The 288,358-nt window shown below is 40.0% G+C and overlaps 14 protein-coding genes, 1 long non-coding RNA gene and 1 other non-coding gene across 33 annotated transcripts; 9 read left to right on the forward strand and 7 right to left on the reverse strand.

Moving 5' to 3' along the window:
- Positions 1-7,081: 7,081 nt before the first annotated feature.
- Positions 7,082-10,954, reverse strand: dynlt2b (dynein light chain Tctex-type 2B). 2 transcript variants are annotated; one of them, XM_020080746.2, is made up of 6 exons: positions 10,915-10,954; positions 10,778-10,833; positions 9,770-9,903; positions 8,640-8,709; positions 7,687-7,750; positions 7,082-7,609 (listed from the first exon to the last, which is right to left on the reverse strand). In XM_020080746.2, the coding sequence occupies exons 2-6, from the start codon at positions 10,822-10,824 to the stop codon at positions 7,562-7,564; spliced, it is 363 nt and encodes a 120-aa protein (XP_019936305.1). In that variant the 5' UTR covers positions 10,825-10,833; positions 10,915-10,954; the 3' UTR covers positions 7,082-7,561. The 2 variants fall into 2 exon arrangements, with proteins under 2 accessions (XP_019936305.1, XP_019936304.1); XM_020080745.2 differs by having other exon boundaries at positions 10,778-10,935.
- Positions 10,955-14,150: 3,196 nt separating this feature from the next.
- Positions 14,151-15,083, forward strand: LOC109625544 (receptor-transporting protein 3). The gene is made up of 2 exons (XM_020080807.2): positions 14,151-14,499; positions 14,668-15,083. Exons 1-2 carry the CDS (start codon positions 14,351-14,353, stop codon positions 14,996-14,998), a joined length of 480 nt encoding a protein of 159 aa, XP_019936366.2. The 5' UTR covers positions 14,151-14,350; the 3' UTR covers positions 14,999-15,083.
- Positions 15,084-16,306: 1,223 nt separating this feature from the next.
- LOC109625438 (5-hydroxytryptamine receptor 3A-like) lies at positions 16,307-28,116 on the forward strand. Its single transcript, XM_069521887.1, has 19 exons — positions 16,307-17,093; positions 17,254-17,308; positions 17,453-17,616; positions 17,765-17,809; positions 17,930-18,036; positions 18,698-18,867; positions 19,239-19,402; positions 20,109-20,319; positions 20,981-21,157; positions 21,322-21,497; positions 22,942-23,005; positions 23,352-23,515; positions 23,748-23,792; positions 24,005-24,111; positions 24,377-24,546; positions 24,699-24,862; positions 25,594-25,804; positions 26,513-26,725; positions 26,846-28,116. The coding sequence occupies exons 1-19, from the start codon at positions 17,067-17,069 to the stop codon at positions 27,124-27,126; spliced, it is 2,715 nt and encodes a 904-aa protein (XP_069377988.1). The 5' UTR covers positions 16,307-17,066; the 3' UTR covers positions 27,127-28,116.
- Positions 28,117-28,253: 137 nt separating this feature from the next.
- LOC109625437 (5-hydroxytryptamine receptor 3A-like) lies at positions 28,254-40,833 on the forward strand. Its single transcript, XM_020080647.2, has 12 exons — positions 28,254-29,749; positions 30,373-30,536; positions 30,753-30,797; positions 30,867-30,976; positions 31,067-31,236; positions 31,473-31,633; positions 31,883-32,093; positions 32,490-32,780; positions 32,929-35,746; positions 36,784-36,901; positions 36,988-37,067; positions 37,925-40,833. The coding sequence occupies exons 1-9, from the start codon at positions 29,695-29,697 to the stop codon at positions 33,138-33,140; spliced, it is 1,419 nt and encodes a 472-aa protein (XP_019936206.2). The 5' UTR covers positions 28,254-29,694; the 3' UTR covers positions 33,141-35,746; positions 36,784-36,901; positions 36,988-37,067; positions 37,925-40,833.
- Positions 37,655-37,726, reverse strand: trnad-guc (transfer RNA aspartic acid (anticodon GUC)). Its single transcript has one exon. It is a non-coding gene; the product is annotated as a tRNA-Asp (tRNA).
- rubcn (rubicon autophagy regulator) lies at positions 39,343-60,857 on the reverse strand. 9 transcript variants are annotated; one of them, XR_011240592.1, is made up of 24 exons: positions 60,635-60,857; positions 58,239-58,392; positions 57,679-57,762; positions 56,822-56,981; positions 56,474-56,580; positions 56,064-56,289; positions 55,010-55,399; positions 54,553-54,600; positions 53,879-53,974; positions 53,313-53,428; positions 52,876-53,074; positions 52,443-52,550; positions 51,436-51,510; positions 48,637-48,697; positions 48,270-48,402; positions 47,991-48,136; positions 47,413-47,477; positions 46,876-47,114; positions 45,986-46,047; positions 45,709-45,862; positions 45,433-45,526; positions 42,224-42,365; positions 40,899-40,975; positions 39,343-39,634 (listed from the first exon to the last, which is right to left on the reverse strand). XR_011240592.1 is itself a non-coding variant. In XM_069521883.1 (23 exons), the coding sequence occupies exons 1-22, from the start codon at positions 60,670-60,672 to the stop codon at positions 42,229-42,231; spliced, it is 2,892 nt and encodes a 963-aa protein (XP_069377984.1). In that variant the 5' UTR covers positions 60,673-60,857; the 3' UTR covers positions 39,343-40,975; positions 42,224-42,228. The 9 variants fall into 9 exon arrangements, 5 of the variants coding, with proteins under 5 accessions (XP_069377984.1, XP_069377983.1, XP_069377985.1 ...); XR_011240591.1 differs by having other exon boundaries at positions 40,899-42,365; XM_069521883.1 differs by having other exon boundaries at positions 39,343-40,975.
- A 4,575-nt stretch (positions 60,858-65,432) lies between these two features.
- Positions 65,433-100,875, reverse strand: tsc22d2 (TSC22 domain family 2). Of its 3 annotated transcripts, XM_069521888.1 has the most exons (4): positions 97,698-100,875; positions 81,227-81,298; positions 68,141-68,192; positions 65,433-67,824 (listed from the first exon to the last, which is right to left on the reverse strand). In XM_069521888.1, the coding sequence occupies exons 1-4, from the start codon at positions 99,221-99,223 to the stop codon at positions 67,537-67,539; spliced, it is 1,938 nt and encodes a 645-aa protein (XP_069377989.1). In that variant the 5' UTR covers positions 99,224-100,875; the 3' UTR covers positions 65,433-67,536. The 3 variants fall into 3 exon arrangements, with proteins under 3 accessions (XP_069377989.1, XP_019936643.2, XP_019936645.2); XM_020081084.2 differs by lacking the exon at positions 81,227-81,298; XM_020081086.2 differs by lacking the exons at positions 65,433-67,824; positions 68,141-68,192; positions 81,227-81,298 and adding an exon at positions 94,723-95,214.
- A 20,434-nt stretch (positions 100,876-121,309) lies between these two features.
- Positions 121,310-129,625, forward strand: pfn2b (profilin 2b). 2 transcript variants are annotated; one of them, XM_020081083.2, is made up of 3 exons: positions 121,310-121,675; positions 125,000-125,192; positions 127,342-127,739. In XM_020081083.2, exons 1-3 carry the CDS (start codon positions 121,547-121,549, stop codon positions 127,437-127,439), a joined length of 420 nt encoding a protein of 139 aa, XP_019936642.1. In that variant the 5' UTR covers positions 121,310-121,546; the 3' UTR covers positions 127,440-127,739. The 2 variants fall into 2 exon arrangements, with proteins under 2 accessions (XP_019936642.1, XP_019936640.2); XM_020081081.2 differs by lacking the exon at positions 127,342-127,739 and adding an exon at positions 127,746-129,625 and having other exon boundaries at positions 121,318-121,675.
- A 1,236-nt stretch (positions 129,626-130,861) lies between these two features.
- Positions 130,862-166,900, reverse strand: rnf13 (ring finger protein 13). The gene is made up of 10 exons (XM_020081406.2): positions 166,669-166,900; positions 163,975-164,204; positions 163,660-163,740; positions 156,374-156,496; positions 142,935-143,022; positions 141,982-142,072; positions 140,597-140,702; positions 139,739-139,832; positions 133,139-133,219; positions 130,862-132,363 (listed from the first exon to the last, which is right to left on the reverse strand). Exons 2-10 carry the CDS (start codon positions 164,086-164,088, stop codon positions 131,987-131,989), a joined length of 1,155 nt encoding a protein of 384 aa, XP_019936965.1. The 5' UTR covers positions 164,089-164,204; positions 166,669-166,900; the 3' UTR covers positions 130,862-131,986.
- Positions 166,901-169,488: 2,588 nt separating this feature from the next.
- Positions 169,489-175,322, forward strand: LOC109625541 (protein ANKUB1). Its single transcript, XM_020080805.2, has 6 exons — positions 169,489-169,656; positions 170,052-170,195; positions 171,797-172,013; positions 172,410-172,524; positions 172,763-173,659; positions 173,929-175,322. Exons 1-6 carry the CDS (start codon positions 169,567-169,569, stop codon positions 174,008-174,010), a joined length of 1,545 nt encoding a protein of 514 aa, XP_019936364.2. The 5' UTR covers positions 169,489-169,566; the 3' UTR covers positions 174,011-175,322.
- Positions 175,187-191,408, forward strand: ppp1r2 (protein phosphatase 1, regulatory (inhibitor) subunit 2). Its single transcript, XM_020081331.2, has 6 exons — positions 175,187-175,321; positions 182,864-182,971; positions 183,408-183,491; positions 186,255-186,349; positions 188,038-188,223; positions 188,779-191,408. Exons 1-6 carry the CDS (start codon positions 175,191-175,193, stop codon positions 188,796-188,798), a joined length of 624 nt encoding a protein of 207 aa, XP_019936890.2. The 5' UTR covers positions 175,187-175,190; the 3' UTR covers positions 188,799-191,408.
- Positions 191,409-193,516: 2,108 nt separating this feature from the next.
- Positions 193,517-237,995, forward strand: acap2b (ArfGAP with coiled-coil, ankyrin repeat and PH domains 2b). 5 transcript variants are annotated; one of them, XM_020081161.2, is made up of 26 exons: positions 193,517-193,937; positions 205,116-205,173; positions 206,897-207,016; positions 207,706-207,759; positions 209,752-209,810; positions 210,633-210,816; positions 214,324-214,368; positions 214,450-214,545; positions 218,914-218,988; positions 220,325-220,336; positions 221,977-222,033; positions 224,131-224,243; positions 224,768-224,819; positions 225,341-225,441; positions 225,613-225,718; positions 226,191-226,399; positions 227,255-227,324; positions 227,570-227,664; positions 228,080-228,282; positions 229,303-229,404; positions 229,953-230,045; positions 230,852-231,084; positions 231,197-231,306; positions 231,424-231,534; positions 232,174-232,235; positions 236,220-237,995. In XM_020081161.2, the coding sequence occupies exons 1-26, from the start codon at positions 193,885-193,887 to the stop codon at positions 236,321-236,323; spliced, it is 2,577 nt and encodes an 858-aa protein (XP_019936720.2). In that variant the 5' UTR covers positions 193,517-193,884; the 3' UTR covers positions 236,324-237,995. The 5 variants fall into 5 exon arrangements, with proteins under 5 accessions (XP_019936720.2, XP_019936723.2, XP_019936721.2 ...); XM_020081164.2 differs by lacking the exon at positions 229,303-229,404; XM_020081162.2 differs by lacking the exon at positions 221,977-222,033.
- Positions 237,996-238,739: 744 nt separating this feature from the next.
- Positions 238,740-240,339, forward strand: LOC138407183 (uncharacterized). The gene is made up of 3 exons (XR_011240595.1): positions 238,740-238,868; positions 239,210-239,250; positions 240,215-240,339. It is a non-coding gene; the product is annotated as an uncharacterized lncRNA (long non-coding RNA).
- Positions 240,340-246,563: 6,224 nt separating this feature from the next.
- psmd1 (proteasome 26S subunit, non-ATPase 1) lies at positions 246,564-278,345 on the reverse strand. The gene is made up of 25 exons (XM_020081071.2): positions 278,152-278,345; positions 277,065-277,108; positions 276,755-276,828; positions 276,237-276,406; positions 275,801-276,009; positions 275,436-275,579; positions 274,879-275,105; positions 274,551-274,611; positions 274,303-274,431; positions 274,114-274,202; positions 273,910-273,988; positions 273,630-273,803; positions 273,237-273,348; positions 272,676-272,872; positions 272,264-272,359; positions 271,569-271,633; positions 260,679-260,793; positions 256,904-257,020; positions 256,633-256,735; positions 253,228-253,397; positions 251,335-251,427; positions 250,905-250,991; positions 249,345-249,512; positions 248,101-248,266; positions 246,564-246,764 (listed from the first exon to the last, which is right to left on the reverse strand). The coding sequence occupies exons 1-24, from the start codon at positions 278,165-278,167 to the stop codon at positions 248,120-248,122; spliced, it is 2,886 nt and encodes a 961-aa protein (XP_019936630.2). The 5' UTR covers positions 278,168-278,345; the 3' UTR covers positions 246,564-246,764; positions 248,101-248,119.
- Positions 263,467-269,672, forward strand: htr2b (5-hydroxytryptamine (serotonin) receptor 2B, G protein-coupled). The gene is made up of 4 exons (XM_069521892.1): positions 263,467-263,612; positions 264,011-264,628; positions 267,571-267,771; positions 268,316-269,672. The coding sequence occupies exons 2-4, from the start codon at positions 264,367-264,369 to the stop codon at positions 269,272-269,274; spliced, it is 1,422 nt and encodes a 473-aa protein (XP_069377993.1). The 5' UTR covers positions 263,467-263,612; positions 264,011-264,366; the 3' UTR covers positions 269,275-269,672.
- An 899-nt stretch (positions 278,346-279,244) lies between the features above and the next one.
- LOC109625256 (uncharacterized protein C2orf72 homolog) lies at positions 279,245-282,705 on the reverse strand. Of its 2 annotated transcripts, none has more exons than XM_020080417.2 (3): positions 281,667-282,705; positions 280,722-280,835; positions 279,245-280,388 (listed from the first exon to the last, which is right to left on the reverse strand). In XM_020080417.2, exons 1-3 carry the CDS (start codon positions 282,430-282,432, stop codon positions 280,294-280,296), a joined length of 975 nt encoding a protein of 324 aa, XP_019935976.1. In that variant the 5' UTR covers positions 282,433-282,705; the 3' UTR covers positions 279,245-280,293. The 2 variants fall into 2 exon arrangements, with proteins under 2 accessions (XP_019935976.1, XP_069377994.1); XM_069521893.1 differs by having other exon boundaries at positions 281,671-282,618.
- Positions 282,706-288,358: the final 5,653 nt, after the last annotated feature.

Raw genomic sequence — 288,358 nt, forward strand, 5'->3', positions numbered from 1 at the left:
ATTTGTCTTTAATAAAAGTTAGTGCAAAAAGATTGTTTCCTGTTAAGGTCAGTCTCTTTGGTCAGTCTCTTCACGCCCTCTGCTAACGTGATTTGTCCACCTACATTAGTTAGAAACAAAGTCTTCTCATAGGTCGGCCTTCTGGGAAAGTTGATTCAGAATTTTACACAGGTACCTGATAACAAATGTAAAACAGCACGACCTCGTTGTCATGTGGAGGGAACTTGATCTTGGTGTACAGTATATGAAAGTAAAATATTTTCTTCTACACTACCCAACACTGCAGTTTGCCAGTTTAGATTATGTGGCTCAGTCATCATATGATGTTGCTATGGAAACCAGGAAATGTCTCACTGAGCACAAAGGTGAACGTTAACATGCGTCTCTCCCCAGTGTCCTCGGTAGGTCGATCTATAGCAACCGATCAAAGTTGTGAAATCCTTCTGAGATGATGCTTTTTTATTCTAATGGGCTCTGAGAAAATGTATTTATATATTAAATGTACTGACATTGACATTCCTGTTCTCAAGCAGAAGTTTACACGTTTGTCTGCTGGTTGCAATTCACAGGCACTGACTGGCACACAGGAAAATGTTGAAATAAATGGCTACCACTCCAGTGACAGACAAAAGTAAATTATAGACGCAGCAAAGCACAAACATATTTATTAAGAGCATTGTGGTAAGCTGTCCCTTGAGTGGTTACAACAGGACAATACACTTTGACTCTTTTCTCCTGTGACTGAAGCCAGTGGAGATTGTTGAGAAAAAACATAAAACAAGAGGAAAGCAGATTCTGTAATCATCGCCATTCCCTCTGCAAACCTTCTTGCTGCAATTTCCATTATATGAGAGAAGCTTAATTGAATGTAAACACATTAACCTCAACCACAAATTATTGCACGTCAATATTATCCTGTTCAACGGACAGACCTTCATCACTGGTGATAAAAAAACAAATAACAGGGTGTAAACACAATTACTTTGTGGTTTGTAATTAAATCATGATATAGCTTGAGGAAATACTGATATATTCATGCTGTGCTGCAGTGGTGCTGTCAATGGTTGAAATGTGACTCTGAGCTGTAAATTAGAGGATTGTCCCATGGAGAATAATTTGGCTGTGAAGCTTTCAGCAAACAGTAAGTGACAACATAAATGTGTGCAGTTATTATTTTTCACTTCTTTAACATATAATTATACTAACCACTAGTTCTTCATGTTCTTCTTGGAAATTATGCAAATTATACACTGCACTGTCTGCATTCATGCAAATCCTCCAGTCCACTAATTAGAACCGATTTATAATTACATCTAATAAGAGGGAGTTTGATTGTCACTGCACAGCTCTGAGCCATATAGACTGCATACTGCTAATTACACGTTTTACATTTGAATTATACTTTTTCATACTATTTGAAGATGTCAAAAGTCTTATTGTACTGATCGGTACAAAGAGATTTTTTCACCACGGTTCTCTTAAACATCCTTTGCTCACTTCACTTTAACAGTTAAACATGCATAAAAGAGTTCTGCGTTGTGTTGATAAGAATGTTGGTATGTTTAGCTGTGTCGCCTCAATCAGTAATAGGCACTGAGCATTATGATGTGGAGATGGTCTGTTTGTTGGTTTATTGGTCTGCAGGATTACAATAAGACTACAAATGTGATTTCCACCAAACTTGGTCAGTCAACTGATTTTATCACATGTTGTTAGCCTGGATTAAAATAATGAAAATAATAGACATATATCATTATTTTCTTTCTTTGAGGCAAGCCACATCCCAAATGTGAATGCATTCTTCAGTCTTGTCCATTGGAAAATGACATTAACTAGTAGTTCTAAACTACAACGACATTTGAAAGGTGAACGATTCACACTGAATAGTGCTGCAGGATGCAAGGTTATATTTCATTTGAAAAGTGGTCAGAAGCCTCATTCCTTAAGGTCAAAATACCGTTCAGTATATCACCAACGATGTAAATGGACAAATCATTTAGAAATGAATAAAGTCCACAGTGAGGTTTTCTTCTGCTGTGTCTGCTTTGATGAATAACCAATGCAAAGTGGGGTTTGTTGAGAGAATTTCCGTAACATGAAAACCTGTGACCCAAAGATTCCATGTTCATGAATTGTAATGCATGTTCCCATGAATCTCAATGACTTTTTAAAATGCAATGGGGGATAAAACACAGTAACCTTGAAGAAGCAGTGATTGATGACTGATGCTGTTTGATATGTTGATGATAGCAAATGGCTCATACAATCATTCCTTCAAACGTAAAACATAAAGCCAAGAGCAAATTTGTCTGAGCCATTTACAAAACGAAGCTATGATGATGATCATCAAACATCCTGTGAGATTAATACATGACATTGATGGAGGTGAGTGAGAACATACAGTCAATAAGACCATGAAAGTTACCATGTGTTTCTATTTTTAGGCAGCTCAACCATCTAATTTATTTAGTCATGGTGGGCATGAGTGAGTGTCCACCGCAACGTCACTCAGCCTCACATTTACTCACACCTTTAGATGTATAAAGGAATTGCCTGTGTAGTCCTTTTGCTTCCTCTCCAACCAAAGCGATTGTGGATTATGTTCTGAATGGCAGGTATTCAGGTAAATCTGAAAAATCAATTAGATCTGCTTACTCAATACTAAGGCTCATTAGAGCAACTGCAGGCTAAGGATGGAAGTTTTAAATAACCCAAGGGGTCGTCAATCGTGGAAATACTAGGAAAAAAAGGCAGTCAGAAAAGGAATTAAAGACCCTTTTCTAAACCAGCCTGTATGGATTGACATGTTATTTCTTTTTAATATAAAATATGTTGGGTAAATATATATATATATATATATATATATATATATATATTTGTGTTTTATACAATTATATTGCAGTAGCTAAAGTGAGTTAATTTGAGTAATACATAGCAGTATTGTCTTCTAACAAGGTTTTGTTGAACATATACAGATATTTTCTCAACTTTGCTGTATATTTATTTTTCCTCAAATATTGGTTTCATTTTGCACTGAAAAAGAGTACTGTGGGCAAAACAGTTTCTACTCCACATTCAAATAGAAAAATAGAATTCTATTTAAAATGTTTATAGCACTCAATGTATTGAAGGTACTCGCTTGCCAAATGCCCTGTCTAGATGTAAGTATGCTGTCATTCAAAACAAGCATATTTTAGATAAGCTCAAGGGTTTGGGTTAACCCTGTGTTTATGTGCAAATGTTTTGTTTGTTTTTAATTTTGCTGTAATGTAATTTGAAGGTAAGAAATAATCTAGTTTTGAGTGGTAATTTATGTACTTTGGCATTAATTAGGTTTAATTAGATTACTTGAAGTTTGTCTTTCTTATCTTATTTCAAAATCTTATTTGCTAGAATCACAGTCTGACATATCTTAAGACATCTTATCACTTACTGCACTCACGCCCAGATTTGCTTGTTTTGAGTAAAAATATTTTTGGTGCTTAAATTTGACAGAGCATTTTCTGCTGTGCACCCTTTAAATTCTGAGTCATACAGCCAGCATCTGTGGATTCACGATGAAAAACAACATCAAAACCAATGTTTAAAATGTAAAGAGCAGCTGTGCAGACCACTGCACAAATACATTCAAAAAGAATTCAGTTTCTTATGGACTGCTCAAATAGATGAGGAGCAATGTGAACTTTGTGCAGGCTTGTGCATTGAAAGGAATATAGGTATGAGGCTGTGATTCCACAGGTCACTAACAAGTGGGGTCTAAAAGCAGTACAGTTCATTGTGTGTCTCTAGGGTGGCTGTGAGAACACTGGTAGGGTCCAGCTGCACCATTCCTCAAAGGCAGTTGCTGTAGCAACTGATGCCATAGCACAGACTCTATGCATGTGGAAGATATAATGAACCGGGCCTCTGGATGAGAGAGTAAACAGTAAAAAGTGGATCGTGGTGACAGCTGATTCATCAACAGCATGAATCCATGAACCCAGCTTGAGTGTTTTGACACAGATAGGGCCCTTTTCATAATACAGCTTGTCTGAGCATTGTTCTGGACCAGGCACACCCATTTTTACTCTCAGCATTACAATGTTGAAGTCGTCTCAAACTGGCTTAATGAAAATTAACACTTAAGTTGTTTCCTCAGCCACCAGATCTGAGTCAAATAAGCTAACATTTGGGATGTGGTAGAACAGGTGATAAGCAGCACAGATGTGAAGAAACGACGTGATGCAATGGTGTCGACATGCACAAGAATCTGTTCAACATCTTGGACGAATCGATGCCACCAAGAACTGTGGGTGTTTTGAGAGCAATGGGAGGTCTTACCCAGGTTTAATGTGGTGTCCTGCTGGGTGCTCAGGAAGTGTACTGCCTATTAGGCTGCAGAGGCGTTTAGTGTAGTTTGAGAAACAGTGTATACTTTTGAAAAAACTTTTAATTATATTTCAAACTGTTTTTTATTATTAAAAAAAGAATAATAATGAGCTTATCGATCACTATTTTACACCTTGCTGACATTCTCCTGATCTAAACAAAATTCACACTGTGCAATTATGGAGTCTCTGTTACCTTTCCGACTAAAAGGAATTACAATCACCAATCATATTTGTGATGTATCAGAGCTTCTAACACGACATTCACAACTCAGCTGCGTGCTGCAACCAGAAATAGAGCAGCATAACAGAATCGTCAGGTGGGTATGTGTAATCAGAGAGTGAGCCATTGGACTAATTGATTTGGCTTTGCTTGATCACTTCGGCTGCTCACTTCTGTCTCATTTGTCTTTATATATAGTCTGAAAAACATCTTAGTTTGCTCACTGGGGGCAGATTTACTGAAATGAATGGAAAAGACACGAGTTACTACAGTGGTGCGGTAATTTGTATTGTCGCCTCACAGAAGCTTTTTGCATTTTATCTTTTTGCAAAATTCTGTTTGCATGTGTATGTTCTCTCCTTGTCTGTGTGGGTTTTCTCCAGGTACTCCAGCTTCCTCCCACAGTCCAAACACTCTCAGATTGGGTTTAAGATGATTGGAGACTAAATTGACAGTAGATGTGAATATGTGAGTGAATGTGTGTCTCGGCCACATCATACACTGGTGACCTGTCCAGGGTGTACCTCACCTCTCATTCAATGTCTGCTGGGATTGACTCCAGCCCACTCGCGACCCTCAAAGGATAAGCGGTATAGATGATGGCTGGATAGATGGAAGAGTAACTACCAAAACGATGGAATATCTGAAAATGTCATCCTGAGTAAGCTCTGAGCTGGTTGCTTTGAAGAACCTCATGAGAAATGACCAAGATTGATAAAGGTGCATAAAGTTATATCGATTGAAGGTTCAGTTCAAAGGCCTCTGAGATTTATAATGGTGTCCAAGTTGGACTGTGATTGAGTGCACCATTAAAAAAACAAAAACTGTGATCTAAAGCCAAAATCCACTAAGGAAGTATGACACCATTAGATTCAGGACGAATCAGAAGCCTTAAAGTAGGAAGGAGCAACAGCAGAGACGAGGACCTTATCAGCAGAAGGTTTGAAGCTCAGTCTTCAGTTGGGTGCTGGAGCCAGCTCGTGATTATCGCGTGTAAAAGAATAAACTCTACTGCATTGAACTCTGACCATCTCCAGTGAATTCTTTCAACCAAAGATTGAAGACTCCAGTAGCAATAAAGTATGCATGTTGGAAAAGAAGTCTATCTGGCGCAGTATCAGACTTTTTATCTCCAACAACAACATACCTCACTCCCCACAATCACATACAATACATACCCACCTTCTTAGGCGGTCTATTTAAGAGAAAATGTTCCATCACTGTCTTTGCTTGCCCCACTGCTGCGTCAGTATTGCTGCCAGTTACTTCTGCCCCTCCACCACCCCAGCATCCACCTGTAGGCTCAGATGGGAGGGTTACTTGATTTGGTCATCACTCCCATCATATCTATGTAATCATATCAAGGGGAGTGACTAAGTCGGAGCCTAGACACCAAACACTAACCTGTTCTACTGTTGCAATAAACATTTGAACGAAAAATTAAGCTTTATATTCAGGCCTCGAGGAGTCGTAAAGCTATTGTGAAATGAGCAGAAAACACAATGCAGTAAACTGAGACGCTTTGATGAGGCAAACATGCCACAACTTAAGAGTCATATATCTTATAAATTTAACATAAATACTTAATAATACAAACAGTAGAGGTGTTTGAAATTATTGTGGCTGTAACTTTTTTATTATGAAACAAGCTGAATCTTTTGGGGTTTTGTCTCCGTTTTTGTTTCCCCCTCTGTGTTCTCCCATGAAATAATGAGGAATGTTGCTTTGTGAGGACTAACAGTTGAATGTTGTGTTATCAGCCTTCTCATATGCTTCATAGATCCAATTAAATGTGGTGTCTCATTTATCATCTGTGTAAATGTAGAATCTTCTTACAGTGAAATCTTATTAAATTGACAGTATTTGTGTAAAACAAGTGTGAATAGTAATATAATAGTTCTCCAGCTGATTAAAGCCTCTACAGACCAAAAGGTTGTTGAATTTTTTTTTTTTACTCTTGAAGAGAGAAGTAGCTTGAAGACACTCAATTCTTTTTCTTTCAGACCAAGCTTATTATTTCAGCTTGAGTCGGCCAGACTTTGTAGTTTCAGCACATTTTAGCAATCATTCCTCCTGTCAGAAAGACACAGGATATATTTTCTTTTCCTTCATTTAATCTCAAAAAGCACCTACTTCAAATCAGACAGATTTGTTTAAGAAAAAAAAGGTGAATGAGTTGATTTAAATGTTCATGCAAATATTGAATACTGAAGAGTTTTGACTTTCTAACAGCCAGTAGCTTCCCTGCAGCAGTTATCCCTGTTATGACAAGAGACAAATACTGACCTCTACTGTACTCCTGAGTCAAGCACCCAAAGTATATACTACAATACACACTATACTGCATTACAGTAATTTGCTTTTACTGTGTTTTTGCAGCTGAAAGCGCCTCAAGTACTGGATACTGCTATAATTTCCTATAACACGTGTGAGCACAAGCAGCCCACTAACCTTGCATGTCTGCTAAATACAGAATAAAAGGATCTGGAAATGTATTTAGATACAATTTTAATCAGTTCAAATAACTGGCCTTTTAATGAAATAATTTCAAAATAAAAGAAAAATGTGGTACAGTTGACATTTTCACTGATGGGTGTGAAAGTCTGTTAAAATAACATCTCGTGAACATGTTGAGGATTTCCACACACAACATGACATCAAACATTTCAACACCAGTTGGAACTTGTACAAGAGTTAAGAAGTCAAAGTTATGTTTTGATCTACAACCTTGTATTTTATCTAGAATAGAGGCCAGTCTTTCCACTCTCATCTTGCATAGTCAGGAAATCCTGGTAAATTCCTTTGTTTTAAAGTAACATTCTCTTTACTGAAATGTCATGTGTGTTGAACTCCACATGCAGCAATCACATGACTCCAGATCCACGCACGTGGACCTGATGGCAACCAGTCTCATTTGGACGTTCACCTCACATCTTTCCATGTTGAATTTTTGAATACCATCGTCCCGTCCTCAGTAGTAATAACTCCCGAAAACCGCCACCAAACAGAACAAGCTGTCCTGGAGAGGCAAAACAAAGAATTTAAGAATAACTGTCTCTGAGTCATCACAATTAAGATCTGAGCAAAAGCACCTACGTTCATATAAACATCTTCTGCATAGTTGTCTGTGTCAGCATCCCACAAACACCTGGAGGACATCCTAGTAAAACACAAGAAGAGACTGAGTCACAACGGTCAGGGACTCATACACAAAAATACATCTGAACTCCTGCCTGGAAAACCCTGCGTAATGTAAAGAATCACAAGGAGGCCTTGTATAAAATACAATTTTTATTATGTTAACATAGTAATGTAACTCACCCTAAGTGCCATTTGTTGAAAGTTAGTCAGGAAGGTTCATGCTCTATTGATTATTAGATATAGTCTCCAGCCCCATTTAGATATATGAGTTTTTCAATATAATGCAATTTAAAGAAACTCCAGCACAAATTACAACCCAAAAATTAATTGGGTAAGGTTAATAAAGACCAAACACTGGGAATTAAGTTTCCATCGAACCCCCTTCATCATCACATCACATCACACATTTTGTAAACATGAATATGACTAAATGATGGAAAATTGTTATCTGATGTTGGGCTATCAAATGTAAGGTACTGCTTAGTCATTGCTTGGATATTGATATTTTAAAACCATAATCACACAACAAGAGCAAAGGCTACACTTCATACATTAGTTAAATATTGCTGTCGGCTCAGTGCAAGAGAAAAACAATCCTGGATTCCTAAAAGATAATTTAATAAAAAGTACATACATCCATACTGGTAAACAATTTGTTATCTTGGGAAAGTGCGTGTAAAAAATTTTGACTACAGACTGAGAGGCAGCCAGAGATTTTCAAGTCCCCAGTATTTCACTTCTACAGCAATAATCTTGTGAACAGAGCAGCACACTTTCACTCCAGTGTGCTGTAAAGTGCAACAAGTTTTACACCTGCTTCCCCCAAATAACATGGTACACCACATAATATAGTATATTTAAAAAGTGTAGCAGCTACTTTTATGTACCAGTATCAAATGATCACTCACTTGACTCCCTGTCCTCGTTGTTCTCCGATGACAACCTGCACAACAAGCTTATATCTTTCAAATCCAGCATCTATTGAGGAAGACAAATGAGCTATAATCATGTGCATCAGCAATTATCCAAATCTTGAGAAGGAACATTACAAGGGTGGGTATTGATATGCAAAGTTTACTGCGTAGGATTCATGGTTTTTAAGATGCAACAGGAAGGTGCAAGTGCACACACAGAGCAGGCAATGAGGTGTGTGATATTATTATTATTATTAGAGGAGATGGGGATAAAAAAAGAGTCACAGATAGAGGGGAGCTTCCAGGCTGGAGGGTACAGGTCGCAGGAACAATACAGGGAACAGGATGGCAAGAACATGACAACATGCACACTGCTGGTCTGGATTCAATGAGCTGCTTAGGGAATGGGGTGAGCAGGTGGGTGTGAAGAGTCCAGTGTTGAATACAAGCATAGGATGGACTGATGGTGAGGGGCTAAAACAAACAGGCAGAGAACAGAATCGTGATATAAATAAAACATTTTACTAGTAAGTTTTGCTTTAATGGGAGATATCTGAGTGATCATTTTGAACAATATTTACAACAGAATTTTACAGAAGCGGATTTTACAGAAGCACATTACAAAACTCTTCTGTTTTTCTGAATTAACGAGATAACTCCTTGTACTTTCCCTCTGAACAATCACAACAGTCCTGAGGTGCCTGTGCAAAGCCAACAAACCATAACAATGCAATTTACATTACTTACAGACAGAAGCAAGTCCAAATCTCTCATTTAGCCTTTCAGACTGTTGAAAGCAAATATGTCCCGTCTGTGTAGTTTCATCCAGTTTTATTTTGATTTGCATTTGAGACATTGGGGAATGCTTTTGTCTTAGTTATATAGATGATATTGAAATCACTTAGTCACCTTGGCACAGGTACCTCAGGATTTGGTGATTGTTCAGATGGAAAGTATAAGGATTTTGAGTTATCTCATTGTTTCAGAAAATCAGAGCAGGATTCCTTTATCATGATATATCTTGTTAATTCAGAAAAAAAGTGAATGAAATATGCTTCCATAGCATCTGGCTCCTCTTTCCCACTGGGTAAATATCAGCAGAAAGGGAAAAAAGCATGTCTCACTCTTCACTTTTTCTTTAACAGAGTCTGCCAGTGTTCGGGACAGCTGTGGGACCTCCTCTGGGTCATACTGCACCCCAGACAGTTGCTCCCGCACGATTTCACGAATGCACTCCTTTACAATGGCTGGCTTAAACCTGGAACATTTAACAGTGAGAAGCGAGGCAGGAAGTTAAATTCAACCAAAAGTGGTCACAGTGGGAACAAATCATCAACCTTCCCTTAAGTATGGGTCCACATATGGTGGTTGTTTTCTTTAGCATGTGTCTATCTGTCTGATATTTAGCAGGATTATACAAAAACTAGAAGTTGGTGAAAGGATGTGATATGGGTCAGGGAAGAACAGTTTACATATTGGTGCAGATCTGAATAAGGGAGCAGATCCAGGATTGTTCCCCCCTTTACTTGACAATAAAAAAAACACACCTGGCATGTTAAGGGGACTGATGTCTGTGAAACTGGTGCAGATCCGAATGAAAATGTGGATGTAGTGAATTTAATGGTGGTTTCATGAGGGGACAGCTGCAGAACTCTCCTCAAGGACACTGGTTTCTGTTCAATGCTCCGCCCTGCATGTGAGTAACATCGTGTATGTGTAGAAGCACACCCGTACAGTTTTAAATAACATTGTAAGGTTTTAAAGTCTGATTTTTAAAAGTCAGTTTGGTGCATTAAAGTGTTTGGTCACTTGGTGTTATTTCAGTGTATTGATAAGTGACGTTACTACACAGGTCATTTGATTCTTAACTTTTACCACTTCCCCAAACACATGAACACAAAGCTATCGATATTAGCTACATGGTCGAACGCTGGCATCGACCACTTAATACTGTTTCTTTTAAAAACAACTATCTAAGCTAACGCCAGTCTCAGTGGTTTTATCTTAAAACGCCGAAGAAAGATGGCTAGTTACGCTGGAAACGCTAATGCAGTGGCTAGCGAAAGCCTATGGTGAACCCGCTAGCTAAAAGCTAACTTTAGCCGCTAGTAGTGGTTTTACGAGCGCCTCACTTGTGCTGGTGATGAGGTCTGATGAGGTAAGTGTCTGACGACTCCATGTTGAATCACTGTTGAGGACAGAACAACACAGAGGACCTTAAAACATGTCGATGCTAACTAGCTAATCTTTGCTCGGTTGTGGCTGTTACCATAGCGACGTTCAACACCGGCTTCCGGTTTCAAAATAAGAGTTTGTTTACCCCATTCATAATGTAATACTAACCAGGAATTCGTGGGTTATTTCCTTTCAGTTTAGTCTTGAAAACTGAATTCGTCCTTTTAGGATGTGTTGTTTCTCCCTCTGACAAAAAAAGGACAATGAGATCTTTGACATCAGTTGAAATTATGATGTTTTATTCAGAATCTCAGTCATTTGGTATCCTTGCCAAGTAGGTATATACAAGGAATAATAATAATAATAAGAGATACTTTATTGATCCCTCAAGAGGAAATTCTTTCTACACTAATTTTTATACATGCATTTATTAACCCTGAAAATCCCACACACACAAAGGGCTCATAGACATGCACATGTGGAGAGAGATGGTGGAGTGATGGGCAGCCCCGGAGAAGCGCCCTGCGAGCAATTGGGGGGTTCGGTGCCCTGCTCAAGGGCACCTCAGCAGTGCCCAGCAGGTGAACTGGCATCTCTCCAGCTACCAGTCCACCTTCCATACTTTTTGGTCCATGCTAAGCTGTGGTGTGTTAGAGCAATAATGAACAGTGTATAATATTATAAACACTAGAAACTAGAAAAAAGGGTATGTGCAATATGAATGTTAGATATTTACAGTTTGATGTATGTACAGTATATTGGTTGTTGGCCGAGCACAGGCGATGAGATTTATGCAATTGATGAGGTCAGCAGCAGTCTGGAAAAACTGTTCTTCTGGTGTGAAGTTAAATTATTTAATAATTAAATAAATAGGAGTGTGAGTGTGTATGGTTGTTTGTCTCTGCTGACCTGTACAGGGTGCCCCACCCCGCCTCTCACTCAGTGCCTGCTGGGATTGGTACTAGCTCCCCCTGAGACCCTCAAAGGATAAGCAGTATAGATAATAGAATGATGGAATAAAAAGGAATAAAGATATTTATGAACACAGAGTGACATGAATTCATACCTGGAAGCTGTCCAGTGTAATCACCAATCTTTCTGAGGTTTGGGGTTAAGGTCCGAGGGCGCGTCTCTTTTAAGTTTCTCAAATGTCAACTATTCTACTCAAAAACACTCAACCCAAACCTTCTATCTCATCCTTTCTGCTTCTGTCTTCTACTCCATATGTATTTATCAGTGTGAGAAGAACTGAAATACCTGCTTCTGATCTTTATTCTCATTGTTCTGTCTCTGACGAGGGAATGGACCTTTTTTGTGATATAATAGTCGTCTAAAATGTCACTACCACCTCCTCTATCTCTTTCATTCCACCCTGCTTCCTTGTACTCCCACATTAAGTAGGGTCATATTCAAAGAAGTCACATCCAAGTTGCTAAGGTCTTTAACTCGGCTGCTTTCAAGGTTTCTTCAGCTGCAATCAAATCATAACATACATGTATCTCCTGGTTTCACTTCCCTTGAAAAGAGAGCAAAAAGAGCAGATATGGATCAACAGTCAGTGTCAGGCTCTGACAACAGCACCGATACTGGGAACTTTTCATATCGGTGTACTTCTGCTTAGTGAAAGAAAAAGTGGATGGATTTTTCCACAATATATTGTACATATTTAAAAAAAATGGATTCACTCACAAATATTTGAGTACGTATCACATACAGGCCAAATTGAAATATCTATATAATAACAAAGTTTCTTCCTGTAATCGCATCATCCAACATCTGCATATACATTAAATGAAGTGCTGGACAACACTCATTCGCCAAACAACACAAATCCAAATCTACATGATGCTCTGTTAGAATAATTAAAGCTAATCATTTCAAATCATGCTTGTATCAGAAAGCCAGAGGGTCAACACTATGTGCTCAGTTTAATTGCAGCAGAAGCAGTGGGAAAAGGCCATAAAATGTCTCATAACACTGGAGCAATTGGTTGATTCATCCCTTTCTGTATTGACCCTCATTATCTAGAGGCCAATAATAAGATACAATTACAAATAACTGTAATTCAATTGCAAAAAACCTGCAAATGAGTAATCAGACCTTAATGCTTTTTTTATTGGTTTATTACAATGAGCTTCTGTCTACGTGCACGGTTGTGGTGACTAATAAAGGTTTTCAGATTTACCCTTGTAGCTCCTCCACTGATGGTCGACTCTGAGTCAAGCTAATGTCTAAATAGCAACTATAATTTAGTTATATACAGTTCTTATTTTTTCTTTTTTTATTGGGCACTGGTTGAAGAAGAAAAAACCACAGAATCAATATGTATAAATTATAATTTTAATGAACTCAATATTTCTCCATGTGGAAACAAGGATGGTATTAATTGAAACTCATGTAAAGTTTTTTAATTATACATTTTACTTTGAACTGCTAGTTTAATTTGACCTAGAAGACACATTTCTTCACAGTTATAAAAGTATGGTAAAGATGTATAGAAGTACACTATAGTACAGTACAGTTCACAGTACAGTACAGTACAGCAGGCCTACAGAGACATATGGATGAGCCAGTCATTTTGGAAACAAGTGGAGAGATGAAGTTAAATTTAAGTTCTTTGGCTACAATCCGCAAAAACGTGTTACGAAGAAAAAAGGAGCAAAACCTCTAGTGATCTGTGGGAGGAGTGGGCAAAAATTCCTCAATCAGCAATTTGTAAACTGTGACGTCAACAACTTTGCACTTCGCACGTATGACAATTACTTTTTAAGTTTTCATTTGTAACCATGAGGAAGGAGTCACTACAAATGTGCTTGCTGCAAACTGTTAGATTTACATCATTTCACTTCAAATGTCAACAAAATATGAAACTTGCCCAAACTTTTAAATGCACAACTAGATGGACTGTTTGAAGGGTGTAATACAGAAAAGCTTCAGTAGTTGGCACTACTGCACAAACACAACTATGAAAAACTGAAGTCTTAAGTTTCTATGTCCCATGTAGCCTGAATAGTGTCAGTGTGATTCAGGTGCTTGTGTTCTCGGCAAATGGACAAAAAATGGACAAATAAGCCATCGTCTGTCAGTAAATCCACACAAATCATTATTATTTTGTGTCTGACATTGAAACAAATTTAAAAAATGTTGTTTGATTCTGGCCTCCTCATATAAGTGACCACATTGACTCATCAAAACAGAGAGCAGTTCAGTTCAGCATTTTCACAGCTGGACCATTCAGTGACTTAAGTTTATAATCATCTGTCATAATAACACAGGCCTCTCCTCACCCTCCTCCCCCTCACCAAGGACTCCAATTTTAAGTTTCGTTTCTCTCTAAGTCTCTCTGATAGTGCTGCATCACTTCCTGTGGGCAGGAGGACACAAACATATAAATACAAAATGTGCACTCACAAGCAGCAGCAGCAGTAAAGTTGATCAGGCTGAAGTGTGTCGTCCTCTGAAGCTTTTATTTCACTGCACGGATCAGCTGTCAGACTTTAGTGAACCACTTGCACCACTGGCACTGCAGGATGGCTCTGTTAGAGTGGAGGTCTATTTTCCAGAATGAAGCCAACAATCTCCTGCATGGAGACACCTGGAATCTGGAGTTTGATTCCACTATTGTGCCCAAACATCCTCAGTGTGGATGGAAGGAGTACTTCAGGAGCACCAGTGCAAGGTCAGTGTCAATTTGTTCTTTTACTTGATTATTTACATTTGAATCATTATTTACATTTCCAAATGTGAGGCACAACACATCTATCATAGAGGTGTTTTTATTTGATACACCACTGTCAGTTTCATACCCTCACTGTGTTTTACATATCAACCATCTGTCTATCTAAAGGTTTCAGTGCAGCAGCTGTCGAAGGGGCTGGCCCTCCAACCGAGTGATGGTGGTCTTCCACATGTGCCTGGAGGGCAACATTGGCACCGTCAAGGTGAGGCGCATCCGTCAAAACTGCAAAAAGTGCAGCAATGCCCCAATGGTGGATTCCATCATCGAGGCGGAGCACATCACCATCCTCATGAGAAACCTGGTGAAGAAGATAAGAATTAAGTGCTACAACGAAACCCTAGATCAAGGCCACTACTATCACGAGAAGCTCGATGTCAAGAGTCCCCATGAGCCTGACCACTGCGAGGGATGTAGACTTGGCATCTGTACAAGAGAGTGAGCCGTGCTTTGTGATCGCACAGTTTTGTGCAGTTGTTTTTTGGCACCGCTTTTAACTCATTTTTTTTGATAAATTGACCTAAAAATAATGCTTGTTTCAGATTTACTATGCTGGGAGGAGGAGTGTGTTGTGTTTAGAATGTATCAAGAGTTTTGAATTTTTTCTTATGCCCTTATTAAACGCCTATTGCCAAAAAAGCTCTCTCTCTGTCTCTCTGCTTTTCGTATGAGTGTTTTTCAACATATTTGAAATGAAAAGGTTGAGTAAATGTGACTTCTATTATAAACAGTGGAGGCAAAGGTGTGGGGGAGAGAAACAGAACCTTCTGTGCTCCACTCTGTTCATTACCGAATCTAAAACTTGAGTTTCGTTTTCCTCTCTGTTGACAGTGTGGCATCACTTTCTGTGTTCTGAACAAACACAAGCCCATTGTGCAATAAGAGGAGTGTTGACCAGGCGCAGCAGTCTTTCTCACAAGCCTTGAGAAAAAATTCAGCAGTGTCCTTACAAATTGTTCAAATTATTTGACTCTATTTTTTCTGTGGAGGCTTTTTTCTTTTTGGAGGCCACGAAGGGGCCTTTACACAAGGCTATTATATTTTTTATGTTCTTAATATTGATTCACTTCAGATGCTGAAACAGTGCAGCAGACTCACTGCCACACTATATGCAAAGTTAACCACTTACTTGCACACAACTGCTGCACTGGAACACCTTTAAGTGGAGGAAATTCAAATTATTCCCTCAGGCAGTTTATCAATACAATACTGCACCACTAACTTCGGAACAGGCTTTTTTTCCCCATCAATTTTTTTGATTGCTTTTTCAATATTCAAGCAAATTTACAATGTTGAATGGCCACAAGATCGTTGTGATAAGTAGATTATTTTTATTTCACCATATCCGACATGGATGATGAGCCCAGTCATGCCAGCAACATTCATAGAATGAGAGCAAAAGGTTTGTGTCGTTGCTGTAATGCTTATAACAAGCCAAACTACAGAGCTTTTATTTTGAAAAGTTATTAACCTGGGCCTGGAGATTGTTGATTGCTTAACAGACCTCTAAAAAAACCGACATGCAATGTATGAAAAAATAACAGCAGTTAAGTAAATTATTACATTACATGTCATTTCGCTGACGCTTTTATTCAAAGAGACTTACAATTAGTGCATTCAGCATCTATGAGGGGCCATTTCTTTTGGGGTTCAGCATCTTGCCCAAGGACACTTCAGCATGGGTTGGAATTCGAGCCGCCCGACCTTCTGATTGGAACTGCTCTACCCCCACAGGCCCCCACATTATTCAAACTTACTTATTAGCAACATACGTGAACAGTAGTAAAGCAAATTCAGTTTCATTTTATGAAAACAATGACTATTAAATCTTCAATGCAGATAAACCAGGTAGGGTGAACCCAAAGTTTTCAAACTTCACTCTACACCATAGTCTCTTTATAAAGAGCTCTGCACACAAAGTCCAGCACAAAAATAATAAACAAGTGACAGTATATTGTAAAACAGTTTGAGGAGGACTCACTAATAATACTGAAGCATAGCTCCAAACAGAACGTTAGTATAACATAAAGACAGTTTAATTTTGACGACCAACAGTAATAGGCCTACAACATGATGGAGGTAGGTGGGTGGGTTGGAGCTGACACCAGAGGACACCTGTTTCTCATGGCACATCCACTATTTATTTGCATCTGACCAGCAGGTGTGACAATAATTCTGCTGTGGTCAGTTGTCACCGTGTCCCAGTCACACACAAAGGCACCAGACGCTCACTGTGGTTTTGCTTTGTTTAGTATGAAGCCACCGACAGGGAAAGTAGCTGCCTTACAGAGTTTTGCATTTCCCACATCATTTGCCAGTGGCTCTGTGTATATCTTGGCCACTGAGGCGGAATTGAATCATGCAGGAGTTAGTCTCACAGGTAAGTAACAGGTGGGTTGGTTATTTATAGATTCCCTCCTAAAATCAAAAGCTCCCATTAAGCAAGCTAATGATGATTATTTCCTCTCTACAGGCGTAAGAGGGAATATAGAGATTTAACTCTCGACATCATGACTTCCAAGGACAAGACACTGAAGGTAAAGTATCTTTCTTCACGGTGCGTATTCTGATGTTATGAAGTGTTATTTCTGAGCCTGAGTGCGATGTTGGTTATAATAAATCTCCATTTTATAACTGATGATTTTTACTCATATCATTTGTCAGTCAATAACAGTCTTTCATATGTGTTCCTTTTAGTGTATTTTTCCATTTGTCACACCCACTCTGGTTGTATTTGTTATCCTAATGCCAGGTAAGAATTTTGCTAAGCACTATATCAGATGATGAAACTGGAAAACTAAAAAATATTTTTGCCATTAGTTGAAAATTGTTTTACTTCATATAACCAACTTTTATAAAGAACATTACCATAATAATCTCTGAATCGTCCCACCAGCTCCGTGCAGTGCCATCAAGGTGAACTGCTCTCAGCCCAACCAGCTGGCCCTGCTGGAGGCGCTGACTCCAATCTTTAGCCTGAGCGCCATACGACCCGTCACGAACATGACAACCCGCACCAACATCAACACCTCCTTCATCCTGTATGGAATACTAGGAGTGGTACGTTCAACTCTCTGATGAGGAGTAGTACTCATTAGGTGTAGCACATAGTCCAACAAGTTTAAATGTAATACATTTATCATTAACTTCATAATGATTAGCATTGACAATGTTTTGGTGTCTTAAAGTCCCTCCTCTTGTCTTCCAGGATGAAAAGGCTCAACTCTTGACCACGTACCTTTGGCTCCACTATGTAAGTCACTCGTCCATCTTAATGTCTCAGGGAAACTGTGTGATGAGTCTGTGGGAGTGATGTAAATATTAGTTAGTGTATAAGCTGCTCTGTGCACCGACACCAGTTTGGTTGTTTCAGTGTTGGATGAACGAGCTTGTCAGCTGGGATCCAGTTGAGTGTGGCACCCACAAGATCATTCTGCCCAGAAACAAATTTTGGATGCCAGATATTGTCATCAATGAATTGTGAGTGACCTAACACCTCAACACTAAAATGCATCTTTGTTAACAAGTTAGACTGGTGACATTCTATATTTTCCTTATTGACAACAAATAAAATCTGACCAAAACTAAAAGGTATAGTATGTAGTTTGTCTTTACAATATTTATTCCTACAGGAGATGTCAATCTTTCACAACTAGCTATGTAATATTTATATTTATTTTCAAGGTTCAGGTTCAGTTATTTCCAAGCACTTTTCAAGTCTATTTTCAGCTGTGTATTACTATAGTTTTGCTGCTCCAGTGAGTATTTGCACCATATAAATAGTAATGAGACGCATTAGTCAATGTTTGGTAAAACAAATTGAGCAGTACTCCAGGATCAATTTATTGTTTTTCTCTTTTTTATTCTTCGTGGGATTTGTGGACAATGAAAGTTACGAATATATCTTTGCTGTCCATCATGAATGTAAGAGCTTGATAAATTAATAGAGAATTTTCAGTGCAAAATAAGCTGAAGTTCCAAGAATATTAGATGAAAGTATCATATGAATTACATAATATTCCGTGGTTGCAGACACATAGGTTTGTTTTAAAATCTAAACTCTGAAATACAGATAGACTGTGATACTTTGATTTAGCAGATGTTCCATTCCTAACTCTGATGCTTTTCTCTTGTCTTGCAGCATGGATGAAAACACAGCACCTCATGTCCCGTATGTGAATCTGTACAGCAATGGTCGGGTGCGCGATGCTTATCCGGCCAAAGTTGTCAGCTCCTGTAATCTCGATATCTACAACTTCCCCTTCGACATACAGAACTGCTCTTTGACATTCAACTCCTACATCCACAATGGTAAGACACCTCACAGTGTTTTCTTTTCCTTCTGCTGTCAGGGGAAATAAAGGGGTTACCCAAGGATACTTCAGCTTGCAGGGGATCGAACCACAAACATTCTGGTTAGTGGAGGACCTGCTCTTTCTCCTGAGCCACAGTCGCTTTACTTAAAGGGTTGTGTCTGATTATTGAACATGAATTAACCTGTAGATTATGCACATTAGAGAGTTCCACACTGTGTTCTGCTGCTGCTATCATGTATTTCTCCTGTCTTTGTCAGCGTTAGGATGATTAATGATCGTGGGTCATGTGAGAGGGAGGGACACGTGTTTACACTGATGAATCTAGACTTTAGTGGACGATACATTTCTCTACTCTTCTCTCCTCAGGGAAAGACATAAATATTTTCCTGAGCAAATCTGTGGATCACATCACCGAGCACTCCAAGCAGGTCATGACCACAATGGGGGAATGGGAGCTGCTGGACATCACCTCCAACAACCGCAACCTAGACCTTGATGATGGCAATTACATTGACGAGCTCATATTTCATGTATGTTGATTGACTGTAAGATCTGTAAATTGTAGTAAATGATTGTAGATACAACATAGTTAAAGACATCTATCCAATTCAAGTCCTACAGTAAAGATAAGTGGATTGGGGTGTGACAACAATAATTCACAGCATAAATACATATATACATTTATTCTTATTACAAGACACCCCTAATTGACAGACACACATCCTCCACCCCCCACAGACACAGCCGCGTCTGATATTATACAAACATAAGAAAAAAGAGAAGATCCACAGAAGGAAAGGAAAAAATTACAGAAATTCCAAATGAACGTTGACAGAACTATTACATGTCTTTCATCCAAATACCCAGTTAATTTAAAAGTTTCCAGCATAAACAGATAACTCTTTTTGCATCATCCATATTTACAAAATCAATTTATTTTTTTCATCTAACAAAATTGAGCTTTAAACACTTTAAAATAAAAGGGACAGTAGAAAACAAAATGAATCTTCTAAAAGATCTGCTTTTTTTCCTCTAAATTCATTTATTCAGTTTCCAAAGTCAAAGGTAAAAATGCCCAAAAATACTTTCAGCCAGGTACCCAGGTACTACAACATAGTTCTCTGTACCATGTTCAGTTTGTATCAATGTAAAAGTACAGTTTTGATAAGTGATAAGAACCACACTGAACTGAGCAACAAATGAGTGTTTTATTTTTCTCTCATCTTCCCTCTGCAGATCAGACTGAAGCATCGGGCCACCCTGTACGTGGTGAACCTGCTGATCCCCAGCTGCTTCCTCATCACGGTCGACCTCTTCAGCTTCCTGCTGCCTCCTCAGACTGTGGATCGCTCCTCCTTCAAGATGACCCTCATCCTGGGCTACACCGTCTTCCTGCTCATCATGAACGACCTGCTGCCCATCACAGGAAACTCCATACCTCTCATAAGTCAGCATTATTCAGAACAAATGTTCTCATCAGAGTGATGTGAAAGAATGTTAAAGGAAGTGCGTGTTCCTTTCAAATGTAATTGGAAGCTAATTGAAGTCATTAGTTGACCTTTCCTACAAAATTAAAGAGCTTACAAGTTTTCTGTTCTAAAATTCAGATACACATAAACATAGGGCAAGATTTACAACTTGATTTCCATGCTCTAATCCATAAACTGATTTGGTGGGCAGAAAGTTTTAAAATTCATTTAATTTACATGTGATTTTCTAGAAATGGTTGAAGGGTTGAAAGAGTTTTACATATTTGACCAACATAGGCAGCCGTCCACCCTCTGAACATGAAGTAAACATTATATCACCCTGCACACCAGCATAGCTAGAAGCAGGGAATTATTTTTACCTCTGACTCTGTGTATGTACAAAAAAACTTGATGACTCATGGATGGATTTTCACCAAATTTGCTTGGACCATTTCCTGGTAGGGTATCTACGAATTATTCACTTTTGGAGCTGAGGGTCAAAATAAACTTAAAGAAAAATATGGATTTTTTTTTTCAAGATATCTCCGTTGCTTCACACCATATAATGTCCTGTTTTAAAAGATGTCAGGAGTATACACACAACCTAGAGCTGATATATATACTCTCTTATCTTATCAGACGTCTTCTTCTCTCTCTGCCTGGCTCTGATGGTGGCCAGTTTACTGGAGACTATCCTCATCACCAACCTGCTGTGTGGCTCTGCAAACTTCTCTCCAGTCCCTCGCTGGATCCAAGTGCTAGTCCTTCAAATTCCGGGCTGTCTTGTTCCCCTGTCACAGAAGGCTAAAGATTCAGGTATTGAGTTACTGCTATCTTATAGTGGCAGATATATTAATATTCATAATGTGGGATTACATAAAATATGGTCAACATGATTCTTTACACTGAAATGTTAATTTAAAAAAAAAGGAAATAAAGGTCAATTGAAATTAAAGTATTTTAAAAATCCTTTTTGTCAGAAATAAAACAAAGTGCTGCAGTGGCAAAGTGTGAGGAGCCTCCAGGGGAGAGCGGGCCACTGGTGGAGGACAAGGCCGTGCAGGAGTTGAGAAGCCTGGGTAAGGACCTCCAGGCTCTCCGTCTCCAGGTGGAGCAGCGGCTTGGTGGAACCTCAGGCTCAGAGGAATGGATCCAGGTGGGTTTCATCATAGACCGCCTGCTGTTCGGCCTCTACATCCTCTTCATATCAGTCAGCTTCATTACAATCATTATTATCTGGGTGAACTCATACAGGCAGTAGACCTCTGTTTTAACAGCCTCCATTTATATGTGATAGAGATTCAAATGTTCAATCGATTTTTGATCAGTACATCATAATGTTTTAATGCTTCCAATCATTTAATTCATTTATGCAATACATATAGTCTATTTTATGGTTAATGTTTAACAAATGCTCATATTATCACTAGTGGAAATTAATAGCTCTTCTGCAATAACTAGATGTCATTTTAGCCTTTTTCTTTTTTAATGTGCAAATTCAGAATGGAGGGAACCACTGTATGTAAAATAAAAGCACTTGGAAAAAATTATTTCAGTTTTTGATGGACATTTATTTCAAACATTATTGTGTTCCAATTATTCCAATAATTAATTTACTTATTAATCCTAACATCACACACTGTGCAGAAGCTAAGCTACACTAACATTATTAGAAAATGTTAATTCCGCTATCACTCACTCCACCAAAACAAAATCAAGTAATTAAATAATGTAGGATTATTAGCGGCTTTCATTTGCTCATTTAAAATGTAATAAAAAATGTAATAAACTACTCTTACTTACTCTTAATAAAAGATGTTATATAAAAAAGCAAACCAAGCAATAACTCATTTGAAAACAATGTAATGTTTCTGATGATATGATGTGGAACTTATGCCTTTAAGATATTTGACCATAAATGCTTTGAGAATGGAACAATTCTATTAATTAAATAACACTACATATATATATATATATCGCTATTAGGCGATATGGTCTAGCTCAGATATGGTCTTCTTATCCATCCTGAAGGTTTTGGATGTGTTTGAGGTGAAGACTCAATGCCGCAAAACTTTAAGCACAAAATATCACTGCATGAAAATGTCCCTTGGTTCAGAACTACAAGGCCACGCACAACAGATGTCTACATACTTTTGGTAATGCAGTGTACCTAAAGGCCATGTATTACATGTACACGTAAAATCCATATTTTAAAAATTATATTTTAACTTCGAGAGTAGTTGGTGTAGTTGTGATCACAAAAAGTGTGTTTTTACATTTGTTTTGCAATATTATACTCTATATATACTCTATAAACTTTGTCATTTAGGTCTTGAATTTACCTCTGAATATTATACAATGGTTTCCAACTGTTGGGATTGACTATAGAATTAAGGCCTTTTCATGTAACATGACATTTAAAAATAACTCTAGACTGAGGCCCTGAAGTGCAATCACACAACAGATAAAAAAATTCACTTAATATTTTAATCTTAGTTAACAGATTTCAACTGTGTGAAAACAATTTGACAGGTCAGCTCTCACCACCAGGAAACCACACCCACTAACAACCACTTTTGACTCGATGTTAATGTTTTTAGTGCTGCCAGCTGAAAGTCAAGCCTTCTAAGCTTCTATTCATCTTCATCTTTGTTCTCATGAATGGTAAGTACAGCTCACATCATATCACCACATAGAGCTCCTACTTGTAACTGATTTTAAATGGTTAACTTTCCCATGTTTTTGAATTAAAGAAAGTAAAGAGAAATGTGACATATTTATTCATCACCATTTCTCATTTTATCTGTGTAGATAGTTGGGTTCTGCTGGAGGTTTATCCACAGTTGCCAAGTGTTTGCTCATTGTGAAAACTGTTGGGTTTCTCTGTCATATTGTAAGATCTCAACTTCACTATGTTTTATGCCTCCAGACAATAAATGTTTTGATTTGGGGCTGTACACATAAAACGTTTTTAATAATGCTGATGCCACATTTCTTTTTTCCTCTGCAGCCGAGTGCAGTTCCTCTATGATGAACTGCTCTCAACCTGACACACTGTCCCTGCTGGAGGCTTTCAAACCAGTCTTCAAACTGAGCGCCATTCGACCCGTCATGGACATATCAACCACCACTAATGTCAACATTTCCTTCACCCTGTTTGGCATTTTGGGGGTGGTAAGAAACAAAAAACACAACCAATTCACCATGGGGCCACGTTCACTTGCTTCTTAGAGTAAAGTCTGCTTTATTATAATAATTTTTGAGTTTAACAACTTTCTCTTATTCTTGGTACAACTTTTTGTGGTTCTGTCAACCTTAACAAAGTCATCGTACTGGGTCTATATTACCCAAAACGACTCTGCATTAAAAGAGAGTTGACCACAATTAACTTATGGTTCTTTCCCAGGATGAAAAGGCCCAAATCTTGACAACTTTTATCTGGCAAACTTTAGTAAGTACTTCATTTACAAATAATAAAATCAATCATCTTGCATTATGTTCGAAAAAGGCAAAGGTCAGTTTATAGAATATGATGTAAACAACAGTGTATCTCATTAATGAATGAATAAAATGTTTTCAACTTAAAGGAATTAAGAAACATCCCCTGGGAGCTCTAGTTATATACTGCATGTGCTTGATATATGTGTGTGATTCATGTTGCAGAATTGGAGAAACGAGTTTGTCTCGTGGGACCCAGAACAGTGTGGTTGTTCATGGATCAGTCTCCCAAGAAAACTACTGTGGGTCCCAGATGTGGTCATTAATGAATTGTAAGTCCCATTGAGTGTGTAGAGCCCTGCAGCCTTAGATGTCGGCTAAATGTTTACATGTCACAAGCCTGATTTTTATTAATTCCTACATAAAAGGTACATTGGAGAATATTTAATCATGTAAAAAGAGAAGAAACAAAATAACATAAACACTATTGCTTTTTATTTTATTAAGTTGGATTGACTGTGAATAAAAGAGATACAAGTTTTATGAGAGATCATAAAATGAATGATATTTACTATGTTTGATGTCTTTTCTCTTCAGTATGGATAAGAACGCGGCTCCATTCACTCCATACATCTATGTGAACTATGACGGCCTTGTTTTCGATGCACTGCCTGTCAAAGTGGTCAGCTCCTGCAGACTGGACATCTACATGTTCCCATTCGACGTCCAAAACTGTACCTTAAGCTTCAACTCCTACTTGTACCACAGTAAGAAGAAACGTTTTCCTGTTTTGGGGGGTGGGGGTTACTAACTCTGTGAGCTGAAATGTGCAGATGGATAGTTTCAATAAAGTATTAAAAAATATAAGAGTTGGATCTAATCTGGCAAAGCTTTGACTGTATTATATCTCTCCTCTCAGAGTCTGCTATAGAGATTGGCCTCCAAAAGTCTGCAAAGGAAATATTTGACTACTCTAAAGAAGTGATGGTGACTATGGGCGAGTGGGAATTCATTGGAATCACAGTGGAGAAATTGGTTTTTAATACTCATGATGAAGATCTGTATGATGAGCTTCGTTTCTATGTAAGGAAATACTACTCAACAAATATTGTTTCCATAATATACACTCATATGGGGTTTTATGTATTCACACAGCAGGGAAGCTGAGAGCATATTTGATAAAATATCAAATCTGAGAGTAAAAATATGAACTGGTTTTAAACCTCTAACGTTCAAAATGTTCTTTTATTGAATCTGTATTATTCCATTTCAAAATGTTACCCTTTTTATTTAACTTACTTATTGAATCATTTAGTTTTACTGCTGCTCTTGCACAGTTGCATATAAACACATCTGTTTTGCTATTCTTTTCTATCCAATGCATTACATGCATATCTCAGCTTGACCTCCACAATGTATTATGATCTGCCTTGTCTATTCTAACATTGTACAATTGAACAAAAAGAAGATTTACTTTCTAATTTTTCTCATCAGTTGTGTTACCTGGCTTGTTAGATTCCTGTTAGAAGTAATCTAGCCGGTCCATCATTTTGTTGTGTCCCCTGGAAACACATTGTTGTCGTCTGTTGGTGTTATCTGTATTTGTAGTGTGTTTGTCTATTTGGTTGAATTGTGTGGATTTGCAGCACGTCTTGTCAAACTGATGAATTCATTGTTTTTATAATTTTATTGCATTTTGTCTGTTTAAATGTTTTTTCCTATGTTACATTGCACTGAGCTCTCGGGGCCACTTTAGATAAAATAAAAGTATATCACCAGATAAATGTGAGCTCTACCCGTCAACTCTGCTGCAGGTCTCACTGAAGCGTCGGGCCACCCTGTACGTGGTGAACCTGCTGATCCCCAGCTGCTTCCTCATCACGGTCGACCTCTTCAGCTTCCTGCTGCCTCCTCAGACTGTGGACCGCTCCTCCTTCAAGATGACCCTCATCCTGGGCTACACCGTCTTCCTGCTCATCATGAACGACCTGCTGCCCATCACAGGAAACTCCATACCTCTCATAAGTCAGAGGAAAAAAGTTTCACTTATATTTATCTCTTGTTGTTAGTAGCCGCATTTCTGTTTTCAGACATGCACTTAACTGGAAAATGTCAGAGTGAGTCCAAATGAGAAAACAGACAGAAAGTGTCCAGAAGATTTCTAGGAAGCAAATGGGTGTGTTCAAGATTCTTCCATCACGCAATGGACGCAAAACGAAAAGAAAACAAATACCTTTGTGTGAGAACAAGGTGCCATACACATAGAAGACACAGACGAAAATGACAATGAGATCCTAGAGATTTTCTGGATTTTCTGGACAGTTTCCTGAGTTTGTGTCTGAAAACGGTTCATGACACTTGCGCCTTGTATTCTTGCAGTCAATTGGTTGCAATAAGCAACTTCACCACTAGATTCAAGATGTTTATTGTCATAAACACAGCAGATAAACACAGTTTAAATGAAACTCTTATTTGTTTTTTTCCAATCTCCCGGCATTCAAATATTTTAAAGGAAAGATTAGAGAAAAAAAAGAAATATATAAAAATAGAAAATAGTGCATATTACAAAATACAGTGTACAAAGTTTTTTCTTTTTCTTTTTTAGTGCAAAATACAAAACAAAAATGTACAAAGATGCAGAGCAGAGGTAGATAAGTATTTTGTTTTGTTTTTGTTGTTGTTAGATGCCACTAAATCCCACACATTAAACAAAAGTACTAATTGTTATCCCAGACGTGTTCCTGTGTCTGTGCTTGGCTCTGATGGTGGCCAGTCTGCTGGAGACTATCCTCATCACCAACCTGCTGTGCGGCTCCACTCATTATTCTGCAGTTCCTCACTGGATCAGAGTACTTGTTCTCCATATCCTGGGCCGACTGGTGCGGCTTCCTCCAAAGTCCAGAGATCTACAAGATGTCACAGTCATGCAAAACCCTGCAGCACATGGTAGTAAGACCTGAGATGTGATTTTACATATGCTCAACTATTCATGCTTTGAATAAGTAGTCAAGTCAGAGTAAAAAGTCAGAGCTTCCTTCACCTCTTCCTGTGTCTCCTCTGCAACAGAAATGAAAGTTTCCTCTGTGGTAGAAGAGGACATTGATGCTCCAGAGCAGAAAGGACCTCTGAATGAGGACAAGGCCTTAGACGAGCTGAGGAGTCTGGGTAAGGAGCTCCAGGGTCTCCGCCTCCGGGTGGAGCAGCATCTGGTTGGGAACCAGAGTTCGGAAGAGTGGATCCAGGTGGGTTGCATTATAGAACGCCTCCTGTGCGGCCTCTACATCCTCTTCATATCATTCAGCTTCATTACCATCACCATCATCTGGGTGCGGTCCTACAACACCTGATTTTGTTTGGTTTGCTCTTATTCTTAGATGCAGAGTCATATTATTTTTCTTGTTAATTGTTTCTAGGCAGATGGAGGAAAACTTAAAGGCCAGTTAAAATTATATTTGAAAGTAATGTAATGTGACATGACATCCCAAATCATCCGTCCTCCCGTCATTATTCATTTCAAATTATTTATTTTCTTTTTATTCTTTAAAGGATCTTTTTTACAAAGACTGTTTTACAGGCACTGAGGATTTCCACATCCTCAGTGCTCAATATCTGAGAGAGCTTGAAATCCCCACAATTGTTTTTCTTGCATTGTCAGTGAAGCAACAACAGGTTACGAGTTCTTCTTTTTTCTTTTCTTTCACATCAGTGGGTCAGTAAGAGGGGGAACTTTGTGAAATCCATCTTGATCTGTATAGTGTCACTTCTAGTTTCTATCATTCTTGTTCTCTCCTCCCACTCGATCTCTTCTGGCTGGTGTGCCATGTTTCAGGTTCCATTAACTCTTCTCTCTTTTGTTTGTAAAGTTGATGTTATTTCCCCACACTCTCTGTTACAGAAGTGATGCTATAAGCTACTTTCAGACATGCATTGAACCCTGGACGATGTCCGTAAATTTCGTCGCAAGTGAGCGGGTATGTTGATGACTTTCCAACACGAGATGGTCGTAAAAAACAAAAGAATACAAATATCCCAGGATAAACAAGAAGAGCCATACACAAACACTGCTGCGTTCTTCATATCTGAAACATAAACCCTGGAATAGGTCCAAACTCAATTTTACAGGCATTTTCCAAAGTTCATGTGTGAAAACAGCTAGAAAGGCATCGTTGATTGATGATTTCAATATTAATAAAGCGTGTAGACACAACAGAAGAAATAAAGTGTTCTTCTTTTGTATTTATTATTATTCAAGTTATTATGTAATGTGTTTCAAATGTGTCTGCCATTTTAGAGAAATGATAATTACGAAACTAATAAAACAAGCTGCTTCTCCTTTACGAAAGCCGTCTTTTGTGTGTCCTCTCATGAGAACATCAGTCTGTTTCATATTGTGTTTAATACGAACGTAAGAGCTGACTCACACTAATTCTCATTGATGTGTGTGCTCACAATATTTGTCCTGGTCGGGGCAAACTGCCAGAATAAACTGAGTAGAATAAAACAACAATATGATTCACACATTCTTGTTTAAGCAGTTTTACTAAAAATAGTGCAACGCTGACGTGGGCAAGTGATTCAGATGGGAGTTGTGCGAGGTGAGGCTGAATTTAGAAAACCAGAAACAGGCTGTGCTGTTTGTTCAGACTGTTGTCTTATTCATTGAACTGTAGAAAATCAGTGTACAGCCATGTGAGTAGCGAACCCTGTTTTTGGGCCCATATCAGCTCCTTTGATCTTCACCCTCCTGCCTCTGATTAAGATGGAGAATTGTGACCTTTGAGAAAAATGTAATTTACGTGTATTTTAACAGGTCAATTAACATGGAGGAGGCAGGGGTAATGACCTATACTGCAGCCATCCACCAGGGGGTAATGTGGACGCTTTGGGTTCACTTTTGGGAGCGTCATGTCATCCATCTTTATATACACTGTGATATATCCCCACACACACATTCTGGCATTTTGCTAGATACAGCCCCTGATTTTCTAGAGTCATTAGAAGCAGGGGGTTTTTCTTTGAATGTTTTTTTTAATTATGTGATTGTGACTTTCAGTTGTTTTTGTTCTTGTTTAAAATAAGGAAGTTAAGACCTCTCCTCTGTAGTTGTCCCTGTTTCTGTTGTACAGATAAACTGAAGATACAAGATTTAATTTGACCAAAAACTATCTGGGTTCATGTTGATTCCTTCACTTCGACAGCATGTCTTTAACAGTGAATCACAGGTTTATAAAACAGCATAAAATCAATAATAACCATGGAACAGATTTAACCCCCAGAGGTGGAGGTGTTGAAAAATAAAATGGATGAGTGGTTACTGAAGGTGTGGAACAACAAGCTCCACGTTTACCTGTGTGAGTTTATGATCCATCTGTGTGTTGTGTGTTTTGTATCTACATTTATTGATGTACTGTATTGAAGCTTTAGGACTACTTTAAAATACAGTTCTTTTTTGTGTCTGGCTCCTCATTAGCTTTCACACAGTGGTCGCTTTTCTTCCTGGTATCATCTGAGGTCAAAGCATTTGAGACATAAATGTATGAATATCACAATTTTTAATTTGAGGAAATACAGTATATATATAATTTAATAAATTGACTATTTGTAATTGGAGTTTTGTGTATATTGATATGTATAACAAACCTATAACAAATCTAAATTATGGAGACAGACTATGGATGCAGAACTTGGGTTACTCGTGTATTAGGTCTTGTTGGGGTGAGGGTTTGGTTTGGGTTTAGGTTATTGGTTGGTCTTAGCCATGTGGTGGTTGTGTTAAGTCTCCAGAGAACTAATTAATCATTAAGTTACACAAACAGGTATGTGTGTATGTTCACTGTCAGCAGGAGTCCTCTTTACCTCATACGTGTGTAGGTTGATGTTTGTGGAGGTGATTTGTTCCCTCAGAAACATCCAGCATGGGTTCATCTCAGCAGAGCATCGGCATCATCTCAGGTTTACTCTTAATATCAGGTAATGATCATCTTCTTTTCTTCTCTACTTTATCGATTGAAATCATGCGTGTGTCTTATTTCCCAAACTAAAGCACATTTAGCTCTGCAGCTGAGACGTGGCTCATTCTCATCATTTGAATTATTTCAGTAATAATTCAGTCTGTTTCAGGTCTAGAATTATCCTCACAGTGGACTTATAGAGACACCATCTTTTCTGGTGGAGGAGAAAAACCTTCAACATCTTTATCATCCACCACATTTCAATATTTATCTTTCAACTAATATACACAGCAAGGATGAAAGGATGCCACCATGACCTGTCTAATATCAAAATCTATTATTCAAAGCTCATTTTGTTATGTGTCGTATGATTGTTGATTTTTTCTGATATGTGAGATGTTTATTTAGTAACTTAATGAGAATGCTACGATAATTTTGTTGTTTTTTAACCTTTAAAATCTTTAAATGCAAAATAATTTGTTTTAAAATGTTGTTTTACAGCTTCATAATAATAACACAGCTCTTAAATGATTGGTGAGAAACTCGCAGTTAAGGTGTTAGTGTAGCAGCAGTCAGTATTTTATTAAATTATTAAATTAATTATTATTAATTAAAACAACGCCCCCCCTCTTCTCTTGTCAGCGTCTCTGTGTCACAGTAAACTGTCGTGTAAAGACGGTCACAGTGGTCCGACCCTCGAGTCCATGCAGGCTGTATTTGACCTGCAGCCCTTTAGGCCAGCGGTGAACCTCAGTAATCCCACCATTACCAACATCTCCTTCACCCTCTACGCTGTCCTGGGAGTGGTGAGATCCTCATTTAAAGTGATCTTTATAGAAAAATGCCTAAATCCAGGATAAATATGTGCTGAGAGAACCTGTGCAGTGGTTGACAGAGAAAATGTCAGGCAGATGTTTGCTGTAGGTAAATGTCAGTCTATGCAATGTGTGACTTAATTCTGACCTTAAAGAGAAAGCAGCCAGCTTTACTTTAGCTTACACTTCTGTTTACTGTGATTTCAGAATGAGAAGACCCAGATTCTTACTACTTTCCTGTGGCTCAGACTGGTAAGTAACACGAAGAGATGATAATGAAAAATGAAATCAAATGTTATATTGGAACTTTTTTCACTGCAGTACTGGCAGCATGAGTTCCTGGTCTGGGACCCTGATGAGTGTGATGGCGTCACCAGGATTTCTCTCCCCGTGAAGCAGCTTTGGTCTCCTGACATCATTGTTTATGAGTTGTAAGTTTCATTTCGCTGTGTTGAGAAAGCAGGTTTATTTTACTATTATCTTATACTTGATCCTGACTCTTTCACCTCCAACCCTTCAAGTGTGGATGATGACGTGTCCCAAGCGTGTCCTTATGTCTACGTCAACCACACGGGTCACATCCGCTGGGACAGGATGCTGCGACTCGTCTCAGCCTGCAACCTGGAGATCTTCAGTTTTCCCTTTGATGTGCAGAACTGCACATTCACATTTGGCTCCTACATGCACACCAGTAAGAAAAGGCTCCATGACAAATACACAATCACACAAACATAAACTTATCGAGTCATGCTGGTGCAACAATGGGTCTGAAAATGTGAGTCAGGGACTGAAAATAAATACAAATGAAAAGTTGAAGAAAACTAATAATCGCAATGTAAAATCAGGGTCACTTAGCATTAAGCTAACTTTTAACTGATGTTTGGCTTAAATGTTTTCTCTCTCTCAATGTCTTTTCCTTTTTCACAGTACGGGATGTGAGGATCAGTCCAGCGCTGACCTTTGAGGAGATGTCTGGAAACTCAAAGCGTTACCTGGAAGCCAGCGGGGAATGGGAGCTGGTGGACATACTGGGAGAGACATCTATCCTCCAGTTTGGGATCGACGAGTGGGACATCATCACCTTCTGGGTGAAGGAGATCAGTTTACACAATGTTTACTGTGCTTGAATCTAAAAGCTAAAGAAAGTTTCCTCAAAAATTTACCTTAAAATGAGTAAATATTGAGTTTTACAGAAAATGTCTGTAAATGAATGTTGTTGTTATCATCTTAAAAGTTGATAATATAAGTAATTGTTCCAACACATTCAATTTCTAGCTGTCAAATTTACACATCCACAGAGATGCATTTATACTGAACATACCTGTCTTGTACACTAGGTGGTGATCAAGCGGCGTCCAGTCCTCTATGTGGTCAACCTGCTCATCCCCAGTTCCTTCCTCATGCTCATCGACATCCTGTCCTTCTACCTGCCTCCCCACAGCGTTGACCGCGCCTCCTTCAAGATGACCCTCATCCTGGGCTACACCGTCTTTCTGCTCATCATGAACGACCTGCTGCCCAGCACAGCAAACGGCACGCCCATCATAGGTCAGAGGTCAAGACACGGCCGTGGCGATGTTACCTGAAAGCGTACATAGTGTAGTTTAGAGGTTTCACCATTGATAACATCATGATAATCCACGGTGTTAATCAACAGTAACTAACGTTCATCCTGTTTCACTGTTTCCCAGTGGCAGTCGCTGTTGTGTCTGAAAATCTATTGGACATTTTCCAGTCAATTTCAATGAGCCAAGCAATGACATAATGAGTTTGGGTTTTCGGCAAATTTTTTCAGCTATGTTATAAAAATTCTGTTGGTCATGAAAAGGTTCCTTTATGGACCATATATTTCAAAGCCTTTTCATTAAGTTCTATCAACACATTCAGAACCCATTTTAGAAATCATGCAATCAAGACACTATTCTGTCCCTCCATCTTCTGCAGGCATCTATTTCTCAGTGTGTCTTGCCCTCATGGTCATCAGTCTGCTGGAGACGGTCATCATTACCAATGTCCTCCACCACAGCTCCATGAAATATCAAGAGGTTCCAAACTGGGTGAGGGTGGTTATCCTCAAACATATTGCCAACCTCATCTGCTACCGCTGGCCGGAGGACGTCCGGCCCCCTTCTGTACCACAGAAGGACAAACCTCAAAGCTCAAACAACCACTCAGGCCCGTTGGTCGTCCAACCCACCAACCAGACACCTACCCAGCAACCAACCAACAACGGAGGTACTCAGATGCAGTGAATGAAAAACTTTGCCAGATGAAGGTCCTCAGTGGCTTTAACTGAGAGGTCACATAAAACAAACAAAAACAAAAAGTACAAATCTATTTATTGGGTCTCATCTAAATATTTTAATATCTCTGCCTGTTACAGCCGCTCTGACTGAGCTGCAGCAGATCTGTCAGTACCTGGCCGACCTCCGTGCCCACCTCACGTCACTGCAGAAGGAGAGCGAGCTGCAGGACCAGTGGTGCCACGTGGGATATGTCCTCGACTTCCTTCTCTTCCGCATCTATCTGCTGCTCATATCCTGCTACGCCCTGGTCATTATCTCCATGTGGTGCATCTGGATCAACCAGTCTTAACCGGACAAGGTCTTGGATCAATTCACTGTTATTTCAGAGTCTAAATGTATAGAAATTAAATGAATAAGTATAGTTAGACGGCAAACCAAAGCCCCTGTCAACATTTAATAGTATAGATTCTGTGATGAAGTTCTTAAAAGGTAATTTTCTGAGTTTGAATTTGTAAATTAGGAAAATACTAATTTAGCCCAATTATAGTTTGCCCATGATCTCTTCTCTGTCAGTAAGAGTAATGAGTTTGTTCCATTCTTCATAGAACAATAAAGAAATTGTAAAAGTGCCCAAAGTTCCTCTGTGTCAAACTACAAAACACAATCACATGTCCACCATCACACAAAATCACTATTCAGAGCTATCAATGATAAAACCATCGAGGACGTGCAACACGAAATCAATATAGTTTTTTTGAGAAAATTGTTTTCATTCAACTCAAAAAGCTCTTGACTGTGAATGGCCTTTGGTTAAGTATAATTGACATTTTGCATTGAATCTATGCATTCCTTGGTCATGTCCACATGTTCAGCACACATCATTGCTAACAAGTTATGCCCAAAGAGAAATTAGCCAATGGTACTTCAACACAGTAATTTAGATGTTTCTTAATGAGCTGGATGAGCTGGTATATATCCGGTCTTTATGCTAAGCTAACTTCATACTTACTGTTTAGACATGTGAGAAAAATCTCAGCAAGGCAGCTGAAGATGCAACAGAAAATATTAACACTCTAGTTTCGGGTGCGAGGAAGAAAATAATATAACTCTCCCCGTCGGGAAATCAAATCCCGGTCTGCCTCCGCGTGACAGGCAGAGATACTGTGGTGCAATACCAAAGTTGACCCAATCGACTGTAGGGTGGCGCTGTCCTGTTATGGATCGATTCAAATATACTATTGGTTGTATTGTCTTTGGTCCTTGGACACAAATACCTCTGGATGCCTCGTCACGTTAAACCGTAATACTTTAGTTGTATTCTGTGTTCATTTAGGGGAAGAAACAAGTCTATAATGTCTCATGAGCTTTGTCTAATGTGTCATTTGTCTTTTTCTGGAGAACCACTGTATATAAACTCATATAAAATCATTGCCACTCTTGTCAGAACTAAAGCTTTCTCACGGACAAGAACCTTCTTCATAAAGAACTCACTCCACCAGGCGTCCAACCTCAACATTATATCTAGAGCCAGGTGCTGCAGGCACCAGGTCTCCCCCAGGCCTGTTCTAAAAATAACACAACTCACCAGTGAGCTGAGAATAAAATTCGATATGCGTTTCTAATTAAATGTAATTATTTATACTGTCAAATTTGTTTTCCCATATTGAAGTTGAAAAGGTAAAGTTCAAAGGTCACTATTGTGCGCATGACAACATTTCAGCGTTCATGGAGAGTAAGCTAGGGGGCGCAGCGAAGACGAGGGCTGAATGCGGTTTCTTACCCCGAACAACATGTCAGAAAAAAGAAAGAGAACTTATCATTTTCACAGTGAATGGGAGGAAGAGTTCTTTTTTACTACTGGGAAAGAAACCTGCGTGTGTTGAATTTGTGGGGGCGACCGTGGCGACGGCAAAGAGAGACACTTCACTACGTGTCGCAAAAGCTAACATGCTAACTACCCACCGGGCAGCGCGCTACGGGCAGAAAGAGCCCGTGAGCTAAAGGCAGCTTCAGGTAAGAAGCAGTGTTTTTTCACGAGGCCGACGAAAAACTCCCGAAAAACAACCGAAGCCTCGTTTAGAGCTACACATTTTCTGATAAAGAAGAAGAAGAAGGCATTTTCAGACGGAGAAGTTTTCAAAGAAGCAATGATGATAATTGCTAACACTGTACTTAAAGACGAGAACAAAATGGAACCGATCGAATCTCCACTCTCTCTCCGATGTCCAACCGGGGACATCTACGATGGCTAGACGAGTGTCGGCTGTGTCCGGTAACTTGGTCGATCAGCTGGACCGGGATCTGGCGGAGTGCAGGTGGTTTAGCATCCAGTGCGACGAGTCCGTGGACGGCAGCAGTACAGCGCATCTGTTGGTCTTTATCCGGATGGTGTTTGAGGATTTCTCCTGACACTACTGCCCAAAGACAACCACGAGGGGAGAGGACATTTATATCGCGGTGAAGGAGTTTTTCGTGCAGAAAAAGGTAGCATTGGAAAAGCTGGTAGCGGTGAGTACAGACGGGGCTCCTGCTACGATCGGCGGACATACAGGTTTCATCGCTCACTGTCAAGGTGACCCAGACTTTCCAAAATGTCTCCATTACAACTGCGTCATTCACCAGCAGGCGCTATGTGCAGAAGTGATCGGCTTTGGGCTCGTGATGACTCCCGCTGTGAAAATCATCAACATCATCCGCTCCAAAGCGAAACAGCTCAGGATATTGAAGGTGCTGTTGGAGGAGATGTCCGCTGAATACACACAGAGATCCGATGGCTCAGCAGAGGACGAGTTTACTTCGTTTTTTGTCACCTTTTGGGTGAAATCAGAGAGTTCATGCAGTCCAGAGGTGAGGACGTCTCGCTGCTAGAGGACACAGAGTGGACATTTGACCTTGCATTTTTAAAGGACATTACTGGGAAACCAAACCACTTGAACTGCGAGCTGCAAGGCAAAGGTAAGAATGTTGTTGATGTCAGAATCAGAATCACTTTTATTGCCAGGTATGTGAACACACACGAGGAATTCGACTCCGGTTTTTCTTAGCTCTCTTAGTACAAACAGTTAAAAAAAACAAAAACTAACATAGACATAAACAAGAACAAAGACAAAGACAAAAAACAAAACTTATGTAGGCTACATGTAAAAAAAGCTAAATAGTTTGGTGCAATGGTGCAAAGTGCATGGATGAAATAATAAATATACATATACACTGTGCACAGTATATTGGTATGTACAGATATTTTACAGGTGATGTTACCTGTCCGGTTTTAGCTGTTCGACACAGAGACAGCCTGAGGGAAAAAGCTGTTCTTATGTCTGGATGTTTAGGCGAGAAGCTTATCAAACTGGTAGCCCTTCATATGACTCAGTACACATGAAGTAGCTTTCAGTTTCAAAAAGGTTGGTGACCCCTGAAGACTGTATTGATGAAAATGTTACAAAACATAATTGAATACTGACTCATGTAAAGCATTAGCTTGAGTGCTGCTGGATTTTCCTCAAAAATGAGATTATCCTGCTGCTCTCCCATCACCTCCAGGGTTGGAAGATTATCTGACGCAGGCCTCAGGTGCTTGAGCTGAGCTGTTGCAACTGAGTGAGCTCCATTACTTTCTCTGTAATCAGATAGCTTTAAAAAAGAATTCAATTTTAATACCATTCTCTTATCGTATGACTTGAAGGCTCAGTAACTTTGACCTAACTTGGGACTGTATGTGAATGCAACAACCAGCCATGTGCACACTGTGGTGTTTTCCCTGCACTCCCATTGACGTTGTTAACATACATAATATAATTCCACCTGATGATTAAAAACTTGTCGTATAATCCATTTGCTCATTATATTATTCCAGTCATCGGATGAGTGGATCTCTGCAAGCAGCTGAGAATAAGTCATGCTGCCGTGTACCTGACTGTAGAGTCAATATTAGCATCTGGAGGAGAAGATTACACACTTTGTCAGATATTGACAGTTTCTGCTTGCTCTTGCAGAACATCTCAATCTGATGGAGCAGGATCGTTTTTACTTTGTAATTCATGGCACTTGACACAACTGAGGCTGAAATGACAGGAGTGAAGCTCGTCGTCATCTGTTTCACGCTGCTTCACGGTAAGATGCATTTTTACTGATTTATTTGACCATATTATTTTATAAGTCTATGGCTATATGAATACTCATAGAGCTTTTGTGGTCAGCTCCTATCAGCTAAAGATCTACACCTTTCCCTTCGACATTCAAAACTGCTCCCTGACCTTTGGCCCATATCTACACTTTGGTAAGTGCCTACACAGAAAATACACATATCGGATCATCTGACCTTTGAACTGTGTTATTCAAACTCTCAAAAATCTTAGAGAATTAAATGCAGCTTTGTTTTACTATAAAATGTTGAGCGGAGATGAACTCTGGGCTTACTTTGTCAATTCTTAATGACTTGGGGCATAAAACATGTGTCAATAATGACATATGAACATAAAATCATCCAAAAACGGTACATAATACATGGATAATACAAAATACATGCATAATACAAAATACATGCATGATTTAAAATATTGCATTCACTATTATAATTGCCAGGTTTTTTTAATTTGCAGATCACTAACAACACTTCACTTGGGGTAATAAAGGAATAGTTTAACATTTTGTGCTTAGTCATGTCGAAGCATTTAATTTAGATGTTTCTTACTGAGCTGGATGTGGTGGTATATATCCGGTCTTTATGCTAAGCTAACCGGCTGTTTGCTGTAACTTCATACTTACTGTTCTGACATATGAGAAAAATCTCAGCAAGGCAGCTGAAGATGCAGCCAAAAATATTAAAGCTGTAGTTTCCACTGTAAGGAAGAAAATAAAAGAATTCTCCCCGTCGGGGAATCGAACCCCGGTCTTCCGCGTGACAGGCGGAGATACTGTCCACTATACTAACGAGGAAGGGTGCATTGTGGGTGATCTGGAATTTGAAAAGTAATTCCCTGTACTTATAAAGACTGATCTGTAAGATATCTGGGATTCTTACCACATCCTTCCAGTGTCCTGGTAATCCGTCCAGCAGTTTTTGCATAATCCTGCAAAGAACAGGCAAACAAATGAGACAAATAAATCTATTTTTATTTTTTTCATTTTTAACAGCCCCATCAATGAACAACAACATGAGGCACATCTCAGTGAGAGATCTTCAGAACACTCCTCCAGAGAAACCCTGTGTGGAGCCGGGCCTGGAGGAGCTGAGGAGGCTGAGCAGAGACCTCAACTGCAAAACAACTGCGCCCCCCCCCCCCCCCATTTTTTGCTGTTGTTATACTTAATGTTCCATTCATCAATGGTTGTTGAACACATTTTTACACATTTCAATCATGTGTACTTTTAGAACATCGTTTTTTTTTACACATTTCAAACATCTGTGCTTTTTTTTAAACACATCACATCACCACAATCGCGCCCCCCCTGAACAACTCTGACGCCCCCTAGTGGAGGCGCGCCCCACACTTTGAAAAGCCCTGTTCTATAACAATCAGAAACGGACCTATGTCAGATAATATCCACTGGATGGCGCCATTAGCCAAATAGGTGCATGCATGAAGTATAATTAATCTGCATTTGTTCAAGTTGTATATTAAATATGTCACTTTCAGGAGGGACAGTCTCTGTCTTGTGTGTGCAGATGTAAATGATTGTTGGTGGGCTGATGGCCCTTACACCCTTTGCTCTAGGTGATTGGACCAATATGACATTTTATATCACTGTATATATATTTACAGTATAGGATGTTTTAGGTGGATGCTCAGAAATATATGATATAATTATATGGACCATATGACAAAAAAGATTTTCAGGATAAATAATTAATTTTATGTTTGAGACAACACTTTGGATAAATATGTCATGTTGTTCATACAACATGTATTCACACTGATGTACATTGTTCCCAGACTCCTCCCACAACGGTAAAAATACGGTAAATGCTGCAGAATCATCTCTAGTTTACTGAGTGATGAAGAAAGTAAAAGTTTCCTCCCTGTCGGGGAATCGAACCCCGGTCTTCTGCGTGACAGGCGTTGTTGTGGTCAATAAAACAAATTATTGGTTGTATTGTCTGGAATTTGAAAAAATAATCTCTCCTTACATTGACAACTTCTTGTTCCCTGGATGTACAAAGGCTTCCAATAGAATCAAAGTTCACTGTACTGGGATGAATCCTAATCCCAACTAGGATTTTTAAAGTGTGAAGGACTGATCCAGGTCGTCCACTTGTCCTCTTCAGACGATGTCCTCCAGCTCCTTGTTTAGGGTCATGACACTGCTCAGGTCAGATGAGACCTGAAGCAGAATGTGGGCCGACCCTTTTGTACACCTGAGCCACCAGTAAGAAGTTTTCATAACTTCTCTGAAGATGTTAATCCTTCCCCTAAAATGTTTTTATTTATTATACAATCTACAATCGAATTAAAGTAAACAGCAGAGGAATTGATATTGAGAATGATAATGTAAAGTAATTGTTAGATTCTACCCAATTTACCCAGAACTTCACAAACACAGTGACACTCATGAACAGTCTAGCCAGTCTTTTATTGTCGACATCAGTATATTTAACATTTTTAATAATAATTATAGACATTTTCATCTGTAGTGCACTTAAAAGCTTCACACTCCTCCTCCGTGTTAAAGGCAATCCAAGGTCAAACAATCTGCTGAGCTCCGGGCTTCGTTTTGCTCCATTGGAGTCATTTGGTCGCTTTGTTCAGGAGTGATTAGTCGAAGAGTTCGGAGTTTCCTTTAAAAAGCAGCCTGGTTATAACGCAGACAGACGTGGGAGCATGTTGTCTTGGTGATGCTCTGTGTCTGTTAGATGAGGGACATGAACGACACACTTACTACTTTAACCAGCGTCTTGTGAGAGACAGTTTGTTCACATAATGCAGAGCCTGTAGAAGAGGGTGTGTATTCTGGGATGTTACTTATTTAAAGATTTCATACATGATTGTACCTGGGACAAAATATCCAGGGCAATAAAAATCTAATCAGAAATGTTTGATTAAATCAGTAGGTTAAAAACCTAATTTTCTATAACTTCATTCAAAGAACATATTATTAATTCTTCCCACAAAAAAATAACTGTTGGATCAGTCTGACCTCAGGCTGCTGGTTGTTTGAACTCACTACAGAAACAATGAAGAGATAAAGCCCTGAAAGAAAAAAGTCACAAGACATTTTCTGTTTTTAACTCTGGAGGAGTTTCAGAGCAGAAACTCTTTAAACGAGTAACAGAAAATAACACGTGACTAAATCAGTGGTTCCCAACCAACGCATCAGGATCAAAATGCTCCTCAGAGAAATCTAAAGTGTATTGTGAGGATTTAAACGGAAAAAAAAAAATATAGAATTTCTCCACATTTTCTATTACTTATCCATGACTTTGTCTTTATTCTTTTTAAATAATGGGTTTCTTAAATTCCTTAAATTAAAACATTTGAACATACAGACATTGGAGTGGTTTCAATGTTCCCATTTAAGTCTTAGCAAAAGAGCACAAAGAAAGTTGGGAACCACTGTTCAACATGACTACGATCTGTCGGAGGAAAAAAAAAAACACTGATTCGATTTCATTATGAGAAGTGATTAATTATTCTGCAACGAATTTAAGAGTGTGACAATAACACTGATAGACTCAAATGTTTTGGACTAAAACTCTTCACAAAGTAGTGCCACCCAGGTGACAGGAGCTTCATTAAAGAAACAGTGAAGGTTCAAACAACTGAGCATCTGAAAAATCCCCCAGAGAGCGAAACATCGTCCCGACTCTCCAACAACAGACAGGACGTCAGTGCAAATCACTGGACTCTACTATTCCACAGCTGTTAGAAAATAACAGGCAAATGCTGATTCGGCTGGTGCACACCATTTTTCATGGTCACATGTACAGCAGGTAGACACACACACACACACACACACACACACACACACACACACACACACACACACACACACACACACACACACACACACACACACACACACACACACACACACACACACACAAAGCAGCACTAAAGCGGAGCATTTGCAGTTTTAAAATATTTTGCGACACTGACTCTGAGACCTCTACCTGAAGTGCAGTCCTTCTATTAATCCAGCAGCTCAGCCAGACTTGAGATCATTGGTCCTAGAGGCACGTAATCACAGCTAAAACAGTTTAAAACATAAAAGTACAGATTAATTCGTTTTAAAAATGAAAACAAATAATTCAGTATAAAGGGCAGGATAGCTTCAATACAGTGTCTGTACTGAAAATCTGTCAAATCATAAAACAGATCTTAACTTTTAATTAGTTGCTATTTCCTTCTCTATTCAAATAAACTCTGTCATTTTAATTCACAAAAACAAACTTCAGCTAAGCCAGTAGCCAGTAAAAATCACTCGAGTCAAAGCAGCTGCCAGAAGCTGCAGTTGAAGGAAAGATGAATATCAAACCTGGGATCAATACTCTGAACAAATACTTGTTTTCCGATCTTTTTAAATGTGAAAAAATATATTGATTTTACCACAGGAGACGCGAAGAAGTGAATCTCAGGCCCTTTTCACAAATTGGACATTCCAATCAATTTGAACTTCTCTGAACTGAAGATGGCATAAGGTATGCTTTCACCCGTCTGATTGTGGGTTGGCTTGTTTGTAAACAAGGTTTGACAAAAACTACAGGACGAATTACCACGAGTGGAAGAAGGAAGGGATGGTAAAGGTCAGGGAAGAACCCAACAGACTTTGATGCAGATCCTGATCAGGGGACAGATCCAGGAATTTTATTTTACATTGTGATATTTTTAATATGTGAAATTTGGTGCATTTTGACTGAACCTAAGGTTAAGCCTTGGTGGAGGAATGTCTCTACTGAGTCCCATCCTAGTTGTTTTCATTGATTTGTCGGTTGCAAGATAAAGGTGTTCTTCAACAGCAAATTGCTCGAGAAATAATGCAGCCATCTGTAGAATCCTGATATCTATGAACAGGTGAAATTTGGTGCAGATCCAGGTTCCAAGGAACCGAATGCCATGACATTATGTGGAAAGGTGGAACATGGCCCAAGGAAGAGCAGAAAACTGCCATGCCATGGAAGGAATTATTATGTTTCATTACAGTTGCTTCATTTTTGTAAAAATGGCCATAACCTCTGTTCCAACAGGATGATGTTAACTCTTCATGTGTGAAAAGGGCTTGGAGAAATCAATCATCTGAGAATCAACAGTGGCCACGTTCCTTTTAAACTCATATGACACAAGTGATTACTTGATGTGTTAAAGCCTGTTGAGATCAAAACAGCTATTGGCAGCGAGTATCGTCACCCAGGTCTGAGAGGACTGGAACGGAAAGAGAGGTGGTCGGTGACTACAATCAAGGTCGTGTTGTGCTCTTCCTCTGAGTTCCCTCTGTTACCAGCACTAGGGCCCTCCTCCCTCGTCTTCTTGTTCCTCCATGTTTTTGCGTGCCATCCTCTCTCTCCGCTCTGCCAGCCGCAGACATCGGGGGCAGTCTTTACCCGCCCGGAAGCAGTTTCGATGGTAACACGCACGACACTCTGGAAAGAGGAGGAACATCACAAAAACAGGAGTTAGTGACGGAGCAGTATTAAGGATTTGTGTGTCACCTTAACAAAGAGAGATTTTCACAAAGAGCGGCTCGTGTTACTAAAACAAACAATTCTGTGTTCACAGAAATCAAGCAAATTAAACCAGTTTGACGACACCTAACACAGCAGCCAATCACAATCAGACCTGAGGGAGGAAAGGCGAGTTGGGGAGTATAAAAGGCACAGAAGTGAAAAGCAGCGAGACAGAAGGCAGGCGGGAGCAGGACATATACTAGGACACACACACACACACTCCACCCTAAACCTGTTCGAACACCTTTAGTGCGTCACAACTTTCTCAAAAAACCTCCCAACTTATGTGCTACAGCACAAACGTATTTGCCTGTAATCCCCGTCAGAAATGATCTTGTTGCCGTTTCTAAAACTAATGAAAATAATGAAGAGTGGATGAAATGAGAAGCCATTCAAATTCAAAAATAGTGTTTATTTCAGGTTCACATGAAAATGGAACTTAAATAATAGCAGGCAGATCTAAAGGCAACTAAAAAGAATAAATAACACATTAAATCTGACGCATGTCGCGTCGCTAAATTAAGAATCTTCCTTCAACAAAAATATAAACGAAAATCAAATAAAAAACAATGATAGCCGAGGCAGCAAAACAAAAGGCATGTTTCCTCTACATTTAAATATAAAACTACCTCTGAATGAACCAATCAGAGAAAACAGCTCAAGTACTGTTCGTTTGGACTAAAAACATGAGCAACAGACTAGTGTCACAAAAGTCCAAACTGAAATGTATGACTAAAGCAAAGTGAAATGTAAACGATTATAAGAGGAAACATCACTGTGGTATAATTTTTCCTAGCACGAGAAATGATCTTGATATTTAGCAGCAACCCATCTCTGACAGAGGAAGTGAAAAAGACAAAAACAGAACAGAGCTCAGAGCCACAGAAGTAAAACTAAACCAGCAATGCATCACCAGCATCTCCAGAATCAAAACCAAAAGATATCCAACACCAAATAGCTGCTAAAGAATATCTTCCCTCCACCAAGAGACACCAACAGAACCAGAGCCGGTAACAAAGCAACAAACAGGAGCAGTGAGAAATGTCTCCAACCAACACTGAGGCGAAAGAGTGTGAAGAGATTAAAAGAGAGAGGGAGCGAGGGTGAAATAAAGATGAAGGATTGCACAATAATCTGAACTAATGTGTGTATTTGCTTTCTCTCCAAGGATGAGATGAGAAGATTGATACCACCCTGATCTGTTTTTTGGGGGTTTACAGACTAAGCACATTTAATTGAATCTCAAAGTTATCAATAGGCAGTTATTGTTGGGACCAGCTGCTGGTTCTATTTGTTTCCATTGTCATTATCATAGACTGTATATTAAGATGGACGACATGACAACTCCTCGAAAGTGAAACCACAGGTTCTTGATTGCTCAAGTGTTTTTCCGGTAAGTTTACCCCGGCTCACTCCCCGATCACTACTGTGCAAACCCTGGCTCCAAATGTGCGAGATGACAGGGTCAGTATTTTTTGGCATCATTTCTGTACAGTGGGAGGAAGTGGAGTTGCGTCGTCTTTCTTTACATACAGTCAATAGTAAGATAAGCTAATCAGCTGCTGAGATATGCGAGTGGTATCAATGTTTGCTGCTTGATTACTAAATTATATTTGTCAATATATGGTAAACATTGCTGTCAGGATGATGTTTTTGTAATTGTGCAGACAAGACAGTATTATAAATGTACAGACGATGAAAAGTACAAAAAAACCAGGTAAACAAGGTGAAGGAGTTAGTAAAAAAACCTTAACTAAAGAGTTTTGCTGAATACGTTCAGATGAGGAGAAATTATCCTAAAGAAAACTGTTACCAATCATGACTGAATAACTCTTCAGCTATGTAGTGAAACTGTTTACAGATCTTATTCTTCGTACCATGAATATACCTCATTTTTATTTCTCTTACTCTTGTCCTCCGCCTCTCTCAGTACATTCATCTGTGTCATTTAGCTCTGTGCTCTCTCCACCCTCCGCCTTGCTCTCCTCTTCTGTTCCCTCCCTCTTCTTCCTGCCTCTGGTTACTCTCCTCGCTTTACGAGTTTTGCGACCTCTCCAGGTAGTCTGGGTGATGGTCGACTGTTTTTGGTCTTCCTCTGTTTCTACCTCTCTTTTTTCATCCCTTCCCTCACTTTTATCCTCCTGTCTGTTTTTCCCTCTGAAGAAAACAGAGGGTTTTAGCAGTTTTGTGATTGTAAATTTCTCCTTTTTTTCTGTACCAACTCTTTCTATTTCACCTTTGTCCTGCTTTTCATCACCCTCCTCAGTCTCTCTCTTGCTTTTCCCCTTCTCCTCGGTTCCTGCTAGTTTCCCCAAACCTCGATTTTCAGACTCTTCACCTTTAATTTCTGTTTTCCCTTCACACTCTGTCTCTCTTTTGGAGAAAACCTTGGGTAGACTGAAAAGCCCTGATAGCTTCCGATGTCCTTTCGTCTCTTGACCTACTTCATCTAGACTCTCTACACTGCTGTATGTCTCACTGTCACTTTCTCCTTTTGAGATTCTCTTCTTTAGTCTGTCTAGTTGAAGAACTTTCAATAAATTAACTTTTTCCCTTCTTACTTTCCCGTCTCTCCCTTCCGTAGCATTTACTGTGTCTTTGCTGTACTCCTCCCCTTGTTTAATTCCTATTTGCTCTCCCTCTTCTTCCTCCTCTGACGTCCCTCCCATCATCTCCTGCTCCTCTCCATCTCCTTTGCTCCTAGAGAAAATATTAGCCAGCTTTACTCTCTCCTGCCTCTCTTCAACCATGTCCCTTGAGACTTCCCTCGTCTTTTCCCGCTCTCCCCTCTTCTCACCCCTATGCACTTCCGAGTCTAAACCCTCCTCCCCTCCCTCCCCCTCTCTCCGGTCTCGAGAAAGGGCCTTTGCCAGCCTACGGGGGTTGGAGATCTTCCAGTCTCTCCAGGTAAGCGGATTGAAGGGGGTGCGGGGGGTGGGGGCTCTCAAGCCGCCCAGGCCTGCCACCAGCAGAGAGGGCTCACCTTCGCAGCGCTGGCACTTGTTCAGCTGGAAGGGGAAGATGATGTCTTTGTCGTTGCCGCAGAACTCGCACACAAAACCCTTCGCCTGGCAAAGCTGGGGAGGATGGGAGGACGGGGGACAGAAACATCAAACATGGTTTAGAAACATCTGGTTGTTTGCTGACTTCATAAAGTTGAGTAACACTGAATTATGTAACTGATCTATCAATTTTAATTACTGTGACAAATCACCATGGTACAATTAAAGGGCACAGAAGAAGCAGATGCTCATCTTACCACACAACCATCGACGTGCACGGTACCAAGTTTAATCAGCTCTTTCATCCGGGGGGCCAGTTCTCCGTTGCGCACAGCACTGAGGTCATTGAGAGAGAAGAGGTGAAGGTCCTCGGTCAGGTGACCTGGCAGGCTGTCAAACTGGTCCAGCACCCTAAGAGGAAGGACACACACACACACACTGAGTTTAAGATGCCTGTCTGAACAGAGAGCATCATTTTGTGGAATTAAAAAATTATTGTGAAACTCAAAAACATGCAGCAACGAATGATCTTACCCTTTAGCAAAGCGACAGGTCTTGAAGAGATTTTTCATGTGAAACAGCTGCACCCTCAAAACCTAAATTTAAAAAAACAACACACAGTCATGAATTGCTTACAGACATGCACTGAACTCCAAACAAACCCCTGAGATTATCCGGAGGGGCTGTATGTGAGAACAAAAATGTGTGAGTCAGTTGCTATGGACATTCTTCTACCAGCCCTCCAGTAAAAGCTCTGAGTGATGAGTAATACCGAGTGAGCACGTGTGTGATTATCCAGGATTCACTGCAAACTGGGCAAACATTACATCTCTCTTCGATTCATTTGCATATACTGTAAGTAAAAGCTACAAATAACTCTTTAATCCATGAATATTATCGTACACTCTACTGAGATGCTCAGAATTCAAAACAGCATTTAATTAGTGCACACCAAATTATATCCCAGGCTCTCTTCAAAAGAAATAGATAGTTGTGTTAGTACATTACAGCTTTGGAAGGTTTGCTCTATCATTAAATTAAATAATAGGCAAGGTAGTGTGTGGTTTAGACAGTTTAGCACCACTGAGCAGCAACTCGGAGGAATTAGTCTTTTTTTAGCCTCCTTTCAATGGCAGCTGTTGACGACCTGAATGGGTCTATTCATTCTGATTTCACACCCTGATTATTGGACTATTTCGAGCATCAGAATCCATCACAAGTTATAAGTCATTTCACAATTAAGAGACTTCAAGCTCGGTAAACAAGAGTAATGATTTACCTCCAAAGTTTATATTTATCAGATGATGTGTGAAACATAAATTAATCTGGTTGTTGTGGTTGGATACTGGAAAAAAAACAAACCAAAAACAAAATTTACAACCATCTGGTTAATAACAAATTTTCCATCCGGCTGCAGTACTCACCCGTACAGCCTCCAGATGTTTAACCTTCTTGTAGAGACCGCTGTTGATGTCGTTAGGATTGAACAGCGGGTCTCCAGCAATCTTGCTCAGCAGGTCACGGGCAAAGTTGCTGACGTAGTACTTGCTGAAGTCCCAGCTCCTCAGCACTCGACCGGGAACCACCGCCTGGGCGTTCTCATGGCAGCACTGACAGAAGTAGCGGCCGAGGTACTCACAGTAACGCAGTCGCTTAATATAGTCTGAGGTGGAGAGAGGAAGCAGAAACACAAACAGGGAGGAGGTGAGTGTCTTCAATGGACACAATGTTTGGGCACAAAAGTAAAAGTATCTCTGCAAAGAATTTCTATACATCAGGTTAAAGTTTAAGCCAGCTCAAGTCCCACAGTTGCACTGTCTGCTTGTAAAATTTCATTATCTGCAAAAATTGGAATTGAAAATGTTAAAAGAAATTCAGTTTTAATGGAACCGTGTTTAAGTGCATGTTAGAACTTAATTTGAGGAACGAGAAAATCCTATTTCGGGATTAAGAAATCATACCTGGGTCGATGCGGGTGCCACAGCCAGCGCAGCGGTAGTTCTGTTTAGCCACCATTATCTTCTTCCTGACAGAGAAACACATTAGAGTAACATTTTAAGAGTAAGAAAGTATTCAAACCTTTATTTGAGAGAATTTAGGAAGAAAAACATTTTTACAAAAAAAAAAAAAAACACAAACAACACATTGACAGTTGGAAGCAGCAAACTTACCAATACATATTTCAGAGCTCAAAGGGCTTCATATTACAGTCACTGTGTTTCTCTACAGTTATTACCAGAAGTGTGATGATGATGTGATAATGTGATGAAACCTGCAGTCTCATTATGAAGTTCTGAACAAGAAAAGTGACGTCTCAGTATTTTAAGATCCCGGAGGAACACCTGGACAATTTTGCTGTTATTGCAGCTAATGAGCAAAATAATCCTTTTGATTATTTAACCAGAGCTCTGTTGTTTGTGTCATGACACAGTTGAGGCAACAGCATGTGAAAGGTAGACTAAACAGACAAGAACAGAAGAAAAACTAATAAAAATGTGTCAAAATTAGCAAAGGAAGGTAACACTGGCTGTAGACTCACTTGTGGGCAGGGTGAATGTTGAAGATGATCTGCGGTCGCGGGGGTGCCCACTCGAGGTTGCCTCGGACTCGAATCCTCAGCTTGTAGATGTCTGCGTGTTCACCATCGTCAGGTGAGATTGGGAGAGAGTCGGGGATGGGCAGCAGCTGGGTGACAGCAAGAAAACGTTGTATGAGTTCACAGTTCACTTGTGTTTTGAACTGTCTTACAGACTTCTCTAAATTAATTGGGTTATTGTACATTTATTGTCATACAATGGAAATATGGTACGTAACCAACCTTCTGTGGAGCGTCGTGTTCTGGGACCAGCCAGTCCAGCTCCGAGGCAGCAGGAAGCTGCATGCCCTCAAATTGCCTGAGCAAACCCATGGCTACTGACTCAGCAGAGTTAGACTGAAGGAAGGATGGAGAACTGAAAACACAGAGATGGGATTCTCTTAGATTAAAAAAAAAAACCTGCTGATCCACTGAGACAATGTTAAGTCCCCACTGTGGTGCATGTTCACTGTAAATGGAAGACTTAACTTTACGTTAACTTTTTTAATCGGAGTCTCCTGCAAAGTCCTTTTTAGTTTTTCACTCATTCAATTACCAATTGTATATTAATATAAGTATATAAGAGGCAACAAGTGTCTGCATTACTTACATGGACTCTGAGCTGAGAAAAGATCTGCTGCTGGAGCTCACACTGCGCTTTATGTCTGCATCTAAAAGGCAAAACAACAGTAAAGTAACAGATTTGAGCGCCAAGAAGCAGAAACTCGTTTGAAATGTTTTTTTATCCACCAGCCACAGAGACTACAAGATTTTCAATAGTTGCATTAAATTCAAATGTTGTGATTTCTAGAGTGAAAAAGATTTGGAGAATAATGGCTGATTCTGTACCAGCAGTTGGCTGGTGGACGGTGTTCAATTCTCACCACTGCTAAAATGGCATCATGTTTTAAAGCTCAGCAACATTAAGTGTTGTTAAGAAGAAATGGCTCATCAGAAAACAGGGAAACAAAAATGTAAGAAAATGTGGGTATTTATCAGGTAGCACACAGGAAAGAGATGTTCTGGTAGAACAGAGATAAAACAGAGCACATGTGAAAGTAAAGCGATTAAGCTGTAGAGGTTTGGTTAGAATCAGAGCAAAGAGCTGGACAAGGAAGTTTGTCAGCAGCAAGAAAATTGTCGATGCATAGACATGAATCATTTCATCCTGAATAGGGAGTGAAGTTAATTAAGTTTCTGGTCTCATTTGTTCTGATGATTGTCATCGGCAGTGTGATGCTATTGTAGAGACACAGGAGGATTTTTATCAGTGTCAGCAGACAGAACGTGTTGATTCACTTTCAGCCATTTAGTGTCCAGAGAAATGAGGTGCAATTGCAGCACAAGTAGAAAGCAGGTTAGATTAGGAGGACTGATTTATCACTGGCAAAAAACAGATTAATTAATTTATATATCTATCCTTCACATTTCCAATTTACAAAATCGGATTGATCTAAATTCAAATCAGATTAGTTGGAACATTCAACATACTGCTGCTTCTCCTGACTATATTTAGAAATCAAGTACGTAAGTGTGTCTGCCCAGATACCTTCACATCAATTATGTAATGATATTTTATAGACTAACGCTGCTTGCAGACGATAAGATTATCAACTTATTTAAATAAATAATTTGATGTCCAAAGATGTGAATCATCTGCAACTATACTGATAGTAACAACCTCTTTTTCAATACAGTTCTAATAAATTGTAATTTCATATAATGAGGACAAAATACCATCATACATACAAGTTCAGATCTTGATAAATAGTTTTTTAATTATGATTTGGTAACTGGATTAAAATGTAGTTACTTTGATTAAGGGATACAGTTAAGTATAATTGATCTGGGTATTAATTGAGGAATTCCATGTTAAATTCAGCCAAATATGAACAGAATTGTGTATCACTAAAAGCAGCAACCATTATATAATATACACAATATTACCTCAGCCAAAATCTCAAGATATATTTGAGGTTTTCTGCTGTATCACAGTGTGATATTATATTGACATTTTGTCCAACTCTAATCAGATACAGTCATGGTCATGATGAGACAACACAGCCTGTGTGTCTTCAATAAAATCATCACTTTGTTTAAAGCTGTCCCAAAAAAAAAACACTGGTCCTGTTTTGACTTCAAACTTTAAAAGTAACAACCAACTAGGTGGAAGATGTGTATGTGACAGCAATCACACCTCATTCTCACTGGGACCACTTTGGACATGATGAATTATTGTATTAATGGATGGATGGATGGATGGATGTATGGATGGATGGATGGATGAACACCCGAGTTATAGTCATCACAAAATGCCACTTGTTATCTCACTAGTCTCCTCATGAGCCTCTCTAAACTCTAACATGCACAGGCACCACACGACCAAAATCCTGGAGCTCTGAGCAACAAGCACAGACACAAACAGACAAGCGAGAAATCCAGCTGAGGTGAGGAAGCAGCTGGCTCAGCTCCAAACTGAAAACTTGAGTAACAGCATCCTCTGCCCTGCTTTGTTAACTTTTGAATGTGGGATACTGTAGCTGGATCATCGGAAAATAAATATTTTCATCTGAACAAAATATATTCTTATTGATGGTTGATTTCTGAAAAGTTTGAATTTTAAGTATGTAGTGAGTATGGCGTTAACTTCCAACTGTAAGTACAGTAGCTGCAGAAGAATACATATATTATTACTTCCACCGAGGAGGTTATGTTCTTGCCACTGACCATTTGTTTAGTTTTTCAATAGGATTCTGTGAAACCCCAGAACAGATTTTAACTAAACCTGGTAGAAGGATGAAGCAAATTAGAGGATGAAGGGGAGGATTTTTCACTTGCTTCAACATTATGAGTGAGGGCATTTTTTGACATTTTCACCAGTTTCCCAGTGAATATTTCATGGATCTTGAATCAGGCATATTTAAAGGGATGTTAATTAGGAGTGTGTGAAGTTTGATTTAATTCAAGGGGACTGTTGGGTCTTGGCAGTGCTATGAAGTTTTTCAATTATCCATCACTGACCTGGATTCTTTGGTTCACATTTTTTCCATCATACTGATCATCATCAGCATGAAAACTGTGAAAAATATGTCTTACAGAGTCCTGCTTTTCCTGAACAGTTCGCTAACAACTGTATTTGCAAATATCAAATGTTAAAGCTGGCAGGAAATAATTTATTAAAAATGTATTTATGAAAAAATATATGCTTTTAAAATAAAGACAGAAAATATGCTTTTAACTGGTAATGTTAAGAGTTATGCTTGACACCACACCCAGTTTAGCGGGAAGAATTAAAGTCAGAAATGGTCAGTTTGGAGAGGAGCCATCAACTTCCTGTCAGAGCAGCTGCCTCAGATAACAGTATGTGTGCATCTGTGGAGCCTCGCCCACATGTCCAGCCTGCAGATACCTGAGAAGAGGGAGGCGAGTGACAGGGAGAGACCGTTCTGAGACACCGCCAGCAGGGACTGACCCTCACAGCCATCTGAGAGACAGAAACTAACACTCAGCACAACCATCACCACAGGCACCAACATTTCAACACTCCACTGAGACGCGTGTCAGTGACACAGGCAAACATGCTACAGCTTAGTACACTGCACCCATACTACACATATGGAAGTAATACAGCTCCAAGATACAACACACTTGTGTATGCACATACTGCGGTACTGAGAGGTGCAGACATAATGAATCACAAACACATACAGATATAAAACTTGGTACATTTAACACGCACAAAGAAAATCCCACATCCCACAAACGTTCAGATATTTCTATGTGTTGGTGTCTCAGAAACTGTAATCTGTTTCCTCAACTCAGAGGAGAATCTCCTCAGGAGATGTTTTGAAAATGACAGTGTAGAATATAGTAGAAGATTTCCAACACAAACACAACCCTTCAAACCTATTTATGACCATAATATTCCTAGATATTCCATCTTTATGAATGTAATGTTTGAATAAATAGCAACACTAATAAGAACATTTTACTGTAGACTATCATTCTGTGACCTTTAAAATCAGACTTCCATGTTTACAGTCCATGGTAAAGCCTCACATGCTAAGAGGGTGATATGAATACTGTATGATGATGAGGTTATGAATTATGAATGGAACACAAACATACTCATTCACACAGAAAGAAAATTATTTCCTTGTGCATTTTGGATTTTAAAATTGAAATACATTTTTCCAAATAGTTTGCTTTTTATTGCCATTTTGCTTGAAAGGCTAACCTGGAAACCTCAAATTCTTTTTGAAACCACAATGGCTAATTGGGAACCTCCAAAAAAACTTGACTGACCAACAGTGTAAAACTAAATTCTATCACAAACTCATGGACCTATGGGAATGTAGCACAATAAACATTAGCTGTGTGTTATTTTCTGCATGCTCCCTCATTCCCTCTCTCTACCTCTTAGTTCACACTCCTCCACCTCCTCAGCTGAGCCTGAGTCTGACAGGCCCTGGTAGGAGTCCTGAGAGCTCCTCCTGGAGCCTCCGCTGTCAGTGGAGTGAAAAACTGCAGGAGAGGAAGATAAAACAAGAACAAACATAAAGAATCAGAGTATAAGATGACTCAATATACAAGTTTAATTTATACCATGATGCCATTGAGGCTGATTTGTTGAGCCAGAGGGAAATATTTGAGATATTGTGAAGTTTTTGTGTAAAGCTGCAGTCGATTTGGAAAAATATGAAGGATGTTTCATATTGATTAGATTCTAATCTAAACCTGAATAACATAAAATATAAATCAAGACCCTGAGTTTTGTGAAGGAAACCTTGCACCTGTACAGATGACTATGTGTTTGATCTAATTGCATCCCAATACTTATTATTCTTACTGTGCTGGGAGGTTGTGGAGGGCGGCAGGCGGCTGCGGCGGATCAGTTGCCTGCGCAGGCGGATCTTCTGCTTGAGCTGCTGAATCTCACAGTCACTGTCCCCCTCCTCCTCCCCCTCCTCCTCCTGACGCCGCATATTGCACTTCATCAGCTCGATTGCTGCAATAAGGGACTCTGAAATGCTGAAATGAGCGTTTTCCTGAAGAGAAAGACAGTGAAAATTAGAAATCAGGTCAGGGAGAAGAATGACTTCATTGTTTTGACCCCCGTTTCTCTCAGTTACCCACATGAATTGCAGAAATGAAGTATTGAATTGTTTAAATAATTCTAATTCTCCATTCACCAATTCACCAAATTAAAAGTGTATATAACAGAGTTTGATAAACACCAGATGTAATTAGTTATGAGCAATGTGTTTCAATGGACAACACTCTGACCTTTTCAAGGTCAGCACAGCTGCCGAAGTCCTGCTCTGACAGGTAGCTGATGAGGCTCTGGCCCTCAGACGGTTTCCTGAACATCCCATCTGGCACACTGCTGTACTGGGACCCATCTGAAGCATCAAAATGAGGCACAATTACAATTTGTATACAAGTGATTCAATGTTGGAATTTTAAGGTTATCTGTTTAAGCTTTCAAAATAAATATATAATATTACAACGATTTCATAACCAGTTTTTATCTAAATAATAAACTCACTATTGCACCAAGTCGGGGAATCTGAACTAGACATCGTGGCCAATAAAATATTTCACACCTAACTACATTTCTATGAACTTCCTGCGCAGGGTCCAGAAACTCAAGTTAACAGACTAGCTGACACACTTACAGGAACAACAAACACAAGTTTGCAGTGGACTTTCTCACATCTTGCTTAAACTTTAAAGAATCCCTGATTAAGACTATATTTTATCTAGTAAAATATTGTTTTCATATGTGCATTTTTGTGACTATAATTTATGTTATTGTTACTTATGCAAACAGAATAACAGAAAAAACTCACGAGACTCCATGTAGAGGGAACTGGGATTGCTGGAATCACTGCATTGAGGAGAGAAGGGGCTGTAGTCCTTCATGCAGCAGTCGTCAGCAGGTGATTCTATGAGACAAACAGTTCACGTTAACAGTCTGTTATTGAAATTCCAGAGTAGCTGAAATCCATAATGAATTCTTAAAAATTGATGGGAATGCACAACATCATTCATACACAAACTCTGATTTGATGCATCATTGTTTTTGTATCAAACAATCTATGGAAATGGTTCATTTCATTGCATGCAGAAACAAATAATGAATGTGACAGAGTGTTGACCCTTGTCAGTATAATGTGCGTCAGTCAGTTTAATCTAATTATAATGACAGTTAACTACTATACTTTATGATGGTATTTTTCTTAAAGAAAGGGTATAAAATATACTTTTTACATAATTTTTTTCGATGCCAGAACTAAAGTTAGGATGTTGACATACAGCATCTCTTATAACTTTGCTATTTTAACACACCATGATACTTTACTTAACAATGTAAAAGAACCTCAATGAGCAAAAGCACATATTATGAAGGTAAAGGTGAGACTGAAAATGAGAAAGGTGGAGAGACTTCATCAACATGCAGAGAAAAAAAAATGGGATGGGGAGAGGGGTCAAGTGATGGAGTACAGTTAACTGCACTGCCGACCTTCTACCGGATCCTCTATTATTATGGTGATTTTTCGGGGGCCCCCTCCTTTCGTACAAAAAGTAGAAAAAGACACGAAAAAGAGATAGAGCAGAAGGAGAGAACATTACCTCAAGCCAATAGAGGGAAACAGTGAGCAAAGAGTGGAGACGTTAATACAGAAATATTTAAAACATTCGGACAGGAAGTGTGCATCTTCTGAGATAGAATGTGGCCCGACCACATTACTGACTACATCTATGTTTCAGTTTCATTTTATAAAGACAATGTGCAAAAAAGGAGATGTGTTTTTATCATCTTCAAAAAGATGACTACTCAATCAAAAGAAGTTTAAACCTTCCTTGTGTTTTTTAATATTAATAATCATACTTTCTCATAAATACAACATATCTTACACACTCACTGTTAGAGGTTATCCTGACCTACTGTCAAATGAGGTTACTTCGAGTTAACTCACCATTCCTGAGTTTCTGATTGACCCCTGTGTCTGAGAACGAACGGGTGTGTCCTCGGGACCCGCGGCCAGGCCCCCTCTGGAGCTCCGAAAAAGACGAGCGCCGAGGTGGGGGCGGGGCCTTGGAACTTCGCTCCATGGAATGCTCCAGGGTCCCGCCCTGCTCACTACTGTGGGTGGAGCTTTGGGAGTCACGGCGACTGCGTTGCCCCAGGTTACCGATAGCCAGGTACTCTGGCCCGTCATCATAGTCGCCATCACCAGAGTCCCCAGCTTCAGGTTGGAGATGGGTGGGCGTCGGGGACTCCATTAGTGTTATGCCTCGCTCGCTCTCCCCTGGCCTGGACACACACACCCAGGGAGGTCCAGCGCTGCTTGCAGGAGAGGTAGTGTCTGCAACACAACATAAACATGAGGTGAGGCGTGTTGAGAAGGAGGATTTTGCAAACAAAATTTGTGATTACAGGTCATATGTGTAATGCAAATTTGTTTCAAACTAGGTTATCCACATTGCAATTTTATATTGTTATTTTCTGCACACAATATTTTTCTGTCTGTACTGGAAGAAGTAATTCTACTTTTCTCCTATTTTTCCTCAGTTAAATTGGATTTTCTATTGGGATCTGTGAATAAAAGTGATGTAAATGCAAAAAAGTAAAAAATGATCCTAAAACATTTATCCATTTTAGTGAGCTGGTTCAGGACATAGAGTTTAGGAGGCTTGATCAACACATTCTTCAGTATCTGACGAGGCCCAAAGACAATCAGGCCTCTGTACAGTGAAGTCAGTCTATTCTCAACAAACTGTAGTGCATTCATAGTGCCATCCCCTTATCCCATCTCCTCTCTCCCTGCATATACTGATTGAAGAGCGGTGACAACTTTCCCTTCATTTGATTAACATAGAGATTAACATACATAAATAAAGGTAAATAAAGGAGAATTTAACAGAGAAGAGCACCTCTTAGCTGTCTGCATAGGTTGGTTGGGCATTAAAAGATGAGTGGTACGAATCTTTAAGTAAAACAGATTAAAAAACTTAACATGCTCTCCTCACTTGTGCTGTTGATGTTTTGGGACTGGACTCCTGTAGAGGTTCCAGATTTGTGGCTGGTAAAGACTGCTTCGCGCAAAGAGCAGTTGGAGGTGGTAAGTCTGCGGTTTAGAGTTTCTACTCTAGGCACTGCGTCATGGTTTCTCCAGGCCCCACCAGCCCCTGGCAATACACACAGACTCTGGCTCTTCAACAGACCCAGACATGGTGGGACCTTCAGAGGTGACAGCTGGAGGATGAAAAGGAAGGGTATTAATAAATACAAATACATGTGTCAGTTCTTCTTCACCACCATTATTACCAAACAAAGTATAATAAATAAAACAAATAGATAACGGATAAACGGCAAAATAACAAGTTACAGACATTATTGAGACATGGCTCAAGCATTTAAGTAATTTCATCAGACGCACCCCAACTGTATCTACTTGGGCCAGCAGTTTGGGATTGTTCTGTTCCACAGCTTCCAGACACTGAAACATGGCTGTCACGTGAGGCTCGCTCAGCAGAAACGCAGCATCTGAAAGATAAGAGATACAATAAGAGGACAAGAGACATAGACAGAGAAAACAGGGTGAACAAAAAAACAGTACGGCACAATTGAAGGAAATAAAGAGAAACTGAAATAGAACAAAAGTTTTTTATAGAAGGACAGGGACAGACAAAAAGGAAATTCAGGGAACTGAAAGTGATTTTCGACATTTCTTACTTTAGTTTACACTATGCAATAATGTCTCTTATATTAAAATGAAACCACTCACCATTATAATATTTACGTGTATGTCCCAGATGCCTGAGCAGAGGTCGGAGCTGAGCTGACAGCATGTGAACCTGTAAACTGTGAAGCAGCCAGCGCTCGGCCTTGTAGCTTTCACCAGTGCTATGCATCCCGCTGCTCAGCACTGGTTCCAGCTTACTGAACTGAGGACAGAGAGAGAGGGAACAATAGAAAAAGAAAGAAATGTGAAGTAGGTTTGTGAGGGAACAGTAGACAGGGAAAGAAGCTTACAGTGGTAAACATGCTTTTCATTTGAGTATAAAGAAGAATTCTAATAGTTTTAGGCAACACTGAAATTAGCATTATCTAACCATTTGTCTGTGCTTGTCTTCACTGTTTGTTATAAATAAAACAGCAGAGCATCATGGGATCTTCTTCACTGGAGTTTCTGTGGTTGACTTTTATGTTGGTGGCAAAACAAACCAAATCATCTTCTGTTTACTCTAAATATACTGATGTTTATAAGCAACACAACGGGCAATCCAGGAAGTGTAGTGACTTTGCTATGTCGTGGTATAACACTGAACATAATAACTTTAAAAAAGTAGGAACTAGGGTTTTTCCATCAACAAACAGGTTCTGAAAATTAGCACCGTACATTCACCGTCTAAAAGGGAAAGTAAAACTAGTTTATCAGAAAAAAAACACCATTACCATTTACTCCCTCTGAATTAGAGTGAGTACAAACTGTAGTATTTTTTAGGAAACATAGAACCTGAGCACATTCACAACCTGTAAACTCTAGTTTTGCAATGTTTAGGCCAGTGACCAGAGATAAGTATTCAAAATAATTCTTAAGTATTTATGTGCCGCCCTGCCTGAGGCCGTCGGTGACCATACCTGTTCAACGTGTGAGGCAAGGTGAGGGCTGATGTAGCGGACACACCACACAAACGGCCAGTAGTCTCTCTGCTTGTAATAAACCTGCAACACAAAACAGGTGTTCACATGACGCTGACTGAGAAATGCATCTTTAATAAACACAATGAGTCATAACGGAGGGGGAGAGCATCACATGTTTCAGTCCATGATTATAACTAAAATGTTAAAGCTTGTGAAAAAGACTGTTACACACATTTCTACAAATGTGTGGGAAAGTAAGAAACTTTCCCAATTAAAGCTACAGTTCCTGATAATATCATTTAAAATAAAAATTTTTATTGTACATAATGCGGTTGTGGGGCACAGCTAGAACCAACATCCTCCATGTTCCATGTTCAGTCACAAAACATGTTGAGTGACCATCCAAATTCACAGGTTAAAGTTTCACAAATGCTAACTTTGACCTGTAAGTCTTCCAAAGCAAACCAGGTTCACTGCTGACGGTGATGAGTCATCTATTTTTCTTACAGATAGCACAAAACAAACAGTTACAAGAGAGATCAGTCAGATCTGCTGACCTGCTCATTCTTCAAGCTGTGACTAAGGATGTTGTTCATGTCCTTGTGGAGCCGCTGCAGGCCGCCATAGCGGGACCACACATTGGGGTTGTTAGTTGACACGAGACCCTCCACTGTGGTCTTCAGGCTGGACAGCAGCTTCCAGTGCTCCCTCCTGGTAGAACAGCAGGAAGGAGAAAGGAAGGAAGTTTAGGAATGAGGAAGTAGGCAAAGAAGCGCTGATGTCAGCAGCGTTGTGGCTTGAATCATTATTCTCATCAACAAAAACACTTGCACGAAATGAAAAAGTTCCAGCAATTGAGTTGCGAAATCCAAACTCTGCACTCAGTGACTAACAAGCAATGCTACACTTCAATAAATGTTGCCACATCTTTTCCTGCATTGATCCACACAATCCCTACAAGTAGAAGTGTGAAGTCCTGCACCAAGGGTATCTTTAATACAGATATGAATATCTGTTGATCAAAGAGTGTCAGATACAAAACTTCAAAGATCAGGTCTCATTCCCTCACACACTGTCAAGCTCTGGCTCATTTCCAAGAGTTCCTCTTTTTTCACCTGAGGTCAGCAAACAAACTGAAAGCTTTTCAAAATGAGTCACTTAACTGCAGCAATGGGACAGAAAATATGTCAGATAAAAGTCAGAGGGTACAGAAACTCTAGGGCGCATAACTTATCTTTCCATTAGTTGCCTTTATATTTGTCATGTGCTTAAAAAAATAAAGGTTATGAAACCCCTGAATGGAACATTTATGAACACCAGTCTATCTATAAGCAGCAGTGCTGAGCAGCAGCAGCATCACGAGTTCAGCTGCAGAGCTCACTGATCAAATCACATAATTTAGCATAAGACAGGGAGGCTGAATGTTAGAGATCATTCTCCACATCTGTAGGGTGGGGTGTGTGTGTGTGTGTGTGTGTGTGTGTGTGTGTGTGTGTGCGCGCGGCATCAAGAAGTAAAATTCCACAAGCCACAGAAAGGTTGCTGAGGTTAAAGATTTACTTCACAACCGTTTTGTGTGTGTGTGTGTGTGTGTCAGTGAACATTTTTAAAATGTATCTCACTTCTAATTGTTCAAATAAAGAGAATTAAAGTGCACTACCTTGCTCATCTAGTGGTGGAATACAAGTACTTACTTCAGTACTGTTCTTGAATAAAGATAAGAGGTACTTATTATTCTTCATTGAAAGCTTCTTTATTATTCTACTGCATCATATTCATCAGAATTACATTAATATTGTACTCAACTAGGTTTTCTGACAGTAGCATATACTTGTTACTTTTCATATTAAGAGCTTAATTAACAGACAACAAACTGATCCTATAAAACATTACACAATGGTAAAGATTGAATCACATGCTGTAAACTTTAATCTGACAAATAAAAAATGATTAAAGTTAATGATGAGTTGTTAGCAGTTCCACCAAAGACCCATTTGATTGGTGACCATTTGGAGGGGAACCACTGGCAGCATCTGGATGAGCTACAACAGGAAGCTGTTCATGCAGCTATACAGTAGTTGCTTATGAATCAATCAGTTAATCTGATTTATTTATACATTATAATATGATGTATAATTAAAGTTATTACAATATAGCCCTCGCACAGAACTTAATACAGAACTACATCAGTATTTCCCAAATTCCCTCATCCTCCATGAATTATAAATGTAGGCAGGTATTACTACAGTAAATACTATACACAGTATGTGCTGTAAATATAAATACACACTATATGTTCCCTGTTCAGAATGAATTGTCTCAACTTAAGCTCTTGTTACAGCACATCAGGTTCAAACATGGAGACTTGCAGTATTTACTCAACTCCTCCTGAACGTGTAGAAAGTAAACACTATATAAATGTATAATGTCAACATATTATAAAACATGCACTTCAGTTTGTCTTTCCGTTAACAGAGCTTTAATACAGCCCGTCAGTCTCTACTGTAACTGATGTGAAGGAAATGTCTAGATTTTACTACATTTGACAGCTAGCTAGTTAGCTGTTAGCACAACCTAGTTGTGTTGTAGTTAACAGTTAACTTGGAGCTAGTCAGTGGCAGTCAATAACGATGTCAGCACTAACGCTAACAAAACTTCCATGACACATACGAGAGTCAAACACTCAATGTTTCTGACAGCTTGAAGCTGCACTGCTAATGCTGCTAACTTCAAGCTGTCAAACGTACCATGTCAGGTTAGCTTAGCCGAGCGTTGCTGCTAGCTTCATAACTCAAACATGCTGCTGAGTTAAAGCGAGCTGTCGCTTCAAGAGTCGTCTCTGGATGAACTAGTGAGAGGAGCCGTTTTAATTATGTTGTTATTTATACAACCACGGTCCCTGTTAGCTGTTAGCAGTTAGCTGTTAGCAGTTAGCAGTTAGCTGTCAGCTCACCTGCGCTCCTCCGCCTCTTCCTCCGCCGCGATCTCCATGTCCTCCGCGAGGAGCAGAGCTCCGTACAAGGCCGCCAGCTTCCCCGATATTTCCTCCTGCCAAGTGTGAAACGACGGAGTTTAATCGCAGAGGCAGGGCTGCTTGAGAGAATCAGCCGCACCTCCTGTCCTCCGCCACCATGTCCGCCCGCTCCGCCTGCTCCTCTGAAGCCGTGAATCAAAACAGCGGGTGGGCGGAGGTGACGTCCTTTAGTTACTTTAGTCAATGCTGCCCCCTGCTGGTACAACCTGGAACACTAACTATGACTCCTGAGCCCGTGTGATCTCTGGTGCTGCAGTATCACATCCTCTGCAAAAATACTCTTACAAGTTAAAGTGCTGGATGGACTATCCTTATTTTGTAAATACACGCTGTATTTATTCTATTGTGTATATTTATTTCATGATTATTGTCCTGTTGACTTTTTAACAATTACATTTCTGTGGAGCTTCCCTGCCAGACCTTTCCACATGATTGTACTTGTGTAACCAGTGTAACAACAAACATCTCAAAGGTCTTGAACATACTGAATAATTTCACCTCTTTGAGCCTTGAAGTGCAAATTAAAACAAATTACTGTATGTGAGAACTTTGACTTTGGTGAAACTGCCAACAACTCATAGAAATTTGAAACAAGCATGTTGGGAACCACTGATTTAAACTTTCTGACTGTATTGTGTTTTATCTATGTTAAAACTGAATCTGAAAAGTATACAGTGCAACCTGCAGTCAGATAAATAGCTGACTGAATGGTACAATATTCTATCTTCTAAAATATAGTGAATAGGAAGTATAAAGTATCACAAAATATAGATAAGCAAGTACAAGTCCTTTAAAATTTGTCATTAAGTGCAGTACTTGGTTAAATATATTCAACAGCCTCATATCTCATAAAGACACAATTATTCCGATAACTTCACCTTGTCCTTACTAAACTTCTGTATAATCCAAGTTCTAAGTTCGGGACAATAAGGCACCTTACTATCGAGGAACGAAAAAATGTATATTGCAGTTCACAGATTCAGCACATTTTCCAGTGAATCCAACAAGAAACTCCTTATGGAAAAAAAGGCCAGTGAAAAAATGTCTGCTTTTGTCCAATCCAGTGAATATCAAGAATCTCCATGTCACAATCACAATTCTCTAATACATCCAGAAACATTGAAACAAAAGGATAACACATCATAAACAGTGTCACAACATTTCTGAAACAATTTTTTATTATCGTACATTCTAAAGAGAGCCATCGTCCCACTGTCACATCACACCCACATGATGGCGCCACAGTTTAGATCTTTGCATTAACTCCATGAACCCAAGAAGCCTGAATCAGTTCTTGGTGAGTCTGTCATCCTCAGTAACAAGCAGGCATGGCTGTGGGTGACTGAGTGGTGAGTAATTGTCCTTGCATCATAGGTGCAAACACATTCAAGCACAATGTAGTCAGTCCCTGCAACAGGCCTCCTCTGGGATTCCATAACACTTCCTTCCCCTGTGTTGTGAGACACTTGGGAGATTGCACAATTTATCACGAGCTAAAACAAAATCTTTTCTTACTCTTCTTTGGTGATCTGGAGGAAATACAAAGGCCTGTGGGAATATGTTAATATAAATCTGATAATACCAGTGAAGTGTTTACAGAAGTGAAATCAGCAACATCACAAAGTGTTGGATTTAATTTGGATTCATGGTATTTATCACACATATTCCTATACAATTTACAGTTGTGAATACACGTGTATCCTGGAATGAATATAGTTTAGAGTATTGTATATGACTTTTTACTTTGCTTTATTTAAACTGAATTATTGCGCAAGTTGCTGAGCTTTTCAGTTAACACTCTTCATTATAATGTTGAATCAGTGTTAACTTAAATATGACAACAAAAACTAGAACACTTCTTAAATTTAGTTTTCTTTCATTTCAATGTGCAATTCTAACACGACTGTCCTTTCTAATCAAAGATCTGGAGTGTAATGCACAATGTCCCTCAGACATGTGGTGGAGCAGAATTATAAGGTCGCATGAAGTGGATCGAACAGTGCTTGAAAAAAAATTATTTCCATCATTGCATAATTCACTGAATCAATTGTTCTGCTGAGTGGTGTTATAATGTGTGTCCTGACTCCTGACACGTACGAAAAGAGGCTCGTGTGTCAGGAGTCAGGACATGTCGACACAAGCTGATGATCAAGTTATGAGAAGGGGGAGAGTTGAGTTAAGCTCCTGTCCGTCATCGGTGGATTTGCATGTACTGGAACTGTATTTGCTCACAGTGACGTAGGCAACACACCCCATCCTTACCACAGCTGTACAGGCCACGGTGACTCACAGCTGTAACCTGCCGCAGCATGAACACACATGATGAATGGAAAGTAGGTAATGAGGGTTTGTCACAGTGATGCAAAGTCTGGTTGATCCAGTTTTTAAAATTTGCAACAGGGTTCCTTTGTTTTTTTCTCTGTCACATTCATCCAAAGGAAACATAATTTATAATGTCATTCCGAATCTATCAAGTAGTGGCTCATCTTTCCAAAAGAGATATTTTTCATGTGGAGCATTATTTATCATCCCCTGGCACAAAGTGTCATGTTCAACCAGTACAGAACATTTCCTAACAAGATGTCTGGCATGATGAAACAACTATTTGATAAAGTATCTGAGCCAAAACAAAAAAAAAATTAAATTAAGTCCATGTTTTCTGTGGACTTGAATAAGAGTTGATCAGATTAAATGTAACTTTGTAAAAGTTCTAAGCGGGAAATTGAATTCACATGGCAGCACCTGTAAACAAAGAACCCAGCGCTCTGTGGAAACTGGTGTTTTCTCCAGCACAGTACAAATGAATGGAACATTACTGATGATGGATGTCTGCTGCGAGGCAAACAGAGACCCCTTAACCTCAAATTCTTCTCATGTGCTGTAAGTGAATGGATCAACAATCAAGTAACTTCCTGGTTATAGGAGCAAGTTTTAATTAGTGTTATACAAGTGCTGCAGGTTATAAAGATAGACGCTTTTATAATGAAAGACGGTAAATGGACAGTAATTACATTTGCTGATATCCTCTTGGAAGGTTCACTGTTTTGGAGGAGAGCAGTATTTCTTCTCTAACATGTTTGTGTCAACAGGCTGCTGTGATTCAAATGGACCAAAGGTGGAAATCAAAAAGGTCATGTTGTATTGATGCATTTTATTCTGGTCACAAATAGAGATGATTTAAAATTAGACTCGGACCGATATCAGATGCAGATACCTACGGAGCCTTGAATGCCCTGACAGGTTAGCATTTTTTAATGCGCACAAGATATTTAGATATTATCTCTGTACAAGAGCAGCAAGGATTTCATTATACGACATTCCAAGGTGAAAATAAAACTAGATTAACTGCGTTCTCTCTATCAAGATGGTTTTTTGGTTATGAAGTTGTCAGAGAAACATATATATTTTTTGTAAATCAACTTGATATCTTGCACATGATAAAAAAAATATCATCTTGGGACTTTTGGGCAACAGAGATACCAATATTAGAGAATATAAAATTATGTAGGGGAGTTGCTATAGTTTGCATACCTTCTTTCTTTGTTGAAAAGCGGACATGACATGCATAGCTTGATACAGCTCATGGCAAACATTTTTTGAGTCTTTGTCAAACACAACACTGCGTCTATCAGCACCTGAGAGAGAAAAGAACAGAAACATTATACAGTCGGGGACACGGAGGACGCAATGTCCTGAGATGTCAGATTTGGGCCCGAAGAAGCAGAGGAGTGTTTGAAAAACAACATGTGGGGCTTATTATAAAGTGGCTAACTCAAGTCTGAGATATAAAGAGCTCACTCATGACTTCAAAATACACCACTGAGATATTAAGTAACGAACTGACTACAAGATTATTATTTTGACTTTGTTGTGTAATTCACCTCAACTGGCCTCAATGTTCACGTCAGCGCTGCTTTGAAAATAATGTTTCTGGAGCAGGAATAAAGTAAAAAAGAAAATGGCGTCTTTCCAGAAGATGACACAGTTTGATGTAACGGCCCCAAAGTGACCACGCTGACTGTTTTCACAAAATAAAGTCATCATAACAAACAATCAGTGTCGTGTCGTTTTGAGGAATTCTCAATGTACACAACCAAGACTGTAGGGTGTTAAGATAAGGTGGCACGGTGGACAGTGGTGAGCAGCGTGGTCCTGGATCCAGATTGTAGGTTTGATCCCCAGTTTAATATCATATTTTGTAATTTTCCTCCTTCATTGTTCTAATTATAAGATTGATGTTTAGTGATGGTTTAAAACTATGAAAGTTTGCAGATAAATGAATCAAAAAATAGCATACATCTTTAAATAACACACAGCAGGATACAGATCAAACATAATAAAAATAAAAACGTAATTGTCTAAATGTAAGACTGAAGATGGGACATTGTCACAGTTGATTTGAAATAAATGTATATACTGTATCTTTATTTAACACTTTATATAACTGTAGATTAAAACTAAATGAACAATGGCTGAATTTCATAATGGTGATCACTTTCAGGTCTTGGAATCGATCAGTACAATGAATTAAAGTGTCTGCTGGGCATGTTTGTATATGTAACTATTGATTCTTTTCACTGTCCACATATTTATAGAAAAATATCCAGATTCAGAAATGATCTTTGACGAAGGTTCAGTATGTATCAGACCCGTGTCAGTAATTCTGCTATTAGTCACAAAAAGGGATGAGAGAAAATAAAAACTCATTAAGACAGTCTCTTAATAAAAACGGTAATTTATTTCTGACTGAAAACTAAAATTGTCTGAACAGCACATTTCAAGGGCATCGTTAAGATACTGTATTTTCTCCAAGGCTCAGTGATCACGTTTATATAGTACACTTGGCATGTACACGGCATCTCCTTCAAAACAAAAGAAATACAGAAAAGAGAAAGAAATAAGCCCATTTTCAAAAAAAAAGAGGAAAAAGATTCCATCGAGTAGAAAGACGACTGATTGTACAATTACCAAGCGTTTTGGTTTGGTTCTAAGCCACAGAGAAAGAAACCTGATCACCTGACGACAGCAGGCGATGGCAAAGGAGGCACAAAGACGTGGAAGCACAGACAGGACATCCCATAATATGCTCATACACAATCTACTGGGTTCCAGCTTTAAAGTGTGAAAAAGGTTTAATAGTTTCCATTGTTTTGTTTAGCGGACATTTGTTTTTTCCTTGTAAGCAAAGTGTTGGTACATTAAAAATCTAAACGCTGCATTCATTAAATACATTAAAATTTGCTTTGTAACAAAACCTTTTCTCTGCATATGAAAACAAAAGACGGCTCTTTTTCTGCCTAATGTTTTGTGCACAAGGACCTTCCATCCATCCCACACAAACACCTTTTCCATTCTTTATAATATATTTATATGTATATACTCTTACCCACTTGCTCCACCCTTTCTGCCCATTGCTCCCTTTCACAAACCCTCCGACGATCATTCACAGACTGACAATTTGACAGGAAAATAAAGAATGCTGGACAAAAACATGAGGTCAGAAAGTGGTCTGATTATAGATCATGCAGAACATGCAAAACAGCAACAAAGTATAGGGATGGAGAGAAAGTATAGAAAAAAAAAATACCAAAAACTAAATGTGCATTTATAAATGGGAAGGGAAAAAAAAAAACAAACATACACAGCTTTGCGTCTTTGGTTATAAAGTAGGTCGAACAATTTTCACAGCTTTTCATCCCCCTAACCACAACCACAAATTCATTTTTTTTTCATTTTGACAAAGAAAGTCTAAAAAAAGTAAATTATTAGTTTCTTTATCGAAACAGCCCATCACATATTTCATATCTTAACAACATGGTGTTCTCCTGTACAAACCCTCCTCGCTCTTAATACTTTACACTTTACAAAATATACATTCAACCTGGATTTCACCTAATGCAAGCTCAGCCTTAGTGTTAGCACTATCTCGTGAGAAGAAACGTGTCTATCATGGAACTTATTGCCTACTTACTGAGATCTACTGCGAGACAAGCAAATTTAATACCTGACAGATTCTAAAATACCAAAAAGACCAAAGAGAAAGGTTTCTTTTTGCTTTTAATAAGTATCTCAATGACATTGTTCATTTACATTATGAAAATAGCAGCCCTGAAATAAATAAATGCAAATACTAAAACTGAACTAATTAAAAAGTATTACGATTCATGTCAAAAGTATGGTGGCTCTGAGAAAACAACATAAGCGTTTGTTGCAGCATATGACAAGCTGGGGGCGCTCGACTCGAGCGGGCCCCCTGGCATCCTGCTCCGCTCAGGGAGGACGAATCCTTCCCCCACCTCTCTGGCGTCTTCCAGCCCTGGAGTGATGTGAGGGAGAGACACTGGGCTAGATGTTATTACAGGACCCTCGTCACCACATTGGGCCCTTGCAGGGTCATCGTCCACTTCCATCACTTGTTACCCGAATAGATCGGGCTTGCTGTGCCCTTTGACCCCTCCCCCAGTCCCCTGCACAAGATCAGCATGCAGTTTTACGGTTTAGACTTGCTCCTCTTCCTTTTTTCTCTCTCCGCAGTCAAACACAGGACCAGAATAAGACTTTTCAATGGGTGGTAAATGTCTTAACAACGTGAAGGCCTGGTGACGGCAGCGTGCACACATCGAAGCATGGCTCTAGGTGACAAACAAACATGTCGCTGTTGTTGATTTTCCTCAGATGGAACATACTGAGCGCAGAGCCGAGCCTTTTGCTTTATGGAGCTAACGGGACGGTAGCAGTTGTTGTCTTTTTCTAACAGGATCTTCTGCTCCTGTCCGTGGGAGGTGTGTGTATTTTAAGCTTGTGTTCTGGGGGAAGGGGGATCACGCCGAGGTGATGTTGGGCTGATGCGGGACGCTCTGACTCCCCTCGTGGTGAACTAAGGGGGTGTTGTTGTTTGTGACGAGCGGGTGTTGCTGCAGCGGCGGTGTGTTGCTGCCCTGGGTGAGCTGACCGGACAGCTGGCTGAGCTGATCCGAGTTGGCCAGCGACTTGAGCACGGCGTTTTCGCGTTCCAACACCGAGTTCCTCTCATATAGCTCCTTGATCTGCTCCTTCAACACCTCCACCTCCTCGCGAACAGCGTACATCAGGTGGCTCTTCACTAAATCCTGAGAGAAGACACGACAATGGAAACTTAAATTACCACACAAAGTGACACTCACGCGAAAAATGTCATCTCAGAGCTCAAAGTGATAATTGGTGACGTTTTTTGGGTGACATCTTTAGCGGCAGATGGCATGTGAGGATTTCAACAGCTGCATTTTAAAGAGGTCAATCGTGTGTGGGCAGCACTTGTGTCAGCGTGGTTTGAGACTGTTGTGTCACTGAGCGTCAGCAAAGACAGTTATGAAATGAGTCATTGTACAGGCCTGCAGAGAATGTTGGTCAGCTGACCATGTTTGCTGTAATGAGTGGAAAACTCACCATTGCCTGCTCAATCTTGTTATCGATGGCAACAACGCTGGCACCGGATGCACTGTGGAGAGAGAGAGAGGGAGCAAAAAGTTACTTCAGGATATCAGCCTCATGTCTACCACGCGCTATGGACTGATATTGGCTTGGTTACATTCACCAACAGTCAAATCTACTCCTTTAAGTGTGAAACACATCCTCAGACATTGATCCCTGGGTTCTTTTCTCACACATCTTTTTCCAGGGAAGGAGATGAACTGATTTGCAATAAAAAGCTTTTCCAACACGCACCAAAAATAAAAACAATTTATTTTTAGTGATCTTAAGAAAGTGTCACACAGGAACACTTTCGAAACCTGCAAAGGGCCAGTGTTTGTTGTTAAAGGCAAAGTGGGATATTAGAGACATGGCGCCGACCGTAAAAACCAGTCAGACTGGGCTAAATCACCATACATGTCATTTCCCCATCCAATAGAGGTGAGAGGGGGAAACTGCCTCATGCTAAACACTCCCCTCAGCACAGGATCTCACTTCCCTCCATTACAGCATTGTTTACTTTCCAAACACACAAAAAAAGTTACAGATAAAATTGGATGTCAAAATAGTGGAGGTACGACTGAGCTTCATCAGACACTAAACACTCCCATTGCCATCTCATCACTTAGCTCCCCTCTCCGAGAAGGAAAGGAAACTTCACATGGCATCTTCCAACAGAAATAAAGCACGTGTCCAAATCTGAATGAGAATAAAGTCCAGGCTCTGTCATGTTCGATCACATGAATATAAACAGACAAGTACTATAAAGTGTCGCTTTATTTTATGCTTAAACAAATAACCAAGTCAAATGCACAACGACGAGGGGCGATGATAGCAAAGCTCCTGCACATTGTTTAAATTCCGACATGTCAGCAGGTCGTGGTCATTATCATTTATTCTCAGTTCTGTATCTTCAGGACTCTGCTGCAGAGAAGGCGGATCACAGATCCTGGAAGGAGGAAGACTTCACTCCTGCAGGAGCTGCGATCCGGGCGCGGCTAGGATCGGTTTACACGATCAGATGCATCTCATCGTCTCAGCCTCCGTTCTCTCGGTTAAAAAGACATTAAACCGTGTTCTCGGGGGAATAACACATCTTCTGCTGCTTCTTTGTGAATCCAGCTTTGTCAAAACTGTTTTTCAAAAGCACTCCAGAGCAGCGCAACATCTTGTTTTCCGACCTCTTTTCTCCTCCGCGGGGAGAAACAGGACAAAAACGCATTACAGTTCAACCCACAAAAGACGATTCACTTACTCGGCCTCGATACAGATCCTCAAACAACACGACGCCGGTAAATGTTGGAGTTTACTTCACGGAGAGAAAAGATATAAAAACACCAAACTGGAGCTTTTATCGTCTTCTCCACAAAACAAGCGTCTCTCCTTCGCGCTCAATCACCGCCCAGCTCGGATGTGGATGAAGAAACAAAAAAAAAAAAGAAAAAGAAGGACCGAGTCGTTTTGGTGCCGCTAGAAGGTGCTCTGACATCCAGGAGAGGGACCATGGTGTCCAGATGCACTATTGTCATGTTTCGACTCAGGCTGAGGCCACATGGTGAAAGTGCAGCGAGAACTACACATGCAAAGAAAGGTGAAGTGAAGAACTGAACACATCTGAGCCCTCATAACTTTGTTTACATGACATGCGTGCGTCAACTTTATTCCGTGTGCGTAAAAATGAAGCGTCAACTTGGAAACTGCAGAGGGGAATCAAACATGCACTGAAACTCATTGTGGAATCGTGTAAATACCATGAACATGCATTCAAAGGTTTGTTGACTTTAAGGTAAGCGTTGTGCGCAACCACAGGATCATGTGGTGCTCCAGTGCTATATCCAGGACGTTACATCCTTCATGCCGGAGCGCACGTAGGCAACAAGTCGCGGTTGTGGTGGACAAACACAAAACCAAACATGATGCCACTAGTGGTGGACAGCACGCTGATCACATAGGACAATGGGTGAAACAGCGGATTGGAACGCTCTCTAAACACTGATGCAGAGACTGAGGCTAAATGGCAACTTTACATCCACAGCAATGAGTTGATATGAGAGTATACAAGAGGCAGAACGGCAGCAAACCCACAGGCTGATAATCACACTGACCACATGGAGGTAAACTCATCCCAAAGTAAAACACTACGCGTGTTAGACACTTCTTTACCTGGCGCATCTCGCTCTGTACGGCACCAAACGCCCCGAGTACGTCGGTGATGTTCCCGGCGAGCAGGGCAGACTGTAGCTCATTCTGCAGCGCATGTCAGAGCCGTTCGTTCTCCGAAGCCTCTGCAAACTTAAACACGATTTACACTGAGTCCTCTGTGCGTGTGTTGCGACACGAGTGTCTCCTGTTTGACTCGCAGCTGGGTTGAGTCTTAAAAGCCCGCTCGGTCACATGGTTGGAAAACACGGAGGCGGAGTTGAGTCTGTTCTCCCTCCTCCCTGCACTTCATTCACTCCTGAACGAGTTTCATTACTCTCTACAGCCCCTGTGCCAAAACACCCCCCCCCCCCCACTCCACAGGCACAGGACGACTTATTCCAGAGATAAAGGTATAATTAAAGAAGAGGTGATGCTTTTGTTTTTGTTTTTTTAATGTACGGACAAACCAAGAGGTCTTGATACTCTTGTTCTTTTCTGTTGGCATAACAATGTCAAACTCTAGGTCTTGGCTTTATTCATTGTTTCAAAGGTGATCTTCGCACCATTTTCGCAATGTTTATGAACATGTCAAGCTGCTTTCAGCCGTGCACCAAACCATGAAATTCTCCAGAAATTCTCCAGAGAGCACAAACGTCTTAGTCAGTTGTTCCTGGCTTCTTTACTTTCTCTTCCTGAAAGCCTCTTAGTAAAAACTCAGTGTGCCTATGTGAGATGACAGCGGGAAATTACAGACAGAGGTGCATGTATAAGACGCAGAAGAAGATGACTGGAGGTTTCTTGTTGTGGTGAACGCATCTGACCCGGACAAGCTCCTGCTGCGTTCAGATCACATCCAGACAATATGGGTTGGAATACTTTTTGTAGAGTTCATGTCTGAAAACAGCTTCAGTGTTCTTAATGTGATTATTCAAGAACAGAAGAGTTGAGGAAAATGTCAAATCGACTGGTTAAATTGAAGGGTGACGAATGCGGAGGCTCTTTTTACCTCATGGACTGTATATTATCTACACAAAGTCAGAGAAAAATTAGAATACTGTTGTGTTTTCATTGGTCCCATTGACTGATTGCATGTCACACTAAATCCCCTGGGTGAATTCATGTGCTTTGCAAGTAAGTAATCAGATTTGCACGTTCCACATTTCCTCAGTCTTCCGCTTATCTTTCTTTCCTGTGGCAACACAAACAGCGAAACACGTGAGACAAAGTAAGACTTAATGAAAAAAAATCCACTTGCTTTTCTCTCCTCATTTGCATTCCCGTGAAACTACAGCCTGAGAAAATTTTGAACAGCAGTTTAGAGATGATGAACAGTATGACAGATCTAGCGCATTGACTGCAGGGGTAAATGAGTTGCATTCCACAGTATGGGTCTTGCTCTGTCGTGTGATGTGTTGGCTGAACAACATGAGGTGAGGGCGTTCCTCCCTTTTTGAACTGAGCATTTACACATCTGGGAGAAAAAGAGAGGAGAATGTTTACAAGCTGAGGCTGGAATGTGTTTCTATGAATAATAAAAAAACAAGAGACATGCAGGTTACATCAAATTCATGTCATCGAGTGACTGCGAAATCTAGCCTGAAGGACACAGAAGAGATGTTAGACGAAATGTAAGTGGACTCATTTGTTGCCATTCACTGTCCAAGCAAAACAAGGCAAACTGTACATTTTATACAAAGAGGAAGACATGTGGAGGTTTATATAAGGGCCTCTCGCTGTGTTAACCTCAACATGGGCCTTCCCCGCAGACTGCAGCAGCACGACCCCCCACAACAAAGTCTGCAGGACCACAAGGCAGCACATTCCAGATTGGGACACCTCCGGCTCAGAGGCCAGCGCCTCCAGACCCAGACATCTGTGTCAGAGCCTCCATCGTGCTGGGACAGCACACAGTCAAGCTGCTCAGAGAGGACTGGTTATCAAAACAGACCTGTAACCTCAAGGTGTTTGGTTTGATACCAGCTACGGCTATTTCCATCATCAGCATGTGTCCTGTTTGACACAGAGCTCCGACCTGCTCACACACCGCAACACCGATCAGCCACAACATCAGTAACTGTTTTTTCTGTTTTTGATCAGCACACATTATTGATTCTGACATTTTGGGTGGACCCGTTTCATACAAGACACGTGCACGAGTTAAGTGAGCTCGCATCTCCCCGAGTCTGTCACATGATGTTTCACAGTGCCAGAAATCCAATGTGGCACACGTCCCCGACCCAAAGCACGCAAACACTCATCGTGGGGGGAGGCAGCTGGATAAATTAGACCACAGTGATAACCACCCTCCTCCTCTGCTAGTGCATTTCAAAACAATAGGTGGAGGGTGGGCTGTAACAACAGAGGGAGTCTGCTTACTCATTGACGACTCACTGTTGTCCTCTTTCAAACTGCTTTAGTGCAGCTCTCATTGTTTGTCCTAAAAGGTGGAGTTCAGCTGCTGCACCAGAAGAGGTCGCCAGAACACTCAAGAGAGCAACTTCAGGCAGAAATCTTTCTTTATTGATCACAATGAGCTCAATGTTATGGCACATATCAGCTAATTTTATGACAACACTTGGCAAAATGTTTTTTAAAAAATTATGAAATTAGTGCCATTCATCAGGCAAAAATCCCTCCAATGTGCCACCATATACATATTAAGATTTACAGTACATCTAACAAGGGAAACTTTAAATACAGAGCTCTAATGCTACAAGTAAACATTGAGAGGGTTTCATTATAAGACTTAAAATAGTTCTTATGACGCACTTAAACCAAATAAATATAAAAAGCAATGCTCAGGGTTGTCCAACACTACAGAGAGGAAGAATATATAGGACATGTAACCATGTTGGTCCTAATATGAGACACAATTCCTGTGTTATATTTCAGGACAAAACAAATACATGTCTATTTATTACAACAAATGTGTATATGTGTTTTTTTACATGGTGTTGCATTGGTGGGTGTCCGAAGCCTTAATGACCTGAAAAGTGTTAAGTCAGTTCAGTTTAACCTGCAGGAGTTTGTGAAGACTGGTGTAACAGGTCCTGCAGCCAAAAAGGAAATTATTTATGATGAGTAAAAACGAGTACTTTGTATCTCTTGATGGCTCTACATTATGTCCAAAGTCTGAAGTTTGAACAATCTTAACTGTCAGAGAAAATAATCATGCACCATGCAATGTTATAATGACAATGGTCCAAAAATTATGTCAGAATGCTTATTTTCACATTACACAATTGTAACAGCCCTCCCCTGTCACCACAGCACATACACTTCCAGAAAGAAATGGAAAACCCTGGAAATGTAATGTTTCCGAGAACTGGAATTGGTTTCTTGATATAACTAAGTGAAAAGATTGGAAAGGAAAAATCAACAGCATGACTCTGCAACCAACCAAGCCTCTCAACCCGCCTCTCAACACTTTGCTCCACTAATGATCACCCTCTCTAAAAACAAATAGACCAGTATTTTCAAACGGAGCCTTCTCAACAGGAGACCTGTGAGTCTGACATGTTTACCAATCTAGTAAGACAAATTAGATCATGGCAGCAGCCACATCCAGTTTTCCATAGAAACCTGCACTGTAAATAAGGTTTAGTGTTTTAATTTTTAGATAAATTATGTCTCTGTCCAGGAAAACTTGTGATACTTTATACAAAGAAAAATCTTTAGACATTTCTAAGGCTGAAAATAACAATACACAAGTATCATTACCACATACGACAAGAGAACATTACATTATGTTGTTGATTGTGACTTAAAACTGAGCACGAGTCAAGGTGAATATTTTTGCAGCGTAAATCTACCTTTGCTGTCAAACAGCGTTTGAACAATAATAATTGACATTGTTAGATGTGTGAAGCTAGGACCGTCATTCACATGCTTGTCATGATCCAAACAACCATAACTCTATCTTTGATGAGGAAACGACAAAAATTTGCATTTGCATAAAATAGAAGAATCTTGACAAACTGCTTCTGCGCTGAAACTGTTGACAATTGCAGGATGCTGGGAGTAAGTTAATAAGAGTCTCTGAATGTGGGTTTTTTTCGGATGCTGTGTTGTTGGTACGTCTTTTGTAAGAGGAGGCTCCACGCTGAAACAATATAGACTAAACAAAATAAGGCGGACCTCGGGGACAGCTTGTTCAGAGATTGAAGCTTTATTTTTCCAGCACTAAATCAGAGTCATGAGTGGGTGAGTCTGGTGCCACCGAGCTTCCTCGTCAACAGCCCAAAGGAACTGTCCCACTCGCACCCTCGTTTGTTACATAACCCCCAGACTTGTTCACAAACATGGCCTTGTTGTGAATGTCCCACGTGACAGTCCCTCAAAGACCACCAGCTTGCCCTAAGACATGGACACCTTCAGAAGACGCCTTGGTGGATAAATTAGACGACAGGGAGCATATGCTCGAGCCCTTGAGGGGTTAATACAGTCAAAGATGACCTCAGTTGTTGAGACAACAGATGAGCTTCAACAGTCAGTCTTAATTTGTTGGTTACAGAGCACCTCGTTACTTTAACCTGTGTCGGACTAAAATAACTCCTGTCAGGGATGTTTGCTGGTTTTTTAATAGTTGCAGCATCATCTCACCTAGCTCATAAAGAAATGATAAAGAGCCACAGTGTAATGTGACCATCCTCCAGCCTTAAATAATCACTGCCTCTACGGTACTCAAATGAAAGCAGATCCTCAGAATGCACCATGTGCCTCAATATCATATTTCATGACTTTTTCTTCACTACCCTCAGTGAATTGGGTCTGTGCCACTTCTTTGGCCCAATGTGGATTGAGACCCCACAGAAATGTGTTAAAAGTAACTGTTACTCCTGAGGCCTTAATGGGAAAATCCTGGCACCTAGACGTTAACGAGCCTCTGTATTCAGCAAAGCATTTATCACAGGATCAAGGACTTAGCCTCATTTGGGCTTCCTCTCTGAGGTGCAGGGTCTGGGTCAGACTAATGTCATTAGGAGCTATGCTGTGAAAACTCTGGGACCTGATACGTGTCTCAGCCATTAGTTTTTAACTGCTGCGTCCGTCTCATTTTTTTGTGAAACTTGAGCTTCATGACTTTGACGTTACACAACGGATCAACATTTAAAAGTTATTTTAACATATAAGAAATTGTCTTTGAGATGCAAAGTTTAAATATTTTCACTCTCTAGACCAAGATTTAGCACTAAGATCCAACAAATAGTCAATTGGCCGAGTGATAAAAAATAACCTTGAAAACTTGTTGATTGTTTTAGTGTTTAGAGCTGAACATTTGAGTTCTTATAGATATCCTTGAGCTGAATAAAACTAAGGATTTCTCTGGGTTTGAACATTGTGGAATATATTTTAAATAATGTAAGTACACAAGTAAACAACAAATTAAACATAGATCTAGTCATCCAACATTTTAATGACGAATTATTACACATTATACCTTTAAATTGAAGCAGAATGCTAAATGTACTTCATTTACTGTATGGCTGTGTATCCCTGTGTAAGCCATTTGACTCTCTGCTGATCCAATGTTTAATGGCGAACAGTAGAGGCCTGTGGTTATATTGGGTATCTCCCAGTTGTGAATACCTTCCACTGACAAAGTGTGAAGCAAGACGACATTGAAAAGGCTGCATGTGTGCTCAAATGTCAGCAAGGTTTCCAAAGTTAAACTTGACAGGATGAAAATGTTGCCACCTACAGTGCCGTCTTTGAGACATGAGGTCTGTTAAATAAGCCTTTTAAAGTCTTTGATGATAATGATCTCCATTCATCGATACCTCCCTTGTTAAGTCTGAGATCAGACCTCTGCACTATGTCGAGTCATGTCATATCTATCAGGATCTGCAGTTAGTGATTTTGCTGGAGGGAGCGTACCACTGAGTAATCTGTTCAGAATGATGCACTTACTGTTGTGTGTGATTCTAAGAAAGACTTGAAGATTGAATTGGGCGACGTCCTCTGAGCATATGCCCCGCAGACTGTTTGCAGTTACAAAGTGTGTTTTTTTGGAGTGTTTTCAATTTGAATGGAGAAATGAGTGACTCCAATTATGTCAATACCAGTATTTGTTAATAATCCAAGTTTTAACAGATGTTGAATAACCTTTGGTGTTTAAGTATTGTGCGGTTAAAATTGAATATCAATAGGTATTAAAAACATATCTAACTTCAAGTTTAATGTAAGATTAGCTATTTAATCTACCTTTCTCTCGCTTGTCTTTTTTGCTTGTCTTCTAACCCTTTAGCTCCCTCTAATACAGCAATTTTGACTGCATGGCACTGCAGTGGTGGGAACAGTTGTGTAGGTGTGGGCTACCCCAAATTGTATAGCTCAAAACTGTTTGCTAATCATTTCTATAAATTTTTATGAATAAAGGCAGAAATTATAAAATAAGCCAATTAGAAGTTGACTGGTCATCAGGAGTGAAACTGCAGCTTTCCCATGGTCAACTTGCCTCATAATGAAATGTTTGTTTCTGTGTCATAAACACAAAGTGCATACCTGGTCGAGATCAAATGTCTCTCCACGGCTGAGCGAGGGGCCGCTAATCAGGTGTGCTCAGTGAGAGAATATAAATCTGTCTTTTCTTTATTGTGTGGAATCATAAAGTTGATTACTGTGGATGGAGGGCAGTAAAAGGGCTGCTGCTGCTGCTTTACTTGGAACCAATCACAGCCTTACAATGAATCTATTCAGCAGACAGATCGCTTTTCTGAAATGTTTACAAATGAAGACCGTAACCTGTAATTTAGTTTGGCTGAAATAAATTAATCTCAGAGGCGATGTGAGCAGAGCTGTAAGGGATCAAATAAAGGTCAATAGAGTTTGCGCTTGTGTAATGATGATCAGAAATAATAAAAAATTCCATGGTTGTTTATTGGCCTTGTAAACCACTAAAAAGTCTGTGCAGGGAATTTTAGATTGTGACTGTGAAGAACAAAAAATTGGCAATTGTAGGAAAAATCTGTAATTTCAAAATCTGATTTGTGCACAAATTAAATCAACAGTGATGCAACAAAAAAGAAGAAAAACTGCTAATAAACGAGTACAAATTCAAAACGGATGGGTTCTCACACTGAAACTGAGGTTCCACATACAACAAAAGTTTTTATTGAACTAGCTTGCTCTTAACAGGATATAAATTCTTGGTTGTTTTGGCAAAGTCTGGCAACGTGTGACTGAAATATATTTAGACAAGCACTGTGTATCTTGGGTCTTAAGTATTAAAAAAGTCTTTCATCTGTTGCTTTTTTGTCCTGAGGAAATATTTTTGGAGAACGATTCCAGTTAAGTTTGCTAAGTGTGGTTTTGTGTTGGTACATTAGATGGTTTAGGTCAGGTTGTGGTCAGCTGACTTTTCATATTCTATATATTCTCTGCAGTGGCAGATGCTGAAACGAGTTAGTTGTCAAACTGTCTTAAACTGCAGCCGATTTCCGACATCTGTCTTTTCAGATGTCTGCATTTTGCCTCTTATCATGGTTTGTTTACTCAAATCATGCATCGTAAGGCAGCTACACTAGATTAACTCGGGATTTGATTTGCTTGATAATATCAGCTCGTACGTCATTAAAACAATAATTCACATATTATAGTAGATGATTCATGTTGCATATGTCAATAGGCAACCAAGTTTTGATGCACACAACTTTGTGAAACTAGCTCAAAATATTTCTGGTAAGTAATGTTGGGGTGCACTGCCCAGCTGAGGCTTTACACTTTTCAAAGCAATCTTAGAGGAATCCAACAGGAATGCTCCTTTAGCCCTCAAACTGTTTATGAGCAATCCCCTCTTTGCTTATAACAAGTCCAACCTTGCAGGAGGATGGCTCGGGACAAAAGGAGGTGGAATGAGGCGGCTCCCTCAGATTTTCCTGCGGTTAGTCTGAAACCTTTGAATAAAGACGCACAGTTAGTCACAGGGCCTTGAGGCAAACATGAGCTGGATGGTGAACAAACAGAAGCGCTGAATCTTCAGTCAGCCCAGGCGACAAACACACTTGCTCAACAGCTAGTGTTGTTTTACATAAACATTCCCATCCCATCGTAACCTGCTTCGCTTTTAAGAATACAGTACGTCTCATGTTCACTGTTCAGCTACAAACACAAAAACTCCAGATTCATGACAGTTTCGTTGCCAACAGCTGGGAGTGAAGATAGACTTGGAGGATATTCCCATGTCAGTTTCTGTGTCATAATATATGTTAATTAAATCAAGTTATTCATATGACAAATCCCTTTGATCACTCCAGTGAATTAAAAAATATATTCCGTATACATCTGTATAAACCAGAGCCAACCTTACAATTGTAACATAATGTACATCAGCATAATTTCCCTTATATCTTTGACATTGTAAAATATTTATTTAAATTTTGAGCAAAGAATCCATTAACTTTAGAAATTGTTTTTTGTCACAGGAACAGGCTCATAATCTATTAGTTAATCACTTTTTATCTGAATACACAATACACAGTCCAACTGGGCTCAAATTTGGCAGCCAAAGCAAAAGTCTAAATAGAAATTGCTCTAATTTACCTAAATATGTCTAAACGATCCCTATGTCTTTGGAACCAGAGTGAAAACGGTTTCCTCTGAGGTCTTTGCTCAGAAGATCTCATACATGATTTCACAACTCGACAAGCCAAATATAAATAGTGTGCTGCCAACTCAAAATCAGAGTTTGTCAGGGCTGTTTGACAGCCACTTAAACATCCATGGCAGACAGTCAAACAGCTTCAATGAGACAGCACGTGGGAACAAAAAGTGGTTGTGACTCATGCAATCTAAATCAAAATCAACAGGCATTAATCTTCCTATTTCCTAGTACTGATGCTACAACAGGAACTCACACGTTTTAGAATGATTAATTCTTGATTGGAAATGAAGGCCATCTCACATATGGAGTCTCCTCTGTATCCTGAGCAAACAAATATGTAGTTATAGAAAAACCTTTGGTTCTGCTCTCTCTCTTCACTACAGCAGTCTGCACAATGACCTCCACTTCCATCATATATTGATATACAAACAGCATGCACTTGAATTGTTATGGACTCCACCTGATGACCCATATTCACTCCTCGGTTGTGATTTGACAATGCTCCAAAGAGCTTGATGCCAAGGAAAACTTCTTAATCATCTTGTGTCCATCAACATGGTTGAGATGAGGTGACTGTACATGACATTCAGGACAATTTGGTCTTCCTTGACCCTCAAGGAGTTGTAGAACAAATTGGTGGAATCGGTGTGTAAGTCAATTTGCATGTTTTTTTTTCCATTTTCAAACATGTTTTACAGCTGTTTGATACTATAAACCTGGATTCATCAGGAAATTTGACTTTTTACAAGTCACCCACTGTGTAATGCTAGTATTTCTTAGCCCTTCCCAAGAGATTTGCCTTGTTTACCCTTCTGAGAAATGGTTTAGAAACTGCTACTCTTCCTCAGAAATCACTACAAGATAGCCTTCCTTTTATAGAACATTTGCTGAGTTTTGTATTCTTTATTCAGCAAATTCCATACCCTGCTCTTTTGTCTTCCAGGAAACTAAGATTTATGTATTGATATTCTGGTGTGGTCAATTTTCCCCTGCCTGATTGAGTTTTAGATACTGATACTGATAATTAGTTGCTGCAAAGCGTATTATACTTCTATGCACTGCCCCTTTACAAACCATTTCTCTATTCATTATTTCACAATGAAATCTGTCTTTGATTAGAATATTCTGCCTTCGAACACTTTCATTTAGTTGTGATGAAAATGTTCCCTTTTATTACAAAGCTACTTAGTATGCAACCATCTGCTGGAAACAAGTGGAAACAACCAAAGTTTTGGTTTATTTTGCTTGAAAAATGACCATTCTGTAAAAATTCGGAAGACACAGAAGACCAACAGTTATAAAAAAGTTTGTTACTAGTAGGTACTAACTTACGTAAAACTCCCAGAGTCAATGAAACCAAGTTTGTTCTCACAAATAAAATTACATCGTAAAACACAACCTCTGTCATGTTATTTCAGTGTGATCTTCTATGTGCAGAGCTAAAGCCCTTGGCCACTGTGCTGCTCATGGCAAGAGAAACCCGAGCACTGAATCCTCGTGACTGGCACAACTCTGAGCCCTGAAACGGCGCTATATCAAAATGTCATCCGGATGCTTCCTGCAGTGCCATGCTTTTTCCATGCAGTACACACCACAGCTGCCAAAATGTGCAGCTTAACCAGTCATTTTATTTCCATTGTAAATCTTAAAAAGCAATTTTCCTTTTTTACAAATGGAGACCGGAATCATTTTATTCCAATTATAGAGAAATGCATATTATCAGTATATAAAACATAAGGAGAAACTTGGCCTCTCTTTTGTCTCCATTTGAAATGTTATTTGATTGCAATTTAAAAAAAACTTACCAAGTAAACTAAGTAAATCATTTAAATTTGGGGTAAGGAAGGTAAAAAAATACGAAGCAAAATAACTCATTTAAACTATAATCATACTTTTTGAAACAAAACATGAAAAATAAAATTGTCTTTAGTATTGACAGTGTAACAATGCTCAGTGGGCCTTAAGAATTTAGGCAGCTGTGGTCAGAAGGGAAACTGGATGACATCCGAGTTTAATTAGCAAACAATGCAACTCATCTTCCACCAACTATAAAATATGGTCTTCATTCCTGTTGAATGATGTTTTCATTGTTTAAAAATAGATTCAAATCAAATTGATGAGTGTCTCACCTTGTGGACATTTGTCACTGACAGCTTTTCAAACAAAATGACGCTGCAGGATTCCATACATAGCTAAAGGATAAGTTAATACAAGTTTTCTTGCAAGGTGTGCTTGGTTATGAGGCTGCGGGTTCGGGGTTAGCCAGCCAATCCAGGCCACGCACACACACACACACGTAAACACACCCGTGCTCATACCTATCATTGACGGGCTTTGACCCTCGTAATCTGCTAGGTCGGAAAGCCTGGTAGAAAGCAGTGGATGGGTTCCTGCATTTTAATGTTGGAGGAAACAGAGACAGGAGAAACATGAGTAAAGGAAGAGAAACGTGAACGCTGGCATACGTACGTGTGTGTGTGTGTGTGTGTGTGTGTATGTACGTACGTAAGTACGTATGTATGTATGTATATATATATATATATGTGTGTGTGTATATATATATATATGTGTGTGTGTGTATATATATATATATATATATATATATACACACACAAATGTGTGCACGTGTGGAGAGAAAAAAGAGAGAGAGAATGTGTAGAGGGACATCCTGAACCACACTGAGAGGTCAGAGGAAATGATGACACAATCCAGATGGCCAAGCTCTATTCAGAAATAACATGATTTAGCAAGAACAGGCGCATGTTTTGAAGTCGTAAAACCTTATATCCATATATCGTCTCTTACCAGATGACTTACAACCGTTGTAAAGCTATACATTTAATTCAATTAAATTGGTGCCCATTTTCTTTTGTCTACAAAAACAAAAAATGCAAAAGTTTAAGCTTAAACTGTTCAACAAGCTTTATCACAACATAAAGAGTGAACATTTTGTCTTTTCACGTTTGATTCTATTGGTTTTATCTCATATTTGTGGTTTCTGCATTTTGTTTATTGTGAAGCAGTTTGTAATGTCTGACATAGAAACATTTGTGATATCTGCTACAGATCTGCATTTGCAAACTGATGAACCTAACTAACCAAAAATATATTTTTATTATCTATAAAAATGTGACATAGAAAACCCTGAGACAATTTGCCACATACTGAAGTTAAAAGCAAGAAACCTGGGAGAAAAAAACCACAAAACATCTTTGTTAACGTCAATGTTCACAAACATACTGTATACTGCAAGTTACCAGTGGTAACAGTCAGACAAGTACATGCTGGGTTCAAGTTCATGTCAGTCACCCTGTTGTCTGCACAATAAATGTAAAACTTTCCACAGGCTTGTCTAACTTGTCTATAAGCACAGGGGTGGTCAACGGGATCATAAAGTGGACCGTCTTCACTATAAACGAGACCCTGCAAGACCAGAAAACAAAAGCAGGCAGGAGAAAGGAATTTGTTTACGAAAAGCAGGGTAAACCATGCACTACTATACTAGATGACTGTAAGGAGTGATTTACAGCTGAGCTCCCTAATCTGAGCCTGTGACAGATTTATATTGTCCCAGCCCACAACCAGCAGCTCAACACTTAGAATTTCCTCATGCACTGGGGAGGAATTTAGACACTGCATGTTTAAAGAGCTCCCAAACAACAACAGCAGCAGCTGTGAGTTCAGCTCTCTGAACACGCTAAAATACCTGGGTTTATTGGGATGAGGGAGGAGTTTGAATGCATGACAAGCTCATCAGTCAAAACAGTGTTTCCCTCAGAGTTTGATTCAATCAATAGCGTTAGGAGGGGGTTTATGAAAGGTTGATTCTCACGATAGACATGTGAACACGCTATAATCTGCACCCAGTGCAGAGAGAGGGAACTGTATGCTTGTCACAGAAACGCACACAGCTGAAGCGGCATCTACCGGTGTTATGCCAAATTCTGACTGCCTGCTGAGGACAGTAAAAACTTAATGGAAGATTTGATGAGCCTCTAATGGGCTGAGAGAGGGAGAGAAAGCGACAATGAAAACAAATGAAACACTGGCGCAAGATAGAGATCGTTATCATCTTACTTATTAAATATCTCATTTATTATGAGATACGTTTAAAATTGGATCACTATGGCAGGACAAGTTGGACTAGAGCTGGCTGCCAGAGTCTAGGTATCCAATGGTAAACACTGCTAAGGAGTAGGAGACAGGCAGAGAAGTCTGAAGAGAAATTGAGTGAAAAGCTGCTGTTTAAAAACTGCAAGAGGTAGAGGCAGGGAAATGAATGGGAGGACAGAGACGCTTGATGTGTCATCCTACCTGAAACCCCATCAAGTATTGAAGAAACAAAGTGTAAAAGTCTCTTTTACAGTGATTCATATTTCAAAGTGCACAGCACTGCACACTACATTGCACTATCAAGGAAACTTAAAAAGACCAAAATTTGTGTTTGTTAGCCCTTGGATGTTCTATAATCATCGTTTGGTTTGTAAAAACCCGGACAACGGCATCACAAATGCTTTGAATGATTTAAAAAATTGTTTTTTTAGATCTACTGTTAGTGTGCGACTCAAACAGACATTAATTTCTGTCAGCCCTGTGTGCTCTGAAACTTTGTGTGCATTTCTTCATGGGGTCAGATCTGGGTCAGTGTGTAAATCAGAGGTTACAGAATGTAGGAAAAACGCAGATGTAGCCGGGATATACGTGACATGGAAAAAAAATTCTAAGGCACAATTTATGGCTCGACGTTTAAATGTTCACACGTGTTTTCATCTGGGATTGAACGTAGAAGTGGAACACACTGAGCCATGCTGCATCTGCACTGAATAAACCAACGTCAGTTTTGTTAGATGGAGGACGGAGTGGTGCAGATGTTGCGGAAAAAAATAATAACATACTGATCTGCTCCGATACAGCAATACATCAATGTCATGTATCATTGAACTAATGAAGTGATTAAGTCTAACCAGATTTAGAGCTAAAATAATATATCAAAAGAAAATAATAAACAGCTGTTTTGTTAAGTGGTTGATGTTTCTGTCTTTTTAAAGTTCCTTTCAAAGCTCAACTTCTGTGCCTTCACATTGCAACCTCCGTCAGCATTACTGCTGGAGGCTAATGTTTAGGTGACTATAGTCAAATTAGTTGCTGAGTGTAAGGGGGCAGAATGTTGTTAGGTAGGTGTGCAAGTTCAGAATCGTAGCCTCTTGTCTGTTCGACAGCCAAAGGGGAGATACAGGTGAGGGTGGAAAACGTGACAGAAGCTCTCACGTGTCATTTTAGAAAGCATTTAGCATCCAAATTGACTGATATGCACATGATAATACTATAAGTAACCCTAGCGCGCCTTCTGCTCAAGTCACTTCCACTGTTTAGGTTTATTCCTAAAATATAAGTATACATTAAAATCCATTAAGTGAAGGTGCAGGAGTTTATTGAGGCTGGTGTAACATGTTCTGCTGTCTCAGAGGAAATATATTCAATGCGAGTGAAAAAGTTCTAAGCATCCTGACGTCTTCTCGGCAGAAATAAACCAGAGAGATAATCTATCAAACATTTGAGAGTTATGTCTTTCACAAATGATGAACTCAGAATGACTGCAGTCAGAAAAAATCTTAACTGTCAGAGAAATCAATTATACAAGAGGAATTGAGAGTGAGAGAGGAATCCACTCGCTACAGTATTTCAGTCAGCTGACAAGTGGCAACTGGGAAAGTGATCTGTCAACAGAAGTCCAACCAAACATTGCGATCACTCACAAGCGACCACGGCATCTAATCTAGGCCTGGGACGATAACAAATTTTGCTGGACGATATATTGTCACACGAATTATTGCCGATAAACGATATTATTGTCAACATGATAATATATAATAATAATGCACACCCTTTCAAAGACTATAAACTTTTATTTCTCAGTGTTTTTTACCTTTTGCGATGTAGCAAACTTCACTTTCTGTGAGCGAACACCATTTTGCGCTGTTCCGTTTATATTTACTTTGTCGACCGAACGCCTCAGTGAGTGTTGACTGTCGGGACGAAGGCTCTGCATCTCAGGCTGCACTTTGTCTCCCCAGCTGGTTAAACTGGGTTGGGTGGTGATGCTTTAGGTGGGCATGCAACTTTGTTGTGTTGCCACCACTTTTGAACTGGCTCATCCGTGTTGATGGGCTCACCTTGCTCATTCGGTTTGGAGCCGAAATATTCCCACACCGGGGCTGTGGCATTTGACTTTGCAATTATCTTTTCTCCTCGCGTTGCTCCGCAGGATGCTCACTCACTGCACTCTGTGTGTGTAGCATGTGTGGCTAATGCTAGTGGCCCCGTCATCCAGCCTGCTTGGAGGCGAGAGACGAGGAAAACAAACACGCATGCACATGGCAATATATCGAGGCCGGCAAAATTATCGAGTTCATTTTAATTTATCGTGCGATTAATTGATTTATTGATTATCGGCCCAGGCCTAATCTAATCCACACAGAAACCAAAGAAAAGTCCTGCAAAAAGGGTCACACATTGGGCAAAATGTCAGAGGTAAAGTCACATAGTACTGTCAGATGAGGGAGACTGTTCCCTGATCTCATTCAGTGTTTCCCTTTAATTACCTCTAACACATACAGGACGGACTTGTCTGTCATTGTCCTACTGGCTGTCAGGAACACTGGCAGAAATCCCACTGCGTCAGTGGACTATCAAAAAATCCACACAGTGTTAACTGTCCTCTGCAGACACTACTTTTTTAGCTGTGCATGTTCCCGGGACAGTCAGCTGTTCTAAGAAGGCAGGGAACACCGGAAATTATATTTCCTTCCTTTTACAGGTCATAGAAAAAACAAGAAATATTTAATCCATATACTGAACAACAATATGGGTCGTTCTGTCAGACAGCATGATATGAAAGTCCAAACACGTTAAGGGCAGGTTGTTTTCCTGAAGCAGTATTTGTGGTACTGGCTTTTTCATATTCTTGCGTGCACGAAAGAATTGAGCAGACTTTTCAGGCACAGATTTGATAATAAATCTTTAGTTTCATGTCATAAAAATAAATGGGGGGGGGGGGCTTTAACTGGACAGTGGGATGAAATATGACCCACAAGTTGGAGGAGTTCTTCTCATAATGCAGTGATTAGGAGATGCCGTGGGAGAGAGAGAGGAAGAGGCTCAGTGGTGAACAGGGACGTGGCCCTCTGCATGGGACAAAGCCTGTAGCCATACATGGGTCAGGCCAAGTCCCAGCTGTGCAGCTAACCACCACAGACAGCACAACCCCGCCCACACTCCTATGGGAGGTTGCAACACGTCAAACAGAGAAGAGGGGTCTGTTTGGGGTATTTGTGACTCAACACTCAAGTAAGATCCCAACTGAGGCTTTAGCAATGTTAAAGGCAGGCCGCAACACATCACCAAAGACTGGCAAATATGTAAAGCCAGCGAAAGATGAGTGAAAATATGTCACACTGATATGAGCATTCTGGTAAGCAGAGGGTGTTAATTTCTGCTTGGGTTACACATAATTGTTACCATGAGTACAGATGAGTCAGGATAAATCAGGATCTGGGGAGGCTCATTCATCTGGGTAGCAACTGATAACATCAGCCTGCAGCTACAAAGCCACCTTTTCTGCTCAATTTCACTCGACAGGCCTCAAGTTCACTGACTGAGTCGGTTAAATAAAGTGTAGAATTGGTTCCTGAAGCGTGATGCTGGCCCAGTGAACTCTGCCATATTTTCCCTCAGGGTCTGTTTCTGCTCTTTAACAACACTGGCCTGTTGCTCTCCCAGGGCTTTTCCTGGGGTCAAGCGGCTGGGCACCGCGAGGGAGGGGAAACAAGAATAAGGGACATATCGAGCAGGAAAGCGAACTGGGGTTATTCAAAATGCTGATCATTTTTGATGAAGGAAAAGAAAAAGGTAACAAAAAGCCCTGAATATCATCAAAAATTTGTTTTAAAAGCCAAAGTAGTTGACTTTCTTATGCTCTTATAGTCCGATGGAAACAAAACCTGAAACAGGCAAGTTCAAGTTGAAATTTTGAATAAAATAATTAATCAGCCTGCAACTGAAAATGTCCTTAAAAATAGTAAATTCATCGTACAATAAATACTGTTTATTGTCATTTGGTAAACAATAAACAAGCTATATGACAACAGTGGGTAGTTTTCTGTGTTTCCTGGTAACTTTTATATGTTTTATCCAAAATATATCGTGGTCCCATGAGGAGCTTTCTTTTCTAATCATGCGAAGTGTTATTGCAGAGGGTATTGCTGGTTGCCTGGGCATTCATGTCTCCATGTAGACGAAGCACTAGCAGATTCCTGTGACAAATCACACTCCTTTTACATAAAGTACTCTGGGTGTGTCTGCTAGGCATTACCTTGACTGCTCGAAGTCAAACTCCTCTCAACTTTAGGCTTTTTTTTTTCTATTAAAAGAAGCAAAAAGTGGCATGGCTCCTGTTTCAGGTTGTACAGAAAAGAATGATAATGCTGACTAGATGCTGAATGTTGTACAAAGTGAACATCTTGGGCATTCTAAGGTATGTTACACCTTCATAAATCTGATCCTCATTAATGTCATAAATAAACTGCAAACATTTATTTATATAAATTATTCGGGCAAAATGATGGGCGCAAACCATACTATGACACTCACTGCTACAAAATAAATAGTGGTGTTGTATTTCACTGAAACAAAATCAACTTTCATCACAAACATCAGGTCCGGCAGGGATCTGCATCAGTGTTCTGCAACTCGACAGGAGGAGTGTGAAAAGTTCCAAAACCAAGAAACTGCAACGTGTTTTTGACCCAGTATTGGTTGTATGTGAAAAAATTTTAGTATTACCTTCTACAGTCAGTAGAGGGAAATCCTAAAAAATATCAAACAAGACCTATGTCTTAGTGTCTCTGGAGGCCTCATACACCCCTGTACGTTTAGATAACTCCACAGATCCATTTCAGTGCAGTGCAACAGTTAACAAGAGTTGTCACTTTCTACCTACGTGCATGTTTCACAGCTCTGAGATACATAAGAAGGAAGGTGAGATGTTTTAAAATGTTAAACTTTCCAGACCTGACACATCCTAGTTCGGCGATGAAATGCCGGTGTGATATCATTCCTAGTTTCATCTGGTGTGCATCAGCTGAGGTTAACCCACTGACATCACAGGATATTTTCCATTGTTTGGTGTGGAGTTTTTTGGCTGACCTCATTTTGAAGGTGGCAAAGGGGCAGACTGACAGAGAAGCACAGCAATGCACAGCGACAGCAGGAGAATCGCAACAGGACTAAGTGGAATCAAACACTGACAAAGTACAGTGTTTAACAGTAAATAAACAGCAACAGTGCGACATGTGATTAAATCTAATGGTAGTTGGCAAATCTTAAGGGCACACCCAAACAATTTTGATCGTTTAGTTTTTTTTTTTTGTACAAAGACAACTCCACAGATCAATTTCAGTGCAGTGCAACAGTTAACAAGAGTTGTAACTTTCTACCTAGGTGCATGTTTCACAGCTCTGAGATACATAAGAAGGAAGGTGAGATGTTTTAACATGTTAAACTTAGAGGCTGACTCAGATGAGAAATACAGAGACGTGACAGTGTGAAAGCACAGCTCGACGTGTCACCACACATAACCATAGAGATGACCGGGAGGTCAACTTGGCTCCTAATAGTTTAATACTTCTTAAAAGCTTTGAGACAAAATGTTGGGTTTTGATAGACATCAGCATTTCAAATTGTGCCAGCAGCTACACTTATATACTGAAACATGATAACATAATTACAGGAAGTTATTTGTTGGAAGCGAGTAGATAAATTGTATCATCTGGAAGGTAAAAAAAAAGAAAGGTGAAAAACAGAACTGGTTTGGGCACGTATGACAAATCCACCCTGATTCAGTGACAAACCAAAGTACCATCTGTTCAATGCCCTCAAACAATGATGGAGCAAACCGTTATCAGCCTCCCCGGCCACAATGACTCACGTCCGTTTCCTTGCAAAAGCCTGCTCATTGTGAGATACTGGAGGACGTGGGGGGTGAGAGAGTAGTTTGATGCAATGGGGAGAAGTCACTCGAGACGAAGTCGACTTGAGAGAAACAAGAGGAAGGAGACAACAGAGGAAGTGTTTGACTGAATGTAGAAGCGGACATCAAAGCAAAGCAGGAAACTGATGGTTTGAACAAAACCTGTGCCTTTCTCTGCTGAAGATGATAAATGCCACCTTGAAGAATTTACACTGCCTGCATAGATGGTAGATTCAACCTGCAAGACAGACATGACCTGAGTTGGCCTTTAGAGCAGGTTCTGCTCATCTTCACGCATTTTAGAGGTGTTGAAACAGCCCAACCTACACAACCAAACAAGTCCAAATTCATCATCCATTCATAATTTAAACACTAGATATCACTAACTTTAAGAAGTTAAATCTTTTCTTTACTATTGATATGAAAAAAAGTAGTTACAAGGTGAATAAAAAAAAAATCCTCATCCATTTTAGCACTGATTACAAGGTGGTGATATATCCCCTGGCAAATCAAAAGACACCACTATACTACCTGATTGGTCTCGACCAAAATGAGACTCTAAAGTAAGAAAGTTTTTTCTTTGAATACATCGTATGTTTCTCTTTGACTTGGACCAGACTAAAATGTTGTTTTAGTGGACTTAAGATTATGGATTGTTTGCAGCCGTAATGTTGCTTGGTCTGCAAGTGTTTTTTAAGTCTGTGTGTAGTGAGTCTTTTAGAGTTGCCTCAAAATTGTTTTGTTAGTCTGGTTTAACCTCCAGGAGTTTCTGAAGGCTGGTGGTTCTGCTGCCACAGAGGAAATGAAATTCATGAACAAATGAAAAGAAGTTCCTTGCGTCTCATGACATCTTTACTGCCGAAATAAAGCAGGGAAGAAATCTGTCAAACATCCAAGGATTTCATCTGTGACAGATGTTGACCTCAAAAAGACTGAAATCAGAAAAATCTTAACTGTAAGAGAAATTAATAGTGAAAGAAAAATGAGGGTATGAGAGAAACCAACCAGGAACAGAATCTCAGTCAGCTGACAACGTCACTTTCCTTCCTGCTAATGTCTAAATTTACTGAGAAAAACTAAAATCTGTTTTTGATAATGGCTCAAAATGATGTGACAATGTATATTAACACAGTGAACAATTCCCAAACACCCTCACTCTTTTAATTAAAATTATTTCTTCATCTCTCAGCTCATCATGCACTTTCACAAACATACTGTACATCCACACACACACACAGGACTACAGAACAGATGAATAGTTTTCCCATCAAAGCAGATAAGTACACAGAGAGGATGGATGACTCAAATGCAGCTGCCTGCCCTGTTTTCTACACATCCTCATTACTCACTCTTCACACATCCTGGACTCAGGGGGGCCCTCTGCACTGAAACCTTGTTGTTCGGTCCTTGCTTCCCACTCTGGGAGACTGAATGACCTTAACACACAGCTTCACATTTTCTATAGCATCTGGTCAGTTTGTTTAGAGCTGAAGACATTTATATCCCAAATACTAAGCTCTGATCTGTGGACTGCTTTAAAAGCAAAAATCATTGTACTGGAACTGCCGAATCACCTCACCACTGACTGATTTGCATTTTCTTTCTTCTTCGTTTTTGTGCTTTATTTCCCTGTGATCTTTTTTAAATCACCCCTGCACATTGAAATTTATTATTAGAATTATTATTATATCAACTAATCAGAGAGACAATGGAAACAAGAAACACTGACGTGGTCAGTTCTGCCCAGTGGTTGTTCGGAAATTGTAGCATCTGACACTTGTCCCATTGACAGTTTGCACTTTTCTCTATTTCACTTCCTCAGTCCTGTGTCAAAATATCTGACTTTACTGTAAACCAACAGAGTGAAAGTCAACAAAATCGGAAATGTATGTGATCTGTCGGAGTATCTTTTTTAAATTAACATTGATGAATTGTATCAAGTAATGTAAGATCTTATCAATGTGCCCAAATAAATTAAATATCACTGTTTTTACACACTTGGTCTGCAAATAACTATTATTGATATAATTGCAGATTTACTTGTTTTATCTGTAAAAAGTCACATGAAAACTAACAATGTATTTTAAATAATTGTAATAATAACAACTTACACATGGCTGCTTTATAAAGTTATAAAAACAAAACAAACCAAGGACAGGACAGAAAGTAATAGAAAGGCTAACTGGGGAAAGTACTAAAAGCATTTGTGAACAGTTGGTTCTTCCTGGTGTTTTTTGGTCTGTTTCCCAAAGACAGATTTTGAATATGGCTTAAACCAAGCAAATAATTAGACATCACACAAATGTCTGTTCACATCGCTTCTAAAAGGTGTATAGTGTTTGACTTGCAGTGAATTCTGGGAAATTTAAGAAAGACCTCTCCTCACTCCAGCTGTAGCGGAGCTATAATATTTTATGATCACTTGGTCAGATTCCGAAGAGTTTTCATGGACAAATAAACACTGACCAAGACAATTGATAAGGACGAAACAGAGGTGAATGTTTCCAATGATTTGCTGTGTTTTCTAAAACTCCTTTTCTTTCTCACAATATTGGTCAAAAGGTGTCACATTGTTAATGGAAACATGGGACTAACCTCAGAATTAGAGTTAACCTGACTAAGATCTTAGGTTTAAAATAACAATCTTTGTTTTTCTGAAACAGGTGTGTATTAACTTAATGTGAGATTAAAATGAAGACTGTTGTGACACTTAGGTCTGTGGTCGGTTATTCATCACTCTATGAAACTTTGTCATAAGTTGAACTGCTGAAAACACTAACAGAGCAGATGCCTGAAATGTTGAAACGTTGCAATACGCATATTCTCAACAGTGACAGATGCTTTGCTAATAATATGTCAACATCCCTCGCAAAAGTTAAGACCCATAAACAGAACAACTACACAATTTGTCAGCTCAACGTAGCCTCCCCTCTCTCAAGTAGTATGTACAGGCCGGTAACAAGGACCAGTCAACAGGCTTCAGCTTCGTTATAGCTAAGGTTAGGTGCATACTTAACATACTGTAACCACTCGAAAGAGGAGTCTAACCTGTTCTGTATTGGGATCATTTTGGAAAGGACAACAAAAACAAAACGCTTGCACACACTGTCCTCATTCCTGGAACAGCCTGCAACATACTCTGGTTGATTCAACGGCCTTGCTTCCAGCACAAACTCAGATAGCTATGGTACGCCGCCAGCACCAAGGTTATTTACTTGCTTTGGCAGGTCCACTCTAATTGGAAGTGATCCCCTGACCACATCTTGCAGAGATAACAGGGTGGGTCCGTTTATGCTAACTTATTCAGCCACTTTACCGCTGGAGCGCTTAGATCTTCCAAATTCTGAAAAGATGGAAAAATATAACAAACTTGACGTCATCTGAAATAAAAACACAATTCACCGTACCACTGCAAAACAGGGGGAAACTGTTTGTTCTTCCTCTGTGAAAGAAAATACTGTTGTCTTTGAAAACAGGAGCAAATTAGATGAAACCATTAATGAGCATGATGAGAGCAGTTCCAGGAAACATCATTGAAAGCCAACCTTCGCCAGTTATTATACTTAATTCGCTGGTGATTGCTGAACACCACCTGAACCTAACAGAGAAGTGTATGAACTTCTACAGCAAAGCTCCATCGATTGATTAAGTGAAAAATGAAAAGAGTGAATCGGAACCAAAGAGTTGCATCAGTATTTTAGATGCAGAGACGAAGTGTGTGAACAGGTCAGTAAGGTATTGACAAAAATTGAGGAAGATGAGACATGACAGAAGTCCATCCAAAAGACAGTGCTGGTGCAGATCAAGGCTGCAGCCGCTGGGCATCAGACAATCACTACCACTCAGGGCTCCTGAAAATGATCCCCTGGAAGTTCAGGCAGGTCATCTATCTGTGGAAAAAAGCTGCGGCCTTGTTTCCACTCACCATGGTAACCAAACTACAACACACAAGACATGCACGCCACACCCAAACCTGACTCCCCATCCCACCCTGTCGTCATTCCCTCTTTTTTGTTAAACTGTCAAATTGCCAAGAGGTAAAAATTGGGGGGGGAGTGCGAATGTACGAGTACTGAACACGCTCACATTCAGGCTGTAATTTGTGCATCTGTGCAACAATCAGGAATAAATTGCTTTTCTCCTGAGGTACATGGAGGATATATTTCTGTCCAAACAATACCACGTGTTATCGGCTGTTGAAAAGTACTGGTTCACAACAAAGACGTGACAAGTTGCTGTGTCTTTCGATGTCATGAACAATAAAGAGGGAAAAGCTTTCCTCCAGTGTAAGTAGAATATACAAAGTATGTTTGAAAACCAAAAGAAACCAAAGCATTCTGCTTACATATGAAAAACTAAATAAAGAAGATGAGTAGAAAGCACCATAGAACAATTCATCCTTAGAGGATTATGACTAAATAATGTGTTTATGTTCCCGTCAAATTTAAGGCTGAATAATGACGACAAAAAACTCAAAACAGTAAATTATACAGTGTTTGATCACATTGTTAATGTAATATCAATGCATCTTTCTGCTCTACTCAGAGGACAGGTACATGTTGCAGAAACTGAGTTTTTCCTACAGGAAATACACAAAAAAAGGTTTATACCTTGCCATTCACCTCTAAGTGACCGGGAAATACAATAGTGTGGTGTCACAGCAATGTCAGCACAGAACCATTAAGAGCTAGAGCTAACCGTTAAGATAGCTGCTAAAGTCCTGAGCTTAAAGTCAATCCTGACAGCTGCTTTAAAGACAACCAACAGAAGGAAAGATTTTCAATTTTCATTAAAGCCAGCAAAATGACTTACTGATTAAATTATTATTATATAATTATTAATAATATTGTTTCCCAGCTGCTAGAGAGGCTGCATTCACCTCTTGTGGCAGTGAAGGACTCACAATTTCCGACAAGTTGAACTCGTACACACATTGCCGCTGACCTTTCATGAAGCTTCCAATCAGATTACAACTTTATGTGACATTCAGTATGTGTGAGGAGAAATTAATCTTGTGCGGGTTCAAGTTTCCGCAATTGCAGAGTGACATCATGTCGGCTCTCAGACATGTCGAGGAGGTTTGTAAATCTGGCAGCTGCTTTACTTTCCTTTTGTTTGGGCATCAAGTTCATCGGTTTGTTTGCTGATATGAGCAGCAGCATTTCGATGTAGAGGAAACCATGGTCGCAATGACAGATGTATGAAAAGTGTGTGTTCGTCTCTGTAACACTCTTCACACAGTTATTTATTTTTAATCAATGGTACTGGTAAAAGAAAATTGCACTTTTATCTAGGATAAACTAATATACTTCTAAAACGTGGAATAGGAGGCATTTCCACAAAATGCTGGTATTGGAACATCTATATTTGCAAGGTGGTTGTCGATCTCTGCACTGACTGGGAGCAATAACATTCAGAGGTCAACAGTCTTGACTTGAGTTTTTTGTGCAAACTATTACTTATGGCAATACGAGCTGACGTCTCATCACCAATGCAAGAAATTAATTTGCCACAACATTAAACACAATGTCAAAACTCACAAAAACTATAATTAATCACTCATGTAACTTTGCAGGGTCAACTAGGCCACCAAAACAGTTTCAGGCAGTGTTTTGCAAAGAGTAGAGGAAGGTGTTATCACACAGGGCTTATACTTCTGAAGGGCAGAAGTATAAGCCCAGAGCTCATGACTGGGCTTGTGGATGGTGCTAGGTATGATTTGTGTTGATGTCAAAAGAACAGCATGAGTCAATATATGCAGAAGGAAAATAGCATATCTCTCACATGGCTCATTATAAACATTTATTACAAGAAAGTGGAAACTTTGAGTAGGTATGTGGAATCAGCATAGATACTCAACCTCTAATATCATTATCAATCAGAACAGCCCACTTGATTTCATATCAATAAAGAGCTCCCTTCTTTATAAAATAAAATATTACATAATAAATTGTGGAACCGGTTTTAGTTAAGACTATTTTCATGCAATAAAGCTATCACAGTTGTTCTGCTTAATAAAATTGAATCTATTATGGATTAACAATTAACATTCCTAATTGAGTGCAGCGGTCTTTCCTGGGAGGAGTAAGTGAGTTAAAGGCCAAGTGTTCCTATTGAAGGAAGCCAATTTGTCCCAGGGGCAGAGCCAGCTTCATCATTTTATTTGGCAGAGCTGCAGCTTACTGAGAAGAGACACTAACCATTCCAAGCTGAGGGGAAATCACTCTCATCTCACGGCTCCTCCCCCAATGTGCTTTGTTCCACTTTTTATGATGCACTCTAATTCAAAACAGAAACAAACAATGAAACTTGCAGCGCAAAAAACGACCTGACGCACAGAACAACGCACCTCTAACAAGGGAACAAAGTCCTGATTTGTGTCCCGTTATATTGGGGGTGTGTTCTTCATAACATGCTTTTCCCTCCTTTCTGAGATTTACAAGAAAGTTAAGTGAGTTAACAAGACATTTTAATTATAACTGATGATAGTTAGAATTATGCCTATGAATGCCAACTTGCCTTTGGGCCTCACTCAAAACTGCAAAAGTTTTGAGGTTAACCAAAATTCAACATGGGTGTGTGTGCATGTGCATAAATGAAGCAAGTAGAATCCATAAAGAGAGATTTGTGAAAAGTAAAAATGGCAGGCGTACGGCTGCTTGAAGCCACAAAGGGGATTTCAGTCAGTATTTGTAGTATTGATTCAGACAGTAAATGCATACCTCAAAAATGTTTGCAAACAAAAAAAAATTGTCCATCGCATGTGGTCCACTTGCACTGCAAAAATGTTAATAGTTTGTTGAAAGATTTTTTACTCTCTCTCTGGTGTAAAATAAAACGTGTGGTGCATGCTGGACTGGGAAAACATTTAGAAGAAAGGCTAACTGCATGTGTCATGGCTATTTTGATCCAACCACTATCGAGTGATAGCGCCTACAGTTTAAGTTAGGCTAGTTCAACTGGCTTGCCCCCCCTAGCACATTCAAGTCAGCAGGTGTGAAATATTTTGGGGCCCCCACCCCGAAGAACAAAAACTAACAATGTATGAACCCAACAATGGCTCGGGAATCATGGTCTAAACCATTGTTTGTAGAATCATTAGACGCCTATGTGACAAAGTGAGATTTAAATTTCTTTAATTTATGACTGCCGCAGTTTCAAGTCAAGTGAATTTACAGTCTTAAGGAAACAGACAGACGTGTGCAGAGAACAAGGAGGAACTTAAACTGGTCAGCAACAAGTCAACACTTAGTTAAGCTGAAATGTCAACATGAACATGGAGAGACCTGACAAGGACTTGAGTTCGAGAGCCAGAGCAGAACACTGTCGACCTGTTGATTCAGTCTGACCAAATCATTGGTGCCACAGACATGGCTGACGCACCTGCTATTATTGCCACTGGTGTGTGTGCGTGTTGAGTGTGTGCGTCTGTGTGCCGTCTGTCTGTCCTCTCCACCTCCCAGACATGTCCTGTCCTGCTGCCAGCATTACCATAGTTACTCAGACTGATGTCACACACTTCACGAGAGAGAGAGAGAGAGAGAGAGAGAGAGAGAGAGAGAGAGAGAGAGAGAGAGAGGAAAAGGGCACTGGCTGTTCCTTTCATGAAATCAGGGAGAACACACACTGTTTCTGCCCTCCGCACATTATCAACCCTTCTGATGATGCTGGGATTCTTGGTAGACAACGATACACTTCAGGAGAATCTTGACTGAGTGTGATAAAAAATTAGGCCACACACCTCCTCTGACTGTGCCATTCATAATAAGCTCTGAAGAACAGACCACAGTGCAGAGGACACTGATAAACACTAAGGCCCACACACATTCACAAGAAACACTATGCGTGTGTGCCCGTGTGTGTGAGTGAAAATGGACCCATCTAGATGATTCTTGGCTCAGACATCACCTCTCAACCTTTCCTCTGCTTGCTTGGAATGGCAAAAGTGGCAACACTTCAGCTCAAGCTGTGCGAGGGCCATCAGACAGACCCTAAAAATAGCTACTGTTTGTACAATAGGAAGTTACTGTAAGCACATGAGGAGTCTGTATTTATGAGATTTAAAGATGGGAGGAAAGGATCATTGCCCAGGGCAAGTATGCTAACTGTCTTTCCTAGACAGACGGGAGAATATAAACCAACTGCCTTTGTCTGGGGAGTTATTCCTCTCTCAGCTACAAAACACAGCTACTGAGCGTGTTGCAATTTATCCAAGTGCTTGTTAATGCCTCCTAAACCCAAACCTGTATGGTTGAAAGGAGGCTTGAAGGGAGGGAGCTGTGGGTGTCTAAAAAAGGCGAGTTACTACCCGGCATTTTGTGGGTTGCCTTGAAATGACAAAGACAGAAAATTCCCCACCAGTCTCTGATGGTTTTCATTGGCTCACTACTTCTCCAACCACTCGTTCCTCCCCATCTACAACTTTACACTTAGAAACAAAACTAAGAAAAATGTGGTCTGTTTTATTGTTCTTTAACTACAAGCAAACCATTCTAGTTATAGTGTGCCTAATTCTGACATTCGTGGAGGGAGAGGCGTTCCCCTCAGTGTGGAGTATGACCACACTGCTGTAGAATCCACCAAGAATGTTTGATATGCAGGAAAAATGCAGATATACACGTACTACCTCCAACAACCAATAATCAGTTATCAGTGCTGCTCCAGATAAATACCCAGGTGAATTGATATACAAAAAATATATACAGTAAAAAAAATTATGGAAGATGACTCATTTGAAGCCTTTTTGCATTATAAATTCTTACCTGTCATCATCCACATCCATGGTAATATGGATGCCAAAGAAACTGTTGACACCAGGAGGGGGCAGGTTGAGGCCCTCGCCAATGAAAGGCTTTACACCATCTTTTCCTGGCACCACGACGGCACTTGACTGAGGTGGGGCATCAGACTTCTGCCTACTATCTTCTGTCTGATTACTGAAGCCTGAGGGAAGGCCTGTTATGGCTCCTCTGTGGGCTCCCAAGTGCTGTGCAAGTCCTCCTGTGCCAGGCACCTGACTGGGCACACCTGGAGGGGTGTTGGTGGTACTGGGCACTGTGGCAGGCACATTCTGAACACCGCTGTGGAAGGTGGTGGTGGTGGCGATGGAAGGCTGAGTCTGGCTAACAGGCTGCTGCTGGCCACTTCCTGGATGGATGGCGGCTTGTGCATTGCTCACTTGCAGCAGGAGTCCTTCGGCTGAGGTTGCCTCTGCCCATAGCCCCTTAATTCCTGGACCAGCGTGGGTGATTAGAGACAAGGCTACCTGGCTGTTTTGAGGGAGGGTCGTCAAGGGAAGGTTCTGAGTGCTTGAGCCAAAGTGCTGCTGATGATAGTCTGGTTGGCCGGCCGAGAGGCCAGTGGGATGAGTAGAATAAGCAAAATGCTGGGGTTGCGTGGCAGGAGGCTGGATGGGAGACTTCTGCTGCATGGCACCTTGGTGCAAGCCATTGAGGCTGTTAGAGAGGACGTTTTGGGGTGCAACTGGCTTCAAATTGACCTGAGCCTGTTGTGGCTGCTGTGACACTGTAGTTGTAAACCCAGTGGGCTGGAAGGCACTTGCTCCACTCCCTATCTGAGGAGCTAAGCTGTAGCCTTGCTGCTGAAGCTCTGAGGGGTGAGGATGGGTGGGGTGCCCAAGGGGGTAGCTACTATCTGCGGAGTTCTCCAAAGCCTGTGCTGGAAAAGCACTGCTAGTCACCACTGAGTTACTGGTGGTCTCGAGCCCACTGTCCCTGTCTATACTGTGATCCAGGGTTACAGTCCGATTAATGTTTGAATCCGAATCTCTCTCATAGAACTCAGTGCATGTCCACCTGCCCCGTCTGAAGGGCTCTCCGGTACCATGGTCAAGTTTAATGACCCTGAATCTGGAACTACAGCTGCTAACAGGAGCTGTGTGAGCCACACTGGTAGAGACAGTACCAGCAGGGACCGTGTTGATGGCTGTCAGAGGATGGGTGGCTGAGCTCGGTACATTATGTGGGGTGACACGACCAGCGGCCAAACTTTTATAGGAGAGTCCCCCGTTGACAGGACCCGTGGGGGGCGGCTGGCCCTCTTGAGTCTCCCCGACATTGTTTAAAGTTTCCTCGGACGAGCTCCTGTCACACACCCCCAGGTCGGTCCGAGAAACGTCAAATATTTCCGATGACACGTCCTCTGTCCGGGACTCGTCCGGGTCGTCCAGGCTCTCGGTGTCGTCGGTGACGCTGCTGGCCGCCACCTGAGCCTGCGTTACACTCGTGATCTGGAAACAACTTTTCTTCTTCGCTGGCATTTTCGACATGTTGACGATCTGCGTCGAGTGTGTCTGCTCCCAGATGAAACTTAGCCCTGGACTAATGTCTTGCGAAATAATTCACAGCTCGGGGTTATGACACACACACGTACCGTCACAGTTCATTTCCATAACGTTCCTCTTCCCCTCTCTTGTCGGAGAAAAAGTGTCACAACCGAGGCCGGACTCCTCGGAAACTCCCGAAGCGTCCCACGGTCTCCGGTAACAGCGCAGGGGACGACTGCTGCTCTCCTCCCGCGGCCTCTCTCTTTTACACCCGCTCGGCCTTTCTCGTGTCCCGGCAGAAGAGTAGCAAAAAGGCCCTCGTCAAACTTCTTGCTCCGCAGCAGCCACCGGTACTTTAGTCTGAGGCGGGCCCGGTGTCTCCGCCGACTCTTCCCTCTCTGCTGAGAGTGTCAGCCTCCCTCACTAGCTAACTTAGCTGATGTTAGCTAGTTTCCCCTCCTCGGTGCCAGCATGTGCGACATCATGATGTAAATAAATCCATCGGCGGCTCGAAACTCACTAGTAATCCAGCGGCAGAAGAGAAGACGTCTCAAAGTTTCGCCTGTGGCCGTGTGGACAGCTCACTTTAGGCAGCTGCTGCTAGCAGCTAGCTGACAGATAACGAGTTACACACCGACAGTTAGCTAAATGCTGCTGCTCCACCACAAGCACCCGACAAGATGGCAAGAGCGAGGTGCATCATGGGTATGGAGCTCAAAATCATAATAAAAGATAAAAATCAACCACAAATGTTTCGCTTATACAGTATTTGTGAAACTTAAAGCTCTAAACAACTTTGATGAACAAAAAGTATTAATTTATGATATTTCATTATCTATGTACTATTTATTATAATGGAATTATAACATTTATTATAACTATTAATTAAAATTGATACACGTATATGGCATAATGTAAATATGTCAGTTTGCATTTTAGTAGGAACATGTGTCTAATGCAGTTAAATACAACAGCCCTGCAATGGGATGGACACAATAATTGTAAGAAAAATGCCAGTATAACACAACATAATTGAATTGCTTGATCTCAAACTGCAACAATCACCATGGAGTTGAATGATCACCTCTCTATCTGTGAGGGAGGAGGGAGGTTCAATACAAGACTGTTGTATTAGACTGCATTAGTTTTAGTAAGAATATATAATGTATCTACATGTAAACACACAAATATGGATACACATATACATGCATGTATATACATTACACACATAGAACCGATTCAACAAATAATTTGCCTAGCATTGTCAGTTGTCATAATGTTAAAAATAATTTTAAAATATACTTTTTTTCCTCCCAGCTGAGGTGGAAGAAGACCCATACCCATCCCTCCTCTGATTGGCTAATTTCAATATTCTTCCCCAGACTCCAACCAATCATCATTCTCCATGTTAAATAGACCCAATCAGAGGCAGGGTAGTGGCAGGTCTTATAGTGAAGCACAGAACAGAATCCACCAGCTTTGAACAGATAGTTTTATGTGATACATACAGGTTTGAATACATTATGATACATAATAACTCTAGCTTAGTGAATAGATATCTGCATTTACTGTTGATTATGCTACAACCATGTTCAGAAACAAGTTTTATCTGTACTTTGGTTGGCAAAGTGCTGTTCTTTTTATTAAAGTATGTTTTTAACTTAAAAAATTCAGTTTCTATCTGTGATTAAAGTCCAAGACATTCATTTCCATAAAAGTGCAGAAAATGTGAAGCCTGATGCTGCCGTGTAGGATGACAATCATCATGAATATATTGTGACCACTGTTGTCACTGCAGTGAAGTAAATACAACACCTGCAGCAACAAGCCACTGAAAATGAGTATACATATAAAACTCTATAGGTAGTGTGCTACTCTATTTGAACCATGCTGTTACATGAGAGCCCACAGCTCTTCTGTCTTTATCTCTGAGGTTTCTGCTTACATGACATTCAATGTAAAAAGATGTGTGTAACATATAAAGAAAAGGCCATTTGTCAATGGTCAACAAAAATCAACATATTATGTCATGCCGGGGGGGCAAGTTTTATATATAGATCAGTAAAAAATATTAGTTATTACCAAATCAAATCACACACAAAAACAGCATTAGAATATTCAAAAACAGATATAACATACTATAGTTAGGCTCTAGTTTTGTTCAGTTACTATAATGACAGTATTGCTTATGTCATTGTGGAGTGAGTTCGGCTGCTCAAAGGTCTTTAGGAGTGACCTATAAAGTCAAGTTGTGGCAGTGGCATGGTGTCCCACCTGCAGAGAATGACTGATGTCCTAATTGAAGACTTGCATTGATTAGGACAGACAGATTGATCATTTTCATTGTGACGTGAACAGAGTATTGTGAGTATAAATGTCATAAATCAGACTGGGGCATTTGATATTGCATTTTAAAATTTAAGTCAAATATCAAATAATAAACATGTGTGGAAAGTTATAATGCCATTGTGGAATTAAATTTTCAAGTTTACACTGTCATTTTACCTTGGTCACTTCAGGCTACTAAGATACCTTTATTTCATTGACATCATCGATGACTTTGTTCCCTAACAGTGACTCTTTTGTAATAAAGTGATGACTGCAGCCATCGTAGGCTCATGCTTGTCTAAAGGACGGTCTGTCATAAGATCAACACATGACAAAGGGAATATAAACAAGTCACGATGTTGTACTGTGTTTGAGTGACATCATTTCAGATCATAGTAAAGATGTGGTTCTTCTTCAAAGATGTCTCAAAAATTGTTAATTTATTTCAAAAAAGGACATTCAGTTCAAAATTAGACCATGACTTAAAACTAAATGATGTGAATCTGGATTCAACCAAGTACTTGAAGATCTGGTTTAAAAACATTCTCTTGGGTCATCCTGGTGGTTTGTGATCAAATACCATGTAATTGTAAAGTCCTTGGTTCAGTTGAACAAAATACAGATTGCAAAAAAAATTATTCATAATTTTTCTTTTACAATTTTATGCTGGTCAATATTCAGATACATGTCCGGTGAATAGAGGAATGTGTACATGTTGTGACTTTCAGTGAAGGAAATATGCAGTTTGGCTTTATCAAAATAGGCAAAGTAAGGAAAATCCAATATAAAATCATTGGTGGAAAAAGAGAGTTTTGCATAACAGCAACAATGCCACACTGTAAAAACTACTACAGACTCTGTTGTTAAGTCAGTTAAGTTAATTCAAATTTTAGTTTATAACCCAAAATCACATGCTTGCCTCAAAGGGTTTATAATTTGTGCAACAAACATGTTCCGTTTTTAGATCTGTAAGGAAACACAACTGTGAATTGCAATAAAAGTATGAAGCCCTGGACTGTGCCAAAGAGGAGGCGGTAATGTTAGGTTTGGTGTTTTGTTGAGAACCTTGACAGGATCAAATCTGTGACCGCTCTCCCTCATCACCTTCCCACTCTGTCACCCTTTTATTTATTACAGTTATATTGTTCTTTAAAAAAGTGAGCATGTGAGAACGCGCGATACAACGAACCATAGTATTGAAGTTTATTACGTGGGGGATGAACAGTGAGATTGAAAATAGCTTTGCCATATTATTACCCTGACACGACTGACTAATCATTGAATTACATGGTTACATAATGTCCGGGTGCCAACTCACAAGGTCTGTCTGACAAAAACAATTTCATGCAGTCCTCAGATAACACAGGATGTGGAACAAGACCAACTGTTTATTGAGTAGTAGACACATAATTATCAAATAGAAAATGGAATTTTTCCATAAGGGGTGTAACAATAGATCAGATGTTAAAACAAAGGATTTCTTTCAAACATTAGAAAAACGTTGGCTTAAGTAACATTGTTGTGTGGAAAACAATTTTGCAAAAGAGATTATTGAGGGAGTGGTTGAAACACTCCAAAAAGTAGTTTATTTTCGCAGCAACTTATCAACCATAATGTCTATGGATGTCACGAAGTCCAGTGAAAGCAGCTCATAAACTCACATTGAGAAGCTCAACTGGATAAAGTTACTCTGTGGATGTGTCTCAATTCAGGGTCTGCATCCTTTGGTGGACGTGGTCCAAGCAGTCCTTGAAGACCACCTCCTTTGTGGCCACATAGGCTGCTGTGATGTGATGGGCCTTCAAATGCGTCCTCCAAGGGATGCAGGCCCTGGATTGAGACAGAGCAACAACAACAAAAACCAAATTAGCTAGCTAGCTGCTGTACAGGCTGGGAAAATGGATCTGTTGGTGCCCGATCCTATTAGCATCTGAGCGTCGTTTTGAGAAACTTAGGTTGTTAGCATCTTTAGCATAGCTGTGCCGTCATTCTGGTTCGACTGTACCATCGTGAGCGGGTCACGAGTGTGTTGACAGTGCTTGACTTCTTTGAAAGACGTCACAGCACAGAAAAGGGGTGAAAATGAGCATTTCCACCTGGGTTTCAGGCTTATGTAACAACCGTTTGGAAGTGAAGTCATCTCGCTTTAGAAGAAAATGTTGGGAGGGACTCATATGCACAAACACTCACATGTGTGAGCAGCCAGACCGGTTACAAAAACAAAGAATAGTGTGATTTTATTCTCTGCTAAGGACAACATTACTTCACAATAGATTTACGTTTCTTGCTGCTGTATTGATGTTTGAAATCTTGTGCACATAATCTTCAATTGGTTACAAGATTAGATATCGTTTTATTTTGCAAACATTATTTCTCCCTTTTCACAAAATGGATCCAGAAACAACTCCCTCGAAAAACAATGTTGCAACATCAGCTCCAACAAGCCCTCTATACTTAGACTTAGCCCTTCTTTAGTAGCGGCCTGTGCGTGGGCTTTCCCAGCCCCAGCCGAAGTGTTTGCGTAGCTGGTTGTGTTTATTTACTCTGGTTTGAGGGCGAAGACTACCAGGCTGTGCTGCGGCGCGATGGTGCAACGTGCTGGGTCCACTTTCAGTATACCACTGCATCAACAAGACATGCCTTGTGTCGTCTGTATTTTGGAGCCTGGGGTCCTGGCCAGTGGTCACTTTCGGGAGCCCAACCTGAGAGACCTCTGGCCTTTAGCAAAGCACTGTGGGGTCCAAAAGTGCAACATCAACAAACAGAGAGACCAAATATCACTCAGCACTTGCTAAAAAAGGGCTTCTCCAGAGGAAAGGGTACAAGGGGTTGGTTCAGGCAACTAGGCCAGCCTGAAACTGAAATAATGAAATATGCATGTGAACCTTGTGCATGGTTTCAATTTTTTTCATGGCTCCTTTCCCACAAAAACATACATTTGCTTGTTTGTGTTGACCTGCACCATTTATTTCCCTGTGTCTGACTGCTAATAAAAGTAAATGTTAAATAAATTTTATTACCGTCACGTGTGTGGGTGCGTCAAGGTGCAGCTCTGTTCCATTTTGTCTACATAAGCCTCCTGTTAGTTCCAAATATAAACAATTCAGAGAATAAGCTGAAAGTTAAAGTCTGGTCTATTCTGGATATCACTGGGTGTATTTTACTGTTGAGGTATGCATGTTCATCCAGATATTTTTAACAACCTCAGGAATTCCTACAGATGTGGCCTTTTTGGGGGATTCATGGTTATTACACAATATGCTAAGATTATATCACACTATTGGGGATACACAAGTTGAAAGATTCCTTTTTAAATTGTCTGGACTGAAATGGTGTAAAACAGAATCGGAGACTGATTGTGAAAAGGTTTTAGTGACAGGCAAACAGGCAAGACATCAGACACTAAGAGATAGTGACGTCAACACACTAGACATGTTCATTTAAGACTCTGCCATGTAGACAGCATTTTCTGATTAACTCACACTCGGAGTAAGCAGTTATCGAATTAGGACATATGGAGTATTCAGATTTTTAGTTACATCATGGTGACATGAATACGTCTTAATCGCAGCATAAAGTCTTATTAGTGTGTTTGCAGCATTTTGCGATATCGATGTACAGCAGTTACTAATTGCTTGACCATGAATATTCAAGTTTGAGTGTAAACGGGATGAACAAATATTTAATATAGAGTTATTGGTGACATGAGTCATAATCAGACTATGCTCTGTAACATGTAAACAGGTATATGAATGAAATATTCCATTTAACAACTCATTATTAACATCTTAATCAGAGTAACTGGAGACTTTAATGCCCTTAAACTCAACCAAGTTTCACCACATTCCACACACTCACAGATATCACTCTCTTAAATAGGCCTGATTGTTTTCAGTAAGATTCATGAAATACTCTTTGGGAAAAACAATGTAAACGCAGACAGATTTCCTGAAAGAAAAAAAATTCTGAATCTGCCCCCTGATCTAGATCCACACCAAATTGAAAGTTCCTCCCTGACCCAATCTGTCTCCTTCCACCATGGATTTCATAGAAATCCATTCAGTTCTTTTGTGTAACCTTGCCTTCAAATAAACCAACCCCCTCAAAAAAACCAATGGACGGGGGTGAAAATGTAACCTCCTTATTGGAGGTAAATATAATCGTTGTCCATGTAAATGTAGAAACTGTTTGACTGAATGCTCCAGCAGAGTCTGGGGGGATGAACATGGTTGTAAATCCTGCGGCAGGTTTAAGGAGATAATTGACAGATGAACCACAAGTGTGCCGGAAAAATGGCAGGAGCAGGGCACCAGAAGTCACGCCCAGCAACACACAAGCATGTACACACACACACACACACACACACACACACACACACACACACACACACACAAACATACTGAAAATACACAAGACTAACAACAAAAAAACCATGGACAACAAACAAACACAGGAGAGGCAAATATACGACACTATGTTGCTGACATTAAACCACAAAATGCACAGTCACATATAACCTCTGTCTGGACATTACGGGGAGGAAAGAGGCTCCAGAGAGAAATATTTTGTTGCCCAGCAACAACTACAATTCCCTCTATTGGGACTGGGTTCAGTAAAACACTGTTACATTGTTGGCACTACCAGGAAAACTGACAAAAAAAACTCCCGGTCTGAGCTTTTAATTCGAGGTGGAGACTCACTGGACAGAGAGAGCTGCTGTTGAATGTAGACAAGTGTGAGAATTTACAGTAAAGTGTTGTATTAATATAAATGTGTGTGCAATTGCAGACATTTACCAGCAGATAGAAACATAAAAACAGGTCCATGCAGGTTGTAAATTGTGCACACTAATGTACAGGGATTGCTGCAGAAGGTAAACAATACACACCCACCATCTTAGCCAATCAGATCAGTGCAAATATTAAAATGTCATAACAGACATAAATCAGATCATCAAAAACCACTGGCATTTTTATAACGTGTAGTGCAGTGCTTTTAGTTTGTTCAACATTGAAACTCTTGTTATAGTTTGTTTTATTATGTTTCATAACATTAAAATAAAGTTATTCAGTGAATTGAATATTCATTTTACTTGTAGACATTTATAAAAGTTCTTGTTTACTCAGATCTTTTGTTAATTAGTCTCACATCTGAATGAGACAGAGTTCTTTTTTTTTTTCATTTGTTTAAGCATTTCACTGCAGAATCATTAAACCACAAGCTGCCAAAAACCAAGTAGTTCAAAGTTCGGGGGTTGTGAGGCCAGAAAGTCTTATGTCACAATGAATAAAGCCAGTTACCCTGAAAACTGGGTAAAGGTAAATCAACATTCCTGTAGAGGACACATTTTAGAGCAATAATCCTGAATAAGACACAGCCATTGATTCATTGTGTAAAAGTGCAGCAACAACAGAAGATTTGAAGAAGATTATTCTAGCACTTTGCTTCAAGGATTATTTCATCAAGTGTTTGTGTGTGTGTGTGTGTGTGTGTGTGTGTGTGTGTGCATGTTGCTAAGCATGGAAAAAAAAAACTGCATGATTACAGGTCCACATCTGACTGAATGTGCATATTCATGCAGGAATGTGAGAATTTCAGAGCCAACATAAGGCAATTACAGAGCAAATCTAAAATCCACCTGAGCTGTTTCCTCTTTGTATTTCTAGGACTTTATTGAAGCTACTACATAACATAATGCAGGAAGTCGTATTGCATAAACAGTGTTGGTGTAATAACTGCCTCTCTGCCTCTATACTCATGATCAGATTTTTATCTTGATCATTTGGAAGAATGACTTTGTTGGGACAAAACTTTCTTGTTCCCTGGAACTGATTTGCATCCAGAAAAGGAGCTTGAATCCCAAACAAAACTCCCACAATTTACCTGTGTGTGCATGAGTGTGTGTAAATACTTGTTTCTCAATACTGTATAAAAAGATGGACAACTTATGAACTGACAACTCCCCAAAAGTGAAGCCAAAGCCTCTGAATCACCACCTCATGGCTGGCTTCAGTCGTGGTAAAAACAAATCCTGCCTCCTCCATGTTAGCGGATGGGACATGAACAGAACTTAAAAGTCATAGGACGAAATCAAGAATATTTTCTCAAAGTTGGTTTTGTTCTGTTTGTGCAAGTGTATGTAAGATATGTGATGCTATAGAACAGGATGAAATGTAGCAAAACCAAGAACATCTTACTGTGAGACTGCACTGCCAACCACTGAATCACCAATTCAAATATATTTGCGTGGCACTTTTAAAAACGAATCAAATTTTTATTAAAACAATCTCAAAATTCACTACAAAATAGAACACACTCAAAAAAGATATATGTACGCGTATGTATTTTGGTGTGTGTGTCACTTGTCGCTGCCTGTTTGCAGACCGTATTTCATGGTTTCACAAGGTTTGAGTGGTTTGGGTAAACTTACTGTAGAGGTGAATCATAATAACTCAGCTGAGTGTACAAACAGTAATCTTCTCTTTTCCTGAAGCACAGATCACAAGAACTCTGTGATTGGGTTCATATGAAATGCTGAAGGGCTTCAGTTGAGCATTGCACAAGGTCGTCCACTGGTTTGACATTCGATACTCAAGCAATAGGCCCATGACAGATAGTGGTATGTTTCTGTGATATCCCAGTTATATAATTTTATTCGATAATCACAGCCTGGAGTCAGCTGTAGCTTTTATAAATCAGTTTCCAGGTAAAGCAATATATGAATTATCTTGAATCATTTTCATCAATAAATTCATAAAGCATTGTTTTTAAAAGGACATAGGCCCTCCAGGCTGCGTGTGGATCATACATATGGTTGCCATGCTATGTTCTGATCCTTGCCTCCAACAAGGAAGGAAATGTTTTCACCGTTTAAAAGTTTGTTGGACAGTTGATTTCTTTGTTTGTCAGCAAAACTTAGTGGAAGGATGGGATTTTTCATCACTTTATTTTTACATTTTCACTGTTTTCCCTGATGAAAGAACAGCCCGGTCACATTTATAGGACCAATTGCTATGTTCAATTTGGTGCAGCATGATTGAATTTAAGGGGACTGTTGGGTCTTGGTGGAGAGATGTGCTTTACTGAATGCCTTTCTAGTTTAGTTAGCAGGGAGGGCATCGGGGCAAAACATGAAGGACATGTTCCTGATATAATTTCCAAATAAATAGCCAAGAATAAATAAATATCAATTGGATAACACATTTGAAATTGGCTTTAAAACTAATCAGAGGAATATTTCAAGTGTCTTATAGTCTTACGGATCGCTGATGAATGCTGTTGTATTATATCACAGCTAAAAAAAAAGACTGTTTGATTCGAGCTATTTTCTCTCAAATTACATCAGAGCCAGTGCCATAGATCCATAAAACCAATCAGATGTATCCATTAGATTTTTGTTACATAATGCAAAGTGTATTAATCCAATTTCTTATCTCAGTGTAACCAGACAATCTTCAAATCATTCACTCACATCAAAAGAGTCTATGAGGTTTTTTTGTTGAGACCAGAGTCTGTGTCATGGATCCTCTCACCAGCAATTTTTCAACTATTATTATTCTACCTGTTTAATGATTATTGTTTATATTATCAATAAGTTAAATTCCAAAAATGGGTGAAATCCTAATAATAAGTCACAGGTGTCTAAAGTGGTGTCTCAGTTTTGTTTATGTCGTCCATCAGTTTTTGGATCTCAGTGTAAAGGATTATAACACACATTTATTTTGCTTTGCTGAATATTGTTTTTTACTCAGGGGAAGAATCTCACCTCCTCTCAATCTCAACTTTTTTATCACTCTATTGTCTGTTTATGTAAGATCTCCAAATAAAATATTCATATTGTCTGAAGCAAAAAATATGTTACTCACATTTAATTGTGGGTTTTTAGCCAAAATAGCATCAAGACTTTTTGGATATGTTTGTCTGTTGGCTACTGAGTTTGTATAAATGTTCCTAAACCAGTTAATTCTAATGACTTAAGTGACCCCGTGACATTTCTTCTGGCTCCATCAGGTCAAACTATCATTCATTCATTAATTGATTTATGACAAAGCACCTGCAAAACCTCTCATCCTGAGCCACAGCAGGACTTTGGGTTTATTGGTTGTTATCAAATGTTAGCATGCTAACCAATTGCATACATGAGAACATTATACTTGCTAAAAGTTAGCATGTCCTCGCTGAGAGGACGTCAGTGTGTGCTGAGGTCACTTGGTCCTGTTATTTAACATTTATTTCCATCATAAATCAGATATCACAAGCGATTGAAGCTCTGTTAAGTAACATATTCGAGTAGATGTCAAATTATTTCAGAATTGGAGTCATGCAGCAATAACATTTCTAAGTCCGGCAGACTTGAGCATCGGCTAAAATTATTTGTAAACCATGAATTCTCAATTATATCTGGAAAAAGAAAAACATAAATCTGAGCATAAAAGGAATACAAGGAAAAGGCGGTTTTCTTAGAACCAATTTGAACCTGGAAACTAAATTCTGACGAGCGACAACAAACATGATGTTGTTTTCTGTATCAGATTTAGAATACAAATTAAAATTTCAGTGAAAAATAACCAAATAACTTTCAGTTTTATTGACTTCGGCTTTTTAATATAGATTATTATTGAAATTAACTGTTTTATTATCCTTGTAAAACAACACACATTCACAGACTGGCTGCCACTGATCATTCTTGCCTCAGCAAACTGTCATGTCAATTCTCTCATTGTTTCATTCTGTAAATTGGCGTCATTGCTTTCACCCAAGTTCGCCAGCAGCCTTAGTAACATTGTTTGTGAAAATAAGAAGGAAAGCAAAGCAGTAAGCATTCAGCCTCACTTCATTCCACCTTCATCAGTCGCTCGTAAAACTGCCTACGGATGATATGTGGGTCATCGTCATCCACTGTGACTCAGAGCTTTGCCTCGAGGAGAAGCTTTCATTGTAAAAGTCCCCTTAAAAATATTTAACCATTGCCCTGCTATACTAGAGTAGATTTCAACTTGTACATGAAAATAGTTGAAAATATCCAAATTTCTAGTATTATTAAGATTTTACATTTAGTACAGTTGATTTTATCAGAATATAGTAAAGTTTCACTTATGTGACACATTTTAAAACAAAGTGACATAATGTGCTACCTTTCAAAAGCTTAGCTTAGAAATATTTCTACATTACAGGCAAGACCTCATACTGAAACCAACAGAACTAAAACCACAACATATAATCAAGTGTAAGAAATAGATCCTTACAAGTTCACTGTTGTATCGTCCCCTCCCCCCCCCCCCGGTCTGAATCCATGGTCTGAATAATGGAACTCCTCCTTGTATATGACCTTTGACCTGACAGGCCAGAATATCCTCCACTGTTTATACTAGCAGGTGGCTTCCATCTTTTAATCTTCTCATTGTATTCCAAATCCTGGACGACTTATTTTCTTAATTGCCAGGCTTGGAGGAGGATTATGGTTTATTATGGGAGTCTCAGCGGCCAACAGGGCCATCAGGGGGGCTTAGAGGTGGGTGTGGGTGTCAAAGTGACCAACCGACACTGGGCATGAACACATGGGTCCATATGGTCAGTGAGCAAAGAGACGTGTGCTGATTGAAAAAATAAATTTAAACTGAATATGAGTTGGTGCAAGCTTTACCTCTCGAGTATACAGTCACACCAGTGTGATCTAATCATGTCTATGTTCTCTGTGTTTTTACATCATATATGTTGATATACTTTGTCAAAGTGAAATATTAATTGTCTGGTCATATAGTCAATGTTGTGCTTAACAAAAGACACCCACATACAAGCCCACGACTCCCAAGGGTTAAGTTCTTTTTAAATTTAAGGTGCAGCTATTTCATGAAAGAAGGTTTGGTGTGTTTGTCACTGGGTGTACAACTGATTAAATTAAGTAGTGTGTTGTGTCATTTGTGGGTGTGGAGGAGCTTTTCAAAGTTTGAACAAACATCTATGATAATCAGGATTTACTCAACTATAAACTTTTGAAAGAAGTGCCGCGTTTGTGTCCTATGTGTAAACAACAAGTGTGGGAATCCGAGTGAAACTAAATTCATGGCAGCCTCTGACTTGTAATTCAGGGTTAGTCGGAGTTATTGTGAATTTCTGACACAGACGTGAAGAGAACCACAGAAATTGGTTATATAGTTTATAGTGTTTACACTTGTGTGGTAGATTCAGATAATATTATAGGATAATTCCTTTATTGTTTGCTTTTTGCTGGTTTCACTTTTTAACTAACTGCTTTTCATAAAAAATATATAGTCTATAACGTAACAAAAATAGTGGATTCAGTCTTTTTATCTTATGCGTCTGAAGAAGTACTTTGGAATACTGTATGAAAACTCCCCAGTCAGACTAACAGGAGTTTTTCTTGTCTGCATTTGTGGCATTATGGGAAATGTAGGACATTTTATCACCAGCAGTTGGTTTTAGTTGAGTGTTCCGTTGCTAATAGCAACCGCTCCTGGCACAATTCTATAGCAGTTACAGTTCAAATAACATTGTAACATCCATCATTTTGTCAATAACAAAATAAAAATAATATGTTGTTACCAAAATATTTTAAGTAAGTGTTAATTTACTATTGGAACTAATTATTATACATTTTTTTGTGGATTCAAGTTGTTTATTTATTGTTGATTTTCTTTTATTCATCAGTATTGAAATCTGAGCGATGATAATCTTATAGGAAATAATGTGTTCTCTCACTGTGTCAAATGATTCTGATCAATATCAGTTTTAATGTGAGTGATCTGCAGGCTGTTGTTAATTCATGAGCTGGTAGCCAACCTGTTTAGGGAGATATTAAATGTTTATAGATTGTGTAACACATTATAATTTTAGTTGTAAATCTGTTGGAGAAAGCCTGCTGTGCCAGAGGCTGTTGCGCTTGTACAGTAAAATTCCTTTACAGCGTCAATATAATCAGCTTCTACAGTTCAAGTCAATTCGTGTCTGATTAGATGCACAGTCAGCTTCAAGGGAACTGAGGGTGGAGTGGCAGCACCATTGTGAATTCTATGACAGTTCCAGTTATTTGACACATTCTTATCAATATGTCCCTCCCTTTGATTTAATCTAAAACTCTCTGGATTCGGGCCCTTCATCTATCTTGCCTGAGGATTCCATTTGTTGACCTGCCAAGTTTTTACCAACCAGCGGCTCTAGTGCACCATCTGTGTATCACACAGGAAAAAACAACATATGAAAACTGTATTAAATAGCTACAACCACAAGGTGTCGTCACTGAGCAATGAAACAATACTGCAACTACTGTTCTATCGATCTACTTATCTATCTATCAATACATCTATTTATTTATCTGTCTATACATCTATCTACTTATATATCTATACATCTATGCCTTGTTGCCAAATGAAGTTGTAGTTTTACAAGACAAAAAGTGAATTGCATATAGCATGAATATTAACGCTATGATAAAAGAAAAAGATATTATTGATTGAAAAATATGATTAAAATTAAATATATACACATATATATAAAAAGTACTCACATGAAGTCACATTACATTGACTTACACTGATTTCCTGGACACTTGACCTGACCTTAACTATAGTAACTACTTGTCTAAACCTGGACATTTTAAAATTTAAACCTGTCTTCACCAAACAGTTGTACTTTTATTTTTTTAGGTACATTTATTATTTGTTTAACTTGCAAATGGCCCCTTTTTCAAATATTAATTTCAATGTGTATCTGAGGTGGTTGTTGGAAAGTGGGTGTGTGAACATGTTGAACTGTCGGTGTTTCATGTGTGACTAGTGAACACATGTCCGTATCAGTAGGTGTGGTGGTCAAAGGTCCGACCTGGTGCTGAACTGTTTACTCACACCTTTTGAAGGGGACACCATCTCCAAGCAGCAGATGGAAAAAATAACCACAGCGTCAGTCTAGTGGCTCGGAGGGCGCCAGGCTGTCACAAGAGGTGGACTTCAGAGCCATACTCACCTGACTGGAGGCATTGGGATGCATGTTTACTGCTGCAGTAATTAAATGAGCAGTAAAATAAACACAACATACATGTGTCAGTGGAGCCTCTCAGTTTTGGTTTCCTTGGATTTCTCCCATAAATGAACCAGTTTTCTTTTCCATCTGCTCGAAAACCCTCTTAAGAGCTGCTCACTGACCCAAATCAAAAGGTCATGTTTTTTCATCACACTGAATGAGTTTCACATCGAGTGTTTAAGTGTCACAGTATATGATAAATCTTCCTTTTCCAAGTGCAACACCACGACGGGCATGTGGGAGGCTCACACTTCCCAAAAATAAAGCCAAAGAGTCTTGATCGCCCCCTGGTGATTTTCTGCAGTACATATCATAAACTCTGTAATGCCCATCTAAGCAGACGGAACTTGGACCAAACTAAAAATGACAAAATACATGGGAATTTTTCTCAAAGAAGGTTTCTGTCATTTAAGGGAGTTCAATAGTTCATTTTTATGGTAGAGTTGACTTAAAGGTTCAGTGTTTAGAATTCAGTCACATCTAGTGGTGAAGTTGCAAGTTGCAGCTGAATAACCCCTCACCTCACCCTCCCCTTCCAAACATGAAACAGAACCTGTGGTACCTTTCAGTTGTCATAAAAACTCAAAGTGTTTAATTTGTCCAGTTTGGACGACTGTAAAAAACATGTCAGCCTCTGTAGAGAGGACCCCCTTGATGTAAATATAAAGTATTTCAATATAAAAATGGCTCATTTTTGGGTAAAGAAAACAACAATTCATAGAATTTAGATGAAACTAAATTCAATTTCTGCCCATAGATTTCTTTCAGCTAAATCTTACACCCTGAACCTTTAAATACGTTTTTGATGCTGTAATGGTGAAATGTCATGATTGACAGCTAAGACTCACCCGCAATTCGTCGAGCATGTGCATTAGTGGGATCCATCCCCCAATTGCTGCTGCACAGATGTCATCGGTGCGAGGTGACGGCGCTCGTGTCTGGGATATGTTGGCTTCGTTTTTGGATTAAGGGAGGAAGTGGAGATGCATCGTCCATCTTCATTTACAGTCTTTGCCTGAAACTGAGATGAATATGCTCAAATAAATCTGACAGCCTCTCCAGTTCTCAAAGACAAATCCTAATTTTAATTTGAAAGAGGCTGTGACATGAATAGTTAACACATACTTGTTTTGAGGCTCATGTCAGAAACATGAGAATCTCAGACTATAACTAATGATTAAGTAATGCATTTTGTTGTGTGTGTTTTGATTAAAGATCTGTTTGCCTCCTCAACACAGACGGATACAGTAGAACAGTGATTCATTGTGTCTGTGGTGCCTGATGGACTTTACCTTTTGCTTGTATGGAACATCAGGTACTGTAAATACTTTACCACAGAGGCAAGGTGGTTTTCAAACATGTCAGAGGAAACAGGCAGTAAACAAAGAGAACAGCACCACCTACAGAGACTCAACATTTACATCAGAAGAGAAGAATATGAAGAAAACAACAGGTAGACTGACAGGTACATTTCTTTGTAGTGCTGAGTACAGCAGCCAGCAGTGATGATGGAGACAAGACCTGAGGAATTCCAACGTCTCAGATGACGGCATACATGCCAGTGTACATTCCAGGCTTATACAGTGTGTTTGTACTATGAGGACAGTCTAACTGTTGGCAGGAATCTGTATTTCTGGGAAAGCTGTACCGACTAAAAGGATAATGGTACTTTAGCTATTTTTATATCCACCAAAGAAGTTATGTTTTCGTCTCTGTTTGCTGGTTAGTCTGTTGTTATTTAGCCAGATTATGGAAAAACAACTCAATCGTGAATTTATTGGTGCAAAATTTGTCTTCACTTTATAATATAATAATTCACAGATCTTGATAAAAAAAAAACAAGCATGGACTGATATTTGTGAGATTTAGTGAATTTAAATGTGGTTTCACAAGGGGACTGTTGGGCCTTGGTGGAGGTATGGGCTCTGCTGAGTGCCATTCTAGTTTGAAGTCTCTGTTTACCAGGGCTCATGAGAAACACCACCCCTCTCAAATTCATACTTTGAGACTTTGACATGAAGCTGGAAATCCCTCTCTGTATCTCTGTTAATGATAAACACAGCCACGTTTTACCCTAATTTAGAATTGACTGGATCAAACACACTGCAGAGTTATACTCACATGATAGGAAACATCTTAAAGACAAAGTTAAGAGACACTTGGAGTGAAACTGAAAATGTCACTCACTTCATCGTTGAATCCATCCATGAATCGTAACTATTCATCTGCGAAGAACAGTGGGCCTTTATCTCCCCTCTGTACATTATCATACCACATTGCCAGCATAAGTAGGACTGGATGTACAGTCGCTTGTTACCCTGCAGAGAAAAACAGCCCTGTCCTTCCTGTCATGAATAAAAATGTAGATTTTACACCAAAAAGTTGAATCCGGTTAAAAACTCCAGATGAAATGGCTTTGTCGAGTGCTTTAGAGAATTTGAAATGAAATCAGTGGATCTCATTTGTCTTTGGACTTCTCCAGGGAATTGTGGGTGTTGGATGATCCACATTCCTAAAGTATTTTTTATGAGGAGTTCAGGGAAAAGGAGGTTAATAAAACAAGAGGAAGAAGAGGAAACAACAACAGCAGGCACAGTGTCATGGCTGAGGCTGAGGATGTGCTTCTACTAAACAGCTCTTGACATAATGAATAAATGGATAACTTATTAAAGGTGCAGCTCAGCACTTTGACAAATAGGGGTTTTATTGACAAATCAGTGGTGATAACTTCTTTATCTTCATAAGACAATGGAGGTGATAAATGGGAGCCAAACCAAGGAGATTGTGTTGTCACCCTTGTCCATTTGTTTGTGAACAAGATTACACAAAAACTACTGGATGGGTTTTAGCATTGCAAGAGTGTTTTTCAACATTTTCATCGATTTCTCAGAAAATTATCCATCGAGCTGGATGAAAGAACTGATATTTATGAGTGTGTACAATTTTTGCAGAGAAAAATCTGGATGTCTAGAATTTAAATGTGGTTTCATAAGGGAACTTTGCATAGAGTCTTCGAGTGCAATTCTAGTCAGCGTGTCTTGACTTTACATATAAGCTCACCTTGTGTGTGTGTGTGTGTGTGTTTGCGTCATAACAATGTGTTTTTACATACCCTCCATATTGCGTGTCTATGCACATGAGAACGAAAAACGTGTGTGTGCTTTTCAGAGTAATTTGCATGTGTGTGACATCCACACGTTGCAGTCATGATCAATGGGGGTGTGGATTCCGTAGCAGGGGGGTCAGGGGCTTCTGAAAAGACTGCCTTATTGTGCGTCCCGCTGTGTCTAACACATGAAGACTGACTCTACTGACGGTGCAGATGGACGACTTTTGATCTCCCCTGCTGACCCTATTCAGGGGTCAAAGGTCACTGCAGCCGTGATTGTCACATGTTTTATCCCATGTTGCCATTGACAGAAGATAGGTTATCGAAACATGATGATGGTTTTCAGGCTCAGCTCAGACCTTGTTGAGTAAATATCCTTCACAAACATTCCTGAAGGGACACTTATCATGTGTCCTGTAAAGAACTAATGAAACTGTTTCTGACATCTCATCTGTCAAAGCTTGTTCTTTCCACTGTATCTCTCAAATGTTCTGGATGTGTGCATCCTTTGAGCCCCCCCTCACCCTTCCAGCCTTGACGACTATTGATTTCCTTTGTGTGTGTGTGTGACGGGGCCTGGGACCTGGAGAGCAGAGCAGAGACATTTTCCAGGAACAGAGAAGCGCCAGTGCTCCATCTTCCATCTTCCATACCTGCTGCTGCTCAATATTTAATGCACTGTGCCCGAGCCACACATGGATGAAATGACAAAGGAAAGCTGTGTTTTTTTTAATCCTGGGTTATTTTTCAAAATTCTCTGAGTAACACTGGTGAACCTGTGCCTACCTTTACCCAGAATTCCTCTATATTAGCTCTGACGTTGATTTACAACAGCATCACTCATCCTTATCAAATACAGAGTTAAAAATTGATGAAGTTAAAAATATATGCTGAGATCATGTATGTAAACTCTTCTTCATATGCCCCAAGGAGGAATGTTTATTTAGAGATACATCTTATCAAATATGCACCATATCGACCTATACCTGCTACAGTTAAAAATAGGTCCACTTCATCCTCCACCGATACGCAAGATAGAGAGTGAACCAGGGTCATGAATTAGTAATTTTGCCCAGTTGGGCTAAAAAAAATGGGCTGGATTTTGTTCAGGCTGTGAAAGACAAAGCCGAGCCTCCTGCAGAGTCATGGTTCAAATGAGGTCCACAGGCTAATAACCACAGGAACATCAAACCCTGTCAGGCAGCTGTGGATCTGACCTTCGACCTCTTTGCTTTTGACTGCTTTTAATATTGACTTACCCAAAATATAAGCTTATTCTACTCTTTGTACTCATTTTTTATTAGTATCTGGATTAGACATTGGCCTTGGAGGAGGAACACAGAGAAATGTCAAACAAGTAGAACATTTAAGGAATTTTAAGGATACTTTTTGTGACTTTCTGTTTTTAAAAAATACCATAAAATGATCAAATCAATAACAGATCCATGAGTCCAGCATACCTAATGTCACCTCACAGTCCCAGTTGTTGTCCAGAACCTATTTCAAAACCCATAAATGAACTACATCTTTAAGGTAGGTGACTTGTTTCATTATATCATACATAATGATGTGGATTATATTGATTTAACCTCACATACATAATCCTGCTGTACAGGAAACACTTAGCAGAGCACAGAATGTGTATGATTCCACTGAAAAGAAACATATTCAACCCCTATTTGAGTAACATTTGTTAGAGGCTACTGTTATAGGAAATCTCTTGTTGATTTTAGAGTGAAACTATATATTTGTTACCTATTTTTAATCATATTTAAGAGTTTTCAGTTGGAATGAATGGACTTTTCAGCCTAACGTCTTCCTCCAATCATTTGTTGTATCAAACAGCCTTAAATGTGGAAAGTATTTCTTTGTTTAACTCTTCGCCGTTCTGCATATGCAGCTGTGACATGGGTTCACAACTATGCAAGGCAGGTTTTATGGGGTCGCAGGCCATAAACATTAATAATACTGTGTGTCAGCAGCACCAGTGCAAAAGCACTCATTTTGCTTCCATCAAAACCTTTAACTTCCATGTTTGGTACTTCATCAGAAATGTTTGCTTGTGGGCACTAAGGAGGGCCCATGTGCTTGCAGGGCAACATGCACCTCAAGTTGTAAATCCCTGAGCGGACAGGAGGGCAACACTGTGAGGTGGTAGAGTCAGAGTGTTCACTTTACTGACGTCTTTCTCTTGAGCACTGCAAACTTTAGGGTTTGTGTTTTTCCAGTTCATTAAATCCAAACAGGTCAGTTTTAGTTTTAGCTTTGGTTCGTCTCTGTATCTCCATGACTCATGAGCAGGCGGAGTGGTTCGGCTCTGTGTGTGAGCGCACTGCTATTTTGACAGAGCCCAAGCACAAAACAGAGGTGGCCATGGAAACTGACGACATCCAATGAGAGAATAGAGTATGGGTGTGGTCAGCTGATGGACAAGTGTTCCTGTCCACTTCCTGCAGCCTGGTCAATGAATAACTTTGGGAGGGAGAGAGGGAGAGAATTCAGTTGAAGCCTCTGATTAAAGATTATCATGTCACATGATGCAGGACGTCAAGACTCAGGTGAAGCTGTGGGTATGAAAAAGTAAAAAACATAACCCCTGCAGGATCTGGCAATATGACCTGACTCTAAAGCTCAGACATTTTGACTACAATCGTTGAGTTTTTCACTAATTATTTATTTAAAGCTTATTGTTCCTTTTAAAGTGACAGCGAAAGGGGAGAGAACTAGAGAGGTTAAAGGATAACATGCAGTGAACGTGCAGTGAACATGCAGTGAACATGCAGGTGAATAACCAAATCACCCTGAGTCACTGATCAAAGCTCACTTCTTATTAACTGCAGATGTGGCTTTGATCAGAGTGTTTACACTTGTTCTTGTTCACCTGATCAATACAAGTGGGAATGTGTGAAACTGTATATAATGTTAACCAGGGTGCGTACAGTTGGAAAAGAGCCTGTGAACTTTGAAGGGGAGAGCAAACGTCCCTAAAAAAACCGCTGCAGCTTTTTTGAGACATATGAAATAAATAATTTTACATAACAGCTTAATTTTTTCAGTATTAACTCAAGGTGGAGACAGACAAAGCGTTATAAGATCATAAAATGTCATGTGGTCATCTGATTAGTTTCCATGGAGCAAACAAAAACAAACCTACATACAGTACACTGAGGCCTTGTGCTATGATATTGTCCCATAAAGGTCTCTGGTTCGATCCCACCACAGACAGATTGACATATGGAGTACTTCTCAGGTTCCCTTTGAGCAAATTGCTGCACTCTTACAGTTTTAACGTAATCATCACTGAAGGATATGATTTTGTTCTAAAAGTAGCGCAGCCAGGTTCTTTAGCAGTATTTATTAATATGCTCCACAATAAGCTTTAATTATTTTGTCCAAAACCATGGAAACATTGTGCTTTTATGTAGTATAGTATAGCATAGTTTGCTTATGTTGGTGATAGCATCCTTGTGTGAATTCATATTTTTATAATAATTCCTTAATGAATAGTGGTTTTATTATATAAATGTTTTTACCACTATTTTGTTACATCCGTACAGTTAATTTATTCGAATTTCTGAGGTCTTGTTTTTGTTTTATTTGTCTTTTTTAATAAACTATTTTTATTTATTCAAGGCCTCTTCTTTATCTATAGCTGAGTGAATAGAACTGGATTTTTGTGACTTTCCTCTTAATGTAATATCAAATATATCTCCATAAAAAAAGTATTCATCAGTTTAGTGACACTTGATATAACTTAACAATAAAGAGGTTTATCCCAAACTAAAATTGAAGTACAGGGCATAAATATATACGACACCCATCCATGCTGTTCATTCAAGTTATGTGCTCAGCTTAAAATTTAAATGTTCAAACAAAGAGATGAAAATATTATCTCTACAACATAATTTTAAATGTGACAGCCTCAAAGGATTTCACGGACTAGGATGTTTTTTAATAAATATTTGATTCTATTTTAATTGTATCAATGCCTAACACGTCTTCACTAAATTACAACAGCTGATCCTGTCATGACTTATTGACCTTTTCTTCTCCCTTTTTCAAAGAGGTAGTGATACCAACTATTGCAAATCTTTCATATGACAAACCATAAATAGTAATGACTTGGCTAACACTGCTGACTGTGGCCATGAAGGAAGAATTGGGCCAGCTGATGAAAATGGCCTGTAGCAAACACATGAATCTTAAATCAAGAACTGGATAAAACTGCATTGAGACGTGAAAATACAGGAGTGAGATCTAACAAAAGAGGAGGCAGCTTATGTTCACTTCAGAGATCATCATGGGGTAAAAAAAACTAACTGTACCAAACTATTTCACTGAACATATAATGACATATCTTGCTACAGTTGCTTTCACACTTAAATCATAGTCTGAAACAATGACTTGGTTCTGTTTTGCTGGTATTCATCTGTTCTGATGGGTTTAACTGTGATAAATACACATGTTAATGAGACAACATAGAGGCTTTTTAGGTAAAAAGCAGATTTTTGATGCACCGGAGAGAAAAAATAGTCTGTCTCGATTATGGCTATAGTGGTCGAGCGTGATGTATTCCTCCGCGGCGCACTATATCATGCAATGGCAGCGCGGCGAACAACGACCCGGGCGGAGGGATTTAGCGAGGACTACACCCAAGCGCCTGTCCGATCGCAGCGGCTCCTCTTCGTTGCTGAGACCAGAAGAAAGCCGGGACGTGACGGAGCCGGGGGGGTTTTACTTGCTGGAGGCCCGTTAGACCACCGATAAATTCCGCTTCCTCTCAGTGTCCTCGTCGCTCGAGAGACGTTTGTGACCCAACGCACCCGCTTCATCCTAGAACTAATTCCACCAACATGTCCTGGCAAAGCTACGTGGACAACCTGATGGCTGATGGCAGCTGCCAGGACGCGGCCATTGTTGGATACACAGACGCCAAATACGTCTGGGCATCGTTTGTCGGCGGTACATTTGCCAACATTACGGTCAGTATACTGTTATTTGTCTGCCTGGGGTCACATGGGGAGGGGGGAGGTGAGCTTCGTGCATGCCGGTGCGCTTGTCTGCATAGCCGGGCCTTGTTGAATGGGGACAAGGCGAGTGTGGTACACATGGTATCCGGTGGTCTCACACAAGATGCATTGGCACGTATGCACCACTGCCTGTTAATCTTTCACCGCCCTGACATATTGTCCCCTTTTCCATTGATTGTAACACATTTGAATTTACTTTTAATTTCCATTCATCTATAAGTGACCACAGGGGAGAGTGGTTGTAGTGAACCCAAGCCTGTGGTACCGGTACCGCGAACGCGAGCTAAAGGGGCTATCTTAGCTTGGCTAGCAGGCTAACTAGCGTTAACCGGCCGCGTTCGCCTGATACCGACCAGAGCCCGCAGCCAGTTTCTAGAATCCAGTCTGTACACATTTGGAGTAAAATGCTAGTCTTGATTATCGTCATTTAATTTCAAACCCTCTTATTCGCAGTGATCTTTGACTCGTGCAGACAAGGCCCTCCACTAGCACCGTGGGTTAATATTAACATTGATTAGCTCTCCAGCTGACGGTTAGCTCAAATCAGGCCGGTCATCCCTTCTGTAAAATCGTTAACAGCTAACGCAAATAGCGCAGCAGAGTAAGTGGAGCTCACGCGTTCCCCCGGCTCTGTCCAGCCTGGAGTCGGTCTCAGGGTTTTTTTTTTCTTCCTATTCGTCTTCTGTGAATCACACTGCCGCTACCGCCCCTTATTTTCCAAGATGGCGGACACACTCCCGGTTTCTTATTCATTTTGTTCACGGAGGCTAATCGAGCCGTCTGGTCCTCGGTGAACATGTGCAGCAGCAACAGTGCCGACATTTCACACCCGGATTCACAACGTCCGCTAAAGCTAACACGTTCCAACACGACACGATCACAGCATGCGGGTTATTATCCGTAAATAGCAGCTTGGTTTAAACAATCGTTCACGGAGATTCATCGAGCCTCCATTTTGTGTCTTAAATAAATTGTTGGTCAGGGGTTTAAACGTTGGGTGAATGTATAAGTCACGTGGATTTAATCGAGGTGTATTTATTTAGATTAAACTGGTCCCTGACCCGTGCTACAGGCGAGGGAGTCGCTGTTGGCTAACGGGACTTGGGAGTGTCCTCCTGGGGCTTATGTGTGTGTCTCGATGTCCTCTGAAGACTCAGCACATGGACATTAGATTTTTTTTTTGTCAATGTGAATAAATGCTCTATTTGCAGCTTACAGCCTTCATGCTAATAGCTTAAGCCAGCCGGGTATTTGTTCGATCTCAGTGATTTAAATTATAATTTGCTTTCGAATGAGAAGTTGAACACATTGTGTGTGTGCGTGCGTGTAATTTCATTGCAAGTTTTATTTAGGGGTCAGACAAATGATGGGACCATCGTGTACACGTGTGTGTCCGGGCCCAGACACGGAGCTAGCCGTCATGCTAACGTTCACATGAGCGTGTGTGAGTTTTTTGTCTGGTTTCTTGTGTGCAGTGATTGTGCACTTCTTGAGTTGACGGGCGACGCCTTTTGTTCTGCATATTGGTTCAATGAAAGAAAAGAGCTCGGTCTCGTTAAACATGTTTTCAGTTGTGGTCAAATACATTTTATACACGTTTCTGGTAAACTGCAGCGATCATAAAAAGTGGAATATAGACAGCAGTCTGACTTTAAAGAAAGTTTCGGAGTTTTTTCTGGTCGGCAGCAGTGGGCCTCTGAGATTTCAGGACTTCATGGTATAATAGAGGCAGCACATGTCTTTCAGCAGTCTGTGCTTTCATTTGTCAAAGTCCTGATAATCTGTCAATACTAATTACAAAGGGAGGGGGGGAACTCTTCAAATTACACCTTTTCTTTGAGACTGGTTTATTTACACTTTGTTCAATGAAGGTAAAGTGATGTTATGCTTTATGCAGTAAACTAATGCACTTGAGAACTTTGGGCTATATTTGTAAATGAAAGTCAACTTTCTTAGTTTAGAAACACTTGGTAAAGTGTTGAATTATGGTCTTAGCCCTCAATCACACCATGCTGCCCGTTTCTTATTTGACATTCATTGTACCTGCTTTTACGTCTTAGTCTTGACTAAAGCGGTTCGTTTGACTCTTAAGATCTGTCCAGTTGTTTCATACTTGTTTTTTTTTGGATGATATGCATTTTATGTAAAAAAAATAAAATAATTTAAATATAAAGAGATAAGACCTCAGGACTTTGTTATATTTTAAAGCCGTTTACCGACGTGACCTGTCGGTCAAATCCAGAGATTTGGCTACAGAGTTACCTTTCACACATGCACAACACAGCCGGAGGTTTTCTGCACAGACACGTTCACAGCAACGTCAAATCCTCCACTTTAATCACCCGGGGATATTAGTTTTCACTTTAGAAGTGTCACGCACGCACACACGCACAATTGCTGATCACCTGCTGTATTCACACATTAAATTCTCCTGGATTTCTACAGGGTTTATACTAGAAGAAAGTCTCTCTGACATATGCGTTCACACATGAACCTCCTCTGGAGGAAATGGGGAGGAACTGCAGAGTTCAGTGCCTATCTGCAAGCAGTTTAGGATGTGGGCCTTAGTTCAGTGGTACTTTCTGGTGTACCCCCTTTAGAAGCCAAACAAGTTCACCCGTACCATTTTCATCGATCATTAACAATTACAGTGGAAGAAATTGATAAAGGATCCAAGATTGCTTTGAATCGAGGTCAGCAGAATAAACAAACTATGATATTCATTCAGCTTTTAAGATTGTGCCTATATTTTTCTCCCTGACCCACCAGTGGCTCTTTGACTTCTTATGGGGGGGGCTGCCCCTTGATTTTAGGAACACTGCCTTAGTTTTTCAGTTGAAAGATTTCTAATTTGGTAATTATTAATGCCTTTTGTGTACTTTGTGATGTTCTAGTCTAAAAGACCAAGACTACATTTAAAAAGTTGCACATAAATGTAAATGTGGACACCCCACAGATCAATGTCAGGAGATTTTTCTTTTTACTGCATGGTTTATAAAATCTTAAGATGTATACATGATGGAAAAACTCAACACTTCAGAGTTGATGTTTGTGTGGGGGACAAAGAATTTGAGAGCTGAGGCAGAGGATTTGTTTTTGAGTAGCACTTAATGATTTTCAAAAAGCTGTAGTGCCCTCATTTGTAGTGATAATTAAAAATGTGCAAATCCCAAAGGGAATAATCAAGAGTCTCTCTCAAATGTATACATTTGTTTTCTGCTTGAAGATTGACAGATGTACATGTACCTGACTTCTTGCTTCTGCCTTTTTTTCTAGCCTGAAGAAATTGACGTGTTAATAGGAAAGGACCGAGAGGGATTCTTCACCAGTGGGATGACCTTAGGTGTTAAAAAATGCTCCGTAATCAGAGACAGTCTCCACATTGATGGCGACTGGACAATGGACATCCGGACAAAGAGTCAAGGCGGAGAGCCAACATACAACGTTTCTGTAGGCAAAGCTGGCAAAGGTGAGCGACGCATTTAGCATTGTTCTCCACATCCATTTTAGTAGTGCTACACCGTAGCCTGCTTCGATATAGTACCATTAGATTATTATTTTTTTATACCTTGTGTTGTCAATGCATGTGGTATAGATCTTCAATGCACCTTTCCTCAATATATGACAAGTACAACTGTGAAAATATCTGACACACTGGATATTACATGTTTAAATATCAACTGATTCTTGAGCAGGAACAAGTGCATCTCAGCTTTTGTGTAGAAATATTCAGGCAGGTTGTTTTAAAGCTGAAGGTCAGATTTATTGCAATAGATACATTGGATTAAGGTTTAAAGGGCAATTTCCCTCATGCCAATAATGTCATTTGTAAACAGTTTACATTTTGTTGGGGAAATGTTAGTAGGGAGACATTATGTTAGTTAAACAGATCTCAAACCTATCATACCATTCTAGCAGTTTCCCTCTTTAATATTCATGCAGTGAATATTAATTAGTAAACTGGGTGTGGACTTATATGGAGCCATCTTTTCTATTTGTTAAGATATTTCAGTTTAACCCTTTCTGATTTGTTCCTGTAAGATTGCAACAAGAGTTGGGTCAAAGTTTAAACCTGCATTTTATCCTTTGGGGATAAATTTCAACAGCAAAGGGTTTTCAGTCAAATTGATTAGTTGGCTGTAACTTTATAAACTGGATGCCTATCATTCAGAGCAACAATACACCTGGTCCAGGGTCTGTGATATGCAGAGCTGACACTCTGACAAGAAGCCCCCCTCTTCCATATTAATGTTTATTACTCGTAATATGAAAACTCTGATTTGGTTCATATATTGTGAATTTAAAACTGTCAAAACAATAAAATGTGAGATTTTTGGGTGATCTCCCTTTTACGTTAGTCCTAATGAAATTACGTAGCAGTTTTTGTGTGACAATAAGAATGTAGGAGTCCCAACGTCCCATCTGGGGACTTGCCTGAGAGTTGTGCTATTTTTCATGTTGCCTGTATGGGCCCCAATGCCCCGTCCTCCCCACTTTACCCAGACACGACTAAAGCCCACAGGTGAGGCTGTAACTGACTATCTACATAAACTGTTCTTCCTCTTATGGCCAAGATTTTCTTAACACTTCCTGAACTGCATGCATCTTTCTCCTTCCTGTTTAACACAGCCCCCCTACCCCACCACAAACTTTGAATCTATTCCCCTGCTCACACGCTTCCACTGTTCTCCTGGTAAAATGCGTGTTCACACACTTGAGGATCTTACATGTATTGAGGAGAGGTACCACGGGCATGCTGCTGTATCCACGTCTGCTGCATCAGTGATGGCTGTTGGTCGTCTGTAGAGGCTTTACTGTCTTATTCTGTGCTGCTGGCATGGTGCATATTCATTAGTCAAATGAAACAATACCGGTCCTCAAGTGCAGTAAAGAACTGACACTACATCACAGCGATGCTCTACACCTCGCCACTTGATACTAATACCCAATAATTGAAAATATCTGATTTGGTAGCCATGTATTTTTAAATTTCTGACAAAATACAGGTCATGTAGACTGAATGGAATATTGTGGTTCTATACGTTTTGGAGGGAGTCTGGAAATGATGTATTGATTAATGACGATAGTTTTCTATTTTAACGGGACAATTTGAGAAACATTAACAATCTAGAACTGATTTTGAGGCGAAATATCTTTGTCTAACTTTGTACATTTAGCGAGTTTTGTTGTTTTTTTTCTATTACATGCATTTTACAAAACAAAAAAGATCTCCTCACCTGCAGAGTAGTGTAACTTAATGATGCTGCAGAGTCTTTTTAATTTGAAACGACTGTTGCAGGAGGAGTAGTCACATGGTGACACTCAGCCAGGGTGAACATGTTTATGCAGCTCAAGGTGAGAGAGGAAAGGTAACATAAAGTCCCATAGGACCCTAACCTGAGCAGGAACACTGTAATGTGATATGTCTTCACCACCAGCAGCACTGATAAGAAAATAAATGTCGAGCCTCGATACCTCTGCTCTGCTTGTTGTGCCATTGTCCTCTGTTGTCGCTGTCTTCTCGTGTGCCTGCTGCCTTTGGCTCTGTGCTCTTCTCTTTTCACTTGTGTGATCTCCACACCTCCTCTAAATGTCCCTTCTGTCTCTTTTTCTTTCAGTCTTGGTCTTGGTAATGGGCAAAGAAGGGGTCCATGGAGGCGGATTGAATAAGAAGGCATACTCGATGGCAAAATACTTGAGGGATTCAGGGTTTTAGTTTAGTTTTGACATAGCTTATGTGGCATAGTCGAGGGAGATAGAGAATAAAATGAGCAAAAAGGCAAACAAAAAAATACAAAACTTTAAAAGAACAGACAAAAAACAAATTACTGTCAAGACCATTTTCTCCCCTGAACAAAAAAATATCCCAGGAGCATTTCTAACGCAGCGCGGACTCTGTCCTCCACAGTGTAGCCCAACATTTAGCAAGGTGGCAATATATGAATAAAACGTACTTTCTTTTCTAGTCCTGCAATCTCCATGTCTGTTCATTTATTGTTTTTTTTCCTTTTGTGTACTCCAGCATTGGTTTTTGTCATGGGGAAGGAAGGTGTCCATGGAGGGCAGCTCAACAAGAAATCTTTTCAGATGGCTGAATACCTGAGGAAGTCTGGATACTAAAGCAGCCTGTACCCAGCCACCTAGCAGCTCACCCTTACCACCCTGTTGCATTTCACACAACTTCCAGTCCTAGTTGGTAGTTATGTTTTGTTTTTTTCTTTTACTTCTGCCTTCTCTCCTCCCCCATTTTTTTTTATCCCCCTTTATTTTTCATTGTCAACTATCCCTAACCTCCCCTCCCCCAAACACTTGTGCTGTGTCCTCTACCCCTTTTTAAGCACTATATAAGTTGATCCATAGATGAGCATGTTCCTAACAGGTTGTCATGACAAATCTATACTTAACCAAGACCAGCAAAAAAAAAAAAAGGATTCTGGCCAAACACTCTGACAATGAAGGCGTCAATTTGAAGTAGTTTTTTTTTGTCATGGTGCCCATAACCTAACCCCACCCTGAACCTGATCACACACACTCCCTCCCTGAGCAGCCAACGCCATTGGAGCACTTGAGCAGTAACCAAGCTCTTCATGTCTTCCTTTTTACCCCACGCCTCCACATCATGTCTGGGAGGGGAGACTGCGTGCATATCTTGGTCCACCGTCGTCCCCCACCCCTCTACACTCCAGCCAAAAATTCTCTTTCTCCCCCCCATGCCCTGTTTATCCCCCTAAACAGGTGGCACATTCAACCTCACAGGAGACTCATCTTCACCATTCAACTATTCTCTAGCCTCCCTCTCTTCCGATTCACTGCTCTGTCCTGAATGCATAGGGGTTTATTTGGGGCAGGGGGGTCATCCAGATGCTGGTAACCTCTCCTCCCAACATCACAACCTCCCCAACTACACAAAATCCCATGGACATTCCACAGTAACAACAGCTCAGGCACTTAAATCTGTTTTTGTTTGCCAGCTCCTGTAATATATATTTTTTCAATTTGTTTTATTTTGAAAGGCTGCCATTTTTCGGACAGTAGATAACCCAGCATATAACCACCTGGAGTATGTCCAGTTTGAAAATGTTTTTTTTCTTTTTATAGGACCAAGTGTAGTCGAAGCTCGGGTGTTTATACAATTGCTCTAAACCATGTGAAGGATGACCTCTAACTTTTTTTTTTTTTTTTTTCTGAAGGAAACACTAAGCAGACAGTTATACATTGTAATGGTTCAACTCTGAAGCTACAGGGGAGGTAAGGGTGGGAGTATCTGAAGTAAATGATCATGTTTTTTTTCTCGATTGTTTAGACAACAAACGACTGCATTTGTATAAACCCACTCTGTGTTGACAACTACAAAACTGTGGAATAAATTGCCTTCTACTCTATAGTCAACTGAGCTCTGGGGTACCACACAGTCTGTCCTCAGTCAGTACTGCTAACTGTAATGTCCAACTGAGGAAAACACTCAAACGTAGAAATGACACTCAATGGGAGATGGGATTGGTTGGAACAAAGACGCTCATGGTTGTCTTGTGGAAAACTTAACTGCAGAACCTGTGTATCCTGTGCCATAATGTAGAGAGATCTGTTGCTGTTGTAAGATGGATTTTACCCACTGTCCACTAAAGAGTCATGTCATTGGCACTTTTCTATTCTTTTTTTTTTGTCTAGCTTCAGCTCCACTGTTTAGGCCTTGTGGGATATATGTACTCATTAAAAAAAACCTGTTTCAAGCCCTGTTTGCAGATTTATGTTCATTTCCTTTTTTTCTTCACCACTTTTTTCTTACATCTGGGATTCAGTCTCTTTAATGCATTCAATTTCATATGCATCAAACCAAGAAATGCCATAAATTGATTTATCACCTTGTTTACAGAAAGATCAAATAAATTTATTCCAACCAGATCAAGTGTTTCCTGACATTTTTTTTTTCCGTCTCTTTACAGTAGCTCAGGGGAACGTTTGTATTTGCTTTCTTGCAGAGTCTGATGAGAAGTTCAATAGCATTTTCTATTGTCTTTCAAAGCTAAAGCTAGCAGCCTGTTAACTCAACATAGATTAAAAAAAAGTCGCACTAAAAATATTACAAGGTTTAACACTTTTAGGTAGATCTTATGTCAACGTTGATATAACATTATTTTTGTAAATTATGCTTCAAACTCCATCAGTAATCACTTGTACCTTTGACTTGACTGCGAATACGTCACCTTAATTATGGTAAAAAGTAAATTATTCTTAGATTCCTTATCAATAGACAATTAAACGTAAGACTTGAATGAAGAACATTGTACTTCTTTCAAGTTGAATTCATGACTGGTCTTAAAGTCTCAAATAACTTTGAAACTGGCAGAAATCCAGAACAAAGACCTGTCCAGACTTTGAGTGAAACCAGGAACCGCCTGGACTCAAATAAAAGCTGCAGGTTTTCATGAGACAGGCCACAAATGAAAAAAGTACTGTTCTTTGAGTTCAGTGATTGATGTATCTGCTGTAGTCAGACACAATTGTTCTCTGTTCTAACCTCTCAGGTTCAGAGTTTATTCTTGGCCTTCGACAGGTGACAAGACACATTCAAATCCATTTAGTAGCTGCTGCTCAAATCATGATCCTAAGCAGATGGGAGTTTTGGAACTAACTTGAAGATCTTACAGATATAGTGCTCAGAAAAACTTTGAACTATAATAAAAGTTTGTGGATTAACAGTGTTAATGAAGTATCCTGATACTTTGTTGAAGTAAAAGTACTTCATAAATAGTTAGTCATACCACTCTACTGTACTCAGATAGTTTAAGTCAGTGATTCACAACCTAGAGGTAGGGCCCCTCCAAATGGTCACAAGATACATTTTAGGAGTTGTCTTATATGATTAATGGGAAGAAAAGTTTGCATAAATCTGAATTAATTCTTCAGACAATCCATTCACATCTGAAATGTGACCAAGTGACACAAATGTGCAGATGTTTTTTTAAGTGGGTACCTCTGGTTTATGCAATGCAGATAAATGTGCAGTAAAATAAAGTTTGGTGGAGCAGACAAAGTAGCTGCACCCTCTATTTCTGTTTTGAAAACCTCAGTTAGTTGAAGTATTTTCTGGACAGACTGAGGTCAGTTTGTCCCCGTTATGACTCAGACAGTGGACAGTTTCTTTTGTCATTTTCAATTTATTGAAGTGAATTCATATTGAGAACAGACAAACATGGGCAGATAAACACTGACGAGACATGATACATCAACTGAAAAAAAGGCAACAGGATTCGTCAAAGAAAGTAAAGTGTAATATGTAATGTAATGTAAAGTATGTAATGACAAAAAAACATGTTAGCGTATTTACTATAAAGAGTATTAAAACAAGATCAGTCAAACACCTATTACAAGGCCTGTCGACCAATGACTGCTCGTGTAAGATGAAGTGATAGGTCTGGAGCAGCCAGAAGTTCTCCACAGGAAGTGGAGAGGACGCAGTTGTCCGTCAAGTGTCTTTTCACACTTTGAAGGAGTGTAACCCACAACAGGGTAGTTACGTGGAGAGCACACTCTGTAGAGCTGAATGCGTTTTTCATTGGCTCCAGCTGTAACAAGTAAAACCGTGGCACAGAACACAGACAGCCGGAGCGAGGCTCCTTCATACGTCAGGCTGGAAATTAAAGTGGCAAAATTATAATTGCTGTGGCGTTAAATGTTTCTATAGTTACTGAGTGATTAATTCAGTTTTACAAAAAGTGGATGCTGCAAAGCGCCTCAGTGTTTGTCAAGTTAGCAGAACATGTATGTACAACAATGAATCATTCCAGTTGTCTGAAACATACGAGAGGAGATAATCAAAGGTAAACATAAAACTTATTGTGATCTATACTTTATATATACACAGTACGTTTACTGAACTTTGCGTCAAGGATGAACAGGACTTCTCCTCTTGTGACTAACCCGGACAAAATCTTGAGAAATCTTTTATGACTAAGCAGAGTACAGTATAACAGTCTACTGTACATGAGTGTCATCAGTCCAATCTGTCAAACAGCCCTTAAGATAAACTCACTGACGTCACACACGAGGAAATCAGCACTTTGTCCACGGCCATGTCCAAAATAAAACTTTGATTTCATTTGATACATTACAATGTATTTGAAGCAGTGACAGAAGAACTCAGAGGATGAATCTATTTTGTGCCCCCAACTTAAGTCTGATGCTGTGAGGTTGGAGGTGGGGGGGGGGGGCGAGGTACAGGGAGGGGGGGTTTAGTGACCTGATTGGTCAAACGACAATCCGTCAAGCTCGGGGCAAGTCTTGCTCGTGGTCGAGGCCTTCGGAGCAGGGCTGCTGCATCTGCACCACCACGGTCTCCACGGTGACTTCCTCCTCGCTGTCGCTGCTGTCCAGCTCATCGTCCTCGTACTCGGAGGACTCCTGGTCCTGCTCCGAGCGCGACGCTCCCGACATGGTCCCGAAGGAGTGGGCGCTGGTGGAGGCCAGGGAGCGCAGCAGCGGGGTGCTCTCGGACACCTCCTCGTTCTCATCGGGGCCGCTCTCCCCGTCCTCTGAGTCGGAGTCAGAGTCGCCCTGCGAGGGGACCACCTTCTGCTTACACACCGGACACGTCTTCTTGGTTTTGGTCAACCAGGGGTCCACACACTTACTGTGGTAGGCTGAGCACGACAAGGAAAAGTTAGTGTTCCTGACGAAAAACAATCAAATGTTTTATTTTAACATTAAACCGAGAGTACAACTCAGTCAACTATTTAATGCCATTAATTAAACTGGTGACTGCTTTGATGGTCAATTTATGGTGAAATTACTCAACACTGGATATAAGCTTGGGGGAAAACAAGGAATTTCATTAGTTGGGCTTTAGGAGTGCACTGGGGACATTATTATTAAAATTATTATGAAGTGTTGGTCAAACATCAAAATTCATCTGCAAATAAATTGTCGAAAGCCCAACATTTGAATTTGACTTGATCTTCACAGGTTTATGTTATAAGGGAACATCACAGGATTATCTATGGAATCAACCCTCCGTGGACTGTGACCGGTTCAACCATTGGAACATTTGACTGTATGTGCATCAGTCCTCCCTCAAAAAATAAATAAATCCTTTAAAAGAAATGTTTAGGTGTGAGGGTTTCCTCCTTTTCAAAATATTTTTGATATTTGGTTAATCCTGGATGAGGATGTTCGTCCCATGTGTTCTTACTTCAAATGTATCATTCTAACTCAAACAGTGGTATATTGTTATATGTCGGTCACAGAAAACTCTCTTGATATGACTCAATGTCCTTCTGACGCACTGAGCAAAGGTTCACGTGAGGATCCAGGAAATTGACCCTCTACTAAATACAACAACAATCATTTCCATACAGCTCTACTAATAAGTCACGATCTAAGGATCCGATTTAAGGGTCACAGTCGTGTTTGACTCACCATGAGAACACGGCAGGACTCGGAGTTTGTCTCCTTCTTCGTATTCGTCCAGGCAGATGGCACAGATGTCATAACTGTCCCCTGGGTGGAAGACAAGACGCCTGAGCGTTAGTATACTCATTTCTTCTTGACCATTGGAAGTGTTTGGTCTGAACCAAAACAACAGGTGTCAACAGACCAAAATTGAGTCTCACCAAAAGAGGTGATCTCAGACTGGATCAAACAGAACCATGGTTTGGTCAGTTTGCGATGTGAAAACAATTCTTTGGATTGTTCAGACTTTTGGTCCAGTTGTAGGAATTGTCTCCATTCGAACTAACAACACGGCAACATCAGACACATGGATGTCCACAAACCATTCAATGTCGAGTGTAGTCGACGTGTTGTCAACCAACATGAAGTGAGAGACTAAATCTAACAGGATAATGTTTACAATGTTAGGAGCTTGGGTTGTGAGAGTGAGGAGGTGGTTTATAGTGGACTGGTTGGTTGGTTTTTTTTTTCCAGAAGGTTACTGACGTCAGGTGAATCCATGACGCCTCGGTTGCCTCATTAGTCTGACTTCCTTAAACTCTTTGTGGGACTTTTCCAAATAAATTTATATCCCAGCCGCACCCGCCCATCCAAACCTCCGCCCGCCAGTGAAATCACTAAAACCAAACTGCCAGCGCTGCATTTCCTAACGTTACAGAAAGTGCAGAGTCTCTCTGTGGACCTAAAGCTCAGGAATGTATCAACGCACTTGCTCTCAAATTCCACAGCGTTCCTCTTCTCTTCATTCCCTTCCTCTTCCCTGGGCCGAGAGGAGGGAGGAGAGGGGAGGAGAGGGGAGCAGAGCCGGTGTGTTTATGTAAGCTCTAAATGAGCATGTTTTCCCCCGACTGTGTCCGTGCCAGGTCTGCATGTGACCGTATAAGGATGAGGAGTCACATCGACCACAGCCTCCCCCGCCCCTCCTCTTCTTCCTTTCCTCTCTGAGCGTCAGCAACTTAAAGTCAAGGTAACATGTTTAACTCATTGCTCATTGTTCCTTTCACACTTACAGTCCCCACCACCAAATGATCGTTTGAATAACTTACTCTACTCAACACTCTTCTTCCTTTTCTTTTGACATTATTCCAGAGCAGCGCCCATCTTTTCCTCTCTCTCTCTCTCTCTCTCACTGTTGGACCGTGGGGGTGAGGGAACGTTTACACAGGCCCAGATCCAGTTTATTCTCAGGAAATGCTGAACTGTGGCACTAACTGTTACTGAGCTATTCTGAGAGAAGCAGAGACAAGAATGTTCAGTGGTATCCTGAACTCTAAGACTGCTCTGAGGAGATAATACAGAGTCCAACAGAAGGGATGTCACGCCAAATTCAATCCAAAACTAGAAAACAACACACATTTCCGGATATGAACATTTTGATGAACTGTTGTTTATATAAAATGAATGTACCTCATCAAAGTGTACAGACCTGGATACGTGTCATACTTTAGTTTGTCCAAAACTTGAACCCCATGATCCTCAAGGTCAAAGTTAAAATACCTCCATACACCAGACTTGGCGTATTTTTCATCCACTAGTCTTGGCAGACCTGTTGTCACGCCCATACTTTTTCCCACCATTCCACATGTTGTAATTGTTTACTGTGCCTTCCTCTCTTATCACGCTTGTAGAGTTATGTGGTCCTGGTCAGTCCCAGAATAACTACATCTCCACTACCTAAGACATCTATGGTTCTTCAGAGCAGAAAACAAAGTAACCTTCCGAATTTTGGCCTCAACTTGATAAAGGAGTGTTGGTTCTCATGACATTTCAGGAGTAGACAATCATTAAAGTTTTTAACTTCCAGGTTACTAACTTACTGAAGGACAAAACAAAGGTGAAAAGTCACATGAAAGCTGTAACTCTCCGAATAAAGTGGTTTCCCTAAAACATCTGAACTCTTGTTTCTTTAAATACAACATGTTGTATTTAATCAGCTCAGTGATGTCATTACTGTGAGCCTCAGCGGGACAGAACATGTGAAGACGAATGTGCGTGTGCTTCATGTGCTTGTGCTAGGTTCCTATAATGTAGACGGCCTCCTGTCTCGCCTCAAGCTGTAATCCTGTGTGCTCTGTGTGTTTCAGCTCTGAAGGTGGGTGGTAAAGTAGATTTTTCAATGTTTGGCAGTGTGCGTGTACTCATACAGGTCTGGGAATGTCTTACAGTTACGTCTTGGGGCCAGTAGCACATCTTAAAAAGGCCGTGCAAGCCCGTGCAGCTCTTCTCCCTCTCTTCATTTTTCATTACTCAGCCGGTCTGCCAGCGCTCCTGGCTCTCAGAGGAACCACGCTGTCCCACTGAACTTCACATGAGCAGTGGCAGCGTGTAGCAGAGCGAGCGAATGAAAAGAGAGGGTGACAGAAAAACGCAGCAAAGAGAGAAAAAAAATTGCTGCTGCACAGTGAGTCACAGCTCGAGCCAATCAGACGAGGGCAACTGGCACTGAGACCGGGAGACAAGAGAAAGCTCCTCTGTACTGACATCAACATGCCTCACACACCGACGGCTGAGACACTGCAGCTGCTCTGTTCACTGTGTGTGTGTGTGTGTGTGTGTGTGTGTGTGTGTGCGCTCCATGCCTATGGTTTTTAAGCAGAAGGCTGAGGGGAGGGGCAGAGTGACTCATTATACGCAGGGCGCGATCAGACTGGAGGTCAGGAGTCACAGGGTCCAGCCACCCTCCATCTAAACGTAGCTTTGAAAACAATCCCTCTTGTCTCCTCCAAAAGTTTGAAATTCACTCTGTCTGTGTGTTTTGATTTTCCATCATCTGCTGGACGCCGGTTGCTAGCGAGACTCGCCCCTAAGAGGACAGAAACTTACTCTCAAACGTCAGGCTCACGGCCGAAGTGGGGATGACGCAAGGCTCTGCAACAGAACCAGAGCGTAAATCAACGTAATGGCAGCGCAGCGCTGCGTGCTGACAGCCGCGGCAGCTGCTATTACATAATCCTGTACATTGACACAGACCTTATGCTGCATGCTGCGGCTCAGACTGGTATTGTATACCAATTACATGGGTACCATGGTTTTCATTAAGGCATTGTGTTCTATCCATACAGACGCTCTTTGTTTTTCCTACTATTCATTTCACCCTGTGGACTCTGATTTCTATACATGCAAGTCTGACGTTATGCAGAGCTGAACGCTACCACCTCTGGTCCAGATCTGTACCAGAACAGTGGCTAAATGCATTAGAGATCAAATACTACCGTCAACTGTGAAGTAAAAGGTTGAAATTTAAAACATGCACGACAGCAGCAGCAAGACAGATGAAAATAGTGTGGAAACAGAAAAAACACTGAAGTGTTTGCAGAGGCGACAGAAACAGCAGATTGATTTTTCCAGTCTCGGCTCCAAAGCTGAAGTCGGGAGTTTTCTTAGCAACAAATATTAGAGAGAGGATCTAGTGGCCATCGTCATTCCGACAGTTTCATAATGACTTTAACATGCAATTGATGGAATCAAAGCCACAAACACTGTAGTTTCTGCTGCATTTCCAAAAAAAAAAAAAAATAAAATAAGCTCACAAAGCAGATACTCTGATCTGATCAGACTATGGATTGTACCTTTGAAAGTGACACGACATCACAGTGTTCCCCTTTCACTATAGCTGCATCTGTTCAAAGCCCCCAAATTCCGAGCTCAGCATTATCCGCTGTAGCTGAGGCCAAGGGCACCATTAGGCATCCTTCCCACTATGTGCTGCACACGCACACTTTCGAACTGATGAACCCCAAATTCAGGCACTCTGCCCAAAAGCGTGGTGGGATGGGAACTGGAGCAGCAGAGACTTGACTGTCACAGGGACGTATGTGGCATCAAATTGTCCCACAGCAAGATTAGTGTGTCACAACATGAGGCTTATATATATAAAAAACAAAAAAACAGACAGCGCGCTGTAAACAAAGACCGGTCTGATGAGCTTTGTGATTCTAGTATAGTGAGCCTGGCATAGTTTTTGTTGCTGCATGGCCACACCAATTCACTGGTGTGTCCTCAAACAGGACCAGACTTTTTCTTTTTTCTTAAAAGACGTCTCAGCAGATTTAACATTACTCTCATGTAACGTTGTGTGACTCTGCAGGATCAAAATCTGAGCAGCAGAATCAGAGACATCCTCTTTTTACTTGTCAGACACCTACAACGCTCACAGTGCAACTCGACCACAGACATTTCAGTCAGAGACTCCAGTGTGTTATGTGTGTTATGTTAGTGGCTAACGTAGCGTCGAGCCTCAAGCAGCGATTAGGAGCCGATGTCTGTTATGGTCACTACTTTCCACACCTCCAGATTTGGATTGTTATCAAACTTGTAGTCTTCAGACCTACCCAATCTTCCCAAGTTGTCCCCAGTCTAAATAAAGTATATTCCACTAGTTTGTGAAACAGTATGTGGAGGAATGTCATGATAATTCCATTTCCTGATTGCTTATTTCAGTTTCCTGTTTTTTATCCCCTTCTTCCCAGATACATGTTATAATCTTTCCTTGCAGGATCCAAAAGCACCATTTTCTTTATTTTACAGCTCATAGCTTGTCATAGCAATCCATGTTTTATTAGTTAACACTAATATTTCTACATTATAATCTGATTTCTATGACACTAGATTGATAAATATTTATAGAGGCTATTTCTGTTAATATTGCTGCTATTAAAAGTCTTACCCTTATCTGGAGTAAACCCTCTCTAACAGTAACTCCCCAACAGAGGCACAGTCTGGTCTCTTGTTTACGCCCTCCCACATTAAAATCAGGGCACTCTGTTCCTTGAGCTTGCATTGCTCCAGAGTGCAGAGTCTAAAAGGTGATTAGGTTTGGAGATTTGATGTCCGCTTCCTGTGTCACCAAACACTTTGACTCAGCTGACAGGAGCGGAGACAGCTCCCCCGGGGGCTGTTTCCTGGACATCTGAACACCACCCCCCCCCCTGGAGAGGTCCAGGGTGAGTGTAGCAGTGCCTGGTGGAAACCCTGAGTCAGAGCGGGCGCTGCTGGCAGCCACAACCACCAGCATGCACGAACCACAGAGCCTGACGCGACAGAAACAGCTATCTGAGCTAACGCGCTACTTTTAGCTGCTGCACTGCATGTGCATCTCTTACTGCCAGGAGGGGAGGGGCGGCTCAGCTCATAACCCCCTCAATTAGCCGCTTTGCAAGAGGGCTGCTTATCATGCACCACCCATCGTCTATAAAGCCTGGTGTTTCCCTCTGCTCAGCTGATTGTAGTCAGGGGCTTTCTAGTCTGAAAATACAGCTGCTGGAGGACACACAGCCGACAGAAGAAAAAAAAAACCACACAGACAAAACTCACTTGAGCACAGAGAGGATTTGCATTGCAAAACAATGCTATAGCCACACTGACCCTTGTACCGAGACAGAGGGGAAACTGAGCTGAAACGTTTCCAGTCAAACTCAAACAGAGACGTAGCAGAGTTTTGTTCTACTTCTCATCTCACAAACTTTATTTAATCTTATCTTCTCTATTTTTCTCCCGCTTACTGTTCTGACCAACAACCACCATCTACTGTACATGTGTTCAACTGGTTTGAGACAAAAACACTTAACATTGACCCCTGGAATGAACACCACCACATTCCAAACCATCAGTCATGTGTCGTGTCTCGACAGTGAGGAGCTCCAATCTGCCACACAGGGTTTTGTGGAAAAAAAAAAAAACATCAAATCCATATTAATCCGATTAGCTGCACAGGTGCAGAGCTCGAGGGAGGAGTGATGTGTCATTATGACATCATCAAAATCATGTGAGAAACAGCAGCGTGGCAACAGCATCTCCACAGCTTCCGACTGCAAACTGAACTCCAGCGACTTTATGACTGTATTTCCTCAAATGAATAGCATGACCTTTATATACCTCAAGGGCAGAAGGACGGTTTTTATTTGAGGAATTCCATGTGTTTAGTAACTACATTTATATTCTTGGTAGGGGAGGGGGTGCAGATGGGAAAAGTGAACCAGGTGAAATGAAGATAACATGACTTGCGAACAAATGCACGTGTCACTGACAGCGGCTTGAAAGTTAAAGGCTGTCAAACCAAGAACATGAAAGAATAGAACTTCCTGCAGAAACATATATATGATCAATTTTTTTCCACGTCTGACATTTTCTCCATTTTCTCCTGCTTTACAACACATTGACTGTTCAATTCCCAATTCTCCTTTCTACTCATTCCCTCCATGATTACACTTGCATTGCATAATAAAAAAAAATAAAAACAATAAGAAGATCAGTGCATCAGATGGAATACTGGCGGTATTCATGGCTTATACCCTGGACACTCTCCTTCTGGCTTTTTTTAGGAATCCCAGTCTGAGGTCAAAGGTTAAAGAAACGATCAACCTCAGAGAAATTATTTTTTTTATTTTTTAGATAAAAACATTATGAAGCGAGCATCAGGCATCAGTCTCACCAAGATTATGAAGTTTTGCACACAAGTGTACCTTCTAAACCCATCAGTATACAGTATGTACTTTCACTCTGATTTACTAAACGGCTCCAATATGTCTATTCCTGACACTACAAACTGAAATGTTTGTGTGTCCCTACCTTTCTTAAACTTGTGAATTGGGAGTTTCTTGAGCTGATCTTTGCGCAGGCGGCTCCTCCGAGCTCTGTGGCGATCCTGGACAAACTTGGTTATCTAGTCAAAGCAAAGAAAAGATAGAACACTTTCACGTCCTTTTAAAACCAGCACACAAAGCCAAAGTCCATACACAAAACAATTTCTGTCTCCAAAGCAACATGGTAACATAAGGCCAAGTACGAGATTTTCAAGCTGGATGAGCGCCTTCAGCCTGACACTGTAAGACGCTGATACTTGACAAGGAACCAGTTTGCACTCAAAATGTTTTTTCTAATGCAAATAAACAGAAACATTCCAGGTTCTCAAGAGGAAATCCTGTAAAAACAGATCTTTCTTCCTTTGCTTTGCAATCATGAAATTTACACATCTACAGTTACCACCTCACAGTTGTAGGCGTCAGCCAACCTTGTTTCTGAGTTTCACTGTTGAATTGGGGCCAAAAGTGTTTCTGCAGACCTTTGACCAAATTCTAATCAGTTCATCTTTCTTTGTGTTTGTGCCGGATGTCAGGACGTGATATATCAAGCGCAAGAGAATCTGACAGACGTGAGGTCACAATGACTCTAACCACCAAAATCTGATCAGCTGAGTTAAAGTGAATGTTTGTGCTGACTTTGAGAAAGTTCCATCAAGGCATACTTGAGATATTTGTGAGTGTGTGTTTATAAGAATGGGAAGAACACATGTATGTGCGGATACACTCATAAAGCCTCTGGCCATGGCTGTCGGTGCAGAGGAATTAAATATAATAGAGGCTATTTTCCTTTAATATGAGCCCACTTTTGTTTGAGTTGCATCCCAGGTGTCTTCAATGTACCTACCATGAAAACAACGATGAGGATGAGGCAGATTCCCACGATGATGAGGAAGGGGATCAGGTAATATTCTAGTGGCAGGCTGAAGTCTGGCATAAGGACAACATGTCCCCTAGAAGAACAAGGAGAGCCAGTCAGGTCACTAAACATTTGGTACTGACAATAAAGTCACTGATGCAAGGTTGCTTTTCACATATGAAGAATGCAGCAGCATTCGGCATCAGACGAGTTCAGAACAACAGAAAAATGTCCAGAACATTAAGGAGAGGGGTGGTGCCTGGGTAGAGCGTCAACAGTGGCTTTAAACCTTATCACCAAAGCTCAAATCTCGTTGTTTTTCCAAGTTGCAATCTTCTTCCGCATCTTCTACATGTATGGCTAATTTCTTTCCTCCCGAGATATTTATATTCTTTCTGTTTTTTTCACTTTTGTGTCCTTCTCATGTTAGAAACTTTATCAACATACCCACGTATTCGCTGTGAATTTTTCTGACACATTTTCCTGCTGGATTCTCGCTCAGATATTTTCCGTCCCTTTTACTCTGGGGGTCTGGCAGGAAAAGTTCTGAAAAATGTGCACAGCAACTGGCTCGGACATTTGCGTTCTCACACACAGTCCCTCTGGAAAATTTCAGGAAAATGTGAGTTCAGTGCATGTCTGAAAGCAGTTTGAGTGACAGTGAGAGGCTGAATTATTTCTTTAATCAAAACAGCTCGTTGTTGTGAGCTTCCACATTTCAGATATTCCTTGTGGTGATGTTCAGTGGAAAATGCTGCAGTGTGACAGTCAAACAAAGGTTCCTCTGTCGATAAATGACATTTCACAGTATTAATTAATGAAATAAGTGGCTCTTCTTCTTTTCACAGAAATCTTCAGCAGATCTCTGCTCCGGTTATAACTGTAACAGCTTAATTGGTTGACAGTGACAAAACCAATACCATGTTTGGTGTTCATTCCTCTCTGCAAGCAAAGACTAACAGGAATAACAGTCAATTTTGTTTGGATGGTATCTGACACTATGCACGCTCACACACACCAGCTGATTCAAAAGTGTAGAAATGGGATTTTGAATGACATTTTATTGCTCTCTGGGCTCCTCTGACAGGCTGAGACATTTCATTACCAGATTATCACCTCAGCAGCAGCAGTGACAATACATGAGAAGACAAATCTGCACTGATATATTACAGTGCACGCTGCAGACTGAATATTTAATCACACTGTACAAAGCCAGGAAGCACAGAGTGGACAGAAGAGACAGTTTGGAGTGAAGCAGCTGAATAAAAACATCCCTCCATGATGTTTCACTGAAGGAATCATGATGAGCAGAGCTGAACAGAAGACCGTTTTATAGTGAGGGCCAGAAAAATGAGATTCAGGTTTAGTCTCACCCCTTGTCATACGTGTAGTCTTCTTTCAGAGAGTTGGCCGTTTCTTCACCCACAAACACGGAGGGAATAACGATCTGCTTCATAACATCCACTAAAAAGAGAAATGAGACAAAAAAACACGTAATTAAACATCCAAACTCAGTGAACAATCTTGTTTTAACTGGGCTTAAAAATGTATCTACAGAGAAAACGAAATAAAGCAGGAATTCTTTCAAATAAAATATTTAAAAGGTCTCACAATTTGAGATTTTTTTAAAAACCTTTTCTGGATATTTTAAGTCAGCTTTCATTCTTTTGGACATGAAGATCGTGAGATTCATATTAGACGATAAGTTCATTGACAGAGATCAATAAGCAACTTTTTTAAATCAATAATTAGCTTAGACATTTTTGAGCAACAATTATCAGAACCTCACTGGTGCAAGATTCTCCTATATAAATATTAAGTTTTATTTATATTTGCAACATTAAAAATCAGATTATGAAACCTGTGATTGCACTTCAGATGCTGTTTGACCATCCAACCAACACTTAAATGCATACGGACAGGATTTAACTTATCACCACCTAGCATTACTAAGTGTATGGAAGCCTGCTGATAAAGTATGACCCTACACATTCTCTCTTAAATGGGGACGGAGATAGCTGATGAGACTCAGGTGGAGGAAAACCCCGGACCCAATCATGTCACAAGACTGGGTTCCAAAGGGGACAACAAGGACTCATAGGCAGGGAGGGCTCCAGTGCTGCAGGGCATCATATCCTACCTCAAGTACATTTGGAGACTTTAAATGAGTTCCTGACTGTATGTTTGCTTCAGTTTCCCTCAGGCTCAGAGAAAAAGAAAAACAATCTTCATCCTCTGTCAACACAGAGATGCATGAATAGAAATCTGTAAAAGATGCTAAATGCCTCTGTGTTGGAGCCCAGAGGAGGAGGAGGTGGTTACTTACAATCGTTGGATCCCATGCTGATCAAGTCATTGGCGTCTACATTGTGAACAATGGCCGCCTTGAATCCCGCTTTCTGGGCGTTGAGGACCTGAGGAGACAAAAAATTGACGTCTTGATGGTTAAATGGATCCACGCTAGTCGAAACACCTGGTGGTTTGTCGGTGGGTTAACCTGAGCTGCTACTATCAGACTAAAAATAGCCCCCGGTGAAGGTGGTAAGTGTCAGAGCAGCGGTTTGTGTCGGATAATTTGACCAAATCTTGTTTCCACTATAAGAACGAGCAGCATCAAACCACATAAAGCACCGACATAGAAACAGAAACCAGTTGTGGTTGGGAGAGAGAGTGTTCTCTGATTCTACTGAAAGGAATTGAGCCAGAACTAAACTATTCACTCACAACAGCCTCACACGTGAACCACTGCCAGTTTAAAGACGCCATCTATGGCTGACGTGAATGAAATTTTGATTTGAAAAATTTTATTACGTCAGCATCTTTATTACAACAGCAGAACTGAGCAGACAACAAAGACCACAGATAAAGCAACACTGTGGCTCCATGGTACGTTTCCCAGGAAGAGTTAACTACAGACCAGATGTTTGCATTTAACGCTGAGACAATTCACATCTCCACGATAAACACTCAGCTGACTGAGCTGTAACTGAAGATCCAAAACAGGAAACGTCCGATGAAGCAGAGAGAGAGTACTGGGGTAAGAAGGGGCTGAAGACTGAGTGGGCTAAAGGTTAGAATGTCTGCTCTGTAACAAGAAGGCATCGCAAACAACAAAAACGTCATCTCACATTTTGACCTCAATGATTTTATCTCCCACTGACTGCTCTTGTTTAAATGTGCTGTGATTTCTTATTTCACTCAACATTAATCACATTTTTATTTGATTCCCACAAATGTCTTGTTTGCCCTGAAACAACAAATTCCAACCAAACAGTAACCGCACCACAAAACAAAACAGACTGATTGAAGACTTTTAAATTCTGAAGACAAATAACAAGCAATAAAACATAATCTAATCATTCACCAGAATCTAAAATATGAGAATTCAGTCAATGGAATAAACTTTATAATGTATCTGCATTGTAAAATACAAAATTAAAAGTATTTTCTTGGAAAAATGAAGCCTTGTTTTACTTTTTTGTTTTTACACTTGACCAAAATGATGCTTAGATGGTATTCACTATTCCAGTTAGGGAAAAGGTGTAGTTGTGTGTCTGCCTGTGCTTATGTTTAGTGTGTAAACTGTGGCATAAACATGCCTACATGTCGACACAATCATTTATCATAGATGTGTTCCTCTAAACCTCTTTAGAAAAAGTGATGCCTCTCACTGCTACATAAAAACAGATGCTACAGTGTCTTGAGCTTAACCTGTTAACCGTGTGTGTGTGTGTGTGTGTGTGTGTGTGTGTGTGTGTGTGTGTGTGTGTGTGTGTGTGTGTGGGCCTTCTTTAAAGGCAAGATTTTGGTGAAGTGACGTATGAAGTTTTCAGAGATTAAAAAGGCAGATGAGTTGACAACTTGTACTTAAACCAACAATCTCACAACAGGTAATGCTTTTACAACTTGCTGGAAAAGAGTAAAACGGTGACAGAAAAATAACAAACACAGCCGTTGTTTTGTGTGCTGCATTACGGATACATGGGAAACTGATGTAATGAGGATCTTCCATCTGTGAGTCTGTTTTTGTGGCTCTGACACACTGTAGACGCTTCAGTATCCTGACTGGCCATTGTTGTGGCTCATGGCTCACAACAGATGTGGTAGAGGAAATAGGATGTGATGATATAACCCTGGAATAAACAATTATGTGCCTTTACACAGTTAGAGATACAGTTGGGACGGTGAATGTTTCTCATGTAAAGATCACTGAACAGGAGTAAAGGCAAAGACCTTTCCTTTGTTTCTTTCTTGCTTTGTTAAGTGACGAACCAAAAAATAGATATTCAATAATGACGCTTGTAAAATGTGTTCACAATCATGGGTGCTAGCTGGCATAAACTGCAGGTGTAGACTGCAGCAGGCTTATCGTTGTGTCCCAGTTGTTGGTAAACCCTTTTCCACATTGAAAACTAATGCAATCTTTGTTATTTGCAACAAGGCTATTTGCAACATTTTTTTAATGAGATTAGCATTAGCATCTGATTGGATACAAATCTGACCCATTTTGACATTTGAAAGCAACAAGTGAGTGTGAGTGTGTGTGTGTGTGTGTGTGTGTGTCCTGCAGCTTGACCAGGCCTCTTTATAAGAGCATTGTACTCTGCTGTGGTGCAAGAAAATCCATTTAGATCTGTTAGGACTTTTGTGTGTGTGGTGTGTGTGGTGTATGTGTGTGTGTGTGTGTGTGTGTGTGTGTGTGTGTGTGTGTGTGTGTGTGTGTGTGTGTGTGTGTGTGTATTGTGGCCTGCACATGGACGCCACACTGAGCAGTTCTGTCTTTTGTCCGTCCCTCGTCATTGTGATTTTATGCACAGGCATACGTGAAGCAGCGCGTTTGGCAGCCGCAGCATTGTGAGCCCATGTGTTTGCCTGTGAGAGCGTTATTGTGTGGAGGTATCAATGGCTGCTGTGTGTGTCTAGAGGCAGGCTGTCTGGATGAGTGCCACACTCACAAAATACTGCGTCTGGGTGTGTGCATGTGCATGTATGAGCTTTGAGGGAGGAAAGTGAGCTAGGTGAAGACGGACCTCTGTGTTGATGGTTGTGAGATATCACAAACAAGCATTAGGCAACCGAAACCCTTTCAGGTATTGGTCTGCCTCTGAACGCCTGCTCTGATTCGTCAGCTGCTTAAGACATTTGTCAGAAATCTCTCTCTAAATTAGCACAACTTTTCCATCCATTAGCTGTACTGCTTATGTTTATAGGGTGCCGGGTCCCAGTGGACATTGGACGAGAGGCTGTGTAGTCCCCAGCCCATTATAAGGCCAAAACCTTTACACCCACAAAAAAGTTATATGACAGACGAGATAAACGCATAATATGGGTCATTTTATTATCTATACTTGCAGTATTGTAAAGTTTGAATTGTTTTAACATTGTCTTTTATGTGGGAGAGCACCTTTGGATTGCTACTTATCCTGTTACATCCTGGTACACCATCCATCCATCCATCCAGCACTGGCTAGCCAACAACCATTTAGAGCCCACTTTAAGTCCTAAAACCTACTCAACTTATAAAACAGTCAAATGTAGGTGCTGACAATTAAAGTTAATATGCTCTACAGTTGAGTTCAGTGTCTTTTCAGGGGTATTTTTTTTACAGTGTAACTAAGGAGCCACTCTGGCTGTGTGCTGTCTAGATGCCAGTGTGCAGTGTGGTCTGTCTGCCTGGGATCTGCAGAGGAATTCAACCTCTGCTGCTGGCTCACCCTTGTGTTTGCATGGGCAAGATAAGGACATTCAGTGCATTCCTGAGAACCGAAGAGAGGGAGGACGCAGTGGAGGGAGAGGCAGAAAAGGAGAGAGGGAGAAAGGAGGGGAAATGAGATGTGAAACCTAGAGAAATAAAACTCGAGCTAACAAAAGCCACTAGTTTCTCCTCGACGTGTGCAGACCATTGTGAGCTGGAGCTCCAGCTTCTATGTCAGTTTAACAGCTTTCATTACACAGAGTAAATGCTGTAATCCCTGTGGGAGCACATAAAGCTCCTGCTTTTCATCCTACATAATATTAATCTATACAACCAACTTGATGATGACAGTGCATTAAAATACGAGTTAAACATTGAAACTTAAATATAGTTCTTTGTATTTTTGTGTAACTTCCTAACATTTTTATTTCAGCATAAAAACTTTACAGAATAAAGTTGCTTTTCCCCTTATTTTGTTCATTTTTAGTGCCAAAAGTTTCATGCTTTTTCACATGGCAGCTGCCCTGAACTGTTATTGTGCGGCTACAGTTGGAGAACTAAAGGTTAAGTGTGTTTCTCAAGGGCATCTCCACATCTTTTATTGTCATGTGACGGCATGACTTGGCTCCAGCTCTGTATTTCTCTCGCTCTCCCTCACTCTACAATATTTTTCCTTTTTTGTACGATCAGGCCTTGGACTCATAACAAATTTGAAATATAATAAGCATCTGATTCTTTCTCTCTCTCTTGATGGCACCCTGCCGTGTGCTGACCAAATTCTGACTCTGCTTGTGTGGTGGGTTTATTCATGCTATTGACCAATTATAGATTTTTAAAAGGCAGACTGGACTCGGCTTAATTGGATGTTGTTTTCAGAGCCGTGAGTGAAATTAACAACCTGCAGAAGTTTTTACTCTGGAGGTTAAGAACATAGTACAAGTGCTCTTAAATTTGCATTGAAATGACTTCAACTGGAGTGTCTGATTTGATTTGGAATTATTTTGTTTTTTTCATTGGTAAATTACTAAATTAATTGCTTGAGAATTAAAGGCAAACAGCAGCAGCGGGTGAATTTAAACCAAACTGCTGCTGCACTTGAAACTTTTCCACAAATGTCCTAATTTTATTCAAAAAACAAACCTGCTGAACCCGTTTTATTTAGCTCATTGAGGCATTTTAAGTTTTCGTGTCCTTCAGTCAGAAGGTTGCAGCTGCTGGAGGCCGACAGCTCTGGACTGTGTGTTTGTGTCGAGCAGCTTCCTGTGAATGTGTGGCACTGTGACAGAAGGTGTTACTGAAAAATTTTTTAAAACACATTTCCACAACACTGTAAAATCACTCTAAAACACAGTGTTTGTGTGTACAAATTAAAGTGCGTCAAATTTGTGTCGGTCACAGTCGACTGGAGCTGTGTAAACGGTGCCACCTGGAGCTGCCTCGCTCAGTGGCGCTGGAGTTAACCGTTTAAATCCCAAAAAAGAGAATAAGAAACGTTCATTTAAATCTGTATGCGTGTGTTATTGCTCAATAAATCAATTTCTAATCCATGATACAATCTGTTAAAAACTAATTTATATGAAAATGTTGTTAAAAGAAGAGTTAATTGATTATTTCCTGGTATCATCTACCTACAGACTGACTATGACATAACATATGCCAGCACACACAGGGTTTTTGTTTCTGCTCCTGTAGCAGGATCTTTAAGGGCGGTGGTGTGGACAGAGACTGCTGATAGCATCACTCATTACTGCTGCACCACACCACAGAGTGTGTCTGTGTGTGTGTGTGTGTGTGTGTGTGTGTGTGTGTGTGTGTGTGTGTGTGTGTGTGTGTGTGTGTGTGTGTGTGTGTATATGCTGCCAACACTGCACAGCCTCCTCATCTAGTGCTGCAACTGAAACATCGACTCGCTTCCCTGCCTCTCCTCTTTTTCCTCCTCTTCTTCCTCTTGCACCAGTAAAATTCTCTGCTTCACACACTCCTCTTTAAGTCAAGGTGCTCTTTTATTCAATTTGCAATGTCCATTGTTAGTCCACACTTGTGTCCCATGAAGGCTGCGCCTGAGAGTTGTGCAGCCTCCAGACTGCTTTTGCATAGAGCAGACTTGACCTATGCTTTGTGTAAATGAGCACACCTTTCTCACACAACACAACTCTAACTAAGTGTTGCAGGATAAACACCACAACATAGAGTAAAATTAAAAATAATCTATTTTTCTAAGTTTCAAAAATAAATGTTATCTTACTGTAACTAAACACCACCAAAATAGCAAAGCCTCTATTTAAAGAGTCACTAGCAGGGAGAGACACAAACTAGAATCACCGCATTGTGTTTGTATGTTTCCCTCAACCAGTCACGTTTGAGGAAACATGTTCACAATGTTCCCTTCTGTTCTCGAGTTACGCTGCTGTCTAATGTCCAGAGAAGTGTTGATGCAGGACATTATGATGTCACAATGAAGTTGAGCTGTGACTGTCATCACTTCATTTTAGTCTTTTAGACATTTCTGATCAAATTTGTATGAATAGTGTCAGAAAAATGTGCTTATTGTGACGCCACGGTGACCTTTAACCGACACAATCTAATCAGTTCATCTTTGAGCTCAAGTGAACCTTTGCACCAAATTCAAAGAAATTGCGTCACAGTGCCTTTAAGATATTGTGCTTACGAGAGTAGGACACACTGAGGAACAACGTGACTCCTGCAGCTACTTTCTTCTAGGGCCAACTGGGAATGTCAAAATGTTGGTGCTGCGAGCATAGACTGAAAATTAAAAAGCCAACTCCAGGTCTGGAAAATAAAGCCAATGCGAAAGTGCCTGAAACCTGTTTTCCCACCAATAAAGGCAACTCCGCTGGTTAGGGTCCTAATACCTAGTCTTCTTCAAAGTCCTGTGAAGACTTCAACACATTCATCCTCTTCCTTCCTGCACCTACCACATTTTCATTCAACACTTTTGCCCTTAACACAACTCCTGAGCCTTCGTGGAGAATTAAATGAAAAAAGCACTTTGTCTATAAAAATGCTGTTTGGTGAATGGCTGAAAAAGTAAAAGAGAAACGCACATGCACTGATTTGCTTCTTAAACCGTATCAGATACAATTTGCCATTTTCAGCTCCTCTCGTTTGGACAGCAGCTTTCAATCAGGTCCTCATTCCCTCGTTTTTTTACTCCTCATCTTCTCATTCACACTCACCCCGATCCCATTTCACTTCCCCTCCATAAGCTCTCTCCTCCCATCCTTCCACTTATTTCTCCTCCCCCTTTTCTCTCTACTCTAATCCCTTCAAATCTTATTTTTTCTCTTTCTCCTTTCCTACCTCCTTCTACAAATTTAACCTCCTCCTTCTCTCTGGCCTCATTACCCCTTGTTTTATCAGCCTGACTCCCAAACTCCTCGTGAAAATCTGCACGGCCCCCCTCTCTTAATATTTCCACCCTCCCGCTTTTATACTCTCCCTCCCCTCTTTCTAATTAATATTTTCTCTTTCCGTCTTCTTACCCTCCCACCTTTCTCTCGCTCTCTCCCCTCTGTGTTTCAGAGGAATGCAGCCCGGTGCAGAGCAAAGCTGGGTTTCAGTTTCAAGGTCCAAGCTGCTGATTAGATAAAGAGTTAAATTAAAACCACAAACTGCAGGAAGGAGTTGCATACACTGATAACGCAGCGCAAACGCAATTAATGCAATGAACTAATAGAACAAACATTTTTCGACTTTTCAATGTTTTAGAGATCATCTATATGAGTTACTGTGTGTGTGTGTGTGTGTGTGTGATAGAGAGAGAGAGAGAGAGAGAGAGAGAGGGCAAAGGGAACAGGCCGTGCTCTCTGTTGCCACAACAGCTCTGAAAAATGACACAGCCAGGACATATGGCTACTGCCCTATCTCTCTCACACACACGAGCCAGTCATACATCCAGTCAGCCATAGTCATACCCTGTCATAAGACTGTGTGCAGGAAGCCAGATCACTGTTTGAATAAAGACTGAAGCCTGTGTGTGTGTGTGTGTGTGTGTGTGTGTGTGTGTGTGTGTAGCTTGGGGGTTGTGAGGTCACAGCAACACAAATAGGCCACATGATGAAATGCTTTTACTGTAAGGCAGAGGTAGGAAGCAAGGCTAGATGGGAAATAACAGGCCACCAGAGGTAACGCTGAACAATTTCACAAAGTTGATTTTTCTCTTTGTCCAGATATTACAGATACAGTCTTTGTTACAATTGTGGTTGCAATGACTTCACTCCTATTCAAACCAGGGCTTTTCCTGCATAGAGAATTGCCGCCTCTGGCAAATTTCGGGCCACCTCCTCAACAAAATTCTAGTTCAGTGGAAACCTGGGCCAAATTCATCACTACGAGTGGATGATTACTATAAAAGAATTGTGTAGCTTCTGTATGATAGTCCTGGAACTTGAGAGAAAGACACACACACGCACACTGGGTAAAAACAACAGGATTTGTAAACTTATGTAAGGAAAGCCGGGGAAGTGCAGAGAGCAAATGACAGAGACAAAGAGAGGATAGAGGTGGTAAAACTGTAAAAAAAAAAAAAAAAAACTATTTTACGGCCGAAATGTATAAAAGGACCAAAAATGAACACTGTTCGCAGACTTAGAGGAGCTTGGGCCAGGACAAAACCTGTAAACTACATTATTTTCATAAAAAGTGAAATAAGTATGTGTCCTGGAGGGATTTTTTACAGCTGAATAACACACGTAATAAAACGAAAAGAAAAGAATCCCATCACTGCTTTATGTGCAGTTTCTTGTTGTAGTGATCTTGCCTGTTTATCCGTCACACTCGGTACCTTGTGTGAACATTATTACAGTGAACTTTTCTGGTGAATGTTTTGGAATCGTTTAGTTTTACAATAACTGATCTGTGTCCCGTCAGCTTCCAGACAGGAGAAACAGCTTTTATAACCAGACTTGACATTTAGTCTGAACTCCTCTTTGCCAGAAGGGTTTTGGACAGTTTCGTGGTGTGACCTACGTCTCACATGGGGAAACAGCTTTCATCATTTAGCAGCATTTAGCAGTACCCTATATAGTCATCAGTAGCTTTTATAGGTTCACTTTAAAGTAGAAATAGATAATAGACAAAATCAGCTAATATGAGCTTTTCACAGACAAACTGGTATCTGTGTTTATTATATCTTAGTTCAAGTTCAATATAGTTGGTTGTATTTATGTTTTCTTGTTATTTATAGTTATTCATAATAAAAGTTTATGGTTAAATGGACACCTAATCATATTGTGATCAATGGCAGTAGTGTGGAGAAAAGACAGGAGTGAAAACAACGTGGGTAGAGGGCGGCAGAGAAAGACTGAATAGGTGAAAAACAGCAAATTCGAGTAAGATAAGCGTGAATAACGTGGTCACACAGTGCTCTGCAGATCAGAGTACACGTTACATAACTAGGACATTATGTCTCAATGTATATAGACCTTCCCGTCTGCCTGAGTGTGTGTTTTTGGCTGAGGGACGGACAGGCTGCACAGGGGAGAGAAGGGAGGCACGAGGAGAGGTTGATTGGAGAGAGAGAGAGGGGAGGAAAAGGGTATTGAGTTTCCTGTCCGCCCCCCTCCCCCCACTCACAGAAAAGGTCAGAGAGGTCAGCACCCCCCCACCCCCAGTCACAGCCACCACCTCAAAGAATCCTGGTACAGGAAATGCAAACCATCTCTCTCTGGAGATTTACTTAAACGAGGCGTCCATGGAGGAATGCTTTCCCCTCTCTCTCTCTTTGTATCTCTCTATCTCACTCACACACACACAAAAACACACACATCCATTTCCTGGAGACTTAACGCCTAAAACTCATTGCTTAACTTGAGTTGACAACAGAGAGTATGAAAAATAGAAAAGCGTTTTTTTCCACCTGCTTTGTCCACAGTTGCTGTCATTGTCCTCCACAACTTTGCGCACACACATACACCCCGGTTGTTCAGCTACAAGTGAATTGTTACGTACAACCTAAAACAAAATAATGTATTTTGTTATTTTATTTGAAATATGAATAAAATCTAATCCTGTTTGAGAATATTCTTTAAAAAAAAGAGAATTATTTCGCAGCCTGATCAAGGGATTGTTACACCTCGATGTTCTGTGATAATTTCTGCAGAAGTCTCATCCAGGATCTGAATTATCCCTAGAGGCCTCGTTCTCCAAAACAAATGCACTAGGTTATTAAAGCTGGTAAAAACACTGAGTAAAGCAGTTTCATGTTGAAAATCGGTGTTTCTGTGTTTTGAGCAGACACAGGCCGTCAGGAGGGGCTATGAGAGTGGCTGTTAACTCAGATTGTTTCTCTGATAACTTCAGATCCAGACTTCCAACGCCTAGATTCCCTCATTTGGTTAAAGGTTATAGTTCTATGGTTATAAAATGGGACGTGACTCGAGTCAGTAAAAAAGTATTTGATGGGATATGTTTTAATGTCCGACCATCCAGCTGACAGCAGGTGCTTATGGAAAATTCTGAGAGTGCCTATTAACACCCTTTCACTTGATCTCCTTCACCCCCCCACTATCTCAAACACTCTCTCTCGACATTCAACCTCCTCTCCGTCATGTCTTATCGCAACACACTCTCACGCACTCTCCCTCTCGCGCACACACTCAGGCTCTGAGGGTGGAGGTGTTGAGACTAGATGGAGGGTTAAGTGGGTGAGCATCCGTTTTATTGCCCATTACAGCCGAGGATCCATTAAAACTCTACGCTGCTGCTCACTGGAAGCTGATGGCTTAAGGCTAAAGAGGAGGCTGAGGAGAGAGAGGAACAGCAGTGGACACTGACACCCCTGCACCACTCATCACACACAACTCGTCCCCATCAGGATGGAATTTATTATTCCTTTGTTTCCCTGCAGCTTCTGGAGGGAATTGAGAAAGGACTGTGTTTGTGTGCGCGCGCACGCAAGAGAGAGAGAGAGAGAGAGAGAGAGAGAGAGAGAGAGAGATCAGCAAGCAGGTAGAGAGACAGATGGACAATAGCAAGGATAAGAACAACAGTGAGATGGATAGGGAGACAAAGACTGCCAAAGGGAAAGAGAAGCAGAGGAAAGGATAGCTGTGTATGAGGGAGAGCGAGAGTACAGGAGGGAGAGAGAGAGAGGAAGGGAGAGAGTGCACAATCAGACCTCAGCCTGTGTGTGTGTGTGTGTGTGTGTGTGTGTGTGTGTGTGTGTGTGTGTGTGTGTGTGTGTGTGAGTGAAAGCAAGGACAGGGTGTGAGCAAAGGAGAAAGAAAAAAGATTGTAAACAGATAACACTTAAAACACACCCTCCCTAACGCACATACGCACACGCAGGCACACATTTAGGATATAGGGTAAACTTTACAGCCCCATAGTCAAACGCCAGTTTTACTGTAATAAATCCTCCTTCTATTGATGAGAAGTTTGAATATGAGCAGAAAACCAATGGTTGTGCTCATTTAGCACATTGAGGCCATATACTGTCGATGCATGGTTTTCCCCTTTATTAAATCTATAAAACACTTCATTTGAACGTTTTGTGATAGTGACAGCAGAGATTCTGAGAAGAAATGCAGAAGGGCTGAGCCGTTTAAACACAACAAACGTCCCTGAAAAGATCCAACCACGGACTTTGCCCTTTCTTACATGGTTCCACATTTGAAAGCTGCATTGTAGAACTTTTGTCTCCCTCTTCTGGCACATGCATACTGGCATGTGTGCATTGTGTGTCTGTGTGGAGCAGAGTCTGGTTATGCTCCAGAGAAGGGAACACCTCACTGCTCTGTCGGTCAACATGTTTCTGTGAGTGTGAGTGTGAGAGTGTGTGTGAGAGTGTGAGTGTGTGTGTGTGTGTGTGTGTGTGTGTGTGTGTGTGTGTGTGTGTGTGTGTGTGTGTGTGTGTGTGTGTGTGTGTGTGTGTGTGTGAGATGCAGTGAGACCTTATAAGGCTGCATGGCTGCTCCAACAGAGGAAAAAAACAAAAGGAAAAGAAAACGTGCGAGCGAATGAATGGGGAGGCAACTACAAAAGTTCAGAGGGAAAAGGTAAGTATAGTAAGAGAGAGAGTTGGACAGAAGCAGAGAGGAAGATGAGGCCAAGAGGTTGCATGCTTTCCTCTCGTTCTGTCCATTACTCATCGCTGCTCTCACTCCTCGCTCTCTTCTCTCCTCCCCTTTCTTACCTCACTCCTTCTCCCTCCCCCCATCCGTTATGATAGATGGACATATCTATAGCATAAAAGAAAAAATAACTTTTGCTTTGAATAAACTGCTGACTTACCTTGAGAAAAAACATTGAGTGCTGTATTAATATTAAAACTCAGTAATTTACTTTCTGCCAACTCTACTAACAAATGTATCAACTGCTCAGATCAGAAATTTGAAGTTTCTCTCATCACAGAGGAACATCAATGCAGTGGTTAGATTTTCTCACAGTCCGTCAGTGTTTTTAATGCCTTGTTACAGATTACAGTTACACGTTTCTCTATAATACTCCACCACTACGCTCTGGTTGATCACCATCAAAGCGTTGATGTGGCGATGGCGACTTCTGTGTTCATTCAATGCAGATTTCTGCAGAGTCAAGCATTACTCCGTTATTTGTGTAATTTTTGAATAAAATAACAAATCTATATAATGTATTTTTATGCAACTAACCCTGTCTGGAAGTGGGGATTTCTAGGACTTTTGCTTGTGTTGTTTTTTCTTCTTCTGCATTTTTTATATTTCCCTACAATTATAAGTATTGCATGTTATATTTACGTTGCAAATTTATCCGTTGTGGGACGAATAAAGGATTATCTTATCTTAATTGGCAACACTAATGCCACCCCTCAAAACTGGTAGTCTTAAACGGCACCATTTTACTTGTGGGACTTTCCAGCATGAAATATTGCCAAATTCCGGAAATTTTAGCTAGCTCTTGCTAAGGCTACACTACTTCTTCTCCGCTTTAAAATCTGAGCTTGCTAGGGAACGGCAAAGAAGAAAGTGATTTCCAGCAAAAGAAAATTGCAGTTTTATCTGTGTGAAATTAACATACTTTAAAGAAATGGTATCGGATCATCAGTACATAGATTTGCATACTTGCTGATGACCCTGCATTTACTGCAGTATTGGGGCATTTCTAGTAAAAATAGCAGCCACTGGTTAAAAAAAAATATATCTAAGCCTTTTATCACCTTGTTTATCAACCACATCATAATTATTGGGCTTCTTAACAAACATATAACACTCAGCTGCTGTGGAAGTTTCGAGATGGCCTTCCAGTACAATGACAAAAAATAAAATATACCTTCCCTTGTGTGTTAACTGAAGTGTTTTATGTCTCATTAGTTCTCTGAAAGAGAATATTCATGCTTGTGCTGTGCTTATGTTAAGATTGCAGCGACACTGAAACTAATGTGGAAGTCGTATGTTTTGTTCAAAGCTGCCACAGCCAATATCACGTTTCACCTCAAATCTATAGGTTAATATACAACCACTGAGAGGGTTTTATTCTGCTTTATAAATCAGCGTGTCACCGATAGACACACAAATACAACTGCACTCTTTTTGTACTTCATCTTCTTCTGACGGCATCTATCTGACGTGGCCAGTTGCCTCAAGTGACAAACGGAGCTCATCTCTCTCCGACCTCCAGCCGCTCAGCGACTCACTTACACAAAAGGAGAAAAGCGGCAGTAAAGAGGCATAGAATCTTATTCAGCAAATTGTGTTTAGGGAAATGGCCTTTTCCTGTTTTCAGTGAAACTAACTCTGACATACAGTAAATGCACTGGGAGGAAACACACAGGAGTGTAAAGTACCACACACATATTTAAGTATTAACAGCTTGCCCCAATAGAACTGAACAGCTGCTGAATTAAATTGTGTTTTTAGGTACTGCTGTGCACCAAAACAACATTCCCAGTTTCCAAAATTACCGACTTGAAATGAACAAGGACTGGAAGCCAGTCGGTTAAACACAAAGGCCACAATTCATTTTTACCAATGATGAAAAACACAGTTTGGTCGTTTGTTGGTTGCTGTTGATTAAAAGTGTGGCACCGAAGCACAACAAACACACACACACACTAACCCGTGTAAACACCGTACCTTTATGTCAAAGTTGCAGTCAAACCGCCTGATGAGGACAATGAAGGCGCCCGTCAAGTTGTCCCTCGGAGGCGGCTCGATGGGCTCGCACGCATTTTCTGGCCGTGCACCAATCAGGAAGCCCTGCGGGGACGAGATCAATAGAAATGTGAGTGACTTACATGCAAGTTTAAGCAAACATCATTCCTCCAACAGGTGCTGAAGGTAGAAATGAGGAGACATTTTCCCAAAGATGAAATATAGAATATTTAACATTTTAAAAGTGCTTCTACATAAATGATAATCTGTTTTTTTCAAATGCTATTAATGACTGACCAGATAAAATAAATAGATGGACCAGTAATCCTGAGTAAATGTTTTATTGCAGAGACTAATGACCTTACATGACATTCATTGAGTTTCATTTATTCATGCATCAGAACGTGTTTCCCTCTAATATTAATAATACAAATTAAAAAAGCATCATATGAGTCAGAGGTTTTGCTCAGAGGCACTTGAACAGGGATTAATCTTTACAGACTCATAACAACATTCATCATCGTGATCTCACTTCCTCCCACCTCTTAGACACCGCTGGTCGTATCTAATCTGGATTTGATAGTTTGGTCTGTATTCAATATAATTTATGCTGATAACTCTTGGATTCAAGTTGCAGGGCGAAAACTAAACTATCTTGAAACCCACATCACATGACGATATGATAAACGACAGCACCGAATATGTTTCTTCTGTGTTTCTGTGCCGCTAGACAAAACAAAATTACATCCCAGGACCCAGACAAAGCTCCCTGACCCAGAATTTGAGCAGCGCCATCTTTTCCTGCAGTTCCCAGAATAACAACATCCATCACAACCACGCATGAAAAACAAACTTGTAAAAATAAGGAAAAGAAAACCGAGATGCTGAGAAATGGTTCTGCTGCGGACCCAGGCGTAGCACCGGTAAATCAAACGTTAATTTAACAAAGTAACGCATGCATAATGAATACAGAGCGTTCCACTGGAATGAGGATTACTGACCCACAAAAAAGATTCATGTGTGTGTGTGTGTGTGTGTGTGTGTGTGTGTGTGTGTGTGTGTGTGTGTGTGTGTGTGTGTGTGTGTGTGTGTGTGTGTGTGTTGAGAGAGATCGGTATGTGCATTATGGTCTACTAGATTTGAAGAGCGATGTTGTTCTCAGTTTGTCACAAACTCCTGTTTCCCCTCTCTCTTTCTCACCCTCTGCTGCTTCCTGTCTTACTCCTATTTCTAGCAGCAGCGTTTAAAGTGACTGATGAGAGGGAGATAGTGAGAGGAGCAGAGACGGAGAGAGCGATAAAGAGAGAAGAAAAGGAAAAAACTACAAACGATACAAATATGGAAGAGAATCAGACGCCGACTAAAATACAGAAGAAAGAAGAAAAGACAAAAATAGAGAAGGTGAAGACAAGAGAGAGGTAGAGCAGATAAATGAGGCGGGAGGTTGCTTATGTGATATACATTACTAAACAACTGTGTGTGTGTGTCAGAGGCAGGGTGGTGGGCAGGAAGTGAGGACTGCTGTGGGACTCTGGGAGTCTACCAGTAATTTTCATCTTTCATCTCTTCAACACACAGACACACGGACACAGACACACGGACACAGAACAAACGGAAAATTACCACAGTGACACAAACAAAGCTGCAGCACTCTGCGACAGTCAGGAGACAAAGTTGTGGACTTAACACTCCGTATTGTTGTTAATAGGATTCAGTGTAAAATGTATTAACTACTGGGATCAGGGAGATTATCGTAAATCAGGGAGGAAAGACGTGTGAGGAAGGAATCACCCTCTGTCCTCACCGTCATCACCCCTGGATACCTCCTCCTCCAGTGCAGTCCTGCCTTGCAGCTAAATGACATCACTGTGCCACTGCCTCACATTCCTCCTCCTACTCCTCCTCCTCCTCCTCACTTTGAAACCAGTGGCAAGAGAGCCCTCTGTTGGGTAGAAATAAACATGGAAAAAACCAAAAGCCAGCACTGCAAAATGCAGAAACAAGAGGACGGTGAAAAACAGGAAATAACTTGGGTAGGAGGGGGAATCCTGGAAAACGTAGACTGACAGGAGATGGAAATGGAGTCTGTGCAAAGATATCGACTTGACACCAAATGTCAAACTGCAGCTGCAGCTTACAAACGGTGATATGGGACTTCTGTGTGTAACAATGTGTGAACTTTTATCATCCTGTTACTGTGTCTTCACTGTTATGCCTGACATGAGCCATTTCTTTATCACAGATATATCACTGAGATAAATTACTGTGATTTACAATATTTCCTAAATCCAGAAACTGTCATACAAATTTTAAATAACAAAGTGAAATGAACCTCCCTGAGGGCACCTGATTAGTATCAATACCAAAATAAATTGACCATTATCACATTTATGACAGTGAACCATGTCACACAGATTTATTAAAAGTGCTTTACAATAATTAAAGTACATGTAGCAAATTGCCATTAGAATGACCTGCAATGAGCATCCAAAGCAGCCGCTGTGAAGACAGTAAACTGAATCTATCCACAGAGCTGTTGTTATGTTCAGAGCTCCGACATTCCTAGTTTGTATCTGGTTGTTTTTACTATGACAACACTTTGAGACAGTTTGAATATCAATAGTTGTTCCAAATTTAACAAGTTGGCCCCAACATTAAGCCCCGAGCACTGATATCAAGGCTCATCTTTGTTTCTGAGTATAAGAACTTTAGTTTGTCTATTGGCCTGAATGGGTGAGGAATGATGGGATGGGGAGTCTGGTGAAACAGCCTCATGTTACAGCTTAAAAAAATCAAAAAGCTACGATAAGACGATCGTTGCTGCTTCTTTATGCTCGAGTGGTGGTACAAATACTGTGACTGCGACCGGACATGATGTGTTATAATTTTGGAAAAATGTCTGCTTTTTAAAACACAAAGCGTTGAATTCAGTCCGGTTCACCACATGATGAAGAACTTGTGGAGCTGTTTTCTCAGAGCTTTAGAAGTGATCACGGTTCAGTTGAACTTTTAAAGGAATCTGTGTAAAATACGTTGAGAAAAAACACAAATCAAGCTGATTGATTTCTTCTTGTTCTACTCATTAGACAACACAACAACTACTGATTCATCTTACTGCTAATGAGTTCAACAAACAAGTGGGCTTTTCTATTGTTGCAGAATTCAACAGGAAGGGGAGGGCCTCTTTGGTGAACTATTCCAAATTAGTGCACAGCGATCACATTTAATCCTGTCAGTAAAACCCTCTCTGTGAGGATTGTTTGCAGACTTGCTCTGGGATCAGTAAAGAGAGAAACAGAGGAATTAACAACTCTCTGTAGCCTGAGCTTCCTGTAAGCAGATTAACAGTTGTGTTACTCCATGCTCAGCTGCAGATTCTCCACCTTGACCCTCACCACTTTAAAACCCCACCTGCATTACAAATGGCCAGGAGAGGCTTTCACACAACCAGTTTTTATCATGACATTACTATTCTATAATCACAGCATTTACATCCACCGACACTTGACCTTCATTCAGACGCCTGACGAGGAATTCCAGTGAAATGGGGCGGCCGCTATTAAAATGTGAAAAAATGTGGGATTGTTTCTGGGTCAAACATTACACCGGCTGAGAGGATGTGAATGGGAAAAGCAGAACAATTACAATGAAGTAGTGAAACAACTTACTGTGATATACAAGTGTCTAGGAATGAGATCTCTTAATCAGAAGATGTGTTTACGGCCTCCATGTGTTTGATAGTTGTCACTCGTCACATAAAAAAAACTGCATCCATCATAAACACATCTACATCTGCTTAACCAGAAAACAGTTACAGGGCGATAAAGCCTTTCCCAGCTGACACTGGGCAACATGTGGTGTACATCCCAGCAGCCATGTTTTCCAGACATGAGCTCCAGAAGATGTCTGGAAAATTGGGGACGTTTTTTGGAGATTGTCAACATCAGAATCATAACAACGGGAAAATGTCCAGAACATTAAGGTGAGGGGCTGTTCCAGGGTAGAGCATGCAGCAGGCAGGACATCACGTTTAAATTCCACTACAGAAAGTTTTTGTTTAGAGCGCATTGACATCAGCGTTAACATTTGCGTGAATTTTCCAGATGTTTCTCAGTAATTGACTCAGACATTTCCAACCTTAAATACAGCCTCTCTGGAAAATGTCAGGGAAATGTCCAGAGTTCAGAGCATGTCTGAAAGCACCGATACTGACAGAAATCATATCCATGGGTAAAGTCTCCTTGTCATGAATTTCTTTTGACTGTGGAACAGAGGAACAAGCAAAAATTGAATACACAAGTTCCCACTCAGAGCTCTACAGCCTCCTCATGTGCATACCAGGTGTTTGCTCAACAATCCTCGAGGCAGCACATGACAAGGGAGGAGTGTTTCCTGTCACTTCTTCGTACACACAGAAAATTCTTATGACAAACAAAATGTCCAATCAACCTCCACTATATTCAGACCTCAATTGCAGCCTGAGTTAATAACTGTAGAGACGTTTGTGCCAAATTCTACTTTTAGCAGAATTAGCAAACTACTCAGAAATATTTTGGAGCAATATTAGATGTTCCGATAATCTCGTTTGTGGTCTCTGGCAAAGCACATATAGAAACCAGGCGTTTATGTCACGTGAAAGTGAGTATTTATATTTCTACCAACGTGTGCATTTCTGAGGTTTTATAACCGGGCAAAGCCGTCGCTCATCGCCTCTTGTTGCAACAATCCAAACCACAGACGCTACCCAGAGGAAGCTCAAGAGTCTCTTCTCAGACTGTGAGTCCAGATCAGCCTGTAATTGTGGAATTGAAAGTGGCTCCAGAAATGGAATAAAAACAAAAAGCCTAAAAAGCTGAGACATTTCCTGTGAAAGCTATAGTTATTTCAAGTTGAGTATCGAATCTAAGCCAATGTTGTATATAAATATAAATTCACATTCCCTCGCCCACTTCTGTTAGCCAGACAACTATTATACATCACTTATCTAAACCTTTATCTAGTCTTCAATCATAGTGCCAAAATACAAGAGGTAACAAAGTTTTTTCCATTGTGGTTTTGATACTCCTAACTTAATTTGAATATATGTTATTGTAATTTCACACTAACAAGCGCTGTCATGCTGCATTTTAAATCAATTTCTGAGTTGAAACTATTGTTATGAACCTTTCAGAAATGAAATAAAGCATAACTGCATTGTGTGGGCTTGCACAGGCTTGCATTGGCATTGCAACCCTGAGGCAACTGTAAACAGCCCATTGTGTAAGTGGGAACAGGGAAGCTCTGTTTGAGCCCGAGCTCCCTGTGGGGAATCCTCTGCAGACAAACAGACTTGTGCTCCCTTGTGATGCCAGAGGTTTTTTTCCAGGCGTTATACAGCTGCAGGACTACAACGTCTCAAGTGATATGATAGTAATAGTAAATGATGCTAATTTTAAAGATGCACTGTGGCCTTTGCCAAACAGTATGCATGGAATTAGTATGTCTGTCACTAGATTTGCAAAAGCTAAAAAGACGTATGAAGACACTTAAATTTGATGGGAAACAATGAATGTAACCTTTATTCTGCAGAAATCTGAATAAACTGAGCAGATGTGGCTGAGGAGGTAAAGAGTACAGTAACCAAAAGGCTGGTGGTTCTATCCCCAGCACCTCCCAAAGTGATCTTGGAAAGTTACTGTAACCCCAAATTAACCCTGATGTCTATAACCACATATGAATGTCATATTTCCATATGAATAGAAAAAACGCTGCATCTAGCAACGCAGCATGTGTGAATAGATGAAAGCAACTCGAACTATAAAGGCCTTTGAGTGGTTGATAAGTCTGGAAAAGCGCAATATAAATTCAGTCTGTTTACCATAAATGTATTATTGAAAAATGTCTGAGTGTAACTGTAAATCACTGCAGCCTTCAGGGACTAGGGCAGCATGTCTGCATGACACTCGGACTCTCTGCCCTGACTAGACAGATTAGATGAGAGAGAGGCAGAGGGCCTAAGCCTTTTCTCATCTTTCCGAACACTGACTGTTACATAACACTAACACACATACACACTAAGCAGTACGACTGTGCACCATAATCCCCCCCGTTTGTCCCACCTACCTTTCCTGTAGAGATATTTGTATGATGTATGATGATATGTGCATTATGAATGTGACTGATTTTTTTTTCTCATCACAGCAACCGACCCATAGACACAGTATCCAAATATACAAGACGGGTTTGGTGTCACACATAAAGCCACATACAGCTGGGACACCTGCAGTTAACTGTGTAACTGTGATCACAGCCTGCAGGTTTGCTATGCGCCAGAAACAACATGGTGAAGAATGCTACTTGTTTAACAGGTCCAAAGTTTTATATACTGATTTTATTTTTTATATTTGATTCTTGATATTTGTGGGAAGAGTTGGGTTTCTCAATTTAAAAAAAATTTTAAGGTCTTGACCTTCTATGTAAAGTGCCTTGAGATAATGTATATTATGATTTGGCACTATACAAATAAAATTGAATTGAAATGATTCATTTTTGGTATTTTGTTCTTATCGGACCGTGACACAGGGAGATTGCGTTTATATGGTATGTGAATTACACACTAGGCTAAAAGCATCATTAGATGTAGGGCTTAACCTGAACATGAACAGTTTGCTTATGTGAGCCGAAATCCTTTGTATGACGACAACAACAACAACTGGGCTCTTGACTCTGGGAATAGCCACAATGACCAGCTTAGATAGCAGACATGAATCATCCCTCTGTTTGGGAGCTCAGTGGATCAAACAGTATGTGGGTTGCTGGGTGTGGTAGTGGATAGCGGGTGCTGGGGGTGGGGGGTGGGAGGTGGTAGCATGCAGAAGTAACACGTCTTTACAATTCACAACACAGAGCAGCAACGTTTAAAAGGAGCTGCACAAAAGTCGAGTGTCTAATTAGAGCCAGAGTCTAATTCGTTTTTTGAAAATACTGGTATTCTTCTGAGATGTAAATGAAATGTATTTGTGTTTGAGGGTGATAGGAGGTATTTAACAAGGTATTTTATTCCAATAGTGAGGTTGAACTTATATGCATCCATCATCTATATAAATACATATACATTTTTGTATACAAATTAACTTACTTTTTGTGTATTGGGACTGTAAAAAGAATTTATGATGGTTTGAGCATTTTTCTACACCCACTATCTTTTTTTTATATTTCATAGTTACTCTCATAATCGCCATTAAGCCTTTAAATAAATCAGCTTGTCAGACACCTCACACTTCACTCACCTTCAGTCCATCACTGGGGAGACGATAACCGAAACGTGCAGGCAGGTCATCGAAGTTCTCCGTTTTGTTGTCAAATGAGTACTGAAAGATGGAAAACATCATCTTCAATTTTTTTTAAATATTTAACAGAGCCTGATTGATGCATTATCAAAACCAAAACGGTGGGATCGCCATTTACCCAAGTGACTAGTTCAGAGGTTTTGAATAATAGGGGGCATAAACCTGATCAAATACAGGCCTGAGATTCTTATCAAGTTGTAAATGCAACCCTGCCTAACATGGGGATAGTTTTTAGTTGATTGACGAATCACTCACTGCAGAAATGTCAGCCTCCACGGGCAGCAGGTTGAGGAAGGCGAAGAGCTGCACCGTGAAGATCGTGTATATCTGCGTCGCCGACAGCATTAACATTCCCAGGGACAGCAGCATCTTGGCACTACGTTACAACCCCCAGCTGCCTCGCCACTCACTCATAAACATACAACATAAACACACACACACGATGGCCTGCAGTGGAACCCCTTTATGCAACGCTGCCGTCACACCTGGAAAAGACATCAATATTTGCGTTAATGTAAACTCACAAACATTGATTCAACAGTCTTGAAATGTCATTATATATAGGTATGAGTTCTAAAATGAGATAATGGTATTTTAAAAAGTTCTTTACTCCTGAACACTTACAATTATAATATTTACTTGTATTAGCTGCAAAAAAAGATTGAACAATGAGCCCGTAGTTCCTCATGCTACATCACATTATTGTAACCTCTTGTGAGCTTTTTTTACAGTCGGTATCCTTGAAGAACACTGGCCACATTAAGTTAACTTTACATATGGTGATTTAATCTTCAGCACTAATTTTTCTTTTGGAATTTTCCTTGATTGTGACACAAGGAAGTCAGTTTGAACACAGCCACTTAAAAATATTGATGTCAGTTGAGTTTCTGTCTTTTCAGAGTTTAAGAGAAAATTATGTTGACATTTATCTGTGTGCACCAGCTTTGTCAAACAGATTATCTGTACCGCGAGTCAGCGGTCAACTCGCTGAACCATTTAACATAACTTTCAGATGTTTGACTCACACTCACTGCAGCAGCACACTGTGCAAGGCTTGGAGTATTGCATGTTAGTGTTAAGTGGAAGAGCACAACGCTTGAATACATGAATTATAAATTTCGATATTAAAACCAATCTTCTGAAACAGTGTCAAAAACTTGAATAGTTTATCAATATGAGCTTGGACTTAACAAATGTAATCACAGCTGATGTGTGAAGATACACTAAATATTATGGACTCAGTAGAGCATTTATCTCTCTTGGGTGTAGCTGTCCTACTTTTTCATTAAAAAAAATCCCCTGCCAAAGCAGCGTATGCTCTGTGGGGAACAAAGAGGACCATAGTAAAGCACTGTGCAGGAGTTTGTAACAATTGTCCTGTGATGTACTGTATATTTTCTTTAAGCCAGTGTCTTGGCTCTGTGTCAGGACTATCTTACTGCTTTATGTTATACTTTTCATTGCCAGTTGCCTCGTAAAGACTATCTCAGCCTAGGGGGTCACACAAGTTCATTTGGTCGAGGGTGGTATGTGATTAGGAGAAAACAAGGCTTGCAGGGCTTTGGACCATTAAGCCATGTAGTCAAGCTGCAAAATAGGAAAGTAGTATTTCAGGGAGGAGAAAAGGCTGGATATGGTCAATATCCTGTGCACGGATCTAAAGGGAAAATTTCCCCATTGTAGGACTATTAAAGGAATATCTTTTTCAACTTTATATATAATATCTAATAATATCGAAAAAAAAATAATAATACTGATAATAAAAGGAATTACTGCTGCAATAACTGTCAAATATGTATTTATTTTGCTCATACTATATTCATACCAAATATATATTTAGTCATGTCAAATACTACAACCTGCACCTTGTCTTTTGGGTCTTACTCTCTGTGAATGTTGAACTGCTGCTGTGACACAACAATTTCCCATCTGGGGTCAATAAAGTTCATCGATCTATAATAACAGTAAATTTTCTGGAAATTCAATGAGAAACGTTTTTACATACAACATAAAACAGACAAACGATTTTTGGTAAGCTGCTACATCTTATCAGTGATAATCAATGTTTATTACATTGATGCATATATGCATTTTACAAAAACATTTTACAAATCTGAGGTGGATCATTGCTTGTGCAATGCAAAACGTGTTATATTGCTACTGATGAAAATCAAGTTGCAATAATCATCGTTAATGTTTTAACACTCAGCCTTAATTTTCAGATTCATTTTCTATCAATCAATTAATCCACCAATCATCACCGCTTTGCAATAACAGCCTTGCTGAGTGATTTGCAGTCAATGTCAGTCATGTGTGGAAAAACAATGCTGCTGCTATGCTGCCATGGTTAGATGAGCTGCAGGGTGGTGCTTGTGTTGATTGTAGATTTAACAGAAGTTGATATCTGACAAATGCAAATCCTAAAGATTATTATCATTATCACATGGCATGCATAAAACCACCCAGCGACAGATGCATTGATTGTAACCTGGCGGGAACACAGGGGGACTAATTTAGCCAGAAATAAAGTGGAGGGGAAGTGAATGCAACATGAGTCAGTGATCCGGTGACTAAACACCAACAGACAGTTTGGGGCAAGAAAAGAATATGAGGTAATGGTGATTTTCCTGAATTGGCATGTGAGCGTGACTGGATGTGAAAAGAGGAAATAGCAACACAAGCCGCCAACAGTGAATCTGTCTGTACTAAAGTTTAACAGCTCAAATCTCAGAGACTGTGCGGTTAACACACTGAGCAGATTAATACCCGCAAACAACACCCCCGTCATGCAGTGTGACATGGCAGTACTTTGTTGTGTTGGTACACGTAAATAACCCGGGCGAGGAAACCCGCGCAAGGTGTGGAGCTAGCAACAAAAACAGACCGTGCTGTGCCCGAGTTAGCACGATGCTAACACAGGTGGCTAGCCCGCTGTTCGCCGCTGTTTACCTTCTTTCCTGCCCGGAGACTGGTCTGGTCCGCGGGTTCAGCTGCTGTCGGGGACATCGCTCTCTTGGATTTGCTGTTAAAGAAACCACGCAACGACGGAGATGCACTTCAACACTGTGTCACTATAATCCCTAAAGCTTCTTCTTCTCCTTTTTCTTCTTCTTCTTCTTCTTCTTCTTATTTCATGTGAGAGGCGTAAGCAACGTCCGTCACGTCCTCTGCTCCGTACTCGGCTCCTGATTGGACGACACACCCGTCAGTCGCCCCCGTATCGGAAATGACTCCAGACGTAAACAGATCCACGTGACGACACCAGCAGCCGTCCCCTGCCTTTTACAGTCACATGAGCAGCGTCTGTTTCTACAGCCTCACCACGGCTGGTCCGATGCACACAGGTACTTATTGTAAGCAGGTAAAGGTGTGGACACGTTTGCATTAAGACACTTATCATCACCGTGCTCATGAGTTTAATTCATCTGCAGTTGTTCAGGTTATATATTTAAAAATGTCATTTTGAGGAGTTTCATTGTCTTTCATGTGCAGATGTAAATGATGGGTGAGATGTTATTGTTTGATAGCTGATGTTGTCTAAGTCAGTTTGTTCCATGATCCAACTGAAAACTGAAGAAGGAGACTCAGAGACATGCAGGAACAGAGACCGCTCACCTGTGGACAAAGAGGCACTTTAAAAAATCTTTTAACAAAGGAAACACAAATGGTGAAGACCAGATGTTTTTTAGGTTCTATAGGGATGTACTGGTAGGTAGCTAATGTCAACTTAACAATACTATTACCAAATGTTGTTTTAAGTTGTCTTGGCCTTACTGTTGTTCTGGCGCTTGGAGAAAAAGTTTGTTGAAATGTGTCAAATTTCAGCTTAATTGTAGTTTTAAATTCTGGGAATAGAATTTGAGCACAAACAAAATAATAAAATAGATTATGGGTGAATGTTTTGGGCAATGAAAATGAATTAAATGAAAAGAAAAAAGTAAAATACAGAACCCTGGCTGACAGCACACTCCAAAGCAGCACTTTATACCACTAGAGGTCAGCAAATACATGTTCTGCTTGTGTTTCTCTGAAAAAATGATCTGTCCAGCTAAAATGACAGAGAACATCTTCTCACGTACCTGGTGGTTTATAGTCTTCCAGATAGATTTTGTTTCATATGATGCCCACTCATCTCAGAGATTTTTACCTCTATCTCACAACATTTAAACCAAATTTAGTTGCTGTCGCTCTCACAGCATCGAAAATAAACAATTTAACTGACTCCAAATTAGTATCAGTGTCAATGCATCAGCTACAGTGCCTTCAAGAATGTAAAAGTTATGAAAGAAGAATATATTGATATTTCTTTCCAATGTATTGGTTTGATCTGAGTTTCTGTCAATATCACATTTCTGTACCTTTTATGATTTCTATGTGAAACATTATTGTTGCATTGATATTTATTTTCTCATTCATCAAATAAATTGAATATTAGGAACCAATGAACCCCTCCTGTAGACTCTGGAGGCTTATAATGCTCTATTATCATTTTGCTGTTAATGACTCCGTAAATCGCCTAAATTGTCTGCCCATTGCAAATTCGATGATCAATACTGTTGTCACTGTTGACATGCTATGAGCAAAAATAACCAGAAGTTAAGAGGAATCATTTCTTTTTCTTCCTCCTTGAATAAAAAATGATTTCAGCTCAAAGTTAAGTTTATTTATTCACAAAATCAACCAAGAGTTGCTGCAGAACATAAAGATAACATGAAGGAAAACATGGATCAAAACAGCATGAAAGAATAAAAATATTAGAATAAAAGAACCATGAAGTCAATAGCAGTGTTCTGATTTCGATTTTTGCACAAAGAACTGAAATCATCACAGCCCGCAGCTCTCTCTTCTTTAGCCAATATCGAGCACAAAGGCGCAGTGGACAGCTTCAGACTTGAAAAAGGTCAAATGCAAATTAACTGTCCCCTGTAAAATTTTATAGAAGAATCGTAAACGTCCAAAACATTTCAAATTACTGTAAAGTTCTTTCAAAGCAGCGTGAAACAGTGTGTCCCTTTGTTTCACGATAAAAGGAAGAGTGAGGAACTGACGTAAGACCCGGGTCCCACATTTTAAAACTGGGAACACTTTTATATCCGTAATACAGTAGCCTTGTATCTTAGTCCACTCAGCCTGGCCTGCTTTGTGTAGGAATGTTAGAAAAGAGTCAAGTAACAAAACTACAGTTAACATCCTGATGTACATTGTAATTGTACTGCATTGCTGTAATAATGTTATATTATATATAAGTAAAACCCGAACTTTGAGTCCAGGCACATGATGAAGTGTAATTGTTGTGACTGTTTAACATAGAAAAAAACTATGATGTAGAAAGTATTTTTTTAATATAACATATGTTCACCCTTTTAATTTATTTCATCTTCATTTAATACAGAGTGAAATGTTCCTATCCAACAATATTAAAGGACTCTACTTGTCTGTGGGGTGAGAAATATTTCCAACCAATTCTTTTTCTTTATTGTTCAGCACTTTGGTTAACTGCAGTTGTTTTTTAATGTGCTATATAAATAATCTTAAAACCCAACTTGATAAAACTTTAGAACTCCTTGTTACCAAGCCAAACAGATGAGTTCATTAACTATAGGTATAACTAACATTTTAGAAATAATTCTTGAAGACATCTTGGTTTTAAAGATTATTGCTGGACCTGTTAGATCGCTGGACCTGTTAGATCCCTGTTAGATAGTTTTGCCTCCTCAAACCCCACCCAACCCCTGCCCCCTCCCAACAATGAATCTGCCTGTGACAAACTCCCCCCCGCTGCACACTGCCCAGTCCCATCAGAGCACCGCAGCCGAGCCAAACAGACGACGGACGTATGTCCTGACCATGAGGGTGCTTGTCTACTTTGAGGGCTCCTGTGAGCCTTTTGACGTCCCTTCAGATCAGACTGTGGGGACCATGAAGCAGATGTTGAAGGTAAACAGCTCCAGTCTGGACCCAGGGCCTGAAATGGACCTTGATACCTGGACAAGATTTGACATGATAAAAATATGTGTGACGATTACTGGAGGATTACTGGAGCGTTTGATGGATCTATTGCATCTGTGGCATGATGATGCTTTTGATGGTGAAATAGTGTGCATTGCAAATTGGTTTATACATGTATTTGTGTTTGCATAGACTGAAAGTAGCATTGACACTATTAGACTAATACACTGTCACTGTCAGTCTATTATTTGTTATATGTCAAAGTAAAAGCTACACTGGAGAGGTTTTTATTCAGTTTACTTGGGGAAGTAAATGCAGCTACACACTGAACATGGTCGATCACAAATGTTTCTTGCTCATACTCTATCCACTCTCTCCTGTAGGAAACATTTCTTGTGCAACTCTCCGATGAAAAGCAGGTCAGGCGCTACCTGGAGCTGAGCTATGGTGGTGCTGCTCTGCAGGACAGCTGGGGTCTGTGTGACGTGGGCGTCACCAGTGGCAGTGCCATCCGATGCCTGATAAAGGTATTTAAACACCTAGAGTTCACAGATTTGAAGCTGTGTCAGGATGTTAATAAAATCAGTGTTTAATGATGCATGTTGGTGATGCAATTTTAAAAATATACCTTGCACATAAAATTCCTGATTCAGCAAAAAACAAGTTCTTTTAAATAGAACAAGTCAAGTTTGTCATTGTTTAAATCTGGTCACATCAAACTGTTATTCTTTATGTTCCCAAATCTGAAAGGATTCAATTACTAGAACTTTTTTATCTCCAAATATTCACCAGTAATAGGGTTACATAACTTTCATTGCTTGTTTTATAAACAGATTATTATATATAAGAACATTAGTTTATTCTATCATTTGTGGCACTTTATAATTAAAATGGCACAGTTATCAGTAAATTGGTGAGTGGATATTAAAACGTTTTGTTTCTTTGTCATGAACAAACATATTACCAAACCTATATAACATCTTGTTGATGTTGTTTATTGAATACTTAATGAGGAGAAACAATAGGGATGACACAATGCTCTCATATATGTGCTATTTATCTTTTAAGTTTTTGTGATCATTGTACAGTAAACATCCAAATAAGTTGGCTCCAGAGTGGGTGTCGTATTTTACAAAGGAACATATAATCACGAATGATGATTCCATTTAAAAACATCTTTGTATGTACTTATTAGCTTGGGATCATCAAACAGTGAGTGAGTTAGTGAATTTGTGCACTAATGTGGAACGAGATGTTCCCATGTCAGCAGCAGCTTTGCGGGAAATTACTTTATGGCTGCAGCGGAGATCTTTAGTTTTTAGTGTGAGGTGTCATTCCAGGCTCATCTCTTGGCAACCTGGAGGAAAAGTTACAAGTTGTGAGCGTGTGTGTGTGTGTGTGTGTGTGTGTGTGTGTCCTTTCTCAGCCTTTGTCATCACATCCTCTCATAAAAATAGTTTCTATGGGATTTATAGTGTCTCTGACCAATTTAACTCTCCTGACGTTTGAATGTCGCGGTCTGGATACATTTCACATGTTTTGTTCATTTCACCAACTTTTATGTCTGTTCAGTTCAAATCCTTTATATCCAATTTGGCAAATCACTAACAACCCTTTTAACAAATCTATTTTCACTTTTGCAAAAAGCAGTTCCAGTTGTAGCTCTCTCAGTAAAGTTATCGAGACTGTTCAGTACATACACAATAGTTCAGTTATTTTATGAGACTGTACATAGTGTCAGCCACAGAGGGGCAGCAAACTCCAGGATCATTACATGCTGCCCCTGATAATGAGACACCAGCATTCCCTTCTTTGTTTATGTTTGGCTTTTGCTGTATTTCCATATTAAACAACACTAGTTATGTAATTGGATTAAAAATAATAATAACTAACTAATCTAATCTATCTACATGGTGGTTCATCTGAGTACATTGGCTGCAAAAAAATGGGATAAATTGTAATAAACTAAAAGATTGATATTTGAAATCGACTAATGCCTCTTTGATAATAGATTTAGTTTTTTGTAGTCAACACCCCCTCAGTTGGATGTGATAAAAGGATTGCTCTTGTATTCATTTGTTTGCACTATTAACCAAATCACTATTATTCCACAATGATTATTTTTCAGATTGAGCAAAAGCCTGTGATGCAGGTGTTCAACGCTGTGACAGGAGAAATGTTACCAGTTACAGGAAGTGAGGCCCTTCTGCACATGTCCGTCGCAGGATTGAAAACGATGGTGTCCGTGCAGAGCGGCCTCCCCGTCAGCACCTTCAGACTCAGCAGCCTGACAGATGTGCAGCTCTTTGACTGTAACCAGCTGCAGGACTACTCCATTGAAGTGGGTATGGTATGATTACTGTCTGTGTTGCTACAGGACTGATGTGTGCAGCTTCACAGTGAGTGCTATTTGGCTCATTTATGGAAAGTTGAGGAACAATGTCATTGATTCAGGGAAAAGGTTGATGTGTTGTACTGTCTTAGCTCATGCTCATTAAATCATTTTGTCATGATAGAGCAAGGCTGTTACCATTAGCATTCAACAACTACTGTCATAGTCTTGCTGCATCGCCAATGTTGACAAGTATAGGCCTAAAAGCTCCAATTTGATGAACAAAATAAATGTACTCTATTTAAAGATGACTTTGCTGTTTGCATGCATAAGATGTATTTTAAGATAAAACAGAGTAATAGTTGATATATTTTGAAATCAATGCAGTGCTTTGTGTATCTTAACATAGGCACTACTCTCCGTTTGGACACGTGGGACGGGTGGGTGGAGTTCCTCCACGGTTGCCTCCTGGGTCAAAGGTTGACAGTGCAGAGCCACCTATCAGGGGAGAGGAGTGTGATGAGGTCAGACCTGATGTGAAACAAATATTGTGGGTCAGAGATCACCAAAGTTAAATGTGGAAGCCATCCAAAGCCATGCAGCGATTCACTTCGCCACAGGAATCCAATGTTCTATTCACCTATCTGTGACTGGGCCATAAAAGTGTGACAGAGCTGTTGTCGTTTAATAAATCAGAGTTAATGTCACAAACAAAACATTGTATTCATCTTACGTCAAGTGAAAGTTTCCTCTTATTCCCAGGTTTCAGCTGCGGGCGGCGCTGTACATCGCTGCCTCTTTGGGCCACCTGGACCTGGCAGGCTGGCTGCTGGAGAGGGGGGTGCATGCTGTCGAACCAGTGGGAGTACATCCGTACCGCCAATGGTGCCACCAAACCTCCCACCAAGATGCCGGAAAGGGTCCCATCCATGCAGCTGCAGAGAGCGGTCAGCTCCTCATCCTCAAACTCTTTATCTCCAGAAACCTTTTGAGCTTGGCTTGTCTGGACCCTGTTGGTCGTGACCCTTTGAAAATTGCCATTCAGCACGGCCACAGGGATTGTGTGCACTACCTAGCCAACAAGCTGTGCTCAGTAGTATCCCTGCCTAATATAGCCCTACCCATGCAGATATACTGTCAAATGAAACGCTGGGTGACTTTGGGACAGAGAAGAGCTGCCTCCAGTCCATTCCAGTACACCTGCGCTCCATTCAAAGGCAGGGTGGGTGACATGTTGCTGGTAGATGGCTTCAACAAGCCGCAGATGTCTTCCAAATCCAGGAAAGTTGAGACCAAACCAAGGAAAAGAAACAGAGTTAAAGCCGTGCAACACTTACCACCCATTAGCAACTCTCTCCCCTCCAAAAGGGCACCGCATCAATTACCCAGCCTGCAGTCTGTGAATGACTTTAAAGAGACGCAAAAAAGGTGGAAGCAGGATGTAAACCACAGAGATGATGACGCTTTGAATAAAACAAAGGAGGGAGACAACAGGTGTACACGTCTCCCGCCAGTTACCAGAGGAGGCACCCGCAACTCAGTGTTTGTTGGGTCCCCATTAAAATCATCCAGTATTCTGACTGCATCTCTGGAGTCCTTCTCTCAGCACTGTGGACGGACACCAAGGGAAAATGCCATATACTGCTTGAGTATAGCCAGGTATGTTCATCTACATGTGTTCAGTTACTCAGTGAAGGTGCTGCATAGATTTTTACCATCAAGACATTTCTATATTTACTTTGGGGTTCGACTGATCTTTGCACTACATTCTACATTCTGTGCAACATGGTTGAATGTGGTGGAAAATACGATTATTTACAGGAAGATGTAGATCTGTTTTTTCTTTTTTCAACAGAGGTAATGAAATTCTATTCATTAAAAAATGAAAAACTGTTTATAATTTTATTTTATTTTTCTCTTTAATATAGAACATTCACCGAAAAACCTTGGTTGAAGCAGCTGAGCATAGCACGGACCTTGGTCAGGAAGCACGTCCACGCCATGGCTTGATACTCGTGCATCCTGTGGCTATCCCATCAGCACCCTGAAAGACTGAAGAATACTTCAGAGTGACAACTGAGGAGTGTATCTCAGGTGTAATGTGTCAGTAAAAAGTAAACCTGTCTGTCTTCCGGCAAATATCTGCCTTTCTTTGCTCTTCAGTAAGACGAAGAGAATAACAGACATCATGTATACATGCATTTTACTTTTTTTCAAATGATGACAATTTATGTTGGACAAAAGTCCAGGCAGGGACTGGCCTTTGCTATAATGACTTGCCTTAAGTGGAAATTCAAGGCTGAAACCACTAATATCAAGTGTGTACTATTGTACATGTATATTTTTTGTGCACTTTCTACATATGTCATTATCTATTAACCATTATTTTAAAACCTTTTTTTCCTGCTTTGCATTTCATCCTCAAAGATATGAGAATTTTACAGGCTCACATAACTTCTTAAATGATAGCTGCATACATATTTTTCTTTCATTTGTATTTCTGATTACTACTGAGTTAGTCACCTCATTTATTCAAGACATGAACTCAATTAATTGTAAATGTATACATTCAGGTGCTGGTGCAATAAAACATGCAAGGAGGGAGCCTGTGACCCAAGCATTCCATTGCCAACGACTGCTGTATGTAATTGTTGTGCACATGATAAATAAGATCTTGAATCTTGAATCCTGAATAAAGTCATGCGTCTTGAATAAGTTCATTCTTCTATATGTTAATATGGGGCTTGACTTTAATGAATTAAGTTCTTGTCAAATTAAATGAGGTTGTTTATCGAGGTTTCTCTCTTTTATAAAACTGCAGCAGCTTTAATCGCCGTGACACTGTGAGGGCGTGTCCTTATTCATTTGGAGCCAAACCTCTCATCTACAGTCTGCACGGTTAAAGCAAATCTCGCGAGATCCTGGAGCCTCGCAGACCCGCTGGTGGAGCCGTTGCCCCGCCAGCAGTCAGAGAGGCAGCCGGTGAACAGACATGCTGAACCGCCAGGACCCAGCCTAGCTTCCCCCTGTGCCTCCGGAGCTGAACTGAGTTATGACCGGGGACGCCTCTGAAACTGAGCCGGTCTTTGACAACTGAGAGGCGGACACTAGAGAAGCAGAAAACCAGCTGGAAGAGAAACAGTCCAGTCAGTTCCATTCAGTCCGCCGGTTTGACAGCCTGCGTGTGGGAATGGCAGCTCCTCGGCCGATAAAAGGGATCCTGAAGAACAAGAACAGCGGCACAGGCGTCAAGTCTCTGCCCGACGAGGTGCCGCCGGAGGATCCCGAACAAGCCCCGGGACTCTCGGAGGACGACCCGCAGTAAGTTTTCCATTCCAGCTCGTCGTGAGGTCCGCCCGCCCGGGACTGCTAGCTAGCTTACAAACTTGTTAGCTTCTGTAACGTGTAGGCTAACTGACACTAACGTAAAAAGTCCCCGCTCCGGGTTTTTGTGTCAACCGACAGTGTGTGTGTGAGACACCGGTGAGAAAACTTTCTAACTATCTAATGGCTTCTTCTCCACGACAAATATCTGCATGGTGCCTTGTACCAAGGGCTAACGTTTTGTCATTGGAACCGTGTTAGCTTGTTTCGTTAGCAATTGTGTTAAATGTATTATTACGGTTGATAACTATAAATCATATTGCCAGAGACATTCAACTTTCTTTCATTCAGAAACCTCTTACTGAGGACTAAACTGCTATTTAAGTAACTATAAAACACAGTTTGAAAACACAGTGACCACCCTCATGCAGTGATGACCATAATAGGTCAAATTAAAAACCTCCCTGAGCTGAAAGTGTCCCCATGTACATGTTGAGTTATATAATATGATATTAATTAGTTTAAATTTAGATTACTCCACATTCTCATGTTCTCATACAACCTTTGTTTTATGCTTTCGGTTACACCCAGTTGATCACAGTTAGATCTGATTGTTGAGCAGTCATTGTTAGTTATTGTAGATAACATGATGTTACATTGATGTGAAATATGACTTATTAAAATAAGAAAGGATGGACGCTCCTAAAATGCGATGTCAATTACAATTTTACAATTTGTATAACATTACATACAGTGTGAATTGATCATATTATTTCAGTCTGTTAATCATTAGGTGCAATGAAATGTCAACAAATGTAAAACAAAAATGCCAATAATAATCTAATGTGCAGCCTTTTTTCACAATTGTTGCTTAAAAAAACAATGAATGGTCCGTTACAATAGCTGCTCATTATCTATTAGTGCCAGTCAAATCTTTGCAGCCCTAGAATATTGTAAGACAAACAGTACATGTGTGATACATGGTGTGCTACAGTTTGCATTAAGATGGAGAAGACCTATTCTTATTTTTGCTAATAGCTACAAACAGATTTTATGATATTGCGCTCTTTGATTTGTTGCTCAAGTTAAAATGGTAGTTTGTTGCTCAAAGCCTGTGAGTCATGATGACTTAGCAGGTAAACAAAGCAGAACTGGGTGTTAGTTATATCTCTGGCAGCAAAATCTTGATGTTACGTGTGACACTGACAACTTTTCTGTGGTAAACAAGCCTCCTGTCAAATACCCTGCTTTCTGAAAGCATCTCCCGTGCCCATTTCTCCATACATCTAGTACTGTAGACGTGTACTCAGAAAACATTTCGCCTTGCTTGGCATAACCTCCACCCTGATGCTGGCCAGGACACAACAGGGCAGAGGACGCTTGACTGAAATATCAAGCGTGTTCGATGACACTGAGGACATTTTAGATGAGGTCAACAGCACTGCAGGAAAATAAACGGGGGTGTGCCAACAGTCTCACAGTGTAGGGGCACAGATTCTACAGTGATCTGCCAAAATGGAGATTGTGAAGACTTATGTGAAACTGCTAAATCAGCTGTTCTGTTGTCTAATTGGTGCATGGCCTTATGGTCGGGTTGACGAGAGCTGGAAGTTAGCGTCTCTCTGGAATAACAGTTGAGTTTGGTAGAATCATCAGATGAGTTCCTATTGTGAAAATTTGAATTTGAAAAACAATTGCAATCAATCTACAATATATGTCACAGCACATTTTATATATACCAATGAATACATTTTTTGTCAGCTTCATCATCATATTCCTCTGGTAGTTACTTTGGAAAGGTAACTTAAGTTGAACGGGTGTTTAATCATTCTTTGTTCCCCCTGCTTCTCTCATGCCCGCAGGTCCAGACATTAGCAATAGTCCCGTCTGAGCTGCAGCATGAGAAATCAGGCCACTGAAGGATTGTTATTAGTGAAAACCATTTCAACAGAGAATCAAGATTTGTTTTCTCTGTTGGTTTAAAAAATAGTCAATGTTTGAGAAACAAGAAACTTGAGGGAAAAAGTTTGCAGTAAGAATTCTGTGTGTACAAGCACCCCAATACATAGACTTCTCTCTCTTGACCTTTGATGTCACAGGCACTGACACTTTCACTGTGGCAGAGAGACAACGCTCCAGATTACTGACCCCTGTATAAAGTTGTTTCAAAGATCTACCTTGATTCTAGATTTGAAGGCATGACATTATAAGAAAAATCCTGACTCGTTTTTATAATGTAACTGGCTCTATAATTTAGGAAAAAATACATTGTCGTATATTTTCAGATATGAATGTCATCTCTGAACACATCTGTGAGTAGCTGGGTAATACAATACCTCAGGCAAAAAACTGATGCAGGTCTGTTAAAGAAGTATTCTCATGCTTCATGCATTTCTGGTTCAAATCCCATCAGGGCTTTCAAAAGTGCCCTTGAGCATGTTCATCTCTGTAAAGCACATCTTCTGAACTACTTTTAACAGTTGGCTTAAAATATGTTGATTGTGATTATGTCTTAAAAGTGTCTTAAGTACAAAACCACACTGGTGCTTTTAAGGCTTTACCAGAATAAAAATCTGTCTGATTCACAGTTAGGGTGATGTGTTAACACCACCCACCTGCCAAATGCTGCAAAATCGTCAGTGCAAGCTGGAGTTTCTGTCTGTAAAAGTTGGTTTGGGCAGTGTCATCAGACTTTTTTAGTTTTTCAGTAGATTTCAATGTTGAAACAAAATCTTAAAAAAAAGTGTTCATGTATGAATTAGGAACTATTTGAAAACAATATCAACATGCAAACTCAAGTTGCATATTATATATAAGATGACTTAATTTTCTTCATTATTATTCTCCATATGTTTTGTCAGTTAAATTGGAAGCCAACCAGCTTTTTACTTTGTTCAAGTTGAATGTGTGGTTTATCATGCACTGTTCACCCTGTGTCAGCAGGTCCAGACATTAGCAAAAGTCTGAGCTGCAGCGTGAGAAATAAGACCATTGTAGGACGGCAGTTATTAGTGCACACCAGTAATGGTGAGGAAGTGGAGGAAAAAGGATTCTGTGTACACCCAAGCACCAAGTCACCACCAGAGTGGTGAGAAGAAAAAGGTCTGAGGTCTCTCATCTTTAAAGCATGTTAAAAGCAAATATACACAGTCACATACCTGTGTATACTCCTAATTGGTAGTTAATGACTTTCTGTTTGCGCTAAGCACCTTACTTGGGATATTACAATATTAAATATTTATTTACCAATGCATTACTCTCAATACCAAATTTGTTACCACAGCAAAATAGAAAATAGAGGCTGCACACGCAATTTGACATAGTTATTGTGATGCAAGCAGTATTTTAGATTGACTTGCAGGTGACAGATCAGTGGTGTGAAAACAGATGCTTAAAAAGTCAGCGTTTTATTTTGACAGACAGTAATGACAGTAGGCTACTAATGTTGTAAGTACCCATATCACATTAGGAGCCTTTATTACCTTTGTGAACATTGGGTGTAGAGCATTGGTGCGACAGCACTGCTCACTCTGAGCATTACAACAACCCAGACATTTTCCTTATCAGCTTCACGTGTGTTTGGGAAACATATCACATTGTCCTCTAACTCATTCTACAGTCCCCAGAGGATATCCTGAACAAGCTCGACAAATACCTACCACCCGGCATTCATTTGGTCTACCATCTGTCAAACAATTCAGCTTCCCACCATAGATTTCTAGTCACAGCATGAACCCAGTAGATGTCTCAGTGCTCACAGTCAGTAGAGTGCAGCTCTCTTGATGCCTGTTTTTAATCACTCTGTTGTTAATGGAGACAAACACAATCTGTTGAAGTCAAATATATAAAGATACTAGGATAAAGTAAAACGGCCATTATCCCTTGAGGACACTGAAAGTCTGCAATATACAGTGTGTATCCCACGTGTTTCATTTGTGTATTTCCCTTGTAATTCCAATATTTATCCTACTCTACAAAGGCTCTCTAAGGTAACTTATTTGGTGTTTTCTAAGGTTTTGGATAAACTGAAATCATACAGATTCCACTGTACATGAATGTTATTCACATAAACCTTATCTCCTGTGCAATTGTTTTTCTAAAAAATACTTTTTGTTATCCTTTCAATCTTCCACTATTATTTAGTTAACTGTGATGTATGAACATCACACCCAGTCATATATAATTCATGGATGCCTCCATGAAACTCAATCTCTCCTTCAGTGTCTTACAGGCCTCATCCTGACTGTGTGATGGACAGTTTGACTGGCAGGCAGCAAATCTCAGATTTTCCATAATGTGGACACTCAGACCATTTATCCTCCTGTGTGCTGATCATTTGAAGTGAAACACAGTTAACTGCGGCTTATAAAGCCACAATGAACAGGTGTCAGGTGAACACCTCCAGTCTATAAGGATTAAGAGCATCAAGGCAGTGAAAATGAGTGCCGAGTACCCTCTTCATTATGGGTCATATTCTTAATGAAGAAGAGGAAGAAATATCAGTGTAGTTATATTTTTTCTTTTTAACCTTTTTATAATGTTCTACAGGCATTTCTTTTGGCATTTTGGCTTAATTCAGATTTTAGATATGCAACAACCAACACTGACTTGACTTACTTTCTTATTTGTAGCAGGCATCACACATTCCCACTTAATGCCCTTAAACCTCTGACATGTTGAGTGTATCCAGTTTTTGGTCCCTCCTCTTTAATCAGCTTCTCCTCTGATGCCGTGTTTCTCTTACGTCTGGAGAGATGACAGGAGCTCAAGAAACTCTTCTACTTGCTAAATCTAGTTGGATATCTGTCAAATTTCATGTAATCCTTTACTGAGCAACTGCAGGCGGTTAAAGAACAGCAATTGGCACTTGTGATGTTTACCAAACAAAAATTCGGAGAAACTCAAAAAAAAAAAAAAAGGTTTTAGGAAAGAAAAGATAATCATCGTTATTTTGCTCACCATTGATCAAGTGGGTTACAGTGTTGGACATATGATGGCTTCAGTCTGGAGTGTTGAGCACAGGACGCAAGCTGGACCTTTTCGCCTTTCCTCTCTTACTATGCCACCTGATAGCTCAGCTCATCACAGTGATGATTCACTCTGTTTAATGAGTTTCCCCACAGCGTTATGTCACAGCTGTTGACCAACCTCGAGGCCGTCATCATCACGTAAGAGATATAGCTCTAAATTTAGTGTGTGCTCGGGGTTACTGCTGTCTGATATTTTTTCTACCTTTTTAAAAGCAGGTACATCATGATTTGTTTTACAGTTTTTGTGATGATTCGCTCTGAATGGACCAGAGTGGATTCATGGGTAGCATCAGTTCAGTTGAAGTAGAACAAGGTGGGCTGCTTCTGGATTGTGTAACCAAACACCCATGAGAGTGGAGGACCACACACTCAGTAACACCCACCATGATGTTAACAGAGTTGCTGTTTGTTGCCGTTTGCAGAGAAAATGTAATGAGTGGTGTTTATTTACATATAGAGCTGGGAAATGAGAGCCGATCAAGTGCTCACTGGAGACGCTACTAAAGCCAGGTGTGAACCAGTATATGTAGAGCTGTCCGTTTGTGATCAGATCACCTAAGACCCACGTTTTTGTTAGCTATGAATGGTGCCTAAGCTTGCTTTAGAAATAGTTGATGAAACTAGAAAACCCACAAACACATGGGCAGAACAAACTCCACACAGAAAGACCTCAGCCGGACAGTCTTCGGTATACAGATTGTCCATCACTGTGTATATTTTGGTGCCATTCTGGATCCAAGTACAGATAAAAAGAATACTTTACAGGTTGACTATATGTATTTGTTAAGATAGACACTCTATTTGGGTTTTCTAGTTTTATATGTGTTGCAGTAAAGGACACATCCAACATTATTGCTAATCTAATAGAATGAGTGAGATTGTTCAGTATTTTGGTCAAGGACATTTTATCTGGAGCAACAGCATTGGCCTGTAGGGCTGCCTGTTTACAGAGCTGTTTGTCAGCCCACAAGAAAATACACTAACTGAGTGGAACCTTTCAAACTTGACTGAATGAAAGGTTTCTTTCCATAGTTATCTTTAATTTGCTGCATATTACCATTTAATGTTTTTGGTGTGCCAGTTTGATTTGATGCAGGGATTGTACATTTTATCACTAGGAACTATTTAAAAGCTAAATACCAATGTAAGCTGTCAAGGTTGGTGTAGCATCTATAAATAACTTGGTTCAGCATCCACAACATAAAAGATTTATTTATTAACCAATCTCTGTGTTTTTAGTTTTTGCATACTAGTGTACAACACACAACTTTCCATCAAAATAAATGTTGAATGTTGCTTTTTCAGCAACTGTAGGTTATGTCATCGACATATGGTTTTCAATGTAGGACAATGATAGAAAGGAAAATTGGTTTTCACAACCTTTTTGTGATTGGTAGATAATCTTGGATCTTGAAAACTGTCCTTTCTTTGCTGCTCCAAGTCGGGCAAAATAAATGATTTGCACATTTGCAAAATCTTTGGTGATGGAGAGAAGTAGGGGAGCTCTGCTGGCTTGTGACAGCAGGCAGAGGATTTAACCTCTCCACTCTCCCACCTCCTGTCTGTCTCCCATGACCTTTTGTTCGATAAACAAGGTAAAGGCTGATGTAGTAACTTGGCAGGAGAAGGCAGAGAAAGCCAAATAGAACCTAGATTTATAATGTTAGGTTTCAGACTTTTTAGGTCTTTTGGAAATTGAAATTATTTAAAAATAATGATAAGTAAACCCTGTGCTAATGGAAAAATGAGAATGCTGGGGCTTTATAGTGCTCTGAATATAGTAAAAAAAAAAAAAAAGAGAGACACAAATGAGGCAACAGAAACCAAATGACATCTAAACTCAGAAACATGTGAAATACAAGAGAAATGCATAATAAAAAAGTAATATACTGTAGGATCTTTTAGTTGAAACAAACATTTGGAAAAAGATCCACCTCATCTCCCCTACAATTTAACGACAGGTGTTCTCTTTGTCCTATCTAACAAAATATCTCATTTGTTGCTGGTTTATTATTTATTTCTGTCCATTTCCTCTGATTTGAAAGTGCAGAAAGGATTAGTGTGATTGTGAACAAAACGCCGTGCTGGAGAGGTGACAAACTTATTCCCCAGATGAGGTTATGGGAGATTAGAAACTGGTTTGTTTCAAAAATCAACTCTTGTAATGGCATTTGTATCAAATATCTGATAAACTTTCAACCTCAATCTGACAGTTGCTCAACCCCCTCCATCACACTACCTTGACACAAAAGCAAACAACATCCCTGAAAATCAGAAGAAGCCAAATTGGTGCCGATGGCATTTGTGGGGCTTTTTTATTATTTTTTTATCTACATGTTCCCAAAATAATACAGTCAGAAGAAACTGGGGCACATTCAGTCCTAGATTAAATCTGGTTGCTCTACTCCCTGGAGGATGTGGTGGGTGAGTAGCTGGTGCACGGTGGTCCACATCAAATGTCAGTCCGTCACGTTCATCTCACTGTTTTTAAAAAAAAATCAATTTACAGGAAGAAATCGCAGAAATGGGATGAGATGAACATCCTGGCCACGTACCATCCAGCCGACAAAGACTACGGCCTGATGAAGATAGACGAACCCAGCACACCTTACAACAGGTCAGGGCCATAAACAGATCATTATCTGTTTCTATTGATAATTGATAACGTATTACATGAATCTTCAGGTTTTATGTTTCAAAGACATTCATTGAATTGAGGCTTGGCAAAAATGTCTTCCTGCATCAACACTAAAATATTTCAATTAAGAACATTACATATTTTTAGGTTGGTGTGTGTTTGTGCTGGTGTGTGTTTGTGTTGGTGTTACAGGGGTGTCTCAGCAGGTCTGTAATCCAATATGTCAGTGTGCTGCAGGGAAGGTCACCTTAGTCACAGACCTTTCTTCTGTCTCTTCTCATGGTCCCCTTTCCTCTCCTCCTATTCTCTCCATCTCTCAGTCAGCATGACCTTCTATATTTCCTTTCCTGCTTAATCTTTCCCCACCTCACCTCATTATCCACTTATCTTTATTTGATTAATTCCTCTCTTTCAGGATGGTGGGGGAAGACGATGATGAGGGCGCACTGAGCGACTCGGACAGCCACGGTGGACTTGCAGCCGATGACCTGGCATCAAAGTAAGAATGAAACCTGAGTGCAGGCCAAGAACAGAGGTAGAGAGGAAAAGAGAAAGCAAGCGATGACAGGCGGGATGTTGAGGTTATACTATCTTTTTAGTTGCTGGTACAATGTGTAGCATTTTAGGTGTTTGGTGTAGGAGGAATGTAAAAGGGAAAATGGGCTCTCAGGTGTTGCCCTGATAAGACACACCTGAACGCACAGTACAATGGCTTTGTGCTCCAACAAGAATGTTTCATAACTTTAACTGATAAGGAGTATTTTACTGTTCAGCCTCTGACGTCCTAAGACACTCAGTGGCCACTTTATTGTAACATTACAAAAATAAACACTTTGGAAAAGACATTTAAAGACCACAGTTGTAACACTACTGTAGAAACTTTGTTTCCCCTTCCCTAAACACGTGGATCTCTTTTTATCCTTTATTCTAGATGTATTTTTCCTAGCTGTTAATTTTTGTCACTCTGGTATAAAACAAACCCTGCACAGCCCAGAGGCAGTTTTGGAATTAAGGTAGGCACGTATCCTGTACTGCAGCAGCTCAATGCTATTGTCCAGTTTTAGCCTCAGTCAACAGGCAGGGTTGTGTCATATACTGTAGTTTACGCACACATCCACACAGTGGGCAATGCACTCATTCACAGACTGCACCGCTTTGACAATGCTTCAGACTGGAGTCACTAAATGTATCTTGACAAACGTCATCCCTTTTCTGCTGAAAGAGAAGAAAAAACTGAGAGAACCCTGGTAAAGGGCGGCAGTAAATGTGTCATGTTCTCAGACTTCTCATTGATCATTGAGAGCAGACTTCTCACTGCAGCTCTGTTACGTCACAGGCTTGCATTGTAGGTGGAGATATTTTAAGGTCACAGAGGGGGCAAATGCATATTCAAAAGGTTGATGACGCTTCTAACGTACGACAGACACAAAAACGAACAAAACAAAGAGAAAACAAATATCTCCTGGTAAAAAAAGTTGTGACACACACACACACAGAAGGCCCCAACAAAGGTGTCGAGAGTTTGTGGTGATAAGAACTGGCGATGGTGGTGCTTTAAGCATGATCACGTGATCTCTGCAGCGTAATTAATATGTTACTTCCTTTGTCTGCCCACTGCATCGTCCATCGTGCAAAGTCCGGACCCAATTCTCCGCACTTCACCCACAGGCCCTATCTGAAAACTGCTTATGTTCGTTCAACATCATCTGACACCATTTCTTTGTTTCATTGAGCAGCTTCCTGCATTTTTACTCTCAGCCACACAAGCTGCTGATCCTGAAACAATGGGGTTGAATTCCAGGTGACAAAAAGAGTTATGCAATGTGAGCAACAGCTTTAATTCATACCAGCTGCAGTGGACATGCTGCTCAACAACTCTATCAAAAACGTTATTAGCTACCATAGTACATGACAGTGAAATTACATCAGTCAAAAAATGCTTATGAATACCAGAAGATATTTAATTTGAATTTCGCAAAATTTTGCTGTATCCAGATTATCTTTGAACAATGATAGAAAAGGAGTATTAATAATCCTACTAGAGTAAATGTGCATTGTCATGGAGTATATTAACCATATCTGTAAATTCAATTTTTGGGGGAATGTCAATACTGATATTCAGGACTCAGGAGTAAAAGTTTTGATACCGATATATATCGTCCAGAGAAGTAAATTGTAAGGACATCCTGAGGGATAGGGGCTTCATCAAAAAAGTTTATAACATAGTGTTTCAATAGAATAATTCCTTGTAAGTTAACCAAATCAGAAGTGGAGCAGGACTGTGAATAACATCTTCCCCCTTTCAGAGAAGCAGCCTCACCCTGAACCTTTGAACTAAAATCTTTTTGCAAGTCTGTTTGAAGAAACATCCATCTATCACTGGGAGCTGTCTGCTGGATGGTCATAGGAGCTTGAGAACTGTATTTGCTGTGGGCCATCGGCGCTTACATAAGTGCTTTGATGCAGGGATGGGATGAGTTTGTTTGAGTGCTTGTGTGTGTATGCCACAGATAGGGTAGTGATTAGCTCTGGGCTTGCAAGTCAATTAGCTGCCTTTGTTTACGTCTGCAAAGAGTGCCTTCCATTGTTTTACACTAAACCATCCAGATAGTAAAAAATCTTCTCCTCTGTCCTTTCGTTCTTGTTTTATCTGTCACATCCACTCACAAGTTTCACCTGAATCACTGTATCACTTACACCATCTCTCTTCCTGTCTCTGCCTCCATCCACTTTGTGTATCTGACACTGAAACTGCAGCAACATAGAAAGTCTTCTCCCCCTGGCTGAATCGGGCCAGTTGAGATGAGCAGAAGTGCACTAAATGTGTAGCTTCCCCGGGGCAGTTCCTCATATTCACAACCACCCATCGAGCCATGAACCATTATTCACATTGTCCTCTGCTGTTGAAGCTTTTTGTCACCATGAGAGATGGGGAGCGTAACTCTTGTTATTTTTGTTTCATGCTTGAGTACTCACACACTCTCACTGTGCCTACTCTCTCCTTCCTCCCCCTTGCCTAACATATCTCCATCTGTGTTCCTCCAATGTCTGTCTCTCTATCGTAGGCCTTTTTTGTGCTAATTTCTCCTCAATAGCTGAAGGGGTGGTTACAACTGATCTCCTATTTCTATTTAGTTTTGTGCCCATTTAATATGACAATAACACAGCAGAGAACAGGTAAAATGTGAATTGAATTCATCTAAAGAGGCAGTTAATTGCAAATGTGTGTACTTATTTTGTCTCTGTCTGTTGTCTTCTAAAGGCTTGTTGCAGCAGAGGGTTCAGACCCTCGTTTTATGAACAAAGAGGAAGAGAGCAGTGAGGAGGAGGAAGAGGAGCTGACTCCTGAAGAACAAGGTAAACACCCACTCGTCCATGCCAAGTGCTACCTTTATTTATCTAGTTTCGTATTATCGTGATAATATCATGACATCATGTTGTTTTAACGAAAAGAGAGCTGTACTGAATATCCATCTCTATCCTTATGAGTGTGCACATATAGCCACTCTCAGAAGCGGGTATTTGTGCGGTTTTTGCTATTGCTACACAGCCAGTGTTAGCATTATTAACAACTGTTTACTTACCTGTATAGAAGATCTGTTGTGAGTTCAGCTTCAAACTTAATTTCTCTTCTTGCCAAGACCTATCTCCAGCCGTGGAAAGCGACACCAATTGTTTTTCCTCTATTTCTATTACTTCTTTACTTCTACTGAAGATAGATGCAGATAGCTTTTATATAATGAGTCAGTGTAGATTTCTTTCTGCCCTGAAGAAGTATTGCTGCTCAGAGGGTGTAGTATAACTTATTGTCTGTAAATGCAGCAATACTAAAGCCCTTAGCAAGTGACAATCAGCACCACCTGCTCCCGGCACAATAGGTGGTGGAGAGAACGCACATTTAGTGTCTTTAAAACACAGTGTCCTCTGTTGCTATGAGGTTGACTAATGCAAAATATAGGGAAGTGCTGATGGAGAGGGATTGGTTTGGGGATGGGCTGGAGTCTGCACCTGCACACACACATATGCACACAGAGTATCAGGTTGCTTTTGACTGTTCTCTGACATTGTGCTTCTGTATACACACACCTCTCAGGTGCAAAGTGGTCAGTAGAGATGTATAACAGTTTCCATGCTTGCCAGTTGTTTCATATTTGTATCTGAACCATACAGGTCAAAGCAGGGGAGCAGTCTGGAAACTGCAAATCCAGTCAATGTAATCCAATGGCGCAGATCTGCTGCTTCAGCAGTTCGAATCGTGACACACATTTTTATACACGCCACCCTGTTCCACCTACTGCAACTTATAACACCAGTTTTAGAGTTGTAGAGGAAGACGTGCAAATTGAAAGAAGATTTTTATGCATGTATTTTATCGTTAGCTCTTAATGTGAACAGAACAAAGTACTCAATATACTCTGTGTTTAGTAAAGTCATTTCAACACAACCATCACACCCACTCTCCAGGAACTGCAGTGCTAAAATGCATTTCAGTACAGTTACTATTAATGTCAATGTTGCAGCAAAACTAAAATAAGTCTCATCACTGTGTCCTAATTTTCATTTGAACCCTTTCAAAGTAAGTCAGTATTCTAAACTATAGAGACCCAGGAGGTTTTTCTTTGTAGCTACGATGTGTGAATGCGGGAATAGTACATGCATGCAGCAACCTTTCAAAGAGGAATGATGAACAAGTTGAACCATTGTTTTCATCAATAAGGATGCATTATGCCAGCAATATAGTGTGTCCCACAACCCTACTCTTTAAATTTTGCACACACATTCTTTGGATTTTTGTTGTCAAAGGTCACAGTGATCAGGCAAAACATGCTTTTTATTTAAAAGTTCTGAAATTATGTCAAACAGGTCAAAATGATAAAGCAATTCAAATTTAAATTCCAAAATCAACTTCACACTGTGGCATCATAATATTTTGCCCTTATATTGTGTGTTTGTTTCCTGGCCATGATTCGACACCATAACTGGTTTGTGCGGACTTCTAACTGCGATGTGTTAATTCTTTCTACAACTTGTCTCTTCCCCTGCAGCCAAAAAGAACAATTTTCAGATGATGAGGAAGATGCACTACAATGAAGGCCTAAACATCAAACTGGCCCGTCAGCTCATCGCCAGCGAACTAGAAGATGACGAGGATGCAGACGAGGAGATGAAGGACGACACAGATGAGGCGAGGGAGGAGACAGAGGAGATCAGTGTCGACCCGCCACAGGAAGGTAAAGAGAGGGAGACTGTGTTCCTGTGCACGTCTAGATAAATTATTTGGACAGTTTCCAGTCCAGTAGGTTTTTCAGTGTGTGGAAAGAGGCGTAGTGGTGGAGTACAAATTTAAAATGTCATTGATTTGAATAGAAATCCTCTTTGTGCACCGCTGCAGGCTGTCATTGTGGATGTCGTTAAATGAAACAACTGGCTGCTGTTTGTGCCGCACTGTGGTTTCGTTTCTCACACAACTGTGCATCATTAGCACACTGTGTTGTAACACAAAATTGTTTGATCTGCTGATTCCAGTCTTGCAAACCTGCTCTAGAAATGTCTAGTATTATTTCTTAAAATATGGTAAATCTATGACCTTTAGGTTGGAGTCTTAACTATTGGCAAGTGGTGGGGCTGTATCTGGAGAAGTATAAATCTGTTTAGTGCACAAACAAACAAGATGTTGCATTTTTCATGATCTCCACCAGTTCCTCTATTGGGAGAAATAAAATTAGTTGTTTCCATTTTCTTTAAAATCTCACGTCTGCCTTTTTGTCTCTTGTTTTATTTTCCAGCTGATTCTCTGGACTCATAGACGAGGCCTCTCCCCCACCTTTACCATGTGTGTGTGTCAGCTCTAGATCCAGACAGACGATGCTACTGGGCTCTGTGTTCTCAGCGCGGGGCCACAGAGCAGACAGCTTCAGCACCCACACAACGCCTCTCAACAGCCAATAACCTCACGGTCACCTGTCTGTCTCTTCTTTTCCATAGAACTGTGCAATTTGACCTTCAAGCACACACTGTTGGCCCCTTCATCTCTCTCCTGTTGCCAAGAATTTTTTCCGGCCACCTCGTCTGGACTGAAGAAAATGTGATTCTGACCCTGCCAGGAGGTTTAAGGCCTTTTCAAAAAAAAATAAGAAAGAAAGAAAAAGAAAATAAACAGTCTGAAAACCAGAACTGTCCTCTGGCCACTTCAGTCCCTCTGCAGGCTGCGGAGCCAGTATGCCAGCCTTGGAGCTCGCCAGGGGAAATCCCACAGCCTCAAGAAAGACATATCTGAGACATGACGACAGCGCCTGTGCCTGCTGCGCTCTTATTTTTGTTTTGCTGTGTGACCCGCCACTCTGCTGCAGTTTTCCACCTTCAGTACTTCTCATGATAAAAGTTGGACAAAATTAAGATCAGTTTAGTTGTTTGTCTTTCTTTTAATTTTATTTTAATTGTTTTACCCCATTCACATCCTGATATATGGTTACAATGCTGTGCCATCAGAATTGGATTATTTCACTTTACATGACATAATGGTGTTATGATGACACATTAATTTAGCATCTGTATATTAGTTTTGCAGTAAATGACAACATAGCAACATGTATCCAACAATACTTACTGTTAACTGATATGTATGTTGGTTTCTGTGCTGCTCATAGTAAAAAGGCTTTTTACCCAAGATCAAGTTAAAACAACACAGATTTAAAAATTACAATGGCACTTAGCTTCAGACTTTGCCTCTGTGCTATTTATCTCAAGCAAGAGCATCACACCAAACCTCATTTCAAATTCTGGCAATTTTACAAACATGTATACCTCATAGGACCAGACCTAAGGCCTTTTTACTAAATTGAATCCACCGATAAATTTGGCACATAAGTTCTCAAAACAAGAGGCACTTTTTTTCTTGTAAGTAGAAACTCAATGTTTAAAATGTCTTTTCATTCTTTTTCTCCTGTCCATGAAATTATTTTGTGAAAGCTGATTGCAGGACATGTTGGTAAAATAAAAGTTTTTCCTAGTAGAGATTTCAGCACTTGAGGCATTTTAAGTTCATAGGATGGGACCGTAGTGAAGTCCCACACTTGAGGTGTAACACATGCTACTGATAAACTGGACAGTGTCCTGTAGGAAATGGCTTCTGTCTTTTAACAAGTAACAGCTTTAAGAACCAGGCTCTTATGTAAATCTGACATAGAACAAACCAGCACTCACTGTTCCCCCGCTTGGAGAAATTTTGCATTTTCACCATGTGAGCTTCATTTTACAGGATCTGTGAGTAAATTATTGTGAGACAGACACAATATAATAGTTTTGATTTATTTTCTCACCTGTCTTATATGACCTGTTTAGTTTCTCACCTGTCTTATATGACATGATGTCTGGAATGTCAGAAAAGAGTTACTATATTGATGCTACTGATTTTAATTAAAGAGGATTTTGGTGGTGGAGTTAAACCACTAGAGGGGGTGTTTCAAGGATTTTTTTTTATGTTTTTGTGTCAAGAAAGTTGTTAGCAAGTCTTAAAAAATGTGAAGAGAAAAAATCAAACAATTTATTGTTGTCCAAACCTAAACTTTGCATTTAAAACCATTGTCGACTAAGTTTGTGGAGAATTATCCACAACACACACCGTATGACTTCAAGCCCAGAGAGAACCGTGTGACATGAAAAGTATCAAGGTGCATCTTGTGTTGTGATTTCTTTCCTCAAGACCCTTTAATTCTTCACTGTGAGCAGAAGTGTTAAGATTTTGTATCATGGAAATACAAACAGTCGTAGACCAACAGTAAGACAACTGCAAATGCAGTATTTTTCTTTTTGTATAGTATTTGGTTGCATTTGTTTGTTTTATCACCATGATTGAGGTGAAAGCAAATCCTTTTAGTTATTTCCACCGACCAACAAGAACCCTCGACTCTAGTTAGCGGACAAGACATCCATGATGACATGATTGTTGTGGAGGAACGGGAATATGATGTGTTGAATAACCGATTTTGACAGCATTGTTGTTGTCTTCGTAAACGGATAGAAGGAATATTTAGGAGAAGCTGAGATGATAGTTTTATCTTCTCTTTTGAGGAGAGAAGGACAAGACTGTCTGAAACATGACTGACGTGATCACCGACATAGGTGGTTATTACCTGTCAAATGTGCCTCTTATGTACATGTGTGTAAAATGAACCGCCTATTCTCCATGTTATTGTTTCTGTCCAGTCTCACGTTTTGTTTTTTGCACCATTTTCTCCTTGTTCGTTTGTTTGTTTTCCAAGAACGATAGACTGTTTAGCAGTCCCATTATTGCACTGTGTCTCTACCAAGATTTGGATATTAAATCCATGTTTTTGTTTGCATTTCCAGTGTGCATGTTCTTAATCATCAGATCGTGTGTATTCTGTTTCGTCTATTATTAAACAGATGTTAGGAACCACTGTGTGTTGTGGTTTATGCTTTATCTGAAGTTTCAGAGACCTAAAGACTAAATGATGCAGGTGATCAGATTTCATTCACTCTGTCTATGACTGTTTTTTTCTCTTGTCATTGATTCATTTATTTAGATGTGAAGCTAACTTATACATATTTCAAAGCAAGCTGTAGAGATTTGATTTGGATGTTTGAATATTGTTCACATCTCTGGCAGCCACTGGTTTTTTTACTTTTGGACATATAACTTCTTAGATTTGCAATTTGCTGCTGTTATGTAATCCATCAATTTGTCTTGTCTCGTTACACTGATCAAATTTTTTCTCTAAAAGAAACATGCAAGTCATAATGGTAGATGTGTAACTAAGGAAGATGATCTTCGTAGTGAGGGTGTATCTGCGATATGCTAAAACATGTCATATGTCTGTTTGTTTTTCATATCAAATGGGAACAATTAGGATACTTGTAGAACATGAGTAGAAATCTGTTTAGGGTCCTTTCTTTAGGGATTTAATGGAGACAACTGGCTCCATGAAAAAAGAAAGGTATGTTTTGGTCTTGCATATAATAAAAAATAAATAAAGCAACAGATGTTTGGATCTGCAGAATAATCCCACCTTTACCATAATCTGAAATGTTGTAGTTTATAAAATGTTTGTTGTTTTTCCCTCAAGGCTGCCGTAGTTTTGATAACGCATTGTATTTTCTGTTGGAGTAATTTCCATCGATGCTGTGTGACAGTGAATTGCTCTGGTCGTCAGGTGGCGCTGGAACACAACACATCTGCATCCTTGTTGACTTTCCAGAAATTCTAATAGGATAAAGCAGAGGTCCGTGTTCGTGCGGGGATTATCCCGCATGTTTGGTGTGAGTTGGGTTCTTACAACTGAGCCTGAACGCATCATCTGGCGTTTTCATTCAACCGCAACGTAACGTTTGTAACGTAAATCACCGCAGGATTGTTCTCCACTGCTGAATGAAATAACACGTTATACACACTGGTCATGTGTGATCAGAGTGTGTATGATCAGAGTGTGTATGATCAGAGTGTGTGTGACCAGAGTGTGTGTGATCAGAGTGTGCATGATCAGTGTGTGTATGATCAGAGTGTGTGTGATCAGTGTGTGTGTGATCAGAGTGTGTATGATCAGACTGTGTATGATCAGAGTGTGTGTGATCAGAGAGTGTATTATCAGTGTGTGTGTGATCAGAGAGTGTATGATCAGTGTGTGTGTGATCAGTGTGTGTGTGATCAGAGTGTGTATGATCAGACTGTGTATGATCAGAGTGTGTGTGATCAGAGAGTGTATTATCAGTGTGTGTGTGATCAGAGAGTGTATTATCAGTGTGTGTGTGATCAGAGAGTGTATGATCAGTGTGTGTGTGATCAGAGTGTGTGTGATCAGAGTGTGTAGGAATCTGCAGCAGAAAAAAACAGTAGAAGAAGAAACAGGGCGTCTGTCGTGTGTCGACGTTAATTCCTCTGGATCAGGAAGCTCCTGTCAACTCTGCCAGAGATAGTGCACACAAACACAGAGGCGTCACTCATACCCGTTTTCCGTGCCTGGCTCTGATACCAAACACCACCAAGACCAAGCTCACCATTATAACAGTATGGAAGAGTCATAGGAGAAAACCACGAGATATATCTATCTATCATTAGATGGATGGATGGCTAGATAGATCTATAGATAGATAATAGATAGATTGATATTGATCCTGAAGGAGTGTGTGGTTAAAACTGTGGTCACTCATCATTCTCGTATATCTTCCTCTGATTTAGTTTGACTGTGTTCTGGGCATTTCCACTTTATTGTCAGAATGCAAAAGGAGAAAGAAAATAAATTGGACTCACAACGATATTATTGTTATATGACACAAAAATGAAAGAAATCAAAACAGTTTCCAAATCTATCCAATCAAAGCGACATTTTAAATCATTCATTTATAAATGTATAATATAAAAAAAATATATATTTTTTAAATGTTTGAATGTAATGTTCATTCTGATAAGCATCAAATGATGGTAACTTCAGTTTTGTATCTTTTCCATAAACTCGGCAGGAGAAGTGGCTCTGATGCTCCCTGGGCAGTGATCCCTCTCTCTGGTGTAGACGATCTGTGTGTGTGTGTGTGTGTGTGTAGTACACTGGCTGCTCGGCTCGGACCGGAGCAGCTACCGGGCGACTCTCTCGTGTCTTCACCGCGGACCGCTGCGTCTCTCACGGTCGAGTCCGGTTCGTCCTCGGGGATTCCCACTCCTCCAGCGCCCCGTTGTTTATGGTCGCGACACCGGCAGCTGCTAACCTCAGAGGCTCGCTGGCTAACGGAGCGGCGGCAGAGTGGAGCCAGCAGGTCGGACAGAGGCGCAGGGGACGTTAGCAAACAAGCTAATTAGCCAGAAAGACCGAGCCTGGATTATTATCTCTAATCAAAGAGGAACCGAGCGAGTCTGCGGAGAAACTCACTGCGGCAACACCATGAAGATCACGGTGGACTTCGAGGAGTGTTTGAAGGACTCCCCGCGGTTCAGGTGAGTGTCAGGCTTTTGTCCCATTTTCTTTTAGTTGTTATTCATTTATTACAGACGGGGGGGGTCTGTTAGCTGCTTTAAGCTAATCGGCAGTTACCAGCTAGCTGTTGGCTGCCTGTTACTTTTCTATTTTGGTCTGTGAGGGAGAGGAGAGGAGAGAGGCAGGGGAATCAAACACTCACTGACCGCTGTGCTGAGCACGTTTGTCCGGTATCGAGCTGCTCCAGTGGTCGTACGTAAACTATGTTAACACATTTAAAATATGAATGGAGGAAGTTACAGACTGTTCCACTGGCTGCTGTTTTCTGACAACTGTGACATACTGAGGGACGATGTTTGTCAACTGACGCCCTGAACCAGTGGCTCCGTCCCCCCAGATGTATCCACCTCCCCACGGTCATATGGACAAGTACTGAACCGATCTGCATCACTCTTGTTGGGGGGGTGGGACATGGGCCAGAGAGGAAAACATTACACTTTGTTGAGGATTCATTTTGAAAGGCAGCTCCCCGGGATAAATGTTTTGTACCTGGATGTCCTAAAATGAGTTTATGAGTTTCATCCCTTCAATTGATTTCTGTTATAGGAGCCAGACAGTCTACTGAGGGCCTTTCTGGTTTTTATTTTATACCCTTCAATTACATTATATGATCTCAGATAACTCGAGTTATATGTACTCTTGTAGGTGTTTCTTTTGGAAGGGCATGGGCCTCACTTCTCTCCCACCAGCCACAGGATCTGGTTCCTCTCAAAAATGTGCAAACGTTGCAGAATTTTACATCTTTAAATGTCATGTGCGAAATCCCAATATTTAAAAATCATCAGTTTACAATGATGTTTTGCATTGAAAAGCAGCAAATCTTATTATTGGAGCCTGGATTAAGACAATATTCAGCATCGTTATTCAATCAGTGAATTAATTTTTCTTGATTGATCAACTATCAAAAGAGTTAAAGATTACTTTTCTGTTAATCACCTAATCAGTTACTCTAATAATTTCAGGTCTTTTTTTCACACACAACATATTTTGTTCAGTTTTTTACAGAAGACTAAGAAAACTTTGAGATGTACAATGTAAATGTGACAAGTATTCACGTCAAAGAAGCCGACACCAATAAACGTTCAATATTATTGCTTCGATGATTTGCTTATTAACATAAGATTAATCAGCAACTTATTTTATAACAGACTAATTGACTGACTCAGCTTTTCAAGTATTGATCAAAGTAGGTAATACATCCTAAAACTCACCATTTATTTTCATTATGTGTCAGAATATAGTTTTTATTATTATTATTATCATTATTATAGTAGTTGTAGTTGTAGTAGCAGTAAGTATTTAGCTGAAGGTGTGACCTCTAAGTAATGGTTGGATCCACACTTGAGTGTAAATGAGCTCCTCAGCAGTTGTGTCAGGTGTTGGCTGATCATGTGATGTATTCCGACGAGCTTTGACATCTTCACTCTCTTTTCTCTTTCAATTTGTCCAGAAGAAGTTTTGTCTGATGGGATGTTTGCTCTCAACTTCCTCCTCTCTCGAATTTGCGTTGTAAAGAGATTTGAGGAGGCACCTCCCTCCTTCCTCCCTCAGCCCCCGCTCCCTCCGCTGCTGCAGCAACATCCTCTCTCACAAAAACGAGGAACAGATGTTAGAAAGTTGTTTGCTAAAGAATGGAGCTTTTTTTAATCTGAGCATTTCCTTTGGGGGTTTGCATAAAGGAAAACTTCCCAGTCAGCTGTGTGACTCGAAGTTGGTTGGAAAATGTTGCTGAACAATCTAATTGGCAATTATTTACAAGCACGACAGCTGACTGCTTTTAGTTGTCGCAACCAGCAGTTACTTTCATTATTGTAGTAATCACTGGGTCTAAAATGTCAAAGGTGGTACAAAAACATCCAAAGTGACATCAGCAAATGCCTCTTTTACGTTAAGAACTATAAAGAAAAGTTGAGAATCTGGCTATTTATGTCTAAAAATTACTACTATTGATCAACCAGCCAACCAATTAATGGATCAATTATCTCAACCCATTATCTTTGAAATTTCTGTCTGGTCTCCTTCAATCCCACTCACATTTGATCGATTGTGGATAACAGATAGTGCTGAGTCACTGCAGGAAGTTCGAAGCGGTCTGTGTCAGTGATGTTACAATAAATGGAGGGAACTACTAAAGCTAAGCCGCAGACAGAGTCTGTGGTGAACACACATTGTCTGAAACTTAAATCTTTAACCAACGACTCTCAGGCCGTAAACAATCCCATTTTCCCATGAACTTCAAATCTTCCTTGTCTTCCATGATGTTGGACATTTATGTTTTAGTATCATCCTTGAACATTATAGATAGTGAACTACGAAAGGCCAACCCAAAGACTGTTGAATTCAGAAAACTTCAAAACATCATCAATAGTATTGCAGACCTGATTGCTCAGTCAGCAGCGTTTTCTTCCTGAGGATTATGACTCAGTACAAACGGCCCTTACCTTCCTGTAACTGATGCACCTGTTTTGATGGATACGTTACATCCAGTCAACCTAAGCAGTGTCTATGTTGCTTGAACATATGAAAACACATGTAAAACGTGCAGCTATAAATATGAAATGTACCCCTCAGAATATTGTTAACAACTTGGAGCTAAAACAATTTGCCAGTTTATAACTTGGGTAATTTTTCAAGCAAACATTACAAAGTTTATTTACTTCCAGCTTCTCATCTGTGAAGATTTCAATATTGAGTGTGTCTTGGTCGCTAGTAAACTTAATATTTTTGTAGTTAGTTAGACAATGTTATTAGCACTTATTAGAAAACAATAGTAAACCTCTGTTACAGGTTGTAGAAGAAAATATTCCATTTACCAAAGCATTTTTAACACTAGTGTATGAATACCCACATTATAAAAACCTTCTGCTCTCTGTTAAATCACTTTAGTCTGATGGGAAGCCACTTCCCATGAGCCTCGGCTGTTGGGTGTCACAGCTAAGCGCATAGCCTCATCTCTCCCTCTCATCTACTATATTTTCATTGACCTCCAGCCTAGTGCTGGAGTCATCTGTCAAAGTTTCCTGACTTTAAAGTCGACTGTGGGTTCATCCTGAGGAGTTGGTGCTGATCTGAGGTTTTCACAGCAGTTTTCCACTTTGACCACCATCGTTTAATGTCATTTTTCCAAACCCCCACTTGTTATGTTTAGCCAGAGAAGAGGACAGAGCAGGAGAGAAAGAGAACGGATGAAAACATGGAATATACACCAGTGTGAAGCAGCTCTCCCTCGCTGCAACATCTGTTTCCATTTTGGTGTTTGCTTTCAAGTCTGTGCCAGCGAATATGGAGCCCCCAAATGCAGAGAGGGTTGTTTTCAAGTGGTGATTTGGCACACCCCACACTTTTTTTTTTCGCTCTCATCCTCATTTGAGTTAGGAAGCTGTCTTTGGTTATAAACCATGCTTTCAGCCCGGAGGAGAGACGCACTAGTGCAAAAAAATTTATTTTTGGCAGTAAACCCTGGTAGCCTAGTTTTCCACTTGAGAGTAGACATTAGACTCTGCCTGGAGAGCTTTCCTGACTCCTCTTCAACTATGACATTTGAAAATTCCCTTTCAGAGGACTGTGGCTTTTCTCTCCATATAGACACAAATATTGCTACACATTCAATATGCCTTTCTCTTCTGAAGAGTCCCAAAGTATCAGCAGTGTATTTTTCACATTATGTTAGCAACATGATATTTGTATTGATAGTGTAAGGCTTGATTTCCATGGCATTGGCCAATATTTATAATGTCTGTGGAGCTGAGGTGTTATGACATCCTTAACAGGGTGTTCAAGAAAGCCTCACATCAAGAAATTGAATTCTAAAACATCACAAAAGAATGGTGGGTATGTTTTTATGCAGAGTAGACATGAACTGCCTGGACCAGATGAGCTAATGTCTGTAATTAGCAGCAACATGTTTCTCTCGAATCTCATCCTAATTGTCATAATGTGATAGCTCGCTCCTGATTGGTTTTGCTGATAGTGAGGTTGTCTGAGCGCAGTGACATGAAGTCACCGATCAACAGTTTCCCCGAGTCACTGACAGCAGCTGTAGAAGCAGCAGATCACCATCAGTCTCTAGAGCTCATTCTGTGATACATTCTGATTAGTTTCCCCTGGGAGTCCTGATACAGGCTTGTTAGCATGCCCGGGGTTGTTGCAGGTTGATTAAATTGAGCCGCAGACCATTTCCCTTTAATGGTTATTAATTAAGGAGATTAACAGTTTATGAAATATGAGGGATAACCCTGCTCTTTTTTATATGCTACTGCGGGAGACAGTACACCCAAGTAACTAAGGCGAATTCATGTAACATCCTATCTGAGCCACTGAAAGAAAATTATTATTAATATTATTATTAAATTATTTTCTGTTAGAATGGAACAGAAATTGTTTTTGACTGATTTTAATCAATGCCAGGAAGTCCACCCTATCCATCCATCCTTCCTATTCAATTAATCATTCAAGTTATTGATCAATATTAAGTTAATGATTGTACATTTTTCATCGTTAGGTTTTAAATTGTTTCTCTCACACAAATGACATTTATTATCATATTAGAAATCACAATCACTCAGTTTTTCTAAAAACAGTGTTGCTGTGACTTCCACCTTCTGCTCAGTGTGAGTTTCCTTCCTGCAGCAAGTGTGTGTGATGTAGGACGGCCAAGGATAAACAGTAAATACAAAAATTGGCCTGAATGTTCATTCATTACATCAGGCAGTATTTCCCCCAAAGCCTGTGTCAGTGTTTATCTTTAAATAATGACCTCATCTAGTTGATGTTGTTGAAGCTCGTGCGTCTAATGGTGCGTTTTACCACAGCGGGACCCCTCCTCCCCATCAGCACTGCTCTGCTCTCTAACAATCACAGGATCTACGTCACAGCATTGAAGCTCACCCCATTCTTCACATTTCCATCCACGGTAACAAATTCAAAATGTTCAGTTGTTTACCACGGCCACAACTGTCATTTCAGTATAGTGGAATACACCTTTTAATTCTTAATATTCAGCTAAAAGATTTAAAGCACAAAGGCAAACGCCATCTTTGTCTTGCATATTAGGAAAGTGTTAACAACAAAAACACTGGAGGGAAGAAGAAATGACAAAACACCTGGACACTGTATAAAATATAATAAGGAAACATCAGAGAAAAGCTGTCAGAAATAAATAAATTGGATTAGTCATACTCTTTTTGAAGTAAGCCTGCTTTGGGCTAACTTTGGAGTGTGAAGCTGTATTATGCAGGAAAATATAAATATGGGATTGGATTCAGTGCTGGCAGGTACTCAGCATTAAATGGTGTAATCCTGCTGACAAACAAATAAACCAACAGATGGGGGTGAAGACATAAGGTCATTGGTGAAGGAAAGTAATTGACTAATCATTACAGCCTTACGTGACATTCTCTATATGGGCAACAGTTCATATGATGGAAGTCAAACAATACAATCCCCCCAAAGTGCAGAACATCTGCAATAGAAAATATCTTCCACTGATTAGGAAAGTTAAACTATGTGAAGAGCAGGTGGTCTTTGATGTGAGCTCATTATATCTTTGAAGTGCCAGCGCCTTCGCTGCCACAGGCTCAACTGAAGACGTGTGCTGGCTCCGTAAATTACAAGCGTGCTCACGTCAGTCCTGCATGCAGAGTGCACACGGCCTGCTGCCAACAGCCACACACAGTCAGAGAGGCTGCACTCTTTGTTTTGGGTTCTGGTCAGTTAATCACTTCTAAAGAATGAGACGTCTTCATTTTTACTGGAGATAGTGCTCTATAGCGCTGACTGACAAGTGGGGTTTTGTGTAACAACTTAGATGCAACAGTCAATGTATCTTGTTCCACTACATAACAAGAGCTTATTGGAATCCAAGTCAATAGGCTTTGAGGTAATAGCATAAAAGTTTGCTTGTGATATTTAAAAGGGATATAAAAATGTAATTTAGGTTAAGATGTATTGAAAATAAATTGTAAGAGATACTGACACATTATTATCTTGCAAATATCAGAATCCCTGTGGTAGAATGACATCTCTTTATTTATCAGACCAATGTAATCCAAGCAGTTGTAATTTGTTCTAGTCTTTCAGTGCTTATATAGTGGATCAATGTTGTGTTGCGTGTTGTTAAGTTAACCTAAAGAGAAGTAGCACTGACACATTTCCTCCGTGATACTGAATTAGTCTCTTTCTTGCTGATGTGGTTCACAAAGCAGGGTTTTCTTTCTCTCCATGGGCTGTCTCCTGCTTCACACAACTCAACTGTCTTTATTCAGGACCAGCGTTACTCTCATCAAGATGTCTGGTTCCCTAATTTATATGGTTTCAATTAGTGAAAAAAGGATCTAATCCTTTGTGTCATGTGTCGTTTTACTTTTGTGCTGAAATGTCCTCTGACCAGTCCTGCTGTGTCATGGAGAGAGAGTCCTCCCTCGGTTCTAAAGGTCAACAAGTGAGATGGATTTGATTTCTCTTTACAGCTGAATGAGCAAAATCAAACACCGTGTCGTCATAGCAAATGCATTTTGAGCCGTTTATATGACAGTTATATTGTTAGGAGCTGGGACAGAATTAGTCATTTTATCATGTGTAGTTCATTTGTAGATGTGTGACAGGAACCTTATGTTGGTTGTTTAGTCAAATGGACAAATACACGACTGTGATTTCGCAAATGTTGCCTCTGAAATACAGGAAAAAATTACATATCACCATCATCGTCACTTTAATCCAAATGCTGGTCTGCTTTGGCGTCAGCTGCCACTTCTGTTGAGTTTACAGGAGCCACATATCAGATGTTTGTCTCCTTTTACTCACAGAGCAGAATACCTGCAGCATGTGGGCTGTATCCTTATCATGTAGTCTTCGTTATAGCACCATGTGGGCTCTTTAGAGATTATTGGACATATTGCGATGCTGTGATAACATTTTATCACTATTTTGAGAATGTTGTAGTGGGTTGCACTTAAACATGTGTACACATATTCACACTGCAAATAGAGAAGAAATGTATTTTCTTAAAGTTTGGGAAATATGGGTCAACTGAACCTCTTATTTTCTATTTTTCAGTTGTCTGGGAGAATTTAGATGATCCTTGCCCTCAGTGACGGAGAACATGAAAACAATTGATCAAGGCCATCAGGGCTGCCTTGGATTTCTTGTATAAAACTTCCAACCAAAAATGTATTGAATCCCAATGTAGTCAATTTGCACCAATGTAACATACCACCACAGATTAAAAAACTAGGGTTAAGGAGATTTAGATGTTGTTTGTCTAAACTCTATGATTCTCTTATTGCACCGTAATGCAACAACTGAAGGACCATTTCATGTAAATCATCCGTCAGATCACCTTTGTTTGACCTGTAAACAAGCCCAGTTGGTAGTTGACCTTTTTAATCAAGAATGAAGATAACCAGTGAGCAGATAGGCCGCGTGTTCAAAATAAGATTAAACCACATTTGAACAGCTGTATGTGACCCAGCTGAGGTCCTGGGTAACTCAGTTTGTAGAATGTAGAAAAGGCTTAAGGGTTTTATTTCCACTAGGGCAATTGAGGTGACAGCTTTCAACAAATAAATGTTCATATCCCTGTGCTTTTTAACTCCTATGGATTTATGATCAACCAACTTCCATTTAAGTGTTAACATTTATCAAAATATATTGTATACGTACGTACTGGAAATGTAACACGAAATGGAGTATGCATCACACAATGAATTCTACTGTTACAACCCTCCCAGAATCTTTGGTGTGTATTTGAGAACCATCAATAAAACCAACCCCTCAGCTTGGTTCAGTCTAGCTTTGGAAAGAGTGCTGGTTCAGCAGCAGTTTATCAATATCTAGAGTTTCAACGTTGAGCACTGCCAGTGTTTCACTGAAGCTTCCTCTCCTTTTCTTCTAGTCTTGATGCATTTTTCTCTTGTAAGAGTAAAAATATTTTGTCCACCTCCTATTTTCCATTGTGTTTGTTAGAAAGTCTGATTCTGGTTCTCTCTTGCTTTCTTCCTCTGCTCATTATCTAAACTCAGGAAGGTTGGACATGCTCCAAGGTCAGAGCTGTGAGGCAATGGCCCAGATTTACATTTTGCCAGGGCCCCTCCTTTTCTTATCCTCTGTCAGCACTTTCACAAGTTCACTCTCTCTGCAGACTTGAATTTCAAGAATAGAAGGACGCAGCCATGTTCATGTAGTTAAAAAACCTGAGCGACGGACTGATAAAGGATTGAGTTCCCAAGCTAATCTCTTCCCAGTGAAAGACAGCTGAATGTGTCTGACCTTTTCCCAGTCACCCATCCTGTTATTGACTTATTTAAATGCACTTACTCCTGAGAGCTGCAGCCTCAAGGACAAAGCTACAGGTATTTTATTTTAGTGTATAAAAAATACAGCCAATTAGTAATGTTGGCGAGCCAGTGACTGTGTGACTTGTAGTCATTGCATTTGTAACTGCAAAAGTCCTGTGCATAAATAGAAAAATACAAGAACAAGCTAAATCGTCTTGAAGTCCGACATTACAGGCTTTCAGAGGAAGTCGTCAAAGAAATGGACTTTGCCTTTAGCAACTGACAAAGGCAAACAGTGCTCGTAACATGCTCTTTAGCTTTTGACCAGGGTTGATGTCTGTGAGGGAAAAAAAAGAAAGAAGCTCTTAATTGCTTTTGACCCTGTTTCTGGCCTCCTCGTCTTCATTTCATTCTGCTGTGTTTAGTTTGAGAGTAAAGCCTCATGAAAATGGACAGTACAGTGTTTCAGCAATGTGAAGCTGCTCCCATGTTGCAAGCTTTTTTTCATAGAATGGGTAATTTTGGATTATACAATACAGAATGTATTTTAAAAAATCTGTTATGTGGCTTTCAAAGTGTAGGTTTGTATGAATCGAATGAAGCTCACAATACAGCCTAGAGGTGGTGTGGGTTTAGTGTGAAGGGGGGTGGATCTTAACATATTTGGCTGAATTAGGATCATGTTAGTTTTGCAGACTGAACAGTGTGGTTTTGGTATCCACTTAATCCAGTTTGCTGAAAGATGGAATCGCCCCCTGTACTTGATTTTCTGGTTAGTACACTTCCTGGTTGTTTAGCCAGTAACTGAATATCATAGATATCTTTCAACCACAGTAAGAATAAACCAGCCAGCTAGCTCTGATATCAGGATTAGCAGTGGAGGAGCTGTCCTGATGATATTGAGGGTTTGGTGACTTAGTCATGGATTTAAGAAAGCCAGATTCCTGGTCGCACTGAGACTGTTATGCAGCCAGATAATTGGTTCGTCTCCAATAAGCACTCTACCTCTTGAGATTTCAGCGAAGATATTGCAGTTTCTAAGGACAGACAACATACAGTGCTTTATCTTACTCACTGCTTACTTAGTTAAATCACTTGTTTTCTATTGCAGGAGTGTATTCAAAGGCTTATTCAGTGTTGTGTCTTGTTGATGAAGCACAACTGTAAAATACAAATGCAATAAACAAAACCAAGCACTTTTTTTGATTCTCAAATCTTTGGATGTAGTTGTTCAGTACTTAAAACACATTGAGAGAAAATATATAACTGTTGTATAAATCTGTTCTCTACATACAGCAGAAGCTTTCTCTAAATCCCCTCATCCCTTATTGAAAACACATCTCAGTCTGTCTCTTGTTTTTCCCTGACAGTGGCCAGATGTTGGTAGCTGTCAGTCTGATACCATATGGAAGAACAAACAGCTGGAGGGGGTTTGGGGAACACCGTCTGCTGCTACTGCGGGGTGTCTTTCTTAATCCCCACCACCACCACCACACACACACACACACACACACACACACACACACACACACACACACACACACACACACACACACACACACTGTGCTGTGTATTTTGTCAGTTTTCCGTTGAATGAAGAAAATAACATTCAAGCTTAAAACTAATATTCCTATATACAGAGATTTACCCTGAGAGCAGGAGGATAACAGCCTAAAATCTTATTATAATTTCTACCAGAAACAAATACAAGTGCTCCAGTGGCACCAGTATGTCTAGGCCTTTTCAATGTTTCTATTGTTGCCTTTCTGCGGATTATTACCGCTAAACTGTTTTAAATGTGGAACATGCATCTGAGCTGTGTGACATACTTGTGTGACAGACCACTGCTTTTCTCTTGTCTATCCTTTATTGGCTTATTTCTGAGTCCGGTGAGAGTTTTGAAAACAATCTACCAAAGTGTTATGGTGACAAGGTGCAGTTGAGTTCAGTCTGTTCAGCTGGTGTGTCCTTACCTCTAAACAGTATCATAAGTAGTGGTTACATTTGTCTTGTTTATTACCTGTTTGCTTCCTTTTAAGTTAACAGTGTTAAAAAGATTTTCATCAGCCACTTAATGATTGGATACCAGACTGAAGTAAGGTCACAGTAACACGCTGAACGCTGTAGGGATTAGTTCAAGGAGGCTGTGCTGGGAGGAGGTCTTTGAGTTTCTTCTTCGCCTGTCATGGCACCATGAAGCTTGTAGGCTGTTGATCCTGTGGAGAGCCAAGCTGTGCTTTGTCAGGTTTTTAAGGGCACAATGCCAGACCTGACTCCAGCCCTGCGGCATTACCCAAAATGGCAGCTCTCAGTGTGGCTGCCTCTAATGGAGTGTGTGTCTGCATTTGATTGTCTCAGTACTTCACAAGTATATACTGTTAAATATTACAGCTGTAGTTTTCAGAGGATGTAATTGTAGAATATGTGGACACTGGTGAAGCTGAATTGTTGCGTTTAACTTTAAGTGTCTCTTGTATTTAAAAAATGATTGACATGCAACAAGTGTTCCTGATAAGAGTGTGATCAAAAATATAGATATAATTATATTATAAGATATAATTGTGCTGCTTTTATACTATATATACATGTGCTGTTACCTTAGCTAGAGCAGTGTAGAGTAATATTTTGTTTTATTCATTCATTATCTGATAAGTTTGTGTTTTATGACAGATGATAATGGGAAAATGATAATGTGGCAAAGATGGTGAATCATATTGGCACAGAGGTCTTCAAACAATGATTCCCCTCCTGTGTATCTTTTGTCTCTGTTTTAATTAAGCATGTCAATATGTCTCCATGTCAGTGGAGTTGATAGCATTGACTTGTCGTAACACTTCATTTCAATCTTTTTTTCTGTCCCCACAGAGCCACCATAGAGGAAGTAGAGGGGGATGTGTGTGAGTTGGAATCCAAGCTGGACAAAGTGAGTACCACCCATGAAAAACATTGGTTAATTGTTCATTTGTTCTACTGTGTGAACTGGCAGCTACAGAGGCCATCCTGCACGTGGAAAAATGTTGGCTTGTCTCTGGCCTTGTCCTCCTTTACATCCTCTGACAGATTGAGTAAGACTTTAATATAGACACTGTCAGTGTGTGAAATATCCAGTGGCAATTGGGGGGGTCCTCCCTTACCTAGTGCTCCAGTGTTATGATGAAGCGAGCGTAGGTGAGCGGGAGAGTGAGGACATGTGGCCTAGTGGAAACCCTGCCTGCCTAATACTGGACATATTACTCTTTTAATATACATTTTGATGTAAATTATTTCTTAAATATTTTTTAATTTGACTCAAACTTTTAAAAATTGGAAAATTAAACTGCCATAAAAAGTTTCATAAACACAATTTTGTCTTTAATAATATACATAAACAATGTTAACATGCGTTTACTCCCCACTACAGCCCTGGTGGTGATCGGGTAGCTTTGGCTTTATCTATCTGTATATATAGTCTATGGTTGAAACTGTGATGGTAAAACAAGAATGGATATTCTTTTACCTTACAGTAAACTAAAGATGATGATTTTTCATTCTCCTTGTCATGGTTTTCTGCATCTCAGTGTGATTTGCTGAATATGAGCTCTGCTTGACCTTTAAAGTAAAGGCTACACAGTAATCCATGCTTTTTAATGACAATACATTTTTGCCTTTGGGGGTTATTTCCTTTAGCTGGTTCAGTTTGCAGTCACATTCATAGTGTGCAACATCACAGTTCATTTTACCCATTCAGCTCAAATTAACTTGCCCAAAGTAATAAAACAGCCAAATAATCTAGTGTTAAGCCTTACAAGTATCGAACTCTGCTGGGGAAAGAACTCCTCCTAACAATTGATTTCTGCATTGCCAAGAGCATGTTCACTAGCTGAGAACGAGGCCTCGAGCTTAGAAGAGCAGCATATTGTTCCTGGTTTTACAGAGTCCAACCCTCCACATCACCCCACCTCTGTGACTCAGCCCAAGCCTTACTTCCTCTTTTTCTCCACAGAAGAACTGTCAGGAGTGTGTGTGTCTATGTATAAGTATGGTTGCTGGTGTGTGTGTGACTGCTCATGATGTGTTGATGGGTGGAGTCGAGTGATCATTGACCAGAGTTCAACTTTTCTATGTTCCACACATGCACACACAGCCATATTGAATCAAATGTAAACGTACTTTAACTGTATTGATATGCGTCAGTTGCTGGAATAAGTTTTCTTGAAGGAGAGACAAGGACTTTTTCAGTTTTATTTCTTATTTGCATGTTGATCACTTCCTAATAATTGAAGGAAACTGCTTACAGTTCAAATTTTTTGTTGACTTATTCAACAACTTTGTCTGCATGGGCACGATGTGTCTGTGTCATCATCTCCTGTGTGGAGTCGGTGGAGAAAGGCCAGAGTTTGTTGTTAATTTAAGTTACCTGGAAATATCTCTGCTGTCAGAAGGGATAGAAGTATCTTTTATATATTACCAACAAACTAATTAAGCATCATGTTAATGCGCCATACTTCCACCAAAGACGATAAATCCCTGATTTAATGAACCAGCACTGTTTCTAAAGTGTCTTCACAGAAGCTTTATCATCTTTTTTTTGTTTCTGTCCATAACTAGATCTCTGTATTGCTTTATCCTCCTTTTAAGTGTTTATCTCTTTGTCTTTCTCTCTCTAGTTGGTGAAGTTGTGTATTGGGATGATCGATGCTGGAAAAGCCTACAACGCAGCCAACAAACAGTTTGTAAATGGGATCCGAGAATTAGCCCAGTCATCCACCAGAGATGAAGTCATCGAGGTAAACAATAAAAAAACCCTGTCTTGATCTCAAGCAGAGAAATATTATTACATTTCTTTTTGAGTGCGTAGGTGCTGGCCTCTTTTAACATGTTTTACGCATTAAAAAAAAGTTTGAATTAGTACAGTTTAAAAACTTGCTATGAGCATCATGTACTTCCTCTCTGTTTAAATGCTATACCTTGTTTGCTGTCTGGAGTAATACGCATTCGTCCTTGGTAACATTTGTCCTATAAAATGTCTGCACCGTCCTTTGGGTCTTGCCAAGCACAGATGTTTTGTTTTGTTTTCTCACATGAATTTTGAACGGCGAGGCCAGCACTTCCTCTCTGTCTTTGTGTACAGGGCTCACTGCCTTTCCCTGGGGTTTGAACTCTAGCCATTGCGTGTATTTGGAGTTAGTAGCCCAGCCAAAAATTCTTTCCCCAATTACCATTCTGTCTCCAAAAAAACACAAAAAAACCAGTTTGCATTTAGCCATACCGATCTGACAGAGTGTGTGTCTGTGCAGTCTAAGATAGATTTGCATTTCATTCCATTTGTGGTTTGGGCAGCCTTCTTTTTATTGTTTGCCCTGTGCAGTTTATTTTTATTTCATTGTTGTATTCTTATCTGTCAGGGGTAAGAATACACACTGACAGTCTCTCTCTGTCTCTGTCTGCCGTCATGACTGTCCTCTTCTCTCCACAGTCCAGTCTCACAAAGTTTGCAGAGAGCCTGCAGGAGATGATCAACTATCACACGGTATGCTATCACTGCCATGTGAAATTGGATGTATGATCATGACTTTTTTGCCCTGCTCAACAGCTGCGTGATGACAAAACTCAGTCTGGGACAGCTATTTAACTGTCAAGAGTTTAATTTACTGCTGGGAAGAACGGATGTAGACTACAAGAAAATCTGTTTGTGAATGTAGGGCCACTCGTTAGAGGAAGGGAAGCAGAGGGAGTCCAATGACCATAATACATTTAAAGTTCAGCTGCTTTCATTGGGGCTATTTCGAAGTTGAGGAACTTGAAAAATTTGAAGCAGAATGCTGCTGAAAATGTGTCTGGTTGCAGAAGCAAACACTGCCCTCCATAAAAAGTGGTTAACAGAAAAAGCTTTGGGTCAGATGCAAGAAAAAACAATTTTTTTCTTTAACCATGACTTAAATGTCAACATAGCGCTGCAATTTTTTTGTCACTTAAGAAAAAAACAAACCTTCCTCAGGCATGTAAAGTCAACATTGCAGCGAGAGGAGTCTGTGTTGTAAAATCAGTCTGCTGCCTTGCATGTTTAGTGTTTATCTGTTGAAATAAATCATGTGTTCCTGAAGTAAACACGGTCAACACAGTCAACTTTTTACAATGTGGTTGTTATCATGGAGACAACAGAAATACAAAAAAAACATTGTAGGCTTAATATAGGTTTACTGTCCAGCCACTAGATGTCAGATAATAAATAAAGATTACACCTTATCCCTTGTTTTGATTATCATTTATTTGATTTATCCCCCGTTAAACCCTTTGAGGAGCCCAGTAACAGATCTGATTAAGTGATTAAGTAATGTGATAGACATGACACTGACATTTAAAAACGGAGACACAACTTTCCTCTGCTTGTCTCCTCATTAAGATACCTTTAAGCACAGAGAGGAGACGCAGGGTGAGCTGGACCCATTTGCTCCATACCGACAGCTCCTCTCTTGATCTCCCTCTTGTCATGTCTTGTTTATATTAACATGTTCAGAGTGAGTTTCCAGTCTGCGTAACACTGTCATGTGACATCTGTGACGTGTGACATATTTTTAGATCAACATCGTGACTGTAGATGATGAACAGTTAAACACTGCTCTAGGCTTTATTTGTGGACAATAAAGACAAAGTAATAACATAATTGAAGGGTCTGTGTGATTGTAATGTCATTCAACATTATAGACACTTTTAAATCTGATACCAACCTAAAATGAGGACTAAGATTATGATCTCTGTTTATAATCCTTACAAATATATTGTTTTAATGAAAGGTTTTGGCTAGATTTGGTTTGGGGTTTAGTCTGGATTTGTTCAGGTGTGTTTTAATTTGCTTTTTTTGCAGGCAGTCTATTAAACCAGGGTCTTTCCTCATCAGTCATTTTATAAGTTTCCTCAATTCGTCCCCTAAAAGCCTCCAAGAGCCACAGTGCGTGAGACTGCGACTCAACAATGCAGACTGTGGTCACATCAGCTGACTGTCAGATAGTTCTTTTTCTTTTCTTTTTTTTTCTTTTTTTTACTTGTCAGCAACCTTCAGCACATGATCCACTCAAACACAGAGCTCAATCTGTTTTTCAGTGGTGGTGTCTCATCACAGCCACACTAGTCATCTTGTCCTGTCCAGCCACGAAATCCCAAGTTTTTGTCTGGCCTTTTTTTTGCGAGGGAGCTCATTTTTAAGAAAGCATTTGCGTTAATGGGGATATAACTCGCAACCAAGAGTATACGAATAACATATCTCTTGTTAATATCTTTATGAGGGAAGTTTACAGAGTCAGCTTGTTGGTTTAATTTAGCAACATAATTACACACTGTGATGTTCACAAAATGCGGCATAAACACAGTTGCTGACTTACTGAACTGAATATTGGCTAGTTATTGCTTTTTTTAAGTTGTAGCCTTAAGATGTTTTAATGATTGAATTATTCAAATAACAAAGGAGAAGTTTTTTTTTCCAAAACCAAGAGCAGCATTGACACTTTTCCTTCTCTCGTCGCAGATATTATTTGATCAAGCCCAGAGATCAATCAAGACCCAGCTTCAAACATTTGTCAAAGAGTGAGTACAAAGTGCTTTAATAATAAATCAATAATGGTGTTTGTTTTAAAGCATTCAGAGGTTTTTAAGAATGACCTAAATATACAGTTTAGTTTCATCTGTGAGAACAAGGCAGAGCACATTAATATGGAGGGATTCATTTCACTTGTAAATCCATTCAAAATGTACTGGACGAACATCAAACACCTGCATTTCAAATCCAGGTTACTATAGATGTGGAAAGCCTTCTGTTAAAGTTATGAATATGAAGAAGAAGCTTGAGGGATGTCTCATATCTGATGTGCAATGGATTTAGACAGAGCATGTAATTACATTACACTAAGATAATCACAAAATTGAAAAATTTGATTTGATATGATTTGTGACTGTCCACAGTTACATTTTCAAATCTACTGTGGCCCTCACTTTTCTTCCAATGATACAGCTCTAATTACTACACTTAAATAAGTGCAGGAAGCAATGGAGGCCTCTGATGTATTTCATTATAAGGATTAGCAGTTTTTTTTATTGGCACAACAGCGCTAAACACCCACATCAGCCGCAGCCATACTTCCCTCACAACTATTCACTACCTTGCATTACTCAGAAGTGACTTAATATCACTTGGGCAAAATACAACAAACAATTAATGTGGATCTAAATGCTCGAGGATTCTTATTTTATCCTCCTGAAAATGACACAGTCACTTGGTCACTTGCACATATGCAGCAGCTTTCCAGTCACAAGAGCGGGGTCAAGAAGTTTCACCAAATCATTTAGTTCCTCCCACACAATTTAAAATGTCCACTTATAATACCAATACACCTTTTTCCTCTTTGCCAGTGACCTGCGTAAGTTTAAAGAAGCCAAGAAGCAGTTTGATAAAGTGAGCGAGGAAAAGGAGGCAGCACTGATAAAGAACGCCCAGGCGCCCCGCAACAAGCAGCATGAAGTGGAAGAGGCCACCAACATCCTCACTGCCACACGCAAGTGCTTCCGACACATCGTCCTCGACTACGTCTTACAGGTGGGAAACAAAAATATAATAATAATCTGTTTCTCTCATATTGATAATCATCAGTATTTACATTGATTACCATTAATGAGGGAAACTCATTCAAAAGGTTTGTTTGATACACAGTGTTCTCTGTTAAGTGAAACTGAATGTTAACAGTTAAATCTCCCTTTGTACAAATACAACAGATAACTGTGGTTTCAACTACAGCTGACATGCTGCTGTACAGAATCAGTGGCTTTGTGACAGATTTCAAGTAGCAGCTGAAAGTTAAACTTATAGAAAAGTGGTTTCCATTCTATTATGGTAGATGAGGTCATAATGGAATTTCTTTTAATTTGGAGTTATTCCACATCTTGAAGCCATTAACAATACACTGCATTCTCTACAGTTATAATGACTCAATATATATATATATATAAAAAAGGGAGTTTTTTCTCTCCTGTGTCACCAAGTGCATTCTCATTGTGGGGATTTCTGGATTTCTTTATCATTTTACAGTCTAGACATTACTCTGTAAAGAGTCCTGAGATAATATATGTTGTAATTTGGTTTTATACAAAGAAAAATTGAATTAAACTGAATTGAGTAAATTGCTGACATGCAGCTTTTAACATGCAGGCTTAGGACAAAAAGCTGATCTATACACTCATAGTCAACATTTGGATGTGGAAGATAATATGCTGAGTCAGGTTAAAAATGCTGACGTGTTACAGTCAAGAGTGAACCACAGCTGTGTTTGATTGTGTTACATTCAAGTTCATCCACCTGTCACGTTCCAGTTTACCACAGCAGGGTGGATTCAACCCAAACATGTCAGCTGAACACAAACAGTTAATTGGTTGGTTAGTTAGTTAGTTAGTTAGTTAGTTAGATAGTTAGATTAGGAAACAAACACATTAATACTGTATATAAATGGATAAAATGCTGCAGACTTCTGTCTATTACTGAAGCGTTTAAGAAGTTCCTCTCACTGTTGACATTAGGATTCTTTAGGGAAGATAATTTGAGAGCAAGAAGGAGAAGGAAGAAAGGCAGAGGACGCAAACTGCTGGAGGAGGAAATACACAGGAGAATAAGCTTTTTTATTTATTATAAAAAGTCAGGATTTACCATTTAACTAATGAGATAAATACCGTAACAAATGTGTTTCTCCTTTGCCTTGTATTCTTTGTAAATCTGTTTAAATCTGACCTTTGGCTGTGAGAAGTGCTCATGCATCATTGAATACATCAGCTGAGGTATTTGTCCTTCCTCCGGTCACAGTAGCACTGATGAATGTGTGCTGCCTTATCTCATAGGGAAACTGCCCTGTTATTGAATCTGCCTTCAAAGAACAGACAATGCTTCGTGGCCGCAGTTTGCTCCAAAATTAGACCGAACAGAAACCCAAAAGCAGGTTTTTAAAATAGGTCTGGCAGTCTTCTCCACTGTCCCACTACATAATCACTGGCTCATAAAATGAAGCCTGGCTGTGAGAAATTGGTTGAGTTTTTATCTTGCCTCATTAGTGTGCTTATTGGAAATCTCTAAGCCGAGCAGCTAGCACAGCTAATCTATATTGGTCTCTTTTTCACATTTAGGGTTGTGACATCAGCACTTTTACAGTGCAGCTAACTTATGCAGCCATTCTTGCAGGAAGAATTTGAGACTGATTGTAGTTTTATTCTTTTTCTGTTCTTTTTAGATTGTTTACGCTGCATTTTTGCTTAATTATACAGTGCACAGTTTACAGTGACATGCAAGATGGCAGAGGGAGAGAAAAATATATGTGAGGGGTAGTAAGGCAGACTCGCATTCATGACATTTTAAGAATGGAGCGTGTCTGTTTTACCCTGCGGTGCCACGTAGAGCTGGATCATAAAATACTAAACTTTACCCTTCTGGGTTTGTTTCATTGACGGTTATCAAGCCTAGAAATAAAAATAGAATAGAGTAGAGAGCCTTTGTATTGTACAAAATTAAGAGTCCTACTCCCGGTTGGTGCGTAGAAGTAACAAACAATACATTGCACACATTATATCATGCAGTTAAAACAACCTAATATATTCCTGACGGCTAGGGATGTACCTTGCTTGCAAAGGCTCAGCAAAAGAAAACATTCCACACTAGATAACATAAAAGAGCACTGAAGAGAAGAGCAAAGAGCCACTGCACTTGCCATTTTCAGATTTACATTTGATAGATGTACAGTTAATGGAATGAAATGAACAGATAGGACAGCCAGCGGATGTAACCCCTGACATATATAACGGTTCCTAAAATGTAAATACACACAACGAAGAAAATCAGAAACACTGTTACTTCAGATATATGGGTCTCTATAAACCTGAAAATTCCCACTCCTAAATAAGGACTAATTTCAGCCTAAATTTTACCCAAATGTACAAGCGTGGACTTACCACAATTTAACCAATTACCAACGCAATGCTAATAAAACTTTTGTGGCTGTTGTGTTTGTGTGCGTTGCCAGTTAAACAACTCTTGTTACACATGCTACTTGACTGTAATCTCTGTAAAGACAAACAGGGGCCTTGTAAAAGTTATGATGCATCGCCCTTGGGATTAGTAGTTGGAAAAGTAACCTTCCTTTCTTAAGTGGGAGTTACATCTGTGTATAAACACAAGTGTGTGGTTAGTGTTGCTAGGGAAAAGGGGCCTTACAACTTCCTGCCAACAAAAATATGGTCAGCCACAACAAGGATTTTGACTTTTAATCTTCATAGGATGAAGTGTTTTGTTCCGTGTTTTGTTCCGAACACAAAAAAAGGAAACCAAATGGTCCTTGTCAACCATGAAACAGAGTGATGAAGTGTAATCATAAGATGCCCTGCTTTTCATAGTGGCTATATGCATCCACCACACCCAGTCATTACCTGTGGTACTGTTATAAGTTCCTGTCTGTCACATAGAATTGGTCTGCATGTCCCACCAGCCATCATTCATCCCTAATTTACAACAGAACAGACGAGCAGCATGTTGGTAATTAGCTCTGGAGAAGAGTCTGACACACACACGCACACATGCCCACACGCACGCACACACGCACACACGCACACACACACACACCACACATACACACCACACATACACACATACACACACACACAGCTTTCTCTGCTTATGTGTGGGACAATGAACGCATAAGGACAGTGTAGATTTTGAGTGAGAATGGCTACAGAAGCATCCACGGGTCAAACATGAGACATTGGGCTCCCCCTGGTGCCAGGTGTAAGGACTGCTGTCCAGTACTGCAATTATTTTACTTCAGTAAAACTCATTTCACGCTTGTCTGCTTTCTTTCATTTGCATTTTCTCCCCCATTTGTTTCATCCCTCAGTATTTCACCTAATTTTTCCTTTTCTTTTCCACACTTTGTCTGTGAAGATGTCTCTCGGAGGCCACAGTAGGTTCTTTAATGTGAAGCCTTCCTTATTTTCTTCTTTTCAGCAAAGTATGATCAAGGAGCATCAAAGTTTAAAAATGTTTTTTCACTGTTTTGTTTTTTGTTCATTACAGATCAATGTGCTGCAATCCAAGAGAAGATCGGAAATCCTGAAATCAGTAAGTATAATTTGTTAACACATCAAATGACTTAAACATTATTCCCTTTACCTCTTTGAGTAACAGCTGTCTTATCTACAGATGCTGTCCTTCATGTACGCCCACTTGACCTTCTTTCACCAAGGATATGACCTCTTCAGTGAACTACAACCTCTTATGAAACACCTTGGAGGACAGGTACAGACTATAAACACATGTACACTCATGGCCGTAGCTTCCATCCAAAGCATCAGCAGTTCTCAGAGAGAACATTTGGTTAATAAAAACACTAGCACACAAAAAAAGGGCATTTTTAACATTAGGTTTTAAATCTTGATGACATTATGGCCTGGGCCAAAATTACCTGAGCTCCCAGATATTCAAGAATAAGCACACAAATGGCTAGAAGCAACTTGCAGAATTAAAATTCTGTGTGCTGTATGTATGGATAGCTCTATCCCCACTAAGTATTTAATTAAATCAAACTTGTTAGTACCGGAGGAGTTTATGTTTTCATTCCTGTTTGTCTGACTTTAAGCAGGATTATCCCAAAACTACAGAACCAATGTAATTGAAACCCTGTTGAATATAGATATGGCATTTTCAGAATAATTCATGGATGTTGTTGAAAAAAATCAGGCACAGTTACTGAACTCATCTACGAGTGTGTGAAATTTGATTCAGCTTGATCGAATTGACTGTTGAGACTTTGCAGTGGTATGTTCTCTATTATAGTTGGTATAACTGAGGTATTACTTCATCAGGGTTGTTTTATATCAAATCTTGTTGTGATGATATAAAAGTTATTTATTTTCTCTATTCTATTAAACGATTATATTTTTTGAGCACATTCCTCAAATTATGGTCAAACTGATTGTATTACATAACATTATATAACTATTGAAAGAGATGTTGTATTACAGTTTTTCTACATCATAAAAAGTTGCTGTCCCTTTCAGTTATTAGGGCAAGTGTAGTTCATTCAGCTTAACATTCAAGTGTCACTTCCTTTTTATTTTAATACTTCCTGTAAAAATACACGATTCTGGTCCCATACAACATTTCCAATGCTGTCAGAACAGACCGTATAAACACTTGCAACACAAGCAAACTTGTGGCTATTTTTAGTGGAGTGGAAGAATAACTGTCAGCTGAGTTTACATACCAGTGTACTGTCATAAGTAAACACGTGTTATTATGTAGACAAGGAGGATATTGTTTCCTTATTTAAACATTTGTTCAAGGCCTCAACTCAAGTTTAGAGGAGTCGTTGCAGGTGATGACTTTTCTTGAAATCCTCCTTAATTGTACATAAGTGATCCTGAGTTTACAGTCACATCATGATGGAGCTCAACTGCACTTTGAACCTTTAGCCTTTACCTCTAGACAACCTCTCTTGTATGTGTGTAGTACTGCTATCTTTTTGTCCACTGATGCTTCAGCTCTGTGTGTGTGTGTGCATCCTCTGAAAACAAACAGAGCCTTCCTTCTGAGCCAGAGGATGGGCTGAATGTGACTTTAAGATGATTATCGCAGAGGAACTGCTGTTACAGTGAGAAGGGAATGAGGAAGAGAGCAGCCAGGGGTTGGAAAAGGGTTTTCCTGCATTTAGACTCACACTGTTGAGTGTCAGCTGAGCAAAGAAACCTGAGTTTGATACTGAAGGTTGTGGAATAAATACTGGTCACTCTGAGGCTGCAGCACCAGAGGAGCTGAATGAGAAGAAGACATTTCTCAAAAATGGCTGCAAGACCAAGGAAGGAGTACAGCCACACGTTCAGGAGTCAAGGGGGAGCTGTTTATAGCTTGTCAACATATTTTTCTGATTTGTAAACCAACGAAACAAAAGTAAATTGTGTTTTTTATTTGACAAAGAGTAAAACAGAGCGTTTTTGAAACCAGATCTGAAGACTGGAGACAGCGTCCTCTAAGTTGGATTGGTGGTTTTTAACCCTCGTGCTCTGAAGTTGGAACCATCTGACGTTTGTGCTGTCAAGAAATTCACAGACAGAACCAAAGAGTCCTGGGAACAGAGAAGAGACACAGGAACCACTTCAAAAGGAAGATTTTCAGAAGGAATAAGGAGCAGAATGTAATCTTCTCAAAGCACAAAGTGATTGAAGCTGAATGGAAAGGCATGGACTGTAAGCCAGTGGCTTCAGCACTTAAAGACTGGAAAAAGAAAAGCAAGGATTGTGAGAGGGGGGAAAAAGACGAGAAGTGAACAAGACTCGAAAAGGGAGGGAAAGAGGGAGCGATAGAGGGTTGGTTTCAAGCAGATGAACAACCGGAGTATAACTGTGCTGTGTAGCTTATAAGCCTGTCTCACTGAATTTGGAGCTGTATCAAAACTGAAAAGGAAAAAGGACGGCGAGCTGCGGGAAGCAGTGACGTGAAGGATTGTGGATTTTATCTTTACTCTCCATCATGAAGCTGAAGAAGGTGGAGAGGCTGTGCAGGGAGGTGTGGAGGAGCTGTCAGCAGGTCGGATAATATGACTTGATGCCTGTGACCAATAAGTGATCAAGGGTGGAAATAGCCAGCAACAATAACCAGTATTCAGAACCAAGTTAGTTAAAAAGGTGGAAATTTGTATTAAAAAAGTAATAATATATTACAATGAATATGCTGTTTGTCATTTACCTAAAAGATCATGTGAAGGGATTCTTTCTCCTTTTTTGCATTTTTTTTTTCCTGACTTGGTTCTGGAGACTTTTTTTTAAAACACTTGGCTGAAATTAAGTACAGCAGAGGCTCTATTCTATAATTTCTCACTAGGTGAAAAGAAATATAGAAGTGAGAGGAGGCTAGTTTTTTAAGGTTCCATTTGAATCTACTTGCATGACAACTTTATGACTCATGTCAAATATGGTACTTTTTCCACCCTTGCTTCTAAATATGAGATATTCTACTGAATGACACAGATGCTCACAGCTGAACATGTGCTGAGGGAATATTTTCATTCAGAGGGATTTTTGTATCTTTTCCGTGAATCACGCGGCCGAGATAGAGCTTCAGCGTGGTGCTGGGGTCTGTAGGTGACAGGCAGGATGAATGAGATATTTGAGGTGAATGTCTCTGCTGGCATCATCAGTGGCGGCTGCACAGTGAGATAGATAAGATGTTAAAGGTACGGTGAGTCCCTGACACAAAGTATGTGGAGAGCTGCACTTACAGACACAAACCTGCCTTTTCAGATATAGACAGAAGCAAATAGACAGCATGGACTCGACTAGTTGTTATGGTGCAACATGGGAAAACATTTCCCATCTGATGTTATCTGCCTGCTTCTTTGCCGTCCACCCATTTCCTCTCATAACAAAAGACCCAGCTCCATCAAACGCTATCTTCTCTGAATATATCAGATCGCAGCATTTTCATAAGCATCTTGAGAAAAAATGATGCTGTGACTTTAATGTTAATAAGTAGAAAATGATTTTCCTTGAAACGTTATGCTCCATTACATAGTAAGTCAAATGTTGGTCTCACCTCCCCTATATAATCTTCTACAGTGTTGTCTCTGTTGCCCATTAGTGTGAATTGCCCTCTGGCTTGCAGTTGTGGTTACTGCTGCCTGTGAAACCACCACAGGCGTTAAATGATGAACAAAGATAACGTGTCGTAAACATGCAACACTTTTTTGTACTGATTTATTTTCCTTTCATTCTTGTTGTTTCCATAAATCCCCCTGCACATTATCACATTACCTTGCATCTGCAGCTCTCATTCAGCAGAAGCCCACATCAAATGTTTATGGCCAGGTATATGATATGTACATGCTGATTTGAAAGTAGACAGTATTTCCACTAAAATTAAAAAAGAGAAACCAGTTGATCATACGTGAGATGGTAGTAAAACAAAAGTTACACACTGTCATTATTATTATGAGTAACGTAATTTTAACGTTATATTTTTATGTTTTAGGATGACTTTGTTAAACATGTCCAGGGGCTACAGATGAAAATAGCCCCTTGGTTTACTCTGGCACCTTACAGACACTGAAACTTTGAATCCTACTCAGCCATATTCACTCAGCCCCCCCCCTTTCATTGACCTAAAATCAGATACTGTTCCTTTTGTGTTTGAGGCTTGAGATTCGCTGATTTAGGTCACATTGCAGCACCAGACTACCAAGAGGCAACACAGAAGGATTTCACTGCTGTTAAAGGCAAACGCACATTTTCTCCATCGCCCTGCGACAACATAGAAGCCCTATTTTTATGTATTTCTTTCGTCTCTGCTCAAAGGAGCCTTTGTTTTCCTCTCTTTGCGCAATGCTTACTTCCCAGAGACGAGAAGAATCAATCATCCCCCCATCCAATTTCACACATGATGAAGCCTCTGTGGCTCAGTTCATTTTGTTTAGGAGAGAAAAGTGAAAAGAGAAACTTTTGATAAAATTGGCTGAGTATTAGATTGTTCCTTATCTGCTTTGTCTTGAACTGTGGGGTAAGATAAATAAAAAGAAAGGATCTGGTAGGTACACAGATTTCATCGTCTCTGAGTGAAACGTGTGTGAGACCAGGCGGTGTGGTACGGTTGACTAATCAGTTCTGTCTCTTGCAGTTGGACCAGCTGGTGGTGGATGCTGCCAAAGAGAAGAGAGACATGGAGCAGAAACACTCCACCATCCAGCAAAAGGTGCACACACGCACACAATATGCTCACATTTTCCCCTAAATTGTAAACACAAATGCTCAAAACATTTTGAACAAACTAGCATTCAATTTAGAATTTTAGCACTGGGCACAAAAATCACAATACAACATTTGTAGGTTTGAATAACAATAATTAATGTCCAATTTATTCTCCTTACGTCTGTCCAGCAGCCTGTGAAACACAAAAATATAAACACAGCCTCCATGTGTGCTCAACATGGCCGCTCCACTCTGAGCCTGAGCTTTTCTTGTGTGTATTATAACTTTATGGCTGTTACGTGCTCTTGCCTTTGGTCACAAAGCCTTTCTTATTGCACTTAGGCCTCCTCCCATCAAAAGTTAAGCCGCAGCACTCTGCTGGGATCTAGCAAGACTTACCTTTACCCCATAGTCAAGTGTTATAAGCCCCCTGACCACAACAGGCCTCCTCTGAACTCTGCTACAATGCTCCAGGTCCATAGTTTTTTTTTCAATAATGCATATAGAATAAGAAGCCCAGTGGACCATTTATGTACCAAAGCTAGTGATGTCAGCCATTTATTTTACATTTGTCATTTGAGTGAATGGAGGAAGTACTCAGTTGTAAAGTGATCGCTACAGATGACTTCAGCCACACGCTCATGCGTTATTGACAGCTGACAGAAACCCATTTCCAAACAACCAAGGTTGAGTTTCAGCATGCTACCATCTCTGTCCAGCATTCCTCCAAACATAATATCCTTAATTACGCATACTTTTTAATAAAACACTCTCCACAAGCGTTCGGCAGAGGCTTTGGCAAGACGTACGAAACAGGATATGTAAGAAATTGGACACTTAAAACTTCCAGCATTTTTGCCCCCGTAGTTTTAATTTCAGCATCATTTCCTGGTTATTTTTAAACATGTTTGTCATAAGTATATATAACTGTACAACACACAATCTCATTAACTCCAGACAACATGTGCCACTTCTTTACCCAGCTGTTGTTTTTCTGGCTTCTGTTAATTTGTCTGCCTTGTCAGTGCAAGTAGTCTCTTCTGACAGGTTCAGATTTTATTTAACATCTGTCAGTTTCTAATTTACTGTCCCCATCTTTTCCCTCTGTATATTTCTTTTGTCCTCTCTTCTCTCTTGCACTGTTAGTGATAGTACTCGCTAACCTCTGCTTGTTCTTAAACATTTCCTCCACCTCCCTCGCTCAGTTTATTTTAATACTCTTTACATTGTCTCTCTCCCACTGCTCTCTCTTGTCTAGCTGTTTGTGTTCAGATTTTACTGACTAACTCTCTTTTCTGCTCCTGCTCTTTCCTCTTCTTCTCTTCTTCTACTCACTACAGGCTGCTCTGCAGGTAAGCTGTGACTCTGTTCTATTTTCTATCTGCTCAAACCTTGTCAGCTCTCATCATCTGTAGGAAGATGAGTCAGCTACTCAACTCATTAAACTGGCAAGATAATTTGCCGTTTAACAGATTTTAGTTGTCACATTGATCCTTGTGCCCTGTCGTCCATCATTGGATACACAATATTATTGATACTGTACTAGAGAGGTACTTTAACCCAACACACTTACCTACCACCTACCACTTTGCAATAGAACCTACATTACTAATTTAATTATCTATATTTACGATAAACTGATTTATTTTATATATTGGCCTAAGTGACAAGGGTCGTTTGCACCAATGTTTTTAGTTCCTTTGGTGATGTAGGTTGTTTTCTTGCGGGGGTTGTCCTCATCACCCACTAGTATTGTAGTGTTTCTTTTATACCTTGGTGTAAGTCAGAATGTGAGTTTTGAAAGCCTGAAGTCTTGTTAAGGAATTCAGTCCCCCATCATTTTATTATATCATTATATGTTGTGCTATTTGACTGCAAAAACCTTTACTTACTGCCCCCTGTAGGCTCGTTTTATGTTCGTGTCTCCTCATTCCTGTGCGTACTGTCCACTTTATTTGTGTTTCCACATATACCCTTCCCATTAACGTTGTATTGATGAAACCTTCCATCCTCATGGGAGTTACAAGGGGTCCTGAGGTTGTGTTTAGTATGCTTCCTGTCTGCTGCGTGCATTATTCAGCAGTAGCACTGTAAGCACATGGCATTACAGTCTCTCAGTGGTGCTTCAGCAGAGAGAGATGGGCAAGATATTTTTTGTCTCAACTCTTAAAGAAAGAAAACATCGTCATTGGGCTGCTCTGGTTTTCAAATGCTGGGATTGTATTTCTGTAGAAATAAGCCAGAGTTCCTTAAACAGGCAAACATTCATGATTTTTATGTTAAAGGAAGAAAGTTATAAACCTTTACTATGCCTAAAGGACTTGTTTCTTAAGTAACACACACGAGTGGGATGATATAGTGAGGGGAAAAGCTGAGTGCATGTCTGTTAAACTGAAGCCAGTATAAATGTTTGATGCCTGAGCTTCTCAGCACAGTCCACTTAATTATTCTAACCCAACGGTCACACCATCAGCACACACATGCACGCACATACACACCCAGACACAGGTGATCTCTTAGAGTGTGAGGCCTCAGGAGGAGGAGCAGCGACGAAAGTTTGGATAGACACATAGAACCACAATAGAGGAGGAGCAGAGAGACAAGCGATGCTGCGTATAGCGCTGGAGTGTTATTGAGATGCTGTGCAGGTAGACTTTGAGATCGCAAAAACTCTTCTGCCTCACACAGAAACATTCTGATACACACAAAGTGGCACAAATGCTATAAAACCGATGAAAAATGAAGATTTTCAGCCGTTTCCATTATGTTTGGTACCTGGTGAGTGCAACCAATATGGAGTGAAAATGTACATATCCATGGGCTTTGCTATTTGTAGTAACAGTGTGTTTATGTTAGCCCTTCTCTAGCGTGAGTGTGTCGTTTGCAACATTTATTACTTTGGCATATCAGTGATATTTAAAACTTGTTAGTGTAAAGAAATACACATTTCTTTTCTCTGTGTGTCATTCTCTTGCTGTGTGTAATGTTTTAGGAGGTGACAGAGCTCGAGTCTTTACCAGGCTACCGCAACTTTTGTGCTTGGACCTCCGTACGTAGAGTCATTGCATTGAGTTCCGTGTGACTTGTGTAACCCTACCTGCCCCCATCTTTCATTGCCTCTTCTTTCCTTTCTCGCTCATGCAGTGCAGTGTTTGAGTTGTTGCACCTTCATCTCTTTTGTTTTTTCATTTGAGTGTTGCACATGCATCAGTCTTCTCGATGTGTCTTGATTATACAGCATGCATTATTTTCATGCTAGTGTCTGTTACGTTGAACTCAGTCTGCTGGTTTGATGTTAGTGAGTATAGTTTGTTTCTTTGCCGTCAACTGTTTGGATAATAAACAAACTATTCTCTGTTGTGAGTCGTAAACCTTACATCTCTTGAAATGTTTCAAGAACTAAGAACACCAGCTGTGCTCGTAGCTTGACCACTACTTGTTTTTAAGTGTGTGACAGGGTTGAAAATTATTTCCTGAGCCAAAGTTGTCATAGAAATCTCACAACCCATGAGTTTAAATACGAGAGTCAGGTTTTCACATGATGATATCAGTGCTGTGCTTTAGTATATGTCTCATTCTTTGTTCTCACTCTTGATTAGAGATTTTTGTTGTTTGCTTGTGTATGTGGGAGAACTTGTGTGAGCAACAACATACGGACACCTGGTCAGTGTCATGATTTCCTTACACCTAAGTTCATCTTAGGGGAATTCTTTTTCTGAAACTGAAAACTTGAAGAAAAGGTACAGTTCACTTGATTACAGAGCTTGCAGGAAGGGTTGTTAACTAAACACTTACATTGTTATATCATACAGAGAAGCATCTATTTAGTTCATGGCTACTTTCCAGGAAGTAAACAGGAGAGGGTAGTGACTGCCTGTTGAATGAATGAGGTCATCTCCACTCAACGCCCAGAATTGTCTATGTTGATATATTTTACTCACTGAGTTTGCTGCTCTTGTATTTGTGGTAAAAAATTGGTCCATTTGTGGTCTTTTCAATCCAGCAGTCATCTGATGCCTTGAATAATATTTTATGATTTGATATCCCTCATAAACTTAATATCAAACAACTGGCAAAATGATAAATATCACTGATGTGAAGAGGCAGCTAAACTTTCACCCAATAAATGCTGCTATCAAGATATGTTTTGTTTTCATTTAATTAATATTCTTGATAAGAGATCCTCTGACTCTCCTCTGTTTCACAATGTTGATCAAGATGAATCAGTCCAGGCTGAGTCAGAAACTCGTCACAGTAACAGACCTAGATATCGAGCTATAGTCTGTAGTGGAGTGACAATTGGTGTAAACCGACAAGGACACACACACACACAAACACAGACGCATGCTCAGATGCATCATGGTGTTCAAATGCCACCTGAAACTGAGGAAGCTGGAAGTGTGATAGAAACATGTGGCAGCAGCTCAGGTAGTTAAAGATAGACTGACCCATGACAACATGGCAGATTGAGTTTCAGCAGGAGCAGAGTCAGTGAGACAGAGGATGCATGAAAGCTCATCTGTGCAGCTTTTCTCCTTCAAGGACAATAACTATCTCCCTAACTATGAGCTCAATAACTAACAGGAATTGTTTATGTGGCCTCTTAATTTAAAGATTGTTTGTGTGAGCGTAGCACTAATGGGGGAGGGAATTGGATTTCGTGAATGTTTGCAAAACAACATTAACATTTTACTATAATTATGTTTTCCTTGTTGCAGGAAAGCAGTGTTGTATGTTGCACTTGTTGTTTGGTATGTATCTGATCATTCCTGGCATTTGTTGTGCTCCTTTGCGCCCCCCACTGGTTAGATCATGTCTTCAGAGACGGGGAGAAATAACGTTTTGAAGCCTTAAGGAAAAAGCTGAAGAAGCGGGGTGTAACTCCACATTTCAGGCAGCCATTACAGTGGCTGTAACAGATTGTTACTCTTTAAGCATAAAGCAATTGCTTCTGTCTTTTCTGGTTCATGGTGTGAAACATAATTTCTGGTCAGTGTGAACAGTGGCTGCTCACTACAAGGTCATTGAGAGTCACAGCTCACCCCAGGGAAAAACAGGAATACCATATGATTCACAAGAATAATGTGGGAAGAAAATACTCTGTCCTTATATTTTCTTTTTCTTCATCTCCATCCTCCTTTTTTAGGATTTCTCGAATGATGACACCAAGCTGGAATACAATGTGGACGCAGACAACGGCATCGCCATGGAGGGTTATCTTTTTAAAAGGGCCAGCAACGCCTTCAAGACATGGAATAGGTACAGCAGACACTCTTCAGTGAACAGTTTTATGATTTGATTAAATTTAAGGATGAAGAACAGCTGTTGTGGGCTGGTAATGGATTTAAGAGGGCAGCCACTATCATCATAATTTAGAATAGAGATACAGATGGTGCTTTTTATCAGGACTGCAAGAATATAATGTTGTAAAAGTAAGAAAAGGTGTAATGCCATGAAAGACTTGAATAATTTTTTTTTATAAATGTCAGTAAATTCAGCCTGTCACCTTTTGTCTTTTCAAGTTGACCCTTGCTTGGATGGTATCATGAGCATACATGCATATAGATAAGTTTTCTTTTTGGAATTTTGTTATTCCAAAGAAATGAATTTATGTTTCTGTTTTTTGGTGAAATTAACATATTGTAGATTACTGTTTACTGTGTTAAATTACTCTATTAATGAATCTACCCATCTACCTCTCCAGGTATTTCTATCTCTTTCACCCAGATGTTATTTTAGGAGCATCACTTTGTTTTTTTAATAAACTCATGATCTCCTTTCAGGCGTTGGTTCTCCATCCAAAACAATCAGCTAGTTTACCAGAAGAAATTTAAGGTAAGTCTAGTGAGTCCCTGAACTCAACCGCAGACACAATCAAATATGCATGTGTTGGACTTACAGCACAAATATCTCCCCCATGTATTTTTAATGGGATGCTTTGGCTTCACTTTAGAGCAGTAGAAGTCAATTCAAAAGGTTTAGTGTAGTGAAAAAAACACTGCTGTACGTGAAGATGTGTTTCTCTGTGTGCAACTATTTAGCAAAATATAGAAGTAGTGTAACTCAATGTCTTAACTTTTTAGTTTACACACGTCAGGATACACACATTTATTTGCTGTGTACAAAACTGAAGAAATTGTTGTGTTTAGTATTTTACTATCATAACATTTCATTGTAAAACTGTTGGTGGTAACATCTTTGACAAAATCTGAAAAACGTTTAGCTACTTTGTTCAGTTAATGGCCCAAAGAATGCAGAAGAAGGAAACCTGAATATCATGTTATTTGGATTATCTTTGGTGCTCCAGTGGTGTTTGTGCATTGTGTTTGACTAAAGCTTCTGTTTTGTCCCCTCAGGACAACCCAACAGTGGTGGTAGAGGACCTTCGGCTATGTACTGTCAAACACTGTGAAGACATAGAGCGTCGCTTCTGTTTCGAAGTGGTGTCACCTACCAAGTAAGTTTGAGTCACTGACTTATTCCTCCGTATCTGTCTAATGATCACAGAAATAATATGAAGGTGGGAGGGTGTAGCCACCTCCTACCCCACACACACACACACACACACACACACACTGACAGGCTGACAGGCTGACAGCAGTGGTTTGATGTCTCTGCGTCCCAACAGGAGCTGTATGATGCAGGCAGACTCAGAGAAGCTGCGACAGGCCTGGATCAAAGCTGTCCAGAACAGCATCGCCACCGCCTTCCGCGACAAGGGAGATGAAGGCGAGGTAAAAACCAAACGCAGTCCCGCTGTTGGTTACAAAGATTCATATAGTCAAATAAATTACATAAGAGATAAATATAAAAATACAACCTCAAACAAACATCCTTTACACTGCTCTGAAGGGACATATTCCACACAAGAGAAGCTTCGAGAACAGAACTCTGAACTGTATGCAAACATGGATGCCTCTAAGAAATCAAATGTTTTACCCTTTTAGTCATGTTTATCAGATGTATTTGTCTGGTGGATAATATTATACCAAAATACTTGTCATTATATATTTGTGTATGTAATACTGACTTGCTATACTCTTGTTAATATTAAATTCCTCTGTTTACTTGTTATCCCCCATAGTATCCTCTGAATGTTTGGTTCTCACAATCACCCCACAAGGATAAAGTTTCACTTCATCTCGATAAAAAGCGTCACTTCTTCTCCTGGATGACTGTTTATATCTTTCATCTCTGTCCTGTTAGAAGCTGGACAGGAAATCGTCCACATCGACAGGGAGTCTTGACTCAGGTGGGGAGCCAAAGGAGCGATCGCTGAAAGGAGAGAGTGCCCTGCAGAAGGTCCTGGCCATCCCGGGCAATACCTGCTGCTGTGACTGTGGCCAGCCAGACCCTCGCTGGGCCAGCATCAATCTGGGCATCACCCTCTGCATACAGTGCTCTGGTATTCACAGGTATATTGCTGTGCTTTAGTGACTTAAATTCCTTGTAGAAGTCTCGATGGCACATAAAAGCGGCAGCAAAAGCAGGGGCTGCAATAACAGAGTCGTGGGGGATGTAGATAATTAGAAAATCCAATTAAAAAGAAAAGAGAAAACCACCAAGGAAGGCACTTACAGTTTAGGGATGTGTATTTCTAGAGAGGAGAAAACTAATAAACACAAGAACTGATATTAGGACAATTTATTTATTTATCACTTTGCAGGGAACAGTTCATTTTGTTCATGTTATTTTCCACAGTCATGGAAAATCTTTTCTATCAGAGCCATGGTGAGAGTATAAAGAACAAAATGTTTTGGTCTGAAGGGAATTTTGAAATGTAAACACTGACATGAACACCCACTCTGCTTGGGATGTTGTTACAAAGTTTAATTACTTAGATGTTTAATTATTATTCAAGCAGAATTTTAATTTACATTAAAGTGACTGGTAAGATCCCAGGATTTCCACACTAATATTCATCTGCACTTTATCTTCATTACAAGAGAATTATATTGGGTTCAAATATTTCAAGGATTTAATTTTAAGGGATTAAATCATAGATAATATTTTAATCCCTTAAATGGCTCAATATGTGCAAATCTCTGGCACTTTCCCTCCAGTCATATCTTTTAAGGTACAGTAGTTCCTCTTCCTGCCGTTAATCTAAGAGATATATTCTAAACCTACACAGTTTTTGTGATGAATTCAGTTCAAATCTGTAAATATTCTGAACCCCTACCATGTGATTCATCCATCTAAACTATCCTATACAGCATTTAGCCTTTTATCCCAGTCAAAAAATAACTCTGTGCCTCCTTCACCTGCAGGAGTCTTGGAGTTCATTTCTCTAAAGTTCGGTCTCTGACTTTGGACACGTGGGAACCTGAACTTCTTAAGGTTAGTAAGAAAATCTAATGCACATAATCAATGTGCCTGAACTGTCCAGTTCAAGTTAATAGTCTTTCTTTTAGGAAGTGGCGTCTTATTACTTTTCATATCTCTTCATCGCACAAATTTCATTTCTCTTACGGTTTTTGTATATCTTGGACAATTACTGTGTAATTCATTTAACAGATTTAACAGCAGTTTGGTTTTATTTTCTTCTTCTGGGTAATAATCAATTTCCCTCTTTTTTTTCACAGTTGATGTGTGAATTGGGAAACGGAGTGATTAACCAGATCTATGAGGCTCGACGAGAGGAGCTAGGAGCCAGAAAACCACAGCCAGGAGACCCCAGGTACATAAATAAGGGAAAGCACTATAGTTTTTACAGACTAAAACCAAATAAGTTCAGAAAAGTTCTCTAGATTAATTCCTCACTGGTTTTGTTCCTTAGTATTTACAGCTTTTGTGTTTGCGACATTGTGAAGGATTCGGGCTAATAAAACATGAATTAGACTTGAGACTTATAAACTTAGACTTTTATAAAATAACACAAGAACAGAATATAGGCATTATTGTCTTAATATAAACGTGACTTTGTTCTCATTGTGATTAAACACCTAATCCTCTAATCATGAACTCCCTCTGTATCAAACTGTTCCTGGTTTGAGGAGACACGTGGTAGTAAATATTTTCAGTGAAGGCTAAAGACCAGCTGATATTTCTCATTTTACTTAAAAACAAAACCCTTTTCTTCTTGTTTCCTCCAGACACGAGGTTGAGGCCTACATCAAAGCCAAATACGTAGACCGTCGGTTTGTGCGCCGCCCGTCAGACGAGGAGCTTCGCAACAAAGTGGTCTCTCTGAGCAAACAGGAGAAGAGGCTGAGCAGCAGCTCCGAGCACCTGCCCCCCAGACCACCTCCACCTACCCCCAAACTCCGACCGGGTTCAAACACCTCTGGACAAACAGGTCAGCACAACAGTGAAAATAAATCACAACTTTGACCCAGTACTTTTTTCTTTTTCTGTAACCTTTCCCTCATCTCTGAGCCTTATGAATAACTCAGGTTTACATCAGTGAAACTAATGATTACAACCAGACAGTGTACTGAATTTTAACCGGGTTGGGTTTAAGCTCACCAACTCCAACAAGCTGTAACTGAAAATCAGTGTTAATAATCTTTTGGGACAAGTTGAGATATATTTTTGGAAATTAAATATTAACAAGCTGCATCAAATTTCCCACACTCATCGATCAGTTCCCTAAATATGTCTGGGGTTTTTTTCATCAAGATCCATGAATTATTTCCTGGGAAAACAGTGAAAACATAACATAAGCTCCTCGGCGCAGGTAAAAATCATCGGATGGTTGCTCAGGTGATGGGTCAGTTTTGCCTTTTTGCTTCTTGAACTAACATTTTCCTTAAACTGACAAAACACAAAGATTGGCTCCTTAAATTTCCAATTTTTGGATAAGGAGTATTGTTTTATAAATTCCCAATCCTAAGCAGTGACTCAAAGTCTGTTATGTGTACGATAGACTTATTCTACTTTTTGAGGAACAAAATTACTCTGCATCAAGAAGGCAGAACTAGTGGGATTTGTGACTGGACGCTCTGTATGATCCTTTCTTTTATTTTTATTTTTTGCACTTCTGTGAAGACGTGTCCACCCACCGGCATACTGTGTGTTCTTTGGGAACAGCATATGTCTTAGCCTTCTCTGCCTCCCATTGCTTCTCGTAATCTGTCTCTCTCAGCGTGAGTCGAGCTGGTAGTATAACTCTGTGCCTTCGCCCTGCTCCCCTCCCTCTCCAACCTCTTCTCTCTCTCTCTTTTCTTTCCTCTCCTGGCTGTTTTGTGCTTCTTGACTAACCCCTGCTTTCACCGCCTCCCCCCCAATTTCCCTCCTCTCCCCCCCAACCTCACTCTGACACAAAATTGACACCCTTCACCCTCCAATTTCCAAACTCCCATCATCCTTTGCGTAGCTGCTGCCAGCGGCTCGGAGACTCGCCGCGACTCTCTCTTCTGTCCTGATGAGCTTGACTCGCTCTTCTCCTACTTTGACACATCTGCCAAGCTCAGGAGCAGTAAGTACTAAATGCTCAGTGTTTCGCTTGCTTCCCCCCCCCCCCCCCCCCCCCTTGTAGCAACAACCATCCATCTCCTTCATCTTCAGTTCCTCCCTCATCCAGACCTTCCGAATGGATCATTCCATCATAACCTTGCAGAGCGTACCATGTTTTGTTTTCCCTGGGGGGTTGGAGAGTGTTTCTCTCCCACATGGTTTTGGTCACTGTCTGGTTTTTGCGTTTGTATCTGTCTTGTCATATTTTTGGTATTTAGGGACCTGAAACATACGGTGATGGAGGATCTGTCATTTCAGCTTGGGGAAGTGTGAGCACACTGACTGTAGAAAATATTAGGAACACCTGCTGTTGATGTTAAATTGAGTTTTAGGCACAGAAAATCAAATGCCTTCATCCAAAGGCTGAGTAAAGAGGCTGTGTGTGATGAGATTAAATATTTATTTTGCTTTAGACGACCAACAGGAAGGTGTTCCTTTTATTTCATACATACGGTGAATGACATCTGTGTGTGTTGTTCCACAAAAAGTGACCAAGACTCTGCTTTACAGTAAAAAGTGCAGACAGCGGCATCCAAAACAGCGCTGATGGAAGCAGGGAAATGCTGGCCAACACCCCGTCCAATAACAGCCTGGCAGAAGCTTGTGAGACCCACAAACACACACACTAACACTTTGTCAGCACTTTTGAAAATGACTGTAGTAATATCCAGTGAAACAACATGTTACACTAACTGCAGTGGAACACAGAGACACTGGAGGACAGTTATGATGTAAGAGAGAAGAATGGTGAGCAGAAGAGCCACAGGTGCTTTGAAACGTTTTTCAAAATTAACTTGAGCAGATGGCACAAAGCGAAGATGTCTTTCATTTGAACATTTTTGCATTTTCTGGTTTGCACTAATATGAAATAAAATTATAATAAACAGTAAAAGAATATAATACTCTCACCCTGGAAAAGTTTAAAATTCATGCAAATGTATGGAAATCTGTTTCGGGGAAAACACATGCATTTATTAATAAAAAATAGTTAGACAGTTGAGTTACTGTATCTATCCCGAGAGAAATTTCCTCTTCCAGCAGCTTGTATGACAATTATAAAGAAAGCAGCACACACATACAGTAGATACAAACTAAAAAATACACACAGTTGTGCAAAAAGTGCCAACAGAGGCAGTATTTGAGTGTTCAGTGATCATCAACCGCCATATACATAAGTTGTCCATTTCACGTAGTGCACTGTATTTTATTCCATATCTACACTGTATTTATTGTTGTAAAAAAAATCCCTGGTGTGAAGTTGTATTTTCCTAGATGATTAACTAAATGTTTGAGATAAAATTTGAATTCTTTCTTTAGAAAACGTAAACTTTTTGAAAACCATAGCTGTACTGTACTAGACTCCCAGAGGTTCCCTCCTCCTAAGACACAATTTTCCTCCCATTTCTCAGATGCTGCTGAGTCTCCGCCCATGGCCATGCCTGCCAAGCTGCCTCCTCCCTCGCCCTGTAAAGAGATGGTTTTCTATGAACCCAAGGAGTACAGCCAAGGTCTGCAGCTGTACTGGGCTTCATGTGCCCGCAGTCTGCCAGACATGGCCGAAGCACTGGCCCACGGAGCTGAAGTAAACTGGGTCAATACTGAGGACGACAAGAGGACGCCGCTCATCATGGCGGTGCAGGGGGTACGTATGGCGGCAAATGGACGAGTCAGTCTGGTACCATAGTGGATAGTTTGCAGTAAGGAAATGACATTTGGACATTTAACCAATGTATCATATCAACTTGTATTCTCAGGGGTCACTGGTCACCTGTGAGTTTTTGCTTCAAAATGCAGCTAATGTGAACCAGCAGGACGCTCAGGGCCGGGGTCCCCTGCACCACGCCACCATGCTGGGACACACAGGGTTGGTCTCTATACCTGTCTACCACCTTAACTCCACACACATCTGTCACTCAATAATACTGACAGCATTGTGAAGAGCCTTATACAACTTTTATGAGTATGTTCATCTCTCTTTCAGACAAGTGTGTTTGTTCTTAAAAAGAGGAGCGAATCAAAATGCTGCAGACATTGACGAGAAGACACCACTGACCATAGCGGTGGATGCGGCCAATGCAGACATTGTTACACTGTGAGTGTCATACACGTCATTATTATTAGTTATGATTGATCTCTTCATTTCATGCTGGGACCATCGTCTGAGTTTACACTTTGACGCATCATAGAATTCCATCCCAACCACATATAGTAATACTTCGTAAATTTAAATGTTATCCACTTGGTTCGGAAATGAAATATAATATATTCTGAATTCAACACTGGTTATTTTGAATCACTTATTTATGTGATGAATCATTTACAGTGAACTGATCATTGCCACTTAATAAATCCTGACAATATAAAACAAGAACCACATAGAGACAAACAGGACTAACAATGATTAATTATTAACACTGTGTATTATCACAACTACACACAGCTGAGTCATTATGCTTCCATCTGAGAGAAGTCTTTAAATATCTTTAACCACAAGGTGTCACCACCTCATCAGAGTAGAAGTAGAAAAATCAGATCTCCTCTTTTATTTAAAACAGAAATAAAATATCAGGCTTTCATTTGGCTGGTAAATCTGAATATTTATGTATTTATTTTTAGAATTAGCAGCATATCTGACATATCTGAGAAATGACCTTAAAATAAATCACTGACACTTTCTCTGTGTATGTCTGTGATTGATCTCTGCCTCTCTGTTTCTTCACTTACTTCACAGGTTGCGACTGGCGAAGATGAACGAGGAGATGCGAGAGGCGGAGGGGCCCTACAGCCAGTCAGGTCAATATAACACCAACAGCCCCACCGAAATGCAGTACAGGAAGTGCATGCAGGAGTTTATTAGCCTGCAGCTGGACGAAACTTAATAACTGTCCGCTCTCTTCCAAACAAAGGAGCAGAACACACTGTAAAAGCAGAGGAAATGCAAAGTCTGGGTTTCAGAGTTGGAGTCAGTTCACTTAAAACTTAACAAGAAGATGATGGTTTAAATACTCGGACAATTCATTCTCAGCGGAGGTTTTTATTAGAAGACCTCCAGGTTTGTTGAAATGTGATCCACTGACTGTGATGATGGGTCAGAGTGAACTGAATCTAACTCTGTGTGTCTCAGTCGCTGCAGCCTCTGTTTTAACGTCCCAGCTCTTGACCAGGTGCTGGACAAACTGCACCTTGGTGTGGTTCAGTGTCAGGTGCTCGTTAAAACCGTCGACTCTGGACATGACTGTAGAGTTTTGTTCCAAAGTGGAACATCCTCCTTTTCAGTTAAGTGACCGTGACTGTCACGTAGGATTATTTGATAGCACAAAATTAAAACAAACAGCGGTTTTCTAGAAAGTTTGTACTTTTCTCCCTATAAGTCTAAAGCTGCTTTCAGACATGCACTGAACTTTATTCCTGTAATTGTCCAGAGGAGCTGTATGTGAGAAGATGTCTGAGTCAGTTGCTCCAGTCTTTTTCTGGAACTTTTCCCTGCCAGGCACTAGGGGGCAGAAATGTGCTGAAAATGTTGGAGTATGTCCTGTGAGAACACAGCAGGAAAATGTCCCTAAAATGCACAGCAAGCAAGATGATGATGTTTCTAACGTGACGAACACAAAAGTGAAAAAAAGAATATAAAGGAAGATGCGTCGTATCTTGCCTCCCGCCTGCTCTACACAGGCGCTGCTGCTGCTGTTTGTACGAGTGACCTGCTGCTGTGTTCTTCATAGTGGAGAGTTCATGTCTGAAAATGGTTCGACACTAGCTTTGTTCATTTCCTCTGTTTGAGAGGTGTTCAGTAATTTATAGTAAATCATTTGTTTGTTTTTAGGGCTAAAATACTTTTTAATCTTTTAATTAGTGACTTGTCTCTAGTATCAGTCACAGTATCTTTACAAAAAAAAGAAACTATATTCCCAGTAACCACTCCCACTACCCAGTGACGCTCAGACCTCAAAGTGAAGGCAGGTTTCACTATCTTGCAATAATTGTGACTTGTGAATGACATTTTTTACCATCAGACCAGTGTCATGATGTGTGTTTATAAACGGCCAAGTTTCCTTTTTAACTTAAAGTGATTTATGCACATTCCTGTTAATAGTTATGCAACTGCTGTACCTTTACCCATGACTGTTCGTAAGGTCCCTGTTTGAAGTCTTAACCGTATTCAAGGCCTGTTTACTTTGTCGTCCAAACATGATGCATCTCGCTGTTGTGACACAGAAAAAGTCTATTTTACATCAATTTCTATTATAAAGATAAATATAGGGTTGTATAATGTGTATACATACTGTACATGTTGTAAATGTTGTGCATACATACATTTCTATAGTGTGTCAGAATACGCAGAGGTGAGAGTGACTCACACAGGGTGAGTGCCATGAGGGACACCTTCATTCATCCTTGATTTCTCTTGTTTTGATTGTGATGTATTTACTTCCTGTTATGACAATGTTGTGTCTTGGGTATTAGTCGGTTAAGTGCGCTCGCTCATCGCCTGCAATTACGGGAAATCCAGAATTGTAAGACAAGAGGCCTTTTGTTGCCGTCGCATCGATCGTCTCGAATGTTAGCGGAGTACAGACAAATCGTCTGAGGAGTCCAGATTTAAGTGCAATAGTGTAGAAAGGTATCCACGTGTATCCGTGTTTAGTATTATCTTATATTTCTCTTAATCTTAGGTGAGCTTTACAAAAAAATGATTATTCACAAAGAACATGGCAAATGAGTTTGAAGCTCACTGACAATGTATGAAAAAATAACTATTCCGAACGTACCCCGGTTTATCACATCTCCGCTCCCTGCAGCCGCTACTTCCTGAAGGGCATCGAAGCACTTTGATTAATTTCTGTTGTTTCACATAGACAGAGCAGCGCCCCCTGCTGCTGACAGAGCAATATGTCACATCTTTAATTCACCAGTTAGAACAGAGATTACTGATGTGTTGTTGTTGTTGTTGCTTGTACGGACAAAGTTTTCTGTGAACTTTAGACACTGAGCGGTTGTTACATTTTTAGATTGTAGGGGAAATGGAATATTGTACATTTCTGTGTGTTGATGAGAAGAGGGACCTGCTCTGCTCTGTCGTCTATTTTTCCAAAAATAATAAAGCGTCTTAGATTGAGGGCTAGTCGTGCTGCTGTAGGCAACTGGACTTTTATTTGAATGAATGCTGCTTTTTTTAAAAAGTGGAGGCTCCTCTTTTTAAAAATAAGACTGGAATGTTTTGGACCTACAACAAGAAACGCTTCTTTGTTCCTTCATATTTTATTTTAGCATGTGCAATGGTTGTTGATAGAGAATGACACAGAAAGTGTTGCTGGCAGTTGTTGCCTTAAAGGTCAACAGCAAACACAGGAGCAGTGATGATGAGAGGAACAGAGGGAAGATTGTCTTTAGCAGGAGAGTTCGAGTCTGAAGTTTGTGTTTCTAGTCAATGAAAGATCCTCAAGTCGAGAGGATTCACCTTGGGCCAGCATCAGCTCGCCGTCCGCTCCGATACGCGCGGGCCACTTCATCAGAGCCTCCAATCAGCTGATGAGCGATGGTCCTGATGAGGGATATTCAGGGGGATGGAAGTGAGGGAGAAAGAACCACATCAACCCCCCCCCCCCCCCGCTCTTGGTTTTGTTAAAATTACACTACCCCCCCGCTCAAGTGTTTCTACCTAATTAAGTGTAGACGTGGTTCTCAGCCTGAGCGTGGCTCAGTGGTTCAAACAATAATCTATGAAATCTTGTGGGGGGGGTATCTATATATATATTTTTGGAATATAATTCTAATTCTTTTTTTATAAATATATTTTTCTTGAATTGATATTTGTCTGCTGTTGTCGTCTAAAAATGTATTTAAAAACCCCATGAAGGGGGAATCCAAACACATGACCCCTCCAACAGGTTGAGAACTGCTTCTCTCTTTATCGCTCTCATTCTCGATTCTGTAAATTCACTCTGTTCTGTATTTTTCTTTCTTCTTTTCTCCGTCTCCTCCCCAGAGTTTGTGCCTTTGTTTTGTTCTTCTCTTTTCTTTGGGGTGCTGAGGCAACGCAGCTGTATTTTTTTGTACATTAACTCCTGCACTTTAAACACAATACAGTTGCTGACAAAAACAAATCTCTCTGGGCTTGTCTTTTCTTTCTGAGTCGATCTCCAGCTGAGAAAACAACAAACTGTTTTCACAATCATTTGCCTTTTTGCTTCCTCCATTCTTCCCTTCTTTCCTCTGCCTCTGTGTTGATCTGTTTCATATTTCGAGCCACGCTGAAACTCTGACAGGTACGGCTGACCTTTCTTCTTTTTTCATTCTTGATCTGATGACACTGTGCGTAAATCTTCCTCCCTGGTATTTAAACCTGCTCTGCACCTACATGAGGACGCTAAAATGAGTTTGGTTAAGTTTGTGGTCACAGTTTAGTTCTGTTATATCTTGTTGCAGATGAAGTTCTCTTGTGCAAACATTGAATTGTGGAAGAGGGAAACTGAACAGGATTAGGTTGTTGTCTGTGCAGATTGTCACGCTCCTGTTCCACTGCAGGAGATCCATGTTTTTTATCTGTAGATGTTAAGTCTTGTAACTCATGTATGTTTATCAAACTTGGATGGGATTTCTTCTTGGCGCATGTCCCATCCTTCCACCAAACGCTGTAAATTAGCATTTAACCTCCTCGGTTGAGGTAAAAAGCAAAAATGAATGATTTGTGTAAGAAATGTTGGAAACTGCAGCTCTGTCTGTTTTCCTTTTCCTTTTTGTTGTTGCTCATGTCTTGTGTCTTGGTCGTTCCTTCAGGTGATGAAACCTACCAGGACATTTTCCAGGACTTCACCCACATGGCCTCCAATGATCCGGACAAGCTGAACCGTTACCAGCAGTACGACCCGCAGCGACCCTGACGCTGCAGAAACTCCGTCCAATAGCTCTTAGACAGACGCTGTCACCGACCTGGGAGAGACACAGTTTATAAACCTCCGCCTCTGCCTGGTCATTTTCCCTCCCATCATTCAGAAACATCTGCGTTAAAGCCGGTTAGTGCTGCCACAGCTGGACACGTCAGCATGTCTCACATGGGAACCTCTGTGAAAGGAAAACCTCACTGTTCTTAAACTGGGCTTCTCAGTAGAGGACCTGTGACAACAAGTGAATGGTACAGTGTTAAACCCTTTGAAAGGATTCGCAGTAATTAAAGAAAGATTTTTAACTCGGTCTGAATGTAGAGCGCCGACGAGGCTCAGTTTGATCCCTCCTGACAAAAGACAACTTCTTCTTTAATACGTTTAAAAAAAGGAGTGTGTTGCATCAAAGAGCATGACAGATTGTTGAATAGGATTCTCTTTATGAGTATAGGCATCTTTTTTATATCAAACCTTAGTTTTATGAACTTCCAGCTGCGTATCCACGGCAATATGCTTCCACTTATTTGCACAAGTCCCTTTGTCTTAAAACACCACCGATGTTTACCAGTTGTGATGGTATGACTTTGACGTGTTGTAAAATGTACAGTGATTATAGAAGTACATGTTACTGACTGATTTTAATGTTAAATAGAATTTTCTTTTTTTTTTAATGCTTTTTATTCTTTAACGTTTTTTCTCAGTGATTCTGGTTTCGGTCCCGTCGACAGCAGCTTTTTTATGTGTCAGCGCTTCAGCTTCTTGATTTTGTGGGTTAAAGTAGCTTCAGTTGTCGGACGTGATCGGTGATTAGATTCAGTCTCATCCTGATAGAAGATGAAAAGGTAAAAAACTGAACATCAGTCTCGACCTGGAGATTTTAATGCAGAATTTTATTCCCATTGATTTTTAAAAGGTTGGTAAAACTTCATTTATTTTTTAAAGGTTCATAATTTTCTAATTTTCATTCCTGGATGATTTGGCTTGTTGATGCATTTATGATAAATGCAAATATTTAGGTGATCAATAACCTTGTGTTTCCTATAACATGCTATGAACACTGGTGACTGGAGAGAAAAAAAACTCCTCATCATCAAACTGTATTTATTTATAAATACGAGCAAATTCTTATCAGGGATTCTGAGGACATTATGAACCTGTAATCCACAATAAAGCAATACCACCAAAAACAGTTTTAAAGCTACATGGTTTCATGTGTTGAGCTGTTAAAAACTGACATTTTCAGACTCAGCTCAGACGCCTTCACTCAAAATGTTTAAACTCAGAAATGAATTCTGTAAATATCATAAAAGATGCTCTGCTCTGCGATTTAGGACTTTTAGTTTTTTCTTTTGAAACTGTACAATATTTAAACATTGATAGTTTAAACCAGGATGTGACGTCAGTTCCTGAGGAAATCTTTGTCCAGTGATGCAACATGGGATACAACTCTTGTACATTTTGTACAGATGCTTTTGAATTCTGCAGAGAACTGAAGTATAAAGTTAGAGGTACTTGAATCATTAAAATAAGATGTTGTATATGCTGTTCTTTGTAACCTTCAGTCATTTAGACCATTTTATATTGCCTGTCTGTTAAACCATATACATGTACTGTATATTCCACCTGTAATATCTAAGAACTTCAATACATAGACTGAGGATTCTCCACCTAATGATGATTCTTTGTTTTGCTTTGTCTCGAGATTTAATTTGAACCTTAAGCTTCATCTGGTTTATTTAAAGTCGTCAGTGTGTCGGTGAGAAAAGAGTTAGTGTCACGTTCACTCCCACAAACTGGTGTTTGACACACAACATGGTTTTCTTCAAAGTACAATATGAAGCTGGACTCGCATCTGTCTCACCTGTGGAGGAAGATTTGACTTCTCTCATACAGTTTATTTTCTATAAGTTCTTTGTCACATGGATTTTAAAACATCTATGAGTCTATTTTGATATTAATTAATATTCCTTCAAAATCCCAAATATATTTGCTCACGCTAAAATATTGGACCGAAATTTGAAGCGATATTCAGGGTCGGTCACGTTGGCTGAGCCGTGGACTTGATCTTTTTTGATGTGCCTGTAATTGGAGAAAACATCTCTTTTCAAAAAGTCCATAAACGTCCTCATCCTCTGAGCGTTTCCTCTTTAATCAGCGAAGCAGCGTTTAATCCACTCAGCCATTGTTCACTTGTTCTATTAACTCTGCTCCAGAACAGGACTATTATAAACAAGATGATTTTCCAATCTGATGTTCCAACATTACAGTCTGATGAAAAGAGTCTAAAAATACACGGCGCAGTGTTAAGAGCTCTAACGCCTCCACTTCTCTGGGTAATTTCAGATCATGTGTCGAGGGCGACAGTCAAATTCTCAACGTTTGCCTCCTCTGCTGCTTCTTTTCACACTTTTCCTGAATAACCGGAGTCGTCTGGAGAAGTTTGATCGTCCAGCAGAGGGAGAGCGAGTCAGTCTCTGATTCTTTTTTTTTTTTTGAGAATAAATTCTCTTGAAAATGCAGCTGGGATGTTAAAAGGCAGCTTCATGTGAGTCACAATTAGTTTTTGGTTTACTTGAACCTGGCAAGTTGATTTTAAACCTAGTTTGTTTTTTAAGCACAGACCAGATATATGTTTGTGTTAAATCATTTTAAATCACGGCTCCAGTTTATTCAATACAAATAAACTAAGCATTTCAAGTTTATTTTTAATTTAACACACAGTCATATATAGTTAGAATAACATTAACATTATTACATTCAGTTTTTTGTAATCGTCTCCTTCGCCCTCGTACGATAATGAAGTCACAAATTCATCCTTTGATTCACAGGGATTTATTGCCTCATTCCATTTCACTTTTAATAATCACAGCGTGTTTATTTCTGCAGCTGTTCAATGAGAAGCAGACCAGTGGTGCCCACCACTTCAAGTGAGTTATTGTGTTACTGTGTGTGTGTGTGTGTTTGTGTGTGTGTACAATAACCTGGCGTTCATGTTTAGTCTGCTGCAAACTTAGGTTCTTGAAAACACGCCACTTTTTCAACAGTGATAGCAGATTCATAATTCATCGGACTACTCCTTGACACACACACACAAGCAGCACGAGCTTCTGAAATACTGATCATCAGTCTTATGATACAGACGGATGAAGCAGGGTGACATGAAATAAAGAGAGAAGCTACTGGAAATGTAAAGTTCAGCTCAGGCTACAGTTTTTATTCTCTCTATTCCCACAGTGGCCTTTTATTTCTTACAATTACAAAAAAGTGTATCGGCCAAACTGTCTCTAAGTCACATTTTCCATTTGGCCTTTATAAAGTCAAATCAAGAATTCCAAACATCAGACACAACAGGCAAAGTAATATAAAGTTCAATTTAAAAGTAATGGCCAAAAAAGATAAAAGAAACATGATGTTAAAAACAGTCAAATGAAAGTAGGTTTTAGAGATGGTTTCGAAAAAGACAGAGAAGTTTCAAGTTCCTCAGCTTCCATAAGGTCACGACCTTGAAGGCAGCGGCCCTGTCACCTTCAGAATCTCAGCCGAGTAGAAAGAAAATAAATCACATGCATGAGGCACATGCTGATTTTATCTGAAAGAAAAACTAAAGAATACAGAAAGTAAAAAAGTGATATTTCTGTTATGTACAAAAAGTATTATTAAACAAATACTTCTCCTGCTCCAAACTCTGAGCTTCAGCATCTAAAGGAAAGATTTGAACATGGTGATTTCTCGTCTCTATATTTTTCTCTGATAACCATTTAAATGTGCAAGTTTATAAATGTGATCTAAAGATTAAACCTTCGGAGGTTAAAGGTCATGTGCTGTGTACCAGCCTGTCTCAGTCCAGCTGCTGTGCCCGGCTCACGACCTCTGCTCATCGGCCTTTTCCAGGAAGTCTGCGGTCTGCCGCCTGTGGAGAAATGAAGGGCCGCCGCTGGACACGTTTCCCTCCATTAAAAAAAACACTGCGAGCAAACGCCAAGAGTCCAAGGCCCATTAATGCCACTCGCTCTGCCAGGGACCGGACTACACAGAACATATTCATGTTAACAAGCGACCGAGTCCAGTGGTGACTGAGGTCCTGATTTCTTCAAACAAATAAAAAACACCCGGCAGATGAGATCATTCCACTTCCAGAGCACGAGGACGAGATTTTTTGGGGAATTACTCAACGAGTTTGGGGTAAAACTTCGATGGTTGACTCTGGATTGTGTTTGTGCTGCGAGATATCTGACTATCAGTCTTCTGAAAGATGTTTTTGCAGAGATCCTCATTGTCCTTCATTCTGTCTGATTCAGAAATGGTGATGAGGATGAATTACACCAGATTTGATTGGTGAGAACACAGGATATAAACAGGCAGATGCACAGAAGTAAGTCATGACCTTTTCTCTAGAAGCTGCTGTCGCACCCGGCTGTCGGCGTAAAAGGTCAGAAGTCCTCTGCGGTAAACGGGGACAGATCTCGTGAACATGATATTAAATGAGCGAGACAATAACGTCCAAAAATAACGTGTTGATCTCACAGTGTGAACAGGATCAACACATCAGCTCGGACTTTGAAAGACTAAATCCAGAAAACCAGTCAGAACCCGATCAAACGTTTCTCTGGTCCACATGAGAGAATCCCTCTCCTCCTCAGAACCATCATGGCGTCCGAATCCTGATCCCCCGAGCTGATGTTTTGCTCCGCCGGCGTTCACACTGAAACAGACGGTTCTGGTTTCATGTTTTGGAGCGGCCTCGTGCTGGAATCCAAACTGTTCTGCCTCTATTCTTTACATGCATGATGATGAATGGACAGAGGGAATGAATAGGCACAGTGTTAAACGTGCTCATGTCCTGCACCACACTCACACTGTCAGGGAGGAGGGGGTGAGGAGAGGAGGGGGGGAGGAGGGTGAACGTTGGACAATGTGCAGCAACGTGTTGTACTGATCACCACCTTCACCACCTTCACCACCTTCACCACCCCACACGTCTACACTTCACCCTCCAGACTAATGGAATCTATGTCTCCGGCCTGCCTTCCCAGAATGGGCAGAACCAGCTGCTCTGACTCTGGTTTACTGGTTCTTTCATTTTTCCATTTGTCTCCCTGATGAAAGCCTCCCCAGAGAGCAGAGCTGTGCACGCTGCAGTGAGCAGGTCTCCTCCAGCTGAGGGGAGAGCAGGGGTCTGGTGTCCAGCTGTTCTCACCCCCAGGAGCGAAACCTCCCTCTGCTGCAGGGAACTCGGTCAACCCGAGCTTCTCTGATCCCGACAAACATTTGTACAACACAAGCCCAAAGGTCGGATACATACACACACAAAATCTGAAGAAGTGGTGACGAGGTTTAACTCTGTGATCTCTGCAGTAACTCAACAATAACTCGATACAACTATGAATTTTGTCAGTGAATCTAAAGTTTTAATTTCCCTGAGGGAGTTTTACCAACGGATCAATGAAGTTCGATCTAATCTAATCTAGTCTGTTTTGGATCACACTGTTGCACTGATTTACATGTTTGAGCCAAATGTGTGTTAATCTGCTGCTGAAAACCGTCACCAGTAAATGCATTACTTCTCCCGACAGTGAGGGCTTGTGGCTGCATGAGACAGAGAAGGAGAGGCTGTTGGAAAGTACTGAGAATTGGACAAAAACTTTTAATTTGTTTGGTTTTTTTCCAAATAATTAGAATTAATAAAATTAGAATTATGTTTCAGGAATATAAATGACCAACTCTCTCCTCTCTTAACATTTATAATCAAACCTGTTTCGGTTTCTCAGCCTGAACTGACGTAATGAACTAACTCAAATCAAGAGTCCACAGATCAGTCAACTGTAAGAAAAGAAAAAGATTTGATTTTCCAAAAAATACTTTAAATATAATTATAAAAATGTGCAGATTGACTGAACGATCGTTTCAGATAGTTTTACTACAGAACAATCTGAATCTGTGATTTTCTTATTGTTGAATAAATCAAAGTGGAAGGATTTATATTATCTAACCATGAAGGATGACGTTTGTCTGATCAAGAAACAAATGTGTCCCTCATTTTCTACTTGAATAGATTTATAGATTTTATTTTTAATTTCATATCATGTAGATTGTCTCTACAGTATTTGTTGTTGTTGTTGTTGTTGTTGTTGTTGATGATGATGATGATGATGTTTTTCAGGAGGATCCCATCTTAGAGCCTCCTGCTGCCCCTCAGGAGGAGCTTGACTCCAGGCCTGACTCCAGGTCACGGACAGGTCACCTCCTCCTGCAGCTCAGTGGTCCGTCCGTCGCACAGCTTCATGCAGCTCAGAGGTGATGAGAAGAAACTCCTCAGTGAAGTGTTGCTCGGGGATCGAACGCAGAGCTTGGACTCAGCACTTGTCCTGTCTCTCTGCTGCTGACGGATCCCAGCGACGACACAGAGCCTTATATAACTCTTCACAATGTTTTGGCACCAGTCGCCTGATCTGGGATCAGTGGGGCCAAGTGAACGTCAACACAGTAAACTGCAGACTCTGGGGCAGAGCAGAGTAAACACCCGACCGTGTGGCACAGAGACCAGAGGCTGGATTTACTTCCTGAAGCTGCTCAATAACAGACTCTGGTGCATCAATGACTCTTCAGTGTAAAACTCACTGCACCGACATCAGAGGAAAAACCTCTCACTCACTGCACAGGTGAGTGTTTCTGCCCAAATCTGACACAAGTTCATCTGAAGTTAAACCACAGATCGATTACTGATCACTTTTCTTCAAATCGATTTTTGAATCTATAAAATATTAGAAAACTTCCCAGAGCCCAAAGCTGCCAACTTGAAACTGCTTTGGTCTGAAGTCCAAATAAAGAGAGTTCATGACACTTAATGGACCAAATGAATTTAGTAAACTGAGAGTAAAAATCATTATTTATATGATAAGGTCTTCAATCTTCATTTGTGTGATTCTATAAGACATAAAGAAACTATAATAAAATGATACATGTTTAAAAATATTTTTAAAACATAACAAAAAGATGTGTAGCATTTTAAAATTATATCATTGTTTTATCCCTGATTCAATTTAAAATAATAGTCAACAGAAATAAAAACTTTAAACCTTATTTGAGTTGAAGCAAAACATCAACATATTCAGTGTGTTGGTCAATTAATGTATCACAGCAATTTAAATATTTGTTTGTGGTCATTGACAAATGTTTATTTTTCAGTTATAAAATGCTCAATAGAAAGTTCCTTTCAAAATATTTTAGTTCTGTGTTTAAATAATTATTTTGGCTGTTTCAGCAGAATTTATTTATTAGAAGTTCTGGCCTAAAAAACGAATTAACGAATTAATGAAACGTGTTGCTGTGAATATGTGTCTGTTCAATGAATGACTTGGATCCAGCAGCTCAGTGATGATGATGATGATGATGATGATGATGATGATGATGATTTCCAGCCTCACGATCACACGGACGAACAAGGACGAAGTAAATACAAAACAGAAATGGTTGTGAGTGTGAGAGTCAGCTACAGGTTTGTTCATGTCTCTGCTTCCTTGTTGGAGGTTTGACTTTTCATCGTCCCAGAAGGAGAATTTACGAGCTGCAGGTCTGTGGAGCCAAAATCCACAACCTCCTGAGTCTGAGCCTCGGTCCAGAGCGAAGAGAAGAGTCGACCTCGTCCAGATCTCCATCAAGGACCACGATCGGTCGCTGCTGCTCCAGTCCAACCCGACACACTCTCTGTGACCTCGTCTGCAGGCCACACACTCGCTGACCTGACCAGTGAGCTCTCCGGTGGGTCTGCCTGACAGCTGACCCTCCATCCTTTCATCCGCTCATCAGCACAGCTTCCACAGACGTGACTACATGCTCCGTCTGCTCACACAAACCATCACCCTCCACCTCCTCGACGTCTGCTCTGTCAGGTCGCTGACAGACGTCGGTGGCTGCTGGGCCACAACCATCCCTGAACACTGGGAGTCCTGATGCCTTGTATGGTGCTTTGCACTTCCACTCATCGGGGGAATTTGAGACAAAAATTTCTATTGAACATTTCCTAAAAAGCACAAGTCCAAGATCAGCGGTTGATGATGGACCTGAAAAAAAAGAAGATGAGGACTCACTAAAGAGGTTGGGTTGAATGTCAATGTCATGGTGGGGAAAGGACAAATCCCCAGAATCAGGATTCATCATCTGATCATTTATGTGTGAAACTAATTTCAGAAGAATGAATCAAATGTTTGTTAGGGGCCAAAAGTGATGAACGGGCTCGTAAACAGCAAATAATCAAACAAAACATTTAATGCAGGTCGTGTTGAAATCTTTTGGACAAGCAAAACATGTTTTTATGATTTCAAATTGCTTTACTTAACTAAAAAGTGTGTGTGTGGGGGGGGGGGATTAAGTGAATCAGATGTTTCATGCACCAGAACCTCCTGGACCTCCACTGAGCTTCCGTCCGTTCTCCTTCACGGACACTGATTCTTCGAGGAAGCAGTTCGGCTTCACAACTGTTCCTGTAAGAAACATCTGAAAGTGATGAAGAGCCTCCACAAGCTTCTGTGGTGAATAACTGATTCGTATCACTTGTTAGGTTTCCAGGTGCAGCAGTGGAATGAAGAAGAAAAAAATGTGAGTGTCTGAAGAACGAGACGTGGCTGAGGAGGGAGCCAGATTTTTCACACCCAGACTGAACTCATCCAGATCCCACCCGGGCTTCACTGGGTCGTACGGAGGAGAGCTCACCTCCTCTGAGCTGGAGAGCAGCATGGAAACAGAGGGAGGGCTTCTCCAGTAAGACTAAATATTCCCTCCTGAGGGGACGACACACGGGTCAGGAGCATCTTCAGGAATGTGATCTCAGCTCTGGACTCCACTGTTTCTATATTTAAGACGAGGAAGCAGAAGGGACCTGCTGATGCTTCCTCTTCTTCATCCCTCTGATGATGAGGAGGTCAGGGTCAAAGTCAGAGGCCTGAGGTGTTGAGTGTGTGTTCTCCTCCTCACGATATCCTTCCTTGACAACCAGGAAGAGGAAACATCCAGAAACACTTTGATAAACTGACTCCATGACCGAGCACTTGGGAATGTGAAGGGAGGAACTGATTAGACTGAACGTCTGGTCTGAACGTCCATACGCTCGGTTTTCTGATGGGAACCAATGAGCTGCAATTCATCTCTGACGGCCCCTCCATGGCTTTTTTTTTCTTTTCCACCAGTCTTACGCATGAGGAATCAAACGAGAAGCGTTCCAGCACATTTCATGCAGAAAACAACTGCCTGTGTTAGCGTTTCCCTGATCACCTCCCAAACCAGAGTTTCCACATGAGCCTTCATTTACCAAATATAAATAATCAGGTTTTAATAAACTCCATCTTGGTTTTAAAGACCGAGAACCACAAGAACATAAAAAGTTCTTCCACAGTCTATTTACAAGTTGGATGTTTGGATTGAAGAAACTAAACTTTATTCTAAGGTTCTGTTGAGCTTCTCTTACTGAGAACACCGTGATGAACACCGTGACTCATATTTTAACAAAAGCAAAAATAAATCTGATGGTTCCAGTTTGGCATTTCAAAATAAAACTCAAATTAAAAGGGAAAGTGACTTTAAAACATAATTGAAAAGTTTTTTTTGCACCAAAAAAGCATAAAAATCAAAGCTGAATTGAAAAATCTAACATTCTCATCATTAATCTTAAAATCGTAATAAAAACACTGAAAAAAAATTGTGAGGTTTTGTTTGAAATGTTTACTTTTTACGTTTTTTTTAAAATAAACATTTTTAGATTTTTTTAAATGGTAATACACCTTAACTTGAATACAAAGTGCATGGTTACAAGCTGACTAAGTGTTCTGTATCTGAATCAGTGAAACTGTTTTAACGAATGTCACTGTTCCAAATCCACTCATCATTTTAACATTTAAACCACGTTAGTGTTGCCAGGAATCAGATGATGGTTGGTCGGATATTCTGGATGATTGTTATCTCCACCAAGGAGCTTTTGTTTTCAACGTGTTTGTCCGCAGGATTATGCAAAAACGACTAAACTGAATACCATTGAATTTTGTGGCGGGGCGACTTCTAGATGTTTGACATTTTCCACCCAGAGTTAAATCCTCCTGGAGACTGGGCTCCGTAGAGACGGAGACAGACTGCAGCAGCAGCTGCTAAGTGCAGAAAATGTAAACCAGTCTAAACGTATGGGATTAGAGAGACTCCCTCTACACACGCCTGCTGGAATATCCACTCAAATAAACACACACATGCTCCAGTGTCCAATATATATCATTTTATTGTACGCACTGAAAATTATACAATTGGAGTATGTAAAATATTCCCTGTGTGGGAAACACGGAGCCGGCACAGGAGAAAGAAACGTGTAAAAGAGGAAGTGAAGCAGGGAGGTGGTGAACTAGATGGATGAATGGAGGAGAGACTCTGGACCAACATGCTGAGATCTCACCTCTTCTGATGCCTGAGGAGAGAAAGAAAACACATTTTATTTGATTTGAATAATATTCATGACTAAAGAAAAGTATTTACAGAAGTATACTCCTTGTTTGTTTGTGTACGGACACATGAAGCTTTTATAAACATCAAGTCGGAGCGATTTCATTAACACGTCCCTCGTCCTAATCCTGCGAGGGTGTAATTTACACTTGAGCTGGATGGAACTTATAAAACCTTTTAAAACCTTTGTGACTTTTCTCCCTCTCTCAGTTTCCACTTGATTTACTCACTAAACTGTTCTGTCAATCCACCAAGTTTCAAAAGGAGAATCTGAGTCACTTTCACTTATTGCGCCCTGATTAAGCTTTAGATGGAGAAGTGAGTGATTTACAAATCAACAGTTAAAGATAATGCTTTAAAAGTCAGAAATAAAACACTGATAATTAGAAAATGTAGTTTTGTCAAACATTTGTATAAAGCTTTATATAATACCACTGATCAAAAGTCTTCAGAAAATTGTGTTAATCCAGCTGGTTCAGCAGTTTGATTGGTACTTTGTACACTCACATTTTGATGCAAAGCACGATACACACTTTAATAATAATAATATATGTGTTTTACCAGTGATACAAAGTAGAAAGTGTGTGGTGTGTACCATGACTGTGCTGTAATAAAACTGAGTTCAAGGTCACTGTGACAGCAGAGTTTTGTGTTCAGGGCATCGAACCTGTGACCGGGCTGTGCTGCCAAACTCATCCTGACAATGACCCGTTTCACTGCTGAATCTGTCACACAGCACTTGAACTTCATAAAGCGATGACATATTATGCTCTGAGGCCCAAATTTGGTCATTGACACCTCATCGGTCCCATCACATGCCGCAGCGAGCTCCTACATGGGAGGTGCGCTGCGGCCAATCCAACACAAACACGATAAGCAGCCAGGATTCATTAAGCGTACGCAGACAGGAGGTTTTCTCCGTGCGCTGGCGTTTGGAGATGGCAGCCGTGTTTACATTCCTCCGTCAGTGACGGGTGAAACTGGGTTAGGCTCGGAAACAACGGCACAGAGCTGTATTGTGCGTTATCTCATGGTTCTACTTCCTTTGAAAGAGAACTGACTGCTTCATGGCGTTTACGCTGGAGAACTGTGACAGAGGATTACAGAACATTTACTGTACAGTCACTCTGTGAGCAGCCATGTAATCTTATGTCTGTCCACTTTGTTATTTTAGAGACTCCAAACCAGAGACACAGCCGCACGTGGAAAACACAACCAGCGTGGTGAACATCAGCGACACGTCGAGCTGCTGAAGTTATGAATGAACAACAAGAGCTCAGGAACGATTTCTGTGAACGTACCTTTGCTGTGACAAGATTTCTACTCGTCAATGTACTCGAAGGGCTCGGGGGGCTCGGGCTCCTGCTCCTCCTCCTCGATTTTGGGGCCGTGGGCTGAGACGGGCTCTACCAGCTCCTCCTCCTCCTCGCTGGTGTCTTTCATGATGATGATGCCTCCTGTATGGAGCTGGTGACAGATGTGGACAATGACCAATAAGTGTGGAACAAAAGAGTTGGATTCTACCAGAGAGGCTGATGTACTATGTTGATTAAAGAGTCAGGAACTGGCAGCTTGGCAGACCTGTGTGTCATAAGTGTTGAGTGCACTTATTGTAAGTAGCTTTAGATAAAAGCGTCAGCTAAATGATATGTAATGTAAAGAACTGTATATTTCTGAATACGCAAGTAAGTAAAAAAATATGAAATACAGATGAAAATATAGGATGTGTGAGGGTTAAACATGTGTTTTCTGTTCTGAGTATAAAAACAATTTGAGAAGTCATTCAGCTCCAGTGAATAATCAAACACAGGAAACTTCATATTAATTTAATCGGCTTTCAATAAACCTCCTGACATTGACCAGATTTCAAGATAAATATGTAAAACCTCTTCAATCCCTTAACGCGCCTTTGAGAGTAAAAACAAAGCCTTAAAAGGAAGGAGGCATTACAAAACTAAAGTCCAGCAAAGACAGTATTTTGGCATCTGATCCGATAAGTCAATACAATGTAATACTCTTGAGCATAGCTAACTAGACACGAAATCAAACAGTACTTCCTCTCTACAGGACGGAGGTGCGCTCTCATTGGGTGAGCGCACTTCGTCCTGTCATTTACTGCGGAAAACTGTCAACATTTACTGCAGAGTAGCAGTCGCCTGGTTTACAGCCCTGACACAGAAGCCAAACACCAACCAACGGATCTCATTGATTTAGTTAGAAGGGAAAACTCCTCTGAGATAATGTTCCATTGTTAAATATCATCCAATTCATGTGACGTACTGTCCAGAGGTTTTAAATGTAATTCTGGTGCCTCCCCAGAATTCTCATGTAATGGTGCTATTAATAATAAAAGGATTAGTGAAAAGTAGTGAGGAGTTAAATAAGTGCTTTAAAATCTTATTGTAAAATGTTGCAATCGCAGTTCTAAAGGGAAATACCAGAACAATCTATTCTATTTTATATTTTGACTGTAACCGTCTCTTATGAATGAGTTGTGAATCCTTCCATCTGGAGAAACAGACACAGAGGGGCGAGCTGTAGTTACCGGTTTGAAGGGCTGGTACCGGCAGGTCTCGGGCATGTTGAGGACTTTGAGCTGAGCTGGCATCGCTCTGGCCGGATTCTCCAGGAGCTGGAAGTTTGGCTCTGCCTCCTTCTTCTTCTCTTTCTCCTTCTCTTCATCCTTCTTCTCCTTCTCGCCTTCCTGGACCTCCTGCGACAGACAATCAGCACATGACTTCTACATCAGGGCTTCTGTCATCTTCACGTTAGGTTTTTTTAAATCATATTTCTGTTCTGCTTCTGTTGACTCTTTGAAAGAATTGTATAATTTGCAGTGCGTGCAAATTGAGAATCATCTTCCACTGATGAGTTTACATCACCATACTCAAATCACAATGATGATCTCTTTTTCTTGTACATATTTTGACATTATTTGACAGTTTGCAGGATTTATAGTTAGTAAATCCTGGTTTTCAATTCAGTCAGTTTTCTGCTCTGGTGCCTGTTCTATCCGGTGATTTGTTGGGCTCTTATGTCGACACTGAAAAAGCCATTAACAAGACAATGGAGGAGAGAAAGTAACAAGGGAGGTGGAAAAATAAAAAAGGTTTTGTGTTTCAGGACCGAACAACATCATCCCCTGCAAATGTTCTGTCTTTTCTGCCCTGACTCAAGTTTCTAATCGGAGGCTTCAAACTGGACTATTGAACCATATAAAGCCACAGTAAGAGTGTGTGTGTCAGTTTGAGTGTTTGGCTTTTTATTATCAGCATCAGCTCCATTTCTATTAAGGGTGTAAAGTACCAGTTATCCTTTGTGCTGCTATATGTTATATAGCACATTTTGTAATCAATGTGCAATATCTAATTTAATCATATTATATAAAACATATATTCTTCAATATACCTTTCTTTGTTTTCCTTGTTGAGTTAAATTTTAATCCTTGTCAATGTACTAAACATTTTATTGTTGATTAAGCAAATGTAGGAATAAAAGAGGGAGTAAAGGAGAAATGTACAAATCAAATTCTGCTCAATAAAAGTATCGGTCCTCAGTTTGAGCGGACCTCTCCCCTTCAGCTGCGTTCTCAATGACTTAAAACCAAATACAAATGAAAAACCGGAGATGTGAGCAGGCCTGACGTTTCCAGGCTCGTCTCTCAGCACAAGAGCTGAGACGTAGCATGGCAGACAACATCAAACACTCTGCCAGCGCCCAGAAAAAATCCCAATGAAAGCTATACTGGCTCTGGACTGACTGCACTGGGCATGGGGGAGTCAAACTAAAGCCAGACTGAGAGAGAAGAATTAAAAAGAGGTGTGCTAAAAAGACTGACTGTAGAACTGCGTGGAGAAACCATTTAGAATTTAGATAATTGTGATTTTATCTGAATACCTGTGCATTCAAAGGGATTATTTTGCAGTCGAGAAAAGGAACATGCTGGGAAAACATTGCTGCTCAACACTTAGATTAATGAATTTGAATGACTTTAAAATGTTGACATGTTCACTTGAATTCAGATCTTTCTAAATGGAATGAAAGAAATAAAACAGGATTATTCTGAGAGAGGACAGGGGATTGAGTTTTGTGCATTTCCACTCACCACTTCCATCTTCTCCTCCTCCTTTTCTTTTCTTTCCTTTTCCTTTTTCTTGGCTTTGGCCGTGATGGAGAGAACAGCCGTGGATACCTGCCATGCAGAGAGAGCAGAGATGTTTCCACAGTGTAAAACAATACCACTGACACTCAGACCTTCTACAAACACAGCTTGAACTGTACAAAACTAGTCAACCACAAAAGAAACGCTGCTCTCAGTACTTTCTTCTAGAGCATTAAGGATTAAGACATTAATCAACTGAGGTCGTAGAAGCCTAAACAATAAACGTAATGGGGAGAACAAAATGATGAGTCTGACTGGGAGGGTTCAAAATTATTCACAATTCAAAATGAAAAGATATCAACTTTCCTTGACATATAATTTCAGTCAGTGGTAAAGAAAACAAGCTGATGTGTTGTGGCGCCTCAGTTCTCACCTTCTCCTTCTCTTTCTCCTTTGGAACTTCCAGGGCTGGTGGGTAGGCGAAGGTGGAGGGCTTACAGTTGGAGCGGTACTGCACCTTGGGCATCTGAAAAAGACGACAAAAGATGTTCACTTTTTTGATGTATTAACATCACCTGGTGTCACTCCCGAGGTGAGTTTTAGCTGTTCTAACACTGTATTCAGAAGTGAAATATCTCAACTATTTTATAAATTGCTGTGAGATTTTGTAAAGACACACAAGAGAATTAATTCTGATGACTTTAATGATCCTCTGGTTTTAGAAATATCTAAACTTGGATGTTTTCATGGTTTAAATTCTGCTCAACAGGAAGACGTTAAGAATGATTTTATTGTCAACTAATCCTCTTAAAAAAAAAAAGTTTGCTCTGTTCTTTGTAGAAGAAAATATCACATCACAACCTGTTCTATTATATTCCATATAATTTGGTAGTTTAAAATTCAATTATCAAATTTCACTGACTGGTAATGTCTTCCGGGCACATTGTTTTTTTTGTTTGTTTAACTCTACTAATAAAACTGATGCATACAGATGCTTTCACGTTCATCAGTATGGTCTGATCTAGGGTTTGCTGTCTCTTTCTTAAACTGTCCAACAAGTTTGGTCTTCATCGTGACACAAGAGTTTTTACTGCTAGACCAACAAGCCAAAACAGGTGACAATGCTTTTGTTCCAATAGCTGCAACCTTATGTTTAAATGAAGAAGGTTCCTGTCAACTCTACTGAGACAAACATAATCTGAAGGCTGACACTAAACAGAAGGCACCTGGTGCTGCTGTGGCTGGAGATTATCGTTCATAACACTCACTGAAAGTAAATGATTGAAACCATCTCTGTTCTAGGAGAGAAGCATAATGTGAGACAAAGAAGGGGACATTTTATTTTATATCACCTCTCACTTCAGCCGTTTCACTACATTATGGAGGCTGAGTGGCAGTGAATGGATTTTCTTGTATGGCAAGAGTCTGGAAGCTAAGATACATGATTGCTCCTGAAAAAGAACAAGTGCTAAATGACAAGGATGTTCTTTGTCTTGGGGCGACAGGTACGTATGTGAAGACTCGTGCTGTGTCGTTAAACAGGTGCTGACGAGTGTTGGCTGGATGCCACACAGGGTCTGTTAAACTCTGCTGCCCCAACACCACCCCAACCTCCAACCCTCCCGCTGCACTCTATCCCTGGTCTATTTACGAGGTGCTTCACACCAATTATAATTTCCAGTGCTTGGTTAAGCTGGGGATGAATAGTTCACTAAAGTCTGCATGTGTTCACGTGTCATGTGCTGCTGATTTGAGTAGCAATGCAGAGATAATATCCAGCTAATGCCAGTTTAAGACCCCAATATGTCACAGTGATCCCTTGGCATCAGTGTGCAAGTGGCAGAGGGCCAGAGCAGACCTACATTCAGGACAGCCTTGTTACAGATAGGCTGCTGCTGATGACACTTGTTACCAAGAGAAGAAGCTAAATATTTTCTGCATCAAATGCAGCACAAAACACATTATCAGACAAATGTAGCAGCCATACTTTCAGGTTAATTGAGGTTTGACATTCGCAGATCCAAACAAAGGGGTAGAACCCATCACTTTGTAAAAATGCTACGTTTTTTTCAGGATCCCCTGCTATGTTCACACATCCATTTCTTCTGGATTTCTATGGAAATTATTATTATATTATTAGTGAGTGCGATCTGGAGGGGGCTTTTAACAACAACAGCTAGTTTACTCAGACATTTTGTCACCGTGAGTGTGATATTTTGAAGCTCTAAAAATAAAAACGATCTCATGTTTTACAGTTGCTTTTACAAATACAAATATTTTTTCTGAAAGACGTATAATTTTATCAAAATAAAAGACACTCCAGTACCTTGAGGTCCTTGTTAAGGCCGATTATAGCAGTTGGTGTGAAGGCCAATGACAGGAAGTGGGAGAGGGGGAACCAGAACCAGAACTGGGTGAAGACCAGCAGGCCGACCACCGACGGCATGTGAGTGTGACCGGTCCTGGACTGCAGAGAGATGGTGACGTTACGTCCACCTGGACAGAAAAAGGGCAGGAAGGTTAGAGAGAGTTTTGACATGATGTGACAGATCTATGTGAATTAGGTCAAAGCAGAAACCTCAATATAATGCATGCGGCTCAGTTGAGGACCATTGTTTGGTGATATATGAGCAGTAGGTGAAATCGTTGTGACACTCATGGATGATTGTGAAAAAAACTGTTTGCAGTTTGGCACAAGAATCATGTGATGAGGGATTTGGAGGTTAATGAGATTTCAGGGCAGGATGGTCACCACCCTGTCTTTTGGCTTCAACTTGTCTGATATATTGATCCCAAGGCAGAAGTTAAACTTCAGACATGTTTTGGTGAGCCAGTTAAACCCAGGAATGCATTGTCTACAACATCCTGCTTTTAAATTTAAAAAGAAATCTAATAATATGAGGATTTGAGCTGCAAAGGAGATTAATAACTGATCTATATCACAAGAGGTGTGTCAGCTGTCCCAAAAATAACAGATGGCTTTCACAGCTGTGGTGAAGAGGTTACAGAATATATAGAGCTCAGATTTACTTTAAACAAAGTTAACTTTTTTTAACTAAGCATACAAGAGACCTGGCATCATATACATTTTCTGGAAGAAATCATATAGAGAGTGCGATGATACATTCAACTGTATGGTAATACAATTTTAAGACTTCAATTTATAGTATTGTGTTACACTCAGAGGTGTTTCAGGAGTCATGAGCACTTTTATTTATATCAATGAGAAAAACGGAAGTTTTAGGTATAGCTTATAAACTGCCAACTGCATGTATTATTCATGCAACAAAAGTGAAGAAGAAAAACTATCAAAAAATAGCTTGCACTCATATCTTATTCCACAAAAAGAACCTTTGGGATAACAGTGTTTCAGGATATTGATGTTGGATTACGATTTTGTTAATAATTGTACCAAATAAGTTAAAGGGCAGAAAATACAGTATCTTGTAAGACTTGAATGTGTATGTTAGGATGTTTCTGTTCCACAAGGAAATGTGTGCTCAACCAAATAAAAACCTGGGTAAATGTATCCATGACAGTGGACCTGACTAAAAAGATGGATAAAGCAGGGTCAAGTGTACATCTTGAAGCAGGACAAAAGAAGAACAGACCTCCCTTGGTCTTTCTGGAAAAAAATCAGAAGGGAGGAACCATAAAGGGAAGACAGATGGAGGAGAAGGAAGAGAAGATCAGCAGCAACTACAATGAATCTGTCATTTCTTTAAAAAATGTATTTAAGAAGAGGCACGTTACGAGGGAGTAGCCATTCTAACTCAGCCAAAACAATACCAGTTTAATCATCTGCCATTGTCTTGCTTTGCACCCTCTTCTCTGAGGTCACTGGGATGATTTAATAACTGAGCCTTATCTTGACATCTGAACCAGTGTTCAAAGCATTCCCCTCCCACACACTCAACATTGGCCAGAATGAGTCATGAACTCTGCTCGCTGGACGAAAAACTTAAAAAGTCTCTTAAAAGTTTGAGGAGAGGTTGAGAGCACTTGACTAGCGGCTCCCCCCCACACCCCCTGTTTTTGCCAACTGTTAGTTCGGTGGGCCAATTTTCATTTCACAGAGCTGGTGAGGGAGGCACCGCAGTGATTCTTCATAAGGTGTAATGTGACAACATCAACAACCAGCCTGTGTGTTGTTTTGTTTCATGCATGTTTCATTTCGATGAGAGAGAAAACACTAATTAGAGCTAATTAATGGATTGTATCAATTATTGAAGGACAAAATGGAGGCTGGATGTGTAATAGTGAGAGAGAGATGGATACAGAGTGTGAGAGAAGGAGCAAAGAGACTCGACATTTCCTTGGTAATTTTCCAGAGATCATGAAACTGCTCTAATGGTTTCCGCCCATCAAATTAAATACAATTACCACTGCAGCTCAAATGCTCCAAACTCCTGTACAAGAGCCAGAATCCTGAAACATTCACACTGCATGAGCATGAGCATGTCTGACATTCAAACAGGAGGGGTGTGTTCCTGGTCGTATGTATTTTAACTGTATGCAACATGCTAAACTTTACTGAAATATGGGCAACACAGAGCGGGTGTTTGGCGTGGTGAGAGTGGGGGGGGGGGGGGGCGGAGCAGGGAGCGTGTCTATATTCTGAAAAATGACACCGGTGGTCAGGGTTTGTCTGGATGGTCTCACGCAGGGTTATCTCGGCATGATGGCCCCCGTTTATTGCAGTTAATGTGGCTGATTTGATATATGATTGAAGTCTGTCCGCCTGTCAAGACGGCTAATCTGCTCAGAACACAACATCAAATTTAATAGTGCTGCAGGAGGGGCAGAGTTAATCAGGAGGCAAATTTAATGAGTGATGAAAAACATTCACGAGTCACATCATTTCAAAAACACATACGCTGCAGTTAACCCTTCCACAGGTGATGCAACTTACAAAGCTGCAACACCTGATAGTGTATTTGGACAGCAGTGTGTAAACAGAGCTGGTTTTCATTTGGCGTAACACACAGGGTCTTAAGATGGTGATAGAAAATGAGTTTCTGCTGCTGCTGACCGCATTGAGGGTTTCTGTATACATTAGAATATGGGTGCGCTCTGGGTGTATGGGAGTGTACAGCGCACCATGTGATGATGTACAGCTCTCTGGGACCCCACACACACAAACACACGCTGCGTGCTTGTGTCCACAAACACCCGCACAGCAACACAAACACAGGGACTATCAGACAAACAGTAATCACACGGGTAAGACCAACAAGCCATGTGGGCTGAGTGCAGAGTGAAGCTGAGGTAGGATCGTCAGGCACTAATGCAACTAAGCATGATCTGTTCCAGAGACTCGGAGCACGGGTGGTCAGCCAAAAAAGGTTACTGTGTGTTTGCTTAAGTGCAAAGGAACTCAAAGACGCACATACTCACAACCACAAACCCAGATTACAGAGCAGTTCACTTGATTTACTGTGTAATTAAGAAATAGTGTTTGTGTATACCCATGAGAAATGAAGGTACAGGGGCAGGTGGGACCATAAATAAGTTTCTCATCTCCTGCTCTTTGACAAACAATGATAAAGCCATACCTACAAGCAGGGATCCATGTGGTGTGTTTCCAGATATCAGACCATAAGCCCTTTGCAACCTTGTTTAGATAAGTGCTATATAAATAAAGTTATTACTATTATATTATTATTGTTATTATATTTCCAACCACTAGTCTACAAATCTTGTTCTTCTTGTGCGATTTTGTCAGACTCACCTGCATCGAGGATTCCCTGGGCGAGGATGGCACCGAACTTGGCCATTACGTCATCGTGCTTGTCGTTGATGACCTTTGAATAAAGCTGCCTGAACTGGTTCACCTGAAATAATGAGGGAAGGGAAAACATGTTAATGTATGTGTGTCGGGGTGGGATATGAGCCAAGGAAGAACCCTATACATTTTGTAGCATATACGCATGAACGGGTATTTTTTATCATTACGATAATAAAAAGCAATCAATCAAAAATTCCCAAAACTTTGCACCTACCTTGGGACAAGTGACTTCAGACTGTTGAATCATGATGAGGGCTGAGGAAATCAGGGCCCCCTGCCTCACATAATTAACTGGGTCATTGGTCATAGGCTCCAGAAGGTTGATGGCCTCCTATGAATGGAAAAGTATAAAAGAAATATCAGTTATGTTAAATAAATTAAATTTCAGTTGAGTAGATTAATTTTTAAGCTGTGTAATCTTTATGGGGCTGCAAAATTTGAAAAAGGTATGAACTCAAAACACATGATATTTCAAAGAAGCATAAAGTTGGTAAAGAATGACCAAAAGGAAAACAAAAAGGAGATCCACCCACTTGGCATGCAATTTCACATTCTAAGATAGATGAGGTCATTTCCCTGGCCATGTGTGCATTAACTTGGAATTTACTGAAGACAAAAATCTAGAGTGAGTACAGGCTGTAAGTGCCAGACTAGAAAGTATGCAACCTAAAAAACTTCCTGAGGGCAGACAGATGCACATTATCTAAATATAGAAGAAAGCATGTTTATTCAATGTATCGTCAGTTGGAAAACTATTTGTGGGACAAAGTAGTTAATGATACTTCTGTCATGACAAACAATGATTATAGTAACAAATGGAAATGGTACCCATGGCTTTTTTCACTAGTTTAGTCTGTAGCACAGAATGAACCAAGTTTAAGAACTGGTTGCGATGTTGAAAACCATCATTGGTCGCTAAAGGCAAAGTAAATCCATATTCTCATGCGATAAATTGAGAATGATAGATGTCTTGAGCAGAGCCCAAACGATATGTCCAGTTGTCCAGTATTATTACCCTATATTAGTCTATCACTTATCAGTGTGTACATTTACCGAAAATGCACCGATCTGAAAACTTATTTAAAAAATACATTTTTAAAGTTATTACATAAAATGCTGAAATGTGTACATTTGTGTTCATATTTTACATATATTTAGTTCATTTATAGTTATCTTTAATATAGTGTATGGTTAAACTGAAATATCAAGCCTCAATGTATTTTTTTTCTTGCAATGGTTTGAGAGATCTTAGAAATCAGGGCAATTTTTTTTTTTAAATATATGCATCAGATGATATATCATATTGGAAATTCTTTAGTCCCCATTATTGGTATTAGCAGCCAAAAATACATATCGGCTGTTTTGACAATTAAAGACTTGCTCATCCATTTACAAAGTTATTGAAACTTCTGTCTTTAAGTTGTCCGGTTGAAGCAGAAAGAAAACTGACAATTTGTTGTTTTATTTGTTGAGTAGATCAGCACAGCAGGGTCACTTCTGGTTGGTTAAATACGGGAAAGGGGATTATCAACAGAGGCAGCCAGACCAGGAAAATAATGACATTAGTGTCATTCATATCTGGTTGCCTGGGACCACAGTAACAACAGCTATGACGAGCTTTGCCTTCTTCAGTTTCCTCCCATGATCTCTGGTGAATGAACAAGTGAGTGAGGACCACCTACTCTTTTCCTTTAGATTTCTGCTCGTTCCTCTGTTCTTACAGAGCAGTAATGGCTGTAACTCACACCACCAGACTAAGAAGGACGCGTCAGCTCCACCAAGGCAAGAGAAACAAACTAGGATGATGACAGTGGAGGTAAAATAAACCCGGTTTCATCGGTGCTCTAGGCAGAGAACGCCCCATACTGGGATAAGTCTGAGTGTAAAGCCAACAACCAGTCAACCAAATCCTGCTCCTGATTGGTTGTCAGGGGTTTATAATTGAGGGTATGTACTGTCAGGCCCAATCAGCGCAGATCCTTTTATTTCATGTACAGTTCAGAATTCAGAGTCTGTTTTCTACTATTTTGAGTAGACCGATGAGACTTCACATTAGTTTTATTCCAACTCTGCTAAAAACTGGCTCAACAACCGTGTAAAAAAACAAAAACACATTTTACTAACACCAATTTTTATACATATTTATAAAACTGTATCATATGACAGTTAACCTGAAAACACTGAAACGATTCTGATGAGTCTGTTTGGAGTTAAACATTAAATTTACGCACATATTTCTTCATCAAACAAACTAAAACTGAACCGTGACTAAGATTTTCAATATGGAAAAGAATCAATATAAACAAACTGACTACAGAAAAGACCAAAGCAGATGTCATGTGCAGCTTTTCTTCTTTTACATATACAACAGATGAAGAACACTAGTCCAGTTAAAATATCGCAAGGCCAAGCTGAATAAATGATGGCGAATGATTATGCTCCCTCTAAATGGGTGACCCATTTCTCTTGCCACATCATCATTACGCTCACTAAGGGCCTAATGTGCTTGAGAAAAACCAAGCAGTGGAGCCTAGGAGCTGATCAGCTCTGTAGTATGCCTTTGTCTGATCTGGTCCAAAGCATTCTCTCTGGTGCGCCGAGGCTCAGGGTGCAATTAGCCATGATTCTACTCTGGCTTTGCCACCTGAGACTGATCAGTCCACATAGTTGGACAACTCAGGAACTGGCAGGACCCAAAACATCTGTCCTCTTAGGTCAACTTTTCAGTCTCCTAACATGATAAGACGCAGTTGAGTACCAATTGAGAGTATTTTATCAGCAAATGTTTCAAGAACTTTCCACAAGCTCCTTTGAGCTGACCCTGAATCAACAGTAAAAATAAGGAGTAGTTATTATAGACATTAATGAAGATTATGACTGAAGCACTTAAAGACCTAAAGTCTTTGATCAAACTGTGGAAGGGTTTGAAAATTACCTTTAACTACTGTAAGCCAGCTTCAAAAGCAGACGATAGTCATGTGGGTGCATCTGGGAATAATTACAAATGGTTTTTGAGCCACAGTCATTTCATGAAAAAACATTTCTAAAGCTACATTTGTTGAGATGGCTTCATTAAATATGACAAGAGACACGTGACCTTCTTTTCTGAGCTTCTTGTGCAGGGGCTACAGTGAGTCTTAACTCAGGAGTAGATAGTCCTCACAGCAGTGTCATAAATTGGTCACTTAACCCTATACTGCAGAATAATCTCTGCATCAGTGACCTACATTTTAAAACAAAAGATTAATGACAGGACACTGAATAAATGAGGACAACAAGGGTAATGCTGATGTTGTGGATGAAAAAAATGCTATCTAAGCTTTTATTGCATACAGCCTTATGAGGATTATCAATTCTACCTAATAAGAGTTTGTTCAAGTGTTGACATCTCATTTAGCAAGTGCTCGCTTTTTATATCTTGTAACTGAGATCACGAACATAAACAGGTTCAAGTCTTTTTGTGTAAAAATTTGACTTGAGGGTTTCCTTATAAAGTTCACCCTAATATATATCATATGTTTAATATGAGCAGGACATCCACAGGCCCTGTTCAGAACCTGGTATTAACATGAATCTTGGGTCAACCAATCACAAGTGGACACATCTAAGTGCGTCAATTCACCCCTGGCATTAGAAATAAAAAGGAAATGAATATGTAGCAGTCAGTGTTAATATTGTGGCAATAATGAAACTGCAGGAGTTCAGAGGATGTTAGCAGAGTAGGTGGTCCTTCAATGAGTCAGCCCTCCCATCCCCACTGGGATTTGTCCCAGTATTGCCAGATGGTCAGTGAGACTACAGCACAAGGACACCACAAATATCTAGGTGTAAGTCTTGAACCATGGCCTTTAAAATTAAAAATGAAGGAGAGGTGGATTAAGACACAGTAGATGGTGGTAATGCACCTTGATGTTGGTTGCCACTCGCAAAGAAGACAAACAAAGGCAAACAAAGAAGAAGAAAAAGGGGATTAAGGAAGAGATCCTCACCTTGTTGCCTGTCCCAGCACAGCAGATGCCCAGAGCCATGGCAGCTCCACAGCGAACATGAGGGTTGTAGCTCTCAGACAACAGTGACACCACACTGGGACACTGCTCTGGGGTCCTGAAGAGAGACAAAGAGAAAGACAGAAAAATTAAGACTTAATGATTGAAATGAAGCAAAGAGCATGAGCCACATGAATCATGATCAGTTGATGGGGATTGTTTGGTCAGTCTGTTGTTATCAGTTATCCATGTTTGAGAGGAACCATATGAGAAAGGTAGAGAAAATCTAATGTTTCTGGGATAAAACTAGACAAAGTGCAGAGAAAGAGTAGATATGAAATGCAGAGCTTTGATTTCTGTCTGAACATTCACCAAGTCTTTACGTCTCCAAGTGGTGCCATTGTTGAATAAAGATAATTGAAATAACTGAGCCAAACAGTGCAGGCCAAATCTTTGGCTTTGCACAGAACTGCTAATTCTGTCACTCTGATTTTTTCCCCTCTCTCTTATGATCAACTTTTATTTTATAATAAAGATTATAGGATATCAATTAAATGTGCAAAGAAAGTATCAACCTTTTTACATTGTTGAATAGAAATAACTACTTATTCCAAATAGTCAAGATGATGGAAGTATACTGTAGTAAAAAAAAAAAAAAAAAAAAAAGCACTGAACTAGAATGTACTGCTGACTATGATAACCATTATGACTAACAGTTGCCAAGACAAAGGCCACACACAATTAACCTGAATCTGATGGAGATGATGAGAGGAAATCAGTTCAACATTTAAAGCACCCTGTTTTTTGCTCTTCAGTCACAATGAGATATTCTACAATCATTAAATGAGAGCTACTGGCACATAAATACAATAATAATAATAATAAGATTGGCAGTTTGTAAAAGACTTTCAGCAGGACATCTTTAGTAAAGACACCTGCTTTTACTTAATATTGGATTTCAGTGAAATGAACGATAAAACTCAAACCAAATAAAAGAAGATTAAAAACAGTTTTAAGATAGGAAAGAAAAACAAAACAAAATACTTTATTTAAAGATCTATAGCTACTTTATACTGAACCCTCAATAGTGCATGAAATAATAGAATGTGACCAAGATATTCAAATCTTTCTGTCTACATTCAACTTCAGAGGTAGTTAACCTAAATATACACAAAGTCTAGTTTATAGGAATTAAGGTGTCTAGGATCTGAGATCATTTCCATCCAACCTGAACCAATAACTACATTCAATGAATTACTGAAAATTATGTGTAAATAAGTAAAGGTTTACCTGTGTTTTGTATAAAGATGTGTGAATAACTAAAGTGGCATGATTTTAAAGCATAATCTCCACTGGTCTCTTTTAGAAGCTTGACTCAACCACTACAATGAGGATTTTACAAGATCACAAATGGCAATCACTGAGAGATCTAGACAAACTTTCAATTTCACATCTGACGATATAGTTTATTTTATTCTGGTTGTGCTGACTAGACTATAATGCCTTTAATCACATACATGTGATTCTGGGACATGGGTTTTTTAAAAGATGACTTGATTGAACTATCATGTACACTCTGAGATGACGCTGAATAACCTTTGTTTGACAGGGTGACAAAGGAGTTTGCCAGCTTAGTGAGCAAGACTAGAGTTCATTCTTAAAATATGCCTGTGTGGTATGTATTTTACGTGATGTGAGCAAAAGTCAACATACTATAATAAGGATTTTCTCCTGTAATTGCTGTGGGTCAGCTTACAGTATGGTTGTTAGCTCAAACAAACTAAAGATGCATTTTCTTCTGCCTGACATGAGAATTGTATCATAAAAGAAACAGAAAAATACCAAACTTAAGTCATTTGAAAATGGTGACCAAACAAAGCACATAAAGGAGGTATGGGGACATGTTATAGTTATGTTAGCACTGTCAGGGAATTAGGGATAATTTTTCAGCTGTCTTTGGATAGTTCTATTCTGGGAGACTATAGAATCAAATGTTTCCTAATGTGAGAAATTGCTAGTTGCATTTCTCACATTTTCTTGGGAGATCCACTCAACATTGTCTGGTTTCTGTAAAGTAGTGATTATTTATTGCTAAACATTTTAATGTCCAACATCTCCTTTTAAAAGTAAATCAGTGCACAAAGAGAATGTGCACTTTCATTTGTTAAAACCAGAAAGATAACAAGGTACACATGGTCTAAATTTTGGACTTAGTCATCTAAACAAAATTAAGTAAAATTGTAATTTAAATTGAAACATGAGCTCATTGTGTACAAAAAGGAAAATCGTTGGTGTACAAATACCTCATAAACACATTGAAGGCTTCTCCCCATACACCACTACTACCTCCCCCACCACTTCACCCGCTTTGAAAAGAGGAGAGAACAGAAAGTGACATATATAAACAGTGGGACGCCTGTGTTGAAGAAAACTACCTCCCAGAACCACTGGCATGTCGCCAGCACCAAGACGTTCATCTGTTTTGTGCAGAGTCTGACTCACGGACACAGCAGAGAGGGAGGGAAGAGAGAATGAGAGAGTGAACAAGACGGGAGAGAGTGTGAGCAGATCTCAGGCTGTGAACAAGGGGCAGCAACTGGAAGCGGGAGAGAGGTAGAGAAGCCACACATCTGAAAGTATTAAACCTGTGATCGCGGTAGGTGATGCGGAGCAAGACTGGGGGTTCCTCCAAAATGTGGCAAAACAAATTCCACATCATGGACTGCTTCAGACAGAGACAGATTTAGGCTTTGCAGCTGAGGGAGGGCATGTTTTGTCACGCTCTTACTTGGTGGAAGGTGGAAATATAAAGATGAGAAAGGAAATGTTGAAGAAGATGTAGAGTTTATCAGCACAAAGTTTTGCTTTAGTGTAAGGAAAGACTTGTAGCACCATCGGGACAGGTCAAAGAACAACAAACTTAACTCTCAGGAGCAGGTAAGAAACTTTGGCAAATAATGACTGGTTGTACCTTTATTAACAGTGTAATCCATTCCAGAGAAAAAAATTGTACATCTTTGTAGGTGAACAAGTTTAGACCGTAGATTGTGAGACAAGTCTGTGCTTTTTATTTAGAGCATAATAGAGATTTTCTATGCCCAGTCTTTGTTTTCAAACCTTTTACTAACTAGTTATTACAAACCCAGCAAAAATGAAAAAAAGCCTGTGAGTTATAACACCCTATATTTTCCAGTTATGGTAAATTTCTTAATAATGTGGAAACAGTAATAATCACCACAGAGGAAGGACCTCCTTCATTTTCCAGCTGTAAACATCTCATTATGACACCATTATACAGACAAATTGCTAACAAGCTTTCGATGTTCCTTCAACAGACCTGTTTGTTCTTTTAAGAGGATGCACTGGGTGACAGAGCTTCTACTGCCTGGGAAAATGAGGACGCCTGGTAACATTTCACTGTGGAAGTACTAATCGTGTTGGGATTACTGCCAGCATTGGAGTTTGTAGCGTTGGACCCATTTTCAGTGGATCCTCTAGTGATCATTAGCTTTTCCTCTTGGTTTTTTCACTTCACAAGGGATGACACATCCTGTTCACTGATCCTAAGCTGCCCCACACTACCCTTTTGCCCTTGCCTGTGGGACCCAGTGACCATGCTGACCGAGTGTCCAACACCAGAAAGATCAGAGCCCCGACCCACGCTCAGACCAGCTGTGACCTCTACAGCAACATGTCTCAGGCAGTCGCGGCTCCACTTGAGACTAACAGCTCGTGGCCAGGAGAGGAGTCTGGGGTTCAGCTGAAATGGGCTGCCCTGCTTATAATCATGGTCATCATCCCCACTATCGGCGGCAACATCCTGGTCATTCTTGCTGTGTCCCTCGAGAGGAAGCTGCAGAATGCCACAAACTACTTTTTGATGTCACTTGCCGTTGCTGATCTACTGGTGGGACTCCTAGTGATGCCCATTGCTCTCGTCACTGTTCTCCACAGTAAGTCAAGCATGGGGCCATGTATTAAAAAACCTGATGTAATTTATCAGCTTTAAACAAAAAATAAATCTGTGCTATACAAAAGAACGAGATACATGACTGTAGTGAGAGACAATGTCCTTGTTCAACCGCCAGATCAACTCATTGACACTTGATATATGTTTAACACAACGTCACTATATTGATATCTAGCCATGTTTTAACTATTTTTAACTCCTAAATGGGTTTATAAGGCTTTGTATAAAAGACCTATAAAACCCAGTTCACAATAGTTCAAAGCAACAAGGTTTTAAAGTGAGTGTGTCTGTGGGACGAGAAAAGTTAACAATTTTCCATTACATCTAAAAAACCTTTTACTTGCCCTAACATGGAATGATGAAGAAAAAAGAAAAGAAAAAAAACACACTGCTCACCCATTATCCCCAAATCTACCAAGAATAGCAAGTCAGCATAGTTGCAGGAAGTAAATAAGAATAAAAATAGTTTGTGACAATATATACAATTGCAACCATGATTAAACAATTTATTTTGGATTAAATCTAACAAGAGATAGCTGGCAATCAACATGTTACTTCTGAAAGTCGCATACTTTAAATTTACTGTGACTCCTGGTGTAGCAGATTATTACCAAAATTCAAATCAATTAAGGTGAGAGTGCTGGTGGTTGTACAGGATTTTTGGGGAAATCTTTTATCCCCCAGCAATGCAAATGCAGGACAATGACCTAGATCATAATTATGTCTCGCACATTTAACAGCAGAGTATGGAGACACTGGGCTATTTCTTTTTTTTGACTCTACATTTACAAGTATTCAATGAGAACTGGATGTATTACAGAGGAAAGCCTTTGCAGGTCAAACTGGTCACAGCTGCAGCTTTTATCCATCTCATCTTGATGCAGAAGCTACATGAGCAAGAGACAAGCAATTATCTAGTATTATATATATACTTGAAATAAAGCTGCCCTCTACACGCTGTCCAAATGTTTGCTGTAAAAATAGGACCACAGCTGGCAGAGTTTTGACATCACATTGTGAACGTATTTAACCTAAATAATAGATGAAGCAGCAACTCAACTGTTTACTTTCACCTTTAAACACACGTCACATATCGTTTTAGCTGACATTTTTCTCCTTTTAAAGTTGCTTTAGTTGCGGATGTTGAGAAGGTTGTCCAAAACTTTCAGAGTAATTTATCAGAAGAAAATGAAAGCTCAAAATATGAATAAAGGGGCATTAAAAAAAAACTTTTACTTGTGATTCTCTGTGACTGAGAAAAGTACCAAGAGTTACAGCTTCATTCAATATGTGTATAATAAGTGTGAAATGAGTTTTGAAAAGGACTAAATCTCCTTTCATGTAATATTTGGAATAAACCTAATTGTCACAGTTAGCTTAAACACTTGAGTGAAGATTGCATTTGAAAAAAATCAAATCTTGGCAAATATTTTCCAATGCAAGCAGCTGTTATTACTCTCCTATTTAGGGAGATGAAGCTCACAGTACCATGGTAAGAAAGGAGTGGTCATAGGGACGTAAACATGCACAAACATTGCGTGAAAGGAGTTTGAAGATTCAAACTGTCAAATGGAGGATCAGTTTCTCATGGGAAGCAAATATTTCAACGCACTACAGCACAGAGTATAGTGACACAGAGTATATATATATATATAGGTCATATATATATAGTTGTCCAGCAGCATATCATTGGTCTAAAGGCACCAAACACTTCCCAGTCACCAAAACTACGAGTGTGGAGATATTTAGTTTCAATTCTAAAAATGAAGATCACAATGTTACAAAGTATATATAATATAGCACTGGGTCACAAAAGAACTATCAGAAAGATTTTTTTGAAAGGACCAATTATTTACTTTTCTACCTCAACTGTACCATCAAGGCACTATCTCTAATACATTACAATCATAACTGAGTAAAATGCTTTACCTCTGCCAGCAATTTAGCACAACAATTAAATATTATATTTCCCCTCTTTAAGAAAAGAGCTATGACTCAGAGGAATTGTGCAATGTGCTACATATTTTGGTTTGGTTCATTTAACACAATCCATAAAAAAAGATACCTGAAGAAAAATACAACAAAAATTTGCAGCAAACACAATTACAGTTCTTTGCTAATAAATTTTAATAACTAACCAGCAATAACTGGATTTTATCCTTTTAAACAGATTTTAAAGTGACAAATAAAAATGGAGAAAATTTAGGGAACAGTAATGATAAGTTACGCAATTCTCAATGAAATTTCCAGTTGAAATACATTTTTGCAGAGCATAATTCTTAACTTTGGCCTTGCTAGTACACGTTAATTAAAGCTGGTTGCATTACGATACTTAACACTTTGTAAAACATACAGTGAGTCTGCTTTAAGAATGATTATGAGTTCAAGTATTTGTCAATGAATCCAACCCCATGAAACAGAACCAAAGCTATGACTCAAAAATTCCAACAAGAGTGAAAAAAGCAGTGCAAGAAACAGAAGGGGAGGTGGCACAACAAATGAAATTTAAGTAAAGGAACAGTCTTTTGTTAATGGGTGAAGGGACAAAAGCCAGAACAATTACCTGCCAATTTTATGCCTGGAACAAAAAATAAACACTACTGTTGAACACAGTCTCCAGCACATCTACATAAAGAGCTTTTAGCTCCATAAACAGTCATTGAACCCTACTTTTTCCAGTAAATTCACTACTCACAGAGATAAACAAACACCAATCTTTTGCATGAGAGCTACTTTTGATCTCTTGCCATTGTGGTACATCTTCATTAACAGACAGTCTGCAACACTCAAGCTCTTTTGGAATCAAAGTGGGTTGTACATTATAGTTATACATTATAAAGGTTTCAGAGACATTACCACAGATAAACGACGTAGAAAATGAAAGAAAACAGACTTTCTAGATTAACCTTCTCATCTTCTCTTTAGACTCTGGCTGGCCTCTTCCTGAGTTCCTCTGCCCCATCTGGCTCTTCCTCGATGTGCTGTTTTCTACGGCATCAATCATGCACCTATGCGCCATTTCACTGGATCGCTACATTGCCATCAAGAAGCCAATCCAACACAGCCAGTACAAATCCAGGGCCAAGGCAATGGCGAAGATTGCACTGGTGTGGCTCATATCCATTTGTAAGCACATCAGTACCGATTTCCTTGACTTTTTGTAGCACAAACTGTTAAGAGTATGATTCATTGACATAAAATCTAAGACCGGGTTTACAAATGGGGAGATTGAAAGGGATAATCAGAGAGCCTCAGAGATGTTACTGATGATGTGCCAAGAGGACACAACTCAATTTTCATGAGACTGGAGTTCATTCAAAGACCAATATAGTTTGTGCATCCAAAGCAAGTTACACCCCTGTGAGCACTTGGTTGTGAAAAATAAAGCATGAATACATTTTGTTGGTCCAATATGTTCAACATCTGATTACTTTAATTCATTAAAAAAACAAAAAGGAGATCCTGAAATCAGAAGTTGCCACCCTTTCATTGTATTACTGTTACTACCACTTATGACACAGGTATATCTTTCCCTGAGATCAAAAGCAACACTACAGCAGCTGGTGTTGACAATATGAAAAAAAAGAAGAATTAATTCCACTTTTCTAAACTTCATCAGCGCAAGAGGCCCGTGTCTTTGCGAATGCTAACTGTTGTCATCATTTTCTAGGTATCGCCATCCCAATTCCAATTAAGGGACTCAAGAACTACCACCTTCCCAACAACATCACCTTCAACAGTAACCACACATGCCTGCTGAAAACCGACACCTTCAGGGAGTTTATCATGTTTGGCTCCTTGGCAGCATTCTTCATCCCTTTGACCATTATGATGGTCATCTACCTTCTCACTGTACAGGTGCTGCGCAAAAAGGTTTATTTGCTCAAGTCAAAGGTGACTCACCGCTTTAGCTCCCCAACAGTCTCCACAGTTTTTCAGAGGGAACAGGGTGCGCCCTCACCTCAGACTGAGCAACTGAACATGCTAGACAACAGACTTCCCAGGATGCAAGAAAAATCTAATGCAGCCACAATAAACTCTCCTACAGGAGGTGAGATTAACTTTCGTAGAATGTCAACAATGGGCAAGAAGTCAATGCAGACTCTGAGCAATGAGCAGCGCGCCTCAAAGGTGCTAGGCATAGTCTTCCTTCTCTTCGTAGTGATGTGGTGCCCTTTCTTCATCACCAACATAACCTCTGTGTTATGTGCCAGCTGTGATGTTGATGTGATTGCCCGCCTCATGGAGATATTTGTTTGGGTTGGGTATGTGTCATCAGGGATCAACCCATTGGTCTACACGCTATTCAACAAAACCTTCAGACAGGCATTCGCGCGTTATATCACTTGTAATTACAAAAACATTGCTGGTCATGAGCCAGGAAGCCACCCAGGGGCCTCAAATGCAGATTGGGCCCACACACAGATTTCATTCAGGTCTTCAATGGCGGCAAACTCTAAACTATTCATGAAACGAGGAATGAAAAATGGCATTGGAGCGGTGAGCTATCAAAGTCCGCTAAGGTGCAGACAACCAACCACACAGTCATCCAGTTGTGTTGTGTTAGACACAATGATTCTGACTGAGAATGAAGGTGGTAAGCATGAAGAACATGTTAGCTCTGTGTAGATATTATTACTGGAAATTATCCAATTAAATAGAGAGGAGATCAGATTTATGTTGCAAAATTATTTTTCTTTTAAAGACAAAATGCTAAATTCTAAATTTAGAACTTGTTTTTGCAGAACAAATCATTTAAGGCCAGGACTTACTGTACACTACACAACAAAATCTAACCTGCTGCTGATGTTTGTGAAGCAAAACAAGGCAATGCTACAAAATATGTCAAAGCATTAACACTATGGATTCAAAGACAGAAAGATAGTTCATATCACAATTGCAAAGAAAAGAGTTAAAGTTCAGGCCGCCAGATGTAGGAATGCGAGTAATGGAAACACCATGAATACCTGGAAGCTCTTATGAATGCAGTATACGATGTGTATGGGCTATCTAAATATGCTGTAAAACATTTCAGACAACATGCTTTCATAATCAGACAACCACAACTCAACCTTTCAAATCTCTTCTGCAATAGACACAATGCATTGCACTCTTGAAATGATACGTATTGTATTTGCTGGACCTTTGGGAAGTGCTTTTGTATGTGTATTACAGCCTGATGGTGACATAACAAAAAAGTATCCAAATAAAAAGATGCTATATAAAAAAAGAACAAAACTATAAATAAATGAAATGATTCCAATTAAAACAAACTGCTGTCTTAATGAACTGAAAAAAATAATTATACCAGTTCAAAGTATCTGTGTCAATATCAGCAAGTAGAAATGCCTCCTCCATGAATGTGTTGATACTACCTCAGAAGATCTGCAAATACGATCATTTAAAAGTGACCCCACAAACCACTACGTCTTTTGAATAATAATAAGACAATTGTTACAAATCCAAGGGCCTAAAGATTTAAAAGGACAAGCAAGAAAACTGTACAAATATCAGAAGCAATTTCTCAAGTCCCTATATGCTTGATAATATCAGATAAAAGTGTTTTAAGAACAGTGCAGATACAAATACAGTGTATAGGATTTAGTGGCAAAGTAGCATACTGCAACCAACTGAATACCCCTTCTGGCAATTTTTTAGGAGAACCCAAGTGAAAGGCTTTCTCTCCAGCCAGTGTTTGATCTGTCCATTCTGGTAATTATAAATTAGTTAGAAAATAAACTTACATTCCATATCAGCTAATAGAGCCAATAGATCCTTTACGCTGGTTCTTTACACATACTCAATTCAAACAGAGCCAACAAAATAGCGATTTGGATAGGGCCTCTGATTTTGCTATGTGACATTGGAGTGTATCAATTCTTCATCCATTTTTAACAAACAGGAACTCTGTTGATTTATTAAGAAAATTGTAAAACATTTAAACTTGGAGATGTCCAATTGTGCAAGTGAGCATGTTGGAGGGATGGAAGGAGTTTCCTCGAGTCATTATGGTGGGAAGCTGTTCTGGTTCAGAAGTCAGAAGTCTAAACACAGCAAAGATTTACACATGGTTTATCTAGCAGCCAATTGATCACACAGAATATCACATAGCCTTTTTTGGGCTTAAAAATGTACACCATGACATTTGTGCACTGGCTATGCTCTGTGTTCAACACTGCTCTGGTCCCTAATGGCTAGTTCCCTATAAATAGCCAAAGATGAACATGTGTGAGTGACAATGACGAGAATGTTCAGCCATGGAATACCTTCCATGAAGAGTAGATAATTAGAGCGTACAAGGGCAACGGAAACAAGAATTAAGATAAAAAATTAATGCTTAATTTTAACAAAACAGGAATAGTTGCAATGGTTGCTGATAAAGCAGTACTATCTCTACACTGGGCATAAGTGCAGCACCACTATTCACCTTAAACAAACCAGCATTTTTAAGGGTTTTAATCAAATTAGGTTTTTATGAGTCGTTTTGTATGGAAAGCAGAAAACAAGAGAAAACATTTCAATGACACTGTTGTGATGAACACAACCAAAGACATTACCCTTGTTATTGTACAATGGAATCTATTTCAGATGTTATTAAAAGGGGTTTCTAGAGCTGGCTATGGCACAAACCTTTTTTAATGCCAGTTTCAGTAGAGTAACTATGTTTTAAAGCTTTTCTAAACATCATCTTGAGGAATATAATATTGACTTCACAAAACTCTTTTTAGATTGAACAACATTAGCCGAAGTTGACTAATATGCCTGAATGCTTTATTTAGTCTCCACACAAAGCAGTGTGCGTGTGTTTGTGCTGGGGATAAGGAACTGGGAGTTTGGCCAGTACATTGAGGCTTGAAAGAGAAAGGATATACAGAAACTAAACAAGAATATTCTTCATTCAATTAATTCAGTCTGGATCCTACCTGAACAAGATGAAGCCGATGGACTCGACAGCAGCCCTTCTGACGTCATCGTTTACGTCACTCACCTTATTTAAAATAAGTAAAACAGTCAAAAATCACCAAAGCCAATACGGAGACTCATCAAATCCTATCAACATCAATTAACATCAACATGTGGCCTTATGGGTCACAGTGTGAGGCACATGCTCTACCATGACACCTTCTGATAGCTTGTAAAGGCACCACCTACAGGACAACATGTTGAACTGTTCACACCTGTCAATTATGTTTGGTTTGCAAATTAAGCCACTGAGAGAACATTGATACATACATACATGAATCCTTAAGTTATATTGTCATCAGTTTAAACTACCATCTGACAAACCAGTTCTTTTCCTTGTTGAAATGTAAGTGCTTCATTGTTATGGTGGACCTAACAATTAGTGCTGGTTTTATCAAAAGCTTTCAAGACTTGATGGATTCAGAACTTCAATTTCAGATTCAGAAACTGATCAGAATAACACTGTTGTTGATGTCTAATCCGTTAAGAAGAGTCAAATGTTTTATTAGAATAAATCTTTAAGAAAGATGAATCAGTAACCAAGTATACCAGCCACAGTTATGCAGCCCTGGCTCTTGGCATCGGCTTCACTGCCAGCAAGATAAACCTTCCTGAAAAACTGTAGTGAAGAGGACACATAACAGGAAATACTCACCGCGACATGTAGCAGACGCCGAATGGCCTTGTTGTTCCCAGAGCCGCAGTAGGCCATTCCCACAGAGTACATTCCAGAGCGCCGCAGGATGGGGTCCTAACATTGACAGTGAGAGGAAGCAGAGCTTTGAGACTTTGTGTCTGGATACAAAACTGAGAACAACATAAATTGAGTCATTTACCACATTCAGGTCTTACAGAATGGTTTCTGGCACACTGTACAGAGGTAGAGTCTCCCATATAATAGAAATACACACACAAGCTGGTTTTTCTAACAGCCTCACAACCATTTTTTTTCCCCAATTCAAGCTGGGTTCATTGCATGTATAGTATTTTTATATGTAAAAGCTGCAAGAGTGCCACAACAGCAAAGTACTGCATGTAGATTTGCTCTGATTGCATTTCAGCCTCACCTTGTCTCTGCAGAGGCTTTCAATGAGGGCATCAGCCTCCTCCATACGTCCATACATCACCATGGCGATTCCCACTGCCAGGCCACGCAAGATCTTCTCATGCTGTGTTTCCTGAGCGTAGCCGACCATGTCCTCAATGGCCTGGGCTGACTTGGAGCCCAACATGACGAGACCCAGAGCCAGACCTGCAGCTTCACCTGAGGGGTTACACATTACCGTTAGCAGGGTGTTTTTTTCCCCCCTAATCAACAGATGTTTACTTGTGTATATTACTGAGCTAGATTTAACAGCAATCCATGCATGTTAGGGATGTTGCAAAATCACTACCCATTGCATATTGTAGACCATTTTGTCTCTAAATTGGCAATTTTATGCTTATTATTTTCAATATTTGGTTTTAAACTATCAGAACGGGACAAAAATATTTAAGATTTAACATTTTTGAGGTTAGGTAATTTTTTGGAAGCTGAATCCTGAGAACCAAAAACTACCTCCTCCCTGCTACCTCCATACTATTCAGAAAGGTTTTCAGTTTGGAGATTTTGTCAGTGGCCTACGCACCAGTAACTGCATCATCCTGGTACAGGTTGGATTTGAGGAGGTCGTAAACATCCTGTCTGGCTGTGCCCAAAGCAGCCAAGCCAAGGCCAAGAGCACCACCATGACGGACGATCTGTACCACAGAAGAAGAGCATGAGCGATGGAACACAAAACAAAAATCAACCTACTGACACAGTGACTTAAACTAAATGGGTTGTCTCAGCTAAACACTTATCTGAGGCACTAATGTTTTATCTTTATATAATTGTATTATTTCTTTGTTCTAAGTTTTAACTTTATAGCAATATAGAGACAAGAGTAAATTTAAATAACAGGAATATTGAGGTTTTCTAAACTTTTGCCCAGTAGTGTATTTCATAATAAGCAGAATTCAAAGTAAACACCAACACTCACATCATTGCTTGCGTTCTTCAGCTGACTGAGCAGGTAGTCAATAATGTCACCACCATGATTGGCATGAATGAGTCCCAGAGCGTACAGGCCCCCTCCTTCCTGGTAGGCTGAGCCAGGGGAGGTGTCTTTGGGCAAGTACGTGGCCATTAACTGGAGAGCCTCTTTCTCATGGCCCTGAAAAACACAGCATGTTATATTCAAAATTAAATTTATTACATCAATAATATGCATTACATTTTTTTTCTTAGAGTATACCATCATCATTGTGAAATATATTTACCTTGTGGATGACACCCAGACTTGCTGTTGCTGTGAACTTTGCCCAGTTGGTGGCTCTTGCAAGCCATTCTAAGTTTTCTCTAAAAAAAAGTAAAACAACAACTTTTAGTCCTAACTTCACTTTGAGTAAATATGTTTCTCAGTCACTTTGTGCAATGTAGGAAATTGATTGTTGTTCCTCATTTGGTTTAGCCTACACAGTTACCTGAGGAACTGGTCACTTGTTGTTCCTGTATGCATGAAAGAGTTGGCTATTACTGTGGCTGTGTGGCACACGGAATTTCGGACTGCATCCTAGAGTGATAGAGAAAGAAATCTCATGCAGTAGCTTTAACAACCCATTGAGCAGTTCATTTGACCATGTAAACAATAATTTGTATGTTTATCTACTTACCTTTGTGTTTTTGAGAATCATTAGATCTGTATTGTTATTTCGAATTAGAAACTGCAAATGCAGCTCAATGGCCATTTCCCCACTGAGGATTTTGATCATCTTGGCGTTCTGGTCTTTGGGCTCATCTTTCTACAAAAACACACAAACATAGCCGATAAGAGTTGCTCTGTGTGGATAAAAAAATAAATAAATTACAGACACCTGGTATCACAAAAGTTTTGACATACAAGCCAATCCAAAGAACTTACTATTTCTACTGGCTTTCCAGCGGGGGAGCTGCCAGCTTTTTCTTCTGTTTCCATTGCATCACTGGAACACAGTAAAAATACTTTATTGTATTGAATCACCTAATTTGAAGCAACTAATATAACCAAGTGTAGGTTGAGTTTTAAATTATTATCTGAGGTCCCTCATAAATGTACTGTACTTAAACTTGAAAAGCAAAAAGATGTCAATAAAGACGCTAATTATATAGCCCTCAGACTTGGGTTTCAGGACCCACTGCTCGTGAACGAGAGTTCCAGGTGGTGCGTCAACACAGGTATTGGTGTATTATTGTTTTCTATTCCTGCCCACCTTTCTTTGTCAGGTGTGGGCACAGTCCCTGTATTTGTAGAGCCAGGTACAGCGGGAATCGGCGTTCCAACAGTCCTTAGGTTCTGGATGACAGAGGAGAGGAACTGCTGACTGGCGCTCTCGTACAGGTCAAAGCAGATCTGATAGGCCATCAGCAGGTTGTCCTCCTTCACTAGCTTCTCCAGGATGTCACTCACAGCCTGTGGGTCATCCAGGAAGATCAGGCACTAGAGAGAAGAGGACAAAAAAAAAAAATCAGATGGAGATTTTAGGTTCACACTTGATGGGGATCAAGTTTGTTATGTAAACCAGTGCAGGACAGTAGCTATATTTCATCTGTTAGACTCTGGCTAAAAAACAAGTCATTAAATGTATATATTGAGAAACTAATAATGGTCTAGTCCTAATTTCATTATAGCAACACTGCAAGAAATCAAGGACATCAACTGGTAGAAAGTACAAAATGTAAAGGTTCTTGTCAAATTTTCAAACAATCAATGACTGGTTGCATAATCATAATAATTATAATCTGAGTTGGCTTTGTATTTGATGTGTACCTGGCAGACATTGATGAAATCAGGTTTCTCCAAGTTCATGTAGAGCTTGACCAGAACGCGCAACACCTCATTACGGAATTTCTTGTTCTGCATTAGCGACATGCACACTTTCAGGCTGTAGGCAAGGAGCCCGCTCACATCGCTCTGCATGAAGAGATAAAGAAAAAAGTAACAGTTACCAATGTGTTTCATGACAAAGGAGGAATAATTCTAGACAGTCAGCAGCAGTAACTAGAACCTGGACTCCTGTCGAGAGAATTATGCTTGTAACAGTTATGTATCCAGGGCTCAACAGTGCAACCATTTCATTTGTATTTGTAAATAAAAATAGAAGTGTGCAAACAAACAAAACAAAAGCTGCTGACCGAATCCAAGATGGTTTTCTCAAACATGTCCAGGCGCCTGGTCTCCAAGGCGATGCCAATGGCCTGCTTGTACTTGTGATCGTCAAGGCAACGCAGAAACATCTTGTTGACAATCCCTTCGAGGCGGGGATCAATGCTTTTCTTCTCCTCGTCCTCTGGCAGCTCAGCATTCTCGACCCGCAGCTTGGTGTAGTGGTCAATGCATTTGGCTGGCAGACAAAAAAAAAGAAAAGAAAAGAGGGTCTTCATTTTACAGCAGAATTCAACTCCCAGGTTCAAGTCAACATCTTATTCCATCGGTAATCTGTTGTCTTATTAACTTCACACTGGCACACAAGAGGTTCACAGGTTCAGGTTCAGAGCAGCCTTAAAACAACAGAAATGTCACATGGTCACCAAAAAAAAACAGATCGCATGATTTTTTGGGTTCTCTCACCAATGATGGTCTCAACATATTCTGAGTTGTCTGTGACATTGAAGAGTTCACCAGCACCAAGAGCGTAGTTCAGAGATTCCTCAAAGGCTCCCAGGTGGTAGAAAACCTTAGAAGCCACCAAGGCAGCGAATGCTCGACTCCGAAACGTCTCATCCTCATACAAGACCTCACTGTGAGTAGACAACATATGGTTACAGAACACAACAATGAAAACTTGCACCAAGAAGTGGTATTTTTTTATTACAAATAAATGTATATGCATCACCCAATCAGTATAAACTGTGTATTCAATTACCCACAAATAGTTTGTGCCCGAGTAGGAACTAGTAAACTACACTGCCCTGCTACATTTTATCTGCCTCTGTCGTAGTGTGTGCTTGTCACCACTTATAAAGAAGGCGATACAGGGTTTGCTGCATTCTAAATTAAAAACGAACCCAGGAGTGTAACCTAATGTTCCCCAATGTAAATTTTTGTGCATCAGTTATAGTTTCAAGTCATAACGTAGTCATACTTACATTTTATCTACAGATCCGGAAATCTCAGCCCAGAAGTCATTCACAATGGAGTCTAGCTTGTGCAGAGCAAACTCCTGTAAATGAGACAGAGTTGTTTAATTTGGATATTTTACATATTAACTGATGCATTACTCTTGCCCTTTATGAAACATTTCATGGGAAGCCAGTGCCATAAAACACATGTGTTTATGCTCTTATGTAAAAACTGGCTTATAATTTCTAAACAGCAGTGAACATGACATAAAATGAGGTTATCTCAGATTGATTGATTTTAAGGCATCTGGTGCACCACTCTGGAATAATGTCTTACCTTGAGCTGTGGCTCTTCCTCATCAAGGAGTGAAATAATTCCAGCTGAAGTAAAGGAAATAAAAAATGATTGAGAGGTTGCTCAATTCAAAACTTTCAGACACCTTTATCTCTTTGTTGACACTTGATCCTATGAAGTCAGAACAGTTAAATGACTCAGCACGATTACAGTAAAACCTGACTAGATTGTTTAAGTGTCAGTTATTTCATTTCAGCAAATGTTGCCTACTATATATATTAAGGTTAAAACTGATGATTATTTTATCATCAATCTGCTAATTATTTATATATCAAAAAACTTCTGAACATCTTAAATTTCTTCTGGGTAATCCAAGTACCCAGAAGAACGTAAAACGACATTATAGTATATATAACCTAAAAATACATTTGTAACAAAAACAACAAAGAAATGCAGGAGGTATTTTCATTTGAGAGGAAGAAATTTAGGGGAAACATAATATTGTCTTACAAATGATCAATGAATTAATCAAAAGTTAGGTTTATTTGTTTGCTTATCGACTCATCTATAATCGTTTAGTCTCTATGGGAGCAGCACAAACACTTCCTGTTCTCAGGCGCTAATGGTTGCTGACCATAGATGACAGGTATTTATCATTGACACGTTAGTAAAGTAAATAAATGGAGACGCGCTACGTTTACTGATTTAAGTCCAAATCTGACGGAAAGAGTAAATGGTTGAATCTGAACGTGATTTGCAAATCTTCCTCGACAGGAAGCTGCATTAAAAGACCCATTACGTGGTGGTTCGTTACCAAGATGAAAGCTATTCTTGTGTTTTCATTATAATGAACATGATCTTCACTATCTGAGCAGCAGGGATCATAGCAAACACTGCTAGCATTAACGTTACAACAACTTTTTAACTGCTCCTGTATATTGAGACTGGTTCAATTCAACGACACGTTACATCAAACACACGTTAAAAGACGTTTGTCCATGATGGAAAACATGTAATGTAAATGTACTGTCACCGGTGAACATTGCTACATTAGCTCTGTGACTCAGCTAATTCAATGGTAGCATGCTAAAGACAAGCTAGCGAAATGAAAACACGTTGTACGACTTACCGGCAGATGTTATCATGATTGGCTCTTTATTTCCTCCTCAGCCCCAAGAACCTGGTGCGACTGTGGAAGTTCAAGAGGTTTAATGTCCGAGGATGAAGAAGATGTCACAGTTTTATTCTCAGACACAGAGAACCCACAACAACCAGCCGCTGACTTCTTTTTGTCTGACACTGCAGGTCCCCTTCTAGAGGACCTCAGCTTAGCGTGGCCTCATTTGCGCCTGATTAAAAATACACACTGAACTATTATACTACACTATCCAAATCCTCGTCGATTGTACCAACTTGCGTTTGCTTTATTAAGTGAAATATGTTCTCGCAGCTTTTCATCGTATTTGAAAAATGATTATTTAGATGTAGTAATCAGACATATTTATGGACAGGCATTTATGTGGGTCGAATAATCTCCCTATGTTGGGTCATACATCTATACTGTGTGTGCACCTGGTGTGCACCTGAGTGAGGTCAGAAAATAGTTTTCCAAAGACAAAGATAACATTTACAATAAGTCACTGATTGAGTTTTATCCCTTAATCATTTTCTCACAACTGTCTGTCAATAATATCAATATATTAAAACAAGAGGTTGTGAGTGTTTTATTTGGAAATTAATAAAAGTGTATAGTAAGTTTTTTTAAGGAAATAGCTGCCTTTATTTCTAAAAGAAAAAAAAGATGGAAAAATGTCTTGCTTGCATCCCTTAACTGCAGGTAGAATAGTAAAGACAAATTCTATCTAATTGATCTCATCATAGGCTTGGCCAAACTTGTATATATAGAGAGAGATACACAGACATCATCTTTTGGGTTGCATTAAAAACAATTAAAGTTACATCTCCATTATTTTTAGACTGCAAGTAGTATATGTGTGTCAATTGGTGTTGCTATTTAAGCTGAGTGTTGACAGTAACCCGTGTATGCAACATTTGGTTTGGTGGTGCTCACTTCTACGTGCGTCCTCTGTGTTTTCTTATTTAGACTGGTGACAAAAAGGGAATATGAAAGAAAAGGAAAAGAAAATATTTACACTGTGTACAGTTTTGTAGTAGTTGTCAGGTAATATGTGGCATTGTCTGTGTTGATTGATGGATGAATATTTAGTGAAAGAATGTAGAGAAAGTCCTTCTTATCAAGAGATATACAAGATGGGTTTATTTTTATAACAGACAATTTGTAGCATACATTTATAAATAAAAAAGTGAAAAGCAGACTACTCAGTTTCTGTTAGAGAGAATGCTATTGATAATAGCACTCATGTAAAGGCACAAATCCTGAAAAATAAATCACAGGGTCAGTAAAAATAAGAAGAGTTGGGCCACTTTTCACAGTTACCCCTGTTCTCTGTGCAATTAGTGAAGTTTTTCTTCATTAGATCTAGCTCTAGATTAGTTGTGCAATAATTTAATTTAGCACAATAGAAAATATGTCAAATGTACACATTTGGTTAGCACCACTTAAGGAACACCACCATAATATTAGTAATACTAGTCTAAAACTAATAGTTAGGATCTAGAAATACTAGATTTTGACACAGGGTCCCTTTTAAAGACTGAGCTTCAGTCAGGTACACTAATAAAGTAAAACTAATTTTAAGACTTCTATCATGTCAGTTGATACTGTGATGTAATTTTCCAAAATAAATGTTAATGAGCACAAATAAAATAAATGCAACTAGCACAGACCAGTTGATAAACAGTAAGCCTAGAGTTTTGGGGTCCCATGGAGCAGTTGCCCGCATTGCCCAGATGTGGATCTTGTTCTGTGTTTGACTGTGCCTCATGTTAAAGTTGTGCTTGTGCTGTAAAATGTCTACTTCCAATATTCTGCTGTCTCTGCCTGCAATAAGCTAACGTACAAGTCTCTATCTGAACATCTCTTCCCCCCCCCAAAAAAACCCTGACTTGATGGGATTCAGCTTGTATGACTGCTCTACACATAAACAACAATCAGCAAGATGGCAACAGATTTGACTGTCCAACAAATCATTGCTTCAGGAAATGAATCACGTGGGCTCAGAATTGGGATTTTGAGCATCATAAGGAAACCCTGCTTTAAAGCACTGCAGCATCATGAGGCCAACTTCACAGTTAAACCAGGATTGTCCATAGCTATAGGCCTGCAGCCATAAGTTCACATGTCCTGACATCAGCTGTCACCCCAAGGTGGTTCTCCGTTCACATGGCACCCAACAGTCACAGAATTGTTTTTTTGCAGAGGGATGCCTTCTTCTAGACTGTCTCCTGAAAAACAAATAAAATAAAGTTATGTACAATGTAACCGGAGTTTAAAGAAATGAATACAAATCTGTGCTCTTTGCTATAGTTTCAATCATGGTTAAACATTTGAATTTTAAAATTAGAATGCTCTTAACATTGTTGCATATAGATTCAATCAACCATGCCTTTTACCCATATAGTGCAATCTGAGATATAAAAACCAATCCCAGGAGAACAAAGATACTCTGTTGTATAGATAAGGAAAGAAAAGAATAGAAAAAGGGAGGTCTAAAGAAAATGGTCAGTGGAAGTGGAAATTCCTGGCTCTGTCAGTCTGAACAGGGATGAAGCAGCTACCTCTTTGCCTGCTGTTCGTAGAGTTGTTTGTCTGACCGCTGCCTCCTCTTCTCCGATGCCAGAACAAACATTGGAATGGCCAGAGAAGCGGGTTCCCTCTATTCCTGGTATTATCTAAAAGAAGCAATAATAAAGCATTTAACAACTTGGCAGCTTATCTAAGGGCCTGCTTGTTTCATGAATGCTCCTTTTGTTCTCGTGGCCTTTGCAGCCAATGCCTGGGAAGAAAAATGTGTTTAGAAATGTGCAGTCTCGTGAATGTCATGGACTGACCTATATAATGGAGCGCACCAACACAATTTACAACAGTGTTTGCAGGAACTTAGATTGTGGTTGAACTCATTAGGGGTTTAACAATTGTCCTATCAAAATCAATGCAATTTCATCCCCCAGGATATCATTATAACTACATATTTAGGTACAATGAATGATCCTATGGTTTTCTGAATTAAAGGCGTTGTTATTTCCTTTTCAGTAAAACTACATATACACTGTAGGATTGTGTGTTATATGTACAATATAGGGCCATTATTTGAAGTATCTTTACCAATTTTTGATTTTGGCTGTGCATCATCAAACTGCATGCTGTCCTGTTTAAAGATACCAGGGTTCAAACTCCATGTCAACAAACATTCACCCTGCTGATGTTCTTGATGTGCTCATACTTGTGACTGGATATTTTCCCTATCAGTAATAATTACACATGAGCTGCAGGGTTGTGTGACATCTGCACAATATAGGCCCATGATTTAAATAGTCAAATCTGAACCAATTTTCAATTTTGGCTGTCAAATATTTCACGCATCACCAAACTGCATGGTGTCTTGTTGACAGACCTCAGGGGTCAAACTCTTTGCCAACAAGCATTTGTCCTGCAGACATGTGCTTAGCCAAAAACGGTCAATTCTAAACTAATCACAAACTTGAATACGTGTCTTATTACACCTGCTGTTTGGGACGAGTGTACAACTCTGCAGGTGTTTCTCTTGATGCTGAGCATGTTGGCCTCTGTGTCCGGGATGAAACAGTCGCTCCATATAGTCTCTGGCGGATGTTTATGGAACACTGAGCGGATCAGACTCTCCAGGAGCTGCGCGCACCGACGCGTCTCGGCGCTCTCCTGTCTGGCGTGGATTAATCCAATGAGAGCCGGCTGCGCGATACTGGCACGCTTCGTGCGCGCCCTGACGTCCTTCAGGATCTCCTTTAAGCACAGCTCGCTGGATTCTTTACCGACAAACGTCTGTCTGAAGATGAAGATGATGATGGGCGAGTCTATCGCTCGCTTCACGCTGGAAATGTTTGCCCTGCGCGTCGCTGTCCTCTCAGCGGAACCCGCGTTGCCTTTGCCGGAGCCCGTCTGCACCACCGGGCTAGCTCCCACATCCAAATCTCTGGGCCTCTCCGTCAGAGGGATTTCATTGCTGCACGTAGCTGCCTCTGTCTTGCTGTAGATGTGGTTCTCGTTCGCAGTGTCTTCTGGGTTGTCTGGGGAGGAGGCGTGGGGTTGCCCATTGCTTCTCACATGGCTGCCTCTGTGAAACATGTCACGTATGAACTCCTGCAGGATCCCGGCGTCCTCCGCGTCCTCCTCTTTGCTTTCATAGACATCACTGACCAAGTAAATTCGCTCTTTCCCGCCGAGCAGAGCCACAGTCTTCCGGAACTCCCTCTCCTCCTCGGGCAGCGTGTCCTCCACAGACTCTGTCATCCTTGCGCAATTGGCGCAGCGCGGGTCGGTGCTTTATTTACAGCAGAGAGTCCGGACGTTCACAGTCATGACCGGTAAAGTGCACAGCAACTTCCTCACGGTCACATTCAGCTCCACCAACAGGGAGGGGACAGATACCCGGCGTCTGGTGCCATTGGCTCGTTCACTTCATGGGGCGGGGTCAAGTGTCAGTCACAGGAACACAGCAGAGACATTAAAATGATCTTGAAACGCATCTGTCGTTTTGTTTCACAAATTTTAGAAGATATATTTTTTCCCTTCGTGCATCCTCATAATATCAATGAGAGTTCCACGTCCACAAATGCTAAAAACGAAACCCTCCTCTGTAAAAGGGAAGCAGGCATCTGTATTTTGGCTCATTGTCTTCCTTCTAAAATAGAAAACCAGTAAAAACCTTCTATCTTTGCACCAAATTTTAAATGTTGATATAATTCATCTATATATATATACTGTATTTTGTGTATTATCGCTGGCCTTGTTTATCTGTTTATTTCAAGTTTATTTTTAAATCTTTTAAAATTCTTAATTAAACACAAACCTTGATCTAAAATATTTTAAAAAGGAAGAAGAACAGAGTATATTTATTTAGCGTTTATTAATATCCTTTTTGTTACTAATGTCGCTTAAATAATCATAGAGATTCTGGGGTTGACTGTGGATGATGACGTCTCAAGGTGCAGAAGCTGCTTTCTTTATTCCCACAATTCTCATAGTGAAGAGTCCTGGCTTCCCTCCATTGTTGTAGAGTCCTGGCTTTTCAGAGAAAAGGCAGAAAAACAAAGACACAACAGTCATAAGCACCAACTTCAACACAACAGCTTCAAGTGTCTCCCCTGCTTCTTCAAAAACTAGTTTCAGTGGTACTCGACCTCCTCTTCATCAGTAGTGTGCAGAGCTCTAGAGACACTAATCTTTTAATCCACACATTCCTGTTAAAAAAGTGCTGTCAGTCTGAAACGACCAAAGTTCATAGATTAAAGTCAAATAACTTCAGCTGCTGAGGTTTCAGTTGCTGAACTTTAGACTCTGTGAGCATTGATTATTGGGGAGGTGAGTTTGTAGTTTGGTTCCCTTCACACACATTTTTATCAGTCATTACAATCTAACTAATGAAGTAACTGATGTGTTTTTCTCCTAAATCTTATGGAAAAAACACAGTTGAACAAATCTAACACCTCCAAGCAACATGAATTTCTTTCCTGAACAGACACCACGAGGGAATGATTTATAATTTGCCTTTAAATTAATATCTACTGACCTGTTTGCTGAGGGAGAGGAGGAACTGAGGGTCAAGAAGCTCACTTGGACCACTGAGAGATACACGAAGACCTAAACGAACTTCAAAAACAAAACAAAAAAAGAAAGAAAGAAGAATTTCACCATCAAAATGACACTAACAACTGTTGACAGATTATATTCAGGTCTGGCCTGATCTGTTGTTGCATGCTGGGTTATAGTGAACTGATTTCAGCCTTTTATCCAAAGTCAGATATCAATGTCATTTTGCCTTATTCATTCTGATTCTTGTATCCATATGACACAAGACCAGAGGGAAACAAACAAGAATGCAGGCGTTAATCGATGCCAGCTTATCTTTACTCGAGATGACCTTTATTTTCATGACATCGTGCTGTGATTTGTTGAACGAGGGGGTGTGGTGCAGTTGTGCAGTTGTGCAACCTGAGACTTTGTTGTCTGACAGTAGATCTCTGAGAGATGAGAGATGAGAGGTCGTCAGGAGGTTCAGAGGCAGATCAGAGTCTCCAGCGTCACCAGAGCCCGAGCTGCTTCTTCTTCTTCTATGGACGTTATTCTCTGTCATGTTGGTGTCATACTGCATCTGCAGTGACACTGGCCGGACTGTGTGCAGAAGAAAGGACACAAAGTTATGAGCTTTAGATTTTAAAAAGTGAAATGCACAATGAATATGCTGCTGGAAAGAATATTGACTTGGCCTGGCTTCCTCTTGAAGTAGATACAGAGAAGCACTGATAACCTGGAGTGAAGGCATTCTGTAGGAGTGGTTGTTTATCCGATGACCTGGAGGCAGTTCCTCTCCATGGCTCCGATTCCTGTGAAGAACCTGAGGATTTGAGTTTAGTGAACGTTAGACCAACAGAATCTCTCCTGCTGATATCGTATATGGTTCCAAACATGAGTGATTTGACTTTTTAAACCAAAAAGAAACACAATGACGAGCTGAACAGTCACAATGATGATGTGTTTATGCTGAAGGTATTGACTTCTGTCATTTTAGGTCACGGTATAATCCAATTTATTTTAGGACAAATACTCACAGTTGAGTATCACAAAGTGCTTTAACTGGTTTTTTACTGCATTTTACAGTAATTTGTTTCTGCTTTTCCTCTGGGCTGCTTCCATTTATGTTGTGGTTTAAATGTTCCATAATGTCCTTAAACAACTCTGTTAAGTCGTTTCACATCAGTCAGAGCTGGTTAAGTTATTTAGCTAGTTGATTGTGTTGTATCTATTTAGTGATTTAGTTTTTCAACATATGTATTTTTATTTTACTTTTCAAAAAATATTTGAGACAAGCTAAACTAAATTAATCTAAACGATGTGATAGTTATTTTTTTGCTTAAGAAAAATCACTGTATTAGTGTCAGATTATTAAATAGTAAACACAGGACTATTCAACCAAACAAATCATTGTTTTTATGGACTTCTTATATTCAGAAGTGTAAATAACTTACCAGCAAATAGAGTCACCAGAGGAAGTAAGAACAGCAATTTATCCAAAGGAATGAAGATCCAACTTCTTAACCTCAGAGCTACAGAACAACTTGTCCTCATTGTCACAGTAGAAACGCAGCTCTGGATGAGGTGTTTCTCAGAGGAAACATTACAGTGTTCCAGTTTCAAAGTAAAACACAATAGACCAGACCTGGAAGTAATGGTGTAATATTTCAGCCAGGTTTCATCTCCTAACAAAGGCTGAGACACGGGGGAGAGGGCGTTCCATGTGTGGAAAAATATAAAAGTAATATACAATTTATATTGCAAACTTAATATGACAAAACTTCTTGTAAAAAAGAAGGTCGGCACAAGATACAGTAAGAACTTAAATGCTTAAAATTCAAAAGAAAATCAGTTTTTGTCACATGAGATATTCAACATTCATCTAACATATTGAAAAATAATATCAGCAAAACAACCAATGAGCTCATGATTTGTTACACAGATGAAATAATGTAGAGCACATTAACAACAAGCCATGAACAAAAACGCTTCACAGGTGTTTGTTTATATGCAGAACATAAAACTGCACCGACCTACAGATTCATACTCATGTTTCCACGAGTTCCTGAATATAAAATAACTAAAACACACATTTAACCGTTTACAGCAATGAACTGCAGAAGGTTGTCAGGAAGATCTCCTAAGAAAATATCCTCTTACTGAAAAGCAGTTGCTCCAATAATTTCATCAATATCACAAGTTCCAAGCATAACCTGTAGATGGCAGTATTGTATAATATTTCCAGGTTTCAATCTCAGCTGTTTTTCTGCAGTAAACGCTTGCGCAAGCTTTCAGCCACTAGGTGGCAGCCTTATCTTACTGAGAGTGAAGTTCGTTACTCGTCTGATCTGAAACTCTGAGCCAATACCACCCAGAGAGAATCATGCACCGTGTGTCACCCAATCCATCACCAACCGCAGTTCACTGTAGGAAGAGTTAGTAGAACGGTTTACTGAAAACCAGAGAGGTGTCAGCATGTCACAACACAACTAGTTCCCTTTGTAAAGGAATTTTGAACATGACGAACATGAATAAATTGGATGGGATCTCAGTGTTTGGGACAATTTATCTTGTTTGTGCATTGTTGTTACTATGGCGTGTGTGTGTGTGTGTGTGTGTGTGTGTGTGTGTGTGTGTGTGTGTGTGTGTGTGTGTGTGTGTGTGTGTGTGTGTCAGCAGAGCCTCTCTGAATGTTGAGGTGACTGTGCTGATACATCAGCCAGAGAACCTGATGCAAGATTATCTCAACAATGGGTGTTGAATTTTGAACATCACCAACAAATCAACCTCACTCATGTATTTTCCAGATACGTGGATGTTTCCCCCAAACAGCCCCGACAGAGTGACAGTGACAGTGCCCCCCTGCTGACATGTGACTGACACACACTGAGATTGTGATTAGATTGAGAAACATCTTTTGAGGGTTGGTGTGGTTTTGAATAATTTCTGACAATCAGCGCACAAACCAGCAGCTCAACAGTCCAAACCATGTCACACAGCCTGAACAGATGGTGCTGCGGAGTACACACACACACACACACACACACACACACTGGGCTGATGTAAAGTAGGTAAATAAACACTTTATACTTTCACCATTTGATCAGGTAATGAAATTTGACCAGTTGTTATTGACCAGCTTTTAAACATTAATGCATCAAATATAAATACAACCACACAACACCCTCTACTTTATAAATGTTAGAGAACATTTTGTTGTTATTCCTTTGGTTTTTCCAGATTACAATTTTGAATACAGGAATTTAAGAATTAAATGTAAAATTTAATATTGTGATAATGACCATTTAAATATGTAAAGGAATACTTTGTCCACTCTTTAGATGTTGATTATTTCCTTATCTTATATTTTTGCATATTCATAAAGTTGAAAACCAGTTTGGTATTCTTTGTAGTCTCACTGGCATCATTTCATGTGTTTGAAAGTTTTTCTATGTAACTTCTTCTGACCCTCATCTGCATCCTCTCAAATTTACAAATACTATTTTTGATGTATGTGTTTGGTTAAAGGAGATCTGTACAGTTTATATTATTATATATTGTTATTGTTTATATTATTATATATGTATATTGAAATGCACAAGTGATTTTGAAGTTTTTTCTCATGATGTCCAATATTTATTTAATATCTAGTAATGCATAGCTTCGAGGGCTGACAAACACACACACACACACACACACACACAAACACACACACAATAAGTAACATTTGGAAACAGAGTCAGAGGTCACTGGGTTACAAGTTAACTCGTGGGTGCAGATAACTAAACTGAGCACTGTTGACCAATAAGATAAAAAAAGCAGAAACACAACAAGTGTCCTCCAGGAGCGACGCTCCTCCTCTGTCCGTCCTTTCTTTTTCCCAGAGCTCAGACGTTTACAAAGCCAAACAAACAGTTCACTGTAAGCAACTTTTCCAGCTCAGTGGATCCGGACACAGAGGACTTGTCCATGGAGAGATGAGGGGTGGGGTGGGTGGGGGCACGGCACAGATGGTAACACCTTGAATACGTCAGTCTAAACCCACATTGCATGATAGGTCATAGGTCACCAGAGTCAACAAACTCCACAGAAGCGAGTGGAGGATGAGGCGAGGTAATTAAACAGCCTGGAAAAGGGCCAGTAAGATCAACAGAAGAATCAACACGGAAGGAATTTATCAGAAGAGGAAAAATCAAGCAATGTTGTTACTGTATTACTGATTAATAACTAGATTGAGATTAGATTAGAATCTAACTCAATTTCAGTTAAGATTTATGAGACCTGTCTGTCCTCAAGAGCATCATAGTAGGAAACTATCTGCAAGGACTATTTCCTAACTTCTTAGCTTCATATGTCATTTCATTTAACATAATTCAGCATAAGAATCTTACTCAGCTTCTGAAGTAAAATGAACTGAAACTTTGCTGAATTAAATACAACATTTAAATACGGTATCTCTTATTTCAGTTCTCTGGGAACAGGACACGGAAATGATGGCCAAAGTTTCATGTTATAGCTTTGAAACTGAAATGAAGCTTTTTATTTATAAGAAATGTTGTCAGCCGCATGAGAGAGAAACGTCCTTCATGTTTCCAGGAGATCTTTGAAGTGGATGTCACGTCCATGTCACTGGGATTTCTGGGAA

The sequence above is a fragment of the Paralichthys olivaceus genome, chromosome 3 (assembly GCF_024713975.1).
Source record: "Paralichthys olivaceus isolate ysfri-2021 chromosome 3, ASM2471397v2, whole genome shotgun sequence".
Lineage (NCBI taxonomy): Eukaryota > Metazoa > Chordata > Actinopteri > Pleuronectiformes > Paralichthyidae > Paralichthys > Paralichthys olivaceus.

Excerpts from the sequence above, each read along its gene's own strand:
- dynlt2b (XM_020080746.2), bottom strand. The coding sequence starts at position 10,824 with ATGGAGTCGTCAGACACTTACCTCATCAGACCTCATCACCAGCACAA. Across the intron at positions 9,904-10,777 it reads AGACCTCATCACCAGCACAA|GTTTAAGCCAGCCATTGTAA; the intron begins GTGAGGCGCTCG and ends TAAATGTTCCAG. Across the intron at positions 7,751-8,639 it reads CAACGAGGACAGGGAGTCAA|GATGTCCTCCAGGTGTTTGT; the intron begins GTGAGTGATCAT and ends GTGTTTTACTAG.
- LOC109625544 (XM_020080807.2), top strand. The coding sequence starts at position 14,351 with ATGGCTCTGTTAGAGTGGAGGTCTATTTTCCAGAATGAAGCCAACAAT. Across the intron at positions 14,500-14,667 it reads TTCAGGAGCACCAGTGCAAG|GTTTCAGTGCAGCAGCTGTC; the intron begins GTCAGTGTCAAT and ends GTCTATCTAAAG.
- LOC109625438 (XM_069521887.1), top strand. The coding sequence starts at position 17,067 with ATGACTTCCAAGGACAAGACACTGAAG. Across the intron at positions 23,006-23,351 it reads CATCTTTGTTCTCATGAATG|CCGAGTGCAGTTCCTCTATG; the intron begins GTAAGTACAGCT and ends TTTCCTCTGCAG. Across the intron at positions 25,805-26,512 it reads AAACTCCATACCTCTCATAA|ACGTGTTCCTGTGTCTGTGC; the intron begins GTCAGAGGAAAA and ends TTGTTATCCCAG.
- LOC109625437 (XM_020080647.2), top strand. The coding sequence starts at position 29,695 with ATGGGTTCATCTCAGCAGAGCATCGGCATCATCTCAGGTTTACTCTTA. Across the intron at positions 30,798-30,866 it reads CTTTCCTGTGGCTCAGACTG|TACTGGCAGCATGAGTTCCT; the intron begins GTAAGTAACACG and ends TTTTCACTGCAG. Across the intron at positions 32,781-32,928 it reads GCAACCAACCAACAACGGAG|CCGCTCTGACTGAGCTGCAG; the intron begins GTACTCAGATGC and ends TGCCTGTTACAG.
- rubcn (XM_069521883.1), bottom strand. The coding sequence starts at position 60,672 with ATGGAGATCGCGGCGGAGGAAGAGGCGGAGGAGCGCAG. Across the intron at positions 55,400-56,063 it reads CCAAAACATCAACAGCACAA|ACACTACCTCTCCTGCAAGC; the intron begins GTGAGGAGAGCA and ends GTTGTGTTGCAG. Across the intron at positions 47,478-47,990 it reads AACATTCACCCTGCCCACAA|GAAGAAGATAATGGTGGCTA; the intron begins GTGAGTCTACAG and ends TTTCTCTGTCAG.
- tsc22d2 (XM_069521888.1), bottom strand. The coding sequence starts at position 99,223 with ATGTCGAAAATGCCAGCGAAGAAGAAAAGTTGTTTCCAGATCACGAGT. Across the intron at positions 81,299-97,697 it reads ATGGATGTGGATGATGACAG|GAACCCATCCACTGCTTTCT; the intron begins GTAAGAATTTAT and ends ATTAAAATGCAG. Across the intron at positions 68,193-81,226 it reads TCAAAGCCCGTCAATGATAG|TGCATCCGGTGCCAGCGTTG; the intron begins GTATGAGCACGG and ends CTCTCTCCACAG.
- pfn2b (XM_020081083.2), top strand. The coding sequence starts at position 121,547 with ATGTCCTGGCAAAGCTACGTGGACAACCTGATGGCTGATGGCAGCTGC. Across the intron at positions 121,676-124,999 it reads GTACATTTGCCAACATTACG|CCTGAAGAAATTGACGTGTT; the intron begins GTCAGTATACTG and ends CTTTTTTTCTAG. Across the intron at positions 125,193-127,341 it reads TGTAGGCAAAGCTGGCAAAG|TCTTGGTCTTGGTAATGGGC; the intron begins GTGAGCGACGCA and ends TTTTTCTTTCAG.
- rnf13 (XM_020081406.2), bottom strand. The coding sequence starts at position 164,088 with ATGCTGCTGTCCCTGGGAATGTTAATGCTGTCGGCGACGCAGATATAC. Across the intron at positions 163,741-163,974 it reads TGGAGGCTGACATTTCTGCA|TACTCATTTGACAACAAAAC; the intron begins GTGAGTGATTCG and ends TCCATCTTTCAG. Across the intron at positions 142,073-142,934 it reads CAGCATGGGATCCAACGATT|TGGATGTTATGAAGCAGATC; the intron begins GTAAGTAACCAC and ends TTCTCTTTTTAG.
- LOC109625541 (XM_020080805.2), top strand. The coding sequence starts at position 169,567 with ATGAGGGTGCTTGTCTACTTTGAGGGCTCCTGTGAGCCTTTTGACGTC. Across the intron at positions 170,196-171,796 it reads CCATCCGATGCCTGATAAAG|ATTGAGCAAAAGCCTGTGAT; the intron begins GTATTTAAACAC and ends ATTATTTTTCAG. Across the intron at positions 172,014-172,409 it reads GGACTACTCCATTGAAGTGG|GCACTACTCTCCGTTTGGAC; the intron begins GTATGGTATGAT and ends ATCTTAACATAG.
- ppp1r2 (XM_020081331.2), top strand. The coding sequence starts at position 175,191 with ATGGCAGCTCCTCGGCCGATAAAAGGGATCCTGAAGAACAAGAACAGC. Across the intron at positions 175,322-182,863 it reads CTCTCGGAGGACGACCCGCA|GAAGAAATCGCAGAAATGGG; the intron begins GTAAGTTTTCCA and ends ATCAATTTACAG. Across the intron at positions 186,350-188,037 it reads GCTGACTCCTGAAGAACAAG|CCAAAAAGAACAATTTTCAG; the intron begins GTAAACACCCAC and ends CTTCCCCTGCAG.
- acap2b (XM_020081161.2), top strand. The coding sequence starts at position 193,885 with ATGAAGATCACGGTGGACTTCGAGGAGTGTTTGAAGGACTCCCCGCGG. Across the intron at positions 222,034-224,130 it reads ACTTTTGTGCTTGGACCTCC|GATTTCTCGAATGATGACAC; the intron begins GTACGTAGAGTC and ends CTCCTTTTTTAG. Across the intron at positions 225,442-225,612 it reads GAAGTGGTGTCACCTACCAA|GAGCTGTATGATGCAGGCAG; the intron begins GTAAGTTTGAGT and ends GCGTCCCAACAG.
- htr2b (XM_069521892.1), top strand. The coding sequence starts at position 264,367 with ATGTCTCAGGCAGTCGCGGCTCCACTTGAGACTAACAGCTCGTGGCCA. Across the intron at positions 264,629-267,570 it reads TCTCGTCACTGTTCTCCACA|ACTCTGGCTGGCCTCTTCCT; the intron begins GTAAGTCAAGCA and ends TCTTCTCTTTAG. Across the intron at positions 267,772-268,315 it reads GGTGTGGCTCATATCCATTT|GTATCGCCATCCCAATTCCA; the intron begins GTAAGCACATCA and ends ATCATTTTCTAG.
- psmd1 (XM_020081071.2), bottom strand. Across the intron at positions 251,428-253,227 it reads GCCTTAACAAGGACCTCAAG|ATGCCCAAGGTGCAGTACCG; the intron begins GTACTGGAGTGT and ends CGTCTTTTTCAG. Across the intron at positions 248,267-249,344 it reads GGTACCAGCCCTTCAAACCG|CTCCATACAGGAGGCATCAT; the intron begins GTAACTACAGCT and ends ATCTGTCACCAG.
- LOC109625256 (XM_020080417.2), bottom strand. The coding sequence starts at position 282,432 with ATGACAGAGTCTGTGGAGGACACGCTGCCCGAGGAGGAGAGGGAGTTC. Across the intron at positions 280,836-281,666 it reads ACACTCGTCCCAAACAGCAG|ATAATACCAGGAATAGAGGG; the intron begins GTGTAATAAGAC and ends TGCTTCTTTTAG. Across the intron at positions 280,389-280,721 it reads TACGAACAGCAGGCAAAGAG|GAGACAGTCTAGAAGAAGGC; the intron begins GTAGCTGCTTCA and ends TTTGTTTTTCAG.